The sequence below is a fragment of the Pongo abelii genome, chromosome X, assembly GCF_028885655.2.
Source record: "Pongo abelii isolate AG06213 chromosome X, NHGRI_mPonAbe1-v2.0_pri, whole genome shotgun sequence".
NCBI lineage: Eukaryota > Metazoa > Chordata > Mammalia > Primates > Hominidae > Pongo > Pongo abelii.
Window position 1 is genome coordinate 34034913 of NC_072008.2, and position 288358 is coordinate 34323270.

The following is a 288358-nucleotide window of genomic DNA, read 5'->3' on the forward strand; positions in this document are numbered from 1 at the left end:
TCTCTCTTCACTCCTTAGGTAATACAGGAAGGCTGTAGAGAGCTAGAGTTTGGTATTTACCTTCTACCAGATGGGTTAGCCTGTAGTCAAAATCTAGTTCAGGTTAGGCTCTGGTAAAATACTTTTCCTTGAGGCCAGGCCTTTGTTAAGAAGAATCCAACACTCTGGACAAATTTCAAGTGTTTATTTTTTCCCTTCCCCTGCTGAAAGCTTGAGGGAATTTTCCTCTGAAATGTCAAACTCTTTACAGTTTGGACTAGAAACTAGAAAACCTCTAGGAGCTTTTGATGCACACTTGATTTTGAGAAGTACTGGCCTATAGGATACATTCTAAACTCTTTACCATGAATTCTAGGTTTGAATTAATCTGTCTCCACCAAGTTTCTAATGTTATTTTCTGTATTCTGCCTTCCCTATTTTCTATTATTTTAAAAATATTTTTATATTCATTCCTCTATTTTATCCTTCCCACTTTTTCCTTCTGTCTCTTTGCCATTTGACTATAATGCTCTTTTCTTTCTCTCTTTCTCTACCTCTCCTATCTTTTTTTCTCTTTCTCTGTGTGTATATACACACACACATATATATACACACATATATGTATATATAAAATCTCTAATGTGTATATATGTGTGTGTATAATCTCTGTCTATAAAGATATCAAGAATTCTATTTCTTCAACACATATTTTAAGTGTTTATTAAGTAGCAGTAGAGGATAGAAGGAAAAAGAAAATATTTTTGCCGCTTTCCAGGAATTTATTAACCACCATGGGAGATAAAAACATCTATACAATTCCATGCCTTACATTTCACAGAAGTAAAAGTTTAGACACCAGTATAATGTTTGTTTTTATACATGCCTGTAGAGAAAAAAACAAATGCCCAAATCATTTTCTAAGACCTATTTTGTTATTCTTGAATTTCAACCCAACCAATGTCACTGAAAATCATAAGCTACATAAACATCATATTTTATATTTTACATATGAACTATCTCATTTACAGAAAATAACTGCCTCTAGTGAAACGACTCAACTCTTTTCATTTAACCTTCTCATTAATTATGTTTCAATATTTTTCAAAATTATTTGGAATGTGCTAATTTGTAAGCCTATACATTGTAAGAAAGCAGTTTTTAATCACAAAACAGAGGTATCTAAATAAAGTTGCAGAAGATAGCTTCTCTGGTAATGATCAAGCAGAAATTTGATTTGTCACTGCATTCTGCTAAAGTACCTTGAAGGAGAAAAGGCACCCGTAAGTATTTCCACAAAGCAGCCAAGTTGCCTCAAGATTGTGGCTTAGAGCATTACATGGTATCCCGCTGAAATGTGGCATCAATTGTTTTCAATTCCAAATGATTGCAGTTTTAACTCTGCTCGTAGTTGGAGACACAGAAACTATAGAAAAGTCAGAAGACCCTCTTTAGATTTATCACCTTGCACAATGATGGTGTACTGGTAATTTACTCACTCATTCAAAAATACTGCAGTGCTAATGTGATGGTTAACACTGAGTGTCAACTTGACTGGATTGAGGGATACAAAGTATTAATCCTGGGTGTGTCTGTGTGGGTGTTGCCAAAGGAGATTAACATTTGAGTCAGTGGGCTGGGGAAGGCAGATCCAGCCTTAATCTGGTGGGCACAATCTAATCAGCTTCCAGAGAATATAAAGCAGGCGGAAAAACCTGAAAAGGAGAGACAGACCTAGCCTCCCAGTCTACATCTTTATTCCATTCTGGATGCGTCCTGCCCTCGACCGTCAGACTCCAAGTTCTTCAGTTTTGATACTCGGACTGGCTCTTCTTGCTCCTCAGCGTGCATACAGTCATTGTGGGACCTTGTGATGGCGTAAGTTAATACTTAATAAACTCCCCTTTATATACACGTATATATATCCTATTAGTTCTGTCCCTCTAAGAGGACCCTGACTAATACAGATTTCTAGACAAATAGTTTCTGTTGTCATGTGGAAAGCAAAGAAATACCTTCAATGGGAAGTAGAAAACTTCCAGTGAAGATTTTGATGTTAATTACACCTGAAGCATCCACTAACGCAGTACTTCCCATACTTTATTGTACATAGGTATGACTTGAGACCTTGTTAAAATGCACATTATGATGCACTTTGGGCATGGCCGAAGATTCCTCATTTCTATAAGGTTCCTAGTTAATGCTGCTGCTTAATTAACTGTGACTAGCAAGACTCCAGTATATGGTAAGCTTTCTAAAAGAAGAGGCTGTATCTTACTTGTGTTTGCCCTTAAGCCTAGAGATATTTTGCTTACTTTTATTTATCACATCTATCTATCTCTCTAACTTTCTAAAAGTTATTCAACCTTATTCCTAGAGAAATATTAGATATTTTAAAATAAGCTAAATTAAAAGAAACACGGAAATCAGGGCAAAAGGAAAAAGTAAGATTAAGGAATTTGTTAAATTTAGTTTTCTACTAGAAGTGAACCTACATTGTGGCTCTGAACATTGATGCCCTTATGTCCTGGGCACAGTCTTGGTTTATGCCCATTGTATCAATGTAATTATTGATAAAAACATTTACTAGTCTAGGTTAAATGGAACAAGTGGATACCCTACTGTTAGCCCTTGTAAATAACTCTTAACCTGGAAAAACAGTGCCTTACGTTGATTAATGAGCAGCGTAATGTATGGATGGAAAGAGTCTTTAAGCAAATGCCCAGATATTGGAAAGAAAAGATGAGGATTCTATGATATTCTTAAAACAGTTATTAATTTTACCACTGTGAATATTGATGGCACATTAGACCTTAAAACTATCATTATTTTACTTATATATTGGCAATGAATGTTTTTAAAAATATTATATATCAATAAAATATCTTGATTTTTTTAAACTATAAATTATTTTATAATATACATTATTTTATGATATTTATATAGAAGTTCTTATCTTTAGGATTCTTGAGAATTAATATTTTAGAAAGAAAATATCTAGATGCAAATCTAGATATATAGGATGACTATTAATCTTACATTCCCTAAAGGGGCCTACAAAAATAATGAGGGGCTTTCTCTTAGATGGATGACTTTTCATTTTGCAATTAAAAAGGGTGAGAAGGCCCTTCATCAAACTTTTATTTAGGGCAAAATAGGTGTCATGAAAGAACTTAAGGCCATTACTAATTAATAATATAAAGTAAAAAGGAGAAAAAAAAACCTTTCATTGATTTCCTGTAGGTTTTAAGCAGCTTCATTGATTAGATCTTGATAGTAATAAGAATTCTAAGAAATACATAAGATAATTTAGAGAATGTTCAGATATTTATACTTATTATTTTTATATGCATAATTGTATTTGAAATTATATATAATTTAATTTCTTATTTTAGAAATAAGACTCTTTGCAACAAAAAAGCTTAAAATTTGCAATTATTAAATCTCTGCTGATGGCACTGCCCATAAAAAGTTGTGTTTGCTAACCTAAGAGAAATTTACCTAATAAAACAATTTAATTGCAGAGATTGTCCTTGTTCTAGAATAAATAACATCTTCCTAAACATCTTACTAAAAGATCTCTTTCAAATCTGCTGGACTGTGTTGGATGCCTCTGTAGTGGACTTCCTTCAAGCCTGTCTTTCTTTTAATTTTAAATAAATTTTCAATTTTAATAAAATGACCATATTCTATTTAAATTACTTGTTTAACTGTGTGACTTCCTCACCAGACTATTCATTCTATGAGAATAGCAGATGTGTCTTTCTTGTCTTTTTGATACCCAGCCCCTAGCACGGTACTCTGCATATAATAGAGGCTCAGTAAATAACTGTATATAAAGCAAAAGTTGATAAAGTTTTAGACATTTTGTATAGTAAAAACATAATCCAAGCTATCGTTAAATTACTGTGATGCAGAAAGTGGTAGATGACAGCAAAATTATTTACCATCTAATCTGAATTTACAAAATATTAAAATAATGATTAATTTGTACAAAAACATGATTGCAAATGTAATATTGCTTTAGTCTATGTAACTATATTCTCCTTTGTTCCTTGCAATTTTTCAACATTTTCTATTGCTTCCTTTCATTGTTCATCCTCTTTCTTCAAGTCTCAATTTAAAGGTCATGTCTTCAGGGCAACCATTCCTGACTACAGTATTTTTGTGTGTTTCAATATTGTATTTACTTCCTTTATGGCTGTTATCACAAAATCCAGTTTTCTTCTTTGTTGGTTTATTATCTATTTTCCTTCTATTGAATTCCATGTGAGCAGTGACATTGCCAGTTTTTACCATTGTATTCTTAACTCCTGGGAGATTGCCCAACAATTTAATGACAGAATTAATGGATGGATGGATGGATGGATGGATGCGTGGATGGATGAATGGATGGATATGCAAATTCAGAGATGTGACAGTAAGTTCAGCAAAACACATGTTCATGAAAACATAGAAAAAGTAAATAAGATAAAGCTATTCTGTTTCCCACAAAATAATTCCTGATGTATTTTTATGCTTGGATGCACAAGCTACTGCTTGAGTCTAAAATTTATCAAATTCATATATTGGTAATCTAGGATCATACATCGTTGTTAAGCTATATGTTTCTTAAGATCTACCTCTAATTTGACTATAGGCAATGAGGTTTTGGTGCTTTAAAAGCCTACTCTTGCTATAAAAGGGAATTTATCATTTAAATTTTACTTTGTTAGAAATCACTTAAAATAATTAAACACAGTTTTATAGTCAGTTTCAAGATATAGGACATATTATTTGTACCTATGTAAGAATTTTTAATTTGGCATAATAACTTAAGACTTATTCTTTAAAGTGAGTATTACATATGCATGGGAGGAGCTTTAACCTAGAGGTATGGTAAAAATATATTAGAGCAATTATATAGATTATCTTAAGATGACAGTGATTTCAAGGTAATTCTTAGCCCAACGTATCCAGACGATTATTAAATTCTGTTCCTCCTTGTGTAGGTCAGTCTGGCTGTTGAAAATGCTTTCTTACTTGATGAATCTTATCAAGTTCGCATTGTGGCATTTCCTCCAGCTTTTAAATAATTTTTTCTCTAATGTGATAAAATGAGAGTAATAAGAATAATGCACATTTGACCATCTTGAACAAAAAGTGTGGGAATACAGCCTTTACATAATGGAAAAAGAAGCAGAGAAGATAGGCGCAAATCTCCATATCAGGGAAAATCTGAGTAGAAAAGAAATGACCTCATTTTCCTCAAGAGTTTCCTTCCTTCCTTCCTTCCTTCCTTCTCTCTCTTTCTCTCTTTCCTTCTTTTTCTTTTCTTTTCCTTTCCTTCCCTTCCCTTCCCTTCCCCTTTCCCTTTCCCTTTCTTTCCTTCCTTTCCTTCTTTCCTTTCCCTTCCATTCCCTTCCTTTCCTTCCTTTCCTTCTTCCTTTTCCCTTTCCCTTCCCTTCCCTTCCTTCCTTTTCTTTCTCTCTCTCCTACCTCTCTCTCTCTCCCTTTCTTTCCTCCTCCTTTTTCTTTTTCTTCCTTCCTTCCTTTCTTCCTCTTACCTCTTACCTCTTCCTCCTCTGCCTCTTCCTTCTCTTACTCCTTTCTTCTGTCTTCCTAAAAAGAATATTTTTTGACACAATACTCTGAATTTCTCTAGGGAAATACAGTACATTCATGTTTTAAATGTGTACCTTATTGGATCATTGATGCCAAGGGACAAGTCAAGTCTACATCATAAAATTGGTAATCTTGTAGAGATCAGATTAATTGAAGTTGCTTTTTATAAAACTTCTTTTTTTTAATTTCAACTTTTATTTTAGATTGAGGGGGTACATGTGCAGGTTGTGCTACATGGGCATATTTTGCAATGCTGAGGTTTGGGGTATGGATTCCATCATGCAGGTAGTGAGCATAGTACCTGATAAGTAGTTTTATCACACATGCCCCACTCCCATCCTCCCCCGTCTAGTAGTCCACGTTGTCAGTTGTTTCCATGTTTATGTCCATGTATGCTCAATGTTTAGCTCCCACTTACAAGTGAGAACCCACAGTACTTGGTTAACTGATCCTCTGTTAATTTGATTAGGATTATAGCCTCCAGCTTCATCCATGTTGCTGCAAAGGACAGAATTTTGTCATTTTTTCTGGTTGCATAGTACTCCATGGCATGTATATACCACATTTTCTTTATCCAGTCCACCATTGATAGGTACCTAGGTTGATTCCATGTCTTTGCTATTGTGACTGGTGCTGCAATCAACCTATAAGTGCACATGTCTTTTTGGTAGAATGATTTATTTTCTGTTTGGCATATATCCAGTAATGAGATTGCTGGGTCATGTGGTAGTTCTGGTTTAGGTTCTTTGAGAAATCTCCAAACTGCTTTCCACAGTGGCTGAACTAATTTACATTCACATTCCCACCAACAGTGTATAAGTGTTCCCTTTTCTCCACAGCCTCACCAGCATCTGTTGTTTTTTTGACTTTTTAATAGTCACCAGTCTGACTGGTGTGAGACGGTATCTCACTGTGGTTCAGATTTGCATTTCTCTAATGATAGTGATAGTGAGCTTTTTTTCATGTTTTTTTCATATGTTTGTTGGCTTCTTATGTGTCTTTTGACAAGTGTCTGTTCATTTCTTCTGCCCATTTTTTAATGGTGGTATTTGCTCCTTGCTTGCCAATTTAAGTTCCTTATAGATTCCAGATACAAGACTTTTGTCAGGTGCATAGTTTGTGAACCTTTTCTTCCATTCTGTAGGTTGTGTTTACTCTGTTGATAGTTTCTTTTGCTATGCAGATGTTCTTTAGTTAATTAGATCCCACTTGCCAAATTTTGTTTTTGTTCCAATTGCTTTTAGGAATTTAGCCAAAAATTATTTGCCAAGGCCAGTGCCAGTAAGGGTATTTCCTACGGTTTCTTCTAGGATTCTTAGAGTTTGAAGTCTTACATTTAAATCCATCTTGAGTTTATTTTTGTGTATGTTGAAAGGTAAGTGTCGACTTTCATTTTTCTGAGTGAGGCCGGCCAGTTATCCCAGGGCCATTTATTGAATAGGAGTTAGTTTTCCTATTGCACCACTTATTTAATAGGGGGTCCTTTTTCTATTGCTTGGCCTTGTCGAAGATCAGATGGTTGTAGGTGTGTGGCTTTATTTCTGAGATTTCTGTTCTGTTCCATTGGTCTATGTGTCCATTTTTGTACCAGGACCATACTATTGTGATTACTGTAGCCTTGTAGTATAGTTTGAAGTTGAATAGTTTGATGTCTCCAGTTTTGTTCCTTTTTCTTAGGATTTCTTTGGCTGTTGGGCCTCTTTTTTGGTTCCATGTGAATTTTAGAATAGTTTTTCTCATTCTTTGAAGAAGATATTGGTAGTTTGATAGGAGTACCGTTGAATCTCCAAATTGCTTTGGGGAGTACAGCTATTGTTTTTGAGAAATTGCTGATATATCTAAGATTTAGGAAACATGGGACTAAAACTCAAAAATTATTTCATTGCTTAAAACTTGAATGTACAATAAGAAGTGTTTTTTTTTTAATTTTTGTCAGGCTTTAGTTTTCTTATTTTTAAACAGATATTTTGAAGTATAATGTGACATTCAGCCTCAAAAACCTCATGCTAAGTGAAAGAATCCAGATCCAAAAGACTACATATTGTATGATTCTGTTTGTATGGCATTTCTAGAAAAGATAAATTTATAGAGACAGCAAGCAGATCAATGTTTGCCCTGCAGCTGGGGATGGGAATGTGGAATGATCACAAATGGGCACAAGAGAGCATTTTGAGGTGATTCAAATGACCTAAAGCTGGGTTACCATGATGATTGCACATCTAAAAATCATTGAATTGTACATTTACAAGGGGTGAAGTTTATGGCATGTAAAGTATGACCATTTTAACAATATTGATTTTTCCAGTTCATAAGTATGGGAATAATTTTTCATTTATTTTTATCATCTCTGATTTCCTTCAGCAGTGTTTTGTAGTTCTTCTTATAGAGATCTTTCACCTCCTTGGTTAGCTGTATTGCCAGGTATTTCATTTTGTTTGTGGCCACTTAAAATGGGCTTTTGTTCTTAACTTGCCTCTTAGCCTGGGCATTATTGGTGTATAGAAATGCTACTGACTTTTATACAATGGCTTTTTATCCTGAAACTTTACTGAAATTATTAGTTCTAGAAGACTTTTGGCAAAGTCTTTAGGGTTTTCTAGGTGTAGGATTACAGCATCAGCAAAGAGAGATGGTTTGATTTCTTCCTTTCTTACACTATCAGTGGGGTGTTGAAGTGTCCCACTGTTATATATGGCTAAGTCTTTTCATAGGCCATGAATAACACGTTTTGTAAATCTACTTCAATTTTGGGTGCATATATATATATATATATATATATATATATATATATGATACTTAAGTCTTTTTGTTGGATTACACCCTTTATCATTATGTAATGCCCTTCCTTTTCCTTCTTATTTTTATTGATTTGACCCTTTTCCCACTTAGGAAAAAAAAAAGTACAGCTTGCTGCCAGCGCTCGTTTAATTTTATATGAAGACACTCTTTGAGGCTGAAGCAAATCTGACTGATTTTCAGTATGAAAATAAAATATAAAAACTGTTCTTGGAGTTATTTCTAAACAGAACTAACATCACAATCATCTAAATAACCAGAATTGTCTATTTTAGAAAAATCACATTCATGAAATGAATCTTTGGCCAACAACTCTTTGAGAACAATGTTAACATCATGCGTAGAAATGCTGTGTTTTCTAGGATTTCACATTTTCAGTGATTGATAATTACTATATTTTGTAAATAGAAATACCACTACTAAAAACAGAATGCTATAAATAGAATTCTGTCTTTTGTTTCTAAAGTCAATATGCCAGAGCGATGTGAAAATAATAATAAAAGTAAGATATTTTGTGGAAAAATTACTACTCTCTCTCCCTACTAAAATGTAAACTCCATTGAGGCAAAGCTTTCTCTCATGTTTGTTCATTGCTGTACTTGAGCAACTATAACATTATCACATGTTCAGTACACATTTGTTGAATGACTGAATTAATATTAGGGGACTTATATCATATACAGGTTCTTTGTTTTACATCTTGGGGGCTTCTGTTTTCTAATAATTTAAATCCTGATCAGTATATCATGCTGCTTCTACCACCCATAAATATACTTGCTTACTTGCTTCTTTCTCAAGTAAAATAAAACTCACAAGTTTTATTAAAGTTAACTAAGATGTCTATATTTTAATAAAGCATAGTTATTAAATTAAGCATACCAGAAAAGTGATATTATAAAGTTAGAATATTTATGCAGAGATATATTTTAAAATAAGAATCTTTAGAAACTGAAACTTAGAGTATAATAAATCAGTTCATTTACTTGCAATAGCAAATAGATGTCACATAGAACTATATTAAAGAAATTTAATACATGTGAACATTACCAGTAGTTTCATGTATGGTGCAGTTTAGTAAAATTCTATCATAGATTAAGTATTTTATAATTATACAAATAATTTAAAAGTTATTTAGTTTACTACACATCCTTTTTTTGGTTTTCTTTTTTACTTATCATCTTTTTCCATGACAGATCGTTCTCTTCAAGCTGTGAATTACAATAAACTGCCTTTTGGTTACTGGGATAGCCACATTACCCAGGCTTAACCAACTATGTTCATCAATATTACTGCCAAGAGAGAGAAAGTTCCAATTATACAGTTTTAGATTGTTGAATATACCAATCTGGCTTTACACAGTTCTATGTACTAATAAACTACCTTCTTTGTAAAAATTATTCTTCATTGATTTTCTTTTTTTAATTTTTAATTTTTGTGGGTCGTAGTAGGTGTATATATTTATGGGGCACATAAACTGTTTTAATACAGGTATGCAATGCATAGTAATTACATCATTGAAAATGGAATATCCAAACCATTAGGCATTTTTCTTTGTGTTATGAAAAATCCAATTACACTATTTTAGATATGTTTAAATGTACAATAAAAGTGTAATTAACCATTGTCACCCTATTGTGCTATCTAATATTAGGTCTTATTAATTCTTTTTAAATACTTTTTTTTACTCATTAACAATTGCCACCTCTCTCACCGGCACACCCATTACCCATCCCAGCCTCTAGTAACGTAATCCGCCTTCTACTCTCTATCTCCATGAGCTCAAAGGTTTTGAATTTTAGATCACACGAAACTGTGCTTATCCTAAGTAGAAAGTCTAAATAATCAACCAATGAAAAATAATGACCATAACAACTTTTCATGACATAGTTCAATAGGATATAAACAGAAAGAATAAAAAGTTAAGAAGCAGAGAGACAAAGTTAAGACATAGAGTTTTTACTAGGTTTATTTTTGCTTTTTTGTTTGTTTATGCAAATAACATAAAGTTGTTATCAGGTTAAATATTACCCACTCCACTGCCCTTTCCATCCTCGAAAACCATCCTTCTACTCTATCTCCATGAAATTAATTGTGTTAATTTTTAGATCTCACATGTGAATGAAAACACATGAAGTTTGTCTTTTATGTGCCTAACTTATTTTACTTAATGTTCTGTAGTTCCGTCCCTGTTGTTGCAAATGACAGTACTACATTGTGTATATGTACTACATTTTCTTTTTGCATTTGTCTGTTGATAGACACTTAGGTTGATTTCAAATCTTGGATATGGCAAATAATGCTGCAACAAGCATAGAAGTGCAAATATCTCTTGGATGTACCGATCTCCTTTCTTTTGGGTATATACCCAGCAGTGGGATTGCTGGATCATATGATAGCTCAATATTTAGTTTTTTGAGGGACATGCAAATGATTCTTCATACTGGTTGTACTAATTTACATTCCCACCAACAGTGTACGAAGGTTCCCTTTTCTCTGCATCCTCGCCAACATTTGTTTTTGCCTGTGTTTTGGATATAAGGCATTTTTACTAGGGTAAGATGATATCTCATTGTAGTTTTGATTTGCATTTTTCTGATGATCAATGATGTTAAGCACCTTTTCATATGGCTATTTGCCTTTTGTATGTCTTCTTTTGAGAAATATCTATTCAAATATTTTACTCATTTTAAAAATCAGATTATTAGATTGCTTTCTACAAAGTTTTTTTAGCCCTTTATATATTCTGGTTATTAATTTCTTGTCAGATAGGTAGTTTGCAAATTTTCTCTTTAATTATCTATGCTGTCTCTTTACTTTGTTGTTTAGATCAGGGGTCCCCAACCCCCAGGCCATGGACTGGTACTGGTCCATGGCCTGTTAGGAACTGGACCACACAGTAGGAGGTGAGCGGCACGAGAGTGAGCATTACCACCTGAGCTTTACCTCCTGTCAGATAAGCACCGGCATTAGATTCTGATAAGAGCACAAACCCTACTGTGAACTGCAAATTTGAGGGATCTAGGTTGCGTGCTCCTTAAGAGAATCTAATGCCTGATATTATGAGGTGGAACAATTTCATCCCCAAACCAACTCCCTTCCTGTCCCATGGAAAAATTGGCTTCCACGAAACTGGTCCTTAGTGCCAAAAAGGTTGAGGACCACTGGTTTAGCTCCTTTGTTTTACAGAAGCTTTTTCTCTTTATGTGATCTCATTTGTTTATTTTTGCTTTGATTGCCAGTGCTTGTGGGGTATTGCTCAAGAAATTTTTGCCCAGAACAATGTCCTGGAGATTTTCCCCAGTGTTTTCTTGTAGTAGTTTTACAGTTTGAGATCTTAGATTTAAGTGTTTAATACATTTTGATTTTATACTTTTATATAGCAATATGGGGTCTAGTTTCCTTCTTTTGCATATAACTATCCAGTTTTCCCAGCACCGTTTATTGAAGAGACGGTCATTTCCCCAGTGTATTTTCTTGGTACCTTTTTCAAAAATAAGTTCACTGCAGGTGTGTGGATTTGTTTCTGGGTTCTCTATTCTATGCCATTGGTCTATGTGTCTGTTTTTATTGCAGTAATATACTATTTTGGTTACTATATCTGTAATATGATTGAAGTCAGGTAATGTAATTCCTCCGTGTTTTTTTTTTTTTTGTAAGATAGGCTTGGCTATTCTGGGACTTCTGTGGTTCCATATAAATTTTAGAATTGTTCCTTTTTCTCTTTTTGTGAGGAATGTCATTGCTATTTTGATAGAGATTGCATTGAGTCTGTAGCTTGCTTTTGGTAATATGGACATTTTAACAATTTTGATTCTTCTAATCCGTAAACATGGAATATCCTTCCATTGTTTGGTGTCCTCTTCAATTTCTTTTATCAGTGTTTTCTAGTTTTCATTATAGCAATTTTCACTTCTTTGGTTAAGCTAATTCCTAGGTATTTAATTTTATGTGTGGCTATTGTAAATGGGATTACTTTTTTATTTTCTTTTCATATTGTTCACTGTTGGCATATGAAAATGCTACTGATATTGTATATTAATATTTTATCCTGCAACTTTACTGAATTTGTCTATCAGTTCTAATAGTTTTCCTTTGAAGTCTTTAGGTTTTTCCAAATGTAAGATTATGTCATTTGCAAACAGAATAATTTGATCTCTTCCTTTCCAATTTGGATGTTGGTTATATCTTTCTTTTGTCTGATTCCTCTAGCAAGGATTTCCAGTACTGTACTGAATAACAGTGGTGACAGCACCCTTGTTGTGTTCCATATCTTAGAAGAAAGGCTTTCACTTTTTTCCCATTCAGTATTATATGAGCTGTGGGTCTGTCATATACGGCTTTTCTTGGGTTGATATATGTTCCTTTTATGTCCAGTTTGTTTAGGGTTTTTCATGTGAATACATGTTGAATTTTTTCATTTTTTCAACATCCATTAAAATGGTCATATGTTTTTATCCTTAGTTCATTCCATTGATATGATGTATCGCATACATTGATTTGCACATATTGAAACATTCCTTCATCCCAGGAATAAATCCCACTTGATCATGATGAATAATCTTTCTAACGTATTGTTGAATTCTGTTTGCCAGTATTTTGTTAAAGATTTTTGCATCAATGTTCATGAGATATATTGTCCTGTAATTTTCTTTTTTTTTTTTTTTTTTGATGTTTGGAGGGTAATGCTGGCCTTGTTTTGTAAGTTTGGAAGTAATCTCACTGCCTACATTTTTCGGAAGAGCGTGAGTAGGATTGTTAGTATTTCTTCTTTAAATATTTGTTATAATTCAGCAGTAAAGCCAACAGGCTCCAGGCTTTCCTTTATTTGGAGAATTTTTATTATGACATCAATCTTGTTACTTGTTATTGATCTGTTCAGGTTTTGGATTTCTTCCTGGTTCAACGTTGGTAGGTTATATGTATTTAGATATTTGTCCATTTCTTCTAGGTTTTCCAATTTATTGGTATATAGTCGCTCATAGTAGCCACTAATGATCCTTTGAATTTCTGTAGTTTCAGTTGTAATATCTCCTTTTTCATATCTGATTTTATTTATTTGGAACTTCTTTTTTTCTTAGTCTGGCTAAAGGTTGGTCAATTTTTTTAACTTTTCGGAAGAAAAACCACAACTATTTGTTGTATTGATCTTGTCTATTGTTTTATTCCTTTCAATTTTATTTCTTTCTGCTCTGATCTTTATTTCTTTTCTTCTACTACTATAATTTTGATTTGGTTTGACCTTGGATTTTAAGTTCATTAAGATGCATCATTAGATTGTTCTTGAAAAGTTTTTCCTCTTTTTAAATGTAGGTCCTTATAGATAAAAGCTTCCCTCTTAGTACAGTTTTTTTTTTAATCCAATAGGTTTTGGTATGCTGTTATTTTATTATCATATGTTTAAGGAAATTTTTCTCTGTTTTTTCTCAATTTCTTCATCGACCCACTGGTCATTCAGGAGTATATTGTTTAATTTTCAAATATTTGTATAGTTTTCAAAATCCTTCTTGTTATTAATTTCTTGTTTTATTTTATTATGGTCAGAGAAGATATTTGATATAATTTTATTTTTTTGAATGTTTTAAGACTTGTTTTGTGAATTAATATTTGCTCCATTATTGAGAATGATCCATGTGCTGAGGAAGGGAATATGTATTCTGCAGCTTTTGGATGAAATGCTCTGTAAATATTTATTAGATCCATTTAATCTATAGCGTAGATTAAGTTTGATATTTCTTTATTGATTTTCTGTCTAGAAGATCTGTCCAATGCTGAAGGTAGCGTGTGGGTCTCCAGCTATTATTGTTCTGTGTTTTCTCATTCTTTTGCTCTCACAGTATTTGCTTTATATATCTGGGTGCTCCAGTATTGGGTTCATATATATTTAAAATTGTTAGGCTGAGCGCGGTGGCTCATACCTGTAATCCCAGCACTTTGGGAGGCCAAGGCAGGTGGATCACGAGATCAGGAGATCGAGACCATCCTGAATAACACGGTGAAACCCCGTCTCTACTAAAAATACAAAAAAATAGCCAGGCGTGGTGGCAGGCGCCTGTAGTCCCAGCTACTCAGGAGGCTGAGGCAGGAGAATGGCGTGAACCCGGGAGGCGGAGCTTGCAGTGAGCCGAGATCGCGCCACTGCACTCCAGCCTGGGCAACAGAGCGAGACTCCGTCTCAAAAAAAAAAAATTGTTATGTTCTCCCGCTGAATTAACCCATTTTATCTTTACATAGTTGCCTTCTGTGTCTCTTATAGTTTTTGCCTTGAAATCTATTTTGTCTGATATAAGTGTAGCGACTTCTGCCTTTTTTGGTTTCCATTGGCATGGAATATCTTTTTCCATCCCTTTATTTTCAGTCTAAGTGTGTCTTTATGAGTGAAGTGTGTTTCTTTTCGGCAGCAGTTCAGTGAGACCTTTTTTTTTTTCATCCATTCAGCTAGTCTATCCCTTGTCATTGGAGAGTTTAGTTCATTTATATTCAATGTCATTGTTGATAAGCAAGGACTTACTCTTGCCATATTGTTGTTTTCTAGTTGTTCTATGGTCTTCTCTTCCTCCTTTCATTTATTTCCATCTTCCTCTAGTGATAATAATTTTCTCTGGTAATATGGTATTGTTTTTTGCTTTTTTTGATATTTACTATATGCTTTGTTTATTTGAGGTTATCATGAGGCTTGCACATATTATCTTGTAACCTATTATTTAACCTGATAAAAACCTTATGTTATTTTCATAAACAAACAAAAAAGCAAAAAGAAAACTAGTAAAAACTCTGTATCTTAACTTTGTCCCTCTGCTTCTTAACTTTTTATTGTTTCTGTTTATATCCTATTGTACTATGTCATGAAAAGTTGTTGTGGTCATTATTTTTCATTGGTTATTTAGTCTTTCTACTTAGGGTAAGACTAGTTTACTCATCACAGGTACAATGTTAATAATATCCTGTGTTTTTCTGTGTACTTACTTTTATCAGTTTTATACCTTCAGGTGATTGTTTATTGCTCATTAATGTCTTTTTCTTTCTGATTGATGGACTTCCTCTAGAATTTCTTGTAGGATAGGTTTGGTGTTGATGAAATCCCTCAGCATTTGTATTAATACCCTTAATTTTACAGAAGATAAAATTTACTTGAGAGAAGTTAAGAAAATTATCCCTTGCTAGTCTACTAGTTAGTGAATGTCCCAAAAATCACCAAATATCCTAATATTCAGTCTTCTTACTTTAAATATGTCTTTAAAACTTTTTTGATGCTTTTTCTTCTGCCTCTGCTGTTTCTTCTTTCTTTGTGAAAACATCTACTTCTTATACTATTATGAAAAGGAATAGTGATACAACTGGGTCCTTTTACTTAAGTACAACTTCTGTCAGTTCTGCAGCTTCATGACTACTTAGTGGATTTGGTAACATCAATTGTCTCCAACCATCTGTTTGTAGTTTATTACAGAAATTGGATTATTTTGCCTTAGGGGATCCATAATGAGCTCCAGAAAATCCTAGATGTCATCTCCATTTTGAACTTTTTAACCAATTCTCGCTTCTCATATATTTTCTTTTTCTTATTTAGTAGACCAGAATTGTAGAGAAACCCCATGGCCATCACCAGCCATTAATTTGTCATTCTTCTAATTCCCTACTTCTAAGTTTCTACTTTATTTAAATATTAACATTTTTTAAAATCTATAAATTATTTTTTGTGAGGTGTAATAGAGATTTCCCCGATCAGTAAAATACATTCCATCTTCATAATATACAGCTATAACTGAGTAGCAGCTGGCCAGGAAGAGTTCATATTTGCATGCACCCATATAGTTATGAACGTATGATTAGTTTTCATCAATGGAATGTAGGTGAACATAGTGAGTGCCACTTTTGGATCAAGACTTTGAAAATATAAATGTGCCACCTTTTTTCCCATTTCTCTTCATTGATTTGCTATATATTTAAAATGATAAGGCCTATGAGCTGTACTGTTTTATATGGTGGACATTAGCCACATGTGACTATTTCGATCTAAAATAATTAAAATTTAATACAATTTAAAATTAAGTTTCTCATTTACACTAGCCACATTTCAAAAATATAAAGGTTATATTGTCATTATTGCAAAACCTGTTACTGAAGGGCAGTGGCTTAGATAATGGTAGAGATAAGATGCAAAGAGCCTTGTTCATTGCATCTTAGTGAGGAGAGCCAATCAGCTATTCAGCTCTGATGAGTGCATGAAATAAACTTCTAGTTTAGTCCAGTGTACATCTATATATTTGGTGGTCTTTATTTCTTAGAATTTTAGATTGTCCTAATTAACATAGAAGCTAAGTGGTTATTTTTAAAATATTTTCACATCTTTTTAGACATTTGGAAGATTTCCTACCTCCTTTTATATTTTTTATTTGTTTTTTTCTACATTTAAAATCAAAACAATATAGAATATTTTTTTTAAAGTAGAATGTTTTAAGATGTAGCGTATTCAAGAAAAAAGTCCAATAGAAACTTCTCATGGTAATGCATCCACAGTGAAAAAGCCGTGATGAAACTTCAGTTTTCTTTTTCCACCTTCTTACCTTATAAGATAATATCCTTAAACGTACAAGCCCAGGAAGGGCATGGTCTTTGGGGTCAGATGCTTTGGGTTTGAGTCATGATTCTAACACTTCATATTTATAACCTTTGTAGTTTTATGGCCATCTATAAATAACAATAATTGAAAAAGTCACCGGAGTTCTGCACATAGAAAACAATATATCAGTTTAATTGCTGATAAAACCTGGGCTGGAGAATATGAATTAGATATGTGGCAATAATGAGCTTCATGATACTCCTGACCCCACCAATTTAGATATTGGCACAGTCCACTGCAGGCAAAGCTTGAGTCTTCAGGGAAGACTTGCACAGAATTGTTGCCTTTCACTGCAAGAGGGGCTTGAGAAGGAGAGTAGAATGCAAATTTTCAAAGTTTAGGAATTTCGATTCATTAACATCACCAAATTCATAGATTTGGACCAAGGTATATCTGACAATTCAGTTAGCCACTGTTGAGAGGCGAACAAGTATAGCAGAAGACCAGAATAATATAAGGAAAATTTATTATCAAGAAAACCAGAGAAACAATAGAGAAGGCTTTAGCGTTGTGAGTTTGTTTCTTTACAGTAAATGGAGATGGTAATAGTGCTTAGGATTGCTATGACCATTAAATGCTATAATTTTAGTAAAACATATAATGCTTTATGAATGGTAAACTTTTACTAATTCTATTAGTAATAATAATGTCATTTTTTATTGTTGTTGCCTGAACATTTATAGTTGTAGATTAATTATTTGGTAAACTTACTGGAGGGGTGATGAAGCAAAGTTGATTAATGGGTACAAATATATAGTTAGATGGAAAATATAAGATCTTTAGTTTGGTAGATCAGTAGGTGATTATAATTAACATTAATCTATTATACATTTCAAAATAGAAGAAAATAATTCAAATGTTTCTGGAATAAAAATATATAAATATTTAAGGTAATGGATATACAAATTACACCCACTTGATTATATGGATATATCAAATTTTCACGTGTACCTCAAACACATGTACATCTATTATGTATAAGTACAATTTTATTTAAAAAGTAAACATTTTAGTTTTTACGAAGTAGAATTTTTTTAATGAAGCTAGAAGGAATGAATACTTGGAAATTCCTAAGGGATGACAATAACTAATGAAAGTTTTATGGAAAGTAGGAAAGTTGACGTTTTATTTTCTCTGTAAATTTGACTGGCTCTGGATCAGGCCTGAAACAATTGCTGGCAAACAATATGGGAGGCAAGTTTTGTATCTTAATCAAAAAATTAGAAATTAAGTATTCATTCTTTGAAATAGAAAATATAATGAGCACATATTATTATAATTAGCATTTGCAACTGGAAAAATATTGGGGACTATTAAAATTTAACAGGAATGGAATCATTCTTCCATGTATTAATTTTTACTAATCTATTGGATAATTCTTTAGTGTCATAGTACATCACATTGTACTGTGGGCCTGTTGGGGATGCAAATTAGCTCAACATTCATTCTGTCTTCAAAAACTTGTAGACTAATATATGGAATTTATTTCTAAATATTATAATCCTTACAATCCTATAATAAAAAGTAAAAATTAGAGCTTTGGGAGTTTAGAGAAAAATATTTTCAATTGTAGAATTTAGAGGAAGTATTATTTTCAGCTGTGGCGTGGTTTGGGAGAGGAAAGCATCAAGGGAAGTTTGAAGGAGGAGATAGCATATGAACTCAGTTACATTTGGACAAAAGTCATGGTGGTAGGGTTTTCCATGCCAATGAAACAAGAGGTATAAAATTATTTCCATCTGGGTAAATTAAAGATACACAAATAAAACAGAAGTAATTAACAAATGTAATATAAATTATTTGCCAAATAATTTTATAGTTTTACTTAGTATAAGAAAAATGTTGAACTTATGTTAATAGATCTAGATAATCTAAAAACTAAAATGTTTAAGATTGACTTAATTTAGAAAGTTTTGAATTGGTTTAAAAGGAATGAATGAAAATAAACGAATGACTTAGATGTAATTTCTGAGGAAGTTTTATATGTTAATAGTGAGCTATTCTAAATCTTGCTACCTTCTTATAGACACATTGGAATAAGAATCAGTTGTACAGATATGTACCAAAGATGATGGAATCTTGAAGTGAATGTACAACATAAATAAGAAATGTGTATCATTCTCTTTAACATGAGCACATAGTATTTTTAAAACTGACTTGAAATATAGTAAGTTATATTGTCAAATTTAAAATAAAGGTTTGGAGTACTGCATTCAATTTCAATTATAAATCTTAAAAAATATGAGTAATTTCAGAAACTTTACAAGTAATAAAACAAATTTTCAATTGTTATTATTTTATTGGGTAGATAAATAATATAGGCAGGCACATGTACACATACACACACCCATGCATACATAGATTCACAGAGATACACATAAACAGCATAGCACATGCAAGTTATTTATGCATGAAAATTTTTAAAGTTATACTATTATAACAGGTATAGTGCCATTTGTTTAATCTCTTTAAATGAAAGATATTTACATTTAAAAATATTCCAGTAAGATTCACTATGCCTATTATATTTTAACTTTTTATAATTTCTATTATGTTTAGTGTTATCTGTGATATTGGGCCATGCATAAGAGCTAACAATAAAGAAATTTCCATGTTTCCACACTAGGCTGAATATATCCTGAAATTGAATACTGAACAATGAATTATATTATGCAAAACAGAAGACATACAAGCAGAAAAGGCTGAAGTATTTTAATGGCACTTCAAATGCTTCACATAATGGGAACATAGATGGAGGCACACTTTTTTTCTTTGATGGCTCAACCTCTCTATTTCAGTTTCATGAACCTTTTGTTCATGTCCTCTCTAAAAGAATTTTAAAGAACATTTTAGATGTTGCACATTTATGATGTCACATATTTTTATTACCTAAGTTTTATTATCTAGAAGTGGCAAAAGATAGAATTTTTGGCATATTGCATACATTGTCATTTTAAATAAAACAGTTACATTTGCTTAAAATATCTCAGATCATCCAAATTCCGTAACGATCCGATACAACCAAACTGTTATACAATATAATGAATAAACAAACTCTTATTTCAAAATCTGAAATTGTGTATTATTTGTTTCCCCCTTGTAATTATATAAACAGTGCACTTCTTTCACATAAACTTAATATAATACATTTTGTATTTGAAAATTTTTATTGATCAAAGCAACTTAAGTTTCTTCAGCAAAATAATATGTCTCTAAATTGAAATTGTATTTTGTAAATTTTCAGTTACCCTAAATCTCTAAATGCTAAATTTTCTTCTGTTTGGTTGCCAATTGTAATTCTTAGTAGTAAACAATAGGTCAAAACAACATACATCTTTTATCAATTTGGGGAAATAAAGTATAAAAATTATTATAATTATTTCTAAATGAGATGGATGAGTTACGCTTTTGTTTTTTCAATTGACTTATTATGTATCTGTAGATAGATATTACTTATTGCTACAGTGAGTCAAAACACAATATTCTGGTTTTTTTCTCATTTAATAGGGATGCATGCTGAGTAAACCTCTTCATAAACAAATAGATAATAATACAGTTATGATGTTACAGCAATGTTTCTTAAGTCTTTGTACTTTTTTTTTTTTTTTTTTGAGACGGAGTCTCGCTCTGTTGCCCAGGCTGGAGTGCGGTGACATGAACTCGGCTCACTGCAAAGTCTGCCTCCCAGGTTCACGCCATTCTCCTGCTTTAGCCTCCTGCGTAGCTGGGACCACAGGCGCCTGCCGTCATGCCCAGCTAATTTTTTTTTTGTATTTTTTAGTAGAGACGGGGTTTCACCGTGTTAGCCAGGATGGTCTCGATCTCCTGACCTCATGATCCACCCGTCTCGGCCTCCCAAAGTGCTGGGATTACAGGCGTGAGCCACTGCACCCGGCCACTTTTTGTAACTAAATGAGGCCTTCTTCAATTTTGTTGTAAGCAAATAATTGGAAATCCCTCAAATTGCAAAATGCTTTGATACCTAGTCATTGGTGGTATTAATTTCCTTAACATAAGCAGTAATTTTGCAAATTGTTGAATTGTTAAACCTATAGGTATTAAACCACTGGACAACCCTAATATAATTAGTCAAAGGGAAGGCTTTCTTTCATAAAATAGGAGAATAGTGAAGGTGAAGAGGAAGTGGGAACCAAGATGATGCCTTCACCCTGTGAAAGGTGTATGCTCACTTTTACTCATACAAATCAATTCTGGGACAGACAACACATGGTATTTCAGGATATGGTAATTGCTTTGCTTTAAAATTATCTATACCCTTATATCTTTTTGAGTGTCCTCAGGTAGCCAAGAGGTTGCAGGCAGTGGAATTCGCTGTTGTTTTCCATCTCTGTGAGCAGGGTTATTTTGTCATGAGTTGCTGTAATGGCCTGAGGTAGCTGGCCTCCAACCAGGAGGTGGTGCTTTCAAGAGAGCAACAGCCACAATAGTAGCAGAAGGATCTAAGCTTGCCCTAAGTTGGCCAGGGAAAGTATTCTGGTTTCTCAGGTGGTGAGTGGGGTCGTAAAGTTCCCGGGAGTTTATGTCTTTTGTGTTTGGCTACCAGGGCGGGTAGAGAAATACCGTCGGCTGGGGGCAGGTTTAGGTGGGTCTGGGCTCAGACTCTCCTTGGGAAGGGCTTGCTATGGCCACTGTGAAGGATGGGGATGCGGTTCTCAGGCCAATGGGGTTATGCTCTGGAGAATATTATGGCTGCCTCTGCTGTGTTATATAATTTGCCAGAGAAGTCCAGGATGGCTGGTAGCAAAAAGCTTCACTCAGCTTCCACGCTGTTGGCAGGGTGGTCTTGTTCCCACAGTGCCCTGCTCAGATCTTGCCCCAGGCTATCAGCTTCCCTGTTGAGAAAGCAAGCTTGCCTTTCAGGCCTCCCCCACCTCATCTACCCGCAATGTTGGCTGTGTCTCCCTGTACTTGTATCTGCATCAGTTCTCGTTTGCCCCCTAGATTCTGCTCAAGAAAATGTATGCCCAGTTGAAATTATTGCGAATTTAGTTCGAAGCATCTTTCACACTGTGACCCCTCCCTAATCCTGCTGGCTACCTTCCCCAAGGGCCTCTGTGAGATATAGTCGGGGATGGCTTCCCTGGGAACGAGCTGGAGACTGGAAGTGCCTACAAGACTCTTCTTGCTTCTGTTTCTACTTTTGCATTTTGTGCAGCTCCCTAAATCTGTTTCAGCTATGGGTAAGGTTAAATCCTTTTCCCATGATCTGGATTTTCAGATTCCCCAATGGGGATATGTGTTTGAAGGTAGGCTTTCTCCCTTTCACACTTGGGGAACTCACAGTTTTTCACTTGTCTCATGGAATTTGCAACAGTGTGCCACTTCTTTAAAAGGATCTGTAAATTATTTCAGTTTTCTGGTACATTTCTGTGATGGTTCTTGGAGCAAAAGCTCATGGTGTGAGTCTCTACACACTGTTCTGTCTATCTAAGTGGTAGCTGCATGTTAGCCCTGTCTTCTATCTGCCATCTTTGCTAGATTCACCTATATTATCTTTTTGATTTGTTGTTAGCTTCACGTTAGTGGTATTTTGTTGGATATTTTTGCATCTATGTTCATCAGGGTTATTAGCCTATAGTTTTTGGTTTCTTGCATCCTTACCTGGCTTTTATATCAAAGAAATTATGGCCTGGTACAATGGATTAAGAACATTTTCCACCTATTCAGTTTCTTGAAATACTTTGAGAAAAAAAAATTGTTTTCATTCTTTTTTATAAGTTTGGTAGAATTCAGCTGTAAATCTATCTGTCCCTAGGCTTTTCATTGTTTGGAGCTTTTTTATTACTAATTCAATCTTATTAGTCACTGTTGGTTTGCTCAGGTTTTCTAATTATTTGCAGTTCTATCATGGTAGACTATATGTTTCTGGGAATGTATATATTTTCTCTGGATTTTATCTAACTTTTAGCACATAGTCGTTTATAATTTTTAAATTTTTTAAATGTAGCATCTGTTAAAATATCTCCTTTATATATGTAATTTTACTTATTTGGACCTTTTCTCTTTTTTTTTTTTTGGTTAAGCTATCTAGTATTCTAGCAATTTTGTGAATCATTTCAAAGAAACAAAGTTTTGATCCATTGATCTTTTGTATTGTTCTTTGTCCCTATTTTGTTTAGTTTTGCTTTGACCTTTATTAATGAATTCCTACTAATTTTGAGTTTGGTTTGTTCTTTTCTATTTCCTTGAGTTTTATTTGAAATATTTCTACTTTTATGATGTAGGCATTTATTTATATAAACTTTTCTCTTGCCACTGCTTTTGCTCTATTTCATAGGTTTTGGTATATTATATTTCCATTATTATTTATTTCAAGAAATTTAAAAATTTTCTTCTTAATTTCTTTATGAATACAATGGTCATTTAAGATCTGGTTATTTAATTTCATGCAGGTTCCAATGTACCTCTTATTTTTGATTTCTAGTTTTATTCTTTTGTGGTCTAAGGTACATGATATGATTTCAATTAAAAAAAAAATCCTGAGACTTATTTTGTGTTCTACCATGTGATCTATCCTAAAGAATGTTCCATGTGCTGATGAGAAGAATGTGTACCTTGCAGCTGTTGTATAAAATGTTCTGTAAATATTTGTTGAGTTCATATACTCCAAAATGCAATGTAATGTTTTTTGGTCATTTATTTTTGTCTAGATCTAGATGATATGTCATATGCTGAGATTGGGATGTTGAAGTGTCCCACTATTTTCATATTGGAGTTTCCTCTCACATTTGATCTAATAAAAGTTGCTTTATATATTTGGGTGTTCTGGTGTTCAGTGAATGTATATTTACAATCATTATATACTCTTGCTGAAGTGATCCCTTTATTGTTATATAGTAACTACCTTTGTCTCTGTTTATCATTTTTTACTTTAAATCTGTTTTATTTTATGTTAGTGTGGCTACTCTTGCGCACATTGGGTTTCTGTTTGGAGGGCTGTCTTTTTCCAGTCTTTTACATTTATTCTGTGTCTTTACAGATGAAGTGGCTTGCTTGTAGACATCATATACTTCAGTCATGTTTTTGTAATCTATTCAGCCAATGTGTATCTTTTAGGTGGGAAATTTAATCCATTTACATTCACCATTATTATCGATAGGTAAGAACTTATCATTGTGTTGATTGTTTTCTGGTTGTTTTGAATATCCTTTATTTCTCTATTCAATAGGGAATAATTGTTTCTCTATTATTGTTTATAGTTTGGTGGCTTTCTGTAATGGTAACTTTTCAATTCTTTCTTCTTTTCATTTGTGCCTCTGCTTTACCAGTGAGTTTTATATTTTCATGTGTTTTCATTATGGTGGATATTGCCCTTTTACTTCCAGGTTTAGGGCTCTTAAAGCATATTTTAGCACCAGTCTAGTGGTGATGAGCTTCCTCATTTTTTGCTAGTCTGGGAGAGACTATACATATCCTTCCATTTTAAGGACATCTTTGCTGGGTATATTATACTTGGCTGACACTTTTTCTTTCAGCACTTTAAATATATTACACATTCTCTCCTGGCCTGTAAGACTTCTGCTTAAGACTTCTGCTGAGAAATCTGCTCATGGTCTAATGTGGATTCCCTTATATGTGACTTGTTTCTTATGTCTTGTAGCTTTTAGAATCCTCTCATTGTCTTTGAATTTTGGCATTTTGATTTTAATTTGCTTCAGAGAAAACTTTACTGAGATTAATCTATTTAGAGATTTTGAGCTTCCTGTGGAGAGTTGCAATGTTTTTGCTATTCTCTTGATGAAATAATTTTCTGTGCCTTTGCCTATCTTTTTCCCTGGAATTTCTAAAACTAATGTTTGGTTGCTTTATGTTTTTTTATATGTCTCATAGGCTTTTTTGTCTTTTTAATTTATTATTCTTTTTCTTTTTCTGACTGTTATTTCAAAAGACCTATCTTTAATTTCAGAAATCCTTTATTCTGCTAGATGTATTCTATCATTGAAGTACTCAATTACTTTTTTTTATTGTTATCTTGTGTGTACATAGTATGTGTATGTATTTATGAGGTCCATTAGATGTTTTGATATAGGCATGCAACATAAAATAATCACATTGTAAAGAATGGAGTGTCCATCCACTCAAGCATGTGTTCTTTGTGTTACAAACAATCCAATAACATTCTATTATTTTAAAGTGTACAATTAAGTTATTTTAAATGTACAATGAAGTTATTATTGGCTATAGTCACCCTGCTGTGCTAGCAAATAGTAAGTCTTATCTATTTTTTCTATTTTTTGTATCAATTAACTTTCTCCACCTCCCCCTCAACCCCCCAGTACCCTTTCCAGCCTCTTATAATCATCTTTCAATTCTCTATGTCCAGAGTTCAATTGTTTTGATTTTTAGATTCCACAAATAAGTGAGAACATTCAATGTTTCTCTTTATGTGCCTGGCTTATTCCACTTAACATAATGATCTCCGGTTCAATCCATGTTGTAGCAAATGACAGGATATCATTCTTTTTGTCATTGAATAGTACTCCATTGTGTATATGTACCATATTTTCTTTATCCACTCATCTGTTGATGGATATTTAGGTTGATTCCAAATATTAGATATTGTGAACAATGCTGCAGTAAACAAGAGAGGGCAAATATCTCTGTAATATAGTGATTTTCTTTCTTTTGGGTATATACCCAGCAGTGGGACTGCTTAATCATATTGGTATCTCAATTTTTGGTTTTTGGAGGAACCTCCAAACTGTTCTCCATAGTGATTTTACTTATGTACATTCCTGTCAACAGTAGACGGGGGCTCCCTTTTCTCCACATCCTCACTATCATTTGTTACTGCCTGTCTTTGGATATAAGCCATTTTAACTGGGGTGAGATGATATCTCATTATAGTTTTGATTTGCACTTCTCTGATGATTTATGATGTTGAGCACCTTTTCATATGCCCATTTGCCATTTGTATGTCTTCAAGAAGTATCTATTCAAATATTTTGTCCATGTTTTCATCAGATTATTTGATTTTTTTCAGTAGAGTTGTTTGAGCTTATTACATATTGTGGTTAATAATCCCTTGTCAGATAGTAAATTTGCAAACATTCTCTCTCATTCTCTGGAATGTCTCTTCACTTTGTTGATTTTTTATTTGTTTGCAGAAGCTTTTTAACTTGATGTGATCCCATTTGTCATTTTTACTTTCCTTGCCCGTACTTGTAGGGTATTGCAAAAAAAAAAAAATTGACCAGACCAATGTCCTGGAGATTTTCCTCAAAGCTTCCTTCTAGTAGTTTCATAGTTTGAGATCTTAGATTTAAATCTCTAATCCCTTTTCATATGATTTTATATATGGCAAAGGGGGTCTAGTTTCATTCCTTTGCACATGGATGTCTAATTTCCAAGCACCATTAATTGAATAGACTGTGTTTTTCCCAGTGTATGCTCTTGGAACCTTTGTCAGAAATGAGTTCACTGTAGGTGTGTGGATTTGTTTCTGGGTTTTCTATTTTGCTCCATTGGTCTGTGTGTTTTTGTGAGAGTAGCATCCTGTTTTGGTTGCTATAACTCTATAGTACAATTTGAAGTAAGGTAATGTGATTTTTCAGTTTTCTGCTTTTTGCTTAGGATAGCTTTGGCTATTGTGTGTCTTTTGTGCTTTCATGTAAATTTTAGGATTTTTTTTTCTTTTTCTGTGAAGAATATCCTTATTATTTTGATAGGGGTTGCATTTAGTCTCTAGATGGCTTTTGGTAGTATGGACATTTTAACAGTATTAATTCTTGAAATCAATGAACATGAAATATCTTCATTTTTATGTGTCCTCTTCAATTTATTTCATCAGTGTTTTACAGTTTTTATTATAGAGGTCTTTGACTTCCTTAGTTAAGTTAATTGTTAGGTATTTAATTTTATTTAATTTTATGTGTAGCTGTTGTAAATGAGATTACCTTTTAATGTCTTTTTCAGATTGTTCACTCTTGACATGTAGAAATGCTACTGATTTTTGTATGTTGATTTTGTATCTTGTAACTTTACTGAATTTATCAGTTCTAATCGTATTTTTGTGTAGTCTTTAGTTTTTTTCAAATATAAGATCATATCATCTGCAAACAAGGATACTTTGACTTTTTCCTTTTCAATTTGGATGCCCTTTATTTCTTTTTCTTGTCTGATTACACTAGCCAGGACTTCTAGCTATGTTGAATAATGGTGGTGAAAGTGGGCATCCTTGATATGTTCCCAATCTTAGAGAAAACATTTTTATATTTTCCCCATTTAGTATAATACTAGTAGTGAGTCTGTTGTATTTAGCTTTTATTAAGTTGACATACGTTCATTCTATAAGCAGTTTTTTGAGAACTTTTATTCTGAAGGGACATTGAGTTTGTTTTGTACTTTCAGATAATTTCTCCCTGCTCATTAACATCCTTTTTTCTGATTGAAATACTACCTTAAGCATTTTTTGTAGGATAGGTCTGGTATTGATGAAATTCCTTAGCTATTGTTTGTATGGGAAAGTCTTTATTTCTCCTTCATGTTTGAACAATGTTATCAGCAGATATACCATTTGAAACTAAGTACTTTTTTTTCTTTAACACTTTAAATATGTCATGCCACTCTCTCCTGACCTGTAAAGTTTCCATTGAAAAGTCTGCTGCCAGATGTAGTGGAGCTTCATTGTGTGATATTTATATATTTTATCTTGCTACTTTTAGGATACTTTCTTTATCCTTGACCTTTTGGAGTTCGATTTTTTTTTTTTTTTAAGACTGAGTTTTGCTCTCGTTGCCCAGGCTGGAGTGCAATGGTGCAATCTCAGCTCAACGCAACCTCCACCTCCCGGGTTCAAGCAATTCTCCTGCCTCAGCCTCCCGAGTAGTTCGGATTACAGGCATGTGCCACCACGCCTGGCTAATTTTGTATTTTTAGTAGAGACAGGGTTTCTCCATCTTGGTCAGGCTGGTCTCGAACTCCTTACCTCAGGTGATCTGCCCTCCTTGGCGTCCCAAAGTGCTGGGATTACAGGCGTGAGCCACCACACCCGGCCGGGAGGTTAAAGGCCTTGAGGTAGTCTTCTTTGGTTTAAATCCGCTTGGTGTTCTATAACCTTTTTGTACTTAAATATTTATATCTTTCTGTGCAGCACACCAACATGGCACATGTGGATATATGTAACAAGCCTGCATGCTGTGCACATGTACCCTAAAACTTAAAGTATAATAATAATAAAAAGAACAATAAAGCTTCTGCTTCAGTGCAGCTAAAAAATATATATATTTATATCTTTCTTTAGGTTTGTTAAGTTCTCTTTTATTATCCCTTTGAATGAAGTTTCTACTGCTGTCTTTTTCTCTACTCTCTCTTTAAGGCCAATAACTTTTAGATTTACCATTTCAAGGCTATTTCTAGATCCTATAGGTGTGCTTCATTCTTTTTTATTCCTTTTCCTTTTGTCTCCTCTAAGTGTATTTTCTTTTTTTTTTAATCTAAAAAAGAAATACTTTATTAATATATATTTCAGGAAGATTACAAAGTTTTGAATTTATATACAAAATTATTTTAATTTTGCATTTACTTTTTAAAATTGAAACTAAATTGATTACTCAATTTCAATATTCTGGAGCTTTCTTGATTACAGATTATTATATGTTTGCCCATGTATCTCAGAGATTTGTGTTGAAATTTAAATGATATCATGCATGGGAAGATATATTCTAAACCATTAAAGACAATATAATAATGAGTTATTATTACGTTTCAAAGATTTATCATTAATTTAGATCTTACATCCCCATATTTTCTACTCCAACTTTTTATAATATTTGCATAGAAATCTCCCATTAATACTCTCTTTTCTGTTTTTGTTTTTCGGACAGGGTCTCTCTCTGTTGCCCAGGCTGGAGTGCAGTGGTGCAATCGTGGCTCACTGCAGCCTCAACCTCCTGGGCTTAATGGATCCTCTCACTTTTAGCCTTTCAGGAGCTGGGACCAATCACGGGCACACACCACCATGCCCAGCTAATGTTTTAATATTTTTTGTAGAAACAAGGTCTCCCTATTCTGCCCATGCTGGTTTCAAACTCCCGGCCTCAAGCGATCCACCTGCCTCAGCCTCCCCAAGTGCTGGGATTATAGTCTTAAGCCACCACACGTGGCTTAATACCTTCTTAGTTAGATAATGTCTGTTAAGTATTTTGAGATCATCAGGGAGTAAAAATTATTATTGTTAAGTCAGAATATAAAGATGAACAGTTTATATCACTTTGCATTGATGTCATTCTAGAATCAACATGAATATGTAGAAAGCATATGTTTTGCAATTTAACAATTGCTATTGCATTACAATTGGCTCATCTTTTTTAGAATTATAGAAATTTTTAATTGTTTTAGATGAGAAAAAATAAGATCTGTACTTTATAATGTGATACTATATCTTTGAGTCAATATTCGATTATTTTTAACCTTTGAAACTCTTCCTACCTAACAGTTGCCCCTTGGTCCCATTATGGCTAAGACCTGGGAGGAGGTATTTGGTGAGGATGGAGAGTTCTTTTAGCAAGAATCCAGGAAACCTTTTAAAAGTGAATTATAGGGCCGGGCGCGGTGGCTAACACCAGTAATCCCAACACTTTGGGAGGCTGAGACGGGCGGATCACCTAAGGCCGGGAGTTTGAGACCAGCCTGACCAACATGGAGAAATCCCGTCTCTACTAAAAACACAAAATTAGCCGGGCATGGTGGCACATGCCTGTAATCCCAGCTACTGAAGAGGCTGAGGCAGGGGAATCGCTTGATCCTGAGAGACAGAGGCTGCAGTGAGCTGAGATCGCGCCACTGCACTCCAGCCTGGGCAACAACAGCGAAACTCCATCTCAAAAAAAAAAAAAAAAAAGTTAAAAGTTAATTAGTTTAGTGTTACTTTCTTCTTCTGAGATAGGATTGTCTCGTGAACAGTAATTTAATTCTTCAAAGTACGAGAGAGAGAAAATGACTGAATTTTCTTTTCTTTTTTTTTTTTTTTAAATTATAACTTGTAAATTAGTTTTATTGGTTTGGGATATATAAAATACAATTTATTTTTTAATTGACCTTGGATCCAATATTAATAAATGTACTTATTAATTCTAACAGTATATCTGTACATTCTTGTAGATATTCTACATATAAAAATCATATTGTCTGCAAATAATGACAGTTTCATATTTTCCTTTCCAAATTGTGTATTTCTTTTTTTTTCTTTTTTTTATTATTATTATTATTATTATTATACTTTAGGCTCTATGGTACATGTGCGCAACGTGCAGGTAAGTTACATATGTATACATGTGCCATGCTGGTGCGCTGCACCCACCAACTCGTCATCTAGCATTAGGTGTATCTCCCAATGCTATCCCTCCCCCCTCCCCCCACCCCACAACAGTCCCCGAAGTGTGTATTTTCAATTAGCCCATCTTCCAGCTCACTAATACTTTCTTCTGCTTGATCTATACTGCTATTAAAGGACTCTGATGCATTCTTCAGTATGCCAGTTGCATACTGTATGCCATTTTTCAGCTCCAGAATTTCTGCTTATTTTTAATTACTCCAATCTCTTTGTTAAATTTATCTGATAGAATTCTTAATTCCTTCTCTCTGTTGTCTTAAATGTCTTTGAGTTTCCTCAACACAGCTGTTTTGAATTCTCTTTCTGAAAGCTCTCATATCTCTGTTTCTCCATTATTGGTCCCTTGTGTCTTATTTTGTTCATTTTGTGAAGTCATGTATTCCTGGATGATGTTGATGATAGCAGATGTTCTTCTGTGTCTAGGCATTGAAGGGTTAAGTATTTGTTGTAGTTTTTACTTTCTGGGCTTATTTGTAGCCATTATTCTTAGGAAGTCTTTTTAGATATTTAAAATGACTTGGGTGTTGTGATCTAAGCTGTATCTGCTTTAGGGAATACCCTATGCCCAGTACCACTGTGGTTCTTGCAGACTTGTAAAGGTACTGCCTTTATGGTCTTGGACAAGATCCGGGAGAATTCTCTGGTTTACCAGGCAGAGACATGTATTCTCTTCCCTTACTTTTTCCAAAACAAGTGGAGTTTCTCCCTCTCTGATCTGAACTACCAAAAGCTGGATGAAGTGATACAAGCACCCCTGTGGCCACCAGCACTATGGCTGCACTGGATCAGACCTGAAGCCAGCACAGTGCTTGGTCTCACCCAACGCCTGCTGTAACCATTTCCTGGCTACTGCCAATGTTCACTCAAGACTCTGAGGCTTTATAATCAGCAGGTATCAAAGCCAGCCAGGTCTATATCCATTTCTTCAGAGTGGCAAATTCCCCGAGGTCCCAGGTTGGTCCAGTGGTGCTGTTCGGTAGTCAGGGACTAGAGTCAAATCCTTAGAAATCTACTTCAAGTTCTATTATACTCCAGCTAAGCTGGCACTGAAACCACAAGGCACAGTCCTTTCCACTCTCTTCACGTTTTTCCAAATGCAGAGGAGCCTCGCTCCATAGTCACTGCCACCACAGGCAACAAGGAGTACTGCCAGACTAGCACCAATGTATTTTTCAGGCCCAAGGACTCTTAAGTCAGTTTCTGGTGAATGTTGCCTGGCCTGTTAGTCACTTTTCAGGGCAGTGAGCTCCCATCTGGCCCTGGACAGGTCCATAAATGCCATTTAAGCCCCCTGTTCTGGGATTGGGGACCCCGAGAGCTCACTTGTTGCTCTACCATCCTGCAGCTGAGCTGGTACCTAAGTTTCAAGACCAAGTGCCCTTTACTTTTCCTTCTGCTTTTCTCAAGAAGAAGGAATTTTGCCCCATAGCCACCATAGCTGGTAGTGCACTGAGTCTCACCTGAAGCCATTATGTCTTAGAGGCTCATTCAAGGACCTCTACATGGTACCTGGGTATCACTGCTGGTTATTCAGGGCCCAAGAGCGCTTTAGCTAACAAGTGATGTATACTGCCAGGAATGGGTTCTTCCCTTCAAGTCAGTGGGTTCCCTTGCATCTCAGATGTTATCTAGAAATTTCTTCCAGTAGCTAGTGCCTGGAACAGGGGCTTCATTTCTCTTACTGGTGCCCTATTATACTGTGGCTGAACTGGTATCCAAAATGCAAGACAAAGTCCATCCCAGTCTTTTCTCTCCTCTCAAATAGAGGGAAGGGATGTCTTTTGTAGCTGTGAGCTGTGCATCTTGGGGTTAGGGGAGGAGTCATGCCAGCACTTCCTTAGCCACCCCAGCTGGAGTCTCAGTAGGTTACAGGCCACCCCCAACCCCACCACCAACCAAGTTCACTGTCTCTTGGCCCAATTCATCACTAGGACTTGCCTCAGAGTCGCAGTCCTTGTGGCCTCTCCTGTCTTTGAGGTTTACTTTTAGACCCAGAGCACTTTAGCCCTCAGTGGTGAGCGAGGTATGTAAGAACTCAAATTTTGACCATTGGGATGGCAAGTCCCCTTTAGCTAGAAATGCTCTTTCCATGGGCAAGAGTCAGTTGAGTTTGGTCTGGTTTTCCTTTCTGTTCTAACGGCGCAGCTCTGAGTTCAGTGCCTCGCAATTACTATACTCTCTCTCCCCCAGTCCCCTGAGATGCTCTCCACACCATGCCAATCCTGCTGGGGGGTAGGAAAGTGGTCATGTCAATGATTCAAGACTACTTTTTCTATCTCCTCACTGCCTATCCCAGTGATATGAAGTTAAAACCAGTACTATGAGGACTCACCTGATTTTTGTTTCTTATGAAGTTATATTTTTTTTCTTTTCTGTATAGATAGTTGTAAAATTGGTGTCCTCACATGGGGGACTATCAATTGAGCATTCTATTCTGCCACTTTGCTTCCCCTCTCTCTCATATATTTTCTTGTTTGTATTTTTTTATTACATTCATTAATTTTTTTAGTTCTAGAGTTCCCATGTGTTTCTTTTTTAAGATGTCTATTTCTTTGTTGAATTTCTCATTTATATCCTGAATGGTTTTTCTGGTTTCTTTGTATTATTTTTCCATATTGTATTTATCTTACTGAGCTTTTTTGATAACATTATTTCTATTTTTTTAGGCATTTCTTTCTTTTTTTTCTTTTTTTGGAGTCAGAGTCTCGCTCTGTCACCCAGGCTGGAGTGCAGTGGTGCAATCTCGGCTCACTGCAACTTCCACCTCCCGGGTTCAAGCTATTCTCCTGCGTCACCCTCCTGAATAGCTGGGATTACAGGTGCGTGCCACCATGCCTGGCTAATTTTTTGCATTTTAGTAGAGACGGGGTTTCACCGTGTTGTCCAGGCATTAGCAGTAGCAGTAGCAGTGGTAGGTCAACCGTTGGGCCCCTGAGCAGAGCACATAAGCATCAGTAGTGGCAGCAGCAGGCTGGACAGACTATTCCAAGGCCATGAGGTGGTGCCTAAAGGAGAGTGCCAGAGACTGCACCAGTGGCGGTAGGCTGGGTAGACTGGTCACTTGGCCCCTGGGATGTGCATACAGTCACTGGTTGTGGCTTGAATGGGCCTATTTTTAGGTCCCCAGAAGGTGTGGATGGGTACCAGTGGTGGTTGCTGGGCTGCATTAATCCTCAGGAACCCAGATAACACTTGTGGGTGGTGGTCATGTTGAGTGGGACATACCTGTCCTCAAGCCCTTGAGAATGTGCAAGGGCACCAGCATCCAATGGCAGGGTGGATTTATCTCCAGGCCTCAGATAACATTTGTGGGCACTGGGGGGTGGTGATGGTGGGTGGAACACATCTGTCCTCATGTCCCTGGATCATGTGTACGGGTGCCTGATGTGGCAGGCAGGGCAGGTTGATCCCTAAGCCTCCAGATGGTTTACTGGGTCTCTGGTGGCAGTAGTGGTCGTCAGTGGTACAAATTTATTCTTAGGCCACTGATCAGCATGTGTGGTCTTTAGTAGTGATGGATGGGTTAGATTGATTCCCAGTTCCCCTGAAGGCATTTGCAGGTGCCTGGTAGTCCTGCCACTGGTAGGGAAAGGGTTGCTATCAATGGCAGTGGTCCCAGGCAAACAACTCTCAGGATCTGGGGAGCATACACGTTGGTTCCCTTTGTCCTGGAGGCAGCCTTCCAGATGGACTGCACCATCCACTACCCAGAGTGTGAGACACTGCGTGAGCTAGAGTGCTGGGGACCCCCCTGCACCACTGGATCCATTTGGTGGTGTGATACTGCAGCCCTCTGAGTGTATGTGGAGAGATGTCAGTGGGGTTTCAGAAATGAGGAAATGCAGGGATTATTGGACCCTAGGGCGGGATGCAGTCTGGGGTGCTGGACTCTCAAAATGGCACTGTGCTGCAGGTGCTTGGGTCTCAGGGGCTGTGTGGGACTCAGTGTGAGCTTTCTCTCTGGAACAACACCATCACATGGATTCCACGCACCTCTGCATACTAACCTTAGGGCCTGCAGGTGCTCTCTTGTGGCTACAATTCTAAGAATCCACAGTGCGAATGTTGACGGCTGGAGATATCTTGCTTACCTTTTCCCAGCAATAGGGAGTTCCTCCTGGCTACAAGCCAATTCCAGCGGGGCTGGTTGCTTTGCTTCCCTCTTGTTCTGTGCCTCAGAGTTTCCCTGTCACTTCACTGGGGAATTCCAGTGTTCTCTCTTAGAAGCTCTATTTAATGTGTGGTTAGCTCACTGTTAAGTTGTTCTTTTTTGGAGAAGGCAAGTCCCGGTCACCTCTATTTAGACATTGTGAATCCCCCTCCTATACTGTGTTTTATCTATTTATAGAAAACAACAATAAACTGTTAAATAAACGGAAGCTTTTCTTATCAATTTATTCTTGCTTATAAATCTACAATCATTTTTAATTAAAAAATCTTTTAAGGCTTTCATATGAATAGCTTTAAATTTATAATCCAATCAAAAGATAATAGACAAGAAAAAACAGAATGTAGTGTGATCTTTTTACATTTTTTATACTAAGTATGCCATATGTATTTGAGAAGTGCATAGCAAATATCTAACTAATAGAGCTGTTAAGATTATGGTTTGTGGGTTCTGTTAGCCAAAGTTGAAACCTCACTTGGGTATTCACTGATTATATGAACTTATTCAAATTACTTCTTAATGAATATTTCTTTCTCTATCTGTAAAATAGTACCTGTCTCATAAAGTTTTTGTAAATAAGGCAGTCCATGCAATTTGTTATAATACTTGGTATGTAATTGAGTATTCAGTAAATATTATTTGTTGTAATTTTTAAACATATCATCCTTAGGATAAACTCCAAAACTGTAAGGCCTTGAGTATTCTGATCTCTACCTATCATCTAATATATGGGAGTTTTATGTATTAGAAAAAGATCTAGATTTACATTGTAGAGATGAGAAAATTTAAACTATATAGTGACTTAAAAATATTTTTTCTAAATTATAAAATATAAGTTCAAAGGGACCAAAATCTGTGAGAAAAGAGTTTGAATAAATTTTGGTTTAGTTTCCTGACTAAAACATTAGACAAAACCACAAATTATGGAAGAAATCCCCTTGAAAGTTACATTTAGGAGAGAAAATTTTCTGAACCTAGATTCATTTCAATTTTAAGGGACTTTTGCTAATATTACCTTGAGTGACATTTCTATCTAAAATTGACACTTAGAATATCTAATTTTATTTGCTTCTAGGTGAGTTCTTGGATGAAGTGCATCCTTATAGCTTCTGGGGACTAATCTCAAGTCATCTGAATTTATTAACAAATCCATGATCTGAGATAAATGACTCTCTAGATTCATGCTATAGTTATTTGATAAGTGTTGACTATCATTAACCCAAAAAGCCACATTTTGGAGGAGCACAAACTTCTTGTAGAGTTAATATGATATTAACATAAAATGCTTCATTTTATGGGGTCTGGTTCAGAAATGCATTGCTCTCCCATCTCCATGATCAAATTGGACCATAAGTTACATGCTGGGCTGCTTTTTGTTGCTTTGGGATGCTGGTATGCTATTATCTCACTGCTAATGGTAGCCTTAGTGGCTTCCCACGCTGTTCCTTCCAAAGTTTCCAGACCATTGTTTTAAAAATATGTTTTGGTCTTTTATAGCAAGTGGTTGTGAACATGTTGTTTGTATAATAGAGAGGAAGTGAAACTTCACAGTCTTTACTGGTGGAGAGCCATTTTCAGCTGCCGCTTTGCTTATTAACAAGAAAAAATCTTAATAGTTTCTGAGAAAATTCAGTCCATTTTACTCAACTTACAATCTCTGTGGGGTTTATAGAGAATCTTTTACAGAGACTGAAAATCTGTGTTTAAAAGAATGTAAACAGGTTATGTGTGGGATTATAAATGGCATTTAAGTACATATTAGGCATGCTTTCACATTTATGTTTATACAGAATTCAAAAAATAATGCATTCAGTTTGCTGTATCCCATTCAAATATTTATCCCTTCATGATTAATTACAGTTACAGAAATGACTACATAGTTTAAAAGGTTAAAAATGAAGAAAGATTGTCCTACGGATTTTTGGTACTAGTTCTTTGCATGTCTGGTAGAATTTGGCTGTGGCTTCATCATGCCCATAGCTTTTTTCTGGATTGTAGGTTTTTTTTTTTATTAGTATTTCAATTTTAGAACTTGTTATTGGTTGGTTCAGTGGTTCAGTTACTTTCTGGCTCAATAATGGGAGGTTGGGTGTTTCCAGGAGTTTACCCATTTCTTTTAGTTTTTGCAGTTTGTGTGCTTATAAGCATTGATAATTGTTTCTGAGGATTTTTTTTTTTTTTTTTTTTGCTATGGGGTTAATTATAATGTAGCTTTGTTGTTTCTGATGTGCTTATTTGGATCTTCTTTTTTTCCTTTGTTATTCAAGCTAGTAGTCTATTCTTATTTATTCTTTCAGAAAACAAATTTTGGTTTTATTGATTTTTTTGTATTTTAATGTTTCAATTTTCAGTTCTTCTCGAATTTTGATTATTTATTTTCTTCTGCTAGATTTTGGTTTACTCTTGTTTTTCTAGTTCCTCTGGGTGTGACGTTAGGTTCTTAATTTGAGATCCTTCTATCTTCTTGATGTAGGTGTTTAGTGTTTGATATGGTTTGGCTGTGTCCTCATCCAAATCTCATCTTGAATTGTAAACCCCAGGTGTTGAGGGAGAGATGTGGTGGGAAGTGATTTGATTATGGGGGCAGTTTCCCCTATGCTGTTCTTGTGATAGTGAGCATATATTCAGATATGATGGTTTTATAAATGATAGTATTTTTCTGCACTCACACACACTTGTTCTCTCTCGCCTGCCACCATGTAAGACGTGCCTCTTCCCCTTCTGCCATGACTGTAAGTTTGGCCTCCCCAACCATGTGGAAGTGTGAGTCAATTAAACCTCTCTTCTTTATAAATTACCCAGCTTCAAGTATGTCTTGATAGCAGTGTGAAAATGGACTAATACAGTACTGTAAGCTTTTCTTTTAATACTGATTTAGCTGTTTCTCAAGGATTCTGTTATAACATGTCTCTTTTTAATTAATTTCAAATAATTTTTTGATCTGCCTTAATTTTGTTCTTTACCCAAAAGTCATTGAAGAAAAAGTTGTTTCACTTCCATGTAATTGTATGATTTTGAGAGATCCTCTTGGAATTGCTTTCTATTTTTTTATTGCACTGTGGTGTGAGAGTGTGCTTATTGTGAATTTTTTTTTTGAAATTTGTTGAGACTTGCTTTATAGCCAAGCATGTGGTTGGTCTTAGGATAGGTGCCATGAGTAGATAAGAAGAGTGTATATTCTGTGTTTGTTGGGTGTAGTATCCTAAAGATATCTACTGGGTACAATTGGTCAAGTGTTAAGTTTAAGTTCAGAAATATATTTGCTAGTTTTCTGCCTTGACAATCTAATGCCAGCACCTGTTATTTTTTGACTTTATAATAATGACCATTCAGACTGGTGTGAGATGGTATCACATTGTGGCTTTGATCTGCATTTCTCTAATGATCAGTGATGTAGAGCTTTTTTTCATATGATTGTTGGTCACCTATATGTCTTCTTTTGAAAAGCGTCTATTCATATCCTTGCCCACTTTTTAAAGAGGTTGTTAGTTTTTTTAAATAAATTTGTTTAAGTTCCTTATAGATTCTGGATTTTAGAACTTTGTCTAAATGTTTGTTCCCATTTTGTAGGTTGTCTGTTTGTGCTGTTGATAGTGTCGTTTGCTGTGCATAAGCTCTTTTGTTTAATTAGATCCCATTTCTCAATTTTTGCTTTTATTCTAATTGCTTTTGGCATCTTTGTCATGAAACATTTGCCTGTGACTATTTCCTGAATGATATTGCTAGGTTTACTTCCAAGATTTTTATAGTTTTGGGTTTTATATTTACATCTTTAATCTATCTTGAGTTATTTTTTGTATCTGGTGTAAGGAAAGGGTCCAGTTTAAATCTTGTCCATATGGCTAGCCAGTTATCTTAGCACTATTTATTGAAAAGGGAATCATTTTCCCATTGCTTGTTTTTGTCAGGTTTGTCAAAGATCAGATAGTTGTAGGTCGGCAGTCTTATTTCTGAGTTCTCTATCCTGTTCCATTGGTCTCTGTGTCTGTTTATGTAACAGTGCCATGTTGTTTTGATTACTGTAGCCCTATAGTGTAGATTGAAGTCAGGTAGGATGATGCCTCCAGGTTTGTTCCTTTTGCTTAGGATTGCCTTGGCTGTTTTGGCTCTTTGTTGATTCCATATGAATTTTAAAATAGTTTTTCTGGTTGTATAAATTGCTTTGAAAAGAATGGCCATTGAAACAATATTGATTCTTTCTATCAGTGAGCATGGAATATTTTTTCATTTGTTTGTGTCATCTCTGATTTCCTTTAGCACTGGTCTATAGTTGTCCTTGTAGAGATCTTTCACTTTCCTTGTTAGCTGTATTCCTAAGTATTCTGTTCGTTTTGTGTCCATTGTGAATGGTCGTACATTCTTGATTGGGCTCTTAGCTTGACTGTTGTTGGTGTATAAAAATGCTAGTGATGTTTGCACATTGATTTTTGTATCTTAAGACTTTGCTGAAGTTGTTGGTTAGTTTAAGAAGCTTTTTGACTGAGACTGTGGGGTTTTCTTGATACAGGATCATTTTGCCTACAAACAGGGATAGTTTGACTTCCTCTCTTCCTATTTGGATGCCCCCTATTTCTTACTCTTGTCTGATTGCCCTGGTGAGCACTTCCAATACCATGTTGAATATGAGTAGTGAGAGAGGGAATCTTTGTCTTGTGCTGGTTTTCAAGGGGAGTTCTTCCAGCTTTTTCCCATTCACTTTGATGTTGGTTGTGAGTTTGTCAAAGATGGCTTTTTGAATTTTCAGCATTCTTGTGCTGATTCTTTCTCATCTTTGTGGGCTTATCTACCTTCAGTCTTTGAGATTGCTGACCTTTGGATGGGTTTTTCTTTTATTTTCTGCTATTTGATTATCTTGAGTGCGTGATTGTGGCATAAGGTTGATTCAGCCAACTGGCTTTGTTTCTGGGAGACGTTAGAAGGCAAACACTCAGTTCCCAACTCCTGGGCTGTGTGCTCTAACTCTGGGGGACTTGTATCGAGCCCCGACTTCGTTCTCTGGCTCCTTGAAGTTTGGAGTCCACTGCGCTGGCAGTCCTAAGGTGCAGCAGCTTCAGCAGAGTGTTAGTGGATGTAGGGGTGGCTGCGTCACTGCAGGCATTCACCACAGTGGCACAAGCAAGGCAGCTGAGGGGGGAAAGGGGCGCCTTCTGGATACTGTGCGCTCTTGAACTGGAGGTGATGTTGCCTTGGGGCTGGGTGCTGGCCAGCAAAGGTCTGGGTGCCTTCTCTGTGCCCCATACACAGGAGTGATCCCTCAGGGTGTGAGAGGATCCTCTGTTCCCTTCAAAGTGTTAGCGCAAGGGCTGGATGCTGGTGGAGGTAGGGCTTGCTGGTTCTGTGCCTGCCAAGACTCCAACTGCAGTGGTGGTCCTGGGAGACAGAGGGAAGAGACTACACTCATGTGTGCTGATGGGACAGGCAAAAAAACCCCACTCTTGCAGACACGCACCAGCTGCAGTATGGGGAGGGTACATCTGGGGTAGTGCACAGCCCTGGGGGCTTCCTTGCTGGAGTTCTACACTGGTAAGGCATAGCCTGCCAGCATGGAAGCTATGGTGTGGGCCACCAGGACACTCAAGACTGACCTGTAAGCAGGTGTGGCCAGGCTGGGGCCCTGGGAAGACCAATAGACCAAGAAGTGCTCAGGTCGGACCAGGCCCATTGGATGAGCAAGACCGCTCTGCAGAGATTGGGTCCAAGAGTTCCCCTAGGGCTAAAGTCTCCTATGGGATCAAGTCAAGCCTCTAGGGATGGCTATCGCTGGCCATGCTCAACTACAGACACTCCTGCACCAAACCCTCTACATCAGTGGCCTTGCTGTTCCACCAGTTCTCTAAGTAGTTCTCCCTACCACCTCAAGTGTCTGTGGTGGGCGATGGGTCTCCTTCGCAGGCTTCCAGAGGCCTGTGGTAAGAGTGGATTGCTCCTTGCCAGTTCAACTCACCCTTTCTCCTGAGGTGGTTGTGGTTCAAAGACGAATCCCAGTGTGTGGCAGCCCATGCAGGGTTTCCAACTTTCTCCCCCTTAATCCCAGCTCCTGTGTCTTTCCTCTGTCCACTTTCAGTGCCTTCCCTCTGAAGATCTGTTGAAAGGACACCAGTTGCCTCAGTCTCTCCACGGGAGGTCTTCCACTTGTCTGTGTCTAGTTGACCATCCTTCCTTCCCCCCTACTTTCTTGAGGCGCAGAGTTAAGTTGTTTATCTGAAATCCTTCTTTTTCAATGGTTGTAGTTACTGCTGTTAGTGTCCCTCATAGTACTGCTTTTGCTACATTCCATAACTTTTGGTATGTTGTATTTTTTTTTTTGTTTTCATTAGTCTCAAGATGTTTTCTAATTGTTTTTGTGATTTCATTTTGTACATTTGTTGTTCAAAAGTGTGTTGATTAATTTCTATATATTTGTGAATTTTCTAAGTTTCAACTATTGATTTCTAGTTTCATTTCATTGTGGTTGGAAAAGGTACTTGTTATGATTTCAGTCTTCTTAATTTGTAAAGATTTGCTTTGTGACCTACCATGTGATCTATCCTGGAAGATGTTTCATTTGCTATTGAGATGAATGTGTATTCTGTTGCTGTTCAATGTAATATGTCTTTTGACCTATTAATATTTTTCAATCCTTTATTTCCTCATTAAACTGTTTTTTATTTCCATTATTTAATTTTGGGTTTGAAATACTGTATTATTGTTTTACTATTTCTGCATTTAATTATGTCAATGTTTATATATTTGGGTTCTCTTATGTTAAGTACATATATATTTATAATTGTTATATATTCTCAGATAAATGGCCCTTTTATCATTATATTCTTGTAAGAGTTTTCACTTAAAATACTTTTTGTCTAATAAGTATGGCAACCTATACTCCTTTTGATGCCATTTGCATGCAACAACTTTTTCCCTTTTATTTTCAGTCTATGTGTGTCCTTCAATCTAAAGTGAGTATCCTATAGAGAGCATATAGTTTGATATTGTTTTATTCTTTTCCTATCAACCACTCTACCTCTTTTGATTGGAGAGTTTAATACATTTACATGTAAAGAAATTGCTGATAGGGAAGGACTTGCTGCATTCATTTTGGTACTGTTTTCTTTCTTGATGTAGCTATTTTCTTCTCCTTTTATTCTTTTGCTGCCTTCCTTTGTGTTTTGTTGATATTTTGTAGTGACATCTTCCCAGTATTTTCTCATTTTCTGTTCTATGCCATCTGTGAGTATTTTCTTTGAGGTTTCCAGGAACTTATAAAAAACATTTTATACTTATGACAATTTATTTTCAGCTGATAACTATGTAACTACATCATCTCCCCCACTTTGTGTTATTAATATCACAAATTACATATTTTTACTTTTTGTGTTCAATAACATAGTTTTATAGTTATAATAATTTTATACCTTTTAAGTTTGATGACAGAAATAAAACTGATTTGCACACATATATTTATGACATACAACATGTTTCAATATACATATACACTGTGAAATGATTATCAAAATCAATCAAATTAAGATAGTAATCACCTCACAGTTACCTTTTTTTCTTTTTTGTGGTGAGGACACTTGAGATCTACTCTCTTAGCAAATTTCAAGTATACAATACATTATTGTTAAATATTGTTACCATGCTGTACATTAGATCTCCAAAACTTATAATAGAAAATACATATAATTTAACAATGTCTATCAGTTTACCCACCCACTGACACTTGGCAAGCACCCCTCTACTCTGTTTATATGAGATTGACTTTATTTATTTATTTATTGTTTTGAGACAGAGTCTCGCTCTGTAGCCCAGGCTTGAGTGCAGTGGCGTGATCTTGGCTCACTGCAACCTCTGCCTCCCAGGTTCAAGTGATTCTACTGCCTCAGCCTCCTGAGTAGCTGGGATTATAGGCCTGTGCCACCACACCCAGCTAATTTTTTGTATTTTTAGTAGAGATGGGGTTTCACCACGTTGGCCAGGCTGGTCTCTAACTCCTGACCTCAAGTGATCTGCCCACCTCGGCCTCCCAAATTTCTGGGATTACAGGCATGAACCACCATGCCCAGCAAAGTTTGACTTTATTAGGTTCCCTGTATAAGTGAGATCATGCATTGTTTGTCTTTCTGTAGTGGCTTATTTCACTTAACATAAAATACCCCAGTTTCATTCATAGTGTCACAAATGGCATGGTTTTCTTATTTTTATGGCTGAATAACAATGGCTAATTTTATATATATATATATATATATACACACACATATATAAACATTCTATTTATTTATCTGTAGAAAGTTGCTTAGGTTGTTTTCGTATCTGAGCTATTTTGAATGACATGGTTTGGATGTTTTGTCCTCTCCAAATTTCATGTTCACATATGACCTCCAATGTTGGAGGTGGGCTTAGTGGGAAGTGTTTGGGTCTTGGCAGTAGATCCCTTATGAATGTCTTGGCACCATCCCCATGGTTATGAGTGAGTTCTCCTTCTGGTAGCTCATGTGAGAACTGGTTGTTTAAAATGAGTGTGGCACTTTCCCCCTCTCACTCTTGCTCCCCTCTCTCTTTTGTTCCCCTCTCTCTTTTGCTCCCACTTTCACCATTTGATGTACCTGCTTCCCCTTCACCTTGTTCCACCATGAGTGAAAGTTTCCTGATGCCTCACTAAGAGAAAATGCTGGTGCCATGCTTTCTGTACAGCCTAGAGAATGACAAGCCAAAACAAAAATTTTAATTTTTACCTACATTTATTGAGCCTCTTCGGTCTGGTAGAACATAACTGAACCTAGTCATTTCTGTAGAACTGTTAACTCAGTAATTTTTTTTTTTGAGGTGGAGTTTCACTCTTGTCACCCAGGCTGGAGTGCAATGGTGCGATCTCTGCTCCCTGCAACCTCGCCGCCTAGGTTCAAGAGATTGTCCTACCTCAGCTTCCTGAGTAGCTGGGATTGCAGGTACCCGCCACCATGCCCAGCTAATTTTTGTATTTTTAGTAGAGGTGGGGTTTCACCATGTTGACCAGGCTGGTCTCAAACTCCTGACTTCAGGTGATCCATCTGCCTCAGCCTCCCAAAGTGCTGGGATTACAGACATGAGCCACTTGGCCCGGCAACTCCGTAATTTTTAAATTCAATCCATAATTTTCTACATTAGGAAAGGTTTTACATTCCCTCTCCTTTTTTTTTCTGAGGTGGTATTTAATTACAGGTGTAGATGACAGGCTCATTTAGAATCAAAGATGTATTCAGGGAGGAATTATCTGATTCTAGATTGTCATGTGTCCATCTCATGTATCCTTTGCAATAAATATCATTCTGTATTGCTCTCAGCTGTAATCATTTTTCATCCTGATATTACCTAAGATAGTCATGCTATCTCTGAAATCGTAGTTGTAAGATTAATGTTGTTTTCTACTACAACATGACATTATTTCAACAATGAGATCCTTAGAATCTACCACCTAACTTTCTTGCTTGTTTCAAATCCTTTTTTTTTTTCTTTGCTTACTTTTATGCCTTTCCTGGGAGCAGAGAAAAATCTTGCTTCTCTCCTCTGTCACGCTGCAGCCACAAAAAGCTTCACAAACTGTCTCAGAGCAAACTGATCTTTCTAGTAAAACTTGACATCTTTGCCTAATTTGTCTGCTGTTACACGATGCTGAAGTGTAGTAAAGGCTGGAATCTTCAAGATCTCTAAGTTATATGATAAACAAAGCACAGATTTCTACTCTTTGTAAATTGTATTCTATTTGGAAGTTCTATTCCCCTCACCTTCCTCAAAACTTGAATGTGCTTTAAGTGAGGCATAATTCAAGATCCTTTTAAGAAGCACTCTCCAGCATCTAATATGTATGTTTCTTTTCTTACTCAGCCTCTGCCCCCTCTTGCCAAGCCAAGGAGTTTTAGTGAAATGTCTGCCGTGGCCTCTCTTCCATTGGACAGTGGCAGCCAAAGACTAGCTTGAGTAGTGACCAACAATTTGGGAGACAAAGTTATTGCAGGTAGATGTGCACAGACACACGCACGCATAGGTAAATATTTCAAAAAATAACTTTGTCACAGCTAACCCTATTCTAGTATCGCTATGGAACATACAATATGATAAGCACATAGTACATATTCAGTACGTTTGTGAATTTAAAAATGTATTGGTTCTGCTCTCTTCAAGACAGAGATATTACATTTGAATTCATATAAGCTCATTTTTTGCATTGATTTACTATGAATTAAAAGTAAAACAAATAAGGAATATATACCAGAGAAATCGTCAACACCTTGGGAGATACTAAGATGGATTTACATGTAAAATCTGCCCTCAATGAGTTTATACGCTAATAGGAAGAGAGATATTTGTTCATAAATAACTCTAACACAAAGCAGATTGTGTGCTATAATAATAAGTCATATTAATAGCTACAATTTATTGGACCTTAATATCTGCCAAGCTTCATGCTTGGTACTTCATACACATTAACTTATTTATTGCACGTAACAACTAGTGATGTTGTTGTTATCATTTCAGTAGAAATAAAAAATCAGAGAAAGATAAGATTAACATTAGTGGGGTGGGATTAAGACCTTCCTCATTAATGAAGAAACATTTAAACTAGGTCTTTATTACAATGAGTGGGAAACTTAGAGGTGTATTTGGAGAATACAATATTATTGGCATCAAAATAACAAGAGATTTGTGAGGGGTTAATATGATTAGGAATGTACTTTGAAGAGATTTCTGATAGAAGTGTGAAGATCAGAGAGTAAAAATAACTCTCTCATCAAGAAGAATAAAATTAAATGTTAAATGCATCTTTAACGAATAATTGGCACATTAACTGAAAATTGCAGATTTTAATAACTCTATAAATTCTTTTAACTTAAGCAACTCTACAAATCCATAGTCCAGTTATGCATCAGTGCTCAAGGTACAGTGAAATTAGAAGCCAATGACATGTATGTCCCCTTTTAAAAAGCTGGATATTTAAATGTCTTTCGCTATCAAACACATAAAAATCTTCAAAAAATGCCATTATTTGATAATTATATTATATCTATTAAGTAATGAGTATTTGATGAATATGTTTCAATCCTTGAAAAAAGAAAGAAACTATAGTTATCTAATAATGTGATTGATTCACCTAATCCAAGGGACCTCTCTTTTGAATGAATCCTATAATTATTTATGGTCTTTAATGGAGCTTACATAGACACCAATTTTTGTCACCTCAACTTTGTTATAAATGTGTTAATAGATAAGAATCTGGAGCAAAATAAAAAGATCAAAGATTTTACAAGTCTAGGCGATAAGATTTGATCTGAACTAAAAATCAAATTTAAAAGGCACTCTTTTAAGCAATGTTTCTGTCCATTATAGCTGAGATTTAATAATTACTTACTAATGTCTCCATAGTTTTCTGGTAGGATTATGGGGCTAATAAAAGCAAAATTACGTATTTTTGTAATTGTATAAGTCGATTAGCTTTCCACAGATAAACACACCATCTTTTCTCAGTGCTATTGATGAAAATTATGCTCAACAAACCACTGATTTCAATAGATATTAATAGGAATTATGTTAGAAAGAGATTCTCTGGTCAACTCAGTTTGAGAAAGTACTAACTTCAAAATTACTGCCAAGTACTTCAAAATACCAACTTCAGATTTTCATTTTGTTTTGTTTTTATTATAAACTTTCTCTTCACGTTTAAAATGCCCATATGCACTGCACATTTCTAAGAAAATAATATAGTATGTAGTATTTCTTAAAATTATATCACAGAATCCTTTATTATGTAAACTTTTTACCCAAATATTAAGCTATAAAATATATTTGAATATTCTGTTGTATGCCATACAATAAAAATTCTTGTAATATGTGTTTTTTTAAAATTTTTATTATAAGTTCCGGGGTACATGTGCAGGATGTGCAGGTTTGTTACATAGGTAAACGTGTGCCGTGGTGGTTTGCTGTACCTATCAACCCATCACCTAAGTATTAAGCCCGGCATGCATTAGGTATTTTTCTCAATGCTCTCCCTCCCTCAACCTCACCTACCAACAGGCCCAAGTGTGTGTTGTTACCCTCCCTGAGTCCATGTGTTCTCATTGTTCAGCTCCTACGTATAAGTGAGGAGATGCAGTGTTTGGTTTTCTGTTCCTGTGTTAGTTTGCTGAGGATAATGACTTCCAGCTCCATCAATGTCCCTGCAAAGCACATGATCTTAGTTGTTTTTATGGCTGCATAGTATTCCTTGGTGTATATGTACCATATATTCTTTATCCAGTCTATCACTGATGGACATTTGGGTTGATTCCATGTCTTTGCTGTTGTGAGTAATGCTGCAAAGAACATATGTGTGCACATATCTTTATAATATAATGATTTATATTCCTTTGGATATATACAGAATAATAGGATTGCTGGGTTAAATGGTATTTCTTGTTCTAGATCTTAGAGGAATCACCACACCATCTTCAACAGTGGTTAAATTGATTCACATTCCCACCAACAGTGTAAAAGCATTCCTATTTCTCTGCAACCTTGCCAGCCTCTGTTATTTCTTGACTTTTTAATAATCACCATTCTAACTGGCATAAGATGATATCTCATTTTGGTTTCGATTTGCATTTCTCTAATGATCAATGATGTTGAGCTTTTTTTCATATGTTTGTTAACCACATGAATGTCTTCTTTTAAGTAGTGTCTGTTCACATCCTTTGCTTACTTTTTAATAGGCTTGTTTTTTTTTCTTGTAAATTTGTGTAAGTTCCTTGTGGATTCTGGATATTAGACCTTTGTCCAATGGATAGACTGCAAAGATTTTCTCCATTCTGTAGGTTACCTGTTTGCCCTGATGACAGTTTCTTTTGCTGTGCAGAAGTTCTTTAATTAGATCCCATTTGTCAATTTTTGCTTTTGTTGCAATTGCTTTTGGTGATTTCATCATGAAATATTTTCCATGCCATGTCCTGAATTGCCTAGATTTTCTTCTAAGGTTTTTATGGTTTTGGGTCTTACATTTAAGTCTTTAATCCATCTTGAGTTAATTTTCATGTAAAGTGTAAGGAAGGGGTCCAGTTTCAATTTTCTGCATATGGTTAGCCAATTCTCCTAGCACCATTTATTAAATAGGGAATCCTTTCCCCATTGCTTGTTTTTGTCAGTTTCATCAAAGATCAGATGATTGTAGATGTGCAGTTTTATTTGTAATTTCTCTATTGTATTCCATTGGTCTACATTCCCGTTTTTGTACCAGTACCATGATATTTTGTTTCTTGAAGCCTTGGAGTGTGATTTGAAGTTTGGTACTGTGATGCCTCCAGCTTTTTTCTTTTTGCTTAAGATTGTCAGAGCTATATGAGCTCTTTTTTGCTTCCATAGGAATATTAAAATAGTTTCTTCTAGTTCTGTGAAGAATGTCAATGGTAGTTTAATGAGAATAGCCTTGAATCTATAAATTACTTTGGGCAGTATGGCCATTTTCACAATATTGATTCTTCCTATCCATGAGCATGGAATGTTTTTCCATTTGTTTGTGCCCTCTCTGATTTTCTTGAGCAGTTATTTGTAATTCTCCTTGAAGAGGTCCTTTACTTCCCTTGTTAGCTGTATTCCTAGGTAGTTTATTCTCTTTGTAGCAATTGTGAATGGGAGTTCACTCATCATTTGGCTCTCTGCTTGCCTATTGTTGGTGCATAGGAATGCTTGTGACTTTTGCACATTGATTTTGTATCCTGAGACTGCTGAGGTTGCTTATCAGCTTAAGAACCTTTTGGGCTGAGATGGTGGGGTTTTCTAGATATAGAATTATGTCATCTGCAAACAAAGACAATTTGACTTCCTCTTTTCCTATTTGAATACCCTTTAGTTCTGTCTCTTGCCTTATTTCTCTGGCCAGCACTTTCAATACTATGTTGAATAGGAGTGTTGAGAGAGGACATCCTTGTCTTGTGCTGGTTTTCAAAGGGAATGCTTCCTGCTTTTCCCCATTCAGTATGATATTGGCTGTGGGTTTGTCATAAATGGCTCTTATTATTTTGAGGTATGTTTCTTCAATACCTAGTTTATTGGGAGTTTTTAACATAAAGGGATGTTGAATTTTATTGAAGGTCTTTCCTGTGTTTATTGAGATAATCATGTGGTTTTTGTCTTTTGTTCTGTTTATATGATGAAGTATGTTTATTGATTTTTGCATATGTTCAACCAGCCTTGCATCCCACAGATGAAGCCAACTTGATTGTTGTGGATACGCTTTTTGATGTGCTGCTGTATTCAGTTTGTCCATATTTTATTGATAATTTTTACATTGATATTCATCAGGGATATTGGCCTAAAGTTTCCTTTTTGTTCTTCTTGTATCTCTGCCAGGTTTTGGTGTCAGGGTGATGCTGGCCTCATAGAATGAGTTAGAGAGAAGTCCCTCCTTTTCAATTGTTTGGAATAGTTTGAGAAGGAAGGGTATAAGGCTCCTCTTCGTATGACTGGTAGAATTCAGGTGTAAATCCATCTGGTCCTGGGCTTTCTTTGGATTGGTAAGCTATTTATTACTGCCTTAATTTCAGAACTTGTTGTTGGTCTATTCAGGGATCTGACTTCTTCCTGGTTTAGGCTTGGGAGGGTGTATGTGTCCAGGAATTTATCCACTTCTTCTAGATTTTCTAGTTTATTTGCATCAAGGCGTTTATAATAATCTCTGATGGTTGTTTGTATTTCTGTGGGGTCAGTGCTAATATCCCTTTATCATTTTTTATTGTTGTGTCTCTTTGATTCTTCCCTTTTTTCCTTATTATTAGTCTAGCTAGTGGTCTATTTATTAATATTTTCCAAAAACCAGCTTCTGGATTCATTGATTTTTTGGAAGGGTTTTTTGTGTCTCTGTCTCCTTCAGTTCTTCTCTGACCTTGGTTATTTCCTTTCTTCTGCTAGCTTTGGAGTTTCATTGCTCTTGGTTCTCTAGTTCTTGCAGTTGTGATGTTAAGGGGTCAATTTGAGGTTTTCTAGGTTTTTATGTGGGCATTTAGTGCTATAAATTTCCCTCTTGACACTGCTTTAGCTGCATCCCAGAGATTTTGGTATGTTGTCCCTTCATTCTCATTGGTTTCAAAGAACTTCTTGATTTCTGCCTCAATTTCATTATTTATCCAGGAGTCATTCAGGAGCAGGTTGTTCAGTTTCCATGTTATGGTATGGTTTTGAGTGAGTTTCTTAATCTTGAGTTCTAATTTGATTGTGCTGTGGTCTGAGAAACTGTTATGACTTCAGTTCTTTTGCATTTGCTGAGGAATGATTTACTTCCAACTATGTGATCAATTTTAGAGTAAGTGCCATGTGGTGTCGAGAAGAATGTACATTCTGTTGGGTGGAGAATTCTGTAGAAATCTATTAGGTCCACTTGATCCAGAGCTGAGTTAAAGTCTTGAATATCTTTATTAATTTTCAGTCTCAACGATCTAATATTGACAGTGGGGTGTTAAAGTCTCCCACTATTATTGTGTGGGAGTCTAAGTGTCTTTATAGATCTCTAAGAATTTGTTTTATGAATCTGGGTACTCCTGTATTGGATTCATGTATATTTAGGATAGTTAGATCTTCTCGTCGAATTTACCCCCTTTATCATTATGTAATGATAATTTATCTTTGTTGGTTTAATGTCTGTTTCGTCAGAAACTAGGTTTGCAACCCCTGCTTTTTTCTGCTTTCCATTTCTTGGTAAAATTTTCTACTTCCTTTTATTTTAAGTCTATGTGTGTCTTTGTTTGTGAGATGGGTCTCTTGAATACAGCATGCCTATGGATCTTGATGCTTTATCCAGCTTTCCATTCTGTGTCTTTTAATTTGGTCATTTAGCCCATTTACCTTTAAGGTTAATATTGTTATATGTGAATTTGATCCTGTCATCATGATGCTAGCTGGTTATTTTACAGACCTCTTTATGTAGGTGCTTCATAGTGTCACTGGTCTGTATACATACTTCAGTGTGTTTTTGTAGTGGCTGGTAACTTTTTTTTAAACATATTTAGTGCTTCCTTCAGGAGCTTGTGCAAGGCAGGCCTGGTGTTGATGAATTCCCTCAACATTTGGTTGTCTGAAAAAGATTTTATTTCTCCTTTGCTTCTGAAGTTTAGTTTGGCCAGATATGAAATTTTAGACTTAAATTTTTTTCCTTTAAAAACGTTAAATATAGCCACCACCCCCCCATTTCTTATGAGTTGTAGGGTTTCTGCTGAGAGGTCTGCTGTTAGTCTGATGGGCTTCTATTTATAGGTGACCTCGGCTTTCTCTCTGGCTGTCCTTAACATTTTTTGCATTCATTTTGACCTTGGATAATCTGATGATTATGTGTATTGGGGTTGATATTCTCATGGAGTATCTTACTGGAGTTCTCTGGATTTCCTGAATTTGAATGTTGGCTTCTTGTGCTAGGTTGGGGAAGTTCTCTGGAATAATATCCTGAAGTGTGTTTTCCAACTTGGTTCCATTCTTCACATCTCTTTCTGGTACCCCTATCAGTCATAGGTTTGGTCTTTTAACATAATCCCATAGTTCTTGGAGGTTTTGTTTGTTCTTTTATATTATCCTTTTTCTTTTTTTTGGAAATTATTTATTTATTTATTTATTTATTTACTTATTTATTATTATACTTTTTTATTATTATACTTTAGGTTTTAGGGTACATGTGCGCAATGTACAGGTTAGTTACATATGTATACATGTGCCATGCTGGTGCGCTGCACCCACTAACTCGTCATCTAGCATTAGGTATATCTATCCCTCCCCCCTTCTCCCACCCCACAACAGTCCCCAGAGTGTGATGTTCCCCTTCCTATATTCTTTTTCTCTAATTTTGTGTGCCTGCCTTATTTCAGCAAAATAGTCTTCAAGCTCTGATATCCTTTCTTCCACCTGGTCTACTGAGCTATTAATACTAGTGTTTGCATTGTGAAGGTCTTGCGTTATGTTTTTCTGCCCCCAGGTCATTTATGTTCCTCTCTAAACTGGTTATTCTGGTTAATAGCTCCTGTATGTTCTAGTTAATAGCTCCTGTAATGTCTTATCGTGGTTCTTAGCTTCTTGCAATGATATAACATACTCCTTTAGTTCAGTGAAGTTTGTTATTACCCATCTTCTGAATCCTACTTCTTTCACTGTATCCATCTCAGCCTCAGCCCAGTTCTGTGCCCTTGCTGGAAATGTGTTGAGATCACTTGGAGAAGAGGCACTCTGGCTTTTTGAGTTTTTAGCATTTTTGCTTTGATTTTTTTCTCATCTTCATGAGTTTATCTACCTCTAATCTTTGAGGCTGCCGACCTTTGGATAGGGTTTTTGTGGGGTCTTTTTTGTTGATTTCATGGTTATTGTTATTGTTTTCTATTTGTTTTTCTTTTAGCAGTCAGGCCCTTCTTCCGTAGGGCTGCTGCAGTTTGCTGGGGGTCCACTCCAGACCCTATTCACCTGGGTCCCTCCTGCCACTGGAAGTATCACCAGTGGAGGCTGCAGACCAGCAAAGATGGCAACCTGATCCCTCCTCTGTCCCAGAGGGGCACCGACCTGATGCCAGCCAGAATGAACCTGTATGAGGTGTCTGGAGACTCCTGTTGGGAGGTCTCACCTAGTCAGGAGGAACAAGATCAGGGACCCACTTAAATAAGCAGTCTGGCCGCCCCTTGGCAGAGCAGGTGTGCTGCTCTTGGGGGATTCCCCCTTGTCCAACCTGTCCTGACTCTCAAAAACCAGCAGGCAGAAAAGATTGAGACCACTGATCCACAATACCATAGCCATCCCTCCTCCTAGGGGCTCCTCTCAGGGATATCAGAGTTCTGTCCATAAACCCCCGGCTGGGGATGCAGAAATTCCTGTAGGGAGACCCCACCCAGTGAGAAAGAGTGGATTGGGGTCCCACTTAAAGAAATATTCTGGCCACTACCTGCTTCACATACTGTGCTGTGCTGTGGGGAATTGTTTCTGGTCCATACTGGCCAGTCTCGCTGGCACCAGCAGTAGGGGAAAAAGGCCAACTGGAGCCGCAGTGATTGCGACTGCCTCTCTACCCCAGGAACTAAGTCTTCTTAGGCAATCTCCAGCCTGCTGCACTGGCCAGTTGGGATTCCAAGTCAGTGAATTTTACCTTGTGGGGCTCCATGGGAGTGAGGCTGCTTGGCTTCCTGGCTTCAGCCCCCTTCCCACTGGAGTGGATGCATCTCTTGCCTTACTAGAGTTCCCAGAGCCACAGTATGCAAATACTCCTGTGTCTCAGTGCCTGCTCGAGTTTCCGCCCACTTGCGCAGCCGCTGGGAGTCTGCACAACAGTGTTCTTGGGATCCCAGGCCCTGGTGGCGTGGGCTCACGAGGGGACCTCCTGATCCTTGAGTTGCAAGGATCCGTGGGAAAAGCATGATCTTCAGGGAGGCTAGCACAATCCCTCACCACCTCCCTTGGCTGGAGGAGGGAGCTCCCTTTGCCCTGTATAGCTCTCGGGTGGGCCCTCACTCCACCCTGCTTTTTATTGCTCTCTGTGGGTCATGCCAACCACCTAGTCAGTCCCAATGAGAAAACCTTGGTACCTCAATTGAAGATGCAGAATTCACTCGCAGTTTTCATCCTTCTTGGTGGGAGGTGCAGAGCAGAGCTGTTTCTATTTGGCCATCTTGGCTGCTCCCCTCCATATGTGTTGTTTTTATGTTCAGATTCAAATAATCCTAATACATGGGGAAAAATTAATGATTTCTTTCTATATGTGTATCTGGTTGGCTACTTTATTCAAATAATACTTAGATGGATGCTGATTGGACACATTTCATAAGCCAATGGCTATTTGCTGCATGGTGACAGTTTAGTTTCTGTTTCCCTGAAGTCGGAGATTTAAACGCAAAGAATTTACTTGGGTGGGGCAGTGGACACCAGCAGAGGCATTGATGTGTAAGACAGGGAAGGCAAGGCAGCTGATAATGAGTATGTTCTTAAGCCAGTTACCACAATGGACAACCAAATATTAATCTTGCAAGCAAATCCTGTAAAACCTTTCAAAAATGCATGCTTTCACATTATCCCAGCTATGGGATGCCGGAACTGTGATGTTCATACCTGCACACCAACCAGTCATTTGTTAAGGGCCGTCCTTGGGAGTTAGGAGTGGGTTGGGGAGGTGATAAGGGGGATTGTTTTCTAGGCACTTCTGGGCAAAATGGTCTCTGGCAGTACTACTCAACACATTATCTGTTAACAGAACATGTTTACCAATTATGCAAATAGCTTTCCAAATTGCCAGTGCATATGAAGTGGTGAATAGATTGCAAGGAATCATCTAATAATAGATTAATGGGGCTTGAGAACAAGATGGTGAATTGGGCATGCATTTCTTACTTCCTATTGCATTGAATTTTCAAGACATGGGGAAAAAGAGCCTTGCAAGGGAAAAAGTCATTAAAGCAGTGGAAAATAAGAAATGGTACCACTAGTAGTCTAGAAATGTTGAGAGACTTCTAACAAGAGGAAAGTAGGTAGAATGGCATTGACAAAATCAGATCCCAAAATATGCAGAGAGGCTTCTTATAGGTAAGAATGGTTCTGTGGAAGCTCTAAGCATGGGGTCACTTCATGAAGAAATGGAAGAGAGTCTTGAAGTATATATCAGGGTGATTAATTAGAAAACTTTGGAGCGGCAAAGTTTTTTTTTTTTCCTCTCCACCTCTTTTATTTGTGTTGAATACTTGGCAGAAGGCCATGAGTATTAGTCCTGAGGCTGAGAATGAACAGCAGAGCTTGTATTGCCTTTAGACACCCAGAAAAGGCAGGGAATCTCTGACAGTCAGAGGACAACCGTATCAGGAGCATGTTCCCTTTCCCTTCACTCTTGTAGACCATGGTAAACAGATTAGGCAGGAGATGGAGACAGAGGTGCTCAAAACAATTCTGAGCACACCAACATGAACTATCAAATATCTGAGGGAAATAAATATCATAGAAAGCAAAATGCTAAAATTAAGCAACAGGAGATTTAACACTCCCCTCCTTCACCAAATGAGGGGGAGGGGAGACACTTAATATGGTGTGGTTGAAGAGTAGAATGTTCTCTGATAACTGGTGAATTACCAAGTAATATTGAACCAAGTAATTCTTTGCCAAAGTAAGTGAAATGGGTACATGCTGGAACGTAAGAGGGAAAACCGAACCTTGGTGAAAAGAGATCCAGTTATACCAATGTTATTCTAGGTAGATTTCCAGAGAGAGAGGTTAAAATAAATGTAAAGAGGAAAAGTAACTAAATCATGGAAGAAAATTTCCCAGACTTACTGCTGACCACCGGCAAGTTGGATGGCAAAAAGGATAAATGTTAACTATCCACACATAGACACATAGTGATGAAATGTTAGAACAGTGATGATAAAGATAAAAACCTTTAAATGGTTTCATACAGAAAAATGAAACAAAAACAAAGCAAAAACATGCAGAGTCTCCACAAAAGAGAATGAGTCATATCACTGTCACACTTATTATCTACAACATCAGGTAAAAAACGTGGAGCAGGAATACTTGATATTAAATAATAACATCAAGAAAAGCTCATCAACATTAAATACAACTGATTTGTTAGGAAAGAGAAGTAAAATTCATCAAATGCCTAATGGATTAAAACTTTTGTAATATGATTTTATCTCACCTAGAGGTAGATAAGGCATGGAGATATTAATTACTCAAAGCAAGACAGAAGTTATGAGTAGATGTATGATACAAACTCATGTCTTTTAGATGCTATGAGCTCTTGTGCTATCCATTGCTATTTTCTTTGTATTTCTTTTTATTATTATTCAAAAAATATTTGTGGGTACATAGTAGGTGTATATATTTATGAGGTACATGACATGTTTTGGTACAGGCATGCAATGTGAAATATGCACATCATGGAAAATGGGGTATCCATCCCCCCAAGCATTTCTCCTTTCTGTTAAAAGCAATCTAATTACATTCTTTGTTATTTAAAAATATACAATTATTATTGACTTATTGCTACCCTATTGTACTATCAAATAGTAGGCCTTATTCATTCTTTCTATTTTTTTTGCTTTTGTATCCATGAACCAAACCTACCCCCATCCCCCACCCAGACTCCACTACCCTTCCCAGCCTCTGGTAACCATCCTTCTACTCTCTATGTCCATGAGTTCAATTGATTTGATTTTTAGATCCCACAAATAAGTGAGAACATGAGATGTTTGTTTTTCTATGCCTGACTTATTTCACTTAATGTAATGATCTCCAGTTCTATCCATATTGTAGCAAAAGACTGGATCTCATTCTTTTTATGACTGAATAGTACTCCACATTTTCTTTATGCATTCATCTGTTGATAGACCCTTAGGTTGCTTTGGAATTTTAGCTATTGTAAACAGTGCAGCAACAAGCATAGGAGTGCAGATATCTCTTCAATATACTGATTTTCTTTTTCGGGGGTATATACCCAGCAGTGGGATTGCTGGATTTTATGGTAGCTCAATTTTTAGTTTTTGGAGGAACCTCCAAACTGTTCTCCATAGTGATTGTACTAATTTACATTCCCACTAACGGTGTACCAGGGTTCCCTTTTCTCCACATTCTCACCAGCATTTGTTATTGCTTGTCTTTTGGAAGCCATTTTAACTAGAGTGAGATGATATCTCATTGCAGTTTTGATTTGCATTTCCCTAATGATCAGTGATGTTGAGCACCTTTTCCTATGCTTGTTTGCCATTTGTATGTCTTCTTTTGAGAAAGGTTTATTCAAATCTTTTGCCCGTTTTTAATCAGATTAGTAGATTTTTTTTCCTATAGAGTTGTTTGAGCTCCCTATATATATTGGCTATTAATCCTTTGGCAGAGAGGTAGTTTGAAAGTATTTTCTCCCATTCTGTGAATTGTCTTTTCACTTTTTTGATTGTATCCTTTGCTGTGAAGAAGCTTTTTAACTTGATGTGATCCCATTTGTCCATGTTTGCTTTGGTTGCCTGTGCTTATGGGGTATTGCTCAAGAAGTCTTTGCCCAGACCAATGTCCTGGAGATTTTACCCAAAGTTTTCTTGTAATAGTTTCATAGTTTGAGGTCTTAAAATTAAGTCTTTAATCCATTTTGGTTTCATTTTTGTATATGTCAAGAGATAGGGGTCTAGTTTCACTCTTTTGCGTATGGATATCCAGTTTTCCTAGCACCATTTATTGAAGAGACTGTCTTTTCCCTAGTGTATGTTGTTAGCAGCTTTGTCAAAAATGAGTTCAGCCAGGGGCGGTGGCTCATGCCTGTAATCCCAGCACTTTGAGAGGCCGAGCCAGGCAGATCACGAGGTCAGGAGTTCCACACCAGCCTGGCCAATGTGGTGAAACCCCGTCTCTAATAAAAATACAAACATTTAGCCGGGCGTGGTGGCAGATACCTGTAATCCCGGCTACTCGGGAGGCTGAGGCAGGAGAATCACTTGAACCCGGAAGGCAGAAGTTACAGTGAGCCGAGACCATGCCACTGCACTCCAGCCTGGACAACAGAGCGAGGCTCTGTCTCAAAAGAAAAAAAAGAAAAAAAAAAAAAAAGAGTTCCCTGTAGGTGGGTGAATTTGTTTCTGAGTTCTCTATTCTGCTCTATGGGTCTATGTGTATGTTTTTATGTCAGTACAATGCTATTTTGGTTACTACAGCTCTGCTATATAATTTGGAGTCATGTAATGTGATTTCTTCAATTTTATTCTTTTTGCTTAGGATAACTTTGGCTATTCTGGGTCTTCTGTGATTCCGTATAAATTGTAGGATTGTTTTTCTTTATTTATATGAAGAATGTCATTGGTATATTGATAGAGATTGCATTGAATCTGTAGATTACTTTGTATAGTATGGACATTTTAACTATATTCACTCTTGTGATCCATGAACATGAATTATCTTTCCATATTTTTGGTGTCCTCTTCAATTTTCTACATCAGTGTTTTATAGTTTTAATATAGAAATCTTTCATTTCTTTGGCTAATTCCTAGATATTTAATTTTATGTATGGCTATTGTAAATAGGACTACTTTTTAAATTTCTCTTTCACATTGTTCAGTGTTGGCATATATAAATGATACTGATTTTTGTATATTGGTTTTGTATCCTGCAACTTTACTGAATTAGTTTGTCAGATCTAATAATTTTCTTGTGGAGCCTTTAGGTTTTTCCAAATATAAGATCATATCACTAGCAAATAGAGATAATTTCAATTCTTCCCTTATAATTTGGATGCCCCTTATTTATTTCTCTTGTCTGATTGCTTTAGCTAGGATTTACAGTACTACGTTGAATAACAGCTGTGACAGTGCGCATCCTTGTTGTGTTCCACATCATGAAGAAAGGCTTTCATTTTTTCTCTATTGAGTATGACGCTAGCTGTGAGTCTGTTTTATATGGCTTTTATTATGTGGGTGTTTGTTCTTTCTAGTCCCAATTTTTTGTGGGTTTTTATCATGAAGGGATGTTGGATTTTATCAAATGCTTTTTCAGCATCCCTTGAAATAATCATATGGTTTTTATCTTTCATTCTGTTAATATGATGTATCACACTGTTTGATTTGCGTATGTTGAAATACACTTGCATCACAGGGATAAATCCCAGTTGGTGATGATGAATGGTCTTTCTAATATAGTTTTGAATTTGGTTTGCTAGTATTTTGTTGAGGATTTTGCATCAATATTCATGAAAGATATTGGCCTGGAATTTTTTTTAATGTGTCTTTTTTTTGTAACAAGGTAATACTGGCCTCATGGAATGTGTTTGAAAGTATTTTCTCCTCCTCTATTTTTTGGAATAATTTGAGTAGAATCGATATCAGGAGTTCTTTAAATGTTTGGTAGAATTAATCGTTGAAGCCTTCAGGTCCTGACCTTTTCTTTACTGGGAAACTTCGTATTATAGCTTCAGTTTCATTACTTGTTATTGGTCTGTTCAGGTTTTGGAATTCTTCCTATTTAAATATTGGTAGGTTGTATGTATCTAGGAATTTGTCAATCTATTCTATATTTTCCAATTTATTGGCATATACTTGCTCATAGGAGCCACTAATGATCCTCTGAATTTCTGCAGTATCAGTTGTAATGTCTCCTTTTTCATATCTGATTTTATTTGGATTTTCTTTCTTTTTTCTTCGTCTGGCTAAAGTTTTACCAATTTTGTTTAGCTTTTCAAAAAAACAATTTTTTGTTTCATTGATATTTTGTATTTTTTTAATTTCACTTTCATTTATTTCTGCTCTGACCTTCATTATTTTATTTTTCTTTTACTAATTTGGGATTTGGTTTGCTCTCGCTTTTCTAATTCTTTAAGATTCTTAGTTAGGCTGTTTATTTGTATTTTTTCCTCCTTTTTGATGTAGACACTTACAGCTATAAACTTGCCTCTTAGTACTTCTTTTGTTTTATCCCGTAGGTTTTGGAGTGTTGTGTTTCCATTATAATTTGTTTCAAGAAAATTTGCAATTTCCTTATTAATTTCTTCACTGACCAACTGGTCATTCAAGAGCATATTGTTTAATTTCAGTGTTTTTGTATAGTTTCCAAGATTCCTCTTGTTCTTAATTTCTAGTTTTCTTCCATTGTGGTTAGAGAAGATGCTTAATATTATTTCCATTTTTCTGAATGTTTTTAAGACTTGTTTTGTGACCTAACATATGGTTGATCCTTGAGAATGATCCATGTGCTGAGGAAAAGATTTTGTATTCTGCAGTTTTTGGATGAAATATCCTGTAAATATCAATTAGATTAATTTCGTCTGTAGCGCAGTTGAAGTCTGATTTTTTTTTATTGATTTTCTGTCTGGAAGATCTGTCCAATGCTGAAAGTGATATGTTGAAGTCTCCAACTATTATTGTGTCAGGGTCTATCTCTCTCTCTTTAGCTCTAATAATATTTCCTTTGCATAGCAATCAAGCAAGACCCCATCTCAAGAAAAAGAAAAAGAAAAAGAAAAGAAAAGAAAAAAAAGCAACAGCAGCCATGAGGATATTTGGAAGAAAATTTGACATATGAGTGCTGTTGGTAATAACTTTGTAAAAATTACACAAGCCATGGAGCATGTTGTTATGACAATTCCAGGCTGAAATATGAGAGTAAGACAACATAGTTATATCAACTGTGACAAGCTTCCAATTTCCTGTTATTACATTGAATTTCACGTGCTTGCATTAACATCAGAAATACAGTATAATATATATTAGATACACACCTACACAGATAGTTTTACCACCCCCTCCTAAAAAAAAAGGAGAAATGGAAAGGCATTTCTATATAAACAATAAAATAACAAAAGCAACATAATAAACCAAAGTACTTGTAAAGCCACAACATAAGCAAGGATTGATGTCCCCCAATACACAGGACTGATATGGTTCTGTAAAGTTGCAGCTGATGCTAATAGCATGGCTTGGAAGCAGTCATAATCCAGAATGCATACAAAGGCATAAAAAATTCTCATTCTGAAAGTGAGTGCTTAACCCAGAAACATAGATTACCCAAGGAAGCACAATGCCATTGGTAGAAACACTCCAATAAGTGTTAACACTCATACTGACACACTAGGAATACTAGAGTACTCTATACTGACTTAAATACATTTAATACCCTCAATAAACAAAGGGATCAAGTTCATTGTATCGGTTATTGGTTAGAAATTACGAAAAAAAAAAAGAACCAGGGAACGATAAGTAGACACTTATGAAGAAAAACTATTGTGGTATTTTGAAAAAACATGTGTTGAAATACAGTAAAAATATTAACACAAGTTTTTTGCTAAATAAACACAGCTGAAAAATAGTAGGCAGAAAGGTCAGGTGTAGCAGTATTCTGAAACAGATTTTAAAATATATATAAAAAAGAGAAGCCATGAAAGAGAAGACTGGAAAAATATATAGATCACCTTAATTTTTTAACTAAGATTTCTGAATGAAAGAGTTGAAAATTGATGGGTCCAAAATAATTGAAAAAATCATAAATAAAAATTTTCCAGAATTGAAAGTACGTATGGATCCTGATATTGGAATAACTCTTTTGGTATATAGCAGGACAAATGAAAAAATGAAACTTGTCCAGAATCTTGTAGTTTCAATTTGGAGTCACAGATAAGAAGAAATTTCTAGAAGTTAACCACAGTACACTTTCAAATTCCCCTAGAGAGTGGTTAAAAATTCTCAACAAATGTGTCAATATTTTCCAAGTATGAAATTTTGGGCTATTAATATACATGATGGCTGGTGTTGGTGCTCTTACTTTGTTCTATTTCTTTCAGAGTAGAAAGTAATGTTTAACTACATTAATCCTATTTAAGATTTCTTTTCAATCATTATTTAAAATTGCTATAGCAATTAAAGGATGTTTTACTGTTTGGTATTATGTCATAGATTTGAAAATTATTGCTGTAAAAGATCATCAGTTTTTTTTTTTTAATGAATGGAGAGCATCATCTATGTGTATTCTGAATTCTTAGTCTTGCTGCCCACATGTATTAAATTGTATGAGCTATTGAGAAGAGAAGAATCTCATAAGTAAACAGGAAAACCAGGATAATATTCCTAAAAGCACTCTGATACTGTTTGTCTCCTTGCTACAAAATGCCTTTTTCTACTTGTTAAAGTGATTCATATTTATTTTTTATGAAATTATCTATCTTTGAATCTATATCTGTAGTGTATCAATATATTTGAATATACAAAATAATCTCTATGGCTACTGTTTTATATAATATCCCTCATTTTAATTCATATATTTTAAGTTATCTATGATTTAAAACAGCTAATATTGGCATTGAATTTCAAAATCTACAGATTTTAGAGTCAGTTTAATGGAATATGCAAGCAGAGGTGAATGGCATGATCTTTTTGTGAATATATATTTAAATAAACTACTATGTACACTTATTTTACATAAGATTATATTCTCTGAAATTTATGTGACTGCTTTAAAATGTAGCTAACATGAATTGTCTTTAGATGAAATTACATCTTCTTTGTAAGCTATCTGTTCCCTTTACCATGTATTTAATTACTAAGCATGGAGTAAAGGGGAAAAGATACAAGTCAGTGTCTAAGTCAAGGATATAAAATAAAATACCTCCTATCTCTGAAAAGCTTAGACTGCAAAATTTGTTGAGCAAATATGCATAGTGATTTAACAGTTTAACTTTTCTTCCCTCATATCAGAACATTCAGCTAATGTATTTACTATGAGAATTTCTGCTGCTTTTATGAGTGGAAGGTTGAGGTTGGGTTGAGGTACAAAATAAACTACTTAACAAAAAAATCCGCAAGCAAACAAAGAATCGTACTTATCTACTGCTCAAAATTTGGGAGGAAAAGAGATGTTATGTACCACAGTTAAAAATATATTTCTGTATATAGCCATGCCCAAGGGCAGTAACTATGTCTTATTTAAATTATTACCCCTGATGCCTACAACATATAATTTTGCTGCACAGTTGAGTACGCTGCCTATATAAACTAAGGTTTAAAGGAAAGTTCACAGATACTTAATAGAATTAATAGTTAAAGTACAAATAAGACTTTATATGCCTGGTTGTTTTATAATGTATCTACTCTAGAGTATTGGAATAAAAAACATGAAGGACATTGGCCTGCACTCTTCAAAACTATCAAGGTCATGAAAGACAGACCTCTTCCTGATTAAAGGAGACTTAATAGATACAACACCTAAATGCATATGATTTGGATCCTAAACAAGGAAAACAAAAAGATTTTTTGTTGTTGTTATTCTATTTTTTTTTTTTTTTTTTTGAGATGGAGTCTCGCTCTGTCGCCCAGGCTGGAGTGCAGTGGCGCGATCTTGGCTCACTGCAAGCTCTGCCTCCGGGGTTCACGCCATTCTCCTGCCTCAGCCTCCTGAGTAGCTGGGACTACAGGCGCCTGCCACCACACCCAGCTAATTTTCTGCATTTTTAGTAGAGACAGGGTTTCACTGTGTTAGCCAGGATGGTCTTGATCTCCTGACCTTGTGATCTGCCCGCCTCGGCCTCCCAAAGTGCTGGGATTACAGGCGTGAGCCACCGTGCCCTGCCTGTTGTTGTTATTCTTTTGCAATAATGGACATGAAATTAATTGGTGAAATCTGAAAAAGTTTTTAGATCTAAATAATAACAGTGTATCAAAGTTAATTTCCTGATTTTGATAATGTCCTATGACAAGCTTGTCCAACCTGCCGCCCTCCAGCCACATGCAGCTCAGGATGACTTTGAATGCAGCCCAACACAAATTTTAAAATTTTCTTAAAACCTTACGAGTTTTTTTTTTTTTTTAGACTCATCAGCTATCATTAGTGTTAGTGTATTTTATATGTGGCCCAAGACAATTCTTCTTCCAGTGTGGCCCAGGGAAGCCAAAAGATTGGACACCCCTGTTATGGCTAAGTGAAAGAATTTCCTTGTTTTTTTTAAAAAAAGGAAATACTGCAACATTTAGAAATACAAAGGCGTCATGTCTGCAATGTGAGAGTACACAGGAGAAGACGTAGTAACAGATTAACATTTGAAGAATCTAGGTGAATATTATACAAGAATCGTTTGCTCTATAATTGCAGCATTTCTGTAAATTTGAATTTTTTAAAGGTAACTAAAAGAATATGTATGGTCATTTTATGATCTTGACAGGCTTTAGAGAAAGTATAGACTTGACAGTGAATCTATTGGTAAGATGTTCAACATTATTTTAAAGGATTGATTCAGAATTTTGATGGATAAAGAGGGAAGATACACAAAGGTAAAAAATGATAATGTTGGTCAGACACAGTGGCTCACGCCTGTAATCCCAGCACTATGGGAGGCCGAGGTGGGCAGATCACCTGAGGTCAGGAGCTCAAAACCAGCCTGGCAAACATGGTGAGACCCCATCTCCACTAAAAATACAAAAATTAGCCAGGTGTGGTGGCACATGCCTGTAATCCTAGCTACTCAGGTGGCTGAGGCCAGAGAATCACTGGAACCCGGGAGGCAGAGGTTGCAGTGAGCCAAAATCACGCCATTGCACTGCAGCCTGGGTGACAGAGCAAGACTCTGTCTCCAAAAAAAAAAAAAAAAAAAATAATGTTTACATATATAATTACAAAAGAACAATAATAACAGCAGAAATTAAGATTAGTTTGAGGTACATATTTCAGATTTTCTTAGCTCTGATAATAGGAAAAAAAAATTAGGTGTTTTTTTGTTGTTGTTGTTGTTGTTGTTGTTGAGACGGAGTTTCGTTCTTGTTGCCCAGGCTGGAGTGCAATAGCACGTCCTCGGCTCCCTGCAACTCCGCCTCCCAGGTTCAAGTGATTCTTCTGCCTCAGCCTCCACAGTAGCTGGGATTACAGGTGCCCACCACCACGCCCAGCTAATTTTTTTGTATTTCTGTTAGAGACGCAGTTTCGCCATGTTGGCCAGGCTGGTCTGGAACTCCTGACCTCAGATGATCCACCCGCCTTGGCCTCCCAAAGTGCTGGGATTACAGGCGTGAGACAGTGCGCCCAGCCCCTAGTGTGATGAATTAAGATACAGACTAAAAACACACTTCCAAAATGGCAATAACTTATAGGTGAGTTCAATGAATTGGCAGGGAAGGAAACAATAGAAAGACAGCTTGGAAGATTTTCAATAGCAACTGTCCATTCAGTAGAACAAATCAGCAGTTCCTGCTTTTTTCTCAATGCTGTGGCATTGTTTTCAGTGGGGCTTTAAAGGGAAGTGGCTGCATGCCAGTTTCTGTGTTCTCATCCAGCTGTTCAGACACTAAAATGACTTAAATAACAAAGGCTGAAGTTTGAGAAGCCATGCAGTTTGCCTCCAAGACAAGTGAACATCTTAACAGAGTATTTACAAATTTATTTAAAATGGCAATCATTGGTCCTGAGAGATAGGGAAGAAAAAAAACATCCTTATTTAACTAAGAAAATGATCAGTAGATGAAATATCCAAGAGGTGTTTCTTAATACATCTCTATTCTGTTCCTATTTTATCCTGTTATACTGCAGTTCCCTGAATTCTCAAACTCAGAATTTGACAAAGTAGAAAAAAATTAAGTGAATTTACTTGATGTTTTGAAAACAAAACACAAACAACTTTGCCTAGTACATGTATAAATTTATTACATAGTCGCTATAGATTGACTTTCCACCTTTCAAAATAATAGACAACAAAAATGAATCTGAATTTGTAAAGCACGTTGAACCTCCTCAAGCTCTTGAAATAAAGTTATTCATTAGCAATAGCCCAATGATTAAATTCAGGATAACATGGGATTTTTTGAAAAAGTGTGAAAGCAAATAGAAGCATTTAATAGCTGCTTTACTATTTTGTGTTCTGTGGAAGATTATGTTCCAATTTAATAAATAATGAAAAGGAACATTTTCTTCCTATTTTTAAGTAAAAATATGAGTTATATTTGAGCATGGTTGTGGTGCACTTCTTTTGGATACTTACTTAGTTATTTAACTTGTAAATATCCAGGAAATTCGAAAAACTAAAATAAACCAAATATTTTCATTATGAGTAGCATACCATTTGAATATTTAAAGTATGCTACAAAAATAACATGTAAGGTGTACACTTCTTGTTAAGAAGATTTAAAAAAATCAATGCTATAGTCTTCCAACTCACTCATCATGGGACTTCATTATTTGAATTTATTCAGAGTAAACAAACAAACAAAACCTCTCAAATCTCATTCTGCATAAATCTGATAATGGTTCTGACCAATTAAAACTTACGTGACCAAAATAGATCATCTGTACTTTATTACGTGGAGCACTTCACAGAATAATTATTTGAAGGATAAATAAAAGATAACTACTCTCCATTTTCAAAGTGTTATTAAAAAGCTAGCAAAAACCAGTTCCATTGTATGTTTTCAATTAAGCAACACAATTTACCAGAACCCAAGGATTTTTATAAGCAGTTTATCTACCCTTAATAATGGACTAGACAGTAAAGTAACTGGATCTCTGCCTTTTTTTTTTCTTGGCCAAGGAGGTGATGATAAGTAACTGTATTTGCAGTAGTGTGAGAGCCCTCTTTTTTTCTACTGTAATGCAGTGATTTTTAACTTCACATTATTCCTACATGATACCTTCCATGCTATTTTAATGTCTATATATAATTTTCTGTAAACTACTTTACCATAGACTGTATTATATTAGGCATTTACCAATTATTTCAAGCTTCAATTCTATGGACGGTCATTTCTAATGGAAAATCCACAGTCCAGGATGGCCTATCTGGTGGTTTATAAAAAAATTCACACTCCAGAGGTGGCTACCACAAGCACCTGTGCTATCTGTATCTCCACCAGTACCAAGCATTTTGCTGAATTTCATCCTAAATGTCAAAAGGAGTTTTAATCAATTAAATTAAAAATTTTATAATTGCCATGATTACTTTCATTGGTGAAATTACAGTTTTTCATATTATTTAGTTTGGTTATAATATTTTTAAGATATCTCCACTGTTAAAATGAATAAGGATCATGCAAATAATGTGATTCAGTAATTCTACTACTGGGTATATATCCAAAGGATTTGAAGTCAGGATCTTAAAGAGATCCCTGCTCCCCTATGTATAATGCAACATTATTCATAATAGCCAAGATATAGAATCAACCTAAGTGTCTGTGTATATATGAATGCGTAAAGAAAATGTGGTGTATTTACATAAAGTAATACTATTTACTTTAAAAAAGATGGAAATCCTGTCATTTGCAACAATGTGTATTAACCTGGAGACATTATGCTAAGTTATATGAGCCAGACAAAGAAAAACAAATACTGTATTATCTTATATATGGAATCTAAAAATGTTGAATTCATAGAAGGAGACAATAGAGCGGTGATTACCAGACCTGGGACTTGGGGAGATTGGAGAGAGATGTTGGTCAAAGGATACAAAATTTTAGTTAGACAGTAGGAAGTTCAAGAGACCCATGGTACAGCATGGTGACTATAATTAATAACAATATACTGTATGCTGGAAAATTGCTAAGAGATTTGGTGTTCTCACCACAAAAACGAAGGATAAGTACGTGAGGTAATGGATATATTAATTAGTTTCATTTAGTCATTCCACAATGTATACATATGACAAAACATATTGTACACCATAAATATATACGATTTTTATTTGTCAAGTTATCATTAGAAAAGGAAAGCCCTGTATATGTTTAGCATAAGGCATGTTCAGAAAACAACTGAAAAGTCTCCAAACTTTCACCTCAGGCTGAGGCCTAGGCTCATTGCAATCCTGGATATGTGTTAAGGAAGAGCACCAGCAAAGGGACAATCTGCAAATACTGGGAGGGTAATATTGTTTGTTGTTGTTGGTGGTGGTGGTGGAGTGTGTGTTTGTATTTTGTTGTCATTTTTATAAACTTCTTATATTCAAGAAAATCTCTGTCAAAACACTAGCTGAACAGAGACTTCGGTGATGACTTATGACAAGCAACACATGGATACATACACTGGTCACTGAAATAGTTGAGTATTATAGCCTTCAACAATAATAACATCAAAACAATAAACCCTGGAAAGGAGGGGAATTTGATTCCACAGTTATCACATTATAATACTTAAGTGCCAATTTTCAACAAGAAAATAACAAAGCATACAAAGTAAATGAAAAACATGACCCATACAAAGAAACAAAATGAATTAACAGAAACCGTCTCTGAGTAAGCACAGAAATTGGACTTATTAGACAAAGACTTTTAAAATGTCTTAAATATATTCAAAGTCTTAAAGGAAAACATGGACAAACATGTAATGGAACTTAGGAGAATAATGAACAATATGAGATTAGCAATTAGAAGATAGAAATTTTTAAAAAATAAGCAAACAGAAATTGTAGAGCTGAAAAGCTCAATAGCTACACTGAAAAAGCATTAGAGGCACTCAAAAGTAGATGTGAGTAGAAATAAGACAGAATCAGCAAACTTGAAGATAGGTTAATTGAAATTATGCAATCTGTAGAGTGAAATGAAAAAAGAAATGAAGAAAAGTGTACAAAGGCTAAGGAACCTGTGGAACACTATCAAGTGGACCAACATATGCATTATGAAATTTTAAAAAAGGGTAAAAGTGGAAGATATAAAGGGGCAGAAAGAATATTTGAAGAAATCATAGTCAAAAACTTTCCAAATTTGTTGATAGATCTAGCTTCATAGTCAAAACCCAAACTTTACTGAGAATTAAAACTTTTCCCCTTTTCTGCTTGTATCAGTCTCAAAAAAAAAAAAAAAAAGCCACATTGCAATATATGTCCCTTTATCCTTTTTGATCATTCCTTTCTTTTTTTAAGCTATACAGAGCACTTCTTTTCCCTTAACTCACAGGATATGTTTTCTGAACCTTTTAGGTTTAGGCTCAGGAATAGAAGGGATTAAAAGGGAAAGGGCATATGTTTTCTAGTATGGCTTTTGGCAGATATACTAAGTTGGCATATTTTCTCATAGGGCGTTTTAATTAATGTGAACTTGTGAGAGATTCCCCTGCTGGGAATCTTCAATTGAAATTCCTACAAGGTGAACTTTTTTTTTTCTTCAATAAGCTTTTTACTACTCCAGCCATAAATTTTCAGCATTCAGCAGTCTACCCCTTTATATATTTTTAATTGAATTATTTGGGAGTTTTATTGCTATTGAGTTATTTGTGTTCCTTATATATTCTGTATATTAACCCATTGTCAAATGCATAGTTTGCAAATACTATCTTTTATTTTTGTACATTATCTCTTCAGTTTGTTGATTGCTTCCTATGCCGTGCAGAACCTTTGTGTTCCTTATATATTCAGTATATTACCCCATTGTCAAATGCATAGTTTGCAAATACTATCTTTTATTTTTGTACATTATCTCTTCACTTTGTTGATTGCTTCCTATGCCATGCAGAACCTTTTTAGTTTGATGTAATCCTATTTGTCTGTTTTTGCTTTTGTTGCTGGTGTTATTGAGGTCTTATTGAAAAAATATCCTTCCCAGACCAATGTTGTGAAGCATTTCCTCTATGTTGTCTTCTAGTAGTTTTGTAGTTTTAGACCTTAAATTTCAGCATTTAGCTCACTTGAGTTGATTTCTGTATACGGTGAGAAATAAGGATCTAGTTTCATTCTCCTGCATGTGAATATTCAGCTTTAGCAGGACCATTTATTGAAGAGACCCTTCTTTCACCAATGTGAGTTCTTGGTGCCTTTTCTAAATAATCATTTAGATATAAATATGTTAATTTATTGCTGTGTTCTCCATTTTGTTCCATTCATTGATGTGTCTGCTTTTATACCAGTGCCATACCATTATGTTACTATAGCTTTGTAGTATATTTTGAAGCTAGATGGTGTAATACCTCTAAGCTTTGTTCTTGCTTAAGATTGCTTTGGCTATTCAGGGTATTTTATGGTTCCACACACATTTCAGGATTTTTTTTTTATTTCTGTGAGGAATGTCATAGTTATTTTCATAGGGATTGCATTAAATCTGTATATTGCTTTGGGTATTTGGACATTTTAACAATATTAGTTCTTCTATTCCATGAACATGTAATATCTTTCTATTTATTTGTGTTCTCTTACATTTCTGTCATCAGTGCTTTTCATTGTGAAGATCTTTCACTTCCTTGGTTAAATTTATTACTAAGAATCTTATTTTTTGTAGCTATTGTAAATTGGATTCCTTTCTTGATTTTTTTCACATAGTTTGCTATTGGCTTATAGAAATGCTATTGATTTTTGTATGTTTATCTTCTATTCTGCAACTTACTGAGTTTGTTTATTAAGTCTAACAGTTGTTTTCTGTAGAGTCTTTAAGATTTTCTATATATAAAATTATGCCAACTGCAAACAAGGCAATTCTACTTCTTGCTTTCCAATTTGAATGTTCTTTATTTCTCATTCCTAAGTGCACTGGCCAGGACTTCCAGAGGTATGTTGAATAATAGTGATAAAAGCGGACATTTTGTCTTGTTCCATATCTTAGAAAGCTTTCAAATTTTCCCTGTTTAGTGCAATGTTGGTTGTGTGTTGTCGTATATGACCTTCATTGTGTTGACGTACATTCCTTTTATACCTAATTTGTTGAGAGTTTTTATCATGAAGGGATGCGGAATTTAGTCAAATGCTTTTTCTGTGCCTATTGAAATAATCATATGGTTCTTGTCTTTGATTATTGTAATGTGATGTATCATATTCATTAATTTTCTTTAGTGGTTGTTGACCATTTTGACTTTTAATTATCATACTAGACATCTGAAAGATTGTACATCAGCATTAGAGTAATGGAGTATTCTGAATTTTATAATGAATTTACCCATAAAAGTGAGGTATGTTTGCATGATAGTAATTATTTCGTATGTTTGCATGATAGTAATTATTGTCCTTTTGCTTCCACTTGAGACATTCCATTTAGCATTTTTTATAAGGCTTATTTAGTAGTGGTGACTATTTTTCCTTCATTTCTGAAGGAAAGCTTTGTTGGGCATACCATGCTAGCCAGGCAATTTTTTTTTTTCCCCAGTACCTTTAATATAGCATCCCATTCTTTCCTGGCCTGCAAGGTTTCTGCTGAGAAATCTGCTGATAGTCTAAGGGGAATTTTCTTATATGTGACTTGACACTTTATTCTTGCTGTTTTTTAGAATTTTTTCTTTGACTTTTGACAATGTTATTATAATATGCCTTGGAGAGGGCTTCTTTGACTTGATTTCAAATCTTTTGAGCTTCATGAATCTGGATGTCCATATCTCTCCCAAATCTTGGGTAGTTTTTAGGTATTGTTTTCTTAAATAGTCTTTCTGTGCACTTCTTCATCTCTTCTCCCTTTAAACTCCAAAAATGCAAATATTTGATTGCTTAATAACGTTCCACACATCCTGTAGGCTTTATTTGCTCCTTTTGATTCTTTTTTTTCTTTCTTGCTTACTGGCTTATTTGAAAAGACTTGTCTTCAAGTTCAGAAACTCATTATTTTGCTTGATACAGTCTGCTCTTGAAAGTCTCAATTGTAAATTTTAGTTCATTCATTGAATTCTTTAGCTCTAGTATTCCTGTTTGTTTCTTTTTTGGTCATAGCTGTCTCTTTGTTGAATTTCTCTTTTGGATCCCAAACTGTTCATCTAATTTAGTTTGTCTGTCTGTATTATCTTTTATCGTAAGTTTCCTTGGGTCATTATTTTGAATTCCTTTTTAGGAAACTCATAAATGTTTATTTTTGGAGGGTCAATTATAGGAAATGTATTGTGTTTCTTTAGTAGTGTCCTATTCGCTTTCTTTTTTATTTTTCCTGTATCACTGTGTTGATATCTGTGCATCTGATGGAACAGTAACCACTTCCAGTCTCATACAGTGTCTTTCATGGGGAAAGACTCACCTGTACATGTGTTCTAGGGTGTTGGTTGAGCAGGGTATTTTGGATTTGCTTCTGGGTGAATGCCGTAGTGTGGTCTCCATCCAGTTTCTTCAGCTATAGGCAACATCAGTGATGCCTGAGTGTGCCTCAGTGGTTCATGCTGTAACAATATTTGTGGCTGGTCTACCTACTCAGTTACTGCTCCTTGATATTGGGGCACTGGTATAGTCTGTGTTTTGGGGATATATAGGGCTGGTCAACTTGTGACTTGGGCTTTGCTTCACTAGGGGCTGGACAGTGGGCTGGTCCATGCTGTGGGGTAGCATGGGGCTGGATATCTGATGGCTCTGCTCAGGAGTTGTTCCCCTTAAGGTAGGGTACGAAGCTGGTCCATATTCTGGAAAAACATGAAACGGGTTGACTGGCAACTTGGATTGAGATCTGCTTTTCTGAAGGCAAAGTTCCAAGCTGATCCATGCTTAAAGGAAGTGCAAGGATGGCTGGCAAGCAGCTTAGCTCAGTTGCTGCTCCCCTGAGGGTAGAGTGATGGGGTCATGGTTGTTCCACTGGATATAGATTTCAAGTAGGTTGGGTTGGGGTGCTATAGCCCCTGAAGTAAGGAAGGTACTGTACCTCCTAGGCAGCTTTTTCCTAGGAGCAGAAAGCTGTAACAGCTCAGCTGGGTAATGCTGTGCTATTGTGTGCAAACATGGCGTAATGGAGGTGGAGCCTCAAAGATTGAAAGATGCAGTAGCTACTGGTCCCCGGAAAGGACATATTTTATTACTGACTCTGGTTTAGAGATGGCATCTTGCAGTAGGGGTTTGGATAACGTGGGGAAAAGGACATTATGTTAACTCCTTTTCTGGAGCAATCCAGCTGTGTGAACTCCTGAAAGCGCCCAAAACTGGATGGAGAGCCTGAGAAAATTGCAAGATTCTCCAGCAGCAAAACCTACAGGTGTCTGTGCCATTGATGAGGAATGCTGAGGGCCTTCTGTTTACTTTCTCCCGACATGGGAAAGTCCCTTCTGGTTCTGAGCTGATCCTAACTGGGGAGGTGGCATGGCAATGTCAAGATGTCTCACTCCTGAGAAGCCAAGATGGCCGAATAGGATCAGCTCTGGTCTACAGCTCCCAGCGTGAGCGACGCAGAAGATGGGTGATTTCTGCATTTCCATCTTAGGTACCGTGTTCATCTCACTAGGGAGTGCCGGACAGTGGGCGCAGGTCAGTGGGTGAGCGCACCGTGCGTGAGCCGAAGAAGGGTGAGGCATTGCCTCACTCGGGAAGCACAAGGGGTCAGGGAGTTCCCTTTCCAGGGGTGACAGACGGCACCTGGAAAATCGGTCCACTCCCACCCGAATACTGTGCTTTTCTGACGGGCTTAGGAAACGGTGCACCAGGAGATTATAGCCTGCACCTGGCTCAGAGGGTCCTACGCCCACGGAGTCTCGCTGATTGCTAGCACAGCAGTCTGAGATCAAACAGCAAGTCGGCAGCGAGGCTGGGGGAGGGGCGCCCGCCATTGCCCAGGCTCGCTTAGGTAAACAAAGCAGCTGGGAAGCTTGAACTGGGTGGAGCCTACCACAGCTCAAGGAGGCCTGCCTGCCTCTGTAGGCTCCACCTCTGGGGGCAGGGCACAGACAAACAAAAAGACAGCAGTAACCTCTGCAGACTTAAATGTCCCTGTCTGACAGCTTTGAGGAGAGCAGTGGTTCTCCCAGCACGCAGCTGGAGATCTGAGAACGGGCTGACTGCCTCCTCAAGTGGGTCCCTGACCCCTGACCCCTGAGCAGCCTAACTGGGAGGCACCCCCCAGCAGGGGCAGACTGACACCTCACACGGCCGGCCAGGTACTCCAACAGACCTGCAGCTGAGGGTCCTGTCTGTTAGAAGGAAAACTAACAGAAAGAACATCCACACCAAAAACCCATCTGTACATCAGCATCATCAAAGACCAAAAGTAGATAAAACCACAAAGATGGGGAAAAAACAGAGCAGAAAAACTGGAAACTCTAAAAAGCAGAGTACCTCTCCTCCTCCAAAGGAACGCAGTTCCTCACCAGCAACGGAACAAAGCTGGACGGAGAATGACTTTGACGAGCTGAGAGAAGAAGGCTTCAGACGATCAAATTACTCCGAGCTACGGGAGGATATTCAAACCAAAGGCAAAGAAGTTGAAAACTTTGAAAAAAATTTAGAAGAATGTATAACTAGAATAACCAATACAGAGAAGTGCTTAAAGGAGCTGATGGAGCTGAAAACCAAGGCTCGAGAACTACGTGAAGAATGCAGAAGCCTCAGGAGCCGATGCGATCAAATGGAAGAAAGGGTATCAGCAATGGAAGATGAAATGAATGAAATGAAGCGAGAAGGGAAGTTTAGAGAAAAAAGAATAAAAAGAAACGAGCAAAGCCTCCAAGAAATGTGGGACTATGTGAAAAGACCAAATCTACGTCTGATTGGTGTACCTGAAAGTGACGGGGTGAATAGAACCAAGTTGGAAAACACTCTGCAGGATATTATCCAGGAGAACTTCCCCAGTCTAGCAAGGCAGGCCAACATTCAGATTCAGGAAATACAGAGAACGCCACAAAGATACTCCTCGAGAAGAGCAACTCCAAGACACATAATTGTCAGATTCACCAAAGTTGAAATGAAGGAAAAAATGTTAAGGGCAGCCAGAGAGAAAGGTCGGGTTACCATCAAAGGGAAGCCCATCAGACTAACAGCGGATCTCTCGGCAGAAACCCTACAAGCCACAAGAGAGTGGGGGCCAATATTCAACATTCTTAAAGAAAAGAATTTTCAACCCAGAATTTCATATCCTGCTAAACTAAGCTTCATAAGTGAAGGAGAAATAAAATACTTTACAGACAAGCAAATGCTGAGAGATTTTTGTCACCACCAGGCCTACCCTAAAAGAGCTCCTGAAGGAAGCGCTAAACATGGAAAGGCACCACCGGTATCAGCCACTGCAAAATCATGCCAAAATGTAAAGACCATTGAGACTAGGAGGAGACTGCATCAACTAACGAGCAAAATAACCAGCTAACATCATAATGACAGGATCAAATTCACACATAACAATATTAACTTTAAATGTAAATGGACTAAATGCTCCAATTAAAAGACACAGACTGGCAAATTGGATAAAGACTCAAGACCCATCAGTGTGCTGTATTCAGGAAACCCATCTCACGTGCAGAGACACACATAGGCTCAAAATAAAAGGATGGAGGAAGATCTAGCAAGCAAATGGAAAACAAAAAAAGGCAGGGGTTGCAATCCTAGTCTCTGATAAAACAGACTTTAAACCAACAAAGATCAAAAGAGACGAAGAAGGCCATTACATAATGGTAAAGGGATCAATTCAACAAGAAGAGCTAACTATCCTAAATATATATGCACCCAATACAGGAGCACCCAGATTCATAAAGCAAGTCCTAAGTGACCTACAAAGAGACTTGGACTCTTACACATTAATAATGGGAGACTTTAACACCCCACTATCAACATTAGACAGATCAACGAGACAGAAAGTCAACAAGGATACCCAGGAATTGAACTCAGCTCTGCACCAAGTGGACCTAATAGACATCTACAGAACTCTCCACCCCAAATCAACAGAATATACATTTTTTTCAGCACCACACCACACCTCTTCCAAAATTGACCACATACTTGGAAGTAAAGCTCTCCTCAGTAAATGTAAAAGAACAGAAATTATAACAAACTGTCTCTCAGATCACAGTGCAATCAAGCTAGAACTCAGGATTAAGAATCTCACTCAAAACCGCTCAACTACATGGAAACTGAACAACCTGCTCCTGAATGACTACTGGGTACATAACGAAATGAAGGCAGAAATAAAGATGTTCTTTGAAACCAACAAGAACCAAGACACAACATACCAGAATCTCTGGGATGCATTCAAAGCAGTGTGTAGAGGGAAATTTATAGCACTAAATGCCCATAAGAGAAAGCAGGAAAGATCCAAAATTGACACCCTAACATCACAATTAAAAGAACTAGAAAAGCAAGAGCAAACACATTCAAAAGCTAGCAGAAGTCAAGAAATAACTAAAATCAGAGCAGAACTGAAGGAAATAAGGACACAAAAAACCCTTCAAAAAATTAATGAATCCAGGAGCTGGTTTTTTGAAAGGATCAACAAAACTGATAGACCGCTAGCAAGATTAATAAAGAAAAAAAGAGAGAAGAATCAAATAGATGCAATAAAAAATGATAAAGGGGATATCACCACCGATCCCACAGAAATACAAACTACCATCAGAGAATACTACAAACACCTCTACGCAAATAAACTAGAAAATCTAGAAGAAATGGATAAATTCCTCAACACATACACCATCCCAAGACTAAACCAGGAAGAAGTTGAATCTCTGAATAGACCAATAACAGGAGCTGAAATTGTGGCAATAATCAATAGCTTACCAACCAAAAAAAGTCCAGGACAGATGGGTTCACAGCCGAATTCTACCAGAGGTACAAGGAAGAACTGGTACCATTCCTTCTGAAACTATTCCCATCAATAGAAAAAGAGGGAATCCTCCCTAACTCAATTTATGAGGCCAGCATCATCCTGATACCAAAGCCGGGCAGAGACACAACCAAAAAAGAGAATTTTAGACCGATATCCTTGATGAACATTGATGCAAAAATCCTCAATAAAATACTGGCAAACAGAATCCAGCAGCACATCAAAAAGCTTATCCACCATGATCAAGTGGGCTTCATCCCTGGGATGCAAGGCTGGTTCAATATACGCAAATCAATAAATGTAATCCAGCATATAAACAGAACCAAAGACAAAAACCACATGATTATCTCAATAGATGCAGAAAAGGCCTTTTACAAAATTCAACAGCCCTTCATGCTAAAAACTCTCAATAAATTAGGTATTGATGGGACGTATCTCAAAATAATAAGAGCTATCTATGACAGACCCACAGCCAATATCATACTGAATGGGCAAAAACTGGAAGCATTCCCTTTGAAAAGTGGCACAAGACAGGGATGCCCTCTCTCACCACTTCTATTCAACATAGTGTTGGAAGTTCTGGCCAGGGCAATTAGGCAGGAGAAGGAAATCAAGGGTATTCAATTAGGAAAAGAGGAAGTCAAATTGTCCCTGTTTGCAGACGACATGATTGTATATCTAGAAAATCCCATCGTCTCAGCCCAAAATCTCCTTAAGCTGATAAGCAACTTCAGCAAAGTCTCAGGATACAAAATCAATGTACAAAAATCACAAGCATTCTTATACACCAATAACAGACAAACAGAGAGCCAAATCATGAGTGAACTCCCATTCACAATTGCTTCAAAGAGAATAAAATACCTAGGAATCCAACTTACAAGGGATGTGAAGGACCTCTTCAAGGAGAACTACAAACCACTGCTCAAGGAAATAAAAGAGGATACAAACAAATGGAAGAACATTCCATGCTCATGGGTAGGAAGAATCAATATCGTGAAAATGGCCATACTGCCCAAGGTAATTTACAGATTCAATGCCATCCCCATCAAGCTACCAATGACTTTCTTCACAGAATTGGAAAAAACTACTTTAAAGTTCATATGGAACCAAAAAAGAGCCCGCATCGCCAAGTCAATCCTAAGCCAAAAGAACAAAGCTGGAGGCATCACGCTACCTGACTTCAAACTATACCACAAGGATACAGTAACAAAAACAGCATGGTACTGGTACCAAAACAGAGATATAGATCAATGGAACAGAACAGAGCCGTCAGAAATAACGCCTCATATCTACAACTATCTGATCTTTGACAAACCTGAGAAAAACAAGCAATGGGGAAAGGATTCCCTATTTAATAAATGGTGCTGGGAAAACTGGCTAGCCATATGTAGAAAGCTGAAACTGGATCCCTTCCTTACACCTTATACAAAAATCAATTCAAGATGGATTAAAGACTTAAACATTAGACCTAAAACCATAAAAACCCTAGAAGAAAACCTAGGCATTACCATTCAGGACATAGGCATGGGCAAGGACTTCATGTCTAAAACACCAAAAGCAATGGCAACAAAAGCCAAAATTGACAAATGGGATCTCATTAAACTCAAGAGCTTCTGCACAGCAAAAGAAACTACCATCAGAGTGAACAGGCAACCTACAAAATGGGAGAAAATTTTCGCAACCTACTCATCTGACAAAGGGCTAATATCCAGAATCTACAGTGAACTCCAACAAATTTACAAGAAAAAAACAAACAACCCCATCAAAAAGTGGGCAAAGGACATGAACAGACACTTCTCAAAAGAAGACATTTATGCAGCCAAAAAACACATGAAAAAATGCTCACCATCACTGGCCATCAGAGAAATGCAAATCAAAACCACAATGAGATACCATCTCACACCAGTTAGAATGGCAATCATTAAAAAGTCAGGAAACAACAGGTGTTGGAAAGGATGTGGAGAAATAGGAACACTTTTACACTGTTGGTGGGACTGTAAACTAGTTCAACCCTTGTGGAAGTCAGTGTGGCGATTCCTCAGGGATCTAGAACTAGAAATTCCATTTGACCCAGCCATCCCATTACTGGGTATATACCCAAAGGACTATAAACCATGCTGCTATAAAGACACATGCACACGTATGTTTATTGTGGCATTATTCACAATAGCAAAGACTTGGAACCAACCCAAATGTCCAACAATGATAGACTGGATTAAGAAAATGTGGCACATATACACCATGGAATACTATGCAGCCATAAAAAATGATGAGTTCATGTCCTTTGTAGGGACATGGATGAAAGTGGAAATCATCATTCTCAGTAAACTATCGCAAGAACAAAAAACCAAACACCGCATGTTCTCACTCATAGGTGGGAATTGAACAATGAGAACACATGGACACAGGAAGGGGAACATCACACTTCGGGGACTATTGTGGGGTGGGGCTAGGGGTAGGGATAGCATTGGGAGATATACCTAATGCTAGATAACGAGTTAGTGGATGCAGCGCACCAGCATGGCACATGTATACATATGTAACTAACCTGCACATTGTGCACATGTACCATAAAACCTAAAGTATAATGATAATAAAATAAAATAAAATAAAAATTAAAAAAAATGGGAAAAGAAAAAAAAAAAAAAAAACAACTAAGGGTAGTGGATCAGTAAGAATGCGTTCCAAAATCTTAACAGAAATTCACTCTTGGGAGGGAAATGGAATTAGGTGGTGGAAAGTGGCAGAGATTAAAGGAGATTTTTTTTTTAAGTTGGTATGTTTTAAGTTTTTTTGTTTTAAGTTTAATTTTTTAATAAAAAAAATAAAGAAGATAAAAAAAAAAGAAAGATGTCTCACTCCTTTCTTTATGTGACCATCTTGAGTGTTTGTGTTCCACAGGATTTCTGCCAGTCTCCTGCTGTACTTTAGCATTCTCATTGAAATACTCTTGTCAAACTATAGTTGTTTATTTGTTGTTTTTGTCCTTTTGTGTGGCGGGTGACAAGCACCAAGCACCTCTAGTGAACCATCTTTCTGACATCACTCTCTTAATATCTCTTATTGTCTCATTTGAAATCTGTTTTACCAATACATTTCCCATTACATGTCACCACTAATTATACTTTGACAGATACCAATGCTGATTAAAGGCAAAGTAAAACTAAAGAATTATTTCATTACCTGAATGAAAAAAAAAATCACACTCCTCTATGTTATGTCACAGATATTTAAAACTAAATACTAATTGTCCTGAGTGTTACAGTAAGTACATGAGCCAAATATTTTACTGTTTATACTATGGTTTGTATTAAATTTAAATGTTCTTTGAGTTCAGTATTTTTAAAAAGTAAAAAGAAATGCGGGGGGAGGAGCCAAGATGGCCGAATAGGAACAGCTCCGGTCTACAGCTCCCAGCGCGAGCGTCGCAGAAGACGGGTGATTTCTGCATTTCCATCTGAGGTACCGTGTTCATCTCACTGGGGAGTGCCAGACAGTGGGCGCAGGTCAGTGAGTGAGTGCACCGTGCGCCAGCCGAAGCAGGGGCGAGGCATTGCCCCACTCGGGAAGCGCAAGGGGTCAGGGAGTTCCCCTTCCAGGGGTGACAGACGGCACATGGAAAGTCGGGCCACTCCCACCCGAATACTGTGCTTTTCCGACGGGCTTGGGAAACGGTGCCCCAGGAGAGTATGGCCCGCACCTGGCTCGGAGGGTCCTACGCCCACGGAGCCTCGCTGATTGCTAGCACAGCAGTCTGAGATCAAACAGCAAGTCGGCAGCGAGGCTGGGGGAGGGGCGCCCGCCAACAATGATAGACTGGATTAAGAAAATGTGGCACATATACACCATGGAATACTATGCAGCCATAAAAAATGATGAGTTCACGTCCTTTGTAGGGACATGGATGAAATTGGAAATCATCATTCTCAGTAAACTATCGCAAGAACAAAAAACCAAACACCGCATATTCTCACTCATAGGTGGGAATTGAACAATGAGAACACATGGACACAGGAAGGGGAACATCACACTCTGGGGACTGTTGTGGGGTGGGGGGAGGGGGGAGGGATAGCATTGGGAGATATACCTAATGCTAGATGACGAGTTGGTGGGTGCAGCGCACCAGCATGGCACATGTATACATATGTAACTTACCTGCACATTGCGCACATGTACCATAAAACCTAAAGTATAATAATAATAATAATAATAATAATAATAAAAGAAAAAAGAAAAAAAAAAAAGTAAAAAGAAATTCAAAGATCTCAAGCCAGTGGTACAGCCTCAGCTAAGGCACACAGAATGTTTCTCCAGATAATATGTCTCTAAGCATGAGCTATCAACAGCTTTTCTATTTGTATTGCCATTATAAGGAGCTTCTTGAACTGGAATTTTCAGAGAAGCCATGAAAATGTACTAGCTTAGAGACTCTATGAAAGGAAATAATTCTGATGTAATTTTTATATAATAATTTATAATATGCATTGTACATTAGATACAACATATTTTCTTCTCTTTATTTTTCCTTATTTGACAAGAAGAAAATTAAAGGTCAGTATTTTTGATATTTTTCTGTTCTCTTTTTTTATCATTCTACACAAGATGCTAAAGTTAGTCTATCAGTCTGAAGACCAATTGTATTTGAAGCTAACCTATATAGCAAGATTAATTTTTTTTCTGTCACTAAGCAAATGGTCCAAAATGAGCCACTTGACTAACTAACATTAACATATAACTGTCTAGAAATCTACATAGTATACTACTCATATTCAAGAAAAAAATACATTTGGAGGATTCCTGTCATTTTTTTTTTATTTGTTTGTTTTTGATGATTCAGGGAAAGCACCCATGAAATTTAGATTTGGGGAAAGGCATAAGGGGACATAGTATAATTGCAGCCTACTTTTACTCACCAGTACTTCAAGAGTAACATTCTATCCCATTTTTACTAAACCATTATATGTTGAAATAAGATTCATTTCAGATGTCATTTTGCAAAATTCCTGTTAACATTTAAGCACTGGAAAAACAATTTTTTAAACTAGTGCAATTACTTTCTTTTCAGCTACAGATTTTCTTGACATGACTAGCCACAACTGTCTAATATTTTTTATATTTTAATAAACACTGTATAAGAGGAAACACAAATTTTCTCCAATGAATGCCTATCAACACACATATAATAACTAATTTCCTTGACAGGCTTAACAATGGATAATGTATTACTATTTAGCAACCAATTCTAGTAGACAGATTCGAAAAACAAATAAGCTGTTGTCTAGTTCTATTTCAGTATATATACTCATTGCTAATTTAAACGTAGACAAAATCTTACTCAGTCCTCTCTATAAGTCAAGCTTTATCTTGCAGGCAAATGTAGTCACATATGTGATTTGCTTGTCAGCTATTGCCATGTGTTCAGAAATGGAGTTATTTTTAACATTTTAAAACAAACTTAGATTCTTAACCCAATTAATATTATGTCTGAACGTAAAATGACCAAATTATGTTGGCCTCCATACCCATTCTGTGCACATACGTACACAAACACACTCATAGATCATTTATATCTACTAAAGCATTTGTTTTTCATTTTGCTGTATATAGATAATTTCACAAAAAGTAAAGTAAAATCTTGAGATTTTAGGAAAGGCAGAGCAATCTACTGCCTTCACCTGCCATACACAAACATTAATTCAACTATGGTTTTGAGAATATAAACACTAGAAAAGCTGATATAATATAAAAAGTTTACAGCATGTCAACCACTGTGAACAAGACATTTAGGTCATTTTTAAACAGTTACTTATCCCCCCAATCATGTGAACAATACAGCTTCTGAATTAACCACCTAGCATTTTAGGAAAACCAGAAGGAGAACATCAGCCATCTTTTTATCTCCCTGTGGTAGGCACGAATAATAACCCTCCCCCTTGAAAAAAGTCTATGCCCAAATCAAGAAAACCTGTAAATATGTTGTCTTAATTGGCAAAAAGAAACCGAAGACATAATTAAAGTTAAGGAATTTGAGATGGGAAGTTATTCTTAATTATTCAAATGGGCCCAATAAAATCACATGAGTTCTTAACAGTGGAAGAGGAGGGTAGAATTGTTGATGTGGGTCAGAGAGACTGGGTGATGGAAGAAGAGGTAGAGGTGATTTGAAACGTGTGGAAGACTCCACTTACTGTTTCTGTCTTTGAAGATGAAGAAAGGAGGCAGTCTTAGTCTGTTCAGGCTGCTATAACAAAATACCATAAACTGAATTATTATAAACAATAGAAATTTATCACAGTTCTGGAGGCTAGGAAGTCCAAGATCAAAGTCCTAGCAAATTCAGTGTCTGGACTCACTGTCTGGCTCATAGACGGCACTTTGTTGAAGTGTCCTCACATGTCAGAAGGGGCAAGGAGCTTCTTTGGGCCTCTTTTATAAGGGCACTAATCTCATTCATGATGCCTCTGCCCTTATGATCTAATAGTTACCTCACAAGGGCCCTACCTCCTAACACCATTACCTTGAAGGTTAGGATTTCAATATGTAAATTTTGGGGAGACATAAACATTCAGACCATGCTATCGGCTATGTGCCAAGGAATGTAGACCGCCTCTAGAAGCTAAGAATGACCCTCAGCTGACAACCACCAAGGGAAAGGAGACCTCTCTTCTAAAACTGCCTGGAACTGAATTCTGCTGACAACCTGAATGAACAAGAAAATAGATTCTCCCTTAGTGACACCAGGAAGAAATGCAGCCCTGATGACACCTAGAGTTTAACATAGTGCAACCAATGTCAGACTTTCGACCTACCGAGCTGAAAGATACATTCGTGCTGTTTTCAGTCTCTAAGTTTGTGGCAGCAATAAAAAATGAATACACTCTTCTTACGAATTTTGTCTGCATATTTTTATTGGAGTGGGTTTATTTTAAAGCAAGATAGGACTTGTGAGTTTAAACTAAAGATTCTTAGAACATTCTGGAATGATATTTATTTTTATGAAATAACTTCTATTTTAAACACATGAAATTGATTTTAGCTTGCATTCTAAGTCATCTGAGATTTGAAGGATGTTCCATGTTTTAGTCTTATTTATTGGGGCAACTTTGCAATTCCAAAAATTATATATACAAAATGAACTCCTCTTGTTTCTGTGTCACTTTAACTAGAGGCTCTATGTGCAAGACAAAATACCAATCCTTCAGATTTATTTATTTATTTATTTATTTTTAGATAGAGTCTGGTTACATCACCAGGCTGGAGTGCAGTGGCGTGATCTCAGCTCACTGCAACCTCTGCCTCCCGGGTTCAAGTGATCCTCCTGCCTCAGCTTCCCAAGTAGCTGGGATTACAGGCATGGGCCACCACACCCAGCTAATTTTTTTATTTTTAGTAGAGACGGGATTTCACCATGTTGGCCAGGATGGTCTCGATCACCTGACCTCATGATCTGCCCGCCTTGGCCTCCCAAAGAGTGCTGGGATTACAGGCGTGAGCCACCATGCCCAGTCCATATTTATTTTTATACTCAAGCTTTCCCTTTACAAACTTTACCCAAATTACAGTGATAATGCCAGTTACTTTTTCATAAACTAACTATAATATTCATTCATCATGAAGAAAAGATTTACTTTTTACCCTTAAAAAATCACAACCTACCAGCCGGGCACAGTGGCTCATGCCTGTAATCCTAGCACTTTGGGAGGCCAAGGTGGGCAGATCACCTGAGGTCAGGAGTTCAAGACCAGCCTGGCCAACATGGCGAAACCCTGTCTCTACTAAAAATACAAAAATTAGCCAGGCATAGTGGTGCATGCCTGTAATCCTAGCCACCTGGGAGGCTGAGGCAGGAGAATTGCTGGAACCCAGGAGGCAGAGGCAGCAGTTAGCCCAGATCGCGCCACTGCACTCCAGCCTGGGTGACAGAGCAAGACTGTCTCAAAAAAAAAGAAAAAAAGCTACCATTTTCTTTGCCTGTTTCTGCCACAATGACTCAGTGTGCAAAGTAGTATGAGTAGTATGATTCATGGGAAGTCTAAACAATCTCTTTCTTTGTAGACTACATATATATATATATACACACACACACACACATTTACATATATACATATATACATATACATATGTATATATACATGTGCGTATACATATATACATATACATATATACATATACATATGCGTATACATATATACATATACATGTGCATATACATATATACATATACATATATACATATACATATACATATATACATATGCATATACATGTATGCATATATGCATATGTGTGTGTATATATGTGTGTGTATATATATATACACACACACACATATATATGAAGGTTGAGCTCAAAACAGAAAAAAAAAAATGCCAGTTAGCCATTGTATGTGCTTTACTTGATTGAGAACTTTTTCTAACTGAGAATGAGCTTTTTCCAACTTAAACCTATTTGTAGGTTTGTGCCAAGTGAAAACAACGAGTATGAGCATAATTTTTTATTTGAATTTTCCTATTACCTTTTAAATCACTTATACTGTTTATATTATATGAATTTTTTATCTGATCTCCTCATTTTGTTGGTAGTTGTATTCATTTGCCTTTTTATCTGTCCCCAAAATCACCGAACTCATTGAATGACAAAGAAAATGTTCTCAGTAGAAATGCTTGTTGACTCCTTGTGCTCAAAGAGCTGGAATTTAAGGACAATAGACCTTGAGTTAAAAGACAACATTTCACGATGATTAAAAATGATAGAGACAGGTGTCAAACAAACTTAAAATACATATGCAATTAATTTGAGGTACAGTTAGTAGGGAACACTTGTTGAGAAATCTAAATTGGCAGGCCATCACTCTAAGCAGGAGAAATAACAAAAGAGGTCACTTGGGGAGATTCAGGAGACAACAGAGCCCTTTGTTGAGAACTGTCAGGGAATACAATTGAGTATGTATGGAGGGCAACAAGATGGAAAATTATTCACAAGATATCCGAAAAAACTGGTGTTTCTGAACAGGAGAAGAATGAGAGCAAAGAGAACTAACATTTATTCAGCAATTACTATAAGCCAGGCACTGTGGTATTGGTGTATGTTATCTGTTTAAATCCTACCATCGGTCCAGAAAATAATATTATCTCTATTTTTAGAAAAACAAACCAAGATTCATAGAAATTGAAGTCATATGAGCAGTTGATAGGATTTAAACCTAGAACTGCCTCATCCCAGTGCGTCTGCACTTGTTCTATAATATTGAGAGATTAAATTCTCCTTCCACACTTTTGAGGTATAATTCTGCAGAATATCAATAAAGATATTTGAGCTTGTCCATATGAAATCATTCAACACTGAAGTTCTTAATTCCTTTTTAACAGTCCTTTTTAAAATCAGGTAACAAATTCTTAATTGTTTTTCAACTTCATGGCATCTCTATATATGAGTATTATTATTTGACTACTTTTAGGTCACATGGAATCCACACATGGAAGGACATAGGCATTGCATGCAGGTATCCGGAATCATTGATATTGGTCTTAAAATTTGGAAGTTTCCGCTTTTGCTAAGGTATGTTTTCCTTAATGGTGGAGGTTTACTAATTGGGTGTACCTCCAGATCTAATTATTTCATCTAATCCTCATATGATAGGAAGTAATGAGATCAATATCATTAGGCATTTTCAAATTTGAATTGAAACATATTACAATATGTTTATATTAGAGACTGGACAAAATTATCATTAAGATTCTAAGGTTCTACTTATCATTACCATGAATGGGTTTTAAACTGCTAACTAGTTAAAGAACTGTAAATGAAAAAAGAAAAAACAACTTTGATCACTCCTAGCTATCAAATTACCAAATTTAAAAATGTCTAAAAGTCATTACTGTTGAAACTATGATTGTTTGGAGTTTAGACAGTTGTATACACTCAAGCAGGGAGGATAAAAAGGGTCGCTATTCTAGAAATCATTAGACTATACTTTAAAAAAATTATAGCCATTGATACTGTGATAAATTTTACCTGAAATCTGTTCATTTGTTTAAGTATAGACAACTTAATGTCTATATGTTAAGTAATGTCAGTGTTAAGTAACGTCTATACTTACAGAAATGAACAGATTTTAGGAAAAATTTATCAATTATATTGATTATAGCTTAACTTGTATTAATTTTTTAAGATACAGACACAGTGGCCAAAATAAAGAAAAGGTCGATACATTTTATCCACAAAATGGGAATAAAATTACTTTTTTTTTTTTTTTTTTGAGATGGAGTCTCACTCTGTCACCCAGGCTGGAGTGCAGTAGTGCGATCTCCACTCACTGCAACCTCCACCTCCTGGGTTCAGGTGATTCGCCTGCCTCAGCCTCCAGGGTAGCTAAGGTTACAGGCGTGCACCACCACACCCAACTTAATTTTTGTAATTTTTTAGTAGAGATGGGGTTTCACCATGTTGCCCAGGTTGGTCTCGAACTCCTGGCCTCAAGTGATTCACCCGACTTGGCCTCCCAAAGTGCTGGGATTAAAGGCATGAGCCACAGTGCCTGGCCAATAACATTACATTTAAATCCAATTTAAAATGTTTCTATTCTTTAGCATGATTGCAATATAATATTAGATAAAATACATAATGAAGTTAATAAAATCTCTAAGAGAAATGACTGAGAAGAAATTCTTAAAAGTATTAACAATAATTAACTCAGAAATCATGGGTTATGAGTGATTTTTAACTTTTGATTATAACTTTGGATTTCTCTATGATAATCAGATATTGCTTTTACCAAAGCAAAAAGTTTATTAATTGCCAATTGTACAAGCCAATTTGCCTGTATATTTTATAGACAAAGAGGATTTGTTTGTTTGTTTTCCTTATTCTACATTACATTACCATGAATTCTCTTAGAATTTTTAATTTACCACTTACTATTCCCACTGATAAAATAATTCAAGTTGAGTTTGAGTGTATTCATTCCTTTCCAATCTTTGTTTTGAGGTAATATGATTTTTTATTTACATACCATTTAATATCATTATTACCAATGTGTCATTTACATGAACTAATTTACTTAATTTTAAGTGTAAATGTCAATGAATTTTGTTAGATTGTATATCATTTTATTTGTGCTTGCTATTTTAATGCTCCAAGTTTAAAGTTAGAGTGTGAATAACATCCTTCCCCACCTTCACACTTAGAATACTGAAGCCCATTAAAGCCCAGATTAGGAGGATTTCCTGCTTCCTCCTCTCTTCTACTTTCCTTCTAACTCCATGAAATATTTAAGAATCCCCCCTGAGGATCCTACAATTTTTAGGAATGCAGTACTTTTTGTTTCCTCAGTCATCCCTGGGGCTCTAAATTGAGCAACTCAATCTTTACTTTGAAGCTGAAGACTTTCAACTGCCACCAAAATTTGCTTTGAAAGTAACCAGTGTTGGATAACAGCCTGAAAACTTGGGAGCCTAGTGTGAAGCTAAGGGGCATAGGTAGCCAGCAATATTTCTTCAGAGGTGGTGTAGCTACATTACATTTAATAGAAGCAGATCTTCAACATTCAGTTATTTTTAGGTTCTATGATGTTAGTTTCCCATTTAAATTGTATCCTCATAACCAACCACCAACCTCCATCCTCACAAAATATTTCCTGATGGTCAATCATGGAGGGAGGGGAAATAAAATAAAAATATAAATAAACAGGGTCGGGCTGGTAAGAGAAACCAGAAACTGAGAAGACAAAGTTAGAAGCCAGTCATCAACATGCAAGTGTAAGGTTCTGGGGGATTTTAAAATCTTCGGGAGAGTTTTGGGTTACACAGACTATGGAATGAAAATTGAAGAAAATTTATCCAGTTAGCAAAAGCTAAGGAGATTTGAAAAATGTGTTCTTTAGCACCTCAACAATTTCTGAAAAGGCCTGGAGTGAAGGTAATGTAAGTATTTTGCTGAGACTTTCAAAAACAAAACCAGGGAGATGGAAAGTATAACATAAAATAATATTGAGGAAAAACAACAACAAATTATTAGAAACTTTAACAAGAAATATAGTTTGGGTAGCAAAATCTTCAAAAGGAATTGTATTCAACACAGCAGTACAAAGTCACAGGGATCCTGAGTACATAAGGTCAATCAGGAGGAAAAAACGGGGTGTGGGTTAAGGCCAATAAAATAGAATTGTTTTTGAAGTGAAAGCCTCAAAGAAATTTTATTTACAAAGATTTTTATTACAACAATATGTTTAATGTAATATCATCGAGAGTCTCCTAAACTATGTTTTGAGACCTTAAACCTCTTTGAGCATTGCATTGAAATCTATGCTACTTTTCAAGAATATTACCACTGTCACCAGTGATTGAATATTAAACATTTCCTGTGTTTTTCTCTCTGTATATTTCTCCCCAGTCTTCCTGCTCTTTACTTCTGTCCTAACTTCTTAAAACTATAGTTAAAGGCCCACAAACTCAACTGCCGTCAGGGATGAAGCAGGCAAAGGCAAAATGAATGTATCACAAAAGTAGGTGATAGAGACTGTGAAAAGATAGTGTGTCTGGCTTTTTTTTTCTCTCTCTGTCAAACACACACACACACACATACACACACACTTCTATAGTCTGAATCCACGGAGCACTGGTTTGTAACTCCAGGTGTAAATATAGTGGCCTCTGGAGTAAGACAAATAGGAAACCCACTTTCTACATTTGTAAGAAATGTTGACTTGGGCAAGTTATCTCACTTCTATAAGTCTACATTTCCTCTTTTGGAAACTGGGAATAATAATAATGTTTGCTGCAGTAGATTGTTATGAGATTTAAGGGCTTTAGTGCAGGTGAAGTCACCAATATAGTACCTGAGAGAGATTAAGTACTAAATAAATGAATGTGGTCCCTTGTCGCTATTGCTACTTTTTTTTTGTTATTATCAATGACCTAATTTGCCAATAAAAGTCTACTTAGAGATGTACGTTAGTATGTTCATTAACTGTGGATGGCAAATAATTTATGTTGCCTGGAAAAGAATGTCTGGGACAATAAAAGGAAAACACCAATGTCTCTCTCTCTCTCTCTTTTTTTTTTTCTTTGTCTGTCTGTCTGTCTCTGTCTCTCTCTGTCTCGCTTTTCCACATTTCTACCAAGGTGAGATTTTTTGTTCATCATGAGAACCGTAAGGTTTTAGAATATAAAATCTGTTATGAAACTGAAAAAAAACCAGGGTAAGGACAACACCTTAAAATCAGGAAATCTACCCCAGGGGTTTAAGTTGCTGACCTAAAGTCAGTTCATAGAAGACCTGGGACTAAGAGAAACAAACAAATAAACAAACAAATAAAATAGGAAACTCCAATCTCAGGAGTAAACTTCAGGAACCACTCAGACAGATGACAAGGTAACATTTACTTGAAATTCAAAGTCACCTATGGTTTTGAAGGGATATTTGTATCTACAAATAAAGCTGTACCCTCTACGTGCCTTACTTTCTTGAAATAAAAATAGGTCTCATCACCATAACTAAAGCTACCCAGAATAGGACATCCTAAATATAAAATCCAACTTTCCAACACTATACTATAACAATATATATAAAACATATATATAATATGTATAACAACAACAATATAATATATATATATTTTAAATATTTTAATCTCATTTTTCAAGATGGGGATTACTATAGCACTTTTTGTTAAGGAAATATTGAGAACACATTTCCATCTTCAGTCTTACACAACTAATAATCTACTAAGTTATTTGAACCAGATTAGTTTTATAAATATATTTTAAACGTTTTTAATATTTAAATATAATATTTAGTTAATTATATTTGTTCATAAGAATTCCAAAAGTATAAATAATTTGATATTTTAACACAATTTATTTTCTTCTTTCATTTCATGTTCCTAGTATGAATTCTTATGAAAGGAAGTGACCACTCATGCTATTTTGACTTGATTCATTTAACACGGGAGAAGTTACAAATATGCTGTCCAAAAGATGTTTGTATGGAAACACTTTCTCCCACTTCAGTCCCCAGATTAACAGGGAGGATTAGTGTTATTGATATTAATATTTATAAATACCATTTAGGTGTTCCTCCCTCTTTTTACTCTTCTTTCAATTTTGCATAGGGGATATGGGCTATGAAGTGGGCTCGTCCCATATCTGACCCTGAAGGCTTGAGAGAGATAGTATCCATTGAATGAAGAAAATGGCCTGATGAAAATATGTTGTACAAATAAGTACATTTAAAAAAGTATTTATTTAAACTTTATATTGTATTGGTATATAGTATGTCTTATACTGACAATTATCTACTGAAAATGAAACCCTAGAATGTAAACATGATTTTGGCCTGTGAAATTCCCAGAAAGAAACTTTGGAATAATATTTCAGAAAATCCTCTTATCAAATACTTCTGTAGATGACAAAAGTAACTTGGAGGGATCATCATACTTTAGTAAATTGTTAAAAGCGTTTTTTAAATTAATTTTAGTTGCTTGGGAGTGGCAGTGAATCAGGTGAACACGATTACAATTTTCCTTATATTTTAAACTGAAAATATTGAGTGGGAAAAATAAAAATATGAGTCATCGAGGTAAATGCACAAACCAGTGCTCATGCATGTATACACATACACAGATATACACCTAAATTTTTAAAGGTCTTTTCACATCTTAATATCAGGAAACAAGATAAATATATAAGGGGATATCAACAAATTAATAATATAGAATCTTAATATAATGACATCTATCTAAAAGTTTTCAAGACTAAATAATTTCTGTTTAAATAGTGAATGTAGTATTTACCTTTTGTCTTTAACCAGTCCTTTCTTGATAATAAATAGAACAAATACTGTGTCTTCACTGCATATTCAAGGTAGTCTAACTGCTATAAAAAAGAAAGTCAACAACTTAGCAAAATAATAATTAATTGTTCTTTGAAACAACAGCCCAATGTGTTTATGTTCAGCTGGCCCAGTTATCCAGTATTGAAAGTTCATCTGGGAGACACAGAAGGGTGAGAGCGGTGTAAGGGATGATAAATGATTTAATGGGGGCAATGTATACTGTTTCAATGATGGTTAAACTAAATGCCTAGACTTCACCACTACACAATGTATCCACGTATCAAAACTGCATTTGTAACCCCTTAATTTATAATTGAAAAAAACAAGTTTATCTTGGGGAATACACATAGCTTCTCTTAACTGTCTTGGTCTGGGAATGACACATGGCATTTCTTTTTTTCTTTTTTGGTAATAGTTAAACCCATGGGCCTACCTAGTTGCAAGAAGCTGGTAATTATAGCTTAGCTGTATGCCCAGGGAGACCAAGAAAACCAGGTACTGATTAACATTAACAGTCTCTGTCATACCCATAAAGAAAATAATGAAGTGTTTCACTTCATTTTTTTCTGGCTTTGCCATTTAATGCTCATTAAAGGTGTCAATATGTTTCATATGAAGGTAAATGTAACAATGAAAACAAAGCATTACCAAGAAAAATAATAATTATCAAACATAACAATATTTCCCCTATAATTATAATATTTGTATTTCAAGATATGTAGTTCAGCCTTTGAAATTTTGTAATTCTACTTGGATGATAGTCATGAGCCTTGGCAGATTAGACACCTGGGCATTTGGGACTGAACTAAATTGTTGGTCTTTACCTCAGTTCCAAAAAGTCAAAACGACATATGAAACAATGTTTGAGAATGTTGACTCTTTATTCTAACAGATTCATTACTCTAAGCTTGAGCTACCCCCGCATGTATTAGGCAGCACATAGCATCTATTTATCCAGCTTCATTCAGCTGGTATTATTTGACACAAAGTATCACAAGAATGTGTTTTTCATAATTACATAGGACTTTCCAACTCTCCTCAAATACTTTCCTCTTCCTTTGTAGCAACATTATCTTCCAAGGAGGCCTCCTGAACATGTTTAATGGCTCAAAAGACACTGTTTCAGATCAGGACTGTATATGAATGAATGCTATAGTGTTATCAAACCATTAACCTCTGAACTAATATGATTATCTGTACTTGGGTTAGACAGGTGACATCTCCACCCCATCATTTACTTTGCATCAGAGATTGAATAAACATCTGGAACTCTGCCCAAATACCAATGCACATGATGATCAATTCGTAGCACCATTTTTTTTGTTGCACTCTATGCATAAACTACAAATGCCTCACACTGTTCCCATTACATCTTTTCATCTGCATATTGACCAGCATAATCAATAAAGGTCTATTGGAGACTTTCTGTTTAGGATCCAGCTTTGGGAATAAAACTAATAATTCAAGATTTTTTAATGCATAGAAAATTGTCATTTATTACAATCGTCCCTCCGTTTTTCCCACGAACTGAGTAAATACACTGAACGTTTTCTGCCATCTTGGACCACATTAATCACAATGTCTTACCCAATCCTGAAAATCCAGTTTTAATGCCTGGTCCTCAGAACCATGATGTAAATGTTTTAGGTTATAAGAAAATGAAAAATTTGTCTAGCCCATTCAATAAGTACAGTAGTACCTAGTGCAGCATTATCTTGATTCACACTAAAGTCTAGTAGACTCAAAATGGTTAACTCAATATTGACAGAAGTGCTGAATGTTTCTATTAAGAAGGTCTTCTCTGACTCCTTCTGACTACTGTGGGTTTATCATTGAGCTCTCTTATATTTTTTCTCCAGATAAAGTAGAATCTGATTCATAGCAATATTGCATGGTATTGATGTGATCTATTAACAGTTAAAACTGGAAACAATTCGCCTTGACAATATCCTTTGAACTATTCAGTGGCACTCCATTTTAACACACAAACTTCAGTTTGCAAATAAACTACAATATCTCTATTTCAGACATACTTTCTGTGCAAAATTCCATAATCTTTTCACATAAATCCTCATAGTAAAGAGCAGCCCGACATCCTCAAGGATCTCATCAATATACAGGAAAAAAAAATAGATAGTAGCATCGAGTCCACAAACACTCTCAAACACAGCCTTTGCTTCAAGGATTCCAACAAGTATTAAAGAAAATGGTTGCCTCTATTTCCCTTAATTTTGAGTTCATTTTAGATCTTACTACCAGGCTGACTAAGCTCAGATCATAGAGGTTGGCAAGGTAGAAGTTATGTTTGACAAAAATGTTTTAATGTCTACTGAAGCAGACAAATTAAATAAACAAGTAATTGTATATGCTAGTAAGTGAAAAGAGGGAAGTACACCTTATGCTTTAATGGAGACTACATTTATGTGCAGAAAAATTTAAAGAAGGTGGTCAGGATAGACTTATCTGAAGAGGTCATAGTGATCTGATATTTTAAGAAGAATATGAGCAACCTATGCGCAGTGTAGGCAAATAGTAATTCAAGCAGAGGGACTAGTAAGTATAAAAAGCTGGAAATGGAAATGGGCTTGCCGTGTTGACAGAATAAACTTGAGTGATGTACTTCAAGCCTACTGAGCCATAGGAGAATAGTGGAAGATGTGTTTGGAGATGGAGGCTGAACCAGCTAATACAGATAAATTATGAAATATATTGTATTTCATTTTGAATTAAATGAGAAACTACCAAATGTTTTATTAAAAGAATGTCATAACAGATATTTGTTTCAAGACATTACTGTATTTGCTCCATGAAGAATTAATCAGATAAGAGCAAGTGTAGAACCTTTGATGTCATTTCAATACTCTGTTAGATAATGGTTTCCAGAACATGTAAGTTTGCAGTGGAGATGGAGAAAAGTGAATGGATTTTAAATATATTTTGGAGTTAAAACTCATGGGACTTGCTGAGGAATTGAATATGAGATATAAAGAATAAGGGAACAGGATGAATGAAGACTAATACCTGGTGTTTTTGTTTTGTTTCATGCGTTGGGTTATATTTTGGTAAAGGTGATTATGCTTGTGGAAAATAAGAAAAAATTGGGGGGAGAGTGTGTGTTGAAAGCTCTGCTTTTGATATTCTTTGAGATGTATAGTAAGCATCCACACTGAAACATTCAGTAGGCCATTTGATGTATAAGTCTGAAACTCAAGAGTGTGGTATATAGGGGATACAAAAAAATCTCAAGTCATAAGAATATAGATGGTATTTAAAACATGGATATTAAATGTGATCACCTAGGCTGAGAGAGAACATAAAGAGGAGGGATGAGAGAATACCTGTGGAACTATTTTAATACTTAGTGTTTGGATAGAAGAAACCAAAAATATATAGAACATCATGACCAGTGATTTACAAGTAAATGTGGTGGCAAAAATGCCAAAAAGGAATATTCAAAAAATAGAGGGTGAATTTTGGCAAAGGTAGCTGAGCAGTGGAATATGTTAAAAACAGAGAAAAATCCATTAGATTTTGGCAACAAGGAGGATGTTGATGACTTTGTACAGAACAGCTTATGTAGAATGGTGATATTAGTGTTATGCTAGAGTGAATTGACTGAAGGATGGCTTGAATATAAAAAAAATCCAATTGGATTAATGGCTTCTCTAAAATCAAAGGAAAATGTACAATTAAATTATTATTAACTATAGACACCTTGTTGTGTAACCACCCAACAGGTTCTCCTAGTCCACTGCTCAGAAATGATTTATCAGGACAGGAGAACTGCAACAGAGAAAGAGTTTAATTCATGCAGAGCCAGCTGAATGGGAGAATGGAGTTTTATTATTACTCAAATCAGTCTCCCTGATAATTCAGAGACTGTTTTTGTTTGTTTGTTTGTTTGTTTGTTGTGTGTGTGTGTGTGTATGTGTGTTTTTAGGATAATTTGGTGGGTAGGGGATTAGGGAGTGGGGAGTGTTGATTGGCTGGGTCAGAGATAAAATCATGGGAAGTCGAAGCTGTCCTCTTGTGCTGAGTCAGTTCCTGGGTAGGGGCCACAAGACCAGATGAGAGTGGCACCTCCTGATTCATCGATTACAGAATCTGAAAAATATCTCATGCACCAATTTTAGGTTTTACAACAGTGATGTCTTCCCTGGGAGCAATTGGGGTGGTTTCAAATCTTGTGACCTCTAGCTGCATGACTCCTAAACCATAATTTCTAATCTGGTGGCTAATTTGTTAGTTCTGCAAAGGGAGTCTGGTCCGCAGGCAAGAAAGGGGTTTGTTTTGGAAACAGCTGTTATCGTCTTTGTTTTAAAGTTAAACTATAAACTATGTTCCTTCCAAAGTTAGTTCAGCCAACACCCAGGAATGAACAAGGACAGTTTCGAGTTTAAAAGCAAGATGGATTCAGTTAGGTCAGATCTCTTTCACTGTCATAATTTTCTCAGTTATGATTTTTGCAAATGTAGTTTCAGTTGTGCTGTCAAATGCTAGGTCTTATTCATTCTTTCTATTTTTTTGTACCCATTAACCATCCCCACCTCCCCTCCACACCCACCCACTATCCTTCCTAGCCTCTGGTAACCATCCTTCTGCTCTGTCTCCATGAGTTCAGTTGCTTGAACAAATGGATATCAGAGGATGTAGGAAATGACATTGATCTATTAATAAAAACAATAAAAAACTTGAAAATAACACAAAAAGATAGGCATGTGTTCTTTTAATAACATACTGAAGCATCATCTAAAAGGATACCCCAGGTATTATTTAATTCTCTAAGGTATGTACCTTTATTAACATACTATTGTTTGTGCATACACCTATGAAGTTAAATGTTAATTTGTATTTTTTATCTGATAAAGATGCAAATGATTTCTGTCTCGTAGAACAAAGCAATACGATTTTATTGTCCTATAGGGCATTAACTAGTTCTGAATCTAATATAGCAATTTCATTCCAAAAGTCTTTCTTCAGTTTTAATAAATACTCCTCAGCTCTTCAAATGTTCTTTGAATCAGCCTTATTATTCTGCCGATTAACTCTATAATAAGTTCAATAAATTTGACATATTTATTTATTCTATATTTTTATGATATATTAGTTTGTTAGGGCTGCTATAACAAAATAGCACAGGCTGGGGGTCTCAAACAACAGAAATTTACTTTCTCATGATTCTGGAGGGTGGAAGGCCAAGATCAAGATATCTGTAAGTTTGATTTCTCCTGAGAACTCTCTCCTTGACTGGTTGCCCTATCACTGTGTTCTCATATGGTCTTTTCTGTGTGTATGCACATTCCTGGTCTCTCTCTGTGTGTATCTGAATTTCCTCTTCTGATAAGAACATCAGATTGGTTTAAGGCCCTCACTAATAGCCTTATTTTAACTTAATCATCTCTTCAAGGCTCTATTGTCAAACGCAATCATATTCTGAGTTACCAGGGGGGTTAGGGCTTCAAAATGTAAATTTTGGGGGAACACAATTTAGTTCATAACATGTGAAAATCGTGTTTGTTACTTTTTTTTTCAAATTATGCCTTGGTAGTTTTCGAGGTTACACAAATAAATATTTGGCCTATAAGGCTCTATTGTCAAATGCAATCATATTCTGAGTTACTGGGGTGTTAGGGCTTCAAAATGTGAATTATGAGGGAACACAATTTAGTTCATAACGTGAGAATCATGTTTTTTACCTTTTTTTTTTTTTCAAATTTATGCCTTGGTAGTTTTAGAGGTTACACAAATAAATATTTGGCATGTTGATTCCCCATTCTCTATTTTAAAAAATACTTAGGCCAGGCATGGAGGCTCACACCTGTAATCCCAGAACTTTGGGAGGCCGAGGTGGGCAGATCACTTGAGGTCAGGAGTTAGAGACCATCCTGGCCAACATGGTGAAACCCCGTCTCTCCTAAAAATACAAAAATTAGCTGGACGTGGTGGTGGATGCCTGTAGTTCCAGCTACTCAGGAGGCTGAGGCAAGAGAATCGTTTGAACCCAGGAGGCAGAGGTTGCAGTGAGCCGAGATCGTGCCACTGCACTCCAGCCTGGTGACAGAGCAAGACTCCATCTCCAAAAAAAAAAATACTTAGACCAACTCTTTCAAACTTCATGTTGCCCATATCTCTCAGATATTTGCAAAATGAAACTTGATGTTTGATAGAGGTTGAGTTTTCTAGGAAGTAAATGATGAGCTGGAATTACGAGGGAAAATGTTTATTGTAGAGTAACAGATGGGGAAAGAAAAGGGAGATAAGGCAGATTTAGACATGCGGAGTTGTTAGGACATGATTTGTACTTGACAAAACTTCTGAACATCAACTGAGAACTCTGGAATAAAGATTACTCAGTAAAAATATCCTTCCTTGGAAGTTGCTTATGCGCTTGTACCACCACCATGCTCAGTCATTGGCTGATTGCTTCAGGAGAGCATGACTTTGGCTCAAAAGTTGATAGGGATTCTGTTGAAGCTAACAGTTGGAGGCTGTCAACTAACCACAGCCTTCAGAATTGAACAGCAAGTTCTTTCTTGAAGAGGTCTATGAGTGATGTGTCCGTAGGTCTGCCACAAAGCTTAAATCACAAGAAAAAAAAAGATATACAAAAAGGGAAAGAAATACAAAAACATTCAAAATATTTTAGTAATGGTAATAATTTATAACATATTTAGTTAGTATGTGCCACAGACTATTTAACAGTTCATAATATTATCCTCTTTTTCCCCCATTTTCCTCAATCCAAAGAGGAGAAAATTATAAATAAATGAACTGAATCTTTTTACTGTCAATGATTTTAATTGTCATATTTGAGCACTAAGAAATGTTAACACCAAAAATACATTGTTTAGAAAGGAATATGGCATTTTTAGTAGCATATTCTGATTTGAAATCATTTAACTTCGAGAGTAATTTATTTAGAATTATATTCTAGAATAAAAATAGCACAAAATTTTAAATAGAAATTAATACATGTCATTTAATAATCCCTCCAAACAAAATTTATTGAGGGATATGCATGCTTACAGGCATGTATAATTCTAAGTATTGAGCTACAAACATTTATGTATATCTATTAATCATTAGGCTTTTACAGATTTTCAAATAAACTAAAAACAATATTTTAAAGTTTTAAAGAGAGTGAAACATGTAACACTTAAAAGCCTGAATTTTCATTTTTGACTTTTTTATTTTTAATTGAAATTATTTTATTACTTAAAGCAAATATGCAAGAAATAAATAGGGCAGTTTGTTGAAAACATGTATTCATGGGTTAAGTAATTAGATCCATGTTCATGAAACTGAGAACTATCTGATAAAACTGCTTGAATTAACAGTCCAAAAACTATACACTGAACTGGATATCATCTATAAAACTGATCATCACCTTAAGCAGTTAAATTTTAAAACTCTGTAAATCTGCTTGGTGTGGTATATGGCTTGGCTCTGTGTCCCCACCCAAATCTCATCTCATATTGTAATCCCCATGTGTCAGAGAAGGGGCCTGGAGGGAGATCACTGGATCATGGGGTGGATTTCTCTCTTGCTGTTCTTGTGATAGTGAGTTCTCATGAGAGCTGATGATTGAAACTGTGGCACTTCCCCCGTGCTCGCTCTCTTCTCTCTTGCTCTCTCTCTCTCTCTTTCGCCTCCACATAAGACATGCTTTTCTTCCCCTTTGCCTTCTGCCATGATTGTAAAATTCCTGTGGCCTCCTCAGCCATGCAGAATGGTGAGTCCATTAAACCTCTTTTCTTTATAAATGACCCAGTCTCAGGTAGTTCTTTATAGCTGTGTAAAAATGAATTAATACAGTGTGCCTAAAAATACCTCAAAATTAGATGATTTATGTCTAGATTCCACCTCAATAAACAAATAATGGTAAAATTTGGAAGTATGATTAGGTAATAAAAATGGAAAAAGTAACAGATATTATTTCTATAAATGTGTAAATTTGCAAATAAAACAGTGTTTGATAGATCAATAGAATGACTATAGTTAACAATAATTTATTGTACATTTGAAAATAGCTAGAAGATAATAATTCAAATGTTTTTAGTGTAAAGAAAAGATAAATACTTAAGGTATAGATATCCCAGTTGCTCTGAATTGTTCTTTTCACATTATATCAATTAAAATATCACATATACCCTAAAATATGCACATCTATTATATATTTTTATTTAAAGTTACACTCTCCATTGATTAATATTTCCCAAATGGCTTTACCTTGTTTGAAAAACTTAACTCTTCCTTGTGTCAAGTAATTACCTTGGATAATTTCTTTTAAAATAATTAATAATTGTTAAAGGAAATTATTTATCTTTAAAAAAACTAACTTTATGTGGTACAGAATCTCCCTTTTATTTCCCTCTCTCTCTAAATTGTAGCTGTGGTAAGGCTTGTAAATTAAGAAATGTTACACTCTCTGGTAACATCTTCAGAATATCTTTTTAATTAGTCTCTAGAGTGAAAATTTCCAGAATATTCAAATGCATCCCTAAATAACACATTTTCAACAAAACTTTGATCCAGGACTTTTTTAGCACATTTATTCACTTATACAATTTTCTCAAACACAAATTAAGTATATTTTGCAGCCCCTATGATTGAAAACAATATTCTCTGTTAACTCTGCCAGATCCCTAAGCACCTTTAAACAAGAAATATTAAGGCCTCCTTATCTAACATCTATTAATAAATATATCTCAAATTAAAATTTTTCAAGTATTGGATTTTTCTATTTGCCCAAAGTCCCCTCCCCAATACATATAGTTAATTGTTGCAATGATCCCTAGTAACTTACTAGTAAAATGGCTATTTTCCTCAGCACAACATGCATGGGCTCCAAGTCCTTGTCCCTGCCTTTCTGTCCAGGCTTATCTGGCAACACTGTCTTATAATTTAAGTGTTAGCAAAAGCAATGGTAACTCCTCTCTTCCAGATGGCCGTTTCAACACACTCTTTTTCACTCTTTTCTAAAAGTGTACCACAGAAAAAAAAACATTTGATACAATTGAACACCTCTTCATGATAAAAACACAACAAACTAGGCCTTGAAGTAACATATCTAAAAATAATAAAGGTCATAGGTCATATATGACAAACCCACAGCTAACATCATAACATCACACCGAATGGGGAAAAATTGAAAGTCTTTCCTCTAAGAACTGGAACAAGACAACAATGCCCACACTCACCAATCCTACTGAACACAGTAGAGGAAATCCTAGCCCCAGCAATCAAGCAAGGGAGAAGAGTAAAACTGGAACATAGGAAGTCACATTTTCCCTCTTTGCTGATGATATGATCTTATATTATAAAACCCTAAAGCCTTCACCAAAAATCTCTTAGATCTAATAAATAAGTAAATTTGGAGGATAGAAAGTAAACATACAAAAATAAGTAGCATTTCTATACACCAATAATGAACTACCTGAGAAAGAAATCAGGAAAGCAATCCCATTTACAGTAGCTACAAATGGATAAAGAAAATGTGGTATAGAATACTATTCAGCCATAAAAATATTATGTCATTTGTAACTATTGATGAAACTAGAGGTCATTATTTTAAGTGAAATAAGTCTGACATGGAAAGACACAAACATCACACGTTCCCACTCATGTGAGAACTAAGAAAATTGATCTCATGGAGGTGGAGAATAGAATGATAGATACTAGAGGCTGGGAAGAGTATGTGGATGGGGAGCAGATAAAGAGTGATTGGTTAGTGGTTACAAGTATGTTAGATGAAAGGTATAAGTTCTAATGTTTGATAGCAGAGTAAAATGACTGTAGTTAATAACAATGTATTGTACATTTCAAAATGGCTAGAAGAGAAAACTTGAAATGTTTCTAACACAGAGAAATGATAAATGATAAATGCTCAAGGTGGTGAATACCTCAAATACCCTGACTTGAAGAGTTATTACACCACCTATGTATGTAACAAAATAAATTTTCTTAAAAAGAAGAAAAAAAGACAAGTGTTCCACTTTTTCTCCCTGTGGCATTCTATGCATGCCTTTATCATTTTTTCTTCTCATTTTATTGTGATTATCAATACTTGTACAATAGTTTACTTCAATAAGGCATATATTGTGGACATCTTTGCGTCACATGTTTCAAGCTCTGGCAATGTGATATTTTTCTTCTAAATTCACAATAATATTTTCAAGAGTTCATGCATGTTTTTTCACATATAGATAGCCATAGCCTAATGTACTGACATTGAGTGCTCAGAATGTACAAAGAGTAAAATCATAGTGAATATATCAAGCTGAGTCACTTTTTCTCTTTTATTTTTTGTATATGACAACTTTCTCCTAATACTAAGAGAGAGAGAGAGAGAGGACTGACTTGAGTAAAAATAAAAGTAAAAATTTAGTACCTTTTCCCCTCATTAACCTCCTGCTGGTTGCTCGGCATTGTGTGTGCAATATATTGACTCCCTGCATTTTTCTATTTCTTTCTTTCTTTTTTTTTTTTTCTTGAGACAGGGTCTCACACTGTCGCCCAGGCTGGAGTGCGGTGGCGGGTTCTCGGCTCACTGCAACCTCTGCCTCCCAGGTTCAAGCGATTCTCCTGCCTCAGCCTCCCGAGTAGCTGGGACTACAATTTTTAGTAGAGACAGGGTTTCACAATGTTGGCCAGCATGGTCTTGATCTCTTGACCTCGTGATCCTCTTGCCTCGGCCTCCCAAAGTGCTGGGATTACAGGCGTGAGCCACTGGCACCCAGCCGACTGCCTCTATTTTTCTAATGCTGTGCTTTTTCTATCAGAGCTTTTTAGAATTCCTATTAAATAGCAATTCTATTTACTTCCTGTACTAGCAAACTGATATATATTGTCAGGTGCTGAGCATGGGATAGGTTGTATTTCTAAACACATTGCTATTGATTTCTGGCTCCTTTGAAATTTTCCTCCATTGTTCTAAATCTGCCCTGTAAGATTGGTCACGTATTTTCACTGAGACCTTTGTGTTATAACTGAATCCCCATTTAGCTTCCCTCTATTAGGCTTATTTTTCTGTGTTAAAGTTCCTGTTGATTTTGGTAACTTAGAGAAAATACCATGAATCTAGATTCATTTTGTATTTATAAAGTCATTCTATCTGCATCACAACTGTTTGGTTCTATTATTTTTGACTGATAATGAGAGATTAGTGAGAAACATGGAATTAGATAGTTTTGCTATATGAACAACCAACCCAATCTCAATGGCTTAAAATAATCATTATTAGAGTTTCCTAGAGGTCACCTGGTTTAGGTTAGACTCAGCTGAGGGTCTCGGGTTTAACTCCTTTATGTATCTGCAGGTTGAATGGCAGGCTCTAGGCGGTGAGCCAAGAAGCTTAGCTGCAAAGCTCTGTTCCATGTGCCTTGAATCCATGAATTTTGAGCCACCCTAGATAGTTCTACCTCAGCAGATATAATGGAAGACTGTCAGTTTGGGTCCCCTGAGAGACAAATGATAAGATAGTATTGGATATGTGTAAGACTTATTGAGAGAAATGCCCTTAAAGGATAAAGGGGATTGGGAATCAGATTAATGTGGACACACTTTAGACTCCAGTGCAGATCTTATACTTGTGAAAGGGGAGAAAAGAGTAAGAAGGATCAGCAGAAGGAGCCTTAGAGTGCAATGCAGTTTGAGAAAGTCTTGGCCAGTTTAAAGGTGAGTCTCAGAACATAGATGCCCATTAGATGAGCCCCAGGAGTCCCACGTTGACATGGGACTGGCTTTTGTATACCAACTGTATTCAGTCACTGGCTAAGACCAACCTGAGAAGAGCATGGCTTTTGCATGAATGTGGAGGCAAATCCAATGTGTGTGTCAGCTGGAGGCTCTCAGATAATTACTCTTCTCCAAGTTCTCTTTTGAAAAGAAATTTGAGTGGCAAACATAATGATTGCTCCTAAGATTCTTTCCAGAAAATGAAGATCAAGATTTCTTTTAATCAACTAAATATAGGCTCTTGGATTTATTCTGCATTAACTAGCATGCAAGATTTCACTTCTTGATTAATATAATCATGAGAGAAAGAGAATAAAAAACTTTTATTTGGAAAGTCACTCAATGAATTAATTTCCTTGCTGTATGCTCTCTTGGCTGTAAGCTAAAAACAAACAATCCACAATAACCAACACAATACTGAAGCAGAAGATTAAAGTTGGAGAACTGATATTACTCGATTTAAAGTCTTATATTTTAGAAGTTTTATAGTTTCGCATAATACATTGAGGTCTGTGATCCATTTTGAGTTAATTCTTGTGAAAGGTATAAGGTTTGTGTCTAGATTTGATTTTTTGCATGTCAATATCCATTTGTTCCAGTATAATTTTTGAAAATACTATCCTTTCTCCATTGAATGGCTTTTGCTTCGTTGTCAAAGATCAGTTGACTATATTTATATGGGTCTATTTCAGGGATTTCTATTCTGTTTCGCTGATATATTTGTGTATTCTTTTACCAATATCATACTCTTGATTACTGCAAAATTGTCATATATATGATTTGCAAATCTTTTTATTCCATTGGTTATCTTTTCATTTTGCTGATTGTTTCCTTTCCTGTGCAGAAGCTTTTAAGTTTGATGTAGCATCACATGTTCATTTTTGCTTTTGGTGTAGTGTCCAAAAACAATTATTGCCAAGACTGATGTCAAGGAGCTTTCCTCCTAAGTTTTCTTCTAGGAATTTTATGGTTTTAGCTCTTACATTTAAACCTTTAATCTATTTTGAGTTTTTTTGTGTGTATGTATGTTGTAGGTTAAAGGTCCAATTTCATTATTGTGCATATGGATATCCACCTTTTCCAGCAAAAATTTTTAAAGAGACTGTCTTTAGATAGAACACCAAAAGCATGATGCATGGAAGAAAAAACATGTATAATTTGAACATTTTTGAAATTAAAATGTTTTGTTCTGTGAATGTTAAGGGAATGAAAAGACTAGCTATTGACTTGGAGAAAATCTTTTCAAAAGACTTATCTGATTAAGGACTTGTAGCCAGAATATAAAAAGAAATCTTAAAATCCAGCTGTAAGAAAACAAATGTTGTAGTTTATTCAGGCTGCTAAACAAAATATTTAGACTGAGTAATTTGTAAGCAAAATAAATTTATTTCCTATAGTTCTAGAGGCTGGGAAGTTCAAGGTCAAGCCACCAGGAGATTCTCTGTCGGGTGAGGCACCTCTTCCTCATAGATGATAGCTTCTTACTATACCCTCACATAATAGAAGCAACAGACAAGCTTCCTCAGGCATCTTTTATAAGGACACTAATCCCATTCATGAATGCTTTGTCCTCATGACCTAATCACCTCTTAATGGCCGCACCCCTTAATAGTATTGTATTGGGGATTAGGTTTCAGCATATGCATTTTGGGGGAACACAAACATTCAGATTATAGAAACAAACAATCAAACTGCAAATCACAAAAGATCAGAATAGACACCTCACCAAAGATGTTAAACAGATTGCAAATGTGTACATGAAAATCTGCTCATCATCATATGTTATTAGGGAAATGCAACTTACAACAATGAGATGACACTACATATCTATTAGAATGGCCAACCTTTTTTTTTTTTTTTTTAATGATAATACCAAACAAGTAGTGGTGAGGATATGGAGCGGAAACACTCATTCATTGCTGGTGGGAATGCAATATGGTATAGCTATGATGGAGGACAGTTTGGCAGTTTCTTTCAAAGCTAAACATAGTCTTACTATACAATCCAGCAATTACGTTTCTTAATATTTACCAATGAGTTGAAACCTTATGTCACATGAAAATCTCCACATGAATGTTTACTGAAGCTTTAGAAATGTATAATTTCTAAAACTTGAAAGCAACCAGATATCCCTTAATAGATTAATGGGTAAACAAATTGTGATATATCCATACAATGGAATATTATCCAATGATAAAAAGAAATGAGCTATCAAGTTATAAAAATACATGAGGGGACTTTAAATGCTATTGCTACGTTAAAGATGCCTATCTTAAAAGGCTATACATGGTATGAATTCAAATATATGATATTCTGTAAAAGGTAATACTATAGCAAGAGTATATTAGTCCATTTTCATGCTGCTGATAAAGACATACCCAAGACTGGGCAATTTACAAAAGAAAGAGGTTTAATGGACTTACAATTGCAAGTGGCTGGGGAGGCCTCACAATCATGGTGGAAGGCAAAGAGGAGCAAGTCACTTCTTACATCAATGGCAGCAGGCAAAGAGAAGTCTTGCGCAGGAAAACTCCCCCTTATAAAACCACCAGATCTCATGCGACTTATTCGCTATCATGAGAACAGCACAGGAAAGAACTGCACCCATGATTCAATTACCTCTCACTGGGTCCCTCTCACAACACCTGGGAATTCAAGATGAGAATTGGGTGGGGACACAGACAAATTATATAATTTCACCCTGGCCCTTCCTAAATCTCATGTCTTCACATTTCAAAACCAATGATGCCTTCCCAACAGTGCCCCAAAGTCTTAACTAATTTCAGCATTAACTCAAATGTCCACAGCCCAATGTCTCATCTGAGACAAGGCAAGTCCCTTCCACCTATGAGCCTGTAAAATCAAAAGCAAGTTAGTTACTTCCTAGATACAATGGAGTTATAGTCACTGGGTAAATACAGCCATAACAATTGTGAGAAATTGGCCAAAACAAAGGGGCTACAGGCCCCAAGCAGGTCTGAAATCCAGCAAGGCAGTCAAATCTTAATGTTCCAAAATGATCTTCTTTTACTCCATGTCTCACATCCAGGTCACCTTGATGCAAGAGGTGGGTTCCCATGGTCTTGAGCAGCTCTGCCCCTGTGGTTTTTCAGGGTACAGCCTTCCTCCAAGCTGCTTTCACAGGTTGGTGTTGAGTGTCTGTGGCTTTTCCAGGTACATAGTGCTAGCTGTCAGCGGATCTACTATTCTGGGGTCTGGAGGATGGTGGCCCTCTTCTCACAGCTCCACTAGGCAGTGCCCCAGTAGGGACTCTGGGTGGGGGCTCTGACTCCACATTTCCCTTCTGCACTGCGCTAACAGAGCTTCTCCATGAGGGCCCCACCCTTGCAGCAAACTTCTGCCTGAGCATCCAGGCATTTCCATACATTCTCTGAAATCTAGGCTGAGGTTCCCAAACACTGATTCTTGACTTCTGTGCACTCACAGCCTCAACACCATGTGGAAGCTGCCAAGGCTTGGGGCTTGCACCTCTGAAGCCACGGCCTGAGCTCTACTTTGGCCCCTTTCAGCCACGGCTGGAGCAGCTGTGACGCAGGGCACCAAGTCACTAGGCTGCACACAGCAGGGGGTCCCTGGGTCTGGCCCATGAAATCATTTTTTTCTCCTGGGCATCTGAGCCTGTGATGAGAGGGGCTGCCATGAAGACCTCTGACATGTCTTAGAGACATTTTTCCCATTATCTTTGGGAATAACATTTGGCTCCTTATTACTTATATAAATTTCCACACCCAGCTTGAATTTCTCCTCAGAAAATGGGATTTTCTTTTCTATCACATTGTCAGGCTGCACATTTTCCAAACTTTCATGCTCTGCTTCCCTTGTAAAACTGAATGCCTTTAATAGCACCAAAGTCACCTCTTGAATGCTTTCCTGCTTAGAAATTTATTCTGCCAGATACCCTAAATCATCTCTCTCAAGTCCAAAGTTTCACAAATCTCTAAGGCAGGGGCAAAATGCCACCAGTCTCTTGGTTCAAACATAACAAGAGTTACTTTTACTCCAGTTCCCAACAAGTTCCTTGTTCCCATCTGAGACCACCTCAGCCTGGACTTTGTTGTCTGTATAGCTATAAGCATTTTATGCAAAGCTCTTCAACAAGTCTCTACAAAGTTCCAAACTTTCCCACATTTTCCTGTCTTCTTCTGAGCCCTCCAAACTGTTCCAGCCTCTGCTTGTTACCCAGTACCAACATCGCTTTCACATTTTCAGATATCATTTCAACAGCACCCCACTACTGGTACCAATATACTGTATTAGTCCATTTTCACACTGCTGATAAAGACATATCTGAGACTGGACAGTTTACAAAAGAAAGAGATTTAATGGACCTACAGTTCCACATGGCTGGGGAAACACCACAATCATGGCAGAAAGTAAAAGGCACATCTCACATGGCGGCAGACAAGAGAAGAGAGCTTGTGCAGGAAAACTGTCCCTTATGAAACTATCAGATCTCACAAGACTTATTCACTATCATGAGAACAGCACGGAAAGACCTGCCTCCATGATTCAGTTACCTCCCACTGGGTCCCTCCCACAAAACATGGGAATTCAAGATGAGATTTGGGTGGGGACATAGCCAAACCTTATCAGAGAGTGAAATAATAAGTGGCTTTCAAGTGTTCAGGGGGACAAAGGGAGGGAGGAATAGGTGAAGCAATGAGATTTTTACAGTGGCCAAACTATTCTGTGTAGTACTGTAATAGTAGGTACAAAACATTATGCATGTGTCAAAACCGATAGAACTTGACAATACTAATGGTGAACCCTTAGATAACCTATGAATTTTAATTAATAACAATGTATCAATATGGGTTTATCAGTTTTAACAAATGCATCACACTATTCAAGATGTTAATAATAGTGGAAAATTTTGGTGGGGAGGAGTTTTGGAAATTTTCTTGTACTATCTCCTCATTTTTGTGTGAACCTAAAACTGCTATAAGAAACTGAAGTTGGTTGTTAATCTAAGAAAATCAAACAATAATGCCAGTACTCATTGACTCATGTTTTAGTCATCTTTGTCTTTCCTTTGACAGGTTTTAGAAAGATATAAATTGCCCTCCTAATTCTGCCTTTTGCCCGTTATATGATCTTGGTCCATTTTCTGAACCTCAGTGTTCCCATTGGTGAAATATGATTAACAATACCCAACAGAAAACATGTTGAGGATACCTGCAGGAGGAAGAGTTGCATGAGATCTTCAATATATGTCCCTTCCTTTCACCTTTTTTAAATATTCTCGCCTAGCAATAAATAAATAAATAAATAAATGTGGGGCTTCCCCAGCCATGTGGAACTGTAGGTCCATTAAATCTTTCTTTTGTAAATTGCCCAGTCTCGGATACCTGCAGGAGGAACAGTTGCATGAGATCTTCAATACATGTCCCTTACTTTCCCCTTTTTCAAATATTCTCTCCTAGTAATAAATGGGAACAACTTGAGACAAACATCCCTTGCATACTTTCTTATTGAACCATGTTTATTTCAATACCCACTCTCCTTTCCTCAATATCACTCAAATTTTTGTATTTTGTTCTTCCTTTTTTTATATTTTCAGATCTCAGAATGCAACTTAGAAAGTACCTAGAATATTTACAATAAGGTAGAAATAAGTTGTTCAGCATTCTATTAAGGAATTATTTTTGGTGAATTGTTGAGGCGAATTGTTTGGTGAATTGACTGTACTCTAGCCATAGCACCATGAGAGATTGAAAAAATAATCATGAATAAAACATAAGTCCTGCTTTTAAGTAATTCACAGTCAGAGAAGATGCATGAGAAGAAACCATACTGATATAGTCATCAACACCTCAGTGTGAATTCATTTTAGATAGTTTTCTCAGACATATTGATGCATGAGATGTGGCCTCAGCATAAGAATGCTGTGAATCCCAGTGGGAGAAGGCATCCCTTAAAGGAAGGTGGGGAATTAGAGAAATTGAAGTTTACTAGCACTAAATAATACTCTACTTACTTTGAAATTATATTCATTAAAAGCAAATACTCTCCCCTTAAAATCCTATGCTTTGAAGTGAAAAATTCAGTATGAAAGATTTGTATCGGTGGAAACAAAAAAAAAATAATTATTTATGTACATTAAGCTTTAAAGAGATTTTGGATTTTTAATCCTTTTATATTGTTTCTACGAAACTCATTTTGGTCTTTTTGCACTACAAAATTAATGTTCCTACAGTGTTTGAACTTTTTGTTTCTCCTGCATGTATAAACTTTGAATATAGGTTTCAAAGAAAATTTAATAATCTTGTTTTGTTTCACATTTCCTTAATTAAGGTGTTAATTATGATCAAACTGCATGACATCACAATTTGTGAGGGTAAAATTCACTTTACCCTCACTCTAATTTTTACTAATTTTATTAATAAATGATGTGTTTTCAGCAATGTTTTAATTCTTTTTATTCATGAATATTATTTCCTAGATTAATGATATCTGTAGAACCTGAAATTAAAAAGATATTCTGGAGCAATTAATTTATTTACCTGAATTTTCAGTATTAACAGTGTTATTTTCATAATATTTATATTCATTCATTTCATAATTTAAGTTTTTCATGAAACAGTGTATATATTTTTAGGTAATACCCACAATTCTAAGTACGTATGTCCCAAATTTCCTGAAGCTCTCTTCAGAAATGTTACAGAGAATATTAATTAGATATGTATATTAGCTCTTTATCTAGATAATAGGATATAAAATAGATCATTCAAATATAATAGTATGTTTGCCTTCCAACTCATCCCTACTTTCCTTTTTAAATATAGCATACTTTTTAAATATTATTTTGTATTATTTCAAAGTTAAAGAGACCAAAAAAAAAGCCCTACCATTTCCATGAAATTAAATCTCCCTTCTAGAAAAGATGTATTCAGCATCTACTTGGGATTCTTTGCTTTAAAACTTCTGAAAGACTTCACAAAATTAAAATAACCATGAAAACATGACCAGCAGCATATATTTTCCAATAAAATATCTTTCATCACCTTTTTGTCTGTTGGATTTCTATTTCTCACTATGTCTCAAACCCTTAGTGTTTTACATAGTAGTTCTGTCTTAAGATATAATGAAACTTATTTTAGTATAGAGACTTTTATTAAGAATAATACAGTGAATTTTATTATTGTGTATTAGACCAGAATCTAGACAAATATTCTTACAGTGGATGTGGATGTTCTTATGAATCTATTACACTCTAGAGATTAAAATTTCTACAATAACATCAAATACTTCCTAGTGGACACAAACAGATATGATATACTATGAAGAACAAAACTTACAATTTAACTGTAGAATTTAGATTTCCAGCAGTGAATATATAAGCAATAAATTATACAAGTGACTTTACCAGCAATAGTAGCAAATTTTGAATAGAGAATAAAGCAACTGTGTTCCAAATGTGTCAGGAGAACATTAGTAGTATCATTATAAATGCCAGATACCCACTCCTGCATCAATTCCACATATTTGAAATTCACTGGCTTGTGTGACCTCAAAGTTTCCAAATGTTGAAGTTGTATCTGGCGAAGTGAATACCATAACACTACTTACCTTGGCCCTAGGAATAGTCCCTGTTTTAGGGTTAAAGCATAGTTACGTTATTAATGATGATAATTGATGAAAATGTGAATAACCAGTAGGGGAAATGATATTGGCTTGAATGATTCTGAAGATCAGCAATTGAGCTTGCAATGTGATATATTTTTTTAAAATATTTGAGCCAGCTGGTAAGACCTTGTGTCAGAGGGTAACAAAACTCCAGTTGGTGGGCTGACATTTAGGATTACCAATATATATAGTCCCTCTGACCTTTTTTTACACTTCCTTTTGGTGAGACTGATAACTGATATTCAATACAAAGTATTTAAATATAAATATTTGTAGCTGCCATGCTCAGAATAGTGATGCTTTAAAAGTATTCTAGCAGGTCTATTCTGATTCTCTCACTGTTGCAAAACCAGCAAATCTGAGACAGGTCTTAGTTAATTTAGACAGTTTATTTTGCCAAGGTTGAGGACACACCCGTAACACAGCCTCAGGAAGTCCTGACGACATGTGCCCAAGGTAGTCAGGGCACAGCTTGGTTTTATACATTTTTAGGAGACATGAGACATCAATCAATATGTAAGAAGTAAATTAGTTCCATCCAGAAAGACACAGACAGCTCAAGGCAAGCCCCACCCCACCCCACTGAGGGCTTCCAGGTCACAGGTAGGTGAGAGACAGAAGGTTGCATTCTTTTGAGTTTCTGATAAGTCTTTCCAAAGGAGGCAATCAGAATATGCATCCATCTCTGTGAGCAAAGGGATGACTTGAATAGAATAGGAAGCAGATTTGCCCTGAGCAGTTCCCAGCTTGAAGGGTCCCAAAGGTATTTTTATTACATACTCTGTTTTCTGCTCTTTATCTCTATGTTCTCATTATTGATTGCTATTTCAAGGTTCTGTCATTTCTTCTTTCATTGTTCTCAAAATCACTCTCACTTATTTTCAAATATTCTTTCTGTTATTAAAACCTATTATATTTATAGCAACTAACTGAAAATAAATAAGAAATTAGAATACAAACAAATAAACAACACTTCAACAAATAAATCTTGGGCTGGGCAGGTACCACTTCAGAGTACCATCTATGCTTTTCCCATTGAAGAGAAACTGGCCATCCCAGAGGTGTTTCAGGCTGGCTAGTTACTTGGCCACACTTTGTACTGTCTTCCCCTTAACCACCCAAGGACAGCTATTCCATAAAGGCTAAGCAATGCTTGGTAAGAAATATTTTCCTCTGTTAGCATTTTGAATGTGTAATTTTAATAGAATGTGACAGTTAATAGTAGGAGCTGAAGAATAAGAGGTATGCGATGTAGAATAAAAGACAGAAACAACTATAATGCGCTATGACCAAAATGTACATGGAAGCAGAGTAAGTAAGGTTTCAAAAGAGCATAGAAAAACACTCACTAAGAACCACCATGCATCCTGATGAAACTTCAGCCCAGTTCCAGTTTTATTGTGTAGATGTCTCCACAATAATTTTTTTTTTTTCTGAGTTAAATGGAATGAGTTCTTGTTGTTTATATCAAACAGGAATATAATTAATTCTGACATGGTCTCAGAGCATCTAAATGACCACTGTGATCCAAGAACCATCATTTCTCTGGATAATAATGTAGCCTCTTTATTGCTCTGCTTCGGCCTTTGCTCCAGAATCTACTCTCCAACAGCAGCCAGAGAGGTCATTATAAATGCATGATAGATAATATCATAACTTGTTCAATAACCTACAATGGTTTCACATCCCAGAGTAAAAATAAAAAGTGCTTGTCGTGGCTTAAAGAGGCCTCCATGGCTATTCCTCTATATCTGTCCAGCTCCAATTAGGGGCACTGGCCTCTTGACTCTTCTGGAAATACTCAGCAAACTTTTTTTTTTTTTCCCCTCAGTCATTTGCACCTGTTTCCTCTGCCAGAAGTGAAGCCTCTTCCCTAGACATCAACTTGGCTCCCTCTGTCACTTCCCATCACTTTGAGAAGCTTCACCCTAGCCCTCACCAGCACTCTATGTTCCGTTTATAGTGTCATTATTTTATCTAAATTGTTACAACCTGATGGAGCATATATTAATTTATTATGTTTGTGGTCTTTCATCCCCCGCTAGAATAGAAGCTCTACAACGGACAGTGGTTGTTTTAATATATGGGATCACTAGCCCCTGAAATACTAACAAGTACTCATAAAGCACTCGATAGATATTTTTTGAATTAATTAGTTAATATACAAAACTTATGTATCATAACCTCATGATTAGAATCATCTAATTTCACACTGAAGGAATATATGATAGTTAGAAGGGGATAAGGAAAGAGAGGAGAATATGAATAAAAAGGTGGAGTAACTAAATTAAAATACAATGTGCACTTATATCTTCACAATACAACTAAACTTCATCATCATTTGTCTAGAGATCTGAGACAAAAATCAGAAATAGAGAACAAGGAATGTGAGAATTAAAAGGAAATTACATTTAGTAATGATGTTTATGTAAAATGTGATAGGCTAATTTAATATAAATCCAAGGAAGAAGCATAAAATGGAGGACATATGGTAAATATGTGACACATAAAATTTTTATTAAAGCAAATTAGTTTTACATCATTTTATCACCAATTACTTCCTTATTCACAATTCAGTTTCACCTCCTTTGTATATATTTTAAGCTGTAACTTTGACACAATTTATGACAAAGGAAATATATACTTCAATATTATCACAGTTAGCCGAAAATATTTGAACAAAAATAAGTATTGCTTTCCAAATAATTTTCTTAAAGGAAGTACAATCTTACCACTGAAAATTAAAACAACAATCTAGGTGAATTGTTATATTGTTCCAAATATGATTTATAAGATTCTAATGTTTTTATGACTTATAGGTCTTTTAAAAAACTATTTGAGAGACAGGAATGTATATTAGATTATTTTATCTGGTTTAGGTAGAATAAATGTAAGCAATGACAAGCGATACATACCTCATCATGCTGATATTTTCTTTTTTGAGACAGTGTCTCGTTCTGTCGCCCAGGTTGGAGTGCAGTGGCGCAATCTAGGCTCACTGCAAGCTCCTCCTCCCGGGTTTACACCATTCTCCTGCCTCAGCCTCCTGAGTAGCTGGGACTACAGGCGCCTGCCACCACACCCAGCTAATTTTTTGTATTTTTAGTAGAGATGAGGTTTCACCGTGTTAGCCAGGATGGTCTTGATCTCCTGACCTCGTGATCCACCCACCTCGGCCTCCCAAAGTGCTGGGATTACAGGCATGAGCCACTGCGCCCGGCCTCATCATGCTTATATTTTCTAAATATTGAAAAGACTTAATAGCAATCAATTATTCCCTCCTTTTCTCCCTCCTTTATCCTTTCCTTTCTTTCATCATATATATAATATATATAAATATTAGATATATGAAGTGCTTATAATGTATCAACATACAACATCAGTCAAAATCCCTACCTTTAAAACAGACTAGTCAGTCTTCTTTTCTTCATTACATTTTCATTTCTTTCTGCCTTCCTTTCTTTCAGTTATAAAATGTAATTCAGGAATATATCATTCCTCCCTTTTTTTTTCTTCTCCTCCTTTCCTTTCTCCCTTCCTTCCTTTTTTATTTTCTTCCTCCCTTCCTTCCACAGGTATTCCACGAATAAGTACATGTAAAAGATCCAAAAGATACAGAAGTATAAAGAGTAAAATACAAATGCCTACAACTGCCCTTCTTGTATTCTACTGCTCAGAGAGCAAATGTGGGTCATGAGAATACTCCAAACAAATATTCTGCTTTAGGAGAAGAGGGACAGATTTTGTATGGAGGTTTAGCAACAGAGTCAGTTGTAGATCAGTTGGTTTGCGGAATAATTACTCCAAACTGGTTCTTAAAAGAGGGAGGAATTTATGTTGTGAATTAGCTCTCAAAGGCTGGGCAATTTGTGTTTTCAAGAGTGGTGAGGTGGAACAGTTAGGGCCTAAAAATATGTGGGTGCCAGAGTGGGAAATATTAAGTCCTTTGTGGTCTCTTACCTATATTTCATAATTATCTCTCATTGTCAAGTAATGAGCTGCTCCCCCTGAGTTCATTTTCTACACATTTAAAACTTATCCCTGTGAACAGGCAAATTTTTTTTTTTTTTTGAAATGGAATTTTGCTCTTGTTTCCCAGGCTGGAGTGCAATGGCGCAATCTCAGTTCACCACAACCTCTGTCTCCTGGGTTCAAGCGATTCTCCTGCCTCAGCCTCCCGAGTAGATGGGATTACAGGCATGCGCCACAACCCCCAGCTAATTTTGTATTTTTAGTAGAGATAGGGTTTCTCCATGTTGGTCAGGCTGGTCTTGAACTCCTGACCTCAGTTGATCTGCCCACCTCAGCCTCCCAAAGTGCTGGGATTATAGGTGTGAGCCACCATGCCCAGCCAACAGCCAAACGTTTTATAATTATTTTAATACTTGTGACAGAATGCCTCCTAAATGGTAACAACAGATTGCTATAAGGATTATTCCCAAAAGAAAAAAGTCAAAATTTTTTATTGAATTTCAATAATGACCTACAACTTTACTACCTTCTATGGATATGGGTTATTTATCTACAGGTTAAAACAATAAAAATAGCTGTGTTTCAGGATTTTGTATGATGTTGACTTTCATTTTCAAAATTAATTTCATATTTTCACTCATATTAGCTGCTTATTATCACCTGTTTTTTTTCCTTATTTTTCCACCCCCACTTTCTGATAATTATTATGCATATTAAAACAAACATATATACTATCAAACTGGGAAGGCATAAATTATTGCTGAGTAAAATCCCCATACCACTTTCCCCCAATCCCACCTTTTGAAGGTAGCTATTTCTAGGAGTTTGCTGCACAGTCTTCTTACTATATTTTATGAGTATTCAAGTACACATATGTTAAAGCAAAGGCAAACATTTCATCTATATATGTACATATGTGTGTGTAAGACTGTGTGTATAGGCATATAATGTCTTTTAAATACAAATTTAATTCTAGAATTCATATAATTTTGCATTTAAAAATAGAAAAAAATCATCATGGATATTTTTCTGGGTCAGTACATAGAGATTTATTATATTCTTTAACTTCTTTGTATTATAGGCAGACGTGTAACTAACAGCTCCTTTCCACTTTCTAATTTAATCTGATTTTGTAAATCAAAGATTGCACCACTTAGAATTGCACTGTATTTACTTACTGGATGAGAGTGATTGCTTAAAACATTCTCCTATGAATCAAGTAGCTAAGTCTTCACAATTTATTTCAAACGTCACATTCTCACAGCAGCCATCACCGACCACTGTCTATAAAGTTGCACCTCCCAATATACACCCACCCCATCACACTGTATCTTTCCTTTACAGTGCTAAGCACAATATGAAATTATCTTATTTTTGCTTCTTCATTGGGACTAAATCTTCATTAATCAAAATCCTTGTTTGGCCTCTTCTTTGATCTATTTCCCTGTATTTAGATACCTCCCTGACACATAGTATATATTCAATATACATTGATAAAATGATTGAATAGATGAATGCATGGGTGAGTCCTTATTGCATCAACTTTACTTACACATGTACTACCCTTATTTACCTGTCCTTTTACATTGTAGAATGTTGAGAATGCCAGGTTAGTGAACTGTAAGAAAATGATCAAGAATGCATACAAACTGGAAGACCTAGACTCCTAGGAGTAATTTCACAAAACGCAGATCTGAAGCTTGAAAAAATCAAGTTAAGAATAACTTGCAGGGTTTTTAGAATCATTTTCGGAGCATGACTCACAACAGCAAAAAGATCACAGTCTAATTTATTGAAAGTAGATGGGGCAATGTTATGAGGTGACAGAAAAAAAGTAAAATGTCTTAGCTTCTATTTTGTTTCATTTTTTTTCTTCTGCCAGAGTGAAAGAGCATCAGACTGGAGGGGATAGAACAAATAATTCAATGAAAACATTGAACTTTAAAACAAGAGGAGAGACTAAAATAATATCTCCCTCAGAATGAGTTGTGTTGTAAGACTGAAGACAGTTTCTTGATATGGATTCTCCTAAAAGTCAACTTTGACTCTAGGCATGGGTGTAAGTAATTTATCTGAAAAGTTATCTAAGAAAGCACAAGTAGGGAACACTAAGGTGGGGAAGAGAGAATGGCAATCAAAGGCATATTAATGAGTGGCTTACTCATACAAGTTTTGTCAGCCTTTTTGGGATTGGGATCAAAGCATCAGCAGTTTTTAAAGTTCCTCAGGTTATTCTAATATGCAGCCAAGTTAGAGCCAGCATTCAAAAACTTAATATTTAAAGTGTGTTCCTTAGAGCAGCAGCAACAACACCAGCAGCATCTTGGAAGTATTGAGAATGCAGAATCTTGGGCCTGGCCCAGACCTGAAAAATCAGAATCTTCATTTCCACAGTATCCCCCAGTTATACACATGAACATTTAAGTTTGAGAAGATTTAGTACTTGATATGGTTTGGCTGTGTCCTCACCCAAATCTCATCTTGAATTGTAGTTCCCATAATCCCCATACGCGTTGGGATAGACCTGGTGGTAGGTAATTGAATCAGGGTGGTTACCTCCATGCTGTTCTTGTGATAGTGAGTGAGTTCTCAGGACATCTGATGATTTTATAAGGGACTTCCCCCCTCCTTTCACTCTGCACTTCTCCTTGCTGCCACCATGTGAAGAAGGATGTGCCTGCTTTCCCTTCTGCCATGATTGTAAGTTTTCTGAGGCCTCCCTGGCTATGCTGAACTGTGAGTTAATTAAACCTCTTTCCTTTATAAATCGCCCAGTCTCAGGTATGTCTTTATTAGCAGCATGAGAACAGACTAATATAGTAAATTGGCACCAGGTAGTAGGGTGCTGCTGTAAAGATACCCCAAAATGTGGAAGCGACTTTGGAACTGGGTAACAGGTAGTTTGGAACAGTTTGGAGGGCTCAGAAGAAGACAGGAAGATTTAGGAAAGTTTGAAACTTCCTAGAGACTTGTTGAATGTCTTTGACCAAAATGCTGATGGTTATATGGGTAATAAAATCCAGGGTGAGGTGGTGTCAGATGGAGATGAGCAATTTGTTGAGAAATGGAGCAAAGGTGACCCTTGCTATGCCTTAGCAAAGAGACTTGTGGTATTGTAGCCCGACCCTAGAGATCTGTGGAACTTTGATCTTGAGAGAGATGATTTAGGGTATCTGGCAGAAGGAATTTCCTAAGCAGCAAAACGTTCAGGAGGATGCAGAGCATAAAAGTTGGAAAATTTGCAGCCTGATGATGTCATAGAAAAATAAAACCAATTTTCTGGGGAAAAATACAAGCCTCCTGCAGAAATTTGCATAAGTAATGAGGAGCCAACTGTTAATCACCAAGACAATGGGGAAAATATCTCCAGGGCATGTCAGAGACCTTCATGGAAGCCCCTCCTATCACAGGCACTAGGGCCTAGGAAGAAAAATAGTTTTGTGGGTGGGGCCTAGGGCTCCCCAGCTGTGCACAGCCTAGGGACTTGGTGAACTGCATCTCAGCCACTCCAGCCTTGGCTAAAAGGGACCAAGGTACAGCTTGGGCCGTGGCTTCAGAGGGTGCAAGCCCCAAGACTTGGCAGCTTCCACATAGTCTTGAGCCTGCAGGTGCACAGAAGTCAAGAATTGAGGTTTGGGAACCTCTACCTAGATTTCAGAGAATATATGGAAATGCATGGATGTCCAGGAATAAGTTTACTGCAGGAGCAGAGTCCACATGGAGAACCTCTGCTAGGGCAGTGCAGAAAGCAAATGTAAGGTGGGAGCCCCCACACGGAGTCCCCACTGGAGCACTGCCTAGCAGAGCTGTGAGAAAAGGGCCATGGTCCTCCAGACCCTAAAATGGTGGATTCACTGACAGCTTGCACTGCATGCCTGGAAAAGCAACAGGCACTCAACACCAGCCCATGAAGGCAGCTAGGAGGGGGGTTGTACCCTGCAAAGCCACAGGGGCAGAGCTGCTCAAGGCTGTGGGAGCCTACCTCTTGTACAGTGCGACCTGGATGTGAGACATGGAATCAAAGAAGATTATTTTGGAACTTTAAGGTTTAATGACTGCCCTATTGGATTTCAGACTTGCATGCAGCCTGTAGCCCCTTTGTTTTGGCCAATTTCTCCCATTTAGAATGGGTGGATTTACCCAGTGCCTGTTCTGTCATTGTATCTAGGAAGTAACTAACTTGCTTTTGATTTTACAGGCTCATAGGTGGAAGAGCGTGCCTCATCTCAAATGAGACTTTGAACTTGGACTTTTGAGTTAAAGTTAGAATGAGTTAAGACTTTGGGGGACTGTTGGAAAGGCATGATTAGTTTTGAAATGTGAGAACATGAGATTTGGGAGGGGCTAGGCCTAAATGATGTGGTTTGGCTCTGTGTCACTAAGAAAATCTCATCTTGAATGGTAGTTCCCATAATCCCCACATGCTCTGGGGGAGACCCAGTGGCAGGTAATAGAAACATGGCGATTATTACCTCCATGCTGTGCTCGTGATATTGAGGGAGTTCTCACAAGATCTGATGATTTTATAAGGCACATGCCCCCACTTCACTCTGCACTTCTCCTTGCTGCTGCCATGTGAAGAAGGGTGTGCCTGCTTCCTCTTCCACCATGATTGTAAGTTTCCCGAGGCCTCCCCAGCAATGCTGAACTGTGACTCAGTTAAACCTCTTCCCTTTAAAAATTACCCAGTCTCAGGTATGTCTTTATTAGCAGTATGAGAATGGAGTGATACAGTACCACACATTGAAATCACTTGTGAAGTTTTACAAACATTAATACCTAAAAACCAAAGGCACCAACCCCAGAAATAGTGATTTTTTTAGTCTGGTGTACAGCCTGGGAAATGGGCACTTCACACACTCCTCCAGCTGATTAAATTATGTAACAAGATTTGATGCTGCTGTTATTTCTGTTTGAGTTAGATTTAAAGAGGTTTCTAGGTTTCTTCTATAGTATCTCAATGCCTCACCCTTATAAAGATTATTGTGCTAATTGTAAAGATTATAATTTCACTTTGATTCTTTGTTTTCTCAATTACCACTGAATTCTATGTTCTATTTTCTTTATTGTCTTGTACTTTTACATCTCATGTTTTTCACTCACCTGCCACTTCCTTGCTTGATCCTTCTACCTGAGACTATATTTACAGATAATTCAGTTTTTCACCTTAGCTGCTCTTGAGAATCATATGGGAAACTTAAAAAATACTGATGTTTGGGTACTACGCCAGAGAATAAGATTCAATTATTTGTGGTAGTTTCAAATATGCCTTTTTTTTTCTTTAATTATAATATTCTGCTGATGACTTCAATGTGCACCTAGGATTGAGAGCCTATGAGTTTATTTATCTTGTCTGAAAATTTAAAAAACAAACAGAAAAGGATAAATGGTTGTATAGAACTTGTTAAATGTTTTCGTGTATAAACCCATTAATATTTCCGTCTGTGCATTGTCATTTTATTGTTTAGTGCTATAACTGTACACTTTTAATGTTTAATAAATACTTGGTGAAAAACTGGAAATAAATAGTACTAAAAATTCTCTTATTTCATTTTCACAACACCCTTGAGCTAGATATTTTTTCATGATGCAGATGAGGTTATTTGGTGGAGTAAGGATCTCCGTGAATTTATGGTTATTAGAATAAGATGGATCATGTTATCATTCATAATATTTTTCCTAGCTAAGGAACAGAACTGGTAACACTTGCTCCATATTGCTCCCAGGGTAACCTCATGTGTATTTTGCTATAACATATGCAATCTAGAGGTATGAAATGCTAGAACAGTTATAAAATTGAGTGCTATGTAAATTCGTGGATTTTCATGAAGATGCATCCAATTCTGGGACAGGAGATGGATTACTTTTCCTGCTATTAAAAGTTCTACTCAGGCCAGGCGTAGTGGCTCACACCTTTAATCCCAGCACTTTGGGAGGCCAAGGCGGGTGGATCACCTGAGGTTGGGAGTTCGAGACCAGCCTGACCAACATGGAGAAACCCTGTCTCTACTGAAAATACAAAATTAGCCGGGTGTGGTGGTGCATGCCTGTAATCCTAGCTACTCAGAGGCTGATGTAGGAGAATTGCTTGAACCTGGGAGGCAGAGGTTGTGGTGAGCCAAGATCATGGCATTGCACTCCAGCCTGGGCAACAAGAGCAAAACTCCATCTCCAAAAAAAAGAGAGAAAAAAAAACATTCCACTCAGGCTAAGAGCAGTAGCTCATGCCTGTAATCCCAGCACATTGGCAGACTGAGGCAGAAGGATCACTTGTGTCCAGGAGTTCGAGACCAACCTGGGCAACACAGTGAGACCTTGCCTCTACAAAAAATCAAAAATTAGCCAGGCATGGCAATGCATGCCTGTAGTCCCAGCCATTTGGGAGACTGAGGTGGGAGGATCATTTGAGCCCAAGGGACCGAGGCTGCAGTGAGCTACGATCACACCACTGCACTCAGCCTGGTTGACAGAGTGAGACCCTATCTCAAAAATAAAAGTTCCGCTCAAGTTATTGTTGTCAATTTTTTTAGTATAAAATGATTTATATTTTCTAGTATTCAAAGAAGTTTAATTATAATCTATTAAATAGGCATAATGTCTAATTTATTGGTTGTAATGATATGAATTATTTATAAGCTATAATTACTGGACCTACAGGAGATGTATAGTATGGTAATTCTTAGTATTAATATTGATTATCTTATCAATGACATCTAATAAGGAGCAGAAATATATTTACTGTTAATATACTAATGAGCATGGCATTCATACATGCTTCTAGATATTCTAAATTTATTCATGTGATAAAATGAGCTTAGAGTTTCTTAAAGTGAGAAGTGTAAAAGCCTGGTCCCTCAGAATGTTAACCAGCTTTAGTCTCAAATAATTCTTGTGATAAAATGCATTTGAAAAATACTAGTTTGAGTAACTTTTAGTAGGTTCCTTTGTGATGGCCTATTCAGAGCCTATAGTGTGGTTTTATTAGGAATATACAAAGGGTTATAATATAGTATACAGCATTTCAACAATTTATTTGGGTATTTTGAACATCTTATTATATTATGGAGTTGATATTCCTTGGAACACATTTTGAAAAACATCCATTTAAACCATTCGCTTATGCCATATCAAGTTAGTCTCCAGAACAACTGACTTTTCTGAAATGCACTTTAATGTTTTATGTTCAGTATCTCTCATAGGTAATTATAAGAAAGATCTCTATAATATATACCATTCACCTTTGCTATGATATGTAATTTTCATCAATGTACACCTTATCATAAAATGTTTCGTAGGTTAATTTCTATCGAGAATTTTTAGGACTTTAGTTCCAGAGATACTTATAAGTTCTCTAAATAAGTGCTATGCTTTTCCATGCTGATTATGAGAGCTATGTCGCTACATGATGTTTGGCCTTCCTTGCTCAAATATCAAAAGTCAAATTTTATGCGCACTTATTGCAGATTGTAAAAGCTCTCACTGTTGGATATTTTAATTTTTCTTCTTTTCTTGGACCAAATATTCAGAGTCTATACTGTATTTTTATTGTATATAGGTTTTACTTGAAGCCCCTACAAACCATTTCAGAGACGTGGCGTAGAAGTAAGCTTTATAAATGGAATTCACTGCCTCCTATTTTTTCATGCCTCTTCTGGGCTATCTGTAATTACCCTTGGCTCCAGTGACTCTATGCTTTTCATTCTGAGTCTCAGCTGGGGCCATTTTTTTTCTCCTCAGGAAATCTTGCCATTTGAGTATGAAAATGCCTCTTTTCCAGTCAAAGCTATCAGAACAAAAACCATTTCTTTATTTAACTCTCATTCATCTTTGCATGAAGGACGTTTCCAGTGGCAGAAACTCCTCTGCATCAAAATCATTAGAAATAAAATTGTTATTCTAAGCTTCTGCCTTTAATACTTTACCAAGCATCTATTGAAGTTATATGACCTGTTCTCAGATTAACTGTAGTTCCTATCTATGATCTCCTGAGATTTCCTATTGAATGTCTGCTTCTGTCATGTTTTTAAGGATTGGACCAGTCATGTCCTATTTGTCCCCAGATCAATTACTGTCTTCCCTGCTGTCCCCTTCACTACCGGAGATAGACCACTGAAGACTGTATGTCTCAGGTTTCCTTGTCAAAAAGATTCCTGTTGGGTTCGACCAAGAAGAGGTACTGGCAGTTGATTAAAAAAGGGAGGAAGCAAGAAGCCAGAGTATTTCTGTCACCTCTCTCTGATTAAGCAGTGTCTCCACAAAGTTGTTGCTTCTGCAGTATGTTTCCTCTGTGATTCTAGCCTTCAATGGAAATTATCTTCATTCATGGTCTTAGCTCATACCTTTCATTCCCCACTGTGTTGCCTTAACGTTGTCATGTCTTCTTACCCCGTTTGTTCCTTCAGTCCTAGAAGAAGTAAGACCTTCCTGATGTTGAAAATCTCTGGATTACTTTGCTTTTGTGTGTGTGCATTTTCTATATATTATTTTCTTTTTTTTGAGACAGAGTCTTGCTCTGTCACCCACGCTGGGGTGCAGTGGCACGATCTCGGCTCACTGAAAGCTCTGCCTCCCGGGTTCACGCCATTCTCCTGTCTCAGCCTCCCGAGTAGCTGGGACTACAAGCACGTGCCACCACACCCGGCTAATTTTTTTGAGTTTTTAGTAGAGAGGGGTTTCACTGTGTTAGGCAGGATGGTCTTGATCTCCTGACCTCGTGATCCACCCGCCTTGGCCTCCCAAAGTGCTGGGATTACAGGCGTGAGCCACTGCACCCAGCCATGCGTGTGCATTTTCATTTCTTCCAACATATTTATGTATTTGCTATAGAACTATCTGGTGAGGGTTTCCTTTTCCTGCCTAGAATGTGACTTATATGAGTATTTAAATATTATCTTATTTTTTCCCAGTTTATGATTTCCTTAAGGAAGTATATTTATATTTTAATGAAAAATATATTTCTAAAATGTTCTCACAAAGTTGTAACATATCTAGATTTCTATTTTTCATCTACTCATAAATAAACATTAATGCATTGTGACTTTGTTATTTAGTTGCACTAATATTTGTACACACAAATATATATTTAGTGACAAATTATGACAACTCCTTTTGTACATATATAAGTTGGTTTGATTTTGAATTCAAACCAGAATAATGGAAACCACATGTTTTTAAGAAAAATTCCATATAAACATGGCTGGGTATATCCACTGCATTGAACTAACTTCCAAAATTAATAGATGTAGGAAAGTGCCAACATCACATGCAGTGATAGCTAAGCATGGCTGGTAATTATTTGGTATTATAGTTGAGAACCACTGATTAAATATGCAATTTATAATGTACACTGCTGATATAAGTAGTTTTGTTCTGTTGCTGCTGAGAATTAGCCATATTTCCATGTTACATGTGTATTTTCCATTTCATTTGGATAAACTCTTAAATATATAATGGTCTCAACAGTTATAATTTTCATTTATCTTACACAAAAATAGGCATCATTGTATGGTTTTGATAGCTGGTTTGTCATGCAAGGTTTTAATTCTCTTTCCTTCAGAACTAGCATGTTCATGATAAAATAAGACAGATCAAAGAGAGTATATGTTTAAAATTTAGTTTCACTGAAGGAATAAAAATGTGCTCTCTGAGTAGTTAGAAAGTATCATTGATTTTTCTCAGTATGATGATTGGTACAAAATCTGGAGTTTCTTTTTCATCAAGAAGGACTTAAGGTGGACTTAGATAAAATTATAGTATTAAGAGCAGCTTGAATATAGAGGAAAGCATTAGAACATAGGTTTTATAAATATTATTAAAAATGTATTTAGGCCATGTAAATAATGGAACCCATATTAGCAGATAATTTTTTAAATTTTGAACTGCAATTAATAGTTTTACTTTTATTTCTTTCCAAAATATCAGAGTTAATAAATAAGGTTATAAGTAGCAATGGTAATACTGGAAAAGTAGGGACAAGCTTGAAAAATGAAGTAGAGCATCTTTAAACATTACTCGAGGAAAATTAATTAGGTTTTCTTCATTTAACTTATTTATTATTAAGGAAATGTGTCACCCTCTGCCACTATCCCTATCACATTAGAGTCTACCTTGGAAAAGAAATTCTCAAAATAGCCTTTTTTCGAGTTTAAATGAACAAAACATATAGCAACAATGACAAAATTTCACCTTTTTAAAATTCTATTTCTGGATAATGTATTTTTCTATCAATTAAAATGAAGGTTGCCTTTGTCTCTATACATAAAATCACTTTGGGATGTGTATTGTTTCAATTATTGTGAAATACTGAAATGTATTCAACTAGACCATGTCTAGCAGACCCTAAATTCCATGTTCACGACTTGTGACTAAAATACTTGCAAGAATATAGAGAACAAACAAGAACAGAGGTAGGTGGTTAATTTGGTGTAAGAATCCACGAAAAATTTTCACTAGCATCAAGAACTGTGAAGCAATTACACTGGTTGTGAAAGAAGATGGTAGGGAGCTACATAGGCGACTCTCTCCCTGGTCTTTCCTTGGCTCCAGTGAAAATAAGCCCATGTAGATATTTCTCTGACAAATGCTACTTGTAGTTTGTAGTTCAGGAAGCCAGATTGTGAAAGTGGATTGGTGATAACCAACAACATTCTGGGAAGTGTAGTTTTTCATACACAAACGGCCAATGTCAGGGGTATAATTTGGAAGGATTCTGGTAGCAGAATTATTCTCCATGAGTTTGGAAAGTCAGGAAGTGGAAAAAAATAAAACACCAAATATTTAGTTTCCATTCTTAATAAGTGGATGCTGCATATTTTTAGTTAAAATAACTTCTGTGTGTATTAATTTTCCTGAAATTTATATTTTATATGCAGATACTTTCAGTTCCTTAAATGACAATAAAAGTAAAAAAAAAAAAAAAAAAGAAGAAATGAAACAACAAGCATCCTATGGAAACAAAACCTTTTCTGAAACCTGTGAGAAAAAATATATCTGTATGCTATTATTTTTCTTACAGTAATGTTTCTTGCAGATGGTTCTTGGAGATTTGTAGAGGTGTACCACCTTGTTGGTCTTTGACAAGATCCAGGCGATTTTTCTCCATTACCAGGCAGAGACTCGTGTTCTCTTCCCTTGCTTTCTCCCAAACAAATAGAGTCTTTGTCTCTCTGTTCTGAGCCACCTAAAGCTGGGAATGGAGTAACACAAGCACCCCTGTGGCCACCACGACTATGACTGTGCTGGGTCAGACCCAAAGCCAGCACAGCACTGTGTCTCACCCAAGGCCTGCGGTTGAGCACTCTCTGGCTACTGCCTGTGTTTGCTCAAGTCCTTGGAGCTATACAATCAGTATGTGGCAAAGTCAGCCAGGCCTCTGTCTTTTCCTCCAGGGCAGCAAGTTCTCCCAGTTTCCAGGGAGTTCAAGAGGTGCTCTCTGGGAGACAGGGACTAGAGTAAATAACCTTAGAAATGTACCTAGTATTCTATTATACTGCAGCTAAGCTGGCACTGAGACCACAAAATGGAGTCGTTTCCACCCTTCCATCCCCTTTTTAAAGGCAGAGGAGCCTCACCTTGTGGCCACTGCCACCACAAGCCCATGAGGAATTCTGCCAGACTACTGCTGATGTTTCCTGAAGACCCAAGGTCTCTCATGTCAGTTTGTCATGAATGCATCCTGACCAGAGACTCAGCCTTCAAGGCAGTGTGCTCCCCTCTGGCTCAGGGCAAGTCCAGAAATGCTGTCCAAGAGCCAAGTTCTGGAATTGGTGACCCCAAGAGCTCATGTGGTGCTCTAGCTCCCTGTGGCTGATATGGTCACAGATCAAGTCCAAGACCAAGTGCCCTTTACTTTTCCCTCTACTTTTCTCAAGCAGAGAGTCTGACTTCATAGCCACCACAGTTGAGAATGTGTCGAGTCTCTCCTGAAGCCAGCAAATCTCAAATTATCACCCAAGGCCCTCAACGTAGTTCCCGGGTATCACTGCTGGTTATTCAAGGCACTCAGACTTTTCAGTTAGCAGGTAATGAATCCTACCAGGACTAGGTCATTCTTTCCCAGGCAGCAGGCTCCTTTCTGGCCTGAAGCATGTCTAGAAATGTCATCCAGGAGCTGTGGCCTAGAAAGAAGGCCTTATGCCTCCAACCACTACTCTATCTTACTGCAGCTGAGCTCGTATCCAAGGTGCAACAGAAAGTCCTGTTTATTCATTCCTCTTCTCTCCTCAAGCAGAAGGAAGGGATCTCTTTTGGAGCCATGAGCTGTTCATCCTGGGGTTATGGGAGGGGTGATGCCAGCACTCCCTTAGCTGCCAAAGCTGTCGTCTCTTGTCCCAGTGGGTCACATGACCCCCCTAGTCTATTCTGGGCCCAGATCCGCACTAAAACTTTCCTGAAAGTAGCAGTCCTGGTGGCCTAGGCTGCTTTTCACATTTATTTAGAGCCACAGAGCAGTTTAGCCCACGGTGGTAAAGTTTGTGGAAACTTTTTGAGATCAGTAATTCCCCTAAGGCTAGAGCTAGTTTAAATGCTCCCTCCATTGGCAGGCATCTGCTGAGTTTGGTCTCATTTTCCTTTCTGCTATAACAGGACATCACTGAGTTAAATGTCTCAAAATTGCTGTACTTACTCTCTCCCAGTACACAAAAATGCTCTCCGTACCGTGCTGTGTCTACCAAGTGGTGGGAGAGGGGTTACGTTGGCGATTCAAGACTCTTTTTAAAATAGTTAGGATTCAAATAATAGAAAGGTCTCTGAACTGAAAAAATATTAAGCTTTCCAGTTGAAAGTATTCCATAGGTCCTTATTGGAGAGAAAACCTTATAAACTTTCAGATAACAAGTAGGTTACTTGCAAGTTCAGAGGCCTTTCTATTATTTTAATCCCTCAAGTATTCAATAGATATACACTAACACATACATGATAATAATAAAGATACATACTGATTTGAGAGTAAATAAAATTATATAATTATTTACATTGTCCTGAGAACAAAAAAGAGAAATTCTCAGACATGTTATGATTCAGAAAGAAAACCATCACTGTGTATCAAAAACAAAGAATTAGGAATTTCAATATCAGAAATAAGGCCATTGAAGGCCAAATGCATCAAATATGACAAAAACAGTATTTTGGTGTCGTAAAAAAAGATGCTGTGCAAATTATACATAGCAGTCATAAAATTTTATGCAACAAAAGATATAATTGTGAAAAACACAAGAAAGAATTCTCCGAGAAATAAAAAGAAAAGTTGAAGTCTCTGTAATGGTTGTAACCTTCATTATACTCCTTTTAAAATTTGATCTGTCAAGTATACAAAATGTAAGCAAAGATATAAAAGATATGAATGCAATAAGCAAGTCAGCTGAAGATTTATTATTTCAATACAAATAAAGAACAGTATATTTACACTAATGGTATTATATATAATAGTATATAGTATATACTCTGAGGCAAGGGAATAATTCAGTTAACTGACAAGTTCCATAACCTTGTAAGCTTGTGTTCAAGTTGGAGAAACAGAAAATAAATTTTAAAATATTTTCAAAAATTTAAAGTTTTTTGTAAGACCTACAAATAAACAGGTGATAAAATTGTATCACCTGTTAAAGGTGATAAATAGAGTAACAAGGCCCCTTAGGTGCAAATTAGAATGGAATGCACGGTGTGTGGAGAAAGCAAGGAGTCAGAGTGAAGATCATCTTTAGTTCTCAGTCCCTTTAGTTCTCAGCACCTTCAGGGGTCTCCTTTAGCTGCAGAGCTGTTTTCCCCCAGTGCACACCCTTCTCAAGGTAGCCCACTTCCTATGACAGATCAAGGTAGGGTTATGAAGGCCCAGACATTTTGGCTCAGTGCTAGACAACTCTGATAGGTGATGTACTTTCCAGAGCACCCCATAAGATTAGCTGAGCTGTCAGGCCTGGATAAGACTTGCATTTCTCCTTCTGCTCAGTTCGGAGTTTTTCTGCTCCTTTCTACAGGTAATAATAGCAAGGGCATTCCTTAATAAACATACTGCACTCTACACTTTGCCTCAGAACCCAACCTGTAAAATACACAGGAGATAATATATGTAGATAGGCCTCATTAAGCTATGGTAGCAACTTACAGTTTTTTCAAACTGCAGTGGAATTAAAAGAAAAATTTTCAGCATACTTTTCACATGTCCATGAAATACTTACCAATATTGAGCATATACAAGGCCATAAAAATGTACCTTAAAAAGTTCCAAAAATTAGATATCACACAGGTCACATGCTCTTGATTTAATTATATGATCTATGGGTGCCTGAGTGTCTCGTGAACTGCCAGTAGAATACAACTGAGGACCTCATGGTGTTCGATTATCTTCACTGCCTCTACCATATTAAAAATTTTTTTTAAATGTTTCACATTCATAAAATTATTCTTGACCTACAAATGTTCTTTTCTTGGGATTAATGAATGCTCATTTCATGGAATTTCTTGATTCTTATTTAGGTATTTGCTATGGTTTGAATGTCCCCTCTAAAACTCATGTTGAAATTTAATTGCCATTGTGATGATATTGAGAGGTGGAGCCTTTAACAGGTGATTAGCTCATGATGGATGGATTAATGCCATTATAACAGAAGTGGGTTAGTTCTTGCAGGAATCCAGGCTCTGTGTCTTGTGTTCGTACTTGCCCTTCTGTCTTCCACCATCCACTGAGGGATAATGTGGCAAGAAGATCCATACCAGATGCAACCCCTCAGTCATGAAACTTCCCAGGCTTCAGAACCATAAGCCAAATAAACCTCTTTTCTTCATAAACTGCACAGTCTGTTGTAGTTATTCTGTTATAGCAGCAGAAAACAGACTAAGACTACATTTATTCAAGAAGAGTTAGGTTGTACCTTTTTATGTCTTAGACAATATCCTAGGGACTGCGGATTGAGTGATAAAAATAACAGCCTTGCACTGACTGTCTAGGGGAAGTAAATGAAATTTCAAAAAACACATTCTTATCTAGAATTTTTCTATGTTCTCACCTCCCTCCATCCCTCCCTCTATGTCTTGCTACAAATCTGTATCAATAATCCCATTCAATTTGACAAATATTTATTGACTGCTTCTTAAGTACTAGGAGGCAATGACCCGTATGTTGTGAATACAGCACCGGTCTTGTGCCTTTAGACAGAGATATTTGCTCTAAAAATTTCATGAGGTTTCCCCTATCTAACCAGTAGAATCTTTCCATAGGTCTAGTGAATTTTCTCTTTTCTGTTTTAAGTAAAAGCTCAGCTGTGTTGATTTAGCTCTTGCTACAGCTGCTTCTCTGGGAGAAAATTCTTCTGTCCCTTGTTTGTTGAGGCTACCTCCTCCAAGAGGATCACCCAAAACAGACATTCCTTTATGCTTGCTTGCTGAGAAGTGTGTGTGTGTGTGTGTGTGTGTGTGTAATTCCAGTTTTCTTCTAATGAGCTTTTAGCTTTCTGAAAATGAGATACTACTGCATTTCTGTTAGAGTCTCCTCCACTATTTCTCGGGATACAGAATTAGAAATAAAATATAAGCATAAATACTAGGATATAAATAAAAGGCAAATAAAACTTTATACATAACACCTGGGTGAATCAAAATGGACATTCTAGCCATGTTCAAATGTCTACTCAATTGTTACCTTCTTCATGAAATGTTTTGTGATCCATAAATAGGTTAGAATGTCTTTCTTCTTGGAATGTTTATAGTTCTTTAAGATTTTAATAAGATATTCTCATAAAACTTGAAACTTTCCTGTTGTTGATAGTCGAAATTAAGTGCCATCCTTCACATGACATACAGATTGATAAAGACAGACATTTTAGCCTAAATGATATAAGTAAAGATGATCAATACTGCACCCACACATTTACATAGGCATAGATTGTGCAGTGGTTCTTGCCTGTAATCCCAGCAATTTGGGAGGCTGAGACAGGAGGATCACTTGAGCCCAGGAGTTCCAGACCAGCCTAGACAAAATAGCAAGATGTAATCTTTACAAAAAAGAGTTTTAAAGAATTAGCCAGGCATGGTACTGCATGCCTGTAGTCCTAGTTACTCAGAAGGCTGAGGTGGGAGAACCACTTGAGCCCAGGAGTTCCAGGTAGCAGTGAGTTATAATCACACCACTGCACTCCAGCCTGGGCGACAGAAGGAGAAAAATTTTTTTTTTTTTTAAAGTAAGGACAAAGAGAATGGTTCCTAAATTTTTCTATAGAATGATATCATCTGGATTTCTTTAAAAATCTTGATGCCTGGCTCCTACTTCAAAAATTCTGATTTATTCTATCTGAGGTGTGAGCTGGGCACATTCAACTAAAACCACTAAATTAGGATCATAGCTCTTCTTCCACAAATGAGAGGTAAAGATATTTAGATTTGTCTTATATGTTAGGGTAATACCCTTTAAACTCCGATTGTAGAAAGGAATAGCCGTCATTCTTAAGAAAAATGTACTCCAAGATTTGGGGCTGAGTATCTGAGCTATTTTTGGTGTGAAGGCCAACTGGGAAAATCTTGCTGAATGCCTTTCCTGACCAGATACCATTTTGCCTCATGTCAACTCCAGAAAAAAGGCCTGAAGCTGTGTAATTCAAAATAATTTTTAAGACTAAAGAACTGTATCAATTGGGGCTGGGTGAGTTTTGCTGTTGGGCCCTACTGATTGTGCATAACTAAGAATGTTCTATTGTAACTTGTCAAATCACTTAAGTTATAGAAAACTAGCAAAGATATCCTGTAGTGACAAATAGTGCACATGAGCGGAATAGGGGTATGTGTGGTGTGGGTGGCTTGTTCAGGACCTCATCTTTCTGCTGTGGCCAGGATTTCAATGGTATGATCAGAAACTATAATTGCCAAGACAGGCATCCATGCAGCTGCATAGACAGGTGGAACCTACGAGTCAGAATCCTCAAGGAGTCAGTTGATGCACAGTCTAGCCTCATACACAGGTATGCTTTAGGCAAGTCAAAAAAGGTGCCTGAAAGCTGTGGGTGATTGCTTACTGGGTACTGGTACTCAAACTTGGGGAGTCTTTGAAATATGTGAAAAGAGGCACCACATGTGAAAGTTGATCATAAGAATTTGGTCATTCTTGTCATAACCAACTAAAACAGAGTCGAGAAGTCAAAGGGAAAAGGCATTCAGGGTACAAAACATTGCTCCAAGTAACTCCTTGCAAGCCTAACTGGTAAAACTGCTCGTTGTGACCTAAAATCATTTTTTTTTCTATAGCTTCTGAGATAACTTGCTGCAACTCTGGGACTAATTTTTCCTACCACTGTAACTCACCAATTGGAGCTTACCAACTCCCCAAACCCTTACTAGTGTCAAAGAACTTTCTCAAAGAGCAATACATAACATTTCTCCTTTTAATGAAACCTTTAACCTTCTCTTTGTTGTTGAGACATACCAAAGACCACCTGGTCTGCATGTATGCCCTACCATGCAATTCTTTCTTCCCAAGTAAAACATTAAATTTAGAGATTAGTCTCTTCATTTTTATTTTGACTCTGACCCTTACTAAAGGCTAGATTTGCTGCTAAACAGGCCTGTCAGCACTTGTCCAATGTATTTTGGATATTTGATGATGTGACCTTATTTGGAAGTCGGATTTGTTGAGAAATCTACCTGTATTTTGTACTTGGCATCTGTGCTTTGGGGCTTTGTCTTATTCCTCTACCAGCCTCACTATTTATTATTATCAGCCAAAATTTAAGAGAATTTAAGAGGGCTGACTGTGACCTTGAAAGCTTAGATTCTAATCTTGGCTCAGTCTTTTCACAAAGGTGTGATTTTAGATTTCTTAACCTGAGTATGAAATAAGAAGCATAATATACCTGACAAATAGTTCTCTTCTTACATTAATTGAAATATTATAGATAATGCATTTGGTATTTCTCCTGATATATAGTAAATGATCAGTTATTAGTAATCATTGATTGTATTTTATATTGCCTGCAGTTGACAGTACAATGTTTTGTATATGATAGGTATTTAATAAGTATTTCTTTTTGATAAGAACTGTATTCTGATGACATCAACCTGAAAGAGATGTATGTATGACTGACTGGATTGAGAAAAGGGGTGTATTTTGGAAAGACAATCTTTTTAAACCCAAACTCTTTTTATTCTAAGCAGCAAAATGTTTCCAGAAATATTTGAGACAGTGCGATAGAAGATTGTATATTTGATGGAAAATGATGAGATTTGTAGCTAAAAAACATGGAGCACCTTCAAAGTGTTCAGAAAATTTATTGCCCTATACATTTGGAACTAAGCTGATCGGCAAGCTTAAACAGTATATTTATATGTACTTCCAGTATAAGCATACTGATATCTCTTGCACCTTGAGTAGACTTTCTTCCTCTTAGTCTTTGATAGTTAGGAGGGAAAAGAAAATAACTTCAAGTGCCATTTTATGGTTTTATTGCTTAGGTATTTCATTCGACTTCTTCAGGCTCAGCTTCCAAAGATTCATTCATCTAAATCAGCCTTAGGCTTCACTTATCTCTAATCCCCCCAAATCATGTTCAGACTGATGCCATAAAGCAGAGATCTCACTTTAAATTTATTTAACCTTCCATTTCAGAAGTTACAATGTGATTTTTTTTTTATTCTGCTCAAGCAATCACAAATTTTAAGTTTCTTTGAGTTTGTTCTTTAGTGGAAGCCTTTAGGATGCACTTAGAAAACCCCATTACAAGTAAGAGTGGCAAGCAAATAGGACACATTTCCTTAGCATTCATGTGTTGCTATCCTAGGGCTTACCCATCTTGCTAAAGTGTTCATGACATACTATTTTTTAAAAAATTGCTCCTGACTTGAAATGTAGCTCTCATTCTTATTTAGCTTATATTTTCTCTTTTAAATGTGCCTATACATAACTCTTATGAATTCTTATCAACTAACTTGCACATCAGTTCTGATCTTCCTATTTCTTAGATATCTCTCAATCAGAATTTATCTGATTAATAAGTGAGTTGAAGAAATTGCTTTTGAAAATTTATTATTGAATGCTTATTTTTATGAAAAATGTTTGCTCAGTATAAAGCACTGCAACACATAGAGTAAAAATTTCCTTCTTTACAGTAAAATATGGACTTCTGTTTTTCTTTGTGTTTAATAGAAAAAAACACTAGCTATTCAAGTGCCAAAAATGGTCAATGTGACTCAGAGTTTCCTAATCTAACTGTAAATTCTCCAACACAAGGAAACTAACATTTGCCCTCCCAAACACTACGTACAAACAAAATATGTCTTTGTGAAATAAATTATATTAGTACAGATAGAATGTCAGTTTGGTCCATAATGAAAATATAGATTTTTGGGCTGTTTTTGTCATCTCTCCTATTGAAAAAAGCTTTTGAGAGGAAGCATTTGAAATGTGGTGTTCTGCCTTTGTCGACATTGTATTACAATGTTCTCCTGTCCTACATTTATTCAGATTAATTAGCCAGAAATTTGAATATGTTCACCTATATATCCTTGTTATTAACAATTAGAAGAATGTTTTCAATATATATTGAAATCTTTCTATTGAAACAATTTTAAAAAGGTGATTTGCAGCCTAAATGGAAACCTATTTAATTGCACAAATTGGTAGACAGGAATCAAAACATTATGATAACTTCAAGAAATAGAACAGAAATTCTAGAACTCTACCAATCATTGTGAATAAACCTACCAAGAAAATGCAGCTTCAAGTTCAACTGTCCATGATGATACAGACTAAAGAAGAAACATGCATGCTTTTCCATGGCAACTTTCCCATATGTTCTCATTATTTTTGTTTTCTTAGGACATTTCTCTTCTGGAAGTGGCTATGGAAAAAGCAATATGCTGTGGTAGACATGCAGGGTCTCAGAGTATTTGATTCCTGGCTTTGCCACATTTCGGTCATGTCATGCCTGTTACCTATTTGTAAAATTATGCCTGTCCCATCTACCTTAGTAAATTGTTATAAGGATCAAATGACATGTACTCTATGCAAATTCCTTGAATAGTATAAATTGCTATAAATAATGAGGAATTATTATTCTGCACGAAGCTTTTCCCAATATTGAATCTTAGTAATTTTCAACTTGTTAAGGCAAATAATTAGGTATCAATTAAATATACTCGAGGCATTATTACTTTTTGCTAAATGCTTCTATCATGATCCCTACCTTTTGATTAGCTTCTCTCAAACCCCTTCTGGGCTTGGATATGTGACTTGCTTTGGCAAATCTGATATGAGTAGGCATGACGAAAGCAGAGGATTGAAATGTTCTTTTGCATTAGTCTTGCCCTCTTGATGTTCTGCCATCACCATGATAAAAGCTGGTCCAGCTAGCCCAGATAACCTGCGAGTCTCAGAAGAATTAAGAATTAAGGGCATATGAAGTAGACCTCAACCAATCTGAGCCCTGGAGATAAAACCCAGATTAAACCAGCCTAAATCATCTGAATGCCAAACAATTCACAGATGTGAGAATGTAAAATAAATGTTTCTTACTATAAGCTACAGAGTGGAATGGCTTGTTAGGCAAAATTATGGTGAGTATGTATTACTCATACAGAAATGCATACTAGAGGCAGGAGAATGCCATCACAGAAACTTAATTATTTTGTTTGTTTGTTTGTTTTGGAACCAGGTAGCAGGCAATAAGGAGGCTCACTTAGAAGACTGGGATAAAGGCAATTTGTATTATTTAGAGGCAATGCATTTGGTAAAAGAGTTGCTTGACATAATGTGTAAGATATGAAATGAACAGAATGACCATTTACATTGGGCAAGGGAATTTTCTAGGCAGATGGCTAAAAGCATAAACTGATTGCTGCCAGGTACATATAATAAGGCACTAAAAGAGAAAGATGAGAAAGTGGAAAACTGGGTGATATACAAACAAAAAATGATGTTATGACACAGCTTCAGGTTAAAAATAAAACAAATTTAGACTAATGCCCATAAGACATAGCAAAAAAAATAAAACTTTATGGGTCCAAGGTATGTCTAATTAAGTCTTGAGAGAGAGCCATGTAGATGTGTGGCTTTAGAACGTGGCAATCCTGTGTTTAAAGCCAATACATAGAAAATTCAAAATACACACACTCTTACAGATTTTAAAAGATTACAGAAAATCTAAATTTCAACTGGCAAACATTGAGTACAAATTATAGGAGGCAATGGGTTTGGACTAAACTCCCACATTAGGCACCTACAGACCAGATTAAGAATCAAAATGGAGTCACCCATGCTTAAGTTCCGTATCACCAATCCCAAAGCAAGTTGTTATCTGACCTTTCAAGAAATCAGATGTTTGCAGATGACATCCTATATAGAAAAAACCCCACTGTCTCAGCCCAAAAACTTCTTAAGCTGATAAACAACTTCAGCAAAGTCTCAGGATACAAAATCAATGTGAAAAAATCGCTAGCATTCCTATACACCAACAACAGGCAAGCTGAGAGCCCAGTCATGAACAAACTCCCATTCACAATTGCCACAAAAAGGATAAAATACCTGGGAATACAACTAACAAGGGAAGTGAAAGATCTTTACAAGGAGAACTACAAAACACTTCTCAAATAAATCCGAGGTGACAAAAACAAATGGAAAAACATTCCATGCTCATGGATAGGAAGAATCAATATCATTAAAATGGCCATACCACCCAAAGCAATTTATAGATTCAATGCTATTCCCATTAAACTACCTTTGACATTCTTCAGAGAACTAGAAAAAACTATTTTAAGATTCATATGGAACCAAAAAAGAGCCAAAATAGCCAAGGCAATCCTAAGCAAAAAGAACAAAGCTGCAAGCATCATCCTAACTGACTTCAAACTATACAACAGGGCTATAGTAAGCAAAATAGCATGATAGTGGTACAAGAACACATAGATCAGTGGAACAGAACAGAGAACCCAGAAATAAGACCACACAACTACAACTATTTCATTGTTGACAAACCTGACAAAAACAAGCAATGGGGAAAGAATTCCCTATTCAATAAATGGTGCTGGGAGAACTTGTTAGCCTTATGTGGAAAATTGGAACTAGACCCTTACCTTACACCATATACAAAAAATCAACTCAAGATGGATTAAAGACTAAAATGTAAAACCCAAAACTATAAAAACTCTAGAAGAAAACCTAGGCAATATCATTCAGGACATAGGCACGGGCAAAGATATCATGATGAAGATGCCAAAAGCAATTGCAACAAAAGTAACAAGTGACAAACAGGATCTAATTAAACTAAAGAGCTTCTGAACAGCAAGGGAAACTATCAACATTGTAAACAAGCAACACACAGAATGGGAAAAAAATTGTGCAAAGTATGCATCTGACAAAGGTTTAATATCCAGCATCTATATACAATTTAAACAAATATACAAGAAAAAAAACAAACACTCCCATTAAAAAAGTGGGTAAAGGGCATGAACAGACACTTTTCAGAAGAAGGCATACATGTGGCCAACAAGTGTGTGAAGAAAGCTCAACATCAGTGATCATTAGAGAGATGCAAATCAAAATCACAATGAGATATCATCTCACACCAGTCAGAATGAGATAATAGCCAGTTTCCCAAACAGGGCAGTTTAAATCTTCAATTGTCATGATAATAAAATTTCCTCTACTTTAATCCTTACACAAAAAAGGTAGCCTAGTGTAACCTGATGTTACCTAATTTTTTGCATTGTTATGTCTCCCCTTCCCTGCCTTACAAGAAAAGTAGCTTTAGTAGGACTAATACACTATGTGTTACTTTCTTCTGCTTTCTTCAACCCTTCTCTATCTATAAAGTCACTTCTTCTGCTCATCAGAACACTTATTCTGAAATGTATGGAAAGAAGTGTTGCCTGATTCTAGAATTGCTAAAAAAAGCCAATGAAGATTTTTAAACTAAATTTGTTGTAATTTTGTTTTGTGACAGAAATGATGATCAATCGAGGGACTTGATAAAGACTTCTGATAGCCCTGAGACCCCTTGAGGAACACACATAAAGGCACCACTAATCCCCTTTTTTTGTTGGTGATGGTATTTTTTCTTCCTCATGGGGCCCAGAGAGCCCCAAATCCCTCTCAAGTGTGAGCTCTGCTCTTTTTTGCGTTTGAACCCTCTGATCTTTTTGTAATCATCTAACAGGTTCTTCCTGCCCACTGAACAGACAAAACCAATTCACTGAGACAATGCTATTGCAGTAAGAAAAGAGTTTAATTAACATTATGCCAGCCACATGGCAGATGAAGTTATTACTTAAATCAGTCTCCCCAAAGGCTCAGAAGTTAGGATTTTTGACGAATAATTTGGTGAGCAGGGGGCTAGGGAATGGGTGCTGCTGATTGGTTAGAGATGGAATCATAGGGGTGTGGGAAGTGGTTTTCATGTGCTAAGTCTCCCTCTGAGTTGGGGCAGGGGTTGGGGTGCACAGGACCAGTTGAGTCATGAATCACAAGTCTAGTTGGGGTCAGTCTGTTGCCAGAATTCAAAAGTCTTAAAAACATCTCCAAAAGATCAATCTTAGGTTCTAAAATAGTGATGTTATCTCTGCAATAGTGAGGGAGTTCTCATGAGATCTGATGTTTTAAAAGTGGCAGTTTTCCCTGCACACACACTCTCTCTCTCTTCTTCCACCATGTAAGATGCACCTTGCTTCCCCTTCACCTTATGCCATGATTTTAAGTTTCCTGAGGCGTCCCCAGGCATGTAGAACTGTGAGTCAATTAAAACTCCTTTCTTTATAAATTATCCAGTCTCAGTAATTTTATAGTAGTGTGAGAATTAACTAATACAACAGTCTATTCACTCTCTGTCTGAATTACATTTTTTCCCCTGAAAAGAAATGTTAAACAGTTTCCTTATGATAGAACCACACAAAAATTCAGGAGGTAATCCCCAAGTGACTTACCCTCCCTAGAAAAAAACTGAGTTCAAAGCCATAGTTAAAAATTTTCTTAAACTTACAGAAAACCTTCAAAAGTTTTCTAAAGAATTGAGGGCCTTAATTGTAACTTTTCAACCTGAAATACCTGACCTCTGCTAACCATACAACATGTTGGTGAGACCTGGGGAGTTCCAAAAAGGATAAAAGAGGCAGAATAGTGTTCTCCTGAGAATATTATTGAGGACCCAATTGCAAATGATTTTTTTGAAAGCCATTCCCGGCCGGGCACAGTGGCTCACGCCTGTAATCCCAGCACTTTGTGAGGCCGAGGCGAGTGGATCACGAGGTCAGGAGTTCGAGACCGGCCTGACCAACATGGCGAAACCCCGTCTCTACTGAAAATACAAAAAAAAAATTAGCCAGGCGTGGTGGTGGGTGCCTGTAATCCCAGCTACTCAGGAGGCTGAGGCAGGAGAATTGCTTGAACCCAGGAAGTGGAAGTTGCAGTGAGCCAAGATCGTGCCATTGTACTCCAACCTGTGCAATTAGAGCAAGACTCCATCTCAAAAAAAAAAAAAAAAGCCATTCCCAAAGTGTTTCAGCTCCATGGCAATTAACTAAGAATGACTTTTAGGCCTGCCCTAGGCCACTTGTCCAATAAGCAACCCATAAAACAAGTTTCTAAAGAATTTTTGCCATTTGTGCAAACAACCAGTAAATTGGAAAAGGGACTACCCCAAAGTTTTCAAAGAAAGCCCCTGAAAACAGGCTGCTACCCTCTGATAATCTCCGTGATAAACACCAGGACTGAGTGGCCTCCAAGGGAAGCTCCTGTAAGTTTCTATTGGTTATGCTTTGCCCTGCTTGTTAAAGGGCTCAACCTTGAAGTTGGTAATTTAATGTAAAAATAAGCAACATTAAAGTGACCACTATTAAACGGAATGGTCTCCAAAATACAACTTTCTGACATTTATCTAGCTATTTTGAAACTCTTTGTAGACGATATTTACACCTATAAAGGCAATCTCCATTTATAAGGGCATTTCACTCTCTGCACCTAAAACACTAGAAACTTTTACAATGGAAAATACATTGGTTTAAAATTTATACAACAAACCTCACCTTTCTTTAAGGTACATTTCCTAGTCAGCTTGTCTTAATTGGGCCTTTATCTACACCTTTCTTTTTTCTGCGACTAATAGTGTTTAGATCTATGTTCTGTAAATTGACTACATGGTTTCATCTGGGATGTTTGTCTAAAGGAGGGAAACTGTTTGAAAAATGACAAAGAATCTTATTGGAGCTATAAGATGTGCATCTGAAACTGCCTTTGAAAAAATTATAACTGAGGAAATTATGACAGTGAAAGAGATCAGACCTAACCAACTATATCTTGCTTCTAACCTTTAAGCTTTCCTTGTTCATTCCTGGGTGTAGGCAGAACTAACTTTGGAAAGGAATTCAGTTCATAGTTTGAAACAAAATTGATGATAACCCTTTCCTGAAAAGAGCTCCTTTTGTCTTGGGGACTGGTCTGCCTTCTCAGGACTAACAAATTGGCTACGAGATTAGAAATTACAGTTTAGTGGTAATGCAGCCTCTGGCTCCAAGAGTCTTGTAAAACCTAAGAACTCCAAGAGTCTTGTAAAACCTAAAAACCTTGAGCTATTTTGCAGACCCTGCACTGGATGGATTATCTGACACCACCCAGGTCAGTAATCTGGCTCAACCAGTCCTGCCATCGTACCCAAGAACAGAAGATGGGAAGAAAAACTCACTTCAGCCCCCTATGATTCCATCTCCAACCTGACCAGTCAGCACTCCCCACTTCCCAAGCCCCTACCTGCCAAATTATCTTTAAAAACTCTGATACCTGAATGTTCAAGGAGACTGATATGAGGAATAATAAAATTCCTGTCTCCTACACAGCTGGCTCTGTGTGAATTACTCTTTCTCCCTTGCAATTCCCCTGTTTTAGTAAATCAGCTCTGTCTCTGCAGCGGGCAAGGTGATTATGTTGGGTGGTTACACTTCTGCCTGTGTGTCTGTGTGTCTACATGTGTTATGTATATGTGATACTTTTCTGCCAAAATGTGTGAGAGAGCTCTAATTAATTTACTTAAAGAAAAAAGTAAGTGCTTAAATAACATGTTTTACCATAAAAAAAGAACCTAACTCAAATGCTTTGGTTCGTGTGACTTGGGTAAAATTTTGGTAAATAAGACTGGAAAAGAGCTGTGTCTTCTGATCAGAAAACAAAACATATATTTGACTTTAGGAGGTGGTGACTTCCTAACCTTTATATGCTGTGAAAAATGGCTAAGAGGGAAATAGGTTAAGACGATGTAAACCAAAAATAAAATTCTAAGATTCCCCCCAACCTTCAGATAGATACCCCCTTTAGTCCAAGGGCATTTCAAAGTAAAATTGAAAATCTAGTTCAGGATCTGACATGCCTCATTATACCCTCTTCTCTTTGGAATTCAGGAACAACTGACCAGCATTAACATTAAAACTGAGATCTTAAGACTGACAAAACAGACTTTTTGTAGCAATAAGACACCCAATTCAAGCCTGAATCTAGTATAGCATCACATAACAGAAAGCAAGCCCTGAAAGAAGTAAAGGATTTTACCCCTAAATATATTTCTTTGAGATATTTTGAAATGGCCCTGCAAAGCTGTTTCTTGTGAAGAAAACCTACATTCTGTACAGAATCCCCTTTCCTTTCCAGGTCTTTCCTCTGATCCAGGAGAGAATTAACTAAGACTCAGGGGCAACTTTTTAGGTCTAATTACAGCTCTAAAGACTGCTACCTGGAGGCTTCATTTGCATGATAAAATCTTGGTCTCCAGAAACCCTGATCTTAACCCTTTCTACTGATTCCAGCTCTTTAGATAATATCTCTTTCAACTAATAGCCAATCAGAAAATCTTTGAATCTTCCTATGACCTGGAAGTCCCCCACTCCCTGTTTCTAGTTGTTCTGCCTTTCCAGAATTCTGGGTGAACCAATGTACATCTTACATGTATTGAATGATGTCTTATGTCTCCCTAAAATGTATAAAACCAATCTGTAGCCTAATCACGTTGGGCACATGTTCTCAGAATCTCCTGGGGCTGTGTTTTGGGCCATTTCTCACTCATATTTGGCTCAGGATGAATCTCTTCAAATATTTTACAGAGTTTGAGTCTTTTTTATCAACAATAGTGGCTAGTTTTGTTTCACGTCTCATAAAATTTACCAAGAGTTCTAACATAATTGTTAAAAATCAGTATATTAGGTAAGTATAAATGGCATAAACATTTATAAATTCTTCATAATTTAAAAGCAATTTTTTTTTTGGTAATGTAAACTCCAAATATCTGAGACAGGTCCCAGTCAATTTAGAAAGTTTATTTTGCCAGGGTTAAGGATGCAATCTCAGGAGGTCCTGACAGCATGCGCCCAAGGTCGTAGAGGCACAGCTTGGTTTTATACATTTTAGGGAGACATGAGACATCAATATATGTAAGAGGAACATTGGTTCAGTCTGGAAAGGTGTAACAACTGGAAGCAAAGGCAAAGGCTGGACAACTTGAAGTGGGGAGGGTGCTTCCAGATCATAGGTAGATAAGAGAAAAAGGGTTGCATTCTTTTGAGGTTCTAATTAGTCTTTCCAAAGGAGGCAGACAGGTACGCATTTATCTCAGTGAGCAGAGGGATGACTTCGAATAGAATGGAAGGCATGTTTGCCCTAAGCAGTTCCCAGCTTGACTTCTCCCTTTAGCTCAGTAATTTTGAGTCCCAAGATTTGTTTTTCTTTCTCAGAACCATGAAATGTTAAAGTGAAATTGAGTAATAGATACTCATTAAATGTCCGAGTCATTTTCTAAAAAAGTTAAAATACAAAAACATTTTCATTAAACCTAAGTGTAAAGTTTATATACTTTGGCATTTTGTTTTTATATGGTATAGAGCAGCTAAATATTTGAGTCTATAAGTAAAGATTTTTAAAAAAATTGTTCTGTGAGGAAGTGCATCTTTCTAAATATTGTAAAATATACATTTAAAAAATGTTGGTTTCATAGAGTTCAAAATTGCTTATTTCCTAGGTTGTCACAAAAAATTAAAGTTAGTGAGAGTTAAGAATTCTAACTATATATGTAATTAAAACTACTAGAAGTAGGGGGAAAATTCTGTATGCAAAGTATAGAAGGAAAGGAAGATGTGTTTTTGCTGAGAAAAATTGTAAAAAATAGAAGGATATATTTTTGTTTAAAAAGAGCATTTTTTTAATTCAGAGATTATTACAGATTGTTCCAAAATACAGAATTGGGAAGGAAATAGAAACAAGGCAGGAAGGTACTAGTTAGTAGGAGAGATGTGAAAAGAAGTTATAAGTATGAGGAGGCATTATTGGTAAAGAGAGATGAAAAGTGAGAGTAATATTTACTTTTGTATGAGAGAAAACTTTGCATGGTTAAAATGATGAGGAAGAAGGGAAAATAGGTGTTTGTCCTAATATGCCAGGCCAGGTCTCCATTAGCAACCAGAGCCGTCAGCCTTTACCAACACCTTACTGTCACTCTGATGAATGTGTAAGTTAAACATTACAGAACTGGAGAAACTGGTGCCTTAGTACAGAGACTAGAATGTAAAAACAAGTCCATTAAGATACTGTCTGGGCTTTCTCAGACCTTAGAATTTAATTAAAATAATGGAGACATACTTGCACACCATGTACCAGGACCCACTTTAGATTAAGTAATTTTTCCAAGTCTCTGAAGTAATTGTCCAGACCCTGGACCCTAGTTAAAGATGAGATAGAGTGAAACACTTTGGCTTTCGGCTTGCAGGTGCACTGAATGTATATAAGCACTAGGAAAAACTTGTAACTTTGAGTTGGTCTGATGAGTTACTCCAACCTCCTGCCTGTAACCAGCTGCAGAAATGAACTCCCTTCTTTCTCAGTCTGTCTACATCTTGTTATTGAACCGTGAGAGCAAGCAGCCGGATCTTGTTCTGTCCAGGAACAAATCTAGCAAGCCAGACAGGAGGGAGCTGCCCTCAGTGGCCAACCTCTTGCAACGAGATGGTCACTGGGAGACTCCCAGCACCTGCCAGGTACGGTTTGTCCTGAGGACTCTCCCGATGAGCTTACCTGATGCAAATACTGCCCATCCTTCTATTGCTGGGTAAGGGCAGAGGTTAGGAGCAAACATGCTTGAAGGATCATTCAAACTGGATTGTAAGCGGATTGTAAGCCAGGAGACTATTATTTCCTCTATTTGGGCTCACGTAGCCATTTGTTTTGGTACCATTGAGAAAGCAATATGACTTGTTTGTGTAACTGCTTTGCATTTGTTTGAGGATTCATTTGCATTTGTTTGTGAAAATTTGTTCTGTTTGTCTGATATTTGTTAAGTTTAGAGTACTCACTATGGGCAACACTGCATCTATTCCTACAAATAGTCCTCTAGGGAGAATTTTGTCAGATTGGAAGCACTTTGGTTATCCACCCATGACTAAAAAAATAATCTATTGTAGCAGAGCTTGGTCAATGTATGTTTTGGGGTCTGTGAAATGGTGGCCAGTTTTGGATCTTTAAGTTTTCATACCCTCTATCAATTAGAATTGTTCTGCCAGAGGTCAGGCAAATGAGGCAAAATACATTATGTCCAGGCATTTATGTTACTGCTTAATAAGGATGGTAAAGAAAATGGAAATAAGCTAATGGTGCAGTCCACTGCTAAAGTCTGTCCTGACTCCCAAGGGGAGAGAGAGAAAACCTCTGAAATCCAACAGTTAATGAACACTCTAAACCCCATAGTGGCTGCCTTCCCATCTCAGCAAAGAGAAGGAATGTCACTGCCAGAGTACAGGGAAGTAGCAGAGCTACTGTCTTCTTCTCGGACTAACCAAGGTACTAATTTTGGCTGGGGAGTCACCGAGTCCAAAGCAGGGCTATTCCCACTAAGATAATACCCAGTAGGAGTCAATCAGCAAGGAGTTCCAGCCAGATATTATTGGGCCTATAATACCACTATATTTGCTACACAATGTCCCACCTGAGAAGATGCGCAGGCTCTCCTGAACATTAAGATATCTGGTTTTAAATAAAGCAAAGGAAGAGGCGCAACATCTTCATAATGAAAATCCAAATGACACTCCAGATCCTGACAGGGCGATTCGCCACATGGACCCAAATTGGGATACTGTAGAGGACATACATCGCAGTGTAACTAACACATATACTAAGTTCCCTTATTTTCCTGGAGATCATAAGGGGTTTATACTATTGGATTTAAAAGATGCTTTCTTTTGCATTCTCATAGACACAGAAAGTCAACTGTTGTTTAACTTTGAATGGACAGATCCTGAAGCCGCAATGCAGTTTCAATATTGTTGGACTGTACTCCCACCAGGATTTGAAAACTCTCCGACTACATTTGGAAAAGCCTTTGTTTGAAATTTAAGGAGTTTGAGATTGGAAAATGGGATACTGTTACAATATTTGGATAATTTACTAATATCTACCCCCTGTGAATGGGAATATCACAATAATACTATTAAAACTTTGGACCATCTAGCAACCTGTGGGTATAAGGTTTCAAGTAAAAAGGCTCAAATATGCCAACAAACTGTGCATATATAAAATACTTAAGTTTTTACTTACAGAAGGGAACCAGAGCTCTAACAATGGAAAGGCAAAATACAATCACTTCCATTGCAGCACCCGCTACCAGAAGGCTGCTGAGAGGATTTCTAGACGTGGCAGGGTTTTGTCTATTGGATATGGTTCCTAACCATGGACTACTGGTAAAGCCACTATTTGAACTGTTTAAAGGAGCTAACAATAACATCTTTGACTGGGAGCAAAACACCAGCATGCATTCAAACAACTGAAACATAAGTTAACCCCCATCCTAGCCCTGGGGCTCCCAAATCCTCATAAGCTGTTTCAACTGTGTATGCATGAGAGACTGGGTCTAGTGCTCGGGGTCCTTATGCAGAAGTTAGGAGAAATAAGACAGCCGGTGGCCTACTTCTCTAAACAGCTGGACACAGTGGCTACAGGCTGGCCCCCCTGTCTGAGAGCACTTGCCACCAACTGCCTATTACTAAAGCAGGCTGAAAAGCTAACCTTGAGAAAGCCTATTACAATCTACATGCCTCATCAGGTACTAGTGCTACTTTAGCAAAAGAGAGGCTATCGACTGACAGCTGGTGGGTTAGGCAAATACCAGGGCAGACTCTTAGATGACCCCGCTATGAAATTACAAACCACCAGAGCTCTAAACCCAGCCACATTACTACATCCTACCAAGGAATCAGAGGACCCCATGCATAATTTTTTGGAAATCATTATCAAGTGTTTTCCAGCTGCCCTGATTTAAAGGATACGGACTTGCTGCATGCAGACTGGATATTGTTTATAGATGGGAGCAGCCTGGTAACCAATGGGAAAAGAAATGCTGCATATGCCATGGCAACCTTTTCAGAGGTAATAGAAGCAAAGATTGTACCAATAGGAACCTCTGCACAGAAGGCAGAACTGATTATCCTTGTGAGAGACTTGCAGTTGTCCCAAGTATACAAGGCACATGCAATAAATTGGAGACTACAGTCAGCATGGAGACCACAATCTTCTGGACAGACTAAAAGTGTAAATCAAACACTAAAAACAATTATTGCCAAACTGCACCAGGAAATTCAACCAAGATAGACTCAGGTAGTTGGCATTGCACTGCTCCAGGTAAAAGTGACCCTCAGAAGTAGGAGTAAGTTAAGTCCCTAGGAAATTATATATTAGGAGAACCTTTGCCGCTAATCTGTCTCTGGTTACTAGGGTGGTCCTTAATAGAAAGTCAACTATTAAACAGGATGTTACTCATTTGGGACAAATTCTTAACATTTTGCATAAGCTTGCTTCCATCTGGAGCATTGTCTGGTGATCAAGTACTGCTAAAGAATGGAGGGCCCAACTCAACAACTACAGGAGAAATGGGAAGGACCCTACAACGTGTTGCTGACCACCAGTTCGGCACTGAAACTGGTGGGCATCAAGCCATGGGTGGGCATCAAGCCACCACATATGGGTAAAGAAGTTTCTACTAGATGAAACATCCATGACAGAGGACACCAAGGCCACCAAATGGGAGTTGGAACCCATGGAAGGCCTAAGGTTTCTGTTCAAAAGATGATAAGCTATTCTTTTATAATATTTTTCTTCACTCTTCCTCTTGTTGTTTCTGCTTACACCTCTAACCTTTTCCTATAATGGGCACAAGAATATGCAAATAGCCTACAGCAAGACTCTTGCTGGATCTATTACCCCTCTCTAGTACCACGAGACTGCTTTGGTGGGTCTTCCCCCATACAAGGAAAGTTGGGTTACTTCCTAGGAAATCATAAAAAATGGGCAGGGTCGCAGGTGAGGGGGATAACTAGAAAAAAAGTATTTCTGGATGGCCTATAAATAAAACTTTAAATAATCCGCGGCACAGGTTCCTTCTTGAGCTGTGGTTAAAACTGAATGTTGTATGTATATTCCCAATAACTCAGAAAACATTTATTTAGCTTTAAAGAATATGAACCAACAGATTGAAGCCCTCTATAGCTCTGCACTGTCTCTCAATAAATTAATAGCATCTTGGTTGGGTGAAGGACCTTCTTGGTGGCAGAAAATTCTGGTTGTCCTAGCCACCCTCTTGGGCATAGGCATGGGCATAACACCATGTTGTGGATTATATTGTTGTTGTATGCTGTTCCAAAACATTCCCTGAGCTCATAAAATCATGTTTCAACAGGCACTGGCTTTGAGTCCCCGAAGCCAAGAACACTACCAATGGCAAGTAGATATTTAACACTCCAATGTCTCCTGACGATGACCCTCTTCAGTAGGAAGTAGCCAGAGAGAATAAGTCATCCACCTCCCCTTACTGCTATTATATTATAGCTTATACTCTGTACTAACCCATAATAGATTAATGCTTAAAACTAACATGATGGAAATCATGCACAAATTGACAGTGATGATAGTGGCAGGCCGGGTCTCCATTAGCAACCAGAGCCGCCAGCCTTTACCGACACCTTACTATAACTCTGATGAATGTATAAGTTACATATTAAAGAAATGGAGAAACTGGTGCATTAGTACAAAGGCTAGGATGTAAAAACAAGCCCATTAAGACCCCACCTGGGCTTTCTCAGACCTTTGAGTTTAATTAAAATAATGGAGGCATTCTTGCACACTGTACCAGGACCCACTTTAAGTAATTTTTCCAGATCTCTGAAGTAATTGTCTAAACAGACCCCAGACTCCAGATAAAGATTACACAGAGTGAAACACTTTGGCTTTCAGCTTGTAGGTGCACTGAATGTATATAAACAATAGGAAAAACTTGTAATTTTGAGTTGGTATGGTGAGTTACTCCAACCTTCTCCCTGTAACTGGTTGCAGAAATGAACTCCCTTCTTTCCCAGTCTGTCTGCATCTCGTTATTGGACTTCAAGAATAAGCAGTCAGACCCCATTCTGTCTGGGAACAATAAGTTAGAATGCCAAGATGTTTTTTATAAAAGAAGTATAAGACAAAACCGAACGTTTAAGCAAGTTGTAGAAGACTTGTGGAAGATAAATGTCATGAAAGAAATTTTATGTGTGATCAAGATGGGTAAAATGAGAAGGGAATTATTTATGTTTCTTTCTAGAAATTGAATATTAATATCAAAATACACTAATGCAAGGATAAAGTTTGAGCCCAAACTTTATCCTTGGAACAACAGAATTTTTTCAGAGCATTGAACTGCTCTTTAAGAGGAAATTTTGAGAGGTCTATTTTTACTTTTTAGATAACTGGCCTAGGAGGCAGAGATTCTATTTTTTAAGATAATTTATTGTGCTTTGTGGCTTTAAATATTTTAGCAGTTTGGTTTGATTTCATAGTGATCCTATGATCCTATTTTGATCAAATGTTTTAAATCTTTGATATTTGACAGACTTCTCAAAAATCAATGTTAAATCATTTTAATCTCCAAGCAAAGTTGGGACATTCCAGTGATACCTGGAATTTCTCCAAGGATCTGTAAAAGAGAGATATTAAACCCATTGGTTTAATGTGATATGTTAAATTACATGGGAAGCATTGACAAAATAAAAAATGATGTTTAAGCTTCTTCAAGTTATATTAATATAAATATGTTATTAATATGTGTTCTAAAATTGTATAAAGTTCCTAGAAATCTAATATAACTTGGTAGAGATGCTATTAGTCATAATTTTGCTTTAGAAATAACAAAATGTCTTGGCAATTGTGTCATTATTATAATGAAGTCTCATCAGGTTTTTAGCCATGTCCATTGTAATTCTTGATGTCTACTGTGAATTCCTTTATTCTCATGCTTTTCTGAAAGCTTCTTGCAAGCAATTATAATCCTGAAGTTTTCTGTCTTTAAGCAGCTTCATGGAAAGAATAAAAAAAAACCTCTGAAAAGTACAAGTTTCTAATAAGTTTACTTGAATTTTCAAAATTCTAATGAAACTGATGGGTTTGTTAAACTGCTAAACAAGAACAGAGCTAGAATTAATTACATAAGACAATAAACTGATGACAAAAAATGGGCTTTAAAGGCTTCATTTCAAACCTTGCTGGTTCTGTTAGTGTTTTCTTTTCAAGATTTAAGAAGCTGTTTTCTTTAATCTCTCTATAGCTTACAAAAATTTGGAAAAACATACTTTTCTAAACAAAAATTGAAACATTTTCTTTTCCTCTCTCCTTGGTCTCTTCAGAATTCAGGAAGTATTTGTGAGTATTCTTATTTTTATGGCAATATGATTATTTGTATAAGTTCAATACAAAATCTGTTTTTTTAATAACAAGATACACTTGAAAACATCGTTATATTACCAAGGCTTTGACTGGAACGTTATATTTGAAAATTTCCCATTTGAGAATGCCTGGCTTCAAAACTTTCTGGCCTTAGAGTGAGTGAGCAAAAGTTTTCACTTCCTGGAAGTCTCAGAAACATCAAGACATTAGATACAGAATGAAACATTGAATGTCTGCCTTGGTTTGGCTTATTAGCATCGAGAGATTTTTAAAAGTTCAATCTGAAATTCCTTGTCAAAACTTCCAGCATGGCAAATTTTAAAGGGATGTATTTAATTATTCTTGCCACATAAATACATAAATAATCAGGCTAAATTTGACACTAAATTTATTTTGCAACCACTTTCGTCTTACTGTGATCACCTTTGGTAGAAATGGGAGTCACTATAGAGATAAAAATTATTTTCCAAAAGAAAACTCAGTACACCTGTTATTAGATTGCAGTGCTGTTCATTGTTTTTTAGTTTTTCCTATCTACTTATAGGTAACTGGATTCTAAATTCTAAATTCTTCTACTTTTCTCTAATATATGGCTACAACTTTCCAATGAAGAATGAAAACTGCTCAGTTACTGAAGCCCTATAAGCCAAAATTGGACAAATTTTATGTAAATTACAAGGAACAAGTCTCATGCCAGATCTTTGGGTTCCGTAGAGTTCACCAGAATATCCTATGCCACAACTGGAGACATTTAAACTTCAAACCAATACGAGAAGTTGCTGACTTCATGCTGTGGACAGCATTTCCAAGACCATCAGAACAAGATTTTCTATCATGTTGAGACTCTTACCCCTCTTAATATTTCCTTATGCCTACCTCTTTTACTTGGCAGGAAAATGCTGTAGTTAAAATTTCACATTTAGTAGATTTTGCAAGTAACTTGTACTTCCTGCTTTAATTTAACCCAGTCACGGGATGCTAGATTATCTATTATTTTCATAGAGAGAAATCTATGCAGATGATGACCTTTATTGTCAACATGGATAAATACAGTGGGTATTATAGAGTGGACTACTTGGTTCAAATGTGTAAACTCCTTGTCTGGTTATTTGATTTTAGTTGGCTTGGTTCACGGGGACCCTGGTTAAGAAGCATACTACAAACTCTTGTTATTATCTTCCTGATAGTCATAACAGTAGTCTTCCTGGTGTGCCATATCCACCTAAAAAGTTTTGAATGTTTCTATATAGCCATCGGTCAAACATCAAATATTCTCTCTCTGGCTATATCAACAAAACTCAAAGAAATGCATAATAATGAGGAGGACACTATAACCCATAAATGACATGCTAAGACAACAAACACAAAATTCTGGTAACCAGGAGTAGCAATGATGTCCTATGGTGATGTCTCACCTAGGTGAGAACCTGGCAGAAAGAAGGGAATTGTAAAATAAAATTTTTAGGAGACCGTTATTTTGGACTGAGCTTCTGCACTAGGCCTTAACAGACCAGACTAGAAATGAAAGTAGAGCCACCCATGCTAAAGTTCTATGTTACCATACCCAGACTAAGTTCTTATGTGAACTTCTGAGAAATCAGGAAAAAGATAACAGCCAATTTTCCAAACAGGCAAGTTTAAATCTTCACTCAGCATAATGGAGTTCCCTTTGCTTAATCCTTACACAGAAAAGGCGTGTGTTGGTGATCAGATGACCCCCAGAAAAACTGCAGATGCATAAGTGAGATATAAATGATTATTCTTACATTCCACTGAGTTTTGGGTTAGTTTGCTTTATAGCAATATTAAGCTGACTGATAGAAGCATCATTGCTAGACTAAATTTTTATAAATCTGGAGGTATTTAATGGATTTCAAATTGTTTGGCCTGTAAAATGAATGAAAAATATGTTCATAGTGGTAGCACATCGTGTGCTGATATGAAAGGTTACCTAAGTTTTGAGTCAAAAGAGTAGGGTTCCAGAAACAGTATATATTTTTATATTGGGCTTTTATAAGTTCTCTCAACTTTTTTTTTTTTTTTTTTTTACCGTTTTGATATGTTAGTCTTTCTAATAAAATGATTTGCCTTTTAATGACAGTATTGCATTTTTGATAAGATAAAGTACAATAACCTGAACTATCTGAAGAAACAAGCATCATAGAGCCATAATTGCTGTTAAAAGTTTTCCTAGAATAAACACAAAAAATAATTGAAATACCTATATAATAAGTAATATTAATCACATAGGGTTAATGGACTGGAGGAAAAGAAGCATTATAGTTATTAAACATGATATGTCAAATTGTTTCTGGTAGAAGGTATCCAAGTAACTGATAGTGAATCTATACGAGTCTACAGCAACAATTCTTGCCTCCTCAGAAGAAAGAATTCGACTGAGGAGCATAAGGCAGAAAAAGAGACCAAGGCAAATTTCAGAGCAGTAATGAAAGTTTATTTAAAAAGGAACCGGAAAGAAAAAAATTATGCTGGGAAGAGAACCAAGTGGGCAACTTGAAGGACAAACGCAGTGTTGAACCTTGATCCTAGGACTTTATAGGGTGGCCCAACTCTGGCATTTTGTGCCTCTTTCCCATGATTCTTTCCTTAGGGTGGGCTGCCTGCATGTGCAGTGCCCTCCTTATCCTTTGGAAGTGAGCACACACAGTGTATTTAGGAAGTTGTGCACGTGCCCATCTGAGACTTTCTTCCCTTTTCCAGTGGAGTGCCACCAGAAGATCCTATGCTACCATTTTCTCTCTCCTTTTCTTTTTCTTTTTTTCTTTTCTTTTTTTTTTTTTTTTTGAGACAGAATCTCGCTCTGTTGCCAGGCTGGAGTGCAATGGCGTGATCTTGCCTCACTGCAATCTCTGCCCCCTGGTTTCAAGTGATTCTCCTGCCTCAGCCTCTCAAGTATCTGGGATTACAAGCGTGTGCCACCACACCCAGCTAATTTTTGTATTTTCAGTAGAGACAGGGTTTCACCATATTGGCCAGGATAGTCTCGATCTCCTGACCTCATGATCTGCCCGCTTCAGCCTCCCAATGTGCTGGGATTACAGGCGCGAATTTTGTCTCTTAATGCACGTGCCCAGGAAGTTGTTTCTCCCTGGAGTCTGCATTCAATTAACACTTAAGTGCAACAGGTGTGGACCATCAGGAAATGGCCTTCCCCTGGCACCAGCTGCCAATTATCCTTTTCAGAGAGGCAATGTGATACTTGTCAAACCATCACCTGATTTTCCTGGTGGGTGGGGGAAGCCTTCCTCTGCCCTGCTCATGCCTATCTAACTGTCTGTAACATTCCCCCTGTCAAGAGCCCAATACCCCACATCTTTGGGGTAAACTTGGTGGTCATTGTTCTATAACTACGTCCCACTGACAAAGTGGTGGTGATTCTCTGGGTCTTGGCCTCTTGCTAGCTGTGAGGGCAGGAGGGTGACTCTGTGTGTTGGTGAAAGCAGTGTATAGCCAGGTCAAAGGGAGATGGGCAGGATTTCACATCCTTCCTGTCCCACTGATGGGCAGCCTAGGGGTCCCCTGTAGAAGGGTGCCTCTTGAAAATTTAGAGGTCAGTATCCCTCACTGAGAATCTTCTGGAGCTTGATGGCCTAAAGGAGAGGAGACAAATTAGGTTATTATAATTAGAAGAATGTTAAAATGAAATAAGGTAGTGAAAACAGCTCCAAAAAATCCTGAGGCTGTCAACACAACATGCTAAGGTAACTGGTAGCTATAGACATGCCTGCTAAAACTTGGGTGCATGGAGCTGCTAGCCAATTCCAATGTGTGCCCGTAATTAGAATATTATCTAGATTTTTACATTACCCATCCTGTTTATTTCTTCTGAGCTGCAGCAAGAGATCACTGGTTGGTTCACAGGAATAAGCAGGGTTGTTCTAAAATGCAGACAAAAACTTAAAAACAACTGATGAGACTAGAATCTAATGGTAGGTGTGCCATAACTTTTGAAACATAATTTCTGTCTCTCTACTCCTCATTTTTGTTAAAAACAAATCATGATAGGATTGATTTGTCCACAAAATTAACTTTAGTCTTATTATACTTGGCCTCATTATTATCATGAAGTGCAACAAGAATAATTATTTTTCACATAGGCTTTTAACTTGGCTTTGATGGAACTTTGTTCCATAGAGGGAATCTCAGATAAGACTTTTTTAAACCGCAGGCCAGCCATGGATTTGTACCATCAAATACCTAGTGGAGTGAATTTCTCTTCTCTTGAGGTCCCAAAATAACTGACCTCCTGATGTGTTAGAAAGTGACATTCTTTACTTACCACAGGTCAGCAGCTCTGTACAGGACTGTGTAGACAAGGTATGAAGCCAGTTTTCCCAAGGGGTTTTTATTGGCTCTATAAGTCAAATTTGATTCCTTAAAGGAAAGCATGCCATTCCAGTGAAAGCTTTGGTAAAACAACCCTTTTCTCCAATTGTCCTGTTACAAAAGAAAACATTCTTATGCACTTATGCAAATAACCATATTGCTGTAAGTTAAGAATACTCACACATAGTTTCCAAATTATAGAGAAATCAGGTAGAGAGAAGCAAATATGCAAGAAATTTTGTTCACAGGAATATCCTTTACTCAATTGCTACACTCTGTCAGTAGCTCAAAATAAAAGTTTCCTTGGCTCTGAAAAACAAAGCAAAGGATCAGCAACATTTTAAGCAAAAAGTCAAAAAAGATTACCTCAGTCTTCTATTAATTCACTTCATTCAGTTAACTGCTATTCTGCTTTATATTCATGAACACTTTAGCTCTCCATGAGAGTCATGAAAGATTTTTATTTTATTCTAATGTCACAGTCTCCAAAGTTATCAGAAATCTGCATTTAAGAACACCTGTTAGTGTTGTATAGCCGATTATAAAACCACCATTTAAAGAGGATTAAAACAAGACAACAATTGTGTATGAATGACCAAAAGTCTTAGGGCAGCCACAGTTAAAGAAACAATTGACAAAGAAATGTGTTACCTCTGTGGCACACAACAGTTTTACATAACAATTTTAATTATTAATAACATATACTAAGTTGTGTTAGAATTCCATAGTTTTGGAGCACATACCAATAGCATATTTACATGAATACAGCTCAAAGAAAGAACTCTTAGCCACTTTTGGTGAAAAACCTAGTTAGTAAGCAATTTTAATTATGTGCTTGGTTTGGAGCAGGTAAGAGGTACAGATAAGATCTGACTCTTTCGAGAATAGCTAGGGGTGTGGCTAACTCCACATATCCCCAGGTCTTACCTACCTGTAAAGCAGGCAAGTTGTATAGTTAAGATTCATAGTGAAGCATTTAGGAGGCCTAATAACAATTAAATTGTATAACATTTATTGCATAAATTACCTTTCATGAATCCTTTCACGACTTACACTGACCATATCCCTCTTTTTAAACAACCAGTCATTTTACTTTAGGACAATAAGATTCCTTCTGATGTAAAATCTCTTTTCTTTATAACCTCTCTACCAAAAATACCTCTTTGCCTTTATAACCTTTGAATTAGGCAAAAGTCATTTTCCTTCTGTTAAAAAATTAAGGTTTGTACTGCACATTGCTATGCAGGCCCTGTGAAGGGAGAGTAAAGACATCTACATACTGTAGAATTTAGCTCTCCTCAAGTGATTACTTGGTTAGATTTTTGCTAGGGCTATTAGAGAGGAAGATGAATTGGACAAATATTAAGTGAACACCCATCTTGGAGGGTACATTTTTGCACCAAAGAGGTGAGGGGTAGCCAGACCTTACAAGGCACTGTTGAGAGAATGGTAATTGGTCCCTTAAGTGATATAAAGGGGCGTGAATCTCTTTTTGAGGGGGGAGATGCTATTTGCCTCACCCAACAGGCTTATCCCTGTCCTCCTTATTCTGCTCTCGGTTATAAAAGACTAAAGAGCCTAATCAGAATACCCCCTGCACAGGAGCACTGTGTTGCAAGGCTGACTTTTGTAATTTCCTACCAGTTCATTTTTAAGCCAAACAGTTTAAGGTTAGGAAAAATTTAACTTTTCCCATTTTTAGGGAATGCATCCAAGGGGTGTGTCCTGTGGTATGAAGACACAGTTACTCATCTGCCATTTGTGAAGAGAGAACAGTGGGGAAAAAAAGAGGAAAAAGAAAAAAGAAGGCATCTCCCCTTTCTTCCTATTATCCCAAATGGGGTGTCCCCCATCATCCTGGGTTCTGGACTTAAGCAGTCTTTACCATGTACCATTGGTCCCATCTTGTCATAATTACCCACTTGAGAACAGAGGAGATACTGGAATGAACAGTTGGTCCCTGTCCATTCCTGGAGTTTCAGAATTAACTGGTCCTCACTGTGTACCACCCCCCAGCCTTTCATCTCTGTTCTCATGGTAATCTGTTAGCCTGGGACCACCCTTCATCTCTGTTCTATGGGTCTCTTGCATCTGTGGCCTTGGGCCAGCCTCCTTGTCTCCATAACCTTAGAGTGACCCTCACTTAGAGCATTTTACTAATAAAATGATTCTCTTTTCTTAGAAGATTGTTTCTCCATTAACTGCTGCAAGGACTGGACTTCTTTCCCTCCTCTCTTAGAATATGACCTTGAAGATCTTGATACAGGTTGAGAAGGGCATGGAAGTAATTAGAGAAATGGAGGCTGTAGGAGGAAGTAGAAGGAAGTGAGAGAAATATTCATGGAAAGTCTTCATATGTTCTTGAAAACAGCTGCTCTTGGATTCCAGAGGGTAATGGTGTATTCACCCTCTGGACATAAAGCAGTAACCTCTGGAAGACTTGGGGATTGGGGTAAGAATTTCTCCTCCTCCCAAAGTCATGCTGGCTAACAAGGCAAGAGGGTGCAATCCTTAAAGGGCCAGAGTGAAGCCCCATGCAGCCAGACAAGCTGGTTATGATAGCTATCAGAAAACTTAGCCCTTGGGCATAACAGCAATGAAAAGCACCTGGTGAGTTCTAAGAAGCTGGCAGAGCTGGGGTTCCAGTTAGCGTCTGTCCTGGCCATGTGCCAGCAGGGATGGGAAGGATTGAAGGTCATCTGAACTGGCAAAAAACAAATATAAACCTCCAGAGATATTCGCAAGGGAGTCCATGACTTTGCTGCTGCACAAACGCAGAGAGCCATGGGGGCATCAATAACAGGGAGTGTGTATTTAAGGAGTCACATGGCATGCAAAGTAAAAGCAAAGAAGCAGGCTTGTCCCCAAGGTGGAAGGTCCAGTGGGTGTGCAAAGCCATTTCAGAACACACATACAGAGAAAACAGGAAATTGAGCAGTTCAGGTTTTTGGAAAAGAGCTGATTTTAGATGGAAAAAATAAAAGCAGAAGAATCCCCAGACATTGCCTAGTTTGTAAGCCTTAGCCTCACCACTCTCAGGAGCCTCTTGTCTAAGAGGGCCATTTAGTGCCTCTAATCTTCTCATTGTGAACCCTAAGGTCTTTCCCACCCACAGGAGCCACCTATCGGGGTAAGCTGAGAAATTTGCTGGGGAAAGCAGAGTCATCTATGGCCAAGAGGAATTGTTCTGGGGGTTGGTTAGTAACCAGGAGAGAGAGAGAAAGAGGAAAAACCACACACGGGGTTGGATGCCTCCAGCCAAAGAAGGTGAGGCATAGAGATATCTTACCACTAAGGAACATATCTGAGTCACGTGGCACCAAATATGTTAGTGGTGGCAAATATCTGAGTCATTTGGCATCAAATATGTTACCAGTGGAAGGTATCTGTGTTACCAGTGGTGAATCTGTATAGGTCCGCAGCAATCTCAATTCTTCCCTCCTCAGGAGAAAGAATTTGAGGAACATATTCTCCAAAAGAGACCAAAGCAAGTTTCAGAGCAGGAGTGAAAGTTTATTTTAAAAGGCTCTCGAACAGGAAAGAAAGGAAAGTATGCTTGGAAGATACCCAAGCAGGTGACTTGAAGGACAAGTGCAGTGTTGAACCTTGATCCTAGGACTTTATAGGCTGACCCATCTCTGGTGTTTTGCACCCCTTTCCCATGATTCTTCACGTAGGGTGGGCTGTCTGCATGCTCAGTGCCCTCCTTACTGTTTGAAAGTCAGCACGCACTGTGTGTTTAGGAAGTTGTGTGCATGGCTGTCTGAGGCTTTTTCTCTTTTCTAGTGGAGTGCCCAACAGAAGACCATTCTCTGCCATTTTGCCTCTTAATGCACATGCCCGGGAAGTTACTTATTCCTGGAGTCTACATTCAATTAACACTTTAGTGCAACAGGTGTGGACCATCAGGAAATGGCCTCTCCTTGGAGCCAGATGCAAATTATCATTTTTAGAGAACCAATGTAATAATTGACAAATCATCACCTGATATTCCTGGTAGGTGGGTGGAGCCCTCTCTTGTCTAACTACCTGTAACAAAATGTATTTGAGTATTGTCAGCCTAATCATGATTTTAGAAATGGAGAGATTCTTCAAAAGACCTAAAAATAAATGTTAAAAAAACCTATTTTTCTGTAACTTATGAAATTAGTATAAAAGAAATATTTAAAAAATTGTTTACTTTCATAAAATTTAGCTATCATATGTAATTTATCTTGACATTAACACTGTGACTCTGAAGCAAAACAATGTTAGTGGCAGCTGAAGTTTTAACTTAAGCAAAATGTATAGGTTTAATTGACTTTTTCAAAATTTTATTAATAGCAAAGTTGGGAAATGTAAGGTGGGTAATAGAATCTTATAATTTTTTCTGTGCAAATGAAGATGTTTTAAATATTATTTGTCTCCATCTTTTAAATGCTAGCATAAAATAAAAACAATGTACTAGACATGTTCTATAAAGTTTTGTAAACAAATTTACATTTGTTAATATGAAAGAAATGGTAACATGGCTAATTTTAGAATCTTTATAATGTTGCAAATTGTGTATTGATATACACAATTACAGGCATGAGCCACTGCACCCAGCCTTAGTTTTTTTAATCATCAGTTTAAAAGTGATCAGTTTTATTACAAATTAGTAATTTTACAGTAATATTAAGGGGTTTAAGAGGCTCTATTTCTTTTATTCAATTATTGTCTATTTATTTGGATCCAAACATAATTATCACGAAATATTTCATTTTTTCCGTTGTTTAACCCCATAAAGTTCTACGTAAAATGAATTACGTGATTGGACTTAATAAATTTTTGCTGATGATAATTATCTCTCTGTCTGTACTCCTGGAGATAAACTCCAACACCACAGGAGTAATGTTAATAGATCCCATCTACATGTAAGACCTGTCCAGACATGGAGACGAGTAGGGGGTTTGAAGGCATCACTTTATGCGAGAATAACAATAAGAGGAGCCATCCATGCACTGTATCATTGAAATAAAGTTTAACTAAATCACAAGATGGTGTGGGAAGTCAGGGACCCTGAACGGAGGGACTGGCTGAAGCCACAGCAGAAGAACATAAATTGTGAAGATTTCATGGACATTTATTAGTTCCCCAAATTAATACTTTTATAATTTCTTATGCCTGTCTTTACTACAATCTCTAAACATAAATTGTGAAGATTTCATGGACATTTATCACTTCCCCAATCAATACTCTTATAATTTCCTATGCCTGATTACTTTAATCTCTTAATCCCGTCATCTTCATAAGCTGAGGTTGTATGTCCCCTCAGGACCCTGTGATGATTGCGTTAACTGCACAAATTGTTCGTAAAGCATGTGTGTTTGAACAATATGAAATCTGGGCACCTTGAAAAAAGAACAGGATAACAGCGATGTTCAGGGAACAAGGGAGATAACTATTAGGTCTGACTGCCTGGGAGCCGGGCAGGACAGAGTCATATTTCTCTTATTGCCGAAAACGGGTAAGAGAAATATCGCTGAATTCTTTCCCCAGTAAGGAATATTAATAATTAACAGCCCTGGGAAAAGAATGCATTCCCAGGGGGTGGCCTCTAAAATGGCCGCTCTGGGAGTGTCTGACTTATGCAGTGGTAGATAGGGATGAAACACGCCCTGGTCTCCTGCAGCACCTCCAGGCTTGCTAGGATTAGGAAATTCCAGCCTGGCGAATTCTAGTCAGACTGGTTCTCTGCTCTTGAACCCTGTTTCCTGTTAAGATGTTTATCAATGACAATGCGTGCACAGTGGGACATGAAACTTCATCAGCAGTTCCAGTTTCGCCCTGGCCTTGTGACCTTGCCCTGCCCATTTGCCTTGTGATCTTTTATTGCGTTTGAAGCATGTGATCTCTGTGACCCACACCCTGTTCGTACACTCCCTCCCCTTTGAAAATCACTAATAAAAACTTGCTGGTTTTGGGGCTCAGGGGGCACCACGGAACCTGCCCACATGTGATGTCACCCCCGGACACCCAGCTTTAACATTTCTCTCTTTTGTACTCTTTCCCTTTATTTCTCAGACCAGCCAACACTTAGGGAAAATAGGAAAGAACCTGCCTTGAAATATTGGGGGCTGGTTCCCCCGATAACAAGGAAAAGTTGAAAGAAACTGACTGGAGTTTTATTCTTTTTATCTTTTAGTTTTTTAAATTTAAATGAAATTGTATATATTTAAAATGTACAGTGTATATATTTAAATGTATATATTTAAATTGTATATATTTAAATATACAATTTAAATATATTTTAAATATACAATTTAAATATATTTTAAATATACAATTTATACATTTTAAATTGTATATTTAAAATATATTTAAATTGTATATATTTAAAATGTACAGTGATATACATGTACATAGTGAACTCATTACTACAGTACAGTTAATGTGAATTAACATTCGTGGTTGTATTTTTTTTCTTGTGTTGAGAACACTTGGGACATGCAATCTTAGCAATTTTTTTTCTAAAGAAGACATATATATGGCCAATAGGTATAAGAAACAGTGCCAGGCACAGTGGCTCACACCTACAATTCCAGCACTTTGGGAGACCAAAGTGAGAGAATCACTTGAGCCCAGGAGTTCAAGACCAGCCTGGGCAGCATGGTGAGACTCTGTCTCTACAAAAATTAGAAAACTAGTCAGGCATGGTGGCACATGCCTGTAGTCTCAGATACTCAGGAAGTTAAGGCAAGAGGATCCCTTGAGCCCAGGAATTCAAGGTGGCAGTGAGCTGTTATTGCACCACTGCACTCCAGGCTGAGTGACAGCAAGACTCAGTCTCAAATAAAAAGGAAAAAATTGCTCAACATCACTTTGCATTAGGAAAATGCAAATGAAAACCACCATGAGATATAATCACACCCCAGTTAGAATGGCTAGTATAGAAAGATGAAAGATAACAAGTGTTGGTGAGGATGAGAAGAAAAGGAAACCCTGTGCACTATTAGTGTGAATGTAAATTAGTACAGTCATTATGAAAAAATATGAAGTTTTCTCAAAAAGCTAAAAATGGAACTACCAAGTAGATATTTTCACTTTGAAGTTTATCAGAGAAAAATACAACATGGATGAAACTGGAAATAATTAGGTTAAGTGAAATAAGCCAGGCACAGAAAGATAAACATCGCATGTTCTCACGTATTTGTGAGATGTAAAAATCAAAACAACTGAACTCATGAGCATGGAGAGTAGAGGGATGGTTACCAGAGGCTGGGAAGGGTAATGAGGGCTGTGGGAGAAAGTGGGGATGGTTAATGGGTACAAAAAAAAATTGAAAGAATGAATAAGACCTAGTATTTGATAGTACAACAGGGTGACTAAAGTTAATAATAACTTAATTGTACATTTTAAAATAATTCAGAGAGTATAATTGGATTGTAACTCAAAGGAGAAATCCTAGAGTTGGATACTCCATTCTCCATGTTGTGCTTATTTCACATTGCATTTATGTACCCACAAGAATTAAAAAATCAAAAATTAAAAAATTAGTTAAAAAAGAAAAATACAATGTGTTTATTATATCTTCTAAAAAATTGGTGTTTTGTTTTTGTAAAAGAAAATACGGTAATTATTTGGTTGATTGCTTCATAACATATGTAAACTAACAGCCAACTAGCAAGAGAACTTGAAATATTAATTTTTTGGCCCATTTTTATTCCTGCTCTTCCAGATGTATGAACTTCTCTCCTACTTAGAAAAAATAAATTGCATAAAAAATTAAGATTTCCATAATTTATTAGTTTTTACTTTCCAAAATAAACCTTGATTAGACACAACAGTTTCGGAAGCCAAAATTTTCAGTTTTTTATATGGGTTTGTTTAGATCAAAGGTATTTGACAATCAAAAGCCTGTACATGGAAAATTTTGAGTTTATTCAATTTCAAAGAATTGGGGAAGAGAATCAATAGACACGTAGACTAGGTAATCTTTAGGAAAGACTGGAGGAGAGTACCTGGGCTGGGGAAGACAGGAGTAGTTGATGCAGCAAGGGTAAGTAGGACTATAGAAACTGACAAGGAAGTAATCACATCTAATGGAGGAGGAGTGGGATAGGAGATTCAGTACAAAGAGACTGTTGAACACTCTTGCTTAGACTATTAAGCACTCTTGTTTATAGCACCAGAAAGTTGGACAAATGGGAATTGGTGCCTACAGAGTGCTATGGTCTGAATGCCTCCCCTAACATTCAGTGTTGAAACTTAACTACCAGTGTGACAGTATTAAGAAAGTGAGGCCATTAGGATGTGATTAAGTCAGGAGTGAAGAGCCCTCATGAATGGGATTAGTGAACTCATAAAAGAGACTGAAGGGAGTGACCTAGTCCCTTTTTGCCCTTTTTTTTTCTTCTTTGAGCATATGAGGATATAGTGTCCACCCTCATTGGAGGATACAGCAACAAGATGCCAACTTGAAAGTAGAGAGTGAGCCCTTAACAGACACCAAATCTTCTGGCACCTTGATCTTGTACCAGCTTTGAATATACTTTTAAGTAATTATTGAGAAATAAATTTTTATTATTTTTGAATTATTTTATCTGTGGTATTTTCTTATAGCAGCAGAAACAGACTAACACAGAGATAATATGTTATCACAGGCCTTTGAGTGAGGCTTGCCTGTGATGAGTAGCTGCTGTCATTGTTTTTTGTCACTGTTGAGAGGCAATCATGACAGCTCTCTGAATCCCCAAAAGATTTTCGAGATTAAATCAGAACTACCTGTGATTGACTTGTTCAGTCCATTTTATCTGCTTATAATGACAAATCTCTTTAAGTAATATATGGTCTTGAGGCTCCTAAAACAGAGGGCAGGATCTTGAATATCCAGACTACACATGTTAGTGGTGGTTATAACTGTTTAGAAGGGAAACCACTTCTAAACTTTTTAGTCCCAATACTTGTATGAGTCCAAAGCAGTGGTCACAATTTGCTACCACACCAATTCCATTAGTTGTTTATGTGTTATGTTATAAGGTGAACAATTCATATTGTAAATGGGAAGTATAATGGTGAGAATAGACTCTCATCTGTGATAAGTTGTTTTCAGGTGGAGTCATGAGTCTTGAAAGATGAGTAAAAAAAATTCCAGGCTTGGGCCAGGATGCTGGTGTGAGTATATATATCTAACAATAAAAAATTGTTTTAAACATGAAAATACTGAACAACATAAGAAGTCATTATAGATGAATTTGAGGGATCAGTGATGAGATAAGGCTGGAGAATTAGGAAATTTCAATATCATCAAGGAATTCTTTTCATTTGAAATCTATTAGATTTTATCCTCTAGGCCAAGGGTCCCCAGTCCCTGGGCTGCGGACCAGTAGCAGTTCATGGCCTGTTAGGAACTGGGCCATACAACAGGAGGTGAGCAGTAGGTAAGCTAGCATTACCCTCTACGCTCTGCCTCCTGTCAGATCAGCAGCGGCATTCGATTTTCAAAGGAGTGTGAACCTTATTGTGAACTGCATTTGTGAGGGATCTAGATTCTGTGCCCCTTAAGAGAATGTAACTAATTCCTGATGATCTGAGGTGGAACACTTTCATCCTGAAACAATCCCCCACCTCCCGTCCCACGGAAAAAGTGTCTTCCAGGAAACCAGTTCCTGGTGCCAAAAAGGGTGGGGATGACTGCTCTAGGCCAAAGAGATTTTTAAATCCCCATTGAGGAATTTCAAAGAGATGAACGAAATGATAAGATTTGCATTTTAGAAAGATTACTCGGTGCCGTCATCAAGGATGTTCAGACTGAAAAGTGACCTTTGAAATGCTATAGACCTTGAGTCTTGCTTGAAGTGTAATTAGAACTAAGATACATGGTTCTTTTGAATATACTTGTAAGTAATTATTAAGAAACTTCTGCTATTTCTATTTTTATTTTTATTTATTTATGCTTTTTTTTTTTTTTTTTTGTGGCAGGGTCTCGCCCTGTCACCCAAGTGGGAGTGCAGTGGCATGATCATGGCTCACTGCAGCCTCCACTTCCTGGGCTCAAGTGATCCTCCCACCTCATTTTTTAATTTTTTTGTAGAGACGAAGTCTCAATATGTTGCCCAAGCTGGTTTTGAACTCTTAGGCTCAAGCAATCCTCCTGCCTCTGCCTCCCAAAGTGCTGGGATTATAGGCTTGAGCCACTGTACCCAGCTGTTGCTATTTTTAATATTTCGTAATAATTTATCTTCTACATTTTGTTTTTATGAGCATGTATTTTTTATTACAGGTCTGTTGTCCTTTATTTCATGTGGACTATAAAGCCCTATTTTATATCTAGTATACTGAGTCACGGTGGTGACAGGCAGAAGGAGAGAAAGACAATATTTATTGACCATTTTCTGTTTAATATGTACTCTGCTAGGTTCTTTTAATTTACAGCTACCTAAATGATATTCAGTGAGAAATAGTTAAACAGAAATAAAAGTTTAGCTGCTGTATCCAGGGATAGAGTTACTGCTTTTTTAGCAAATATGTGATGGTGTTTGTTTTTCAGCCTGAAGGGACTATATGTTTCATTTTCAACCACAATCAAGAAATAGCCTTTCTTATTAAATAATTGTTAAAGTTATTTCAGATGGCACCACATGTGAAGAATGTGTTTTGTTGTAGTGAGTAAGTAAATATAACACATGTACATAAGCCACCAAGTTATTAAAATAGAAAAACATTTATAGAGGCACACAAAGAGAAAAGTCACATCAAGAATAATCCCTTGTTAACAAAGGGCAGAATAGACCAGAACAAGAATATTCTTGAAGTAGATTCATCAACAGAAGAAAAAGGAATAAAGACTATCATAAAAGAATCGCTACTTGTAGTAATAATAGGTCAAGGATTTTCCATTGCTCTTTAGTGAGGGGTAATGGCAAAGTTAAATAAAACCTTCACTGTAAGGTGTTCACTCTTGCCATTTGTAAGGCTAGATTATGCTATTAATCTTTGATGAAGGTTCTGCTAGTCCCAACAAATACCTTTTTTTCTTTATAAATCTCTTACTTAAGCATGCCATCCAAATATTGTTTGAAATAGATAACTGGATTGGATGATCCTTTATTAACTTTTAATCAAGATTTTGATTCCCAGAATGAAGCATGGTGAACCATATCCCTCACAGATTTTTGTTTTTACTTAATAAAGCTAATTATTACATATTCTAATTGATTCACATAACTAGTCTATAAGATTTTATTCACATTTTACAGAAAAATTGAAGTTCAAAAGGAATTATGCATCTTAATCAAGACCACATATCCAGTAAGAAGTAGATATAGGAAACAAACATAAAATTGGGTAATTTTGTTTTACTTCCAGTTGCCATACCTTTTTAATATTCTTTAAACTGGAACAGTTTCTGGATCTTTTATTGTATTTCTTGACATTGATGTTTTTGAATTGCACAGACCAATTGTTTTGTAGACTGTCTTAGTCCACTTGAGCTTCTGTAAGAAACTACCATAGACTGGGTGGTTTATGAAAAACAGAAATGTATTTCTCACAGTCCTGGATGCTGGAAAGTTCCATAATCTAGGCACCAACAGATTTGGTGTCTGGTGAAAGCTGGCTTTCTGATTCATAAAGGGCTGTTTTCTCACTGTGTCCTTACATGGTGGAAAGGGAAAGAGAGTCTTTTGGGATCTCTTTTATAAGTACACTACCCTCATGATCTAATGACTTATCAAAGGCCCCACCTCCAAATATCATCACATTTGGGATCAGGACATACATTTAGCCTATAGCATAGACTATCCAACTTGAGTTTTTTTAAAATATTTTTTTCAAATTTTTTATTTATGTTTCCATAGGATGAGATTCAGGTCATACAGTTGTGGCGGGAATACCACAGGAGTTATGCTAAGTTATTGTACCCAGAGGTACATGCATTACTGACAATTTTATCTTTGATCATCTTGGTAAAATGTTGTCTTCCAGGTTACTCCACTATAAAGTTACTATTTTTCCCCCTTAGTAATTAAAAAGTATTTTGTAAGGTGATAATTTGACACCACGTAAATACATTGTTATTTCTTAAGTTTTTACCTAAGAGATTTAGAATCCATTGATGATTCCTGCCTGAATTATTTGTTACCATGATGATTGCTGTCATAGCCCATTGTATGCAGCTATGCCAGAATACCACAGACTGGGTAATTTACAACAAGCAGAAATCTATTTGGCTCATGGTTTTAGAGGCTGGAAGTCCAAGGTTGAGGGGCCACTTTTTTCCTGTGTTATCCTATGGTGAAAGGCATCAAGTGGGTGAGGTAGAGGGAAGGGGACCAAGCCTATTCTTTTATAAGAAACCTACTTCCCGGTAAATGGTAATAATCTATTCACAAGAGCAGAGCCCTCATGACCTAATTCTCTTAAAGGTTCAATCTCGCAACACTGTTGCACAGGTGATTAAGTTTCCAACATATGAAATTTAGAGATGCATTCAAACTTTGGCAGTTGCTAAGGGGTACTTTTTAATTCTATCATTTCTTCTTCATATATCAGTTGGCTTTCTACTATGTGTGAGGATGTTCCAACTTGTCGTTTGTTTCTGTGTAGATTGATGGATTATTTAACAGGTTATAATGTTTTAATATTGTTAGTTCATATTATTATTTATTTTGATGTTCTTATTGTCCCAGATTTGGACAAAAGATGCTGGTTTTAATATGTTCTTTGTTATTTTAACATGTCAGTATCATTAGTTGAGTACTTTTTTACTTTTTGGCAAAAAGATATTTTAGATTCTTGTAATTGTCCCTCCTCCAGCCTTGGTATCAGCTACCCTTTTGAAATATCCCCGGTTCCTTTTAGTAGAAAATGCCTTTACAAACCAAGATTTAGGGAGTAGGTATGCTGATTGTTATTGGGGAGATTTTGCTTCTAGTCTTTCAGCAGAAACATCTAGGGAAAAAGTATATGTATATACATACATATATAAACATATACATACATAAAAATACCCACAAATATCTGTATTTTTGTGTATATTTAGGTGTATGTAGATAACAAGCCTATGATTATAATTAGAATCAAAATCATCATTGTGAAATTAAATTTAGGTCTGAACTTTCTTGAAGAAATAATAAATAAAGAAACCTGAGAATATTTATGTTTTCAGGATAGAAATTTTTTTCCTGGAATTAATTCTAAGACTTCTTATTATGATCTTTGTACAAAGCAAACCGCTAATGTTTTTAACAGTAATTTTATGTGAGTTGCGTAAATGTACATAATTAATCATAGATACCTTCAAATGTTCTTATATTTACTCTTGATACAAGTCAAACTATTAAACCATTATTCCATTTAAGTATTATTACAGAAATTTAAATCATTACAGGTCTTGTAACTTGATATTGAGAAAGAGCTTAGTACACATAGTTCATGACTTTTTAGTCTTGCTATTTGATTATCTTTCTCATATATCACTTGTCTCAATTTAACTTGGCAGAAGCTTGATTACAGAAATGAATGGTGGTCAATTCAATATTTCGTTCTTTTAAAAACCTGGGAATTGACAGTTTATAATTGTATACATTTTGGGGGCACAAAATGATGTGAAAATTTATGAACACAATATGGAATAATGAAATAATGCTAGCTAACATACTTATTACCTCAAATACTTAAATTTTATTGTTGTAAGAACATGTGAAATTTACTTTCTCAGCAATTTGGAAAATTAACTATATTCTCCATACTGTATTATTAAATATTATTAACTATATTCTCCATACTGTGCAATAAATCTCAAAAAGAACCCTATATTCTTCCCGTTCTACTAAGATTCAATGTCCTTTGGCCATCATCTTCCTATTCCCCTCAACCCCAGCTTCTGTAAACCATTCAATTCTCTGCCTCTGTTAGTTTTATTGTTTTAGATTCTATACATGCAGTATTTTTTTATTTCTGTGCCTGGCTTATTTCACTTAACCTATTGTTCTCCAATTCCTTCCATGCTGTTACAAATGACAATTTTGTTTTTAACGTTTAAGGCTGAATGGTATTACATTGTGTATTTATACTAAATTTTCTTTATTCATCTGCTGATGAACAATTAAGTTGATTCTATAACTTAGCTATTGTGAATAATGCTGTAATGAACATGGTAGTGTAGATGTCTCTTTGACAAATTGTTTTTAAATATTTTTGAGTAATTACCCAGAACTGGGGCTGGTGGATTATATGGTAATTCTATTTCTAACTTTTTAAGAAACTATTATACAGTTTTCCATAATGACCTTACTAAATTACATTCCCACCAATGGTGTACAAGGGTTCCCTTTTCTCCACATCCTTGCCAACATTTATTATCATTCATGTTTTTTATAATATACATTCTCACAGGCATGAGATGATGTCTGTATTAGTCTGTTTTCATGCTGCTGATAAAGACATACCTGAGACTGGGCAATTTACAAAAGAAAGAGGTTTAACTGGACTTACAGTTCCACATGGCTAAGGAAGACTCACAATCATGGAGGAAGGCAAGGAGGAGCAAGTCAGCAGCTTACATGTATGGCAGCAGGCAAAGAGAGAGAGGGAGCTTATGCAGGGGAATTCCATTTTTTAAAAACATCAGATCTCGTGAGACATATTCACTGTCATGAGAACAGAACAGGAAAGACCTGTCCCCATAATTTAATCATCTTCCACCAGGTCTCTCCCACCACACATGGGAATTATGGGAGCTACAAGATGAGATTTGGATGGGGACACAGAGCCAAACCATATTATTCCACCCCTGGCCCCTCCCAAAACTCGTATCTTCACATTTCAAAACCGATCATACCTTCCCAACATTCCCCCAAAGTCTCAGCTCATATCAGCATTAACTAAAAAGTCCAAAGTCTCATCTGAGACAAGACAAGTCCCTTCCACCTATGAGCCTGTAAAATCAAAAGAAAATTAGTTACTTCTTAGATTCAATGGGGGTACAGGCATTGAGTAAATACAGCCATTCCAAATGGGATAAATTGGCCAAAACAAAGGGGCTACAAGCCCAAGCAAGTTCAAAATCCAGTGGGGCAGTCAAATCTTAAAGCTCAAAACTAATCTGGTTTGACTTGCTGCCTCACATCCACGTCACACTGTTGCAAGAAGTAGGTTCCTATAGTCTTGGGAAGCTCCTCATTTGTGACTTTGCAGGGTACAGCCTCCCTCCTGGCTGCCTTCATGGGCTGGCATTCAGTGTCTATGGCTTTTTCAGGAGCACAATGCAAGCTGTTGGTGGATCTGCAATTCTGGGGTCTGGAGGATGGTGGCCCTCTTCTCACAGCTCCACTAGGTGGTGCCCCAGTAGAGACTCTGTGTGGGGCTCCAACCCCACGTTTCCCTTCCCCACTGCCCTAGCAGAGGTTCTTCATGAGGGCCTACCCTTGCAGCAAGCTTCTGCGTAGACATCCAGGCATTTGGATACTTCTTCTGAAATCTAGATGGAGCTTCCCAAGCCTCAGTTCTTGATTTCTGTGCACTTGTAGGCTCAACACCATGGGGAAGCTGCCAAGGCTTGGGACTTGCACCCTCTGAAGCCATGGCCAGAGCTCTATGTTGGCCCCTTTCAGCCACAGGTGGAGTGGCTGGGGCACAGGGCATCAAGTCCCTAGGCTGCACACAAAAGGGGAACCCTGGGCCAGGCCCATGAAACCACTTTTTTTCCTAGGCCTTCAGGCCTGTGATGAGAGTAGCTGCTCTGAAGACCTCTGGCATACCCTGGAGACATTTTGCCCATTGTTTTGGGGTTTAACATTCAGCTCCTGGTTACTTATGCAAATTTCTGCAGCCAGCTTGAATTACTCCTCAGAAAATGGGTTTTTCTTTTCTATCAAATTGTCAGGCTGCATATTTTCCAAACTTTTATGCTCTGTTTCCCTTATAAAACTGAATGCCTTTAACAGCAACCAAGTTACCTCTTGAATGCTTTGCTGCTTAGAACTGTCTTCTGATAGATACCCTAAATCATCTCTCTTAAGTTCAAAGTTCCATAAATCTCTAGGGCAGGGACAAAATGCCACCAGTCTCTTTGCTAAAACATAACAAGAGTCAACTGTTTTCCAGTTCCCAACAAGTTCCTCATCTCTATCTGAGACCACCTCAACCTGGATCTTATTGTCCATATTGCCATCAAGCTTTTGGTCGAAGCCATTCAACAAGTCTCTAGAAAGTTCCAAACTTTCCCACATTTTCCTGTCTTCTTCTGAGCCCTCCAAACTGTTCCAACCTCTGTCTGTTACCCAGTTCCAAAGTCGCTTCCACATTTTCAGGTATCTTTTCAGCAACACCCCACTCTACTGATACCAATTTACTGTGTTAGTCCATTTTCATGCTGCTGATAAAGACATACCTGAGACTCGGCAATTTACAAAAAAAAAAAAAAAAGATTTAATTGGATGTACAGTTCCACATGGCTGGGGAAACCTCACAATCATGGTGGGAGACAAGGAGGAGCAAGTCACATTTTACATGGATGGCAACAGGCAAAGACAGACAAAGGGCTTATACAGGGGAACTCCTCTCTTTAAAACTATCAGATCTCATGAGACTTATTCACCATCACGAGAACAGCATAGGAAAGACCCACCACCGTAATTCAATCATCTTCCACCAGTTCCCTCCCACAGCACATTGGAATTATGGGAGCTACAAGATGAGATTCAGATGGGGACACAGAGCCAAACCATATCAATATCCCATTGTGTTTTAAATTTGCATTTCCTTAATGATTAGTGATGTTGATCATTTTTCATGTCTGTTGGCCGTTTGTATATCTTCATTTGAGAAATGTTGATATGTACCTGTATTAGTCTGTTCTCACACTGCTAGAAAGAAATACCCAAGACTGGGTAATTTATAAAGAAAAGTGGTTTAATTAACTCACAGTTCTGGGTGGCTAGGGACACCTCAGGGCTCTTACAATCATGGAGAAAGGCACCTCTTCACAGGGCAGCAGGAGAAAGATTGATTGCCAGCAGGGTAAATACCAGATGCTTATAAAACCATCAGATCTTATGAGAACTTCCTCACTATCATGAGAACAATGTGGGGGAAGCATGCCCATGGTTCAATTACTTCTACCTGGTCCTGCCCTTGACACATGGGGATTATGGAACTACAGTTCAAGATGAGATTTGGGTGGGGACACAGCCAAGCCATATCAGTACCCCTTGCCCACTTTTAAGTGAGTTTCAGTTTTCTTACTATTGAGTTGTTTGAGCTCCTTATATATTTTTTATGTTACCCCATTATCATATGTATGGCTTGCAAATATTCTCTCCCAATTAATAGATTTTCTTGGCATAGTGTTGATTGTTTCCTCTGCTGTGCAGAGCTTTTTAGTATTATGTAATCCCAGTTGCCTATTTTTGTTTTTGTGGCCTGTGCTTTTAGAGTCGAATCAAAACAAAAAAAAAATATTGCCCAGATCAGTGTAGTATCATTTTTACTCCTATGTTTTTTTTTTAGTACTTTTAGAGTTTCTGGTCTTGTATTTAAGTCTTTAATAAAACTGGCTATTTAAAATCACATATCTTTTTTGCTGAATGAATTTTATCTGTATATGCATCATATCTGTGAATGTCCTATTAAATTTCTCACTGAATTACAAGTGGTATTGGTGTGTCAATGGAATAATTAAGGATAAAAGAAAATGTTATTTTATTTACCCATTCAACAAATATGTATTTAATGACTATTGTATGCCAAGTTCGGTCTAAGAGATTGTTCTGGAGATAATGGCTGTTGTATTCTGTGTAGGGTAGTTGGTATTTGTCAAGAAGAGTGTTGGAGAACATTAAGTGTAGAGTCCTTTGTATGAGAATGAGATGTAGTGCTTGAAGAGATGTCAGAATACACTGGGTTCCTAGAAATTACAATGAACAGATCTTGATGGAATAACCAGATATAACCTTTTGCACATTTTCATTAATGGATACATTCTCTTTGAGAGAGGTTAATATAGAGGTGCTTGAAAGTAAGGATTTGAAATGTCAACATTTTCCAGTTCTCTCTTAGTATACAGTGATGTATTAATCTTTCTAAATACTATTTTTGGACCAAACGAATTACCAAGTAAATCAAGAAACAATCTTTCAATACCTAACAAAACTGACATCATGAGAGAAACTAGATTTTTTTCAGCTAATGAAATAGCATACATAAAATTTACCACAATTTTTACATTTTTTCAACATTTAAAAATAATAAGGCATTCTAGGTTTTTAAACCATTTACAACAATTTTTTTTTCAATCACAAAGAAAAATCTAAAATATTCTTATAGTGAATGCACTGATATAGTTTGGATATTTGTCCCCACCCAAATCTCATGTTGAACTATAATCCTCAATGTTGGAGGTGGGGCCTGGTGAGAGGTGTTTGGGTCACAACGGTGGATCCTTCATGGCTTGGTGTTATCTTCACCAAAGTGAGTGAATTCTTAGGAGATGTGGTTGTTTAAAAGTTTGTGGCGTCTCCCACCACCTCTTGCTTTTGTTTACACTATGTGACATGCTTGCTTCCACTTTGCCTTTCACCATGAGTAAAAAGCTCCTTGAAGCTTTCCAAGAAGCCAAGCAGATGCCAGTGCCATGCTTGTACAGCTTGCGAAACTGTGAGCCAATTAAACCTCTTTTCTTAATAAATTACCCAGTCTCAGATATTCCTTTATAGCAATGCAGGAACAGCCTAAGATACTTACATACCCTCCACCTAGATTCTATAATTATAATTTTTTCTACATTCTTTACCATATATATATCTATACTCCCATCAATTTGTCACTTTATCTTATTTTTACATTGCAGTTCCAAAGAAGTTACATACATCAGTACATCTTACACCTAAACTCTTCAATATACATATTTACTTGACATCCATATTTATGTTATTTTTTCTTACAATATGAATGAGGTATAATTTATATGCAATAAACTACACACATTCAAGTCACACAATTTTACAAGTTTTGACATAAGTAGGTATACATGTAGGAATCCAACACCAATCAAGATACAGAAAATTTCTTTCACCCACAAAAAAATTTCTCAAATCTTTTTGAAATCCTTCCCTCTCTCTCATCCCTACATAACCACTGATCTGTTTTCTCAACAGCATGTATTATTGTTCACTTTTTAAAATTTTATATGGACGAAATAATACAGTATCTGACTACTTTTGCTCAGTATAATGCTTTTGAGATTCATCCACATTGTTATTTTATCAACTTATTTTTCCTTTTTATTGCTGAGTAGTATTTCATTGTACTCAAAAATGTTGCTGGGAAAACTGGATATCATTATGCAGAAGAATGAAACTAGACCCCTGTCTCTCAACATATACAAAAATCAAATCAAAATTATTTCTCTCTATATTCATACTACAGTTTATTTACCATGCTCTTGTTGATAAGCAACTGGACTGTTTGAAGTTTGGTCAATAATAAAACTTAACTTTACATTTTAAAATAACTTAAAGACTTTAATTGGATTGTTTGAAACTGAAAGGATAAATGCTTGAGGGGATAGATACCTCATTTTCCATGATGTGCTTATTTCACATTGCGTGCCTGTATTAAGCCATGTCATGTACCTCATGCTGGAGGCTCAAATGAATAAATCTACTGTTCTTGTATTGCCATTCTTGTACTAGACTTTTGTATTCATGTTTCATTTCCTTGGATGAATGAAATTGGGAAATAGTGTGTAAAATGTAATAGTTAAAATACAATATTGATCTTATAAAAACAAAAAAAATTATTATCTGTCATATGTTAATAGTGTTTTTTTACAGGAACCTCTGTCGCACTGTATGCCTTACGGATTATTAAAATGTTAAACAAATGTATCATAAACAATAGCCTTTTAATTTTTCAGTCACTACAATTCTTTGGGTGAAGTTACATGTGAACACAATTGTTTTATCATGAATTTTACTTAGTATATATGGGTGTCAGTATAGTTAACAGACTTATTTTATAATAGTCTAGTGACCATCAAGCTTTTAAAATTTGAATCTAGACGAAATTGTCATAATTCTGTAATTTTTTCCTTCACATTATGGAGTAACAAATTGTTAATTGCTTTAGTGGTGAGAACTGAAAAGCAATGAACAAGTTTAATGGTACATTTCTCTTTTTTGTCCCTCAAAATCACCAAATATGAGATGATTTTCAGAATGTCTAGATTTTGGAATTATCATCATTGTTGATTGTTTGGTTTTACCAATACATTTATTAACCTTTTCAGAAAACAAAGTCAATGTTCTTGGTAAAATATTGGATTGATTGTAAAGACCCTCATAAACACACATACACGCACACATACACATACATGCACACACACAGACATGCACAGAAGCATCCATGCACATACAGAGACAGATAGCATTGTAGTTAGCTAAGATTACTGCCTTTTCTAGCATTGAGGCAGCCACAGATAGCAGAAGTAAAGTATTACCTTTTTGCAATTGCCCTTGGTTCCTAAAATCTCTAAAGAAGGCATTTGATTGTGTGACATAATGCCCACCGAGGCTTATGCTCTACTTCACTGGAGTAGCTATTTTTTGTTGTATCATTCAGAAATGAAGAAAATAGCCATGATATGAAATATTAAAAGACTTTCAGGAACTGAAACGTTTCTATTCTCCAGCCAAACTTAGCATCAGCTAGGCTACATTCCCTAGGAAGAAGGAAGACAACAAAATATCCAGATGCACAGTGATATTGTCCAGCTAAATGTCAGGTGATAGTGTCCAGAAATCCTCAAATAATATATCTCCATAATTCCAGTATTCCTGAGAACCAAGTTATCTCCCCAAATATTTGATAATAAAATAATTTAATAGCATGCTTCCTTGTTGAATCTTAGGGTGACATCAAAATACTAAAATAACATTATTTTGTAAGAGCAGAAATATCTTGATTTAGATCTCAGAACTAATATTTGCACTATGCACTACCCTCAGTGAAAAAAGGCACTAAATCAAATAACAAAAATCACATTAAGAAACTTGAGAATTATTTCATATATAAAAGCCTCATTCATAGCTCCCACTTCGAACAATTAGGTAAGTGAAAGTACTAAGATTTGACTATTATCTCCCTTTCCATTGTATATTGTGGCAGTTTTAAAAAACAAATCCACAATGTTGTCATTCCTCTCTTCAAGAGAGAGAGCTTAATTCCCCGCTTTTTGAGGGTGGACTCACTTAGTAACTGTTCTAAATTTTAGAAGTGTTTGCGTGTCACTTCTGAATTTAACTTATTAAAAAAAAAAACAGCTTGCATCTTGGGTTCATTCTCTCTCTCTATCTCTCTCTCTCTCATCACTTGCCCTGGAAAGCAGACTGCCATTTATAATGAGCCCTACGGAGAGGCCATGTGGCAAGAAGCTGAGGCTGCCAGAGAGAACCTGAGGCCTTCCAGCAACCACATACATGAATTTGGAAGTTAATTCTTCAGCTTCCATTGAGTCTTGAGGTAGCTACAGCCTGGCCAGAACTTGACTAAACTTCATGAGGGACACTGAGCCAGAAACACCTAACTAAGCAAATTCTGGTTTTATGACCCTCAGAAATTGTATGAAATAATAAATATTTGTTGTTTTCACTATTCACCATAGTGAAGTCATGGAATCAACCTAGGTGCCCATCAACAGTGGATTGGATAAAAAAGGTGCACATATAATGCATGGAATACTATGCAACCATAAAAAAGAATGAAACCACATCCTTTGCAGCAACATAGTTACAGCTATAGAAAATAATCCTAAGCAAATTAACACAGGAACAGAAAAGCAAATATTGCCTGTTCTCACTTATAAGTGGGAGCTAAACATTGGGTGTACATGGACATAAAGGTGGAAACAATAGATGATGAGGATTCCGAAATGGGGAAAGAATGGGAGTAACGGTTGAAAACCTACCTTTTGGGTTCACTATTTGGGTGACAGATTCAGTAGAAGCCCAAACCCTAGCATTATGCAATGCACCCATGTAACAAACCTGCACATGTACCCACTGAATCTAAAATAAACTATATTTGTTGTTATAAGATGCTGAAGTTTGGGATAAGTTGTTCTGCAACAATAGGAGTGTGTGTGTGTGTGTGTGTGTGTGTGTGTGTGTGTGTGTGTGTGTAGAGAGAGAGAGATACAGAGAGACAGAAGAAAAGAATATTTTTGGCAAATAAAACTTGCATATTAATGAAAAGAAAGGATATTTTTGGTAAAGTAAATTCTAAAATACAATATATAAAATAATACATATATCTGTTTGGATTTAATAGATCAGAGACCATTATAAAAACAGTGTGCCTATTGCATAAATATCCCTAATAAAAAACTCACAATTCTGTAATAAAATTATTATATATTTTAATTTTAAAAGATGTTTCAAGGCTGAAATATCTAGATGAAAGAGGTGAAATTCACATAATTATGCTTGAAAGCATATGTTTCTAATTTTTATATTTTTGTAATTAAGTGAAGAAATTAAGGGGCATTCAAGATTTCACCTCTAAGCAGCTCACAGTTTTCCTAAGCTTGGACTAGGTGACAACTCTCTCAATCTCACTCAAAACATATTTTAGTATAAATTAAGGTTAATCTGTGAATAGATGTCAATAACATTTCCCTATTAAATAAATACTTACAAATACCTTGACTTTAAGATACAAAAAAACTACTTGTCATTTAGTATTTTATATTTTTAACTTGCCAGATTTATATCATAATATAAATGCCAGAATTTTGTCTAGGCGAAATAAGAATCATCTGAAACACATTCATTATTATTTCATCAGAATAAGCTTGAATTATATTTTTGTATATTTCAGTAAAATTATAATGAGAAAACAAACTATAAAGGCCAAAATATTTCTATTGCTTACTAATTAAAATGTTTGTAAAGATTCAACATTTACATATTGTTTCTCTGCTTTTTCAGTTCTACCTTATAAAACCTATAACTCTCATTACCACAGTACTTAGATACTCTCCCAACAATCTACTAAAAAACAGACAAAAGCCCAGGCATATCACTGTACTTGAATTTGTATTTTTATTCTGAATAAAAACAATTGACTGATACTCTTTATGTGGAAAAACCATACATTTGATGGACAATAATTTTCCAAAACAGACTTTTTGATCTATCATGCCATTAAAAGTTCAACACATTTCTATTAAGGTCTAGAGGCCCTGGTAAAAAGCACATTAATTACATTTGCTGATGACAATAAATTGAAGCATGGATCCAATACTACTAACTACAAAGAATTATACAGACCTAGCAACTTTACAACAAGGAACATTTTGACAGTATTTTTAGCTGTGTATTATATTATTCTTTTTTGAAAGACTACAGTATAATTTTACTTGACTGAAAGACACAACGATTAACTTCATCAAGTATGTGGAAATTCATGAATTTGAGGAAATCTCTCTTTTTAGAATTTTTTTTTTCACTTTTCATCCTTTCATGGATCATTTTTTTAATGCTTCTTTTACACTATAGGTGGCTTTTAATTACTTTCCCTATTACCACTAGCAGTGCAGGAATCTTACAGAAAATATTTGTGGCTCTGTCTCAGGGTGTGAGAAAATATTTGCAAATTAGACTCACATTCTTTAATGACCCTCCCATTACCTTCTTATTGAATTATAAATTGGCTCTGATTCTTTACTTTGATGCCTCACATGATCATTCTTCCTGAATTTCCATTGCAGTTTTGTTCCTTACTGTCTGTTGTTGTTTAGCTCATTTATTCATTCATTCATGATCTATTATTATTTTCATTCTGTCGACATCTATTTATTGATTCTCATAATGTATCAGATACAGTATAAGTCAAGAAGACAAACATCAATGAATAGGGCACAATCATTATCTTTCATGGCACTTTAGCAACCACTAATCATTATTACAAACCTAATACTTTAATGTGCTATAAAGGAAAACAATAGAACTAAGATTATAATGTTGTGGAAATTATCAAATCTAAAAGGACAGAAAAATCTTCAGCATAAAATCCATATTTAGGCAAAGCCAATTGTAAGTAATACAAATTTGCCACAAGTAAGAAGTAAAAAAAAAGGGGAGAAATCTAGGCATACAAAATAACACATGAGAAAACTCTGGAAGGAACAAACTTGCTGGAAATGCTACAAATTGGTAATGTGTCTAGATCACAGCAAGTAAAGGAGAAAATAGTAAGAGATGAAGCTGAAGAGTTGGGCAATAATCGGATTGTGCAGTGCTTTGTAGGACATTATAGATTTTGGATTTTATTCTAAGTCTAGGGAGTTTGTGTAAGGCTAGAGCAGCACCAAATGATCTAGCTGGTAATTCTTAGATAATTACATGTCTTTCATTGTCTGCTTTAAAGTTGTGATCTTAGGAACTTTCTAGTGGCTAGGCATAAAACTAGCTAAGTATTTCTTAGAATCCAAGCTTGAGTTGGTGCCTTGGTACTCATTTCTTAGAGGACAGAGGGCAGATATTTATTTTAAAAGCTTTAAGCAACATTGCATAATATAAGGTTAATATAAACATTTCAGAGCTTTTTAAAGCTACCATTTATAATAGCATACATAAATATTGTGAATACAGTGGGGTTGTTTTGAGACAGGTCTCATAACAATGTCAAGTATGAATAAGTTTTTTCAAAAATGTGTAAGACAAGTATGGAAAACTATTAAGTATTAAACAATGTAATTTTTTAAGGATATCATGTTCATGGTTTGGAAGGACCAATATTGTAAAAATGTCAATTTTTTTTTTTACAATTGCATGTATACTTTCCATGAAATCCTAATTAAATCTACAAAGACCCTTTTTAGTGAAAACTGAAAAGCTAATTCTTCACTTTATATGAAAATTCGAGTGATGAAGCCTAACAAAAAAACATGTAGGTGAAAAATAAAATCGGAAGGATTAATTCCGCAGGATCCCAAGACTTATTGTAAAACCTCAGCAATTGATACAGTATGTTCTTGGTTCAAGGATAAAAAATACACCAGTGGAATAGTATAGAGAGGCAAGAAACTTTTGGACACTTGCTATGTGACAATGGTTTATGCAGAGCATGAGGAGAGTGATATATGTCTTTTCTGTTTGTTTCTAAAATAAATTACAGTGGCTTACTTGAAAACCTATATACAAAGCGTAATAAACTTCATACCTACATCACACCATTGACAAAAATCAATATTAGGTGAATTGTCGATCTAAATGTGAAGGGCAAGCAAGTTTTCTAGGTGAAAAATATTCAAAGGTATCTATTATTTGGGAGTAGGAAAGTTTTTTTTAATATATGACACAAAATGTATGAATAATTTAAACTATATTAAAATTAAAAATTTCTAGTATTCTGAATAATATGAAAAAGTAAGTCACACAGTGGACAAAGATATTTGCAACACACATTAAAATAAGGGACTTGTATTTAAAATATGTGAAGATTCTTGCAAGTCAATTAAAAAGTCATATGGCACTGTATAAAAATGGTCAAGAGACTTGAACAGGTACTTCTCAAACCAGGGAATTCAACTGGACAATAAACATGAAAAGGTGCTCCATGTCATTGTTCATCAGGGCAATTAATATTTAAAACAGTCATTCTTTTTTAGTTTAAGTATCCTGGTGGAAGACTAGCATAAAAGAGTCCACATTCTCTCCCTTGACGATTCATGTAGAGCACATCTACAAAATAGATTTATCTCATCCTAAGTTCCTCAAAAGTCTCATTATTACAGCATCAACTCAAAGTCCAAAATTTCATTGAAATCTCATCAGCTCAATAGTCACACGTCTCATAATTTAATTTATGTAAATCGCCTATGGGTGAGGCTCTAGGAGTAATCTGTCTTGGGAAACAATCCTTCTCCATCCCTGGACTTGCATAATTAAAGAATCATGTTACCTTATCCCAAAATGCAATGACAGAAAAAGCATAAGTAATAGTTACAGACATTCTGCTTTAAAACCAGAGAAAACAAAAGAGAAAGGGTTCCCAAAATTTAAAATGTATCTAGGCAAACTCCATCAGCTTTCAAGGCCTTGTAATTATCCTACGTGTTTTTTGCCTCTGACCTTGGGGCTCAAAGCTCCACTCTCTGGACTTGTCATTGATCTTTCCTAGAAAATCTCAACTCTATATTTAACTTTTGCTGAGGTGGCTGAGGGACAGTATTCTTGAGCTTCCTAGATATTGTCTACTTTGATTGGACAGTTCTGTGAGTCACACCCAGAATCTCATAAAAGGGCCTTTTGTGTAAAAATACTGTGACTTTGGGGAGTGATGTCACCAAAATTGCAGAGTAGATGCAATCTGGCTTCACTGTATTCAAAGAAAACCAAAATGATCTTCAACACTAAGATCATCCCTAGCAATATTCCAGAGCTCAAATATGAGGATGAGAGGATTTCTGGGCCATAGAAAATTGAAAAACTCCAACCAGATGAAAAGAGAAAAGGAATTACCCACCCTTGAGGCCCCTCTCCCAATATGCCAGCACTGCATATTGATCATTGCTTTAAGACTCACAATTTCTTTTTTTTTTTTTAACTTTTGCTTTTTTAAATTTTTGGTTGAGGTTCAGGGATACATGTGCAGGTTTGTTATATAGTTAAATTGCATGTTATGGAGGTTTCGTGTACAGATTATTTCATCACCCAGGTAATAGGTGTAGGATACCACAGGCAGTTTTTTGATCCTCTTCCTCCTCCTACCTCTATCCTCAAGTAGGCCCTGGTGACTGTTGTTCCCTTCTTTGTGTCTGTTTGTTCTCAATGTTTAGCTCCCACTTTTAGGTGAGAACATGTGGTATTTGGTTGTTTGTTCCTGTGTTAGTTTGATTAGGAAAATGGCCTCCAGCTTCATCCATGTTGCTGCAAAGGAAATGATCTCATTCTTTTTTATGGCTGTGTGGTATTGCATGGTGTATATGTACCATATTTTCTTCATCTAGTCTGCTGTGGATGGGAATTTAGGTTGATTCTATGTCTTTGTTATTGTGAATACTGCTGTGATAAACCTACGTGTACAAATGTCTTTATGGTAGAAGGATTTATATTCCTTTGGGTATATACTCAATAATGGGATTGCTGGATCGAATGGTAATTCAACCTGTAGGGGAAAAATCCCCTGAAGACAACTGGAGACAGAGAGGAACTAGGAATGGAAACCCAAGTTTTTGAAACTCTGCTCTTTATCTCAGCTAAAGGAGGATTCAAATCAGAATGGCTGTTCAACAGCACTGTGCTGTAGCAGCCACACTCCATGGGTCTTCTGGGCATGAATGCATAACCAGTCTTCCCACACATATTCCTTCTGGTATCCCCCCACCTACCAATCTCAGACAGGCGGTGCTTTAACATTTGTGAGAGTAGAGGCAAACCTGGGTTTATGGTGCCATTTAGGAGGTAGCGCCTTGGGATTATGGAGAATCAGAGCCAATTGCAAAGAACCTGTAAGCAAACATACCCTAGAAAGACTAAAACAAGCAAGACAGTGAAGACTGGAAAAAAATTAACTAATACTTCATTGTGAAACCATTGACATACATTCACAAGAAACAACAGGAAGCAAGGGAACCATGAACTCCCCAAACAGACAAAAACAGTAAGACCAACCCTAATGAGATAGATAGTGATGTGCAAGGTCTTAGATCAAAAATTCAGAATAGCAATTCTAAAGAAGCCAAGCAAACTAAAAGATAACAAAGAAAGTAATTCAGAAATGTATTAGAGAAATTTAACAAAGAGATTGAAATAATAATTTAATAAATCCAGCAGAAATCTTGGAACTGAGAAATATATCTGCTGAACTAAAAATGCATTAGAGGCTCTCAAAAGAGGAATGGATGAAGCAGAAGAAAAAATCAGTAAGCTCAAAGATAAGCTATGTGAAAACAGAAATGAAAAAGGAGACATAAGAACTGATACCACAGAAATACAAAGAATCATTAGCGACTTTATGAACAACCATATGCCAAGAAATTGGAAAACCTAGGAGTGAATGAATTCCTAGACACATACAACATATCAAGATTGAACCATGAAGAAATAAAAAACCTGAACAGAGCAGTAACAAGTATCAACATCAAAGCAGTAATCAAATGTCTCCCAACAAATGAAAACCCAGTACCTGATAGTTTCACAGGTGAATTCTACCAACTATTTAATGAAGTGCTAATACCAATTCTACTACATTTTCCAAAAAATGGAAGAGGTGTGAATACTTCCAAGCTCATTTTATGAGGCCAACATTACTCCGATACCAGAATCAGACATGGATCCAACAACAAAAAGATGAAACTACAGGACAATATTCCTGATGAACATAAATGGAAAAATCCTTAACAAAATCCTTAACAAAATAACAAATTTAAAAGATTACTTACCATAATGAAGTGGTATTCATTCTAGGGATGCAAAGTTGGCTGCACATACACAAATAAATAAAGAGACCCATCATGTCAACAGAATAAAGTGTAAAAACCATCCGATCATTTTAATAGGTGCTGAAAAAGCATTCAACAAAATTCAACATCACTTTATGATAAAAACTCTCAACAAACTCGATATATACCTCAAAACAATGAAGACCACATGTGAGCCAGGTGTGGTGGCTCAGACCTGTAATCTCAGCACTTTGGGAGGCAGAGGTGGGTGGATCACTTGAGCCCAGGAGTTTGAGACCAGCCTGGGGAGGATCACCTGTGCCTGGGAGATTGTGGCTGCAGTGAGCCACGATTATGCCACTGCACTCTAGTCTGAGTGACTGGGTGAGATGCTGTCTCAAATAAATAAATAAATAAAAAGACCATATACGACAATGTCACAGATAACATCATACTGAATGGGAGAAAATTAAATACCTTTTCTCCAAGATCTAAAACAAGACATGGATGCCCACTTTCATTACTTTTTTTTCAACATAGTACTGGACAGCCTGACCAGAGCAATTAGGCAAGAGAAAAAAATAAAGGGAATCCAAATTGGAAAGGAAGACGTCAAACTGATCTTGTTCACAGGTAAAATGATATTATATTTACAACAACCTAAAGACATCACCAAAAAACTTTTAGAATTGAAAAGTGAATTCAGTAACATTGCAGGATATAGAACCAATATACAAAAATTGTCATTTATAGATGCCAACAGCAAATGAATAAAAAAATTCAACAAACTAATCCAATTTATAACAGACACAATATATAAAATATCTAGGAATTAATTTAACCAAAGAAGTGAAAGTGCTATACAAGGAAAACTATAAAACACTGATTAAAAAATTAAATGGGACACACAAAAAAGGGAAATGCTCATGGACTGAAAGAATTAATATTTTCAAAAGGTCAGTGATCTACAGATTTAGTGAAATTGTTATAAAAATGTCAATGATATTCCTTATAGAAATAGAAAAAAAATCATAAAATTAATATAGAACCACAAGTCTCCAAATAGCCAAAATAATCTTGAGCCAAAAGAATAAAGCTGGAGTTATCACACTACTTCATTTCAAAATATACCACGAAGCCAGAGCAATAAAAACAGCACAGTACTATAATATAAACAGAACATGGATCAATAGACCAGAAAAGAGAACCCAGAAATAAATGCATACATTTACAGCCAATTCTTTTTTTTTTTTTTTTGGCGGGGGGGCGGCGGATGGAGTTTCACTCTTGTTGCCCAGGCTGGAGTGCAATGGCCGGATCTCGGCTCACTGCAAACTCCACCACCCTGGTTCAAGCAATTCTCCTGCCTCAGCCTCCCAAGTAGCTGGGATTACAGGCATGCGCCACCACACCCTGCTAATTTTGTATTTTTAGTAGAGACAGGGTTTCTCCATGTTGGTCAGGCTGGTCTCAAACAACCAACCTCAGGTGATCCGCCCACCTCGGCCTCCCAAAGTGCTGGGATTACAGGCGTGAGCCACCATGCCTGGCCCAGCCAATTCATTTTTAACCAAATGGCCAAGAGCATATATTGTGAAAAGGTAATATCTTCACTAAATTGTGCTGGGAAAACTGAATAAACATATGCGGAAGAATGAAGTTAGAGCATTATTTCTCATCATATACAAAACCAAATCAAATTGGATGAAAAACTTAAATTGAAGACCAAAAACTGTGAAACTACTAAAAGTAAACCTTCAGGAAGCCCTTTGGGATACTGATCTGAGCAAAGATTTTTGAGCAAGACCTGAAAAGCACAGGCAACAAAAACAAAAGAAGACAAATTGGATTATATCATGCTGAAAAGTTTCTGCAAAGCAAAGGACACAATCAACAAAGTAAAGAGACAACCTACAGAATGGTAGAAAAAACATTGCAAACTACTCATCTGACAAGGGGCTAATAACCAGAATATATGAGGACTGCAAACAACTCAATAGCAAAAACAATTAAATAAATTTGCTTAAACAATGGGCAAATAATTTGAATAGACATTTCTCAAAAGAAGAATGCAAAGGGCCAGTAGGTATGTGAAAAATGCTCAGTGTCACTAATCATCATCAGAGAAGTATAAATTAAACCACAATGAGATATTACATCGCTTCTGTTCAAATGGCTTTTATCAAAAAGATAAAAAAATTAATGGAAGCTGGTGAAGATGTAGAGAAAGGGAAATAATTGTACACTCTTAGTGTGAGTGTAAATTAGTACAATCACTATGAAGAAAAGTATTGAAGTTCCTCAAAAAATCCAAAAATATATTTACCATATGATTCAGTTATTCTACTGCTGGGTATATATTTGAATGAAAGAAAACAAGTGTATTGAAGAGATATCTGCACTCCCATTTTTATTGCAGCACTTTTCACTGTAGCCAAGATATGGAGCTAACCTAAGTGTCCATCAATGAATGAATGGATAAAGGAAATGTGGTACCTGTACACAAAGTAATATTATTCAGCCACAATAAAGAATAAAATCCTGACATTTACAGCATTGTGGATGAACCTGGAGGTCATTATGTTAAGTGAAATAAGCCACGCACAGGAAAGCAAATACTGCGTGTTCTCACTCATATGTGGGAGCTACAAAAGTGGGTCTTATGGAGATAGGGAGTAGAATAATAGTTAACAGTGAGTGGGGTGTGTGAAAAGGTGATGAAAAGAGATTGGTTAATGGGTATCAAGTGAAGTTAGATAGGAAGAATATGATATTGAGTTTCATAGTACAGTAGTTTGACCATAGTTAACAATAATTTATTGTGCAGTTCAAAGTAGCTAACAGAGAAAAACTGGAATGTTCCCAACATAAAGAAAAAATAAATCTTTGAGGCCATGAATACTCCAATTATTCTGGTTTGATCATTAGACAATGTATGCATGTATCACATGTACCCTAAATATTACAACTATTATGTATCAATAAAAAGAATTAGTATACATGAGTAATAACAACAAAACATTGTGACCTTGTATTTTACTGATTAAGGTATTAACAATGTGTTAGTCTGTTTTCATGCTGCTAATAAAGACATACCTGAGACTGCATAATTTTTAAAGGAAAGAGGTTTAATTGACTCACAGTTTCATATGGTTGCGGAGGCCTAACAATCATGGCAGAAGGTGAAGGAGGAGGAAAGACACGTTTTACACTGCAGTAGGCAAGAGAGCCTGTGCAGAAGAACTGCTCTTTATAAAATCATCAGATCTCATGAGACTTATTCACTACGAAAACAGTATAGGAAAAACCCACCCCATGGTTCAATTACCTCCCACTGGGGCCCTCCCATGACGTGGGGATTATGGGAGCTACAGTTCAAGATGAGATTTGGGTGAGTACACAGCCGAACCATATCATTCTGCCCCTGCCCCTTCCCAAATCTTATATCCTCACATTTCAAAATCGATCGTGCCTTCCCAACAGTCCCCCAAAGCCTTAACTCATTCCAGCATGAACTCAAAAATCCAAGTCCAAAGTCTCATCTGAGACAAGCCCCTTCCACCTATGAGCCTGTAAAGTCAAAAGCGAGTTAGTTACTTTCTAGATACAATGGGGGTACAGACATTGGGTAAATATACTAGTTCCAAATGAGAGAAATTGGTGAAAACGAAGGGGGAGGGGGGGCACAAAAGTTTGAAATCCAATAGGGCAGTCATTAAAACTTAAAGTCCCAAAAGGATCTTTTTTGACTCCATGTCTCACATCCAGATCATGCTGATGCAAGAAGTTGGCTCCCACAGCCTTGGGCAGCTCCGCCCCTGTGGCTTTGCAGAATAAAACTCCCTCTTAGCTGCCTTCATGGGCTGGCATTGAGTGTCTGTGGCTTTTCCACGTGCACAGTGCAGGCTGCCGGTGAATCTACCATTCTGGGGTCTGGAGGACAGTGGCCCTCTTCTCACAGCTCCACTAGGCAGTGCCCCAGTGGGGACTCGGTGTGGGGACTCTAACCCCACATTTCTCTTCCTCGCTGCCCTGACAGAGATTCTCCATGAGGGCCCTGCCCCTGTAGCAAAATTCTGCCTGCACATCCAGGCATTTCCATACATCCTATGAAATCTAGCCAGAGGTTCCCAAACCTCGGTTCTTGGCTTATGGGCACCCACAGGCTGGACACCACTTGAAAGCTCTCAAGGTGTGGGGCTTGCACCCCATGAAGCCGTGGCCAAAACTGTACCTTGGCCCCTTTAGCCACTGCTGGAGCAGCTGGAACACGGGACACCAAGTCCCTAGGCTGCACGTAGCAGGGGGGCCCTGGGACCTGGCCCAGGAAACCACTTTTCCCTCCTAGGCCTCTGGGCCTGTGATGGGAGGGGCTGCCAGGAAGATCTCTGACATGCCCTGGAGACATTTTCCCCATTGTCATGGTGAGTAACATTTAGCTCCTCGTTACTTACGCACATTTCTGCAGCTGGCTTGAATTTCTCCCCAGAAAATGGGTTTTTCTTTTCTGTTGCATAGTCAGGCTGCAAATTTTCAAAACTTTTATGCTCTGCTTCATCTTCAGTGCTTTGCCACTTTGAAATTTCTCCTGCCAGATACCCTAAATCATCTCTCTCAAGTTCAAAGTTCCACAAATCTCTAGGGCAGGGGCAAAATGCTGTCAGTCTCTTTGCATAGCAAGAGTGACCTTTACTGCAGTTTCCAAGAAGTTCTTCATCTTAATCTGAGACCACCTCAGCCTGGACTTTATTTCCATATCACTATCAGCATTTTGGTCAAAGACATTCAACAAGTTTCTAGGAAGTTCCGAACTTTACTACGTTTTTCTGTCTTCTTCTGAGCCCTCCAAACTGTTCCAACCTCTGCCTGTTACCCAGTTCCAAAGTTGCTTCCTCATTTTTGAGTATCTTTACAGCAGCACCCCACTCTACTGGTACCAATTTATTATATTAGTCTGTTCTCCTACTGCTAATAAAGACATACCCGAGACTGTGTAATTTATAAAAGAAAGATGTTTAATGGAGTCACAGTTCCACATGACTGGGGAGGCCTCACAATAATGACAGAAGACAAAGGAGGAGCAAAGGCACATCACATATAGCAGCAGGCAAGAGAGTGTGTGCAGAACTGCTCTTTATAAAACCATCAGATCTCATGAGACTTATTCACTATCACAAGAACAGCATGGGAAAAACCCACCCCCATGGTTCAATTACCTCCCACCAGGTCTCTCCCACAATACATGGGGATTATGGGAGCTACAATTCAAGATGAGATTTGGGTGGGAACACAGCCAAACCATATCAAGCAAAATGCTGTCTGGCCACACCGTTGGCTTTCTTTCCAGAATCAACTTTCCTGAAAGTAGATCTCCTAATATTAGTGTCTTTTGCAATCAGGACAGGCCAAAAAGATCCCTAGTCATCAAGACCTGTTTCCTTTTTGCTTAATAGTTAGTTCATCTCTCAATTTATCTCCTTCCTTTTGCATTTTACTATAAACAAATCCAGAACAAATCAAGCTGCACCTTTAACACTTTTTTGGAAATCTCCTCAGCTAGGTATCCTAGTGCCTTCTGCTTTTCACATAAATGCAGGGCACAATTCCAATAAGATTTCTGCTTCTATGTGAGAAGAATTCCCTGTTCTCTAGTTTACTGTAATAATTTTATCCCTTTCTTCTGAGCCTTTACTGGAAGCATTCTCCAAGTGCAGACTTCTACAAGCTGTGTGTTCAGGTCAGTCTAGCATTTTCTACATGCTCCTCAATGTTTTTCCAGCTTCCACCCCCTCCCAGTCATTTAAACATTCCAAAGTTATTTAAACATTTTTAGATAACTAGCACCTCATTTATAATATCAAAATCTGTATTGGTTTCCTAATGCTGCTCTCATAAGTTACTACAAACTTAGCACCTGGAAAAAACCCACTAATTTATTATTCTATATCTCTATATATCACAAATCCTGTACAGACCTCACTGGGCTATGATCAAGGTGTTGGCAGGGATGCCTTCCTTTCTGTAGATTCTAGAGGGGAAATGTTTCTTGCTCACTTAGATTGTTCACACAATTAAATTCCTGCAGTTGTGAGACTAAGGTCTGGTGTTCTTGCTGGCTGTAAGCTGAGAGTTATTCCCAACTTCTAGAAGTTGTCTACATGTTTTAACTCCTTTCCTCCATTTTCAAGTCGCTCTCATGCTTCAAATGTCTCCTTTCTCGTATACCATTATCACATCTCTCTGACTGACATTTCTGTCTTCTTTCTCTGCTTTTAATTGCCCATGTGACTACATTGGGTTTAACTAGATAACCCAGAATGATCTCACTATCTTGAGGTCTGTTAATTGGAAACTGTAATTTCATCTTTAGCTTTAACGTCCTTTTCCATTATTATATTCGCTGGCATGATGTTAGAGGTTAGGAAATGGACATATTTGGAGTTGGGGGCATTATTTTTCTTTACACTTCAAAATTGTTTTTAAATGAGGTTCAATTTATCCAAGATTATTTCTCAACCATTTATGAAATCATGAATAAACCCTCAGCTGAACTCTGCTAAAATTATCTCAAAAGTAGCTGTGAAGTGGTAGGCTACAAAATTCTATTACCTTCTTTTTACTTTTGTATTTAGTCACATCCAGTCTCCCTTCATGGAGACACAGAAGTTAGAGGACAGCATCTTTTCCCTTCCTTGGGTTAACAGTTTTGTCTGCCTCCATTCAGATTCAACTCACCCTACAGGTCTGAGATCCGCCCTACTGCTACAACTCAATCCTACGCACTGACCACTGACTATTGTCTTGATAGTCTTCTTTCTTTAGATGAAGGCAGATAAGAAGAAACTAAGCTCTAAACTTACATGGGATAGGAAAGTGCATATTATGTTCCTTACCCCCCACTCATCAATGGAGGCATAAACATAGCCATCACATGTAGTACATTGTCTAAGGATTCTGTGATGATTTTTATAGACTATTTTTCCTATGTCCTGGATTTTTTCATTTTTAGTTATATATTATCATTGTAATCATAATTATTACATTATTATTTGTATTAAGGTAACCCAGGATGAGTATGATACACTTCCACATTAACTTCTTTCTTGTTATTGTTTGGTAGTGTGTAAGACAAATCTGTAGTGATCAGAATATTCTAACCATTGGCAAAATCTGAAAAAGTAATAGCAATGATGAGTCTTTCAGTTACTGATAACTAGATAAGTCAAATTTATTTCATTTTTGGGTGGCAGGGGTTTCTTGGAGTACTTGACATCTGTGATATGGTGAAGCGGTCTCATTGTCTGGGGTAACACCTGAGATTTGTTGTCTCATGGCCATGGAGATTAAGGACATGGACACCCAAAGGGTGAGGTTTAGAGCAGAAATTTAATAGGTAAGAGAAAGATAATATCTTTCTGCTACAGACAGGGGTCCCAGAAAAAAGGGTTGCCTTTTTACAGTTTGGATACAGAGGCTTTTATAAGAAACCAATAGGGGGCTGGGTGTCTCATTTGCATAAGGCATGCATTTCTGGTAGTTCCACCCCATCCTAGTGTGCATAGGGGCCCTTAGCTTGAGTTACTCCATGTTGCTTTGTTTCCCCTTGTTGCACATGTGTCATGGGACAGAATTTTCCATTGCAGGCATGTCTGGGCAAGTCTCCTGTGTAGCCTTTCTTATCCATGTGGCCACGGGGATGTCTTAGGCGAGTCCCCTGGGCAAAGTCCCTTATCTGTGCCTGTAACATTATTTTTCAGGCTGTTCTTTTGTTTGACAGAATTTAACTGAGGACCCACTGTAATACCAAAGACCCACCCTAACTGTCTGACTGACAGGTTTCTTCCTTTGCCCTCTCTCACTGGTACAAGCTTTGGCCTCCAATATAAAACAAGCAAGTGAGGGCAGCTATCAGCAGGATTAGAGACACACATAGGAAATTATACCTTAATTTAGAAGAAATATGTGTGTGAAAACATGGAAACTAAGCAGTCCTGCCATATAGTATGTATAAAACAGAATAAATTATATTCCTCTCTGTTTATTTTATTATTTGTTTTATGATATAAATCTATAATAATCTACTCATATTGTTGGTAAACATCTTTTATAATAAGTCCTTTTAGAATCCCAACTTTAACAATAAGTATAAATTTAATAAAGCATTAAATATTAAACATATATCTCAAGTAATTTAATAAAGAAAAAGTATCTTGCACAGAGTTTTGTTGACATAATCATCCTCCAAGAGAGCTATAATATCACTGAAAACACAAAACAGAAGACAGATGAAAGTGAGATGGAGTAGCATCTACTTTAAAAATTGATGGTTATTTTGAAAACTTATTCTTGCAAGCCCTAATTTAACCTGCAGATACAGAAGGTGCAATTGCATACTCCTCTGTGAATCATGAGTTTTTCTTATATCAGATGTTTATACTTCTAAATTAATTTCACTCATTTTTTTCGAAGTTCATTCGTTTATTGAATAAGGTTTACTCAAGGGTTTGATGTGTTACAGTACTGCGGTAGGCATTAAAGTCTTTAAAGTAACATTAGGTAAATATTTAAGAGCTAACACACTGCAATCTTAGTTTCTACCTATTGTTATTTAGTCTTTATTATATGCTGATCTTTCTACTTGTAATAGCATCTCTTTATCCCCTGAGAACTTTTCATTATTTAGAAATTTAGAAAAATATAAACAGAAATTTTACATGTAAGAGCCAGCTTAAACAAATACTATTAGAGATCACAGAGCATCCCACCAACCTAATTATTTTTATTCTAGAATACGGAAAAATATTCAGGTTTTAATTATAATATAGATTAATCATTTTGAAAATCAATTATATCATCTGCTAAAAGGATGATACATTTTATGGTGAATTTTCATAGATTTTTGAGAGAAGATGACAATGAATGATACTCAAAGGTGACACACCATTTACCATAGATTATTTTTCTGGGTCTGATGTGGGATTTTTTTGATATATCATAGTTGTACATATTTATGAATTACACATAATATTTTGATATGTGTTTATAATGTGTAATAACAAAGTCAAAGTAATTGGGATATCTATCACCTTGAACATTTATTCTTCATCTTGAAATGTTACAATTCTTCTATTCCAGCTATATTGAAATATATAATGTTATTGTTAACTATAATTTTCCTACTGTATTATCAAATACTTATTCTTTCTATCTAATTGTATTTTTGTACCACTGAAGCAACTTCTCTTAATCTCCCCCATTCATCCTTCCCTTTCCAGCCTCTTATTTTTTTTATTAAAAGTTTGCTTGTGCACATAAAAACAGAAGCCAGCATTGTTAATGGCTCCATATTCAACTTTGCAAATAGTTAAATGATACCAGTATATTAGTGATATTATCAAATGAAACATCTGCAAATAGAAAGTCAGTTAAGTTCATCCCTGTGGTACAGTAGTTTAAATTTTTTCTTCTAAGTGATGAATTCTAAGTCAAATTCCTGAAAGTTCATTTTCTCGAAGGTGAAATATCTGAAGTTATCATAAATAATTTTAAAAATTTAAGTACAAATTCAGCAATAAAGGTAATATTAGTTATTAGAAGGGGATAATAGGCAATATAAATCTATGGAGCAGAAATATGCTTGGAATTGGTTGTAGCATAAAACTAATTCATAATTGTGTCAAAATAAGATGCAGTATTCTACCGTTCAAAATAAAATGTTAAGTGACCAAAATTTAGAAACTGCTTATATACACAATTAATGTAATACACTTGTTTTTTGTAATGAAATTGAGGTTGAATAGTTAAAATTATTTAGCATAACAGTATCTTCTATCTTTGTTACCTATTATCAATAAGAATGTAATGATATTTGAATTTTTAAAAGAACTACTTTGTAAATCATCTTAGGTATCATACAATGATTGTTGAACTTATTTGTATACACATAAACGTATTCTTAAATTTTAGGTGACTTTTGTTCAAAATTATTTGAAAACCTTTAATGAGAGCATTCAATGAATTCAGCACAAAGGAGTTCATATCTTTAAGCTATAAATAAAATAAAAAATTATGGTAAACAGAGCTTATACACTTTGTGGTACTGACTCCTACTAAAGCAAGTAGGAGGTAACAAAAAAGCAAAAGCAAACAAAATGAAGGTGCAAATGTCCATGAGTTAATTCTGAAATTGCTACTTTGGAACATCTTAACCAGTGGAATTAATCCTTTGATTAACCATGTATTTTCAATTGGGTACACCTATACACTGTATTGCATTAGAAGGAGATCACAGGAGTTTGCAGTATCTAAATCCAGAATCCTTCAAAATAATTGTAAATATACACAATTTGTTTGACAAGTTTTATTTGCAAAAACATTTTTAAGAAAGTTTCTGAATCCTGGCAAAAATCTATGAAAGTACTGGGGCTTAAGTGTTTATATATTTAACTATAGAAATAGAATTGCAAATATCCTCTATATAGCAGAATTTTCTCTAAGCTTATATTTCCACATCTATAGTTACCATATTTTCTTAAGAATGTTACGGCATACAAGAACAGTCAATTACAAGTATAAACATTATAAATTTGCTAATTATAAAATACAACTTTAAATACTATGAAGCCAAATGTTATGAAAAAATTAAAATTACACATCTATACAAAAATAAAATTTTTAGAAACATACTAGTGGTATAATATTAGAGAGAAAATCTAAGAAACTGAATAAAACATGCCAATATTATTTTTTAATGTATTGAATTGTATTATTGTAGCATTCAAATAATCCATATGAATACTTTCAAAATATTTTAATTTACTCAATGTTGTATATGTTATTTTTATAAAGTTTTAACTTTGAAAAGTTGTTTGAATAAAACATCTTATATGTTCATTGACATAATAAAACAAATTTTCTTGCTGATAATTTTTATTAAAAAATCTCTTTATAGACCCTCATTTATTTTCAGATGTGTTTAATATAATATAGTATGATGAACATACTGATAGAGAACTAAGTAACATCTTTGATGGTCCAACAACATAATGAACAAAACAGCCATTCATAAACTTTAGTAGGGATTGGATTTGGGCCCTGATATACCATGAATTTACAATATAAGGAAGCTTAGTAGACAGACCTAGTCTAGAAGAGCTGGATTTCTACTTGGCTTAAGGCTTCTCCAGTGGGTATGTATATTGCCAAGTGACACTCACTGAGGGAAGGACCAGTGATCCCCAAAACAAAATCTATGAAACTCTGTAAATACATATGTGTGACAACACTGTTTTGGTTATTACCTATTGCTAATATTTCCTGTAATTCATGTCCTCTTTTGGTTGAACATTCATGACCACACTGTCCTTAGAAAACCTGAACTAGTTTCTGAAAACTTCATTTATGGTCTAGATTACTCAAACTTAACCTGTTCCTATGATATTCAAATTAATGCTTTCAGTTTGGTTCTGTGGGTCACCTTGTGTTGTTTAATTGACTTGATAACTGCTATGTTTGGGCCATACGACTCCTATCTGAACCTACCTTAAGCTACCTGGGAGCTGTCTGTCACAAAGGTCAAATTTGAGGATTTAAAAAAAATCGTATTTAATATGCTATATGTATTATATATTTACCATATCCTGAAAAAACCATAGTCATCTGAGAATCTCATTTGTGGCAGACAAGAGGGACTGACCTCTTTTATAACTTGAGCTTATCGGTGTCCACTCTGCTAGCTGGCAGAACTAGTATTGGTTTAGCCTCTATATAAAGCTGAAGTCTTTCCAATTCTCAGTTTGTCTTTTCAAACTTAAAGCAGTCTATGTTACATATATTCATAGACTGAGGAGTCATGATGTGGTTGAGTGACCTCTTAACATAGTCCTCAACCTGATTTTATATGAACATTAGACTGTTCATAGCTGTTAATAAGTGACCTCTAGAGATAAACATCTTTAGGAAATAAACAACCCCAAGATATAGACATCTTTAAGACCTAAGATAAAATCCTAGGTCAGTGATATGATTTGGCTGTGTCTCCACCCAAATCTCATCTTGAATTATAGCTCCCATAATTCCCATGTGTCATGTGAAAGACTGGGATGGAGGTAATTGAATAATGGGGGCGGGTCTTGCCTTTGCTATTCTCATGATAGTAAGTCTTATGAGATCTGATGGTTTTATAAAGGAGAGTTCCCCTGTCCACGCTCTCTTACCTGCTGCCATAAAAGATATGACTTTGCTCCTCATTCACCTTCAGTCATGACTGTGAGACCTCTTCAGCCATGTGGAACTGTGTGTCAATTAAACCTCTTTCCTTTATAAATAACATAGCCTCAGGTATGTCTTTATTAGGAGCGTGAGAACAGACTAATACAGTCAGCTTCAGTTCAGTCAAGAGCTTTATAAAGGAATCCGCAATTCTGAATGAAAAACTTCGTGTCAAATAAAGAACTTCGGTATTTTCTGGTATTTTCCAGATACTACTATTGTTGCACCCCCTCTCCTCTACCCCTGAAGAATTCTCTTATTTACTCTGAATGTTAGCTTTCCTGGACTTTGTGACTTGCTGGGAAGGATTTTCCTTGGAAGATCCTGTCCTCCATTTTCAGTATATGTCTCTCTTCACTTGCTCAAGTGAGGAGAGACATGGGCTTTTTAAATTTAACTGTTATTTTAACTTCTTCATACCTACCCATTACTAAATTTGTCAGTGTTCTAAAAAACAATTAAAAATAAAGCTTCAGGAAATCAATAATGCACTTCAGTTAGTAAGGACAATTCTGTGTCAAATGCCTTATTGTGTTTTGTTGGTAATAGTAAGTTTAAATAATTATTTAAACAAGGTCAAAGAATGATAAATCTATCTGACCACAACTGTAAATATTTATTCAGTTGCTGAGATTTATCTTGTGTCAGGGTAAGAAAGCAAGACAGCTCTTCTAATAGCCTACTATTATTTTAACATATACATTTAGCTTGTTGCTAAAGAAAATAGGCTAAAGGATTTTTATTTATTTATTTATTATACTGCTATTCGACAACTCCAATGGATGCTTCAAGGGAACACTCAATTCCTGCATAAAATTTCGTAGCATATTTTATGAGTTGACACATTGCTTTGAGTAGTAAGCTCAATGTTGTGTGAAGGGCATTGTATGTGTGAGTTCTTTGTGAACTGGAAAGCCATAAAAATCAGTTTATTCCTTTTTTTTAACAAGTGTTTCTGAAAGAAAATACTGTTACATTCGGATAATTTAAACAAAAGTGAAGTTTGCTTTAACGATAGCATCAGCCTTCAAGAAAAAAGACTTATTCACAGATATAATATCTTTGTCAGCTTTATTGATCTTAACTAACAATAACAAAGATAATGTAAGGTTTTTTAGAGTATGAAAAACAGATCGGGGCTGGTTTATTTTTTAAATAACTTAAAAAATATTGCTTCTGTCATATCATCTGTTCCAATAAAATTTCTAGTTGACATTTATATTGGAAGTAAATTTTAACCTGTAAAATGTCTCTGAAATCCATTCAGAAACAAAATAATACTATCTACATTTATTTGACAATTGAATTTTTGTTGCAATTATAGTGTGATTCCTTAGAACAATGCTATGCAAAACACTTTCAGTTTCTTCAAGGCACGTAGTGCTACACAGTAGGAGGGCTAAAACAATTTATGAACTTGAAAAGTCAAAACACTGAATTAGAAAAACAATGAAGAAAAAGAAAAAGCAAATTAAGGACACAAAGCAACAATCACACCGTGAGCTTTTAGAGTAGGGTACGCAATAACATACAGCTTTTGGTTTTTGAAAGACAGTGATAAAATAGAGGGTATATAATTAAATCCTAAATCAGGAGAAAACAAGGCATTTTCTATTTATTTGGGATTGTCTTTTCCTTTTATGTTTTGAGTCACATTTCAATACCTTATCAAACAGCAGTATAAGCAGTCTGAATTATATAGTGAGCAATACCTAATTGAAAATGCAATTTTATCCATGTTAATAGGATAACATATAAATTAAATTCAGGAAATTATTGGGTCTGTTACCCACAAAATATGGAAACACAAGATCATAATCATGTAATTTAAGGTCATAAAAGGCATCTGGTCTCAATCTTCAGCATATAAAGTTATTTAATTTGTTCATTGAAGACTTGCATTCCTTATTATCTTGAAAATCTCTCATTTTTTCATAATTAAAGATAAATAATCCTTATACAAAAAAATCAATGTTTAATTTGAAAGAAATGTAAAAGCCATGTGTTCATTCTAACTAAAAGTTATTAAGAATATTTTCAAAACAGATCACTTATGAAAATTTTATTTTTAAGTAAATAGTATTTTTCTCACTTATAAGTGGGAGCTAAACTACAAGGATGCAAAGCTATAGAATGATATAATGGATTTTGGGGACTAGGGAAGAAGAGGTTGAAGGATAAAAGACTATCTTTTGGGTACAGTGTACACTGTTCCGGTGACAGGTGCACCAAAATCTCAAAAGTCACCACTAAGGAACTTATCCATGTAACTGAAAACCACCTGTATCCCCAAAACTATTGAAATAAAAATAAAAATTAAAGAAAAAGAATAAATAGACGATTTTGCAAGGCAAGAATTTTAAGATCTTTAAGTGTAAAATTTTGATATATTTGTCTTAAAAAATTCTCTAACAAGCAAACCACAAATATCTACTCTTCTAGAAACGTTTTCTGTTTAAGCTGGGGTTTTTTGTAATTAAAAACTTTACATTTTGATGTTGAATAAAAATAAATGCTTCTATTTCATTCAGCAAGCGATTATTAGTCCACATGAGAAATATAATGTCTTATAATTAATTAAGAGTAGCTTTTAAAAAAGATTTTAAAATGTTTTTAAGGAAGTAATAACAGTACCAGGCCATTTAAATAAAAATAAAAATTAAATAAAAAGAATAAATAGTAAGCTTTGCATTTTAAGATTGACTGTAATGACATTCAACTTGCCATTTTAATTTTATGCTTCTTAATCTTTTTATTTTATGATAATTTTTAACTTACAGAAAACTTGCAAGCATAGAGCAAATAATTTTTTTTTCTTTCCAATTTTCATTTTAGGTTTGGGGGTACATGTGCATCTTTGTTACATGGGTAAATGGCATGTCCTAGGATTTGGTGTATAGATTATTTCATCACCCAGGTAGTAAATATAGTTTGTTACGTGGGTAAATTGCATGTCCCGGGGATGTGGTGTACAGATTATTTCATCACCCAGGTAATGAGCATAGTTTGTTGCATGGGTAAATTGCATGTCCTGGGGATTTGGGGTACAGATTATTTCATCACCCAGGTAATGGGCATAGTACTCCACTGGTAGTTTTCCAATTCTCACCCTCCTCCCACTCTTCACCCTCATGTAGGTCCCAGTGTCTATTGTTTCCTTCTTTGTGTCCATGTGTACTCAATATATAGCTCCCGCTTACAAGTGAGAACATGTGCTATTTGGTTTTCTGTTCCTGCATTAATTTACTTAGGATAATGGTCCCCAGCTGCATCCATGTTTCTGCAAAGGACATGATTTTATTCTTTTCTATGGCTGCACAGTATTTCATGGTGTATATATACAACACTTTATTTTCCCCCATTTAAAATTCCCTCGTTTTTAACTTTTATTTTAAGTTCAAGAGTACATGTGCAGGTTTGTTACCTAGGTATACTTGTGTTGTGGGGGTGTGTTGTACAGATTATTTCATCACCCAGGTATTAAGCCTAGTACCCATTAGTTGTTTTTCCTGACCTTTGGGCTCCTTCCACCCTCCAGCCTCCAATAGACCTCAGCGTGTGTTGTTTCCCTCTACGTGTTCTCGTCATTTAGCTCCCACTTACAAGTGAGAATATGCATGTGGTATTTGGTTTTCTGTTCCTGTGTTAGTTTGCTAAGGATAGTGGCCTCCAGCTCCATTTATGTTCTTACAAAGGACATAACCTCTTTCTTTATTTTCTTTATCCAGTATACATTGATGAACATTTAGGTTGATTTCATGTCTTTGCTATTGTGAATAGTGCTGTAATGAACCTACGTGTGCATGTGTCTTTAACGTAGAATGACTTATTTTCCTTTGGGTATATATTCAGTAATAGGATTGCTGGGTTGAATGGCAGTTCTGTTTTAAGTTCTTTGAGAAATCTCCAAACCACTTTCCACAGGGGCTGAACTAATTTACATTCCCACCAGCAGTGTATAAGTGTTCCTTTTTTTCCTGCAACCTTCCCAGCATCTGTTATTTTTTTACTTTTTAATAATAGTCGTTCTGACTGCAACTTGCCATTTTAAATATAAACTCTTAAAGATCAATTAAAAATATGTTATTACTTTAAGAATATCTGAAACACCTAAAATTTCCAGTAACTGCTACTGAGGGACAATGACCATTCAATGGCCATAGCATTGTGCAAGCATGTTTTTCAGGGACATCTGAATATAGACTCCAATAGTTTTCTCACATAAGGATGTTTTCTTGTTGATGGTGAATTTTACTCAAGAACCAGAGAGCCCAGCATTTATTATTATCAGCATACATTCTGCATTATTTATGTGAGTCCTTCCTGAATGGATATCTAAATGCTAAATATAAAAAGGCAATACAAAAACCATAGTTGATCTTTCTAGATCTGGTGAGACACTATTTTGCACATTTGCATCACTGGAAACCAGGTTTCTTCTCTTAGGGCCCCTGGTAACTAGAAGAGACTATGCTAAATATCCTGCATCTGTGGCCATCTTTGTTCCAGTTTTAAGTTTATAGAATAAGTATATATCTGTAGTTTTCATGCTAACTCACAGTACTTTTCTCCAAGTGTTGTGTGGATTATACTATAGGGTGACAGCACCCTCCCAATGCAGCTTCTTCATGGTTTGAGTTGAAGCTCAGACTTAGTGAATTTATTGACAATGTGAGAAGTGACAGGTATAGTTTACTGGTGCATCAGGCTCTCCATCATTCCCTTATACTTGAATTCTCTGCATCTGTAGGACCTTCACCTCTTTATCTACACACTTAATTATACTGAGTAGCTTTCTGATTAAGATAGTAATATTAGTTCATGATCCAAAACAATGAAAATTGGGAAGTAAAACTACATGGAAAGAAAACCAATAACTTGTAAAATGAATGCAGATAGAAAACAAGTTTTTAAATAAGTAAAAAACGTACTAACAGAAACAATAGGATATATTAGCAATATGAGAGAATAAGAAATTATAATTAAAAGGCAAGTATTAATATGAAAATGATATAGTAAGTGATACCAGAGCCTAAATAAATGGTAGAGTGTATAAAGCAAAGAGAGTATTTTTCAATTTAAAAACCAGGCTGAGAAATAGCCACAGAAGTAAAGATAGAAATATATATATATATTTATGAAAGAAGAGTTTAAAACATATGGAAGATAGAAGTAGAAATTCCAAAATTCAAATAACAGAAATCCTGGAGAAATAAAAACAAAGAATGAAGAGGTAGAAATATTTGAAGAAACATGGGAGATATAGTTTATAAAATATAATTCAGAAATAAATGTATAGACATTAAAAAATGAACAATGTCTGATTGAAAAAAATTATCAAGTGCTATTAAATAAAATTTATGGGATACAGTTGATTTGGACTAGGCTTTTGCACTAAGGCTAACAGGCCAAACCAATATAAAGTTAAACTACAGTAGCTGAGCTCTACTTAATTGCAGAAGGCTTTGTACCCAATTAAGCTGTAACTAATTAAGTTGTATTTACACCACACTTTCATTTCCTATAAATGCTGTCAGATCGTATTATTGGTTGGAGTTCTCTGAACTTGCTTTGATTCAGAGGACTGCCCATTTAAGTATTGTTTATGTTTTGTTTGCTTTGATTTGCTCTGTTTTGTATTGTTTTCCTTTGCTCAAACTCAGTTAAAATTTAAACTAATCTAAGGTATGTTTCCTGTTTACAAGTCCCAAAGAGTATTAAGAAAAATAAAACTTATTATTAAAACTTAGTGAATACAGAAGACAATGGAAAATGTGTATAGATAATTCAATAAGAAAGAACAGAACTACTACAGAGCATTAGACTTCTTAATTAAAGCACTTTCCAGATGAAATGGAGGCATACTTTTAACTATTAGAAGGATAGAAAAATTGAGGCATATTTTTGATGATTTGAAGGATAGGAAATTTGAAACTTAAATTTAATTTTTAATGAAATCATCATTAAAATATGAGCACATAATTTAAATATTTTTAGGAATTAAAGACCACAGAAGATTTACCACATAAAACATAAAAGTCATAAGCAAAACCTTTTGAGTGAATTATTTAAATACAAAGAGGAAAATACCTCCAGGTAACTTATGAACTTATGTCAGTAAGTTTAAGCAAATATCTTGACAAAATTGGCTATCTAAAAATGCATACATACATACATAGGTACATACCTAAGAGAAAAGAAAAAAGAGAGTGTCTCCATAACGAATCAGCCTTAATATCTATAAAATATTCACATAGCACCAGTATGAAAGGTGAGTGAGTCCTAGGATATGGACATGAAAAGATAATAAAATCTGTGGTTTTTGAGGATGACATAGATCACTTTTAAGGTATGCTATTTAAAAGAGATGCAAATAAAAGCTGAGAGAATGAAAAATTTGCATATGGACAGAATAAAGATATAATGAGACAATACTAACCAAGAATGCTGGGGTAGGAATATAGATACAACAACTTTTACACCCAAAACTTGTCAGGAAAATAACACAGTTCTGAATATATATTGTAGTAAATACTGAGTGTGCCAATGATCCTTCATCTTCAATGCTGAAGCACTAAGCATCCTGATAGAAATATTAGTAGCAAACAGCTTGCAGGTGAATTCACCTGATTATTGCCCTCAACTGAAGAGTGTTGCCTTGTCTGAATCCACACCCACAACCAATTACTGGTCAATGCAAAAACAGAAAAGCTTGAATTCCTTGTCTTAATTTGGGTATACTCTGCAGGGCCCATCCTAGCATCAGAGCTTCTTGTGGAATTGACTGAGGCCTTTGTTATGACCACATCACAGCTACTTGCTCCCTGTGCTAGTGATAATATTAAGAGTAATTCCTGAATGCAAATCTCTATCTCCGAGTCTCCTTCATATGGGACTTGAACTGCAACAGTTGGTGCCTGGGTTGCTACCAGAAAGCAGATGCTAACATGATACTTTGGAACTGATCACTTGTGACCCAGCAAGCAATAAAAACTCCATCACTGATGGTAGATGGAACCCTGAGGGCACATGACACATGGTGGCATGCCAATGGTTAAAACATTTACTTCTGGTGAATTAGAATGGTGTACCACAGAAGGGTATGCACTAGCTAGGGCAATGCATCAAGGATATGATTAGTCTAGGGGCAATAATAGTCACAAGCATAATGGAAATAGGTGGCTGTTTCTGGGGCAATTGATTTTTCAAAAATATACAATTAATGACAGCAATGGGCCATCCAGGGCAGCTACTACCATTATGCTGACTGCAGCAGAGAGATGCGAGAGATGATGGCAGAAGTGACTGCAGGAGCAAGGATGGTGTTGTTAGGTGGTGGGACGTTCCCTGTGCCCTATATCCCTGAGGCAGCTGACTGTGCCACCCCTACCCTCTCATGGCTGGGCAGGACCCATTCCCAGGTCTGGAACCTCCACCATGGCCTCAACCTCACTCCCGACCACATCCTGGAGGCCAGCGACCAGCTGGCCAAAGGTGCAGCCAGGACTCGTGGGGCTGCCCCTGGAAGCGTCAGGTTCATTTGTATGGGGTTGTCTGGGGCCACCAAGACACTTGCACCTCGCCCACTTCCCTGGGAGCCGCAGCAATGGAGCCGAGCCAAGTCACCCACCAGCGGGGGAGCAGTGCAGTTGTTCACGAAGGGGCAGGCAGAGCAGGGCCCTGAGGTGGAGCTGGGCCTGGGAGGGTGCCATGCTCTGCAGAGCCACTGGGAGCTGGGAGCAGGCAGGAGCCCTGCCCTCCTGGGCATGGCTGCAGCTGCCCAAGTTGCAACTGCGGACCCAGGCATCTCTGCATTCTTAGGGGCCCAGGAAGGTCCCTTCTTGCCCCTGTGGGTTTGGAGATGTCTGCTCCTGCTGCCTGGCCTCTCTCCACTGTCAGTGCCCACTCTGATCACAGAGCAAAGTTGAGGCCAAGCCTGGGTGCTGTTGCAACCTAGCCAGATGTGCACATCCTCAGGGAAGTGCTGATATGCCAGCCCTCTGCCATCTTGGCCCCCTCCAGACTTTGGGTACCAAGGAGCATGGGGGGGAGCCTAAGGATGGGTTGAGGGCAGCTCAGCACTGGCCTTCAGGTGCCCCTTGGCACAAACAGCCTGGGCGTCACAGATGGCAGCACCCTGGGTGCAATGGGGTGGGTTCCTGGTGAAGCCCCACCTTCAAGCTGGGGAAAGCCTGAAGCTTGGGGGCTGTGCTGCTGGTCCCACGGACCAGAGGGGAAACTTGTGGTGCCTTTTCTGGACCTACCCATGGCTGCCCATGGACCAATTGGTGCACTCTTCTTCCCCTCTGAGGCCCATAAAAGTCCCAGACTCAGCCAGACTCGAGGAGATGATGGGACAACCAGCTGCAGAGAGGAACTACTCTCCCTGCAGAGAGCTGGACACTCACTGGGATGACCTGTCCAGCAGAGAGGAGCTATCCCCTCTGCTGAGAGCTGAGGAGACAATGGTCGACCAGCTTCAGAGAGGAACTACCATCTCTGCTGAGAGTTAGACACTCATTTGGATGATCTGCCTAGCAGAGAGGAGCTACCCTCTCTGCTGAGAGCTGAACACTCATTGGGACACCCTGGCTATGGAGAGGAGCTGCCCACTGAGCGTCTCCTCTGAGCTGTTCTATTGCTCAATAAAGCTCCTCTTCTCGCTCACCCTCCACTTGTCTGTGTACCTCATTCTTCCTGGATTCAGGACAAGAACTTGGGACCTGCAGAATGGCAGGGCTAAAAGAGCTATAACACAAACAGGGCTAAAACATGCCCCTTGCCTGCCAGGTTGTGGGTGACAAGAAAAAGAGAAGAGAGAATGAGAGAAGAGCTGTGGCCCTTCAGGGAGCCCAGACCTATGAGCTCCCCAAACCAGGGCTGTGACACCTTCTTTAGGACTTTTCAGTTCCTGGTGTCTCCAAGCTTCTGGGTGCCACATTGTGATCCCCAGTATCAGCTTTGGAAGCTGCTTATAGTATGCCTGGTCAGCCACAGCCTTTCAGGGAGCCAGCGCCCGTGCCCATGCCTGGACCTGCCTGCCCTGCTGCAGCTGGCATGCCTGGCTGTGTGCAGTGCTTGGACCCCACAGTTATTCACACACCCTTTGCCACTCTGTACCTGGCTTGCCCTTGTCAGGCATGGGATCCAGGCCAGCAGTGGGAGCTGAGTGCAGGCTGCGAGGCCGAGTGTGTGGAATGAGCCCAATGGGCCAGAGCAGAAACTTGGGCAAAGGCTCTGCTGGCCACAGAGGTTTCTGGCTGGTGAAGCAACACCCTAAGGATCCTGTAACACAATGAAAGGTCAAGGGTAATTAATCACAATTAAAGTATAAGTGTGAAAGATAGAGTGAGAAATACTGCTCAAGGAAAGTCTACTTTTTTTCTTTGTGAAAAGATACTCCCTTTCTGATGCTTAGTTTTATCCAAGAACAGGGAGAGCACAAGGTTAATAAAAATGTCCTTAAACAGAAGTCTTTCAACTATTGGTGTAAGTTATTTCTGTTTGGTGATTCAAGATGTGAGTCAAAAGAGGAAATTTGATAGTAACAGTTGATCTTACCTTGCACAATACATGTTACCAACATCTGTGTTCCTCTTGTTAGGGACTCTGGGGACCAAGATAAATTATGCAGAAAATTGATGCATCTAATTCTGCCCTAAGCTGTCACTTCACATCTGATAAGAATTTGTACTTGAAGAAAATTATTTTGGAAAGTTAGCATAACCTTTTACTCTGTGCAAGTGTATAATTTTGCTATCAATCCATAATGTACCTGATACTCTGAGGCTAAAATTTTACATATTACTCATTGAAGTGCTTACTCGGAACTTTGTGCCTATTAAGTTAAATTTTATTTTTATACACCCATTTGCAATGAATTCAAGCAAACATTTATAATTACTTGTCTTGTAGAGATCCAAGTGTCCCTCTTTGCCAGCTGTTAACCTCAGGCCAGACTAATATAATTAGTTTCGTTAATTACTTCTAGTTCTTCAGGAATAATTGAGATTATTGCATCCTTACTTCACTCTAGAATTAAATTGATGGATTCTTCTCATGTGAGAACTTGTGACCTTTAAGTCCACCTACTCAAGATTTGTTCTGGAACTAATTAAATATATATATTTCAGTCTTCCTTATCTATAGAAAAACATAATCAAAATGCTCCAAAGCACACTTAAATGAAAGATACTCAAGTATGTTACTCACAGTGAGATCATTAGTTTTAAATATTTCTGGTTTTGTGTGTCTGTGGAGAAAGTTTCTCTCTAAGACATGTGCACATTGATCTATGAAATGCACAGATAGTGATAGATAGCCCTAAAATCCTTAAGTTTTGTCAGTGTCTGTCTGTGTCACTGCACATGTACTTATGTAAATAACTACAGTTTCAGTTTATATTTCAAATACTCTCTCAAGTCAGTAAGTGTATAATCAGCACTTAACCATAGCTTTGTTAGGATTTTTCCCTCATTATTCTTGGAATTGTATATAGAAGTATTTAATAACATTGACTTTGATATTAGATATAACTGAGTTTTCTTGTCTCTCCCACTTATTAGATGGATTTCTGTGGACTAGTTGCTTAATCTTGAATCCCCTTATTTTTCATTTAAATAATTGGGATGATGTATATCATTTTTAACTGACTAAAAAGGATAATCAATATAACTTGGTAATCTAAACATCAAAAACATCCAAGAAAATGTAATAATTCAAAAACAATTATGAGTAGCCTTTATAGAAAATGAAACACTACAAAAATTGAAAGACGGCCACACGCGGTGGCTCACGCCTGTAATCCCAGCACTGTGGGAGGCCAAGGCGGGTGGATCACTTGGGGTCAGGAGTTCGAGACCAGCCTGGCCAACATGGTGAGACCCCGTCTCTACTAAAAATACAAAAATTAGTGGGGCGTGGCGGTGTGTGCCTGTAATCCCAGCTACTCAGGAGGCTGAGGCAGGAGAATTGCTTGAACCCAGGAGGTGGAGGTTCCAGTGAGCTGAGATTGCACCACTGCACTCCAATCTGGGAGAAAGAGCGAGACTCCATCTCAAAAACAGAAAAATTTGAAAGACAATTTGCTTTATTATTATACAATGCTTAGAAGTGGTATTATCCACAAAATTTTCAGGTTGGTGATGTCATTTTGGCACAATCTATGTAATATAAAAATTGATGTTGCAGATCATAAGAGATAATCACTTTAATGTAACAGAGGTCTCACTGAAAGTATGAGATGGGAGTTTTGTTCAACAATTTTTACTTTTCTAAATAATAATGCTCTTAAATATTTGATGGTGTGTGTGTGTATGTGGTGTGTGATGTTTTGTAGTTATCACTAAGTATCAGAAGGGTTGGGAAACTATAAAGAAAAAATGAGTACACGAATTGATTCTTGTTAGTTTGAGAAAGGAAGCTGTAGAGGCTCTAAACAAGCTTAATTTTATTTGCCGTATTTACTCCAAGAAAACCCATGGAAATAATTCATATGCAGTGGTTTATTGATTTTCAGACTATCGCTATTATTACTGAAGTAGAAATGAGAGACCAGTTTGTCATATATCATGAAAAGCTCACTTGGAAAATATGGGTGCTTATTAAATGGAAAGGGTATGTCATCTTCATTATGATATCACTCAAAATTATGAGTTCAATTCTTTTCAAGTTAAATTCTAAATATAATGCAATGTCATTTTGAAAATCGCAAAATTTTAGATTTGTGGAATTCCATAAATGAATTCTAAATTTCATGAGGCTAATCTAAATGTCTAATAGTAGCTGTGGTCAATCTGTGGAATAATAAGAAATGAGGCTATCCCGCTGTTAATAAGAATTATTATAAAGCTATAGAAATTACAACAGTGTGTCACTGGCACAGGGATTGAAACACTGGGTCAATAGAACAAAATAAAAAGCCTGGAATCAGATCCACAGTGATATGGGAAATGAGAATATCATAGAAGTCATATGGAAATTATTGGGAAAAAATGATGGACACTTCAAACAATGATGGTGGTCAAATTAATTGTACATTTTAGGAAAGAGAGGAACTTTACCTTCCACTATATACAAAAAATATCCCAAAAGTGTAATGACTTAAATGAGGAAAAACTCAACTCTAAAGCCATTAAAAAGCACACAAGAGGCCAGGTACGGTGGCTCACGCCTGTAATCCCAGCACTTTGGGAGGCCAAGGCAGGCAGATCACGAGGTCAGGAGATCGAGACCATCCTGGCTAACATGGTGAAGCCCCGTCTCTACTAAAAATAAAAAAATTAGCCAGGCGTGGTGGCGGGTGCCTGTAGTCCCAGCTACTTGGGAGGCTGAGGCATGAGAATGGCATGAACCCGGGAGGCGGAACTTGCAGTGAGCTGAGATCTTGCCACTGCACTCCAGCCTGGGCAACAGAGTGAGACTCCGTCTCAAAAAAAATAAAATAAAATAAAAAAAATAAAAAGCACACAAGAGTAGAAATCAGAAGTTTTGGAGTAAAGTTTTAACTCAGCAGTGAATAAATGTTAAATCTTACCTAATGTTTCAACTCACTAAGCCTCATTTCCTCAATGGCAAAATATGTTTACTTCATTTCTATTGGATTTGAATAAACTAAGAAATCTATAATTATATTTATGAATTAAAAATCAGTAACTTTATTAGCTAGTGTTCTATTAACGGAATGAAAGAGAAAACTTACTTTTTATGGCCTTGGTCCATGAATTTACATGTGCAAAAGTATTATGACATTTGTTACAGATGGCAAGTGGATGTGCTCATAGACAAAGGGTTAGTTTCTCCCCACCACACCCTAATAGGGTATTCATGTCTTAAGGTACCATGGGGAAAATGTGGATACCCACTTCTGCTGTCCCAGTCAGTGAACAATGACCAATTTTTTTTTTTTTTTTTTTGAGATGAAGCCTTTCTCTATCGCCTAGACTGGAGTGTAGTGGCGTGATCTCGGCTCACTGCAACCTCCACCTCACGGGTTCAAGGGATTCTCCTGCCTCAGCATCTTGAGTAGCTGGGATTACAGGCACGTGCTGCCACGCCTGGCTAATTTTTGTATTTTTAGTAGAGACGGACGGGGTTTCACCATATTGGTCAGGCTGGTCTCGAACTCCTGACCTCATGATCCGCCCGCCTCAGCCTCCCAAAGTGCTGCAATTACAGGCGTGAGCCACGGCACCTGGCCGACAATGTCCAGTCTTTTTATAGATTTTTCCCATGCTTCTTTCATGACTAACAGGGACCTTATTATTATAACCTTTATAAAGCTAATAAATTGTTCAGCCATAGCTTCTTGTTTTATAGACAAGTGAATTTCTAGTAAAAATAAATAGTATCACCCTGGGAAAAATGGCGAAACCCTGTCAATACAAAAAATACAAAAATTAGCCAGGCATGGTGATGTGTGCCTGTAGTCCCAACTACAGGTACCACAGGTAAGAGGACTGCTTGAGACCTGGAGATTGAAGCTGCAAGGAGCTGTGATGGGAACACTGCACTCCAGCCTGGGCAACAGAGGCAAACCGCCTCAAAAAACATTAATAAAAATCATTAGCAAAAAATGTGAAGCAACTCTTATAATAATTAGTTGGACATTGGGCCAGATGTGTTGCATGCAATTAAAAGTAACACATTACTATTAATTTTCATAGTAACCCTGTAAGGTAGCATATTTAAAACACAGTTTATAGTTTAGTAAACTGAAACAACAGAAAAGTTTCAGTATATAACTACATAGCTACCCAAATAAAATGTAGCACAAGTTCAACTACAAATTTATGTGTTCCAAATATGATGCTTCAAAGTCTAATCTCTTTCCCTTTCACTATAAAGAAAGAGCACATTTCCCATGATGGCATATACACCATCATTATTCTGATCCAATGACTTTTCTCAGCTATAAACTAGTATCAGATGCTGCAGTAATGACATAATATCTACTCATGTCATTTCCTGTTTACCTCAAAAGCCATCAATCGCTTTTCCTAAACAGGATTAAGAAATGCTCAGTAAAATGCATTAGCCTAACATAAATGTGAACGACATGGTCTACATTATTTTATTATTTATTTTTCATTTTTAATTTTTATGACTTCATAACATTTATAGATATTTATGTGGTTATTCAGAAAGATGTAACACTTTCACGGGACAGGTAACCTCCTTTAAACTGAAATGAGAAATACCAAGCTACAGACCAATTCGTGTTTACTGAGTGTATTTTTGTAGCATGGTACTAAGATTGGTGATGAAAGATATAAATATTTGTTTAACGTGTATTCATGATGTGTTTTCATCTCCTGTTGTCACAGTCCTTATGATCTATTCATAAAAATTAATTTCTAATGCATGAAAATATATAGTATGTATATCTCCTGCATTGATTTTTACCTGAGCTAGTATGTCTAGAATAGAGTGATTCACTTCCAGCCCACAAACACCTGCTTTCTCCAGTCATCTCCAGTTGGTTCAGTTTGAATGCATTTTTATCAGTTGCTCTGTTGGCCTAAAATCTTGTACTGGATTTAAGTATGTCTGGCCTTATCTTTCATAGCCTGTCTAAAATGTCACTACCTCAGAGAGTTCTTCCATTTCTATATTTTCTAAGTCAGCATCCCATCTGTAGCCAATTTATATAGTATTACGTGCTTTAAAATGTATATTTTAATATAAATTATTATATAATGTATAATTTATATAACATATTTATATATAATATACAACTTATATAGTATACAATTATATATGTATGTGCATGTATATGTTTATATCTATCTGTAACTTTGAAGACAAACATAAAAATTTATAAGGATTCCCAAGATATTCTATACCCAGCTTCACAAGTCATTTACATTTTTCCCATTTGCCTTAATATCTCTGTATAAATGCAGAGGCACCTTATTTTTTCTGAAACTATTTTTAAGTAATTTTGAAATATTTTACACTTTACTCATAAATAATTGATTTTTCTGAGGAAATAAAAACTATCTCTTACATAATCACAGTATAGTTATGAAAATTAAGAAATTTAAAAATTAATAAAATACTATCCTAATGGTGTGATGGAGCTGGATGATTATTTTTTTTTTGAGACTGAGTCTCTCTCTTGCCCAGGCTGGAGTGCAGTGGCGGGATCTCGGCTCACTGCAATAGAGCTGGATGATTATTACATATTTAGAAATCTTGTAAGCTCTTTCTTAAAATATTAGTTGCTCGATATCAGTTGTGGTGGAAATATTTACACGATGAAAACTGACAAACACTAACATTTAGTGCTTCTCTCTGGATGAAGTGGCTCAGGCCTGTAATCCTAGCACTTTGAGAGGCAGAAACAGGAAGATCACTTGAGTCCAAGAGTTTGAGGCTGCAGTGAGCTATGTATGATAGCACAAATACCTCCCAGGCTATGTGACACAGCAAGAGTCTGTCTCTAACTTTTTTTTTTTTTTTTTTTGACTGGGGCTTCTATTTTGAAGAGCTCATTTATTAGTACCCTTCTAATATTATCTAACTCAGCACCCATATTCAAATTTTGTCAAATTTCCCAATATTGTCTTTTAGCTATTTATTTTTCCCAGTCCAAGTTCAATTTGGGATCACATATTGCATTCAGTGCCATGCGTTTTTACTCTGGTTTAATCTGGATTATTTTTTCAACATTTCTTTGTGTTTCTTGACCTTGACATTTTGAGAAGTACAATTTCTTCAGTTTATGTATTTGTTTGTATTTTGTAGAATGTACTTCTACATTTCCTTTCTTAGACATAGAATCAGCCATTTCTGTAAGTAACCCTGATAGGTTTTGGAGCATGGAATTTAGAAATCAAGATCTGGGATCTGGGTATACTCATTGCTAATGGTGTGTCATTGTTCTGGGGCTCTCTCAAATGGGTACTCATAAGAAATGTAAAATTGTATATATATATTTATCTACATATATTTATATATTTCTCTATGTATTATCTATATATGATTTAAAAATTTAGTACATGCTGATCCCTCCAACTCTGATTTAACAGCACAGGGAATATTCTAGTCTCTCCTCTTGCTGTGTATATACTTCCCTTTCCTAAGAATGAGAAACATTTGGCCTATCCTTGAGAAGGATCCACATGCTGTGAAGGAGAATGTGTATTATGCGGCTGTTGGATGAAATGTTCTGTAAATATCTATTAGGCCCATGTGATTTATTGTGTAGATTAAATATGATATTTCTTTGTTTTCTGTATGGATGATCTGTTCAATTCCAAAAATGGGATGTTGAAGTCTCCACATATTATTCTGTTGGGGTCTATCTCTTTCTTTAGCCCTAGTAATATTTGCTTCATATATCTGGGTGCTCCAGGTTGGGTGCATATATATTTAAAATTGTTGTATCCTCTTGCTGCATTGACCCCTTTATCATTGTATAATGACCTTCTTTGTCTCCTTTTGTAGTTTTTGTTCTGAAATCTATTTGTCTTATATAAGTATAGCTACTTCTGCTTTTTTTTGGTTTCCATTGGCACGGAATATCCTTTTCAACTCCTTTATTTTTAGTTTATGTGTATCTTTTAATGTGAGGTTGGTTCCTTGTAGACAACAGATTATTTAGTCTTCTTTTTATCAGTTTGGGCCCTCTGGCACTCTGTCTTTTGACTGGAGCATTTAGTCTATTTACATTTAACATTATTATTGATAAGTAAGGACATACTCCTGCCATTTTATTTCTTTTCTGGTTGTCTTGTGGTCTTCTCTTCCTTCTTTTCTTTCTGTCTTCATTTTAGTGAAATTGATTTCTCTGGTGGTATGTTTTTTCTTGCTTTTACTTTTTGTTTATCTGTTGTTGTTTTTTTCTATTTGAGGTTATCATAAGGCTTGTAAAGAATATATTATAACCCAGTATTTTAAACTGATGATAACTTTACACTGATTGCATAAATAAACAAACAGTAAAACAGATAAAGCCTACTTGATTGCATTTGATTAGCTTTTTGATGTGCTGCCAGATTTGGTTTGCTACTATTTTTTTGAAGATTTTTTCATCTAGGTTCATTAAGGATATTGACCTCAAAGTTTCTTTTTTTGTGTGCCTCTTCCAGGTTTTGTTATCAGAAAGATCCTGGCCTAATATAGTTAATTATGGAGGAGTATCTTTTTCTCAATATTTTGGAACAGTTTCAGTAGTTTTGGTACATGTTCTTCTTTAAATGCCTAGAAGAATTTGGCTGTGTATCCATCTGGTCCAATGCTTTTTGTCATTGGTATGCTTTCTATTACTGATTCAATTTTGGAATTTATCACTGGTCTCTTCAGGGATTTAATTTCTTCCTGGTTCAATTTTGGGAGGTTGTATGTTTCCAGGAATATATCTATTTCTTCTAGGTTTTCTACTTTTTGTGATTTAGAGTTGTTCTCAATAGTCTCTAAGGGCTTTTTGTATTTCTGCAGAGTCAGTGGTAATGTACCATTTATCTTTACTTTATTTTGTTTATTTAGATCTTCTCTCTTTAAATTAATCTAGCTACCACTTGTTTATTCTTTCAAAGAGACAAATTTTGGTTTAGATGATCTTTTGTTTGGTTTTTCACATCTCAGTTTCCTTCAGTTCAGCTCTGATTTTGGTTATTTCTTTTCTTTTGCTAGCTTTGGTTTACTCTTGTTTTTCTAGCCCCTTAATTGTGATGTTAGGTTTGTAATTTGGAATTATTGTAACTTCTTGATATCAAAATTAGCACTATAAACTTTTTTCTTAACACTGCATTGGTTGTGTTCCAGAAATTCTCGTATATTGTATCTTTGTTATCATTAGTTTCAAAAAATGTCTTGATTTCAATCTTAATTTCATTGTTTACCCCGAAGTCATTCAGGAACAGGTTGTTTAATTTCTATGTAATTTTATGGTTTTGAGCGATCTTATTAGTATTAATTTCTACTTTTATTGCACTACCATCTGAGAATGTGGTTTGTGTAATTTGGGAGTTTATTTTGACATTGTTGAGTTGTTTTTAGCTGATCATATGGTCAATTTTTGAGTATGTACCACATGCAGAGGAGAAGAATGTATATTCTGCTGTTGCTGGGTGAAGTGTTCTTAAGTGTTTTATATGTCTGTTTGGTTTAGTGTCACATTCAGATCCTGAATATCTTTGTTTATTTTCTGTCTCAATTATCTGTCTACTATTGTCAGTGGGGTGTTGAAGTCTCCCACTATTATTATATGGTAATCTTAGTTTCTTCATTGGTCACTAATAATTTGTTTTATGAATCTGGGTGCCCCAGTGTTAGATGCATACATATTTAGGATAATTAATTCTTCTTGTTGATTTGAACTCTTTATTATTATGTAATGCTCTTGTCATTTTAGAATCATTGTTGCTTTAAAATCGTTTTTGTCTGAAATTAGAACAGCATCCTCTGCTCTGTTTTATTTTCCATTTGTTTGTTATATTTTTCCCTATTTCCTTACTTTGAGACTAGGAATATCATTGCATGTGAGTTGGGTCTAAGACAGGATACATTTTGATCTTGCTTCTTTATCCGACTTGCCACTTTATGCATTTTAAGTGGGGCATTTAGCCCATTTACATTCAAGATTAATATTGATTTGTGTAGATTTCGTCATATCATTGTGCTATTAGCTGGTTGTTATGCAGATTTGACTGTGTATTTGTTTGCAGTGTCAGTAGTCTATGTCCTTACGTGTATTTTTGTGGTGGCCAGTAGTGATCTTTAATTTCCATGTTTAGCACTTCCCTGTGACTTCTTGTACAGCAAGTCTGGTGGTAATTAACACCCTTGGCATTTGGTTGTCTGAAAAGAATGTCATTTCTCATTCATTTATGAAGCTTAATTTGCCTGGATACACAATTCTTTGTTGAAATGTATCTTCTTTAAGAATGCTGAATATAGGCCCCTAATATCTTTTGGCTTGTAGGGTTTATGCTGAAAAGTCCATTCCTAGCCTGATGGGGTTCCCTTTGTAGGCAACCCACCTCTTCTAAGTAGCTTTCTTTAATATTTTTTCTTTTATGTCCACCTTGGAGAATCTGATGAAAATGTATCTTGGTGGCCAGGGGTGGTGGCTCATGCCTGTAATCCCAGCACTTTGGGAGGTTGAGGCGGGTGGATCACCTGAGGTCAGGAGTTCAAGACCAGCCTGACCAACATGGTGAAACACCGTTTCTACTAAAAATACAAAAATTAGCCACGTGTAGTGGTGCATGCCTGTAATCCCAGCTACTCTGGAGGCTGAAGCAAGAGAATCACTTGAACCTGGGAGGCAGAGGTTGCAGTGAGCTGAGATTGTGCCATTGTACTCTAGCTGCCTGGGCAACAAGAGTGAAACTCCATCTCAAAAAAAAAAAAAAAAAACCATGTCTTGGTGATGATTGTCTTGTATAGTATCTCCCAGGGGTTTTATGCATTTTCTGGATTTTAATATTGGTCTCTCTAGTGAGGTCGTGGAAATTTTCATGGACAATATCCTCAAGTATTTTTTGTATTGTATTGTACTGTATTGTGTTTTATTGTTTTGTTTTCATTGCTTATTCTTTCTCCCTTTCTTTCAGGGATGCCAATGAATTGTAGGTTTGGACTCTCCATAATTCCATATTTCTCAGAGGTATTTTTTATTCCTTTTATTCTTTTTTCTGTACTTTTGTCTGACTGAGTTTATTCAGAGAACCAGTCTACAAGCCCTTAGATTCTTTCTTTAGCTTCATCTATTCTGCTGTTAATACTTGTGATTGTGTTATAAAATCATTATAGTGAGTATTTTTAGCTCTATCAGTTCAGTTTGATTTTTTTTCTTAAAATGGATATTTCATCTTTAAGGTCTTATATTATGTTATTGAATATTTTGTATTCTGTGGATTGAGTTTTGACTTTCTCCTGAATCTCGATGATCACCATTCCTATCTATATTCTAAATTCTGTCTGTCATTTCAGACATTTCAGCCTGGTTAAGAACCATTACTAGGAAGCTAGAGCAGTTGTTTCTTTGGAAGTAAGAAGACACTCTGGATTTTTGAGTTGCCAGAGTTCTTGTGTTGGTTCATTTTCATCTGTGTGGGCTGATGTTCCTTTAATCTTTGAAGCTGCTGTTCTTTGTATGGGTTTTTATATTATATGATACCCTTTGGGGTTTGACTGTTGTATAAGGTGGCTTCAGCTGACTAGCTTCATTTCTGGACTATTTCAGGGGTCCAAAGCTCAGGTCAACACTCCAGGGCTGCATGCTATAACCTTGAATGACTGGTATCAGGTCCCCATATTTGTTCTCTGGCCCCTAGAGGTTAAACGCTTGCTGTGCTGGAGGAGCCAATGAGTTCTCTGTCTGCTGGCTACAACACTCTGATAGGGAGTGCCACCCCAGTGGGTGTGGTGGCATAGCAGGATACATGCATGTGCTGGTGGGGTGGTGGTGGTGGTGCTTATACAGGGTTGGGATTGTGGTGTCCACAAATGCGAGTGTATAAACAGCAATGTCAGTTCAGTGTGGTGTGCAGGCATCAGCAAATTTGGGGTGGCAGCATTCGCATATATGCACGTGCCAGTGGCAGCTGTTTGCTTGGTGTATGTGTCAGCAGAGTGGAGCAGTGAGGTGTATGTATGTACACTGGCAAAGCAGTAGGGTGGGACTGTTGGCAAGTGCGCACCAGCAAAGTGGTTGGGTAAGGCTGGAGTAGGGGGAGGCTGCAGGTGGTTGGGTGCATGTCCACAGGGAACCATCTGCTTGAATCCCTGATGGTCAGGTTCAGTCTGTCAGTGAAGGAGCTATGGCAGTGACTGTCAAGACGTACCCTGGTTGGTCATCTGAGGTTGTGCTGCAAATGGGTGCAACCATGCAGGGACCCTAGGAGAAGTCAATAGACAGGGGAATGCTCAAATCAGACTGGCCCCATCCCATTGGCATGACCACTCTGCTCTGTTGAATTTCGATAGTCAAGCAAAGCCAAAGCCACCTAGAGGAGTAAGGTGAACCTTAGGGTTTGGGCCTTTCTGTCCATGCTCCCTTTTAGCCATTCTCAAGGCAAACTTTCTGGGCTCCATGCAGGCTGGAGTACTGTCTTTGCTACATCTCCAGACAGCTTTCCCTGTTTGCAAATTAAATGCAAATTAAAACCACAATGAGACCATCTCATCCTAGTCAAAATGGCTATTGTTCTAATGTTTAAAATAACAAATGCTGGTAAGGTTGCAGAGAAAAGGGAGTGCTTATACCCTGCTGGTGAGAATGTAAATTAGTTCAACCAATGAAGAAAGCAGTTTGGCAATTTCTCAAAGAACTTAGAAAAGAACTACCTTTTGAGCCAGCAATCCCATAACTGGGTGTGTACTCCAAGGAATATAAATTGTTCCACTATAAAGACACATGCACACATAGGTTCATTGCAGTGCTATTTGCAATAGCAAAGGCATGGAATCAACCTAAATGCCCATCAGTGGTAGACTGTATAATGAGAAAGTGGTTCATATATACCATGGAATACTATACAGTCATAATAAAAAATGAGATTATGTTCTATACAGCAACATAGATGCAGCTAGAGGCCATTATCCTAAGTGAAGTAACAAAAGAACAGAAATCCAAATATCACATGTTCTCACTTCTAAGTGGCAGCTAAACATTGAGTACACATGTATACAAAGAAAGGAACAATAAACACTGGGGCCTACTTGAGGGTGGAGGATGGGAGGAGGATGAGGATCAAAAAGCTACCTATTTATTACTATACTTTTATCTGGGTGATAAAATAATCTGTACACCAAACCTACTCAACATACAATTTACCTGTATACAAACCTGAACACATACTCCTGAAACTAAAATAAAAATTTAAAAAATTAAATTAGAAAAATATAAGAGTAAAATGCTATTTTAAAATATTCAATGTAAGCAAATTAAGATTTTAATGTATATTCTCTATAAATTTAAATAATCAAGGATGACTTTTTATGTTTATTCTTTGAACCAATGAGACCAAATGCAATTCAGTTGGAAATTGCATTGCAAACATTTCTCAAATCCAAAAATATATTGATACTAGTTCAGTTTTTTTAAAGTTGACATGCTATTATGGAATTTTAAATAAATTTAATTTGATTAGCATATATAACACACATGCAAATTTTGAAATAACATTGAAATTCAGTCATACACTTTCATCATTTTCAGTGTTATGGCTAATCTTACAAGATAAATAATAGAGTAGATTATTAAGTGGCTTCATATATATTTCCTCCCTTTGGAATCTGAGTCTCACTTCTATGGTATTAGTACTTTCATCTGCACAGAGCATAATGAGATTTACAAGTTACAAATGAAATTTATATGTCTGCTGAAGGAAAGCTATCTCATGTGTATAAAATGTACAGCAAGATGGCAAGAAATATTTAAATGAGGGTACTACAAAATCATACTAAAAAGCTTTGAAATTTGAGGACAAACTGTTTAATTGGTTAAAGCAGGATGTCCCCAGGATGTAGTTAATATTTATCAAGAGATCATGATTACTCTAAAATGAAGTTATAAGATTTGGTTTTGTATTTAATATTTGAATTATTGATATGGCAGAAATTAATAAAAGTATGTGTCACATATTTCTCTCCCAGATCATAAGCAGAGTACCATTTATTTTGTAAAATAATAATGTTGCTGCTTTTTCACTCCCATAGTTCGGTGAGTGGGAGTGTTACAGCTCTTCTTTTACTCCCATAGTTTGGTGAGTTCTGAGTTCTTGTCCCATAACCAAGAAGAATGAGGTACACAGACACTAGAGAGTGAGTAAGGCAGAGTAGAATTTGTTGAATGACAGAAAAGCTCTTGGTAGTGAGAGGGGACCTGAAAGTTGGTTGTCAGCTGTGAGGCTGAGTCTAGGGGTTTTTATGGGCTTAGAATGGAGGAAATGTGTGCTGATTGGTTTGTGGGTAGGCTTGGAAAAAACACCATTCAGAAGGAGGCACAAAAGGGTATAGAGCCAATTGGGGGAGGGTAGATATAAGTAAAACAGGTGAAAGATAAGGACCAATCAGGAGGAAGCATGCCAAATGGGAATGGGAGTTCTCACTCCAGTCCATGGATTTTATCTGGAGCTGGTAGCTTGGTTTTCAGGCTTTAGATGGTCCTTGGCTTGAAGGTTGAGTTTCACCAGAACCCATTCCTGTTTGCCTAGGAATTTGCCTGCCTCCTGTTGCTATCAATAATATCTATTTCAACAAGTATGAGGAGTTCAGGTCTATGTACTCAATAGGAAATTACTATGCTCTGACTACTATTTATTGTTTTTCTGCTTTTGTTATGATATAGGATTAGAAACAAAGAAAGTGAATTTTTAAAACATTAAGTTACAAAAATCTTAGATTGCTTGACATTTAACATTATGATTATCTATTTTCATTATGTAGATCAGTGGATATAGAAAACATCAGGAAAAATGGGTTAAATATAATTTAGTCTATGAATTGAAAATATCTGATATCCAAATTTTCTACACATATGCAAGTCCTGCTTATTACTGTTCCCTTTCCTGAGCTATTTTCAGTGGTGATAGTTGGCACAGGAAGTATCTATTGGAACTTTTTCCCTAAAACTGCTTCTGTTAACCCCATCAGAGTAATGATATCCATGGTCTTTCTTTATTCAAGTAACACTCTTCACATTTCTTGAAAGAACTGAGTCTGAATTAGGAGGTTATTTTGCTTTGCTTTAATATCAGGTCATTAAGTTTTGGATTTGATCCTGGTAACCTGTTTCTGATCACCCTCTGTCCTGCCTGTTTTGAAATTATTAACTTGTTTGCCTTATAGTACAGATAATGTGTCATACTCTTCTGAATGTCCCAGTAGACTATGCAGTTAGTGGCCTGTCTAACAACATTCTGAGTGTTGATATGCCAGAATTCACCATCCTTCCACTCCATGCATCTGTCACAAAAAATCTCACTGGTTATATTAGATCCTATAATGTCACCATACTTTTCAGATATAATGAATTTTTATCACCATGATTTGTACTGTACTAGTTGTCCCAGTGCTTTGCCTGTTCTATACAGTAGGTTTACCTGAAAATCTGCCTCTTATTCTGCCATGGGACAAAATGCTGAATTTTGGCATAGTGCAATCAGGGTGGCAAGAAATTATGAAAACTTATCCATGACATTCTGATAAACTAGAAGAAGCAAATATTGTAGAAAGGATTTTTCTCTTTTGTTTACATTTGCTCTTTGAATTTTAAAAACTTCTTCCCACACAATTTTTTTTTCAATTATAGTCAATAGCTCTTGGAAATGATGATATTTGTATCACTGAAAAAATAAATATATCAATGAATGAGTAAATAAATTGTTTTGGCTTATGTCACATAAGATACAGACTTTGAAATTACACTGGAGAATTTTTAGGTTAATTTTTCTACCTTCTATGTGAACTGACATTCAGTTATCACCTTTTCCATCAACAACAGCAATATTCGTGTACTTTTCTATAATTCTGATTGTCAGTTCTCACACACCTCAGATTCATCCAACTGTCATTTCTTATTTGAACAAACGGTATTTCAATTCTTTTGGAGTTTATTTTAAGTTAGTTTTTATTATGAGCTATAAAATTGTATTTCCCATTTATATTCAAGTCTTCATTTATCTCGCTCACTGAGCTCTATACTTCCTTTTTTTGAGATTTGGTAATACTCTTTGGCAGTGAAAAGCAAATAAGTATAGTTATCAAAGATTATTTTAATACATATAATTCAGTTCTTCCCCTTAAATATTCCTGCTTAATCTAGTGATGAGGTCAAGGCCATTTACACAGATGTAATTATCTATCTATATATAATAATTATAAGTTGTATATGTTATAATATATTATATGTAATCATTGGTATGTGTATATATACAGTCAGTCCTCATTATTTGTGAATTCATATTTGTAAATTTGCCAACTCACTTATATTTCTGTGTAACCCGCAAATCAATACCTGTAATACTCTAGCAGTTATTTGTGTACCGGCACAGAGCAACAAAAGAATTGTGTCACCCAATGTGCAGATTCTCAGCTGAGGCTGCCACTTTGCCTTCTTCTCTCACCTGTGATACTGTAAATAAGTATTCTTTTTGTGCTCAATTTGATGCCACCTTTTTCACATATTTGTTGGTGATTTCACTGTTGAAAATGGCCCCAAGAACAGTGCTGAAGTGTTAAAGAAGTCAGGCATGAGTTATAATACAGAATTATAAAAATGTGACAAAAATGTGACCAGGGGATTGCAGTAACCTGACTCTGTATTTTGCCTAGGAGCAATGGTTCAGGATTCCCTATATCCATTTTTAAAGGACTTCATAGACAATAACCACCACGTGTAATGAGGATTGACTATATATGCAGAGAGAATGAGACAAGGAACTCAGTCTTGGCTTATATCACTTGCTGTGGATTAATTGAGGGAAAACAAAGCAAATCTGTTTTCTACCTACATACCAAAAAGGAGAATGGAAATCTTTAGAAATCTGAGCTTTCCTTACTCCCAGTCTTCCCAACAACCAGTGAATAGATGTTATATTTTAGAAACATTAAGAGATAATAAATTCTTTCAGCTTTTAGGTGGAAGAGAAGACTAAAATCTTGAGTTTATGGACTTGAAGGGCTCAAACGTAGATGTGGCTTCTGTGATACACATTGGGAAGTGGTCTCTAGTGGAAAGGTATTTTTGCCCAGGTTACACACAACAACCCAGTATGTGGCCAGGTCACTAATGTGATAGTGGGTGAATGCTTGAGGTATGAATACCAACCATCAATGGACCCAAAGAAGGTTCCCATGGTCAAATGTGGCACGGACAGAGTGGAGCTTATTTGTCATTGAACAAACGCTAATGGAAGCTTGGACAAATCATCTCAGAGCAGACTATAATAGCTTAAACATAAGAGACACCTCTTTCTCCAAATTTTAACTTTTATTGTATTATTTTTACATGCTCCTCAAGGCTTCCAAAACTTCTGTGGGGTACCAGTGGTTTCTAGGTTTATTGGAAAATGTTTAGCAAAATTATTTACATGTGTACTTGTGTTTCCATTTGTCATTTAACTCCCTGTTTTACAAGGTTATTTTTGTCATATTTCCTCTGGTCTGATCAACTTTAAAGCCAATAAATTTAAAAATCTTTTATTGAAAATATAGGGAATGAGAGCATTTAATGGAACCTCTAAAACTATAATATCTCTTGACTGAGCTCCACACACTATTATTGTTTCAAGTAGACCTGTTTAAAATCAAGCACTTTAAGTAGATCACACCTCCTCCAGTAAAACAAACAAACAAAAAACATAGTGATGATGTGTATTTCTTGTGATTTTTTTCCTCTTAATTAGACCCAGTCCATTTCCTGGATGGTTTATTTTCTCATGTGACTCTGCTCTGTTTCTTTAGTGACAAACAGATACTGCTCAGTTTTAGCTAATGCACTCTTACTACTGCTTGTGGGCAAATGATTAATGTACAGTTTATAATCCCTATACTACAACTTCAGAAAAATAAATCCTTTGGTTCCTATCAACTGCTAAATTAGAACTATAATGCTTTCAATTACTTTTCATAAATACTTGTTTAGTAGCTACTAAATACAAGGTAATGTAACATGGTTTATTTTCCCTATAGAATATTTTTCATTTTATATTCATTCAGCTTATTTTAGAAATATGAAAACTATATTTGATGTTTTGCTCCTAATCAGGTAATCTCCATTCATTTTATTTTTAATGAATTTGAAATAATTCTACATAAAATAATATATCTTTAAGAATATTGAAAAAGAGTAGCAATAACTATTGAAAAATGATAAACCATGCTTTATTCTAGTACAATGTATTTAAACAATAAAATATATCCACTACTCTTTCAAGCCCTTCAACTTCACAACATCATAAGCCACATAATACACACATACACACAAAGACACACACATGCACACACACACACACACCAGATATAGGTTTGCAAAGAAGCAAGATATTTAATGAAAAATTGTGTTTTCTCATTTTAGTCTATTTATCCAAATGGCAATGCTAATTTTTGCTACAGACTAGTTACTGTAAGTGAAAATTCTTCTAAAATGGGCCTATATTTTCTTTAAATGTACGTATTTTTAATGTTAGAAGTCAGAATCCCACAGGAAATAATGAGCATTTAGAATAATTATTTCCTCAGAGGACTTTTGATGTCCTAAGCACTCATGGACCATTTTTTAAAACACTGTTGTTTAAGACACTTTCCTTAAACATAACAAATATTAATTGTTCAACAGGCAAGTTCTGCAGTCTACTCTCTTTGCTTGACTTTAAGAACTGTTTAAAACATGTCGAGTAATCTTAGACGTGGTGGGTTATAATAAATTTCCTTAGCTTAGTTATTTCATTCATTGTCAATTTGCATCATTATAGTTTAAGATTTAGTTCAATCTTTTTTAGTGACAGTAGAGAGTATTTAATGTCATGATAACCTTAAAACATCCAATTTAGCCATTTTATTTTAATTATTTCACTTATGGGAACATAGGCAATAGGGATAGGGCATCAGTCCAAATTGAGACAAGCCAAGCCACAAGACTTAATGCCAATTCTACAGAGATTCATTTCTCTTGGTATGTTGAGGTAAACACACTGTTCTTTTCTGTTGGGAAACAAGTCTTATACAAAGCAACTCATCAAATTGATCAGAGTCTTCCCATTATTGTAAAAGTTTATTCTTTTAGTGAGAGGCAAATATTTTAACATATTTAACATAAGCAAATTTTGACTTACCTATCACATACATTATAATTATGACATCTTAAAAATTTAATGGATAAACTTAATCCCTACAAGCCAGGTCTCACTATTTTAATTACTCTCTTAATTTCAGAAGCTGACTGTTAAGCAAATAGCAGTTATTTAAGTCAGCTAATATATGATATTGAAAATAAATGTATATTTATATAACAATCACATCTAAAAATGAAAATAAATCACTTTCAATGAAAAGTATTCATAAAATCATAATGACTGATCTATAATACAATTTCATTGTCATGTATATTAACAGTACAAAAGAAGAAAAATATATTCGTGGTGGCTTACAATATTATACAAAAATTTTTGCTTTAAAATACACTTTGATTGTTTTTCTCAATTTTTTCATTGAATTTTAAAACATTTATTTGGCATGGTAGTGAAGGGATTATGACATATCTATAAAGAAAGGAAAAATAAATATTTTAAATCTGTATTTGAATGAATTATGAATGTATTTTATCAATATTTCTTCATAATTATACTCTAATATTATTTTTATTTAGTTGTAACAATAAAAAATAATGCTTTTTTACATTAATTTCCATGTAAATGGACATGCTGCTTGGAAAGCACAAATATTTTTTAACACTCCTATGTTTAATGTAGCACTATTCACAATAGCCAATGAATGGAAACCTACCTAAGTGTTCATCAGCAGACAAATGGATGTGAAAAATGTGGTATATATATACAACGGCATACTACTCAGCCTTAAAAAAAATTCTGTCACTTGTGACATCATGGATGAACCTAGAGGGCATTATGCTAAGTTAAATAAGCCAGGCACAAAGTACAAATACCACATGATCTCACTTATATATAGAGCCTAACAAGTCAATTTCATAGAAGTAGAGAGTAGAATGGTGGTTAGCAGAGGCTGAAGGGTGGGGGTACACGGGAAAAAGGAAGATGTTGGTCAAAAGGTACAAACTTTCAGTTACACAAGAGAAAAAAATCTGGTAATATATTGGACAACATGGTGATTATAGTTCATGATATTATATTGTAGATCTCAAAATTGGTAGAAGACAGCATTTTAAATGTTCCCACCACAAAGAAATAAGAAATATTTTAGGTGATGAATAGGTTAATTAGCCTGATTTTATTATTCCATAATGTATACATGTATTAAAAGATCAAATTGTACCTTATTAATATATAAAGTTGATATTTGTCAATTGAAAATCAAATAAAACTTAAAAAATAAGCACAGAAACTATATATAATAGTGTCATACAATACTATATTTTAAAATATTTTGATTGCAGACATATACACCTATGTAATAAGCTAAATATGATTTTGCTCATAAAATGTCCTATTTAAATAAATGCCTTAATATTTTCAATTGTATTACAACTATAAATACATATAAATCTTAGCAATTATTTCATTAAATTTATCTTGTATTTATTTTGTGACTGTGCCAGGACAATTTAGGCAACATGGAACAGTTAGAATTCAATTTGTGAGATGGTCACCTCTTTGAACAAATTTATTCTCTGCAGCACACTTAGGAGTAGGTAAATGCTGGTGCATGGGTTAAGATACAAAAGTGATTATTTTAACAGAGTGCAAAAAGTGTTTCCCTGGCTCTGTGGAATTGCATTTTAAAGGCACCAAAAGAGCTTTCCTTTGAGAAATCAGAAGAAATTCTTTCAAAGACTTCCGAACTTTCAAAGTCTTTAAACCTAGCACCATTATCAAATATCCCCACAAATATTTTGTATACCTTTATTAAAATGTATTACAATTCAGAAATGCTGTTTAATCAAATTAATTTAAATCTTCAGAACAACTTCTGCAGACCCTTTAAAATATATATATTTTTTCATTGTGCCTTTTCCAGGTTTTGGTATTAGAGTGATGCTGGCTTCACAGAATGAGTTAGGGAGGAGTCTCTTCTCCTTGACTTTTTGAAATAATTTCAGTAGGATGGGTTTCAGCTATTCTTTTTATATCTGATGGAATTTGACTGGGTATCCATCTGGTCTTGGGCTTTTTTTTAGTTAGTAGGTTTTTTTAATTACTGATTCCATTTAAGCACATGATATTGGTCTGTTCAGGGTTTCAATTTCTTCCTAATTCAGTCTGGGGAGGTTATGTGTTCCTGGGAATTTATTCATTCCCTCTAGATTTTCTAGTTTGTTACATAGGAATGTTTATTGTAGTCTCTGAGGATCTTTTGTATTTCTGTGGGATTGGATGAAAAGTCCTGTTGTTTCTGATTGTGCTTATTTGGATCTTCTCTCTTTTTTGCTTGGTTAATTTAGCTGGTGGTCAATCAATCTTGTTTGTCCTTTTAAAGAACTACTTTTCAAGTCCCTTAAGGTTCAATGTTAGATTGTTTATTTAAAATCTTTCTACTTTTTTGATGGTGTTTATTGCCATACACTTTCCTCCTAGCATTGCTTTTGCTGTATTCCATAGATTTATGTTTTATTGTTTGAATTTTTATTTTTTTAATTTTTAAAATTTTCTTCTTAATTTCTTTATCGACCTAATGGTCATTCAGTAGCATGCTGTTTAATTTCCATGTATTTGTACAGTTTCCAAAGTTTATCTTCTTATTGATTTATAATTTTATTCCATTATGATCTAAGAAGGTACTTGATATGATTTTGAATTTATTGTATTTGTTGATACTTGTTTTGTGACATAACATATGGTCTATCCTGGAGGAGTTTCCATATGCTGATAAGAAGAATGAGTATTCTACAGCTGTAGGATGAAATGTTCTGTAAATGTCTGTTAGGTCCACTTGTTCTAAAGCGCAGTTTAAATCCAATATCTCTTCGTTAATTTTTTTTCCAGATGATCTGTCTAATGCTGCGAGTGGGATGTTGTTGTTCCCAGCGATTACTGTACTAAAGTCTATCTCTCCCTTTAGCTCCAATTATATTTGTTTTATATATCTGGGTGCAATGTTGGATACATATATACTTAGAATTGTTATATTGTCTTGCCAAATTGATCCCTTTATCATTATATAATGACCTTTGTCTCTTTTTACTGTTTTTGACTTAAAGTCTGTTTTATCTGATGTAAGTATTGGTACTTCTGCTCATTTTTGGTTTCTGTTTATGTGGAATACCTTTTCCTACCCTTTTACTTTCAGTCTATATGTCTTTATAGATAAGGTGAGATTCCTGTAAGCAGCATATAGTTTATGTTTTTCAAATCCTTTCAGCTAATCTATATCTTCTAAGTGAAAAGTTTAATTTGTTTCAATTCAAGTTTATTATTAGCACGTGAGGGCTTGTTCCTGTCATTTTATTAATTGTTTTCTGGTTGTTTTGGATATTCTTTGTTCTTTTCTTTCTGTGCTATTTTTTATCATTGTAGTTTGGAAGTTTCTGTAGGGGTAACATTTGAGTCCTTTCTCTTCCTTATTTGTGTGTTTGTTCTACCAATCAGTTTTACACATTCATGTATTTTCATAATGGTAAATATCATCCTTTCACTTTCTTGTGCAGGATTCTTTAAACATTTCTTGTAGGACCAGCCTAGTGGTTATGAATTCCCTCAGGTTTTACTTGTCTGAGAAGTATTTCACTTATCTTTCACTTACGATGGCTAAGTTTACTGTGTATAGTAAAGTTGCCTGGCAGTTTTTTTCTGTCTGCAGTTTTAATGTGTCATTTCACTCCCTCCTGGCCTGTAAGGTTTTGTTGATAAATTTGTTGGTAGTTTGATGAGAATTCCCTTATAAACGACTAGATGCTTTTCTTTTGCTGATTTTAAAATTATCTGTCTTTGGCTTTTAATATTTTGACTATAATGTACATGTAGAAGAACTTTATGGGTTGTGTCTATTTGAGGATCTTGAGTTTTCTGTATCTGGAGGTCTAAATCTCTTGCTAGAGTTGGAAGATTTTCAGCTATTATATCACTAAATAAGTTTTCTCTTCCTTTGCTCTTCTCTTTGCCTTCTGGGCCCCTTAAACTTCGAATATTTTGTTGCTTTATGGTGTTCCATATGTCACATATGATTTGTTCATGCTTTTTAATTCTTTTTTTCTTTATTTTTATCTGACTGTGTTATTTTAAAAGACCTGTCTTTAAGTTCTGAAATTCTCCTGCTTCATCCTAGTAAATTGTTGAAGATCTCAAATTTAACTTTTTATTTCATTAATCAGTTATTTAGTTCAATGATTTCTGTTTGGTTCTTTTTAATATCTCTCTATTTGGTAAGTTTCTCATTTGTGTCCTGAATTGTCTTCTAGTTCTTTGTATTATTTGTATTTGTTCTTTTTTTAATCTCACTCATGTTCTTTAATATCATTGTATTGAATTTTCCCCAGGATTTCATATTTTTATTGGAATCTGTTGTTGGAGAATGATTATGTTTCTTTGGAGATGTGATATTTCCTTGTTTTCTCATGTTTCATATTGTTACAGTCCATCTGCTGTAACAGTTCTTTCTTCTAGTTTTTTTGGACTTGCTTTTGTAGGGTAAGACTTTTTCCTGAAGATGTATATATGGTGTTGCCTGAGTAGGGCAATTTTGCTTTGGTTATAGGTGCATGCCGTAGTGTAGTCTTTGTGTAGTTTTATTTTGTAAAAATAGCATCAGTGGTGTCTTTGATTTCCTCAGTGGCTTAGAGTGCAGTTATTAGAGGAGGCTATGGTGAAGTTTTCCTGGTGATTAGGACACCAGGTGAGTCCGTCCTCAGGCCCCAGTGGTGGGCCAAGCATGCCTTTTTTTGGGTCCTCAATGGCATACACTGGCACCAGTGTTAGCGGATCCAGGCAGGCCAATTCTTGGGCCTCCCAAGCAGCTTGCTCAAGGGAAAACAATGGCAGTAATGTGCTGGTTGGGTGAGCAGCTCATTGATCCCCTAGGCAGTAGGCATGGCATAGGCAATGGTAGCACTAGTGATGGTACACTTCTCTGAAGTGGTTCACACTGGTGTCATTGGTGGCTGAGACAGGCTGGGTGGGCCAGTCTCCAGGCCCACAGGTGGCATATGTGGGTGGTTGTCAGCTGTGAGGTAGTGACTGGCTGGCTGGGTCCATTCTCAGGCCCCTGGGATTAGTATTTATATGCCAATGATCGTGCCAGGGATGAGGTGATCCTCAGGCCTCCAGTCGTGGGCTCAGGTGGAGGCTGCAGTATTAGTAATGGGTGAGGGGAGCCTGCCTTCAATTTTCATGCAAGTATTCTGCAGCCCTGCTGCTGGGGAGCACAGGGCTGCTGTCAGTGGAAGCAGCCATAAACCGATGACTGTGGAGCATGCCATTCAGCCCCAGACAGCAGCTGTGCATGAGGGAACCTTTCCTCAGAGCACAAGTAAATGAACAGTTGCTCCACTTCTGGGGACAATGAGGTCATTGTCAATGGTTCATATTTTAATACCAGCAGCAGCAGAGGTAGAGGTGGCAGTGGGCAGGGTAGCCTTGCCTTAATGCATGTGCAAATGCAAAGTGACCTCATTTTATGGGGTCAGCGGGGTCACTGGCAGTAGCTCAGGCTTCAGCCCTTGTGGCAGCATCCGGCAATCACAGTGACTACAAGTGGGCTATGCAAATAGTGCTCCAGGATTGCGGAGATACCGGCATTGCTGGGCCTCATGGCAGGATTTAGTCTAGTGGGTGCTGGGCTCTCAAAATGGCCCTGTTCTTTAGCTGCTTAGGACTTGGGAGTGTATAGGACCCAGTGTGAACTTCTTTTGTGGAACAGTGTGTTTACACAGTCAACAAGGCAGGTTTCTATGTTAGTCTCAGGGCCTGCAAAGGTCGAGGGGCTCTTGCAGGGCTAGGATTTTGGGAGTCTGTGGTGGGGATGTAGATGACTAGGGATTTCTCACTTACTCTTTCCCCATACTGGAAATCCTCTCCTCAAGCTAAAGTTTTGAGTGCCAGGTTAAGTTTAGAATCCAAAGTAACAGATGCAATGCCAAATCTGGAAGGAAGTCGGAGAATAATTTGTGAAAAACTAAACGAAGATTCAAAAACTGGATGGGAGTAGAGAGTATAATTCAGATAGAAGAGTGACACTATAGATCATTTTGGGTACTTTGAGCTCATGTATATATTTTGATAAATATGTAGTGTGGTGGTGTATCAGCTGGCTGAAAGAAAAATTTCAAGATAGTCAACCAAAGAACTAGGGGCAATGATGGGCTGGGTGGATAAGCAGGTCATGGATCATAAAGCTCTTTTTGCTTTATGTCTTATTATTTTTCCTGGGCCCCAAGTTATAGTATTTCCCATGCATAGCTCATCCTTGTTTAAAAAAAGATTTATGCAGACCCAAACATAAAGAAAGAATCAGATGAATCTGAGGAAAATAAACATATTATATTTAGAACATACATTTATTATATTACCCATCAATTGTACTCCTGAGTTTTATACCGCAGTAATGATTATCCACACACAAACCTGTGCATGGTTGTTACTATTGAGCTAATTTGCAATATTCAAAAACTACAAATAATGACAGTGTCCCTGAATGATTGACAAATGATGGTATATTCATGCCACAGAATACTACTCAGACATAAAAATAAATTATTGCTATACTCAACAACTTTAGTGAATACCAAGGATATTATACTGAATGATAAAAGAACCTCAAGAGGTCACATACTGTATTATTTTTCTATATAACATTTTATAAGTGATGAAACTGTAGAGATGGAAAGCAGGTCAGTGGTTGTCAAGGATTAGCCATGGTGGAAAAGAGAATGGTGGATGTGACTGTAAAAAGATAGGATAAGGTAGATTATTGTGGTGATGGAATGTTCTGTATCTTGATTGTGGTGGTGTTTATACAAATCTACATGTATGACAAAATGACATAGAAGTATATACTCACATTGTATCAAGTTGATTTCCTTGTTTTGATTTTGTATTATATAAGATGTTACCATTATAGGAAATTGGGTCGAGGGTACATGCACCTCTCTGTATTATTTTCAAAACTTCCTGGAATTCTAAAATTATTTCCAAAAAAATTTAAAAGTATTTGTGACAAAGAGTGCCTGGATTATGTAAGAGAGTGCAGAGTTTTAATGTAGAAATGATTCATCAGAGGACTAAAACTATACATTTAAGGCAGGATGATTGTGTGTGTCTATAGTTACAACTATTTTCTAATATATTGTATTTTAGATGAATTACCAATAGCAAATAATACAAATAGCTGGATCTAAAGAGAATATATAAAGTCAGAACAAATAAATGGTCAGATACCAAAGCCATGGTATTCTGGATCCTTCATGTAGTAAAATTAACCTTTTAAGTGTGAATAAATTATCGATTCACCTCTGAATGAGGCAAAGAACCACACAAAGTAAACACCATAATGTTTTCAAGACCTTATGCCTGTTCAGTGTTAGAATGACTGTTCATGAATGGAGAGAAAGTGAAGTGGTATTATGGATAAAGCAATAAATAACATAAGGTAAAATAAAATAAGACAAAACAAAACAAGGAAAGCGAGCACTCAGGAAAGATGATGATGTATTGTAAACATCTGAGGTATTATATATATCAAGTCAACTGTGAAACTAAAGTCCAAAAGGAAAAACAAAGACCAAAAATAAAACAATAAGCACTTGTCAAAGACATGTAATCTTTTAATTTTTTTCTGAATAAATTTACGATGAAGTAAAAACCAGTATCTTTCAGCTGTATGAATACAAAGATATAAGCATTTCTGTGAGCACTACTTTACATCTTAGGGTCTTCCTTAAAGAAAATAAAGGAACAATTACAGGACAGGGCAGCATAATCAAACATTTTTTTTCCTAAGTAAATCTGCAGTTTATTTGTAAAATAGGCAAAAAAAAAAAAATCAAGAAGTTGTTAGAGTAAATAATCATTTTTAGTGCTTTTTGTGTTAATATGCAAGGGAGGGAAAGCAAATGGAAAACGGACATATGGAACAGATTCGTTGAAGCAGGCCCCATTGGCAAACTCAATTCTATTGCTTTGTTCATTGTCTACATTCAAATCCAAACACATTAGTTTCTCCTTTATAGTGACTTTGTTTCCATGACATCAAAACACTATTCAGTTTAGGGAAAAACAATCTGTACAGCAAGGTGAGAGTCATGAAGTTTATACAGTCAACTCCCTGAATATATAAATGTGGATTTGTGCATGTGTGAAACCTTGACTGACGTTTCAAATTTGACCTTCTAATCCCGGTAAAATTTTTACTTGAATTTGGTGTTTTGAAGACCGACAAAGAATCTCATCATAATTTGTAACATTTGTGAACACAAATTTAATTTTTTTTAGTCTTTGTTAACTGTTAAGTTTAAATTTGCATTCTTTTCTGACTAGGTTTACCATCAAAAGCACAAATTTGTAAAGAATGTATTCACTTCTTATGTATGTTGATGACAGAAGATTGAAAATCCCAATGAATCAAAACCTTTTATGCTTGTAGGATTACTTCTTGCCATCATTGTCTTTTTTTTCCCTGAAGCAGCCAAGAAAATAAAGGTGTTCTGCAATCAATTTACCAATAAATACCCAGAGGTGACTTTGTAGCCAAAAGATATCCACAATAATGTTGCATCTAGGATTTCTCAAACATTGAGACACCTGTTACGATTTTTAACAAAATATTGTAAAGATTGAGAGTTCATTTCAACATTATATGTTGTAGTGCATAGATTAGCAATGTTAGACAGAAAAAGTGGATATTTTGGTTACATATATATTACAACTCTGAGGAAACAATTCTATCTAAAGTTTATTTTCTGAAGGAGTTAATATTCATTAATTCAACTCCAATCTTTTCCCTGGATTAATTTATCTTCTCTCCTTCAATGTATATTACACTTTTGCCTTTCTAGTCCACACCCAACTCATACTCAACATATATATATATATATATATATATATATATATATGTACACACACACACACACCTGATAGTCATGGATGATAGATGAATAGAGTTGAGTACTTCACTTAAAAAATAGTTTTTAATGTTGCTGAATGTGGATTCATTTCACTGAACCTAACCACTGCATAGTACATACACACATATGTTATTATATTGATCTATAAGCTAATTTTTCTCAGATATATTTAGATTGGATTGATGTAATGGATTGTATGATGATGTTTCTCAGTTTATTCAGAATAATCTCAGTTTATGCCAATTATCCTAGGATAGTTATGAAGTGTCACAGTTTATATGATAAATTATAGAATCATTCTAGACACGGGATGTGTGTATATTTAATTTAGCTAAGCAGTCTCTAGATTATATCTAATACTTTATACTTCTTTCGGAACATGAGGATTCCCGTTTCAACACATTCTATCAAGATTTACCAGTAACTGACTTTCAGATTTCTGCAACTCTGATGGCTATAAGAAGTCTCTCTTTGCAGTTTTAAATTGCATGTTTCTCTAATTGCTACGGAGATTTGGTTGTACTTTAATTTATTTAGTTTTAGCCTTTTAAGGTTTTCCACTTGTGAATTAACTACTTATTGCCTATGTGCATTTTATATTGGATGTCCTGTCTTATATTCTAAATATTAACCACTTTTCAATTTTTGATATTATAAATACCATTCCTTAGCCTGTTATATATCTGTTAACATTGTATATGATGTCCTTTATTGAATAAAAATCTGTAACTTTTGATGCATTCAATCAAATTAACCAACATTTTGGCCTGAGCTTTCTCCTTTGTGGAATGTTATTGAAGAAGTGTATCCCCATTCCAAAATAACAAAGTCATTTTTCTATAATTTATTTTATTATTAAGTTGACTGTTTACTACATATTAGAATATTTAATTATCTAAAGTGCACTTTGGAATAATAGTAAAAGATTACCTTTATTATTTTGTTTACATATTGATCCAGGTTCCCAAAGCCAACTACTAAATATTACAACATTTCCATATCCGCTTTTGGTGGTCCATTTATAATATATTCATTCCTATATACATACAGCACTGTGTTTAAACTTGTATTCCACTCCATTGCTCTATTTATTATTTAGTGCACCAGTGTCAAATTGTTTCATTTTGTGTTTTGCTATGACTTTGTAGATTGTTGTGAAATATATAGTGGAGAGCCTCTGTTCTTTGAACCTCTATTTATTCCATACATAGTATTTACGTGCACCTGATTTTCAGATACATTCTATAAGATATTTAAGTGCATTGAAACTCTAGCTGTTAGTGTTAGTTAGACATAGAATGGAAGAAGACTGTGGATTGAACAACTTTGCTAAGCTCTCTTGTTAGAGCCAGTAGTTTGCCTATTGATGCTGTTCAGGCCAGGCGTGGTGGCTCACGCTGGTAATCCCAGCACTTTGGGAGGCCGAGGCAAGCACATCACAAGGTCAAGAGATCGAGACCATCCTGGCCAACATGGTGAAACATGGTGATGCTGTTCAATTTTCTGTGTGGATAATTACATCATGTGAGAATTTAACAGTTTTTTTCCTCATTTATTTTTCATAATTCTATTCCCTATTTCTTCCATCGACCAGGATCTACAATTCTATATCAAATGAAATAAGTGGCAGCAGGAATCATTTTTATGTTTTAAATCTCAAACTGATTAGGTCTAAAGATTTTAATGTCCCTTTCTTTGTTTTAATATGATTTTTAAATAAATAGACGAGTTTTGTTTAATGATAGCTTTTGTTGTGGTAAATTCTCTTTTGGTCATAGTTGTCATTTAAGGAATTGAACATTGAGGTTTTTGTTTTCATTAAGGTAGTAAGCATTTATCTATGTGTTTGAACATGTTAATCTTATGTTAACCTTCTTTATCTTTTTCTGATGAGTATCAGTTTCTAAGAAAAAAATTAAAAATTTCAAGGAAAATTATTAATATATCCGTTCTCTTCATATTTTCCCTGTTGTTGCTTTACTTAATTTGAGGGCATGTTATTGTGTGCATATATTCATGATTACTTTCTCATCTCTACTTTTTTTTTTTTTTTTTTACTATTTTTCAAATAATTCTCCGTTTTTATAAACCTTCCCAACATTTAGTTCCACTAGTACCCAGCGATGCCAGTTTGGAGAATAGAGATGTGTATGTCAGATTGGTTGTCAGGTTCACCCATTGTAACAAAACTAATTGAATTTCCACTCATCCATCTGCTGCTCACCTTTCAAAATTTTGTTGCCTTTTAAAATCTTCTGTGCTGTTCTCTTTGTTTATATCTTTGAAAACATTTCTTCATTTTTAATAGAATGCCAGGAGAATGAAAAATTATATGCATTTGTTTAATATATTATTTTACCAGGATGCTCCCATTAGTATTTTTTCAAAAAGTTCTACTTGTTAACTTGCTGTCATCATTTTTTTTCACTTTCTTGGACTTTAAATATGATGATATTAATGCTCTTAATCTTATCCTCTAGTTATCTTACATACTCTACTTCCCATTTTTTTCCTCTTTTATGCCTTCGGAGAGGTATCCTAAAACTGTTCTTCTGTTTCTTAAAGTGATTTTTATGTCTCCCTTGTCTTTCATTTGGGAGATTTTTTATTGTTATTTTTATTGCTAATTATCAGTGATAGGTTGTTTAATTCTCATTCTTCTCTTCCAACTTTTATTTTAGGTTCAGGGGAATACATGTGCATGTTTGTTACATGGTTAAATTGCATGTTGCTGGGGTTTGGTGTACAAATAATTTCATCACCCAGGTAGTGAGCATAGTACCCAATAGGTAGTTTTCAATTCTCACCCTCCTCTCACTCCACCTTCAAGTAGACCCTGGTGTCTGTTGTTTCCTTCTTTGGGTCTATGTGCACTCAATGTTTATCCCCCACTTACAAGTGAGAACATGCAGTATTTGTTTTATAGTTCCTGCATTATTTCACTTAGGATAATGGCCTCCAGCTGCATCCATGTTGCTGCAAAGGACATGATTTCATATGGGTTTGTATGGCTGTGTAATACTCCATCATGTATATGTACCACATTGTCATTATCCAATCAACCTTGATGGGTATCTAGGTTGACTTCATGTCTTTGCTATTATTAATAGTGCTACAATGAACATACTATATGTCATGTGTCTATATGGTAGAACAATTTATATTTCTTTGGGTATATACCCAGTAACGAGATTGCTAATCAAATGGTAGTTTTTTTTTTTAAATTCCTTGAGAAATTACCAAACTGTTTTCCACAATGGTGAACTAATTTACATTCCCATTAGCAGTGTATAAGCATTCCCTTTTCTCTGTATCCTCACCAGCATCTGTTATTTTTTGACTTTTTAATAATAGCCATTTTGAATGGTGTGAGGTGGTACTTATTGTGGTTTTGATTTGCATTTCTCTAATTATTAGTGATGTTGATCTTTCTTTCATATGCTTGTTTGCTGCATGTATGTCTTCTTTTGAGAAGTATTTGTTCACATACTTTGCCCATTTTTTATTTTACTTTGTTTATTTTGAGACATTGTCTCACTCTGTCACTCAGGCTGGAGTGCAGTTGTGCCATCTCGGCTCACTGCAAACTTTGCCTCCTGGGCTCAAGGATCTTTCCACTTCAGCCTCCTGAGTAGCTGGGACTACAGGTGTGTACTACCACACTCAGCTATACTCTGCCCATTGTTAATGGAGTTGTTTGATTTTGCTTGTTAATTTAAGTTCCTTATAGATTCTGGATGTAAGACCTTTGTCAGATGCATAGTTTGCAAATATTTCCTCCCATTCTGTAGGTTGTCTGTTTACGCTGTTGATTATTTCTTTTGCTGTGCAGAAGCTCTTTAGTTTAATTAGGTCCCATTTGTCAGTTTTTGTTTTTGTTGCATTTGCTTTTGGAGTCTTTCTCGTGAAGCCTTTGCCAGGGCCTATGTCCATAACTGTATTTCTTTAGTTTCCATCTAGGGGTTTTTAGTTTTAGATTTTACATTTAAGTCTTTAATTCATGTTGACTTCATTTTTTGTATTTGGTGAAAGAAAGTGTCCAGTTTCAATCTTCTGCATATGGCTGGCCAGTTATCCCAGCACCATTTATTGCATAGGGAACACTTTCCTCATTGTTTGTTGTTGTTGACTGTTTCAAAGATCAGATGGTGATGTGGTTTTGCTCTGTGTCCCCACCCAAATCTTACCTTGAATTGTAATCCCCATAATCCCCATATGTCAAAGGTGGGACCAGGTGGAGGTAACTGAAGCATGAAGGCAGTTTTCTCCATGCTGTTCTTGTGATAATGAGTGAGTCTCCCCATATCTGATGGTTCTATAAGTGTCTGGCATTTCCTCTGCTTGCACTCATACTCTCTCCTGCCTCCCTGTGAAGAGGTGGCTTCCATCATGATTGTAGGTTTCCTGAGGCCTGCCCAGCCATGTGTGCAACTGTGAGTCAATTAAACCTCTTTTCTTTATGAGTTATTCAGTCTTGGGCAGTTCTTTATAGCAGCATGAAAATGGGCTAATACAAATGGTTATAGGTGTTTGGCTCTATCTCTGGGTTCTCTATTTGATTGCTTTGGTCTATGTGTCTATTTTTGTACTACTACCATGCTGTTTTGTTTACAGTAGCCCTGTGGTATAGTTTGAAGTCTGGTAATGTGGTGCTTCCAGCTTTGTTCTTTTTGCTTAGGATTGCTTTGCTATTCAGGCTCTTTTATGGTTGCATATAAATTTTAGCATACTTTTTCTAATTCTGTGAAAAACGTAATTGATAGTTTGATAAGAATAGCATTGAATCTGTAAATTTCTTTGGAGAGTATGGTCATTTTAACAGTATTGATTGTTCCTATTTGATCAGTTGTTTTAATTGTTTTCTCTCTTTCATCTTTCACATATACTTCCATGTCATTTTGAACTCACTTGTTAAACTCATTTTAACTGTTATTATCTCTGGTCTATTGAATCTGGTATTTCCATTTATTTGTTGTCTTTCTTTCATGATTTCTGGGCTCCTTACATGAACTTCTTCTTGTTTCTTTTGTTTGTTTGCTTGTTTTTTCCCATGGGCATATATATTCTTTGCTATTGCTACTTAGTCTGGTAATAAGTAGTTGTAGGGAAGTTAGATAGTACAGGCCCTAACTTGAGGCCCTCTTGGTGAGTTTAGGGGAAAAAAAACATTCTCTTCTGGGCTATTTTTTATGTTTTAGATTGCATAATCACAAAAAAAAATCTGGAAAAATAAAAAAAAAAGAACATGAGTGCTAATTTATCTTGTTTCCTGATAATGATTCCTGTGACAACAGGTACTCTGGATAGGTCGATTTCTGTGAAGAGGGAGTTATTACATGAAGGAGTCTTGGGATAGTATGCTTTTGAATATAACAATTTTTGTGAGAGTATGTCTCTCCTAGTATCTGCCTTTTCTTGAGACTTTAAATGTGAAGGGATGATTTTTCATTGTTTCAACAAGTTTTGCTGATTTCCTTTTTCCTTTTCTCCATGACGATCAGAGGAGTACATTCTCATTGTTGTAAACTTGGAAAACTTGGAATGGTTAAAAAAGAAAACACAAAATGATATAAAAGCCATAACCAGTGATTTGTAATTGAATAAAATACTACACTCCATTTAAAATGATGCCAATACATTTGACCATTTCTTCTTGGCATTATATTTCTTCAAAATGACTTTTGTATATATTAATATAAGATCCATAATTTCAAAGAAACATGTAACTTATCAACTACCTTATCTGTGGAAATGTAGTTTGTTTTCAATTTTTGTTATTATAAATAATGTTTTGATAAATGTCTTTGTACATAAATAGCAATGCTCTCATTTTCTTGGGAGACAGTCTTAAACATAGAAGTAGTGTTAAAATGTATGAGTTATTTTGTAGATTTTTGGTACACCAAAACAATAAACTTTCTTTGCCCTTCAATGCAAATTATAGAAATTGTGATCAAATATGGCATTTTATTTTCAATTAACCTAGATGTCTACTCAGAATTCTTCCCAACACAGCCACTAATCTACTACAAATAAAACAATTAAAAATTATCTTTAGTCTGTATTAGGAATTGAGGATCTAAATTGAGTTTCCACAAAATATTCCCCGATTTTTTAACATTTATTAACAACCACATTTCACTTAAGTTTTTGATAGTGTTAAGATTATTCAGTTTTTGTACATGTTTAGCGGCGTCCCTTTTTGGACCCTATATTATGACTGATTGATTTATCTAGGAACTCCTGCACAAATGATACCATGCTTCAAATCATTGAGCTTCACAGTATTTTGTAGTGTTAGTTTTACCATATGTTTTTACTCTTCTCTAAAGTAGTCTTGACTTTACTTGCTTATTTTTTGCAAGTAAAATTTAGAAATACGTTGATAATCTGAAAATGGATTCCATTGTTACATTTATTAGACATGATTTAAATGTATATAATAATTTTGAGAGAAATTCTGTCATTTCCTTGTGCATACTTCCTGCTATGGTTTGGATGATGATGGCCTTCTAAAGTTTATACTGAACTTAATCCCCATTTGGTAGTATTAAGAGGTGGTGCCTTATGGGGAAGCGATTTATTCATGAGGACTCTACCTTCATAAATGAGATTACCACTCTCATAAAAGAGCTTGAGATTGAAAGGAGCACTCTTTTGCCCTTTCCACCCTTTTCACCGTGAGAGAACACAGCGTTTCTCCCTTCTGGAGGATGTAGCGACAAAGCACTCTTATGGAATCAGAGAGCCTCACTGCATACACAATCTGCTGGTACCTTGATCTTGCACTTCCCAGCCTTCAGAACTGCAAGAAATAACTTTTTTCTTTATAAATTACTCAGTCTCATGCAAGTATTCTCTTATAGCAGCACAAATGGTCTGACACAATTTCCATCCAAGAATATATTTTCTCTCTTTATTCCACTTTTGTGTGCTCAGATGATTTTGTTACCTCAATACATTTTTACAGTTTTATGCACACAAGCTATGTATATTTCTTTTCAGAAGCAACATAATTCTGTTCTGCTTTGTTGGTGTAATAAAATAATTATCTATTATATTTTCTAAATGGATAACTTGCATATGTTAAAACTTTCAATTTGGTATATTTATTAAACACCATCAAATAATGGTTCAAGAAGTTCTATACAGCCCAGGTGAGACAAGTAAAAACAAATCCCAGCATACAGTATATATTAATCTGTTTTCATGCTGCTGATAAAGAACCAAGACTGGGTAATTTACAAAAGAAAAAGATTTAATGGACTTACAGTTCCACATGGCTGGGGAGGCCTCACAATCATGGCAGAAGGCAAGGAGGAGCAAGTTACATCTTACATGGATGGCAGCAGGCAAAGAGAGAGAGAACTTGTGCAGAGAGACTCCCATTTTTTAAAGCCATTAGATCTTGTGAGACTTATTCACTATCACAAGAACAGCACAAGAAAGACTTGCCCTTGCCCCCATGATTCAATTACCTCCCACTGGGTCCATCCCATAACACATGGGAATCCAAGATGAGATCTGGGTGGGGAACATAGCCAAACTAGATCATAGTACATAACAAAAAAATTGCTACAAATAGAAAAAAAGAGAAAATACTAATTTTGGAGAAAAGAGACATGTTACCTTCAATGATGCAACAAATAGAATCATAATTGTCTTCCCAATAAAAACTATAGAAACCAGAACACAGTGAGATTGTATACAAGTTGCTTCAATGTACTGAAATTTTTTTTTTTTTTTTTTACTTTCCATAGGTTACTGGGGAACAGATGGTGTTTGGTTACATGAGTAAGTTCTTTAGTGGTGATTTGTCAGATTTTCGTGGACCCATCACCCAAGCAGTATACACTGCATCCAATTTGTAGTATTTTATCCCTCACCCCCTTCCCATGAGTCCCCAAAGTCCACTGTGTCATTCTTATGCCTTTACATCCTCATAGCTTAACTCCCACTTATGAATGAGAACATACGATGTTTGGTTTTCCATTCCTGAGTTACTTTACTTAGAATAAAAGTCTCTAATTTCATCAAGGTTTCTGTGAATGTCATTAATTTATTTTTATGACTGTAATATTCCATCTCATATATATACCATGGTTTCTTTATCTGCTTATTGATAGATGGGCATTTTGGTTGGTTCCACAGTTTTGCAATTGCGATTTGTGCTGCTATAAAGATGTGTGTGCAAGTATCTTTGTGTATAATGACTTCTTTTCCTCTGGTAGATACCCAGTAGTGGGATTGCTGGATTAAATGGTAGTTCTACTTTTATTTTCTTAAGAAATCCCCGCAGTAGGTTGCAGTGAGCCAAGATTACACCATTGTACTCCAGCCTGGGCGACAGAGGGTGACTGTCTCAAAATAAAATAGAATAGAATAGAATAGAATAGAATAGAATAGAATAGAATAGAATAGAATAGAATAGAATAGAATAGAATAGAATAGAATAGAATAGAATAAAAAATAAAATATAATAAAATCTCCACATTGTTTTCCATAGTGGTTGTAGGTTGTACTACTAGTTTACATTCCCACCAGCAGTGTAGAAATGTTCCCTTTTTTGTGTTTGTTTTCTTTTTCTTTTCTTTCTTTTTCTTTTTTTTTTTTTTGAGATGGAGTCTCACTCTGTCACCCAGGCTGGAGTGCAGTGGTGTGATCTCCACTCACTGCATCCTCTGCCTCTCAGGTTCAAGCAATTCTCCAGACTCAGCCTCCTGAGTAGCTGGGATTACAGGCACCTGCCACCACGCCCAGCTAATTTTTGCATTTTTAGTAGAGATGGGATTTCACCATCTTGCCCAGGCTGATCTTGAACTCCTGACCTCGTGATCCACCTGCCTCGGCCTCCCAAAGGGCTGGGATTTCAGGTGTGAGCCACCACACCCAGCCTGTTCCCTGGTTTTTATATGATGTCTATAGGGTTTAGCTGCACATACCAAGAGGGATAGGGAAAAAATTGTCTATTCTGTCTTTTCTGAAACCGAAAGATTCTAAACCTTTCTTTTAACTTCTAGAATTTATTTTTTCATTTTGCTCAGAAAATGAGACTTGTAACATGTCTGTTTGTAGTATAGTGAAATTTGTTATTGAGTAATTTATCAACATTTTTCCAAATCCTATTAGTACTTCCATTACACATTTTTTTTGTTTTTTTTTTTTTTTTGAGATGGAGTCTCACTCTGTCACTCAGGCTGGAGTGCAGTGTCACAATCTCAGCTCACTGCAACCTCTGCCTCCTGGATTCAAGCAATTCTCCTTTCTCAACCTCCTGAGTAGCTGGGACTACAGGCATGTGCCACCATGCCCAGCTAATCTTTGTATTTTTAGTAGAGATAGGGTTTTACCATGTTGGCCAAGCTAGTCTTGGGCTCCTGACCTCAAGTGATCTGCCCGCCTCGGCCTCCCAAAGTGCTGGGATTACAGGCGTGAGCCACCCCGCCTGGCCCCATTACACATTTTTAATTATCATTTCCATTTGTTATGATATATTTTAGTGAGCTTTGCAGTGTGTCTTTTTATTTCTTGACTTTACATAATTTTTGTCATTTATCTCAATATTTCTGAAGACATTTTCTTTAATTACTTATTATTACAGAATTAATTCACAAATGTATTTCTTGCTTAAACAATATAGACAATATGGAGATATGTACATCAAAATAGAAATGTCCACCTTCACAATACAACTAGAAATAAAAATATATGGAATTTCATGGAAGGGCTTCATGTTGTTTAAACTTGGATATATGCTACTTGTTTTCCAGAGGTATAGGCTACCATCACCAATATACCTACTAGAAACACGTGGACTGGAGAAGTGCTTTCACCAAGATTGAGTTGTTAATAGACAAAAGTCCAGCATACTTGAACAACAGAGTATTTTTGTAAAATTGATTGCTTGAAGTAAAAATGCTACAAGTGATTTTCACATTTCAAACTTACAGACTCTGTCAGTTCACCTTCCTCAAATGCTTTATCCATTTACATTTCTATCCAAAATATAAAGAGAATATTCTTCTCTATATCTTTGCAAACACCACACATGATTAATCTTTTAAAATTGTGTGAATCTATTGCATAAAATTGTCATGGCTTTGTTGTTTAACTTTAATTTTTCTGACTACAAGTTATATTCAAGTAGGTTTGTGAAAGTTTTGCATTTCTATTCCTGTAGTCTTTTATTTTTCCTATTTCTGTGTTTATACTTACAATGATTATTTTATAGAGAATTTCTTCTTGACGAAAATGCAAACCGTATTTTTTTTAATTCAGTCCATTCACTTTAGAAAACTATTTTTAGATATTTACTCTTCATCTAAATCTCTATAGAAAAATCTCTCTTTTCTATATATTTTGTTAATTTTTCCCTTACATTGCTCATCCTTGTATTAGGTAGGATTAATACAGATACACAGATCTGAATTATACTTTGCTTATAGAATCTTACTTCCGGGTCAAAACCTAGCACTGAATTTCCAATATTGAGTGGATTTGCAACTAAAGCTATTCTGATAAATTATGATGGGCTTGTTTCTTCTTCCAGATAGTTAATTCACGAACTCTTTGAGAGATAGAATATATACAAATTAACATTTATTGGATGCATTTTAATTAGAAATTTCTATATTTTCTCTTGTCTCCAAGTCTTGACTTATGGGAACTGTTTCTCCCAGGGTACAATGCATGATTATGAATACTTCTTCCTCTGCTTGTTTTTTGTAGTTACACACACACAAAAGTTCACATGTATTCCTTTTTCTAAGTAACCTACTTTCTGACAGGAAGGTCATGTTTTGGTCATGCTTTGCTAGACTTCTCTTGAATATTGTTATTCCTCCTATAATATGACTGTTATATTCTTAAAATAATGTGCTAAGGATATAATCAAGATATATGGCACCATGTTTGTGTACCTTCCACATATAAATATATTCTCATATATACTCAATATAAATATATTCTTAGCATGTATTTGTACAGATGCAAGTGTGGTCATTGTAGAAGAAATGAGAGACATAGGACCATGGAAGCATAATTCAGCCTCCTCACTATTGTCCTAAGTAATTCTTTGCAATCTCCAATTTTTCGTGGTTCACTCATCTAAACAAAAGCCCAATAATCAAGTGAAATCAGTTTTCCCTAAAATCAATTTATTAACTGTCAACTTTTCCTTGCACTTACAGCTTGAAGAGGGTTTACTTTTTTTCAATCTCTCTCCTAAATGTCCTGTCAATAATATGTTCAGCCTGATGGATGGCCAGTGTCAAAGAAAACTAAAGCTGGACAGTAGTTAATGTGGTAAAAACAGACTGTTTTCAGGCCTATTGCAATAGGAGAAAAGAGACCACAGTATACAACTGGGCTCAATTCCAAATATAGCATGGGCAAGTGAGAATTTATAGCCAAGGAGCAGAGTAGAAGTTGATGGATGCAAAATTACTAGGAGGAAACATCGGGAGTGAGACTGTATTCTGGCTAAAGGAATCTAACAGGATTCTTGTGAAGACAGTCCAGGGTGATCAGATACCTCCTGGGGAATGGTGCAAGAGGAGGGACTTAATCAGATATTGAGGATGAAGATTCTTGCTAAACTAACTTAGCAAGGTTCTTGCAAAATCTAGATTTTACAATGAAATGCACAGATAGGCCTAGGAGAAGGTTTAGAAACCTGACTAAAGTTTGATCAAGCAAAGAATCTTTGTCATCACATTAATTAAATATTCTCCATATTCTTACATTTTCAACAATATTTTAGTGATACTAAAGTGCTGTCATCACAGAAACCCACCCACAGGTATCTTTTTATTCCTTAGTAAACATCTGCATAACAGGCAATGAAAAATTGAGGTCTGCCAGGAGGATGACTTAGTACATACAATATTAGCAATCAGTTAGCCTAACCAATGATTTGTTAAAAAGCAATAGAAAATATATTTCCAAATAAAGTTGTAGTAAAATTTTTATATGCAATGCAGATAACAAAAGAAGCCATTCCCTGTTATAATGTGGGATGGGGGAAGGTCAGGCATTAGCTATGCCGACCTTACTTATTAACTTTTTTCTTCCTTCTTACTCAAGACCATTTAAATGCTGTATTTCAATTTAGATAACTGTATTCAATTCAAAGTATTTTTTAACATTTTCATTTCATAATAGAATTTTAGCTGTCCTCCCTATTGTCAGTTCCTCCCTTTTGCATCTACCTTGTAAAGTCTCAGAGACTAAACTTCCCAAGGCACAGTTCTTGGCCCATTTATCTAATCCTTCAGTGGCTCCATATCATCTATAAACTTGAATACAAAATCCTCAATATCTCATCCAAGGCTTTCAAAAAGTAAATTTCCAGATTCTCAGTCAGGTTGACTCCCTTTGTTTGGTGAAAGTCTCCCTGTATTTCTCTTTGTCCATATTTTTGTTCCTGCTATACCTTCTTTTTTATTATAATTTTATTTCAGATACAGAGGATACATGTCCATGTTTGTTACATGGGCATATTGTGTGATGGTTTGGAGTATGTATACTGTCACCCAGGTGGTAAGCATACAACCCAATGGATAGTTTTTCAACCCACGCCCCCTCTCTCCCTCACTGCTCTAGTAGTTCTCAGTGTCTATTGTTCTCAAGTCTCTGCTCATATGTGTTCAATATTTAGCTTCCAGTTATAAGTGAAAGCATTCAGTATCTGGTTTTCTGTTTTCATATTAATTCACTTAAGATTATGGTCTCCAGCTGTATCCATGTTGCTGCAAAGGACAACTTCTTCATTTGTTTTTATTTATATGAACAGACGCTTCTCAAAAAAAGGCATACAAATGGCAAAAAGAAAAGAAAAAATGCTCAGTGTCACTAATAATCAGAAAATACAAAACCAAACCAAAATGAAATACCATCTCACACCATTTAGAATGACTATTATTAAAAAGTCAAAAAATAATAGATGCCGGCAAGGCTATGGAGAAAAGGGAACAATTATCCTCTGTTGGTGGGAGTATAAATTAGTTCAACCATGTATTGTGTGATGCTGAGGTTTGGAGTATAGATTCTGTCACCCAGGTAGTGAGCAGACATTGTGGAAGACAGTGTGGCAATTTCTTAAAGAGCTAAAAACAGAACTACAATTCAACACAGCATCCTATTACCGGGTATATATCCAAATGAATGTCGTTCTATCAAAAAGACACATGCACTCACATATTCATTGCCATGCTACTCAAAACAGCAAGGACATTGAATCAACCTAGGTTCCCATCAATGGTAGACTAAAGAAAATGTGGTACATATACACCATGGGATACCCTGCTGTATATTTCTGATTGGGATGCAATTCTTTCTGACCTACCTCATGATATTATGCCTGATGTACTTTGAAGGCATACATTAAATGATATGGACTCTCTGAAATATTTCCTTTTTTTCCTAAATTTGGACATATTCTCTTCTTCAAGTTCCCTCTAGTCGATGCCTACTGCTTTTCCTCTCCATGTTTCCTTCTCCTACTGAGAGAACTCCCACTTATCATGAGAATCCATTTTTCTCACTCTGATTCTACACAGCTTGACAATTGATTCCCAGACCTGATAAATCAGAGCATGATATAATCCTGATCCTAGCAATTATGTCTTATTTGGGTACATGAGTGAATTTATGTTAATAAGATTAAATTCGGGGACAAGGATTAGAAAAGATATTCAATCTTTCTGTTCAGGTTTCTGAGAGAATGAAATGTTAGCCTGATCCTGCTGGCAGTCATGTTGTCACCCTGAGAAAGTAGAAAGTCTGAGATGTAAGCAAAGAGAACCAGCGCAGAGGAAAGCAGATCCTGGGGCTAGAGAACGTGAGAACAAGTAGTGATGATATAATCTGGGCTTTAGTCATTTCTAAAGTCAGTAGTATCTCTAAATGTTCGGGTTTGTACATCATTAAGCTGTGCCTTTTGCTTAATCCATTTTGGGTGATTTTCTGTCAGTAGCAAATGATAAGAGTATTCAATGACTTTCTCATATGGCACTTTATTTGTGTTTGTTTCTTGGAATTGTAATTGAATTTGAATCAGCATTATGGTTAAATTTGCATGTATTTCCTCTTTTATCCCCTCGTGTTTCTACCCTCCCATTTTAGCCTCCCACAACCTGTGTAACTTCTTAAAGGACATTATTCATATTTTCCCTATCAATTATTTCAAACATCCTTAAACATTGTAGACAATTGATGCCTGATTTTAAAAGAAATTGTAGCTAATCCATGTGTCTCTTAGCATGTGAATACAGACTAAAATAGCAATGCTACTCCTCAGTAAAGTGGGTTTTTTTTTTAGAATAAAAGACATATTGAATCCCTGAGGCCCATTTTCTGGTGATTTTCCCTGCAGAGAAGAAAAATCATTATTTTTGTGACCATGGAAATTCATTATTTTTTATTCTTCAACTTTTATTTTAGGTTCAGGGGTTATATGTACAGGTTTGTTACATGGGTAAATTGCATGTTACTGAGGTTTGGTGTACGAATAATCCTGTCACTCAGGTAATGAGCATAGTACCCAATAGGTATTTTGTCAGTCTTTGCCCCATTCCCACTATCTCCCAACTAGTAGTCCCCAATGTCTGTTGTACCCTTCTATATGTCCATGTGTACTCTTCTTTAGCTCCCACTTATAAGTGAGAACGTGCAGTATTTGGTTTTCTGTTTCTGCGTTAATTTGCTTAGGATAATGGCCTCCAGCTGCATCCATGTTTCTGCAAGGGACATGATTTCTTTTTAGAGTTTTCAAGACTTTTCAGCACATTGACATCAAATAGATTCAACTTCAAAACTATAACCTGGTAGAAAATTTCCCCTATCCTTTAGAAGTAATCCTAAACATTCACTTATGATGGATTAACAGTGGTGTGTGCTCCGTACATATTGAAGGAAAACAAAATTAAAGTCAACTATCTCTTTGTGCTTCTGCCCTACAGAATTATGGAGTTGATATTTATTTCAAAATAATCATAGATTAAACAAGGAATTGAAGTATTTGGGTCAACAAAGAAATAAACCACTTTTCCTCCTGGAGGAAACAGGAAAACCATAAACATTTTCCTGTTAGATGTGTAATAAGAGAATCATACTTTCTCTATTTCTATTTCTACTGTCTGAAACATCAAAAGCAATAAGAGGAAATGATTTAATACAATGGCTTTTCAAAAAAATTGAAATTCTTATTTTTTTAGTAAAAGTTGAATCTGGCCATGTTACTTCATTTGTGAAAACTTTGAAACATTGAAAAACTAACACTCTGTAGTTTATGGCAGTATAATGATACTACCAGCTATAATTATTTTAAAATACAGACCTCTGGATGCCTGTGATCCTTGCTGTTAATAAATAGTGTAAATGCTTCATATCTTTGTACATCTTGAGAAAAGAAGAATGTCATTTTTAATTCCTTTATTATGATATTTGGAGATTTCATTCAAATATATTAAATAGGACAATGGAATGAAAGCAAAACAAAATGGTCAGCAAAAGTAAGAATTGGCATTTTATTCTCTCTAGTCTTTGCTTTTTGTAAATTCCACATTTCACAAGGCATGTGATTTTTCTTTTAGTCAGAGGAGGACTATCAAGGAATTAGCCAACAAGAAAGTGTCTATGAAAATAACAAGAGGGAATTATCTACCTTGTAGACCACAGGGAAGTAATGTTTTTAAAGCTAGGTCAAGAATTAGGCAAAGAAACCTTTACATTTACAATATAGTTGTAATAACTTTGAGCTTTATGATAGCTATAATATTGCACTTATGCTACATCTGCTATTTTATTTTAAATTCCTGAGCCTTTACATGAAAACTCAGGCTAAAATCCTATAATGAAGAGCGGACTAGACATTCAAGTTATTTTCTTTATTTAAATTCACTGGGATAGTAACGTTAATATCCATTCTAAAGCTAGAATACATCAGTTGAAACTTTTGCTTAATGTAAATCAATTGAAACTAATAGAAATAAAGTATCAACAAGTTGCTGGTGTGGGGGGGGGGATGCTTGGCATACAAGATTCCCCAATATTACGGATTGATACATTATTTAGAAAATTTGTTAAATTTTTTTTTGAAATGATAGTTGAATGAAGAAGGGAGGAAAGAGCCATGTTATTCTTTGAGAATTAGCTCTGGGGAACTGGGGAAGTAAACTTATGAGGGTTTGAATTAGGAATCATTTATAGTACAGTATATTACACCAACCAATAGCTTAATTAAAATATGTATCTAGGACAGTAACATTGATCCAAAGGACTTTCATATTTCATTTTCTGTAAAATAACCACACAAAGAATATTTGTTACCTAAGACCAAGTTTCTAGAATCTAAAACTAAAGAAAAACTTGTAACAAACAATAATCGCTTGGTAAATTGATTTTAGTTTAGAGTACTTCACAGGACAAGACAGGTATTACAGTTTCTGTACAGGAACCCTTGGCCTTAGAAATGAGCCTGCTTGGGGAGTATCTGAGTACTTTTATTTACCTTATGTGGATCTCTATATGTTAGAACTTTCTCAGCCAAACCCAGAAATTTTAATCGCCATTTGTTTTGAGAGCTTCTCATTTCATAGTAATGAAACTCATGTTTTCTATCAGTGAAGAAACAAAAGAACCATTTTAAAACTCAGCATTAAGGAATTCTGTAGGAGTTTATGATAGGAATGTAAAATATATATAATCACATTTTGTAACTGGATAATGTGTGATATTTTATTCACATTCATATGTACTCCTACATACACATACATTGAACATAATTATGTGTTAATATAGACTGTATATATAATGTGTAATATGTATTACATTCAATATACTTATAAATTAAACTTGCATGCCATAGACATAAATATAATGAACCAGTATGTAAGCTAATAAGTTTCTTTTCATTGCTTTTTAATTTCCCTCTTAAACATTTCACATATACTTACTATTTAATGTATATCTGTGGGAGATTCCCTAATTTAGAGAAATGTTAGATAGCACCTAGAAAGATTGGTGTGTGAAAATAGTTACTTGAAATTTTCTCCAATATTTCTGATAATAAAGCCACTCCAAATTTTCTCATATTCTTATAATGACAAAGCAGTTTTTGTGAATGTAGAATTTTGTTATGGACTAAACCATAATTTTAGAAGTTTTATTTCAGGACAAAACATTCTCACTACTTTTTCTATGAGAAGAGTGTTACAAAATTTAAAAATAAAGAAAAATAGTCTGATGTGTGTTTATCACCTGTTAAGAAGTAGTGTAGATCTATAAAGGTGGTTGCAGCCCTTGAAAGCAACAAATATTAGATTTTATAATTATGCCAAAAGAATAAAAAATGTGTCTGTACATAACCTATAAGATATTACAATCACTTAATTTAGAAAATATTGTATGGAAGGAGTAAAAGAGTAAAAATATCTGAAAATTGTGTTTTAAACCAAGGAATTTATCTGTAAAGGAAGGAGAATCCATCAAATCCAAGAACATTTTGAATATTTAATTTTTTTTCTGCAAAAGCCCTCCAGAAACCACAGAATGCCATAAACTGTGTTTGAACAACTTGAAGGACAGATGTGACAAATTCTGCTAGATCATTCAACTTCAGTTTCGGATATTGCCAATAGAAAGTTCTTTCTTATACTAAAACAAAATCAGTCCACTAACAGTTTCTGCTCAGTGTTTTCAATTTCAACTTTTATAGACATTGTTCTGTTCCAAGTCCCTACATAGGTGGCTCACTTTGACATGTGCCCAGGTTCTACATTTACTTCTAAAATTATTACACACAATTTCAGCTCTGGGAATGACTGGGTTGATGAGAAAAAATAATCAACTTTCGTGTTGTCAATTTGTACCAATACAGAATATAATGTACCTAATAATATTGTAGCCATATCATATCTGCTTCATATTTAGCTAAACAAAATTTTGATGGAAAAAGAAAATACTCTTATTATTTTTAAATAAAATAAAATAGTTAAAATAAGATTTGAAATTAGGTGTTTGATTTGTTGAATTACTGGGAAAACCAAAGGATAGCCAGTTGCAGATTTTAAAAAATCATGCTTTAAAAAAGGCTTGGCAGGCCAAGGCGGGTGGATCACGAGGTCAGAAGTTCAAGACCAGCCTGGCCAAGATGTATCTACTAAAGATACAGAAATTAGCAGGGCGTGGTGGCAGGTGCCTGTAATACCAGCTACTTGGGAGGCTGAGGCAGAGAATTTCTTGAACCTGGGAGACGGAGGTTGCAGTGAGCTGAGATAGCACCACTGCACTTCATCCTGGGCAACAGAGTGAGACTCTGTCTCAAAAAAAAAAATCTTAAATTATAATTTTTATAAGTATTTTGCAAGGCTAATTTGTTGATATGAAAGAATTCTGACACATTGCAAAGGAAATGGCACAACTACAAAATAGAAATGGCAGTGTAATGTGTTATCAAATTTAGTATCATTTAAATATAATATTAAATTGTAATTAAGTTAAAAATCATTTAAAATGATTGGCAAATTAATTCGATAAAAATGGCAGCATTTATAATCCTGCAGTAAAGCACATTCTTTCTTTTTTTTTTTTTTAACATAAATAGGCTCCTAAAAATCATCTATTTAGGTAGATCAATTTATTTTAAAACAAACTGATTTTATTAGCTGCTGATGCTTACCAAAATAAAATCTGCTGATATACAGGTTGTGTAATTTCTCTTTTTGATATTTTGAATTCTGTTTCATGTTGTCTGCAGTGATTTTGTATTAACATATGTATTTTCTTCAGTTTTTAAATTCCATGGCTGTCTTAATCTGTAAGATTGTTTATCAATATATAAAATTGTTTGCCTACAAATAGGTCTAAGAGGGTAAAAGATAATCTATATTGAGAATGGCCAGAAGTGAAAAGACATTTGAGGTATCATAGAAGGTCTGGAACAGAAACAAAATAAAGTCACAGAACATTCTTCCTGAAAGAAAAACTCAAGAATATCTTCAGAGATTCCTATTTTAGTCAGGGATATTGACACACAGAGAAGAACATGATTAAAGAAAGCTACTATCTAAAATGTTTTAGGAAACTCTAATAAGTTTTGTCTAGGAAATTACAACTGGATATGCATATATACATACACAAAATGCATATAATATATATATATAATGAAAGCATATGTATACGCACATACATGTACATGCATAGCAATTACAAATGGATATATATACACACACATACATATAAATATGACATGCATTAGATTATTTTTAAGGTGTACTATCTTTATTTGTTGTTATTTAAAGGTCTCCTTAAATTTTAGCTATAAAACAAATATATCTAAATTTTTAAAGTTTTTAAATTTTTAGTTTGTGTGGGTACATAGTAGGTTTATATATTATTGGATATGAGATGTTTTGATACAGGCATGCAATGTATGAGACTCACATCATAGAGAATGGGGATCCATCCCCTTAAGCATTCACTCATTGTGTTACACACAACCCAATTATACTCTTAGTTATTTAAAAATGTACAATTAAGTTATAATCGGCTATATTCACCCTGTTGTATATCAAATAATAGGTCTTGTTCATTCTTGCCATTTTTTTTTATCTATTAACCATCCCCATCTCTCCCCTCTCTGCAGCCCCCGACTACCCTTCCCAGCCTCTGGTAAGCATCCTGTCCTATATGCCCATGAGTTAAACTGTTTCGATTTTTAGATCCCCAAATAAGTGAGAACATGAGATGTTTGTCTTTCTGTGTCTGGCTTATTTCACTTAACGTAATGATCTCCAGTTCCATCCCTGTTGTTGCAAATTACTGGATCTCATTGTTTTTTATGGCTGAATAGTACATCATGCATATGTGAAACATTTTCTTTATCTATTCATCTGTTGATGCACACTTAGGTTTCTTGGCTGCTGTGAACAGTGCTGCAAGAAACAAGGGAGTGCAGATAGCTCTTTGATATATTGATTTCCTTTCTTTTGGGTATATATCCAGCCATGGGATTGCTAGATCATTTGGTGGCTCTATTTTTAGATATTTGTGTAAGCTCCAAACTGTTCTCTATAGTGATTGTACTAATTTACATTCCCACCAACAGTTTAGGAAGGTTCCCTTTCTCCACATTGGCGCGAGAATTTGTTATTGCCTGTCTTTTGGAAAAAAAGCCAGTTTAACTGGAATGAGAAGATATCTCATTGTAGTTTGGATTTGCATTTCTCTGATGATCAGTGATGTTGAGTACTTTTTCATATGCCTGTTTGCCATTTGTATGTCTTCTTTTGGGAAATGTTTGTTCAAATATTTTTCCCATTTTTTTGATGGGATTATTTGATTTTTTCCTAAGCCTAGGAATACCTTACGATTGTACTCTTCCTCCTCCAGCACACGGAAGCCCTCTCTGTACCATGCCACAGCTGCAGGGGAGTGAGTGAAGGGTGGTGTCCACAATTCAAGACTTGTTTTTCCTATCTCTTCAGTGCCTTTTTCAATGATACAAAGTTAGAAGCAGGTACTATGAGCGCTAACTTGACTTTTTATTCTTATGAAGGAGATATTTTTCTGTGTGTAGTTAGTTGTTAAGCTGGTGTCCTTGCTAGGTGGAATTGGTGGAGCCTTCTTTTGCACCATCTTGTTCCACGCCCCTCCTATATCTACATTTTTTAAAAATCTTAAACTTATAGCTAACGTTTAACCTATAGAACCTGGCATTAGAAAAGCTAGCTTGTAGACAGACACCGTCTAACATGTTCAACAGAATTTTCTACTAAGTACACACTAGAAGGGCTTTAATAAAATGACTGAAATATGACTGACACCACCAAATGTTGTCAAGGATTTAGTGCAAACTGAACTCGTATATATTGTTGGTTGGAGTATAAAATTTGAAAATTAGTTTCACAGTTTGTCATAAGGTTAAACGTACACCTAGTATATGATCAAGCAATTCTACTCGCATATATTTAGCCAAGAGAAATGAAAGAACATGTACAGAAAAAGACATGTTTAAGAATCTTCAGAGCTACTTTATTTTCAAGAGCTATATTCTCTTTTTTAAACAAAGGCCTGATAGGTTTCTTAAAAAACCATTGCTTGTCACTTTAATAAGAGGAGTAATAATAGTTTACATCTTTATTTTTGTATTGCCCATGAGATTATAATTATCTCTTTTTTTCATAATAGTGTGTCTAATGAAATCAAGGTTCCTTAGCACTTATTATATAAAGAAATAAAGAATTTTTGTATGACTAATCAACATTTATTTCTGTCTTATTACATGACGACTATCTCCCTGGAAACTTGTAGCTATATTGATGCCTAAGTTAATTATCAGTAACATAGAAAATGTGCAAAGAAAAAACCCAGGAGAAAAAAGTCAGAAAATATGAATAATCTAATAAAATTTTAAGATTCATACAAGTATAGTTGTATGCCTTTATTTATCAATAAAAACTAATTGTTTAGGAGTAAGTTATATTGTATAGGTTTCTTTGACAGGTGCATTTAGTTTTCAAAATAGGATTATTTTTGTTTTAATGTTCACTTTGAGTAGTTTTAATGTAAAGTGTGATAAATATTCCCTCATAGCACAAGTTCTAGCTGGCTCTCATTATGACACCTAAATTGAATAAATTATTCTTGCTTTTCTGGATAGAAGTCATAATTGTAAACTGCTTACAATTTGCATTTATATTCCAAGATACTAGGAAAGTATCAGGCACTGCCTTATTAGATTTTATGACACACTCGGGTCTAAGGTAGTCTAGAAAGCAGCAATCATGTATTGGATTCGGAACTGATTGAAAGCTGGACAAAGAAGTTTAGTTGGATGGAAAAAAATGCATACTGTATTATTAATAGGTATTTGAGAATGCATTTAAATTGGGGAGCAAAAAATGTCTTTGCAGATTAAGGCAGATTATCTGTTGTCAGAATCAACATATGAGTCCAGATGTTAATAATAAAATACTTCACTCAGGAGGACTATTGCAATAGGGAGATGTTCAAAGCCTAGGCCATAAAAGTCTCAAGTAAAGGGTACATGAGCACAGCTTTTATATACAGAGACCATGAGTGTGGAAAGAAGGGTATGCTACCAAAACTGCTAGGAGGATGTCTTGAAATTTAACAAACTGTATCAAATATTGTAATAAGGGGAAGGTTGAGGTGCATGGGAGGGAGTTTGGGCCTGAAATGGAGCAACTAAGATACAGTACAAAAAGTTCATGTAAAAAGTTTAAGGTCAACTGCCTTTGTCAAGCCAGCTTGAATTTATGTGAAACACAGCATTTGATCAGCCATGTAAATTCCTTTTCATGTTTAAGAAAGGCTCAGAGACATTGTTTTTGAAAAACTCAGGGATTAGGGAAATCCTAAGTAGGGAATGACTGAGTGAAATATTCATCATAGTCAGATTTTTCTTGGTGATATCATTCCTGAAGGAGCGGTTGTACCCTCTGTTGGACATGCAGTTTGATTGATAGTTATTGGGAGATTCTGTTGATGAAGTATTTGGTCAATGAAATTCCTATAATAATAAATAGAAGGAGAAAAATTAGAGGATGAATGAGAGAGTAGAATCAGTACTTTAGTTTAGGAGGCAACTGTCAAATGGATTCCAAGATATGGGTGCAGAAGACTCTCTTATTGGTGGTATGAGGATGACTATGTTGGTGTAATAAATTTTCCTTTGTGAAACCCTTCCATAATGGAAGTGGTCCAATGTAATTATCCTGCCACACTGGCTGGGTGACTAACCCAGGGAATGGTCCACTATTGGAGAATCAGTGTTGATCTCTGTTGGTAGCAGATTGGGCACCGAGCAGTGGCTGTAGCCATTTCAGCCTTGAAGAGTAGAAATCCACATTTTCAAAGTCCATGAATAACCTCTGTCCCTGAGATCATGGACACTTAGTTCATATGCCCATTGGGTGATGATGGGGGTGATCTGGGAAGGAGGCTGGCTGGTACCCACAAATGTGTTATTCAATCCACTTAATTATTGATATCTTCTTCTGATGAGGTTGGTCTTTGGTCAGTATTCATACGTGACACAAATATCTTTATGGTTTTTGCTCCTTCAGAAAATTCTATCTGCGTACATCTTCCCCAAATTTCCCTGTCACCGGTTTTCCAATCAAGTTCCTTTCAAGTTCCTAACTGTCCAGCAAACCATTGACCACAACCCATGAATTGGTACATAATCACATTTCTCCTTCCAAGCAAAGTGAACAACCAGTGGATGCTCAAAGTTTTGCCCACTGGGACAAATTTTTTTCACCACTGTCCTTCAGGGATGTCCCAGAAAGAGACTGTAGTGCTGCTACTATCCACTTTTGAATGGTACCTGCATATCATGCAGAATCATCTGTAAACCAGGTCCAAGCCTTTGCTTCTTCTGTCAACTGATCATAGGAAACTCCCCATGAGGCCATAGATGCAGGCTGGGAAATAGGAGGCAGTGTGTTATGAGTGGAGACCATGGGCATTTGTACCACTTCATGTAACCTGTGCTTTCAGGGCCAGTTTGGGCTCAATCTTCTATATACCACATTCAGTTCATGATAGAGCACTACTGTGCACACTCAACTTCATGGTTTGATAGATCAGATAATACCCAGTTCATGATGTTTACCTCAGGTCACAAGGTAACTTGGTCACCCATGGCTAAGTGTTCAGTCTCTGCTAAGGCCCAGTAGCAAGCAAAAAGCTGATTTTTAAAAGGAGGTTAGTTACATACAGAAGATTTCAGGGCCTTCCTTCAAAATACTAAGGGTCTGAACTGTGATTCACCTATGCAGGTCTGCCTAAAGATACAAATAGCATTCCTATAGGCTACTAACAATTCAATCACCATTGGATCTGCTGAATCATAGGGCACAATTGGCAGAGCAGCTTGCAGAGAAACCTGGACCTGTTACAGAGCCTTCTGTCATTCTGAGATTCCTTCAAAACTAACAGCTTTTTGAGTCAGTAAATGGGCTAGAGTAACACACCCAAATAAGGAATATCATGCCTCCAGAATCCGTTTCACTGAGGTAAAAGACCCCAGAATTTTGTCAGATTTGCTTCCTACCATCTGACACACAAATATCTTCCCAATCAGTCTACAGTGGCTGCTACTTAGTTCTCATTACTTCCAGTCAGCATAGTGTCATCAATGTAAAGGACTAGTGTGATTATCTTGTGAAAGGAAAAGGTTATCTCAATTTTTATACGACCTGTCAGCCAGAAGGGACAACATAAATTTACTTTTATCAGAACCTGTAGAGTTTGTAATTGTGGGTAATTGACTGCTTGCTAAGAGCTGGAAGCATAGATAAAGGAGTACAAGGCCTCAAGAGTACATTCACCAAGGCCTTTTAAGCAAGTAACAAAGGGGACTGAATACCTTAAGCTCTCTCTCTTCCATATTCTGATCTTTTGCCACTGCAATCTCAAAAAGAAATAAAATGGCAAAGGAACCTAGATAATAGAATTCACACAACTCAACTTCAAAGGGAATATAGTAGAGTAGAGAAAGATGAACTCAAAGGTCTAAATGGAGACAAGCTAGCATTTTTAAAATGGTATCTTGCTTTCTGTAGTTGTTTCTTTGTTTTAGCAAACTAAGTGAATGTCTACAGAGGTGTTTAGGCAAAATCTCTAAATACAAATGTACCATAGCTTAGAAGTTATTAGAGTTGTTGCATTTGTCAGAATTGTGGATATTCAAATATTCCTGAAACTGAAAAGGGGTTGTGGCAGACATCCAAGAGGCTAAAATTGGACCTCATTAGTCTTTGGACTAAAAGGTACTCCTGGGCCCATCTAATATGTGCCCTTTAAATCCTTAGTATACATATATACTATGTAAGTTAATATTCTGTTTTAAATTCCTCATGTATACAGAGATAGGTACCCAATAAAAGATAAATATAAGGGTACGTATATAAGAATGTGTGCATGCAGCACTAACATTTATCTTGCCATTCTTGCTTGCATTTCTAAATCATCATTTGTAGTTCCACTTCTCCAGAAACGTTCTCTCAAATTCCTGAAATACTGTTATGGCTAATTAAGTATGTAATTCAATTTTTTGTTAATATCATAGAGAAATTAAGTAATAGTGAAGAAGAATAGAAAAAATGGCATATTTTATTAAGTTGGAAGCACTTAAAAATAATTCTGAAATAATATATGACTGAGTATGTAAAGATAAATTAACAATGCCTTTTTGTGCTGCAATATTTTACGGAAATCTTTATAAGTACATACATACTTTTCTTGCATATTTAATGTGCTTCCAATTCCCATTTGTAGTTCTGATATGATATTATGGTGCATACTGGTAAAGCTATTGTTTTACCTGACTCTTTGTTGTTGTTGTTATCGTTTTCAACTTTGTTGGGGATAGATTTTTCGAAAGCATAAATTGAAAAATTTCTAGTGAGAGCCTTGTCCTTCAGAGACTTCATGTGTTTCCCTATTTTTATGAACGTATTAGTGGCAGCAAATAACAATAATGTTACTATGTAGTTCATTTCCTCTTAGCCACATTCCCATGACAACAGCTAAGTAATTCACATTTCAGAAAAAAAAATTAGAAAGATAAAAGGAGCATAATTACCTAGAATTTTCTGCTCCTATGAAAGACAGAAACCTAATAATAAGACATTACTGAAAAATAAGAATCTGTCTCCTACTATTTCATTTCTATAATAACTTATGCATTACCTTATTAATAAACATTAGTGTTGAGTGATTCTTTTGAAGAAATGTCCACATTTTCCATTAATTTAAACAGTTGCATTTTCTTATCATATCTGATTGCTACCACATTACTGAATTTCTTAAATTCATCCCTATATAAACAAATTCAGATAAATACACTGCAAATTTAACAATTTCAAGTTTTAAACACATTGAAATTTGTTGCAATGCATAAGTGTTTAAATTTGACTAAATTCAGTTATAGTACAATACAAAAACTGTGGGAAACCAAACAGCAGAGGTTTCTTATCACTATTTAAAAATTGATAGACATTCATAAGCATTAATTTGGGTCTAATAGTGTTTTATATAATGAAGATACAAAAAATTAAGCACACTTTCTCCCAAAGACAAACAGTTTAGAGAATCCATGAGAAAAGTTGAATACCATGTGACAGTTACTCAATTAGTATTATATTCAAAAAACTAGAAAAACATGTAGGAAAGACTTTTCTGTCTAAAATTATCAAGTGTTAACTACAGATAGATCATGCTATTGAAGTAAGGTTTTCAGAAAGAAAACTGGAGAATGACGTTATAGGAAGAAGACACAGTATAAACCAAGCTTGGAGCCATAAAATTAGTTCTAGTTTTCAGGAAGGAGGGAATAATTCAATGTATTTAACATATGGGATATAATTGAGGTGGTGACTACCAATACAATCTGCAATCAAGTTTTGAAAGAACATGTAGGATTTTTTGTAGTCTATCCTGTGCAAAATAAATTCTATTTTGAAGAATGCATGACTTCATGCGTGGTGTTTTTCCTATGTTAGAGGCATTGACTTGATTGTATGAGTGGATCTGAGCATGGAAGAGTTTAGAATATTTAGAATAGAAATAGAGATTTAAAAAATCATACATGAGCCCAGATGGAAGCCATCGGAGACATTCAGAAGTCCAAAATGAAAACAAGGTAGGCATATAGTACAACTGAGCTATAGTTAACTTAAAACGTATACCACCATAACTTTTATCATCCTCCAACTTGAGTAAACAATGTTCACAAAGACATAAGATGTCACTAAACCCAGAGAAGCCAGAAGATAATATGAGGATGTGAGGGCCAGTTAATCTGTGTATACATGAGCCACATGAAGGCCATCCTGTCCCATATACTTATTTACACACCGCCTTGGAGAGAAGCAGAGGCTACAGTAGAAATTACCAGAAAATATGAGCTTTACTTAAAAGAGTAATTGATGTCTCTATTAACATAAGGTGTCCTATTTACTCTATGAATTCTTAAACTTTTCTCTGTCTTTGGATTCCAGCAGTTCAACTCTCATATGGCTTGCTGTGACCTTTTCATTATTCCTGCTTAGGTGTAACAGTACTTGTTGAATCAATGGATTTGATGGCATTTTCAGTTTTGCAATATTGTGTTCCTCTTATAGATATTTTTCTGCTCTACCTTCCAGTTTATGTATTTTCTATTACCAAGTACAGTAGTTCTTCTTTATCTATGGAAGATACATTTCAAGGCCCTGAGTGGATGTCTGAAACTGCAGATAGTTTCAAAGCCTATATATTTTTTTGATCTGATAACTGATAAGGCTACTAAGTGACTAACAGGCAGGTAGCTTATATAATGTACATACAATGGACAAAGAAATTATTCATATCCTAGGTGGGATGGAAAGAGATTTTATCATGTTCCTCAGAATGACATGTGATTCAAATATTTTTGAATTTTGAATTTAATATTATCACATTGTGGTGGATGGTGGGTAACGGAAACTAAAGAAGGCAAAACCACTGATAAGGGGGGTTCTACTGTATCCCTTCAATTACTCCTTCTGGTCTATCTTCTTTCTCATCACCTCTTGGAATCCAATTAATTATAAAATAGAAAATTTCATTGCTCCCTGTGCCTTTTAAAAATATTTCCAACCCCTTTCTCTCTGTTCCTCTATAGATACTTTCCTCTGCTCTATCTTCCAGTTTATTAATCCTCTATTCAACATTTCCTAATCTGCTATTAAACCATATTGAAGGTCTTGATTTCAATTATTATTTTGTAGTTCATAACATCCTTCGGATCTTATAGTGTGTAGTCATTTTCTTCCTTGTCTTTTAAATTCCTGACCACTTAAGTCATAGCTATCTTAAATTTTCAGTCAGAAGAAGACAGGTGATTATTAAAAAGTCAAAAAACAGCAAATACTGGCAAGGCTGTGGAGGAAAGGGAACGCTTATGTACTGTTGATGGGGATGTAAATTAGTTCAGCCACTGTGGAAAGTAGTCTGGACATTTCTCGAAGAACTTAAAACAGAGCTACCATTTGATCCAGCAGTCCAAGTACTGGGTATATACCCAAAAGAAAATAAATTATTCTCCAAGAGAAACCCACATAAACTCACATGTTTATCACTACACTATTCACAATAGCAAAGACATGATATCAACCCAGGTGCTCATCAATGGTAGACTGAATAAAGAACATGTGGTACATATATACGATGGAATACAATGCAGCTATTAAAAGTGAAATCATATCTTTTGCAGCAACATGGATGAAACTGGAGGCCATAATCTTAAGCAAATTAATGCAAAAACAGAAGATCAAATAATGCATTTTGTCACTTATAAGTGGGAGCTAAATATTGAGCACACATGGACATAAATATGGAAACAGTAGACACTGTGGATTACTAGAGAGTGGAGGAGGTGTTAGTTTAAAAACTACCTATTAGGTACTATCCTCACTACCTGTGGGATAGGAATCTGTATTCCAAACCTGAGCATCGTGCAATATTCCTGTGTAACAAATCTGCACATGTACCTCATGTATCTATAAATGGAAATTTAAAAATCACATTATATACCATAAACAAAATTTCTATTTGTCCATTAAAATTGAAAACAAATTTATCCATTAAAATTAAAATATATTGCTGGTTATATATTCTCAATATCTCAATAATTAAAGTCAAATTAACACAAATATTAAGTCAATAAAAGTAGTACAGTTGAAAAATAAAAAGAAAATTCCTTGAGGAGAAAAGTGACACCATATACTATGCTCACTTGTCTTGGTTTCTTTGTCATGTGAACAATGATCTGAAGATTCTTATACTTTACTAGCTTTCTACTCTCTTCAAAATTAAAAAGAAACTGTCTAAAGTTTTCTAGTAGTTATCAGTTGTGTGGTTAACATGAAAAATCTCTTTCACCATTGTTCTCAGATCAATTTTTGATGAAATAATCCATCTATGTTTACTTGGCACATGTAACTGTAGTATGAATTAATTGTACAGTCCTATCACAAATGTAGGCTATGGTGTTTGCAGCCAGAAAACAAAAACCGATTAAATCTATAGTCTCAAGGGATGATCCTGGTGACTATGTGGAAAATCTATTGCACTGGAGGTAAACTGGAGTAAGCATATCAGAGAGTAATTTACTGCAAAAAAGTTGATGAGTGTGAATTAGAGCATTCGAAACAGAGATAAGGTAATAGGGACATGTTTTTAGTTGTCTTTATAAAGAATTAACTGATAATTGGAAAAGAGATGAGGTTTTATGTCAGTCCTTACCTTATGGATATGACATGATCCTAAGCTTGAAATATTGAGTACATGGTGAGACATTTTTTCAAGACAAAAAAAATTAGTAGGAAAAATAGTCTTTTTCAGGGAAGGTAAAGTGTTGGATTTTGATCTTGTTGAATTTGAAGTTAACAGACTCTTCTGAAAAGTGAATGTAGGGATAAAAAGACAAGTTAATAAGGCATTCTAATACCCCATTTCTGGTTTTCCAATAACCCTTTCAAATTGAAACTCAATGTAATCCCATAATCACTGAAGCCTGTGGGCAATATATTTTGCTGAGAGCTATGGATATAATGTATCTTAGTCTGGTTTGTGCTGCTCTTACAGAATACCACAGACTGGGTAATTTATAATGAACAGAAATTTATTTTTCACAGTTCTGAAGGCTGGAAAATCCAAGATTTAGAGGCTAGCATCTGGGAAAGGTCTTGCTGTGTCATTCCATGGTGGAAGGCAGAAGAGCAAGAGAGAGAGCCCACTCACGAAAGCTCTTTTGTTAATATATTAAACTCATTTATCAGGGTAGTGCCCTTATGGTCTAATAATTTCTCAAAGGTACCACCTCTTAATACTGTTACAATGGCAATTAAGTTTCAAGATGAATTTTGAAGGGGAACAACATTCAAATCATAGCATAATGCATATCTCCAAAATATCCTAAAAATAGTGGGTAGATTTGGAGATACACTTAAAGAATCGTAGTAAATTCCACTCTTCTGATTTCTAATTTAGTGCTCTTTACACTATACTATGAAATTTGTGGATGGAAGTTGATGGGTTAGATGCAATAGATACTAGAAGAGTAAAATCAACATGTTTGCTTACTGAAAGGTTATGAGAAAGAAGTTAGGGCCTTCTGAGAGAGGAAAACCTTTAAAAAATAATTGTGATTTTCAAGGTAATATGAATAGATGAATATTGATGTCAATGTAGGAAGATATCAGAGATTTAAAAGGTGATATATTCTGATCCAGTAATGTTTCATGGACCAAATAAATCTCTACATGAACATTAGTTAGATGAAAAGGGAGATTTATATCTAAAGCTCAGGAAACCATGACTATATTGTAGAACATATGGTCTAGCAGACTATGTAATACTTACAAACCTTGTTTTTGATGCTATTAATATTTATGCAGTTTATATCACTTTTTTGGCAAACATCACACTGTTCTATTTTCATACAAATAAAACCACTGGATCTCTTTCAAGTTAATAGCTGATAAGTTAATTCTTAAAATATGTGTGCTTGTAAACTTTGGGTTTCTGAACCCGAATGCAGGGCATGTAGTATCTCTATGCTAAATTTTAAATTGTTAATTTTTTTTATTACCAATGTGTTTCTTATTTTTAAAGAAACAGAGTGAAACATTATATCTTTAAGTGTTTGATCATCCCTACAGTCACAAAATCAATTGATTCGTAAAATATGCCAAAACTTTTTGCCTCATTTTTAAAAAAAGGTCTTTAATGATAAGGTTACATGTATAGACAAATTTAAAAATAGATGTTGAAACAACAGATACAAGAAACAGAAACTACCATTGGATATGAAAAGGTAAATTTCCAGCACACATATGTAAAATAATGCCACATGTATGGTGGGAGGAATGCCCTGATATGCTAATTATTCTACAATTCTCCCAATTCTCATATGCTTAGATAATGTCAATGGATGATGAAAAACTATGTTTTGGACATTTTGTAACTTAATTCTCTGAAGCGTCTGGCTTACACATTTTGTCAATGATCTATCTGAGTGTTTATTGTCTGCAAAAATGGGCATATATTGGCATTGCAATTTTTAACTAATATTTCTAGTCTGCCACTGACTATGGTGAAATATTTCCTAAGCTCATGAATCACTGTAAAGATACTTCCTAAAGCCACTTCCTGGCCTGCCATGATGGCATGTGCCTGTAATTCCAGCACTTTGTGAGGCTGAGGTACGTGGATCCTTTGTGATAAGGAATTTGAGATCAGCCTGGGCAACATGGACCCTATCTCTACAAAAAATACAAAAATTAGCCGGGTGTGGTGATACGCTGATAGTCTCAGCTACTCGGGAGGCTGAGGTGCAAGGATCGCTTAAGCCTGGAAGGTTGAGACTCCAGTGAGCCAAGATCCAGCCACTGCACTTCATCCTGGGAGACGAGTGATACCGTGTCTCAAAAAATAAAAATGTAAATAAATAAAATGAATAAAGCCACTTCCCAAAGTTATCTTAATGTTGCATCATTCTATAGTGACCTGGCCACAAATATTGACACGAAAAAATTAAATGTAAAATATCTATTTCATTTCTAAGTGTAGAAATTACAAAGATCCGTAGGATAGTTTTATGTCCTCCAACTGGTGTTTTAGAAAAGCCACAGTGGATTACATGAAACAGTCACTGGCTGAATTCACACTTTCCTTTTTAATCTTAAGTAGTTTAATTTTTTATATAAAATGAAAACTCACAAATTCATAAGTGTTTTAAAAACAAAGTTGCATATATAAATCAAAATATTAGGTTAACAAAAAATACATAAACTCATATAGTATTAAAGGTTGCCTCAAAGAGTATTTTGAAATTATATTAAATGGAAGAGAAAATTATTCTAGGGTTAAGTGTTAACAAAGAGAGTTTCACATAATGACAAGATTTTATCTTGCAACATGGTAAAGAGTTGTTGCTCAGAAGCAAATAGGAAGAGGGAAAGTTATAATAATCTGGAGCAAGTTCCTGTGAGAATAAGAAAGTCTAGAGAAGGAGGAAAGGGAAGTAATACCTAGAGAAGGAGGAAAGGGAAGTGATTTAAGGGATGTGCCAATGATTTCCTTAGAGATGATGAAGAAGTTCACGTTTCTATTGCTATTTTACAAAGGTCGAGAAAGAAGTGAGGATCTAAGGGTTTGAAGAAAGGAAGAATAAAACAGATTTAAGAGAGTGAGGCACAGAGTTAGACACATGAAAAGAAAAACAAAAAAGACATAAGAGTCAAGAAATAGAGATAGAAACCTAAGAACAAAAGTGAGATTAAAAAGTTTGAATCTCTCAATGTAAAACTAATCCCTTAGAGGAAAGAATACATACTTTTGATGCAGGCAAATCATAGGCTTAATTGATCATAGCAAAGTTAATAAGCCTCTGAGCTTAAGTTCTCTCATATATATAATGGTATTATAAAAACTTACCTTACAGAATCATTATGAAGATAAAAGTATGTCAAGTAATTGTAAGTGTATATGTATTAAAACTGATGAAATCCAAATCAGTTCTGTAAATTGTAAATTTTCTGGGTTTTATATTTACTATATTTATGCAAGATATTAACATTAGAGTATACTTCTTTAAAACTTCCAGTGTATCTATAATTATTTCAAAATAAAATGTTTGTAAAAGTAGGCTGGGTGATAATAAGTTGAAAAAATGTTTTTTTTTTGTTTTGTTTCGTTCTTTTTTCAAAAGCATAGGGATTTGATTCATGGAGATTCTAATTCCTGGAGACAAATAGAGCAGTATAACTTTAAACCCAAGCCATCTCATTTTATTTAACAGCTGTACTAACAAACTCTTTCCATACATTAGAAAATGATGCTATTACAGTGTTATTTATATCTTCCACTGAATTTCTGACTGTCCTGCTGCATGATTCCAGCTTTGCCTCTTGGGCCGCTTTTAGAGAATCCAAGTGTCATGACACTGAGAGGTATAATTATAGTTAAATAAAAGTATTGCCTACTGAGAAAATAAGGAGAGTTATTCTCCAGAGGCTAGCACTAGGGATGGTGGTGGAAGATGATGGTTGAAATTATAAGAAGAGATATTTTAGCTATACTTATATAAAACTTATTTCAAAATTTGAATTGAAAAATGAGAGATAGTGCTGTTTGGCATGGTGAATAGGCATCACCGGGCATTTTGACACCGAAGTTGAAACACTCCCGGTTTTTGCTCACTGATTTATCTCCATCACTTTGCATATGGCCTATCACTTAGTAAGGGTGAAAAATATTTCTTACTAAAAGAACATATGACTAACGTAATGACTGAGTTACAATGAATGAAATAATTTGTGCAAGAGATTCCTACAAGAGAAGACAATGGCAGCAGGCAGCTTCTACAGTCCCCTGTAACTGTGAGGTTTTTATGAGTCAACATAGGTGAGAATAACCCATGTGTAAAATCTGGACAGAAACTTGGATTCCAAATCCTTGATACTAATAGCTTCATCAAGTTAGTCCTAGACTGAGTTTAAAATATGGGACATGTTGGAAGAGAAATAGAGTCGTGTGACAAGGATAGAAATGCAACTGTCATAAAGGTAACAAAAATTAGATAACTTTTCCGAGACTAGCATTACTTTTTCATTCTTTGTCAGCAGCAAGTTTTCCAAGCCCATGATGGAAAATGAAGCTTGAGGCAATACTGGAACAATGGAAGTGAAGCCAGTAGAGAGTATTTTCCTACATGAGAATTATTCTGTTGGGTCTGGTTGAATAGTGCTTTCTCTCTTATACAGAACATAAATTCTAACGGAGAACTAAAGTTTGAAGTAAGATTGAACAGTAGAAACAATCAGATTCTTGTTCCAGGTCTTTATTTGTCAGAAAGAAGGACTTCACCTGGGGACATGAACAAGAAAGGAACCTCACCTCTGCCTCAAATGAACATTACATAAGCTGTCACTCCCTAATCGCGAGTAGAAGTAGACCTGAAAAATAACTGTGGGAGGAATCAACTTGGAACAACCAATGTCACTTAAATAATCAGTCTAACACTGAACTACTTCCTTCCTAAAGAGACCTGGCAATGAATGTTTTTACAGCATCACTAAAAGTCTTGACAAGGAACAGCCACTCCACAACAAAAATAGACCCTTTTTTTTTTTTTACTGTAATAAAAGAAAAATGTATGTTCTCTATTGAAAAATATATATTGCCAATATATGTTTTCTTTACAAAACCATAGATAGTCACAGATATTTCAAGAATGGTCTACTATATTTGAAATTATTTTCCATAACTAAGTTAATCTCTTGTTTTCTGTTTATCTCAATATTTAGAATCTCTGGTGATTTTACCTATGTTTTCCGTAGTCAAATTTTATTTTTCTCTCACTATGGTCGTCTACTGACAAGTATAATATAATATTTAATGTTTACAATACTCCTGTGAAGTCATTACTCCTATTTAATATATGTGGAAACAGAGAATCACTGCTTAAGATCAAGTTGATAATAAATGGCAGGAACTTCCACTTTTAACCAAGGACTATCAGGGATCAGCTTTACTTTCTTCTCTGAAGCACATACAAAATGGAAAACTATATAAACTGACAATTTTCACAACACAGATTATCAGGCCAAAAAAGACATCGATCCCACTGAAATAAGACTCAAACACAGTAAGCCGTGATTACCCCAGATTATTGCCTTAAAAGTGTGTCATGAACACAGTGTATGGAGGCAGCATGCAGGCTGAGCTCAGCATACTGGCTGAGGTGAACAGAAAAGTGGGAAGACGAAGGCAGCTATAGTTCACAGTGCAGAGTAAGAGAGAAGAGAGGAGCTTCATAAGAGAGAACTCCAGAGATTTGCAGTATTCATTTGAGACAAGAATTCTCAAGTGAACACTCAAGTAATCAGCTGAGTACTGATTAGAACACATGTGTGAGGAAACAATTGGAGATTCAGAAAAAAACAACCAACAGTATGGACAGAAACAGAACCTGTTTCTCAAATAGGGCTTGGAATAGTGCCTTTTCCATTTTCTTTTTAACTTTTATTTTAAGTTCGGGGTGCATGTGCAAGATGTGCAAGTTCATTACATAGGTAAATGTTTGTCATGGAGTTTTGTTGTACAGATTATTCCATCACCCAGGTATTAAGCCTAGTATCCATTAGTTATTTAATACTGCATTTTCCTATGAGCAACGTAGAAAAACACCATGACTCATGGGATATTGAGAGAGTACCCAGAGGTGTCTTATGTCAATGTGGGTTTATGCTAGGGCAACCATAAAAAAATTCACAGACTGGGTGGCTTAAACAAGAGACATTTCATTTCTCACAGTCTGGAGGATACAATTCCATGATCAAGGTGCCAGCAAACTTGGTTATTGGTGAGGACTTTCTTCCTGGCAGGTAGATGGCCACCTTCTCACTGTGTCCTCACCTGGCCTTGCCTCTTTATTTGCACGAAGAGAGAGAGATCTCTGGTGACTCTCCTCCTTCTTATCTTTTCTTCCTCCTCCTCCTCCTCCTCCTTCTTATTCTTCTTCTTCTTTCCTCCTCCTCCTCCTCCTCCTTCTTCTTCTTCTTTCCTCCTCCTCCTCCTTCTTCTTCTTCCTTTTCTTCTTTTTCTTCTTCTTTCCTCCTCCTCCTCCTTCTACTTCTTCCTCTTCTTCTTTTTCTTCTTCTTTCCTCCTCCTCCTCCTTCTTCTTCTTTCTTTTTCTGTCTTTTCCACTAATTTTATTGGATGATCTCTCCACCCTTAGGTCCTCATTTAACCTTAATTACCTCCCTAAAGGCCCTATCTTCAACTATAGGGCCATTGAGGATTAGAGCTTTTCTATAGACTGAATATTTTTGAGCCCCGTCAAATTCATATGTTGAAATTTAATCCCCAATGTGATGGTGTTTGGAAATTTACCCTTTGGGAGGTGACTAGGTCATGAAGGTGGAGTCCTAATGAATGAAATTAACTCCCTTATAGAAGGGGTCCCAAAGAGCTCTCTTACCCCATCCACCATGTGTAGACACAGCAAGAAGACTTTTGTTTATGAGCCAGGAAGTGGGCCTTCACCAGATGGTAGATCGGCTGGCACCTTAATCTCGGACTTCTCAGCTTTCAGAACTTTAAGAACTAAATTTCTGCTGTTTACAAGCCACCTGGCTTATGATATTTTGTTATATCAGCCTGACCAAGCTGAGACAGGCTTCAACATATGAAAGGGGGTGGGGAGGTGACACAATTCATCCCATAACAGTGGGGAATATTTAACCCTGAACTGTGCAGTGATCTGGACTCATCTAGACTTCTTTTCCTTTTAATAATAGCATCCTTTTACTTATTTAGCTACTTATTTATTTTATTTTAAAATTTGAGTTTTTTATGTCAAGAAATTTGCTTATTTATTTTTTAGTTGAAACGAGGTAATTTTACATATTTATAGTTCATAGACTTCTTAAAAGCAAAACCTGGAGGAATCAAAATATTCTCAAATATCATAATTGAGTCCTAAAATAAAATTCAAGAACATGTCTAAAGATACAAAAAATCCAGTACCCAGTAAGATAAAATTAATAATGTTTGGTATCCAATAAAAATTCATCAGGCATGCAAAGAAACAGGAAAGCATAACTCATGATAAAGAGATAAATCAATCAAAACCTGTCCATTAATGAGTGACATCAGTGAAAACAGTAGAGTAGGGAATGCCAAGGTTCCAGCCCTCTACAGAAACACCAAAAAAATGGAGTAAAATCTAAATCAACTTGGAACTCTGGAAAATTGTCAAGTGCTTACAACAACAAAGCAAATGCTCAATTAAAACATAGGTGATTGAAACTTGATAAAGAACTTTATGATGTTTTTAATTACCCTTTTTCCCATTCTTCTCTCTTGCTTGGTGGCAATTTTGAAGGTGGAAGCCCACATTCTTGAATGGGTCCCTAAATCTAGAAAATTTAGAATATAATTGTTCTCAAGGAATTATGTCTGTTTGGATCTGTCCGGAGGCTCCCTCCTGAAGTATTGATGTAAGAGGCTTGCCTTTGTTTCACCTACCCAGGACATTTCTCAGAGTTGAAAAGCAGCTACACAGAGAGTATGCCTAGAAAACATTAAAAGGCAAATAAACAAGTCGCTGCCATCTGGGCAAAAGATAAGTTTTGTCAAATAATAGACACACTGAAAGCCTGGGGAAAATAAGCTGGGCAATGAGATAATGTGGGAGATAAAAATTTTAAAATATCCTACCTATACCATTGAATCTAGGAAGCCACACATACCCATCACGTGATGTATGCTCAGAAAAGACCTGATAAGATCCTAAGCTTTTCCATCTGGCTCATCTTTAGGCTCATGGAAAATAGGAAGCAAAAGATAAGGCAGTGTTGTAAACAGACTAGCTAAGCATAAAAGAAGCTATTCAACGTAGAACCAATTAGCACAGTCCAGGAAAGTGCTTTATTTTGTTTACTTTGCTCCAGGTGTTCAAGGAAATTTATCAGACCACTAGCTTATCACTAAGCTAAAAGGAGAGAGATTTCAGAGATCACACGCAACACAGAATGTATTTTTAACAAAAGTCATTTGGAAAAGTCAGTGAACAACAACAACACAACCTAACAACCACAAAAATCAGCAACAACAAACACTGGAGAGGGAGAGAATCTGATCTCCATAATTACTATGTTATAACATTCAAAATTTACAGTTTTCAACAACAACAACAACAAAATTATGGGACATGCAAAAAAAAACCTAAACACACACATACACACACACACACACACACGAAAGTATGGCCCAAACACGGGAAAAATAAATCAATACAAACTGTCCCTAAGGAAGCTCACACATTGAACTCAGTAGTCAAATACTTTAAATCAACTGTCTTCATATCCTTAAAAAGAAAAAGGAAACCATGAACTAAGGAATAAAAGAAATGGGGATAGTACAAGTCTGAGATGAAAAAAGAGGGAGAGAAAAGGGAAGCAAGAATTTTTAAAGAAATAATGACCCCAAACTCAACAAATTTGATTTTAAAAACACAAATAAACACATCCAAGACACACAATGGTCTCCAAGTAAGATAAACACAAAGAAATACACACCAAGACACATTATAATCAAACTGTTAAAAACAAAAGACAGAGAGATTCTTGATAGCAGAAAAAGAGAAGTGGTTTGTCCCGTTTAAGGCTATCCTCAGATTAACACCTGATTTTCATAGAAAACCCTAAAGAATTCACAAAAAATTATTAGAGCTAATATGTAAATTAAGCAGAGTAGCACAAGATACAAAATTAATATGCAATCAACAGTTATATTTCTGTATATTTGCAAGGAACAATCTGAAAAGAAACTAAGAAAATAATTCGAATGCCAATGACATCAAAATGAATAAAATATTTAGAATTAACCAACGAAATACAAAACTTGCATACTGGAAACTATAAAATTTAACTATAAGAAATCTAAGAAGATTTAAAAAGTGAAAAGATGTTTCATGTTTATTTATTAGAAGAGTTAATATTGTTTACATGACAATACTTTCCAAAGTGATTTATAGATTCAGTGCAATCACTATCAAAATCACAGTGGCAAATCAAAAATTTTTGAAAATCAAAAATCAAAAAATTTTTCAAAAATCAAAAATTTTTGAAAAAAATTGTCAAGCTTGTCCTAAAATTTATATTGCATTCCAAGGGACACAGGTAGCCAAATTCATCATGAAAAATAACAAAATTAGAGGACTTACAATTCCAAATTTCAAAACTTACTACAAAGCTATAGTAATTAAAACAGTTTAGTAACTATAATAAGGATAGACGTTTAGCTTAATGAAATAGAGTTGAAAGTCCAGAAGTTAAGTTATATCTACAGTCATATGATATTTGACAAGGGTGCCAAATCATTTAATGGGGAAAATAGTCTTTTCAAAAAATATTTCTGGGACAACTATGTATCTACATATAGAAATTTGAAGTGAGACCATCTGTCTCCTCACACCATATATAAAAGTTTATTTGAAACAGAGGAAAAATCTAAATGTAAGTGGTGAAACTATAAAACTCTTGGAAGAAAACATATGGGTAAAATTCATTTTTTTAAATTAGGTAATATATTGTTAGATATCATACCAAAAGTTCAAGCAACAACAACAAACTTTAAAAAGTAAATAAATTGAACATCAATAAAATTTAAAAAATAACTTTTTTTGCATTAAAGGACACTATCAAGAAAGTGAAAAGACAACCTAAATATTGGGAGAAAATATGCTATATGTGAAATATCTATTATTACATTAATATAGACTGTGATAAGTTAAAGATAATAAATCGTAAATTGTTCACTTGAACCCATATTTCAGTACCAACCCTGTTCTTCCTGTTTTATTTCCACTGTATTAGGGCTAGTGCTAGTTTTGGAGCCACCCTATCTCCAGTTATGCCACATTTTTTTTTCTCTGATTAATAGTAACCTACAGTTTCCAGGTTGTCACTTATCTGTCCAGGCATTCAATAGGAATTATACTGTTTTCTTTGTCCCTAGCTCAATGGGGGTGGGGGTGGGGGGCTCTGAACAACTGTTTCCTGCTGTCCATGATTAATCAAGCTGTGCAGAAAAATCAGTCCACACAAAAGCCAGTTTCAAGGTACAATGTGTAGAAAGAAAAGGAGGAAAAGCAGTAACCCATTCCATCCATTAAAACAGTGGACTCACATGTGATACGCCTCAAGGGGCTTTTGCCTTTTTTTCAAAGTGATGATTCTTTAGTGCCAAAATGGTCTGGGTGATACCAGGGGGATGTAGAACAGCTAATATTATTCTTTACAAGGTTATTGGTACTATACTTCTAATCTCCCATTTTTACAACAGATGCTGGATGTTACTGACACTGGAATGGCAGAATAAGAAATGCAAAATAGTAGTATTTCATTATACCCTTTAATTGCACTTTACAGCACTATGCAAAAGATTTCCTCTATAGGACTGAAGGCACAACAATGCATTTAAATAAAAAAAAATACATGCTTGTGTGTCAAATTAGAATGCCACTTTTTGCCTGTGCCCAACAATTTATTTCTGTGTTTTTTTTGTTGGTTTGTTTGGCCCACCTCCTCTATTAAACTACAGTTTAGCTTCAAAATTAATAAGACACAGGCACTAAACATATGCTTAAATGTCTACATAAATCTTATTCTCAAAAGATTAATACCATCTGTTGATTCTGTTTTCTAAGTGAGCCTTGACAGATTTAACAATGGACAAATGATTAGTTTCTAGAGATCCTTCATTTATTTTCTATGTGTTTGACTATAAAAGCTTTTGTTTTCTGCTGATAATAAAGTATATCTATAGTAAGTATGTATTTAGAGGTAGAGCTAGAGTTTTCAGCTTAGGAAGTATCTTACAGACTAGTTGTACTATAGTTACCATGAAAACTGGTGAAATGGAAAACATAAAGTGGTTTTCATTGCCTTTTTATTGATATATATTAATAGGAGAATTACATATTTAGGGGGTATATGTGATATTTTAATACCTGTAGAGAGTGTATAATGATCAAATCAGCATAATTTCAACATCCATCATTTCATTTAATTGCTTTCATTTATTTATTTTTTGGATTATTATTTTTTTTAATTTCAACTTTTAGATATAGGGGGTACATGTGTAGGTTTGTTACGTGAGAATATTGCATGAAACTGAGGTTTGAGGTATGGATCCTGTCACCTAGGTAATGAACATGATACTCAGTAGGTAGTTTTTCAACCCATTCCCCCTCCTCCCTTCCCTCCCTAGTAATCTGTAGTGGCTGTTGTTCATTGTTCCCATGTTTATGAGCGTGTGTGTTCAATGTTTAGCTGGCACTTATAAGTGAAAACGTGCAGGATTTGGTTTTCTGTTCCTGCATTGACTTGCTTAAGATGAAGGCCTCCAGTTGCATCCATATTGCTGCAAAGGACATAATTTCATTCTTTTTTATGGCTGTGTAGAGTTCCATGGTGTATATGTACCACATGTTCTTTATCCAGTCTTCCACTGATAGGCACCTGGATTGACTCCATATCTTTGCTATTGTGAATAGTACAGTGATAAACATGTGAATATCTTTTTGGTAGAATGATTTATTTTCCTTTTGGTATGTAACCAGTAACAGGATGGCTGCATCGAATGGTAGCTCTATTTTAAGTTCTTTGAGAAGTCCCCCAACTACTTTCCACAGTGGCTGGGCCAATTTACATTCCCACCAACAGTGTATAAGTGTTCACTTTTCTCCACAGCCTCACCAACATCTTTTGTTTCTTGACATTTTAATAATTGCCATTCTGAATAGTGTAAGATGGTATCTCATTGTGGTTTTGATTGTATTTCTCTAATGATTAGTGATACAGAGCATGTTTCCATATGTTTTTTGGCTGCTTGTATGTCTTCTTTTGAGAAGTGTTTGTTCGTGTCTTTTGCTCATTTTTAGTGGGGTTCAAGGAGAAATACAAAACGCCACTGAAACAAATCAGAGACAGTAAAAATAGACGAGAAAACATACCATGCTCTTGGATTGGAAGAATCAATATCAAAAATGGCCATACTACACAAAGCAATTTACAGATTCAATGTTATTCCTATCAAACTACCAATGCCATTCTTTACGAATTAGAAAAAAAAAAAAAAAAGCTACTCTAAAATTCCTATGGAGCTGAAAATGAGCCCGAATAGCCAAAATAATCTTAAGGAAAAAGAACAAAGCTAGAGGAATCACACTATCCAACTTCAAACTACAATATAAGGCTACAGTAACCAAAATAGCATGGTACTGGAACAAAAACAGACGTGTAAACCAATGGAACAGAATAGCCCAGAAACAAAGCCAAAAAAAAAAAAAAGAAAAGAAGAAGAAAAAGAAACAAACTTCACACCTGCAACCATCTGATGTTCAACAAGGTCGAGAAAAACAAGCAGTGGTGAAAGGGCTCCCTATTCAATAAATGGTGCTGGGATAACCTGCTAACCATATTCAGAAGATTGAAACTGGACCCTCCCTTTCATCGTGCACAAAAATTAACTCAAAATGAGTCAAAGAATTAAATATAACACCTCAAACTATAAAAAGCCTAGAACACAACCTAGGAAATATTCTTCTTGACATTGACCTTGGTAAAGAATTTTTGGGTAAGTCCCCAAAAGCAATTGCAAGAAAAACAAAAATAGGCAAGTGTGACCTAATTAAACTAAAGAGCTTCTGCACAGCAAAATAAACTATCAACAGAGCAAACAGATAACCTGCAGAATGGGAGAAGATATTATCAAACCATGCATCTGACACAGGCCTACTATCTAGAATCTATAAGGAACTTCAACAAATCATCAAGCAAAAATAACAGTAATAATCTCATTAATTGTTTTTCAATTACACTTGTAAGCAGGTTAAAACTTAGAAATATTAATCTCTGCCAATAAATTAAATATATAGTTCCAAGCTTAGATGGGGTGGGAATTGACATGTGAGACACAAGTTGAATGAAAATAAAAATGCTATGATGTTAACTGAGGTTTTCTCAATTATATTAAGACATTGATATTATTAAAAGGAAAACTTGATACAAATTAAATTTAACGGAGTTTAATTAAGCAAAGAATGATTCACAAGTAGGACACTCCCCTGAACCAAAATAGGTTCAGAGAGACTCCAGCGCTACCACGTGTTTGGAGAGAATTTATGGACAGAAAAAGGAAAGTGACTTACAGGAAACTGAAGTGAGGTACAAAAATGGCTGGACTGGTTTCGGCATGGCGTTTGCCTTATTTGAACATGGTATGAGCAGTTGGCCACCTTTGACTGGCTGAAACATGATGATTGGCAAAAGAGTAGGTTACAGTCTGTATTCACGTCCAATTAGGTTACAGTTCACTATGTGTGGAGAAAACTTTATGCCAAACTTATAAGGGGGCAGCTTTAAGTTAAACTTAACAGTATTCAAATATAGTAATATATTGAAGGATGGTGAAGTACATATCTCACTGCTAGTGAAAAATATTGGATAGTTGAAATTTCATCGCAGTTCTACATTTTTTTCTTTGCAATTTGATAAAATATTTTAATATGGTAATCTCTTGTACATGGAATTTGGAGGAAGAAACCAGTTTCCTTTTTTTAAAAAAAAGAATCACCATAAGCCTGACAGTTTTTTTGCTCTTGACAATCTGGGTGGTTCCTCAGGAAAGAATTGGGGTGAAGGCTCTGGGACTCCACAGATGAGTTAGTTGGCCTGATGGTTTCAGACCACTAGGAGGCTCTCTAGGCTTTACTCTAAATGAGGAACTTTTCCCTCAAGTTCTGAGACAGCTGACTCAGCGAAAAACTGAGAGTTAGCATCAGTTAGCAAAGCATCTGAATTAGTCATATATGAAACGGACAGGGGGAGTCTCCATTTATTCATCTGCAAAGATGTTCTGTGGCAGTTCTACATTTTTATGAATGAATTACAGTCTTCATTCTTCATTTGTTGAATATTATTGATTATTCATTACATCCTATTTGCATGTCATTATATGTCAATCTAAGTTTTAATAAGCTCAGAGCTTTAAATGTGAACCAGTATGAAATCTAACTTTAAAATTTCAGCTTTCTTTTTATTCTTTTTTAATAAAACATTGGGTTAAACTAGGACATCCATTTTAGAATTCAATAAAAACAATTTTAAAAAGAAAGACTATAACTTACACTGGGTTCTCCTTCCAACACATTAAATTCCAAAACATATGCATTCTGAAATGTAAACCTCTTGTGTTTTTAATATACAAATATTTCAAGTTTCAAATTTCAGGATATCACTGTCAGCCATTCTTTATTTTATCTATACAGAATTATTTTACAGATTTTGAGCACGGCCTACAGTAAGAAATACTTCATACGTAATGATTTTCACACACATACACTTATTTCTTTAAATGGAAAAAAATTATAAATGATTTCCTTACTATGGCCAAGAACTTTAATACTGTCTTCTACTCCACTGTATTAATGGGTCTTGCAGTTGAAAAGCTCATTTAATAAATATTGTTGAAAATAGGCTAGATTAAATAGAGAATAAAATTTATGAAGACAAATATTTTCTTTGTCTTCTATGGAGGAAATTCTTCATATTCTCACTAAATCATTGATAAAATTGCACCCTCTTAATTCATTGTTTCACCAATTGCTGTGAAATATGGCCCAAAATATACTTTCATTGAAACGGACTTAATTTCTCAGTAGTTTGAAAATAAAGCAAGTAGATATTGAGGACTTCCATTACGACTGTGTTTGTGCTAACTATCTAATGTCACTTGGAAAATTGCACTAAAACAAGTTGGTTGGTGAGTTTTAAATGTCTGACTATTTTCAGCTACTTTCTATGAGATCATGGGACCCTCTATCTAGGAGTAATTACCTGTGAGTTAGTGGCTGGGTCAAAAGTTTTTGTTTGTTTGCTTGTTTTTTGGAGATAGGGTTTCACTCTCATCACCTAGGCTGGAGGGCAGTGGGGCAATCTTGGCTCACTGCAAACTCCGCCCCCCTGGCTCACCCGCACTCCACCAGGCCCAGCTAATTTTTGTATTTTTTGTAGAGACGGGGTTTCACCATGTTGCCCAGGCTGGTCTAGAACTCCTGAGCTCAAGTGATCCTCCTGCCTAGGCCTCCCAAAGTGCTGGGATTACGGGTGCGAGCCACTGCACCCAGCCTGGGTCAAAAGTTATAGGAAAACTGCTATACTTAATATTTCAGAAGAGGTCATAAATTGAGTGAAATTGTTAAAAAGAGTTTTTATATTTCATCTGCACATGCAACTCTTATGGATTACTATATTATCCATCATCTATCGATCTATCTATCTATCTATCTATCTGTCTATCTATCTATGTATCTATCTATGTATCTATCTATCTGTCTATCTATCTATCTATATTGGTTAACCCCCTTTTTCACTTATAACAGATAATTTCAATCTTTAAAAAGTGTATTTCAAGTACTTCAAGTAATTTGTTTAAAAGTTAGACATTTTAAACAAATTATAATAGAAAAACATCTTGCAAAATTTCTATATCATCCAGACTTCTTGCTTCTTGTATGTGTGTGTGTGCATGTGTGTGATTATAATGTATACAGTATTTGATTATGATATTTTACTTCTTTTAACAAGCAATATGAATTTGAAGCACTCTTACGATAATACCAAGCTATTTCAATTACTTTTTAGATTTTTATACCTTTCATTTTATTTCTTTCTTTTGTTTTAAGGAGAATAAAAAATGTTACTGAGGGATAGGAAGAGAAATGGAGTCAACCTTATAGAGGGTTCATATAAACTTTTATAGCAATATCAATTAAAGTTTATTAGAGGGAAATATGGATAGAAATGCTATTTTAGGATTGCTGAGTAATTTATTGATTCATACTCCCATCCTAGTAAACTCAGCTAAACACTGATTATCACAAATATGCACTTTATCACCATAGTCCTTATTATTGTTCATGATCACCAATCATTTACTGATCAGCTCTGGAGTGTTAGAAAGCAAATGGGGCATCCTTGTTTTGCAAAGTGTTGAAGCACAAAAGGGTATTGATCTGTTGCCACGTTACATTGCTGATTCATGTCTAGTCTGTGATTCAAAACCGTTCCTCACTTTCTTGCAGAATTATTTTTTGTAGATGTTTCCTCCTAACCAAAACTTTTTGTGTGTTTTATTAATGGTTCTCAAGTGTAGTCCTTTTTACTTCTTTTCATGTAACTTCCCTGTCCTCTATGCCTAATACAAAATTAACATTTATGTGTGAAAAAGGCTATATTCACCCACAAAAAAGTTCTCATGTCAGAAAGGTTTAGAATTATAAATGACTCAGCAGGGCTTTTAAACTTCAACTCTTGAAAGCACTATTCTTGGCGTTGTGAAGAATCAGGGCTAAGACATAGCTGTTGCCCTCAAGGTGCTCATAGTCTACAGTAGCTAGGGGTTCAAGTGCCAGCTCTGCAATTTCCTATCTGAATACAGTTGTGCTCTTCAAACTGTTTGTTGTGAGTCAATTATACTTTGGCAAGTCAATTTAGTGGGTCATGATCAACTTTAAAAATATGAGGACATAAGCAGATAGAATATGATATAATAGAAAAAAATCTGAGTTCATTGCATGCAGGAAAAGTAAATTTGCTTTGTGAAACATTTGTCTCACATATAAAGTGTAAGAATATACATATTGGATAGTGAAATAAAATGTATTTTATACTTTTCATTGCAATCACGTCAACCTACATGTCAACCTGAGTGTCCTAATCAATCGAAATGTCCATCAATGGATAAATGGATAAGGGAAATGTGGTATATATACACACAGAAATACTATTAGTGCTTAAAAAGAATATAATTCTGTAATTTGCAGCAACATTAATGGAACTGGAGCTCATTAATTTAAATGAAATAAGCTAGGCACAGAAAGACAGATACTGCATGTTCTCACTCATATGTTGGGGCTAAGAAAGTCGATCTCATGGAGGTAGAGAGTAGAATGATGGTTACGCGAGGCTGAGAAGGGTAGGGGTTTCGAGATGATGAAGAGAGTTTGGTTAATGGATGCAAACATACAGTCAGAGAGGAGGAATAAGTTCTAGTGTTTAACAGCACAGTAAAGTAACTAAGTTAACAAAAATATATTATGTGTTTCAAAATAGCTAGAAAATAATATTTGAAATATTCCCAATACAAAGAAATAATAAATGTTTGGGGTGATAGCTATCCCAAATACCCTGACATGATCACTACATATTATATGCATATTTCAAAATATCACATTTAATCCATAAATACGTATACGTATTATACATCAATTTTTTTAAAAAAATTAAAAGTGTGAGAAACACTGATTTGAACTATTTCTTTTCTCTCATGGTGCTTCAGATCTCTTATCTATATAATATAAATAAAAATAACAGCAAACAATATGCATGTGCCTACTTTGGTAAACCCTTTAGTAGAATAATTCATTTAATTTTCACAATAACAAAAAGATACACATTTAACATGATTTACATAACTTGCCAATGCTGAAATTAAAAATTGATAGGACCAAGATTGGAAATAAGGTTGACTACATAAAAGGAGGACCTAAATTACAGAACTGATAAAGGATAAATGATATGAAAAGTGTTAAATACTATACAAATGTAAAATATTATTTAGACAAGAAAAGTACAAATTCAATTTTCATTGTAATATAAAGTTATGATTTATTCCAAAGAAAACTGTCGATACTTATATATTTTATTATAAAACAATTTTCTACATATGTTATTTTACCTAGTCTGTTTTCATTTTAATTTGTTGAAGTATTTTGCACATATCTAAACTTTTTATTATCATATCCCAATTTTAAGGTAGTCTAGATAGGAGTTCACAGCATTCACTCACTTTTAAAGTAGACTGATTTTTTGAAAATAATCTTTATTGTATATAGTATAGGCAAATATAATCAATGAACTTCCAAAATCGGTAGCAAATTTCCACATGTTAACGACCTTTATATTTTGAGTCTCATAGAACTAATCTGGCATATTTGAAAAATAATAGATGATTCTCTATATAAAATTATTTCAACAAGTAATTACATTTTAGATGTATTTAAAATAGCCTGTATTTATCTCGCTCAAATTCAAGAATGCATGTCAAAAGTGAAACAAATCCTGTTCATTCCTGAACTGACTTACAGTAATAAGAAACTAGAAGTGGACTTAGAAGTTGAAATTTAATGATACATTTTACATTTAGGTGAATATGGCTTAAAAAAGAATGGATACCAATTTCTGTTGAATTAACAAAAACACACAAAGATATTCAAAATGTGTTATACTCCTCCCAAACAAGATATAATGATACCGATTTAAATAACTTTACAGTCACAAATATCAATACAATAAGATTATTTATATGGTAAGTTTTCTTTAAAGTAGCTGATCATTTTAACTCTTTGTCATAGAAACCTTTAAGCTCATAAGCATGGATTCTTATCAGCCTTCCTCAAGTCTTTACACTTGCCATAATCCATATTTTTTCTTTTCAAGAGGTTCCCTATGAAGTTTGTCTACTTTTTAATGCATGGTGTGCAAGAAGAAAATGATAATATGAAATACATTTGTAAATTATAAATTTGTCATTTATTTAAATATCACTATATTTATTTTGTTTAAATATCACTATATTAATTTTTATTTGTATATCACTATAAATAAAATGATTTATATATCATTTATTTAAATATCACTATATCGTTTATTTAAATATCATTTATTTAATATCATTTATTTAAATATCATTTATTTAAATATCACTATATCACTATATCATTTATATAGTGATATATAAATATCACTATATCATTTATATAGTGATATATAAATATCACTATATCATTTATATAGTGATATATAAATATCACTATATCATTTATTTAAATATCACTATAAATAAAATGATTTATATATCATTTATTTAAATATCACTATATTTATTTTATTTAAATATCACTATATTAATTTTGTTATGATCCTGACAACTCAAAAAGATTTATCAAAAGTTTACAAAAGGTGTAAAAACTTTTGATAAATCTTTTTGAGTTGTCAGGATCATAACAAAATTAATTCAAAACAATTGTACATGATAGGCAGTAAATAAATCTGCCAGATTGTGAGTTTTAAAAAAATAGCATCACTGTGCTTCATTCTTTTGACTTGACAAGTAATGAAAAGACCTTCATTAGGAGACCATTTCACAGAATTTGATGAATAACTTAAAGACAAATTAAAGATTGTAAGACTGTATGATAAATAAGGAGAAAATGAAGACCACTGTCGTTTGCCAAATGCATGACATATTTAACTAATACTCCCATGGAAGTTTCGACTTTTCACAAAGGAGGTTTACATATTTTCAAGTGTTTTCTCAAAGTATCTCCACAAAGGATCTGCATCAGATTCATCTTCAACTCTTGTTAAAAAAAGCTGAGATTTTTAAACCCCACTTGAGTCCTACTAAGTCAGACTCTGTGAAGGTTAGAATATAAGATCTTTAATTATAACCATCTTCTGTGGTTAATTGTGTTCATAGGAATCTAAGAAACATGCATTTTACACCAGAGCAGAATCCAAATCCTGAGTGGATTTATTTAGAGCGGAGTTCTGCCACCTAGAGTTTTGGAAATTTTCAGGAAAATTTTGGTTGTCATAATGATTGGGGTGCACTATGACTGGCATTGAGATGGACAGAGCAGGACAGTCCTGCACTATACATAACCATCCCACATCCTCACAACTTTTAATTATTGTACTTGGCATTCATAAAAGTGAAAACTGTTGTGATGGTTAATATTAGGTGTCTACTTGATTGCATTGAAGGATGCCTAGAGACCTGGTAAAGTATCGTTTCCGGGTGTGTCTGTGAGGGCGTTGTCAGAGGAGATTGACATTTGAGTCAGTGGACTGGGAGAGTAAGACCCACGTTCCGTGTGAGTGGGCACCATCCAATCAGCTTCCAGTGTGGCAAAAACAAAGCAGATGGAAGAAAGTGAGATAACGTGGCTTACTAGGTCTTCTAGCTTTCATTTTTCTCCTGTGCTGGATGCTTTTCACAAAGGAGGTTTACATATTTTCAAGTGTACATATTTTCAGACTCCAGGTTCTTCAGTCTTTGGATTCTTGGACTCACACCAGTGGTTTCCAGGTGCTCTCAGGCCTTCAGCCACAGACTGAAGGCTGCACTGTTGGCTTCCCTGCTTTTAAGGCTTTGGGACTCAGATTGAGCCACTACTGGCTTCTTCCCCAGCTTGCAGACGGCGTATCCTGGGACTTCGCCTTGTGATCGTGTGAGCCCATTCTCCCTACTAAACTCCCTTTTATGTAAACATATATCCTATTAGTTCCGTCACTCTGGAGAACCCTGACTAATACAATCATATTTATAATCATCTGATAACAGAGACCACTTCTGTTTTTGATATAAACAAAACTTCTTTGCAAGGTTCTAATACGCTAGGTTTTTATTTTGGAATCACTAATGTATAAATTTAAAGAAGGCTGTACATTGTTTGGTTTAGAATTTTATCAAGTTGTCTCCTATTTTTGAAAACTCCATCAGTTGTGGTAATGCTGCCCACATATTTGATTTGTCACTACAGTGCTCCTCTCTCAGGCTGCATTTGTAGCTGTTGCATTTATGGTGATTCCATGTATAGGTAAAAGCCTGTAAATGCTTCATTAGACCTTCTGGTATAATTAGGCCTGAGCATCAACATACTGAAATACGTATCATTAATATTATCAGTTACTTTCCTTTTATTTATCATTAATATTATAGTTAAAGCTTTTTAACTTCTCGTTTATTTTTTGAATTAAGGATTATGAAGAAAATATTACAAAATGTTTTCATGAAAAAGATTATATTAGGTGTGACAAAGATAAGAAATGTTGAGAAAGAATTATCTTAGACCCTTCTAGGCCAGAACTTTTTGTAAGATGAATTTCAAAACTTCCTTCTAGAAAGGAATTTCAATTCCTGATACAATGCTTGTGCATCTTTCTGTTGCCTCTAAATGAGATTAAGAATTTATAAGGCCCAAGATTACCCAATTTACTGGCTGAACAGCCTAAAGATTGATTTTTCTTATATTTAACCAAATGCTTAAATCGCCTCAATCAAGAGTGATATGGTTTGGCTGTGTCCCCACCCAAATCTCATGTTGAACTGTATTTTCCATAACCCCCATGTGTCATGGGAGGGACCCAGTGGGAGGTAATTGAATCATGGAGACAGTTACCTCCATACCATTCTCATGATATTTAGTGAGTTCTCATGAGATCCAATGGTTTTAGAAGGGGCTTCCCCCGCCTTTGCTCTGCATTTCTCCTTGCTGCTGCCATGTGAATAAGGACATGTTTACTTCCTGTTCCACCATGATTGTAAGTGTCCTGAGGCCTCCCAGTCCTGTGGAGCTGTGAGTCAATTAAACCTCTTTCCTTTGTAAATTATCCAGTCTCAGGTATGTCTTTATTAGCAGTGGGAGAACAGACTAATACAAGGGGTGATTTTGTCCCCCAAGGGAAATTTGACCATATCTGGAAATAGTTTTGGTTGTCACAACTGTGGGGTGCTACTGGCATTTCATGGCTAGATGCTAGGGAATCTGTTAATATATTAGGTTTGTGCACAAGTAATTGCAGTTTTTGCCATTACTTTTAATGCCATTACTTTTAATGGCAAAAACCGCAATTACTTGTGCACCAACCTAATACTATAATGCACCAGATACCCACCCCACCCCCACAAAACAAAGAATTATCTAGTACAAAATTACCCAGTACAAAATGTCAAAATGCCAAGGCTAAAAGTTTCTACTTTAGACAGTCTCTTTTTCAGTAATATGTTCATCCAAAAAGGGAATTTTTGAAATAGTCCAATCTGAGACCTCTTCCCTTAGTGCTGGCTTGAAAAAAGTTTGACACAAGCTTATACATAATGTAGTTGAAAAGCATTTTTTTTCCCTTTTGTACTATTTAAAGTAACTAGCCCTGAGGAATCTAAATAAAAAGACAAGATAAAATATGTTATAGAGTTGTAAAGTTTCTAGTTATTTCTATGGACTTAACTTATTTTTTTAATGTACAGTGAGATAAGAAATCATCACAAAATATTTATAAATTATGCTAGGGCTATAATAAAGTTAATAAATATGGAATTATACTAAGCCATGTTAAAAAAGAAAATAAGGCTTAGGATGAGATAGAAATAAAGAGGTAAATATTTAGAAAATGTTGAGCAGGAGAAATTGTTTAAATTTCTAACCAAGTGCCTATGAGAGAATTTGAAAATAATGCCAATATTCTAAGTTTTTCATTGGCAATAACAATGCTAAAAGGCTTTAAAAGAAAGATTTGGCACCCTCTTCTGATTACATTTAAATTTAAGAATTCTACAGTTCATATGGAACTAAAATAGAACTTAAATAGCCAAAGCAGTCCTAAGCATAAGAACAAGCTGGAGTCATCACATTACCTTACCTCAATTTTTTTTTTTTTTTTTTTTTTTTTTTTTTGAGACGGAGTCTCACTCTGTCACTCAGGCTGGAGTGCAGTGGCGCAATATCGGTGCACTGCAAACTCCGCCTCCCGGGTTCACACCAATCATTCTCCTGCCTCAGCCTCCCGAGTAGCTGGGACTACAGGTGCTCGCCACCACACCTGGCTCATTTTTTGCATTTTTAGTAGAGACAGGGTTTCACCATGTTAGCCAGGATGGTCTCGATCTCCTGACCTCGTGATCCACCTGTCTCGGCCTCCCAAAGTGCTGGGATTACAGGCGTGAGCCACCGTGCCCGGCCACCTTACCTCAAATTATACTACAAAGCTACAGTGACCAAAACAGCATGGTACTGGGATGAAAATAGACACACATTTCAATAGAACAGAAGAAGGAACCCAGAAATAAAGCTACATATTTATAGCCAAATAATCTTTGACAAAGCCAATAAAAGCCCCACAACATGGAGGAAGGACATCCTTTTCAATAAATGATGCTGGGTAAATTGGCTATCTATATGCAGAAGAATGAAGCTGGATACCGATCTGTCACCACATACAAAAAATTACTCAAGATGGATTTAAGACTTAAATGTAAGACCTGAAACTATACAAATACTAGAAGAAAATCTAGGGAAAATTCTTGTGGACATTGGTCTAGGCAAATAATTCGTGACTAAGACCTCAAAAGCACGAGCAACAACAAAAAATAGACAACTGGGACTTAAATGAAAAAGCTGCCTAACAACAAAATACATAATCAACAGAGTGAACAGACAACCTACAGAATGGGAGAAAATATTTACAAACTATATGTCCCACAGGGGACTGATAATCCCTAATTTACAGGGAACTCAATAACAATAACAACAAACAAATAACCTCATTATAAAGCAAGCAAATGACATAAATATACATTTTTCAAAGGAAGATATGCAAAGTGTCATCAAACATATGAAAAAGTGATAAATATTACTAATCATCAGAGAAATGAAAACTAAAACCACAATGAGAAATCATCTTACCTCAGTCAGAATGGCTGTTATTTAAAAGGTCCAAATGTAACAGATGATGGTGAGATTGCAGAGAAAAAGAAACACTTAGACACTGTTGGTGGAATATAAATTAGTATAACCTCCACAGAAAACCTCTATGGAGAGTTCGCAAATAGCTAAAAATTTAACTACTGTTTCACCTAACAATCCCACTACTGGATATAACGCCAAAGGAAAAGAAATTATTGTATTTTAAAAAACTGTATTCATATGTTTATTGCAGCACTATTTACAATAAAAAAGATATGGAATCAACCCAAGTGTCCATCAACAGATGAGTAAAGAGAATGTGTTGTACGCACATTCATGTGCACACACACACACACACACACACACACACACCACACACACACACCAGAATACTACTCAGCCATAAAAAAGAACGAAATCATGTATTTTGCAGCAACTGGATGGAACTGGAGGTTATTATCTCATGTGAAACAGTTCAGAAATAGTAAGTCAAATACTGCATGTGCTCAGTTAAAGTGGAAGCTAAATAATGTTTACACGTGGACATAGAGGATGGAATAATAGATATTGCAGACTTGCAAGGGAGGCAGAGGGAGGAGGTGAGGGATGAGAAATTGCTGAATGGATATAATGCACATTATTCAGGTGATGGGTGTACTAAAAGTCCAGATTTCACTACTATGCAATGTACCCATCTAACTCTATGTACCCGCAAAAATTAAAAATTAAAAAATTAAAAACTAAAACATTGCACTTGTACCCCTTAAATTTATACAAATAATAGGTTATTAGTTATCCAAAATAAGAGAAAGCTCAAAAATAAGCCCAAGTATTTATGGCCAATTGATTTTCCATAAAGGCACCAGTAACACACAAGGGGGAAAGAACAGTCTCTTCCATAAATCATGTTGGGAATACTAGAAGTCCACATGAAGAAGAATGAAATTGGACCCTTATCTATACAAAGCCCAACTCAAAATGGACACAAAACTTAAATGTAAGACCTGAAATTCTGAAGCTTGTAGAAGAAAACGTAGGGCAAAACTGCACAACATTGTTCTGGCAATGATTTCTTGGCTAGGACATGAAAAGCACAGTAAACAATAAACAAATAGTTTGATGGCCTCAAACTAATAAGCTTCTGCCCAGAAAATTAAACATAATGAAGAGACCACCCACAAGTTAGAAGAAAATATTTGCAAACCATATGTCTGATAAGGGGCTAATATCCAAAATATATAAGGAACTCAACCAATGTAATATATCAAGAAAACAAATAACAAAACTTAAAATTGGAGAACTATCTGAACAGATATTTATCAAAAGAAGAGATAAGAATAGGTTAGAGATACATGAAAAAGTGCTCAACATCTCTAATTGTCAAGGAAATGCAAATTAAAACCACAGTATGGCCTCATACTTGTTAAAGTGGCTATTATCAAAAGATTAATGATAGCACATGTTGGTGAGGATGTGGATAAAAGGAAACTCTTGTGCTCTTTTAGTGGAAATGTCAAGTAACCACAATCATTTTGGAAAATAGTATGGAGGTTTCTCAAAAAACTAAAAATAGAATTACCATATGTGCCAGCAATCCCACTTCTGTATGTGTATCCAATGTAATTGAAGTCCAAATGTAAAAAAGATGTCTGTAGTCCCATGTTCATTGCAGTATTATTCTCAGAAGTCAAGTTGTGGAAGCAACCTAAGTGTCCATCAGTGGATGAATGGAGGAATAAAAAATATGGTAAATATAAACAATGGAATACTATACAGCCTTTAAAAATAAAGTAATTCTGTCATCTGCAACAATATGGATGGAACTGGAAGACATTATGCTAAGTGAAATATGACAGGCACAGAAAGACAAATACTGCCTGATCTCACTTCTATATGGAATGTAAAATTGTCCATCTCATAGAAACAGATAATAGAAAGGTTACCAGAGGCTTGGGTTAGGAAGAGGGATGGGGAAAGGGAAGGTGTTGATGAAAGTATACAACATTTCAGTTAGACTTGAGAGATTAATTTTAGTGACCTTTTGCACTGCATTGTGATCACAGTTAATAATAGTAAATTGTATACTTCAAAACTGCCAAAAAGAACACATTTTTAACCTTCCCACCAGAAAAAAAAAATGATGAATTTTGTAGGGTGATGGATATGTTAAGTAGCTTGAGTCTTTCTGTAATGTATATACATAGATCAAAACATCACATTTTAACCCATAAACATACACAATGATTATTCATCAAGTATAAATAAAGTTAAAAAATACATAAAATAATGCATTTTCCCAAATTTTAAATATCCAGGCTAAAGTGTCCATCTTAGTGCTAAGCAAAACCAAATTTCTTTCTACAAAGTGGGATTTATGGGGGAGGCCAGCCTCACACAAGCCTTCCAAAGAGCAGAGAGTAAAGAAGGAAAAAGACAGCAGCCTTTTTCTGGGGTTATGAAAATATTCATACACTGTTCAGCTATAAAGAAATAAAGTTAGTCAAGTTTAAAAATAAATATGGGAACAGCAATATATAAATTGGAAAATTGCTTAGACATTCTTATGAGATGAAAATTACCTTCCTAGAATTTTAAGATTAGCTTACTCAGACATATAAACATTCCCTGCTAATTGCAAATGCACATATTATAATAGCGAGTTCCCAAGTTGCACACTAAATTCATTTGAAATCTTCAATGATTTCATATGTGTATGTTGACATCTACTGGACCATAATTCTAGTTTTGTTCCTTTTTTTCAATTGTGAGAGACACGTAATGTAGTTCAAATAATAAAGCCTCTCAGTTCACAGGGAGCATACACACAAACACACATACAAACACATACATGAATCTGTTATCATGTCCTAAATTCCTCATCGATCATTGTGAAGCATGTGTGTTCTTATATCAGATTTAAAGTAGCACAGGAGATATGTACAAATCTAGAATAATCTCTTGGGTTTCAAATTCAGAATTGTCGTACTAAATCATGTAACATGTTTCGACTTCTATATCCCATATCAAAGTTACAGAGAGATTCATGATACCTTAATCCAGGCAATTTTGTCATTTACCTTCAGAAAAGTTGAGGAGATATTTAGCAAGCTAAAGTGGTTAAAGATATGATAATTGAATGTAATGCATGATCTTGAAATCAGTCCTGAATTGGAAAAAATGCTAAAAATTATAATGAGGCAATTTGTAAAATTTGGACATGGACTCTACATTTTATAATAATATTGTATCAATTTCAAATTTCCTGACATTGATCATTGTGGTGTTGTAATGCAATATAATCTCCTAGATATTAGGAGATTCATAATGAAGATTTCAGGAATAAAGAATCTGCATATTTGCAATTTACTCTTAAATGGTTAGCAATAATAGTAATAACTTAATTACCATTATTATTTTTGCTCTTGTTATTGTTGTTATGTACTATAGTAATAGTAGTATATGCAGTGGATGCTGTGTTGTCTTCTGGGTCAAGGCTGTCTTCCATCACCTGCTAAGAATATCAGCTGCCAACTCACACAGCTACATAACTCACTGGAAAATGTACTCAACTTTAGGGAAATGGCTTGTGCAAAATTAGATCCCTGCTCAGGAAACACCCCTTGGCCAATGACTGGTTAATGTAGTGATAAAAAATGTTCTGGCCTTCCTCCTTCAATTTATGACAATGTTGAAGTATCATCTAGCTTTAGAGCTCCTTATAAAATTGACTGAAGCTTCAGTTGCCATGGGATTATGGGTCACGTTATCTCTCTACCTAGTCCTTCCTTCCACAATTGCCTCACAGGAAAATCTTCCTAAGAGCATCTCCTTAAAGTATGCCTTAATAAACCTGCTCATAATTAACCTTGTAAGAGTCTGTTTCCTAGGAACTATCTCGAAGACAATTTGTACCAGGTGTGGACCTTGGAAGCAAATGTTAAACAGGAATTTGAGGAATATGTTACTTGCTGGCCAGCAGGCGAAAATATCCAGACACTGATAATAAGTAGAGTATGGTTAGTTCCTAACATACGCTGGAGTGGTACATTTGTTAAAATATTCACAAATGATGGACATAAATGTGATACTGGTATAAAAGAACACTCTGACAGGTGAAATATCTCGGATGTTTAAGTGGTGTAAAGAAAAAATTCCATAAATATAGAATTGAATGGCTGCTGCTATGCATCAACTATTCCTGGAAGAGAGATAATATCAGTCTGAGAGAGATTAATCACCAATTCAAGGCAAAACCTGAAAGTCAGAGGATATCCTTGGAAGTATTTAATGAGACCTTAATCTGCTGCCCCCGCAAAATAGACAAAGCAGAGGAACAGGCTCTAAACTGAATTCTGTGAGTCATGGAGCTTCTGAGAGTGTAGAATTCTCAGCCTCAACAAGGGTCTTATGTCAAAGTCAGGGCCCTCGTAGAAATTATATGGGTTCCAGATGAACTTGAATATAGTCCCACTCCCCTATGTTAGAAATTACTGCACACCTTGTCACCCTTTAATTTAAGGGCATGAAAAAGCAATGAAAAGGAAATCTGCCTCTCTCATCAACCTCCCTTGTCACCTCTCTTCCCGGAAAGCACACAAGAACAAGGGTGAAATTCCAGCGTAACTTGTCTGGAGATGTGCTAAGCTTGATAGGAGCAGAGAAGAACTATATGTGGAAGCAGGTGGCTGATATGTACTGGAACGAGCAAGGGGAATGTGTATGGAATTGGATGCTGAGGGTTCTAGATTAAAGGAGCAGAAAATAGAGTTGGTTAATGGACGATGTATAGATATGTAAGTTCTTTCTCATGATACAGGATTTTAACACCCTAGCAAGGACTCCAAGTGAAGGCATTAACATCTTTGGAGATGGCTCTTGGAATCTTGGGAAAAGTGAAGGACCACACTAAACAAAGTGAAAATACCTGAAATGCTGTGACAGACAGTGAGGCAGATGATTAAAAAGCTCAGAGAAGTGTACATGCTAGATGAATATCTTTAATGTTGGAAAACTTATAAGATGACCGTGATTCAAAAGAAAGCCTGAAGTATCTTCAATTGACTAAAGTGATAAAGAATGTACTGGTAAAATGAACAAGGATATCACTGAGAAATTCAGTATTTGCCATCTTCTTTGGGCAGGGCTAATGGTAGAAGATTCTGTTACAGAACTCAGTTCTCTGATAGCAATGATGAAGATAGGAATACAAAAACATCAGAGGCAAGTTTGAGGTCCTCACCAGTTACAAGTGGGCACAAT